Source organism: Puma concolor, chromosome A2 (genome assembly GCF_028749965.1).
Source record: "Puma concolor isolate L17-30 chromosome A2, mPumCon1.1.hap2, whole genome shotgun sequence".
NCBI classification, from domain to species: domain Eukaryota; kingdom Metazoa; phylum Chordata; class Mammalia; order Carnivora; family Felidae; genus Puma; species Puma concolor.
The window spans coordinates 64,430,297-64,674,089 of NC_141668.1; the positions used below are offsets into that span (position 1 = coordinate 64,430,297).

Consider the following 243,793-nt stretch of genomic DNA (forward strand, 5'->3'; position numbering starts at 1 on the left):
GGGTCCCTCTGGGACAAAGCCCTACTTCCCCGTAGCAGTAAACAACATACTCACAAAGTATTGCCTCGCTTTACTCCTCCTTGGTGTTTCCAGGATCATCTTCAGATAACTACCTGCCCCCAAGTCCTTGTATAGAGTTGTTTTTTTGGAGGAACACAAACCAAGACAGTGGATAACAAATATATCCACTTTCTAGGGCCATTGTAAGAATTAAATGAGTTCATCCTTGTAACACCCATAGAAGGATTGTAGGCTCTGGATGTTTGCCATGATGGTGGCTGTTGTTACCTCCTCTGCAGCAAAAATAAATCCATCACAAATTTGTTTCTTAGATTATGGAATTTCTGTGTTAATATTAAGTAGTACTTGTATGATATAAAGAAAAGCGCAACTTGAAAGATTAAGGAACACATAACAAAATTGAGTTTGTCCATGAGCCACTTGCCTTTACCCCCACAGGACAACAAGATGAGAGAAATTATGCCATCACATAGCAATAAAGCTCCATGATGGTCAATATCACAAAAACGGATATTTAATTGTAGTACATTTGCTGCTTAGTTTGAAATAGTGTTTAATTAATGTATTTGTCTTGTCCACATGCACTTTGTCAGACTTCATTAAAATCTATTTTCAGTTTTGGTTTGTTTTTTAGTTGCTGGAATTCACTGAAATCGGGCATTGATATTTCATTTCTCCATTATGCATGGCATAGGACTTCATTTCCCAGTATATTTTGCATAGCTCTTGTTTGTTTGCATTAAGGTACTCATATATTTCAATATTTCAATATTTTTTAACAGTGTGTTGGTAACTCTTGCCTGATTAGTAAAATGTTATGAAATACCCAGAACTGAGGATTGCCTCTTGGTTTCCACTAAAAATATACCATATTTACGTGAACAAACCATGCTTTCCTGAAAAAGACACTTTAAAATCCTTTTTAATATATAAATATATATATAATATAAATAATATATAAAAATTAAAAATAAACAATCAGTATATTTTTAAAATATATATTATATATAATAAATAATGAATAAAATATATAATATAAATAAATAAATATGTAATATATAAATAAATATAAATTATATATATGTGTATATATAATGATTGGATATATATGTATATGTATATATCCACAATAATATAACTGTAGAATTGTACCGGATACCCTTGCAAACACAATAGCATTTCTAATAGCAATTACTGGTTTTTCATTTGCCCAAGGACTGCCAATATAACACAGTTCCACCACAGTGTGATCCTTGGCTTTCAATAACAGGATTTAGAAACACAATTTAAGTGGGTCTCCATTTTAGGGAGTTCTTTCCAATATGTGAATACATTTCCTCACGATATTAAACAAATATTCACTACAAAATAAATACTGGGGAATTAAGAATTGCTGAATCTTGGAGAGTCAACTTTTAATGTCTGGACTTAGCCCATTCTTAGCACAAGATATAAGAGGAAACTGATATAAAATTAATAATACTGTGGCACCTGGTTGGCTCAGTTGGTTAAGCAGCTGACTTGATTTCAGCTCAGGTCATGATCTCACAGTTCATGAGTTTGAGCCCCATATCGAGCTCTGTGCTGGCAGTACATAGCCTGCTTAAGACTCTCTCTCTCTCTCTCTCTCTCTCTCTCTCTCTCTCTCTCTCTGCCCCTCCCTGCTTGCTCTCTCTCTCTTTCTCTCTCTTTCTCAAAATAAATAAAATAAACATTGGGGCGCCTGGGTGCTCACTCAGTTAAGCACAGGACTGTTGATTTCAACTCAAGTCATGATCTCATGGTTCGTGAGTTCGAGCCCCACGTGAGGCTTTGTGCTGGCACTGCAGAGGTTGCTTGAGATTCTCTCTCCCTCTCTTTTATGCCCCTCCCTACTTTTGCTCTCAAAATAAATAAATAAACTTCAAAAAAAATTTAAAAAGTAAAATAAACATTTAAAAAATTAGTATTACTGTTAATAAATATTAATAAATAATTGAAAAACAAATTTATAAAATGAATGCCAAGGAATTATGAATCGCTGAATCTTAGAGATCTGGTTCTTTGATATCTGAGTTTGGTTCATTCTTAGCACAAGGAATAAGATGAAATTGACCTAAAACTGCTGAAAGAAAATAGTCTTACTGTTAGTTTTATAAAATTATATACTATCACTAATATTATAACAAACACGAGGAATGATATAAATAAAGAAAATGAAACCTGCCATTATAGTTCAATATTTATATTGGCTTATTGATGCAGATATAGACTTTGTAGGGGAAAGGATCTATCCTTCTATATAGCCCATCTGTCCTAGAATCACACTATCTTATTTACAGGTCCTATCACACACTAGATCCCACTTCAGCTGCAAACTAAATGAAACGTTACCTCCTTCAAAAATGATTGCCAAATAGTATTAATTTGGCTTCATTATACAAAAGTGACACCTGATCAATAAGGTCATAAGCCTTCATTTGACCTTTAGTGTGACAAAGTGGAAGATTATTTGAACTATTATATTGCAGCATATGGTTAACTACATTATTGCTGTATTTCTTAATGACTCAGCTGCCCAGGTGTCCAGTGCACTGTATTTCTTATCTTTGATCAGAATATTTCAACTTCCCACACTGGATAATTGAGTACCTAAATTAAATGAGTACCTGAATTCAATATTAGAAATCCAAATAAAAGACTCATTAAAATAAATAGCAACAATGAATGGTGCCTTGAACAGTGCCTGGCACATAGTGAACTATCAATAAATGGTAGATAAAAATAGCTATAGCAAAAAAAAAAAAAATCTATAGCAACCGCAGTGTTCCTGAAAGCATTACAACTCTGCAGCATGTGCTACTTGTCACTATAATTCATATACATATGATTATATATGAATATATATGAATACATGATTATATATGAATATATATAAATATATATTCATATTCATGTGAATCCCCAGAAAATAGTTTCTCCCACTCTCTATAGCAAAATTTATTGTCAAGTTGTCTAACATACAATGTATACACTGTGTTCTTGGTTTTGGGGGTAGATTCCCATGATTCATTGCTTACATATAACACCCAATGGTCATCCCGACAAGTACCCTCCTCAACGCCCATCACCCATTTTGGGATTTGAGTATGTACTGAGTATCATGGCTATAATAAAAATGGAAAAAAATATTTAATTATAATGCAACAGAGAGAAGAAAAGGAAAGATTCTCATTTCAGGGTACCTCTGATACTTTCTCTCTACTCAGGACTAAACTAGAGAGGTTGGCAAATACTTTGGATCCTGGCAAGTTAAAAATCTTTGAATGGTTAAGGCCATAAACGAGCCTCCTCTTTCCACACGGCTCTCTTAAAAATATTATTTCAGGCAATGAATACTGATGAACACCTATGTGCCAGACAACGTGCTACAAGAATGGGAAATTACAAAACATTTAAGACAATGTTCAATTTCCCAAGAATTTACAAGAAGACCCTGGAAAATAATGGAGGGATAAATAAGGAAGCTAAAGCTACTTGCACAGTACTCCTGAAGTGTTGATCTGACGAAACTTTTGTCTCCTACTGTCTAAGTGTTTACTGTGTCCATTGACCAAATTATTATCTCAGGCAGCTCAAATTTCCACCCTTACAAAGTACACAGTTGTGACTAACAATGAAATCAGTAAGAAGGCAACAGAAAGTAGTTTACTGAGTGATGGGTGGGGGGTGCTATTACAAACCCAAAAAACAACCTTAAGTCTTACATTTAAGGAGCTCAAAATACCCATGTTTGTTCCCAGATGCTGAAAAGCAATGTGATTTTTATTTTTATATTACTTTTCTATAAATCTTTAGAACCTTTAAAAAATACTATATACTCATTGTTCCAAAATGGTCATGAGGGGATTTTCAAAACAGCTCCCTATTTCTTTCTTTTTTTTAATGTTTATTTATTTATTTTGAGAAAGAGAGAGAAAGGGGTGGGGGGGGGGGAGAGGGAGACAAAGAATTCCAAGCAGGCTCCACACTGTCAGCACAAAGCCTGACGTGGGGCTCGATCTCATGAACCAGGAGATCCTGACCCGAGCCAAAATCAAGAGTCAGATGCTCAACCGACTGAGCCACCCAGGCACCCCTAGCTCCCTATTTCTATTTTTGGTATCATTTGATACTATTCTACAAAGATAAATGGGGACTGATCTATCTAACCAAAGGTCATCCCCAGAAACTAGTCTGTCCCACTCTCTATATAGCAACATTTTCAAAATGATCATACTTAATTTAAACATACAATATTTTAGTTAAAATATTGAATTGTGATCCCATGGAAATTCAATAAGCCCAACATTATGTTATGAAACAAACATTTCCACAGAGAAACTTTGACAGAATTATACATTTCCAAATTTCCAAATACTTCCAACTTTTTCTTTCTTAATCTTCTACTTTGCATGCTAAATAAAATATATGACTATTCCAATATCCAGGTTACTAGCTGTTCAAAATCACTCCAAGTTTTACTTCTCTGTAAATTTAGATTATATAAGAACTTAGGAAGCATTAATAATATGCAATGCCTTTTGATGTTAACTTTGGGGGAAGAATAACACAAATATATCGGGTGATTTTAAAAATAAAGCTCTACACTTGTATAGTTCCTTGGAGTTCATGGGGTATATTCATTTTTAATCTAGCGATAACAAGAGGCAGCACCAGCACTGTGAGCCACAGCCAAGCAAAGTAGTCAAGGTCAGTGGACAGCAGTGTTGTGTGCTAGAGAGAGAGAGAAGTGGGTTTTTGTGGTAGCTGGACACTAAGTGGGGAGGTAAGCTGACCTGGAAGGAAGCACTCTACAGATAAGAGTATCCAACTACAGCTCCTGGAAACATGGATTTTTATCATAGGATGAAAAGTTTTAGATACCAGCTACTTGTTTCTTTTTTTTTTTTTAATTTTTTTAATGTTTATTTATTTTTGAGAGAGAGAGGACAGAATGAGAGCGAGAGTGGGGAAGGGGCAGGCAGAGATGGAGAATCTGAAGCAGACTCCAGGCTCTGAGCTGAGAGCACAGGGCCCAAGGTGGGGATTGAACCCATGAGCCATGAGACCACGACCTGAGCTGAAGTCAGAGTTTAACCAACTGAGCCATCCAGGTGTCCCGATATACCAGTTACATTAAAAAAAAATTTTTTAATGTTTTATTTATTTTTGAGACAGAGAAAGACAGAGAATGAGCAGGGGAGGGGCAGAGAGAGAGGGAGACACAGAATCTGAAGCAGGCTCTAGGCTCTGAGCTGTCAGCACAGAAGCCAATGCGGGGCTCAAACTCACAAACCGCAAGATCATGACCTGAGCAGAAGTCAGATGCCAAACCGACTGAGCCACCCAGGCGCCCCTTCCAGTTACTTATTTTTAATGTGCTACATGCTTTCACCTGAAGTACATGCTGCCTAACACATGGGAAGGTATTGTAGTCAATATAATCAAGCCCAAGACTCAGTTATTACTTTCCAAAAGGTTAGTTGTTAACTATCCACCTGCAGATAGAAGACTAGTAGAATATATGAATTGTACTTATCTAAATTTCAAAATGCTCTTTTGTAAATACAGTTGATTTTAAAACAATCAACAGTACGTCTTTTTCATGTCTTCACCAACACTATTATCTAAAACATAGAAGAGTTTTTTTAAGAGATACTACTATCCTTTAGAAAATAGAAAAACAAATGTAATGGGTGTCTGGTACCATGTAGTTCACAGTTAATTGTATTAATTATCCAAATACGAATGATCAAGGAGTTAGAGCTATGAAGGCAACACAGATCTAAAGGCAGTTTAGTGTCTTCCCTCAAGGAACTTAGCCTGGCAAATGATAACACATAAATTTTATTTGGCAAAATACTTGGGAAAAATAGAACTAAATTTTTATTCTTAGCTTAAACAGACATCTCTAAAGAGTAATTTAAGAAATACTTACACTATTTAACTCTAGATTTTACTCACAAGATACCCAGATGAGCACATCATACATATCCAACCAACTTGCCAAGAGAATGACTGAAAACGCTATTTTATTTTCAAGTTGTCAACTATGACTTAGGATAAGATGAACACAAGTCCTATATTGGGAGATCCTTCGGAGGTTAATTTAGCCTATATGCTATTATCATATAGCCTAAAATACACGAATTTCATCATGAGAAGGTTTCCAATCATGGTGGTATGCTTTCTGGTATTTGTGGACCTTAACAATCTGCTCCCATTTTCTGACTCTGTCTTAGATCTAGTGTGTGCTTTTCTTCTCAGACAATAAAATAAGTAATTTCTGACCTTCATTGGGAATGAACACAGGGCTCAATAAATACTTATTAACTGACACATAACATGATTTGCCAATTTTCTTTCTTGTCCAGAACCTGAAAAACGATTGCACTGACTTCCCAGGGAGCCTTAGTATTTTTATAAAAGCAAGAAATCTAACGGTTCAGCAATATAGCACTTGCTTACAATTTCCTTATAGCATGGTTACTGCCAGTATTCTTCAGCTAGCATTTACAATGATGATAGACTTAATAAGCTCATTAAATTATATTGAAAAGAAGTCTTTTGAGGTTAAGGCAAATTAGTTGATTTCTGTTCTTATTTCAAAAAAATTTTGCTCCTTCTACATTCTATTTTTGATATCTACCAGATGGTGCTTTTTAAAAAATGAGTCTATAAAACTGATAAATTATCAACCTTGCAATTTTTCCTCAGGGCACTCTTTTAGCTTCCCTCCTAATGTTTAGAGGATGAATAGGACCAATGAAGAAAGTTTTGAACCTTAGGGTTAGTGGCATATTTAATTTTCCTTCACATTCATTGATTGTTTCTTATAAATAGGAAAAGAAGAAAGAGCAAGAAAAAAGCTTTCCATAATTTATGGGCAGTTTTTCCTGGTAAATACATTTACAGTGATGAAAAAATATGGGTGAGATGTGACTTTACCTACAGGCTTTACTTTAGTTCCATGGACAGAATAATTTTCATATTTAGGCAGATGAGTTTTTAAAAGTGCTAAAGATACAAGAAAGAAGCTGAACATATACCCTATTTCCCCAGACAGCCTTGTTAATACATGTTGTCTCTTAGTGCTGTCTAATGTGGGCCCCCCTTAATTACTCCCCCAAGTATTTTGGTTTGAAGGGTAAATTTATGATCATCATAGAATTAAATCATATCAAAATTATATGAATGGTATGGTATGAACAGATAGCAGAAATCTCTAAAAATAAAGATGAATTCTTTAAAAAACTCTCAAAGTTTTTTTCACTATTTATTGTGTTTAGCACTTTGATATGTTAGACATATTCCAAATACTCAGCATCCAATATAGAGTAATGATAACAGAATCATTTAAATAGCTTAGAAGTCTTTGATTTTAAGTCATTACTAATCATATACTTTCAAAGTTTCTGAAGACAAATAACTTTAAAAGAATATCATTAAAAACGAATCATTTAAAAGGACCATTTTAAAAGACATTTTGAAAGATTTTTAGATTTTTAGAATCCTTTTCTAGCAATATCAGTAGTTGCATTAGAGTCTCAGAAAAAGAAATGACATTCCATTGTCTTCAACAAGGAAACCTTTTGTGTGTGTGTGTGTGTGTGTGTGTGTGTGTGTGTGTGTGTGTGTGTTTGTGCGCGCGTGCGCACACGTGCGCTATAAACCACTTTAGATAACTTCTGAATCCTATAACCCTCTTCTAAGAAAAAAACTTTTTAATCACATAAAATAGAATACAAAGTACTACAATGAAACCTATTATATTGGGATACAACTATCAAAATGTATTTTCTAAATGTGATAAAGTAATATATAAGAGTTTTCATTTACTCATTAAATAACAATATTGAACAGCAGGTCTAATAACTATCATAATTACCAAGAAGTGACCAACAGCAATGATATTTTAAAGTTATCTGCAATAACATGACCTGAAAAGTCACAGATGCTGCTTATGCTACTGTTTCGTCAACTATATTCACACTTGGAGAAGGTTTTCATGAAAAGGTTAGTAGAAATAAGGTAATTTTCTCCTAACCTAGTTAATGAGCTCTTTGAATTTTATCATTGTGGGTACAATATTAAGAAAGCCTAGAAAGTCAAACTAGTTTATTATAGGTGCATGATTTATTCATCAAACAACTATTTACCCTTGTAATCAGGCTACAAAACAACATTTGTGAAAACAAAAAGCCCAACAAATTCTTTTAAAATGAAAATTCATTGTGTAACTGAGACCTACGAAATATAATGCAGTATATACTGAATGAACTGAATAGAAAGCAAAGTAGATGTTTTCTAGAATATTTTAAAAACCAAAAAATGAAAATCTCCTTTAAAAAAGACATCACAGGGGCGCATGGGTGGCGCAGTCGGTTAAGCGTCCGACTTCAGCCAGGTCACGATCTCGCGGTCCGTGAGTTCGAGCCCCGCGTCAGGCTCTGGGCTGATGGCTCAGAGCCTGGAGCCTGTTTCCGATTCTGTGTCTCCCTCTCTCTCTGCCCCTCCCCCGTTCATGCTCTGTCTCTCTCTATCCCAAAAATAAATAAACGTTGAAAAAAAAAAAAAATTAAAAAAAAAAAAAAACTGTAAGTGATAAAAAAAAAAAAGACATCACATTTTATATTAAGCATTATGTCCTTTATCTCTATCATTAATATTTTAAAATCAAAGTTATATTTTTACAATTTTTTTCTTCAGGTTTGCACTTCCTTTACAAATTTAACAGTGTAATGTTTATGCTTTTTTTCTCTCAAAACTCTGAAAGAAATCCAATAAGCAAGTGTATCGAATGTATATATGCATAATTCAGGCCCTCAACCTCAGTGGTTTCACTTCCTGGAAGAGAATAGAAATGATTTGGTAATTAAACACAGAAACTGCCTAAGAGACAAGGTGGAATGACAGACACTGGACCTTAAAGGGACCAGAAGCGACCCTGTCCAACCCTTTACTTCACAAATGAGGAACCAGAGACAACAGAAGCTAAGGGACTTGGCTTGGGACCCAAGATGACAGTAGAAAAGCTCATCAGATAGTTAACACAGCCCCTCCTCCACTACTCCACTGGGGCAAATCTTGGACCTGGGTCCACACCTACCAAAGCACAGTTACTGAAACAAAAGGTTACAATCAAGTAGAAGTACATCCTACTTATAAATTTTTGCTTCCAAATACGAAACTTGGAAGCCTTAAGTGGTGATTACATTTTACAACAGAGGCCTTTAAAGAATATTAAAATTTCAAGAAGTTGTTTTGAATAGCTTCCAAAGTCTAATTTATTAGCCATGTTATTATGACTATTGAAAAGCCAGTTAACCTCTAATTTTACTTTGTTTTGTTGGATATCCTTTTTTCCCTGATTATAAAATGAAAACACACATCTATTACACTATTACAATAAACTTTGAAAATACAAAGACAAAAACAGAAAAAAAGTAACAAGCAGCCAAGAGCCAAAGGCAAAATTAGTAATATTGCCAATATTTCAGCATATTTCTTTCCAGATATATATGTATATATGAATATATAGCTATATACCTACATATAAACTTACATATAATTATTATATGTAAAATTTTATATCCTGCCTTTTCTCTTAGCATTTAACCATGAACATTTTCCCAGTGAATAAAAGTCACTTCTCAAAAATCACTAACATGAATATCTGTGTTTGGTGGTTATTAAAATAGTAAAGTTTAAAGATATTACAATAAAAGGGGTGCTTGGGTGGCTCAGTCGGTTGAGCATCCAACTTCGGCTCAGGTCACGATCTAGTGGTTGGTGAGTTCGAACCCCACATCAGCCTTTGTGCTGACAGCTCGGAGCCTGGAGCCTGCTTCAGATTCTTTCACTCCCTCTCTCTCTGCCCCTTCCCTGCTCACATTCTGTCTGTCTGTCTGTCTCTCTCTCTCTCAAAGATAAATAAACATTAAAAAAAAAAAAAAAAGACATTACAATAATAAAATTATCTCACAGTTAATTTTTGATCAGCGGATTATGGAGGCTATTGCTACATCAAGTGACTCTCATGTATAAAAACGCTGTAAATCAAAATTGTTAAAAATGTGTACAAGATAGTCATTAGAAAAATTTAAGTGAAAATAGCTAAAATCATTGAGGAAAATGTGTAATATCCCAGGAAATGAGAAAAATGAGAACTCAAAGAGATATCACCTTTATATGCAGGAGGATTCAAGACAATATTATTATAACAGTAAATTTTGATGGGGTTCTGTAAAGTCAAGAGGGAACATTGGTACAAACATTTTAGTGCTTGACATACCACAGGGGTTCAATAAATATTGTTCATTGAACAAATGGGAATCAATGTAGCAATATATATCAAGAAACATGAATATGATTATACCCTTGACCCATAATTGTAAGGGAAAATATAAAATATATACACTTTGGCACTCACTGCAGTTTTCTTTAAGGAGTAACATGGTTCACAACTAAACGTGTAAGACTGCTAAAATCGTTAAGTAAATAACGTAGGTATAAAGAGCCATGGAGATAATTTTCAAATTAATTTAACCACTATACTATAATCATAAGTGTCTTGCCTATAATTTGTGGTTTAAAATGATTGAAGTATTGGGGCACCTGGGTGGCTCAATCAGCTAAGCGTCCGACTTCAGCTCAGGTCATGATCTCGCGGTCTGTGAGTTCGAGCCCCACGTCGGGCTCTGTGCTGACCGCTCAGAGCCTGGAGCCTGTTTCAGATTCTGTGTCTCCCTCTCTCTCTGACCCTCCCCCGTTCATGCTCTGTCTCTCTCTGTCTCAAAAATAAATAAACGTTAAAAAAATTTAAAAAATAATAAAATTAAAAAAATAAAATGATTGAAGTATTTAAAATATTGGTATATTTAATCTTTTGGAATAAGATTTTATTTCATTCTTTTAGTATAATAATTAACTTTAAAATTGAAAAATATCCCTGCATTAAAAATATATATTTTTTACTTCCAAAATATATTACTATAGCCAATCTCAGAACTGTTCCCTGTTTATCCTGTGTGACAGACGATGAAGTCAGAGCCTCCTCTGGTGGTCATACCAAGGGTGAAAGAAAACAGTTCATGACTTTCTATTTTCTCTATACCATCACTTAGACAACCTTGATGTTTCCTCTTACCTAATCTTGGCCTAGACTTAGTTTTAGAGAATTAGCTTAAATTAACACACACACACACACACACACACAACTTAGAGGGGTAAACCTTTAAAAAACAAGTCACAACACCTTTGTGAGTACTGATGGTTCACTTCCATCTTCCACCACAATTAGTTGTGATCTTCCTTTCCTTTCATTGTCCCGAATGCCAATGGCAACTTGGCTTGCCTTCAGACGCTCGTATTTGTTACATGAGGAACCACACCACTGGTAAATTTCCTAAAAGAAAGAGACAGATCCTTTGACCACAGAAATACGTGGAAGACATTCAGCCCTGTTGTAATACTCACTGTGATTAATTAGGAAAAAAATAAAAAGATATAAAAAATGAAATTGGGGCGCCTGGGTGGCGCAGTCGGTTAAGCGTCCGACTTCAGCCAGGTCACGATCTCATGGTCCGTGAGTTCGAGCCCCGCGTCAGGCTCTGGGCTGATGGCTCAGAGCCTGGAGCCTGTTTCCGATTCTGTGTCTCCCTCTCTCTCTGCCCCTCCCCCATTCATGCTCTGTCTCTCTCTGTCCCAAAAAATAAATAAACGTTGAAAAAAAAAAATTTTAAAAAATTAAAAAAAAAAAAAATGAAATTAAAGTTATCTACTGTTGAGGTATATACATGATTTTATACTTCATTCTGTATCCTGTTCCTTTGAGTTAGCATCATAACATAACCACTTTTTAAACATGGGAAACATAAATATTTACTCACCATTCTTTTTATATATCCACTAATTACAATTTATGAAAGAAGAGTTGTATATACTACTCAAATTTAAAATAAAAATTTACCATATTTCAGAAAGGTAGTCAAGAGTCTGTTGTAGTAATGTGTTCTTGATTTATAAAAATTGATCTAACACTTTTCTAAAGCAACCTAATGAATCTTACCAAGAGCCATAAAAATAATTAAAACCTTTGACCCAGTCATAACACTACCTGGAATTCATTTTAATAAATTATTCATAAAGATTAGGAAAAACCATGTGTACAAGGGTTTTCATTGCCATATAACTAGTAAGGCATTGGGAAGACATTAAATGCTCAGTAATAAGATAACAGTTATATATAATTATGATCCATAGAAAAAACAGATACTTAATATCAAAGTTATATTTTAACACAGAAATTTATAAAAATAAAAATAGAATGACAGTTTTGATGTATTATACAGTAAGTAGATTATATTAGCTGCCATTTAGATTAAAACATTGTATGATTTTGACTCAGGTACAGTGTTTAGAAGGTATAGATACAAATGTAAAATAGCCAAATAAAATTTTCTCCATTAAATGTGGTTTAATGAAAGAAAGAAAAATATAATGGTACCTAGGTTTGGTGGGGGTGTTGGAATGGGCATTATCACTCTCTATTTGGGTTGTATAAACTGACACAATCATTTTATGAGGGAAGTTTGACATTGTATCAAAAAATTATACGTGTTTTTAGAATCAGGAAATTCCATTTCTAGTTATATTACAGAAATATTCGGACATGGTTTACAGCAAAACAAAACAAAAAAGCCACAAATGCCCATCAATAGGGAGATGGCTGTATAAATGTTGTTCTATGGATATTGCAGACTATTCCTCAATGGCTTAAAACTGAGGAAAATGTTTAAATACTGACATAGACAATTATTCAAGTTATACCATCCAAAATAAAATAAAGACACAGAATAATATAATTATATTTAAGTGGAAACAAAATCATAAGCTCTGTTTCTGGGTTTGCAGAAAAATACTTCTATTTATTTTTTTTTTAATTTTTTTAATGTTTATTTATTTTTGAGACAGAGAGAGACAGGGTGCGAGTAGGGAAGGGGCAGAGAGAGAGGGAGACACAGAATTGGAAGCAGGCTCCAGGATCTGAGCTGTCAGCACAGAGCCTGACACGGGGCTCGAACTCACGAACCGCGAGATCATGACCTGAGCCAAAGTCGACACCCCAAACGACTGAGCCACCCAGGCGCCCCAGAAAAATACTTTTAAAGATACACAGTTTTACCAGATGGATAGAGGCGTGTATACACAGAAAGAAAGCCTTCAACTTTCACTGTATCTAAGTTAAAAGGTTTTTGTTTTGTTTTGTTTTCTTTTTTAAAGTCACTCACATTTATTAGGTGCCTATTATGAGCTAGAGGCTGGGGATAGAGAGAAGAATGAGAAAGCTAGCAAGGAGGAATTGATATGTAAACAACGAATGCTAATATATTTGCACTACGCTCGGTTTTCAAAAGGGTTCCACACAGGGTTCTTCTAGTTAGTCTTAGAGAGCTGGTTACCACAGTGGTTAGTGTGAAGGAGACAGATCCCGGTGGCAACTTACCATCTATATGACCTTGGGTTTACAATTTTCAAAAGAGCACATCAATTAACAACAACATCAAAGAATGCCCAAGCATTCAGAGAGATTGGCTCTTTTCTCTGATGATAAGACATTTCCAGCTCAGAGTCTTTTCTTTATTTAAAATTAGTTTACTGATTGGCTAAAATAGGCAAGCTGTCTTCTGGGCCCCAGGGGCCCAACTTTGAATCGCAAAGGCCTGGGACAGTCTCTCTGATCCCTCATCCAACCATGTTCCTGATGCACCTATTCCATATTCCTCTTCAAGAATAAAATACACGTTTTAGGAATTCAAGCCTTTATAAGAAGTAAAATAAAAAAGACTATGTCTTGCAACTCCTTTCACTCTAGAATCTGAACTAGTCTACGTGGTCAAGGGGCATTTCTTTTCCGTTTTTAAAAGAATGGTACACTGCTATTGTTTCCTGTCTATTTTCTTTTCTACATCTAGGTATCTGAATATAGAGAATCACATTTGGAGTCAATTTGAATACTATGCCCAGGTCAGCAGTTAACAGAGTATAAACAAATGGTCGTCAACAGTTAGTCAGTGCCTATCACTGAGCATTAAAATCAGGTGATGGGGTAGGAAAGGTGATTTTGAAAAATACAGATACTTGAGTGATACCTTAGGGACTCTCAGGTGTGTTCTGGGCAGCCCTGTTTTTTGAACGCACCTTAGATGGTTCTAGCATTCAACAAGTGCTGAGAACCCCTCAGCCCTGCTGGTGCCCTAGCACATTGCACCTGGCAGGCTTTTACAAAGAATCTGTAACATCTAATTACTCAATGCAGCCAAGCAGGCTTCTCTGCGAAGTACATCTAGCCTCTTGGCTCAGATTTCTTTCCTATGCTATTCCATGAGACTTTGTAAATGATTCTTTTCTCAGTATGTTTGAGAAAACAAACTTCTAATATTTACATTACAGGGAAATATAGGGCATAGATCAGAAGATCAGATCTCTAGATTTCTCAGACTTATTAGCAACTTTCACTACTGACTTGTATTTATATAATTGTCCAACAGGTGTTTATTTTCTCCCTACCTTACTTCAAAGAGATGATATAAATCATGCTAAATTTCATTAGCTTCTGTAAAGCATTATGGAAGCTTGGCAAAATGTGTTTAGAAAAGAATTGTAGATAATAATTTAATATAATTATTATTTAATGTAGAATTTTACCACGTTCCATGAAACCCAATATATTTTCTATGATATTACCTTGGGCTGAGAGTTTCTATGTGTAGTATCAGTTCACAGATAAATTTAGTTATAGAAAATATTCCTCACCATTACTGATAGGCCTCAGTTTCCACTTTGAAAATAGCAAGAAGAAAAAAGCTGGAGATATCACAATCCATGATTTCAAGATATACTACAGAGCTACAGTGATCAAAACAATATGGTACAAGTGCAAAAGCAGACACTTAGAATAGAGAACCCAGAAATACACCTATTCCTATCTAATCACTTAATCTATGACAAAGGATGCAAGCATTTGTAATGAGGAAAAAAGTCTTTTCAATATATGGTGTTGGGAAAACTGGACGGCTACATGAAAATGAGTGACACTAGAACACTTTCTTTCACCACACACAAAAATAAACCCAAAATAGATTAAATACCTAAATGTAAGACCTGAAACCATAAATTCCTAAAGGAAATTATAGGCAGTAATCTCCTGGACATTAGCCCTAGCAACATTTTTCTGGATGTGTCTCCTCAGGCAAGAGAAATAAAAATGAAAATGAACAATTGAGACTACGTCAAAGTAAAAAGCTTCTGTGCGGTGAAGGAAACTATCAACATAATGAAAAGGCAAACTACTGAATAGGAGAAAATATTTGCAAATGATATATCCAATAAGGAGTTAATATCCAAAATATATAAAGAACTCATACAACTCAACACCAAAAAAAAAAAAAAATCTGATTTAAAAAAATGGGCAGAGCACCCAAATAGACATGTTTTCAAAGAAGACATACAGACAGATGGCCAACAGACACAGGAAAACATGTTCAACATCACTCATCATCAGAGAAGTCCAGACCAAAACCACAATGAGATATCATCTTACCCCTGTCAGAATGGCTAGAATCAAAAGGACAAGAGCTCACAAGTGTTGGTGAGGATGTGGCAAAAAGGGAACCCTTATGCACTGTGGATGGGGACGTAAATTGGTGCAAACACCGTGGAAAACAGTATGGATGTTCTCAAAAATTAAAAATAGAACTACCCTATGATCCACTAATTCCGCTCTTGGAATAAAGAAAATGAAAACACTAACTTGAAAAAGTATACGCATTCCATGTTCACTGCAGCATTATTTATAATAGCCAAGCTGTGTAAGCAACCTATACAACTACCTGATAAATGAATGGATAAAGAAGACACAGACATACACACACCTGATATTACTCAGGCATAAGAAAGAATAGGATTATATCATTTGTGACAACATGGATAGACCTAAAGGGTAATATGGTAAGTAAAATAAGTCATACAGAGAAAGACAAATATCAAGATTTCACTTAAATGTGGAATCTAAAAAATAAAACAGACAAAAACCAGAAACAGAATCATAAATGCAGAGAACAAACTAGTGGTTGCCAGCGGGGAGAAGGGTGGATGAAATAGGTTACTGGGATTAAGAGATACAAACTTCTAGTTATAAGATAAATGAGTCACAGGGATGAAAAGTACAACATAAGAAATATAATCAACAACATTGTAATAACATTATATGGTGACAGATGGTGACCACACTTATCGTGGTGAATGCTGTGTAATGTATGGAACTGTCAAATCCCTATGTTTGTACACCTGAAACTAATACAACATTGTATGGCAACTATACTTCAATAAAAAAATTTTTAAATAGTGAAATCTTATGTAGGAAATGCTCATAAAAATAACAAAACTTTTTTTTTTCAACGTTTATTTATTTTTGGGACAGAAAGAGACAGAGCATGAACGGGGAGGGGCAGAGAGAGAGGGAGACACAGAATCGGAAACAGGCTCCAGGCTCTGAGCCATCAGCCCAGAGCCTGACGCGGGGCTCGAACTCCCGGACCGCGAGATCGTGACCTGGCTGAAGTCGGACGCTTAACCGACTGCGCCACCCAGGCGCCCCACAAAACTTTTAAAAGTAGAATTTTCCTTTTAACTCAAGATGACCAAATCACTAAAGAAAGCGTGACAGAAAATTTCTAATTGGACATGAAAATGAATGCTTTGTGTTATGCTTACTCTTTTGTCATTCATTTTGTGCTGCTATTTCTATAAAAGCAACAGATTATCTTATTTACTAGACTTAATTTTCCATGGTTAATTCAGACATGAAATACAATGAAATATACACTGCACTTATAAACTGCCAAAAGCCAGAATTGTTTAAAGAGTTATATTAATTAAAAAACCCTTTTCTTTCAAAGTTGCTTAAGTTTTTCTGCAAAATATATTTCATTTGATCATGGCAGCAATGTATTAAAACATGCTTTACATTTTAAACAGAAAAATCTATTTAAATTTTAAACGGAATCTTAGCAATCCATTAAATTTGAGCAATTTAAATTCTATCACGGGTGGATGATGTGTTTAGGACATCACATTTTAACAAAGCTCCACTGTACTGAAATAAATGTGTGCAGTACTATTAATAAGTTGTACTGACAACACTTACTTTATTCAGAGGTAGCTGGTTAAGACCACTTCACCACTCTGTGCACAAGGAAACTCTGTACTCAATTGGCCTTGTGCTTGTAATTTAACTCACCCTATTTTTTGGAAAGAGTGAGCTAAAAAAAAAAAAAACCCAAAAATGCAACACAGAGCTAAAAAATCCCTGAACTGATGTAATAGGTCGATATGTATTACTACAACAAAAAGTTTTCATTGTAATTTAAATTGTTTTATTTATAATACTTTAATGGGATTTATTTAAAAAGCCTGTTGTAAATCTGATTTAAGTAGACTCAACGTTGAAAATTACAAAGCAAACATGGTTTCAGGGGTAACTATTTACCCTCTAGGATCCTAAGGAATTTGACAACTCAACACTAAATGTTCTACTTCTTTGGGGGAAGGGACATAAAACCCTTTGTCAATATGGAAGCATCCATTTGCTTCAGAATGAAATGCACTTAAATTCTGGCAAATATTTGCTGATGTACATATTGCTTCTGGACACCCTACAGTTGAAGTTTGTGAAATTACAATTAACTCTTGATATACAATTAAAGGAAAACAAAATTACTCTGGATAACTGGAAAAGTACATAAGACAGTAAATATAAATCTGCTACAGGCAATTCATTTGGACCACCAATAATAAGAAATAAAAGCAACTGAGTGAAATTTATGGAAACAACCACACCAAGGACAAAGTAGACGTTTCCAAAATTTCCTTTAAACTACGTGGTCAGAGTTAACAAAACATAAAAGTGCAGTCAAACCTCATTTGAGGACAGGAAGTAAGAGCAGAAATAAAACAATGCTCAGTGATGTCCTTGAAGGGAAACAAGATTTCAGAAGCTGAGTTTAAGGAGCACCCACAACTGCCCATGTGATGTTGACTCATAACATGCAAGGAATTCATCACAGACTCATTATTCTTTTGTCTTTTACTGAGTTTTTTATTCTAGATACATCTATAATTTTATAAAAGGAAAAGAGGGGCCAGACCTCTTCCTTTCCCTTGCCTCTACTGGCTTTATTTTTACTGTGTGTAGTTTTCCCTTAGATCTAGTTAACTAAATATAAAAGTTTACTCAGATATCCCTTTCTGCTGGAGGCTCTCTAAGCATAATTTAAACATGGTAATGACTTGTGAGATACCTCCTGTTTCTATTTCAAAACTTTAAACCATGACTTTATTTTTTTTTTTTTTAGCTTTTAGACGAACAAGTATTTATTTACATCCTGTTTTGTTGTTGAAACCCAAACAAGGCCAATATCATTCACTGACCCATATGTGTATTTTTAAAAACACCTCTGATTGAAGAATGGAAGATGAATGGATTGTGTGTGTATGGCCACTAAAGGCTTGATGACAAGAAAGGAAGGGATTGCAATATGAACTAGGGCACAGCAATGGTGATGGAGAAGAGAAGAATCGAGCAATAGCTAAAAGGTTAAAGCCTACAGGATTGGTCTACAATGCCCTTTGGATGTATCCTGTAAGACCGGGAGACCGGGGACATGACTTGCGCCCTTCTAGACTAGCTGCTGGTAGTGATGTCACGAGGTGACAGCTTTGGGATCATTCCTTTCACAACGATAGTGGGAGGTGGTGAAATTATGTTCTTTATACTCTTCAGACTACTTGGAAAATCAAACAAGTTTTATCATTACTTTTCATCAAAATAATTTCTGCCAGCCATGTAAGTTGGTGACTTAACTATTTTTAATTCTGTTTACTGGTTTTTCAGACACATAACCCTGAATTTTCCAGCACCTTTAGATATTTGCCATATTGAAATGGTTTTCAATGTTAACTGTACAATAAAATGACCCAGGTTGAGGCCCAAAAACTACTTACACCGAAGCCCCATCCCAAACCATTAAAATCAGAATCTTTAGGGGTCAAATCATATAGGCATCAGTATTTTAAAAAACTTTTCCTAGTGATGGGGCAACTGGGTGGCTCAGTCAGTTAAGGGTCCGACTTTGGCTCAGGTCATGACGTCATGGCTAGTGAGTTCAAGTCTGGCCATCCAGCTCTGTGCTCAGAGCTCAGAGCCTGGAGCCTGCTAAGGATTCTGTGTCTCCCCCTCTCTCTGCCCCTCACCTGCTCACAGTATCTCTCTCTTTCAAAAATAAATAAACATTAAAAAAATTATTCAGATCTCTTCCTAGTGATTCTAATGTGAAACTGAGAATTAAAACATGAATCATATTACCTTGGGAGTTGTCTTTCCTAGGGCCCTTGTAATGTGTCTGTGTCTGCATTCTAGCACTTCTCACCTTCTACCTTGTCATACCCCAAGGCTTGTATGTGTCTGTGCCTCTCACCATTTGAGAGCACCTGGAGGCCAAAGGTTAGCTGGTTTCCATTGTTATACTCAGGTACCCAGTGCACACTAAGTGCACAATAACTATCATTCATCCCTACTTTTGTTGCAGGGTAAATTTTAGAAATTTAACAATAGGTTTATCTTTCCCATTATCTTCTCTTGCTGCCTCAAGGCTTTCCCCTCATCATTCTAATGGAATGCATTATTTTTGGGTAATGACAAATTTATTCAGAACAAAGATTTTGTCCATTTTTTTGTTCTAAGGTAAACATTTTTAAGTGATAGCAGACACAAAGTCTGAAAGCCAACATAGGTTTCATTTAAAAGAGCTTTGATTTTGTTAAAGTTCTCTGAGGGAAGGAGTGAGGAAGCAACCAATAGAAATTTGGTTTTGCACAGCAAGAACCAGAGTCTTGGCCTTAGGGGCCAGAATGTACTGCAGGAACCAGGGAGCAGGCAGCGCTGTGAAATGGTGTAAGGCTGACTTGTCAGGTCCAGGGAGAGAAAAGTAGATTACAGGAGAACTATAATCAGATGCAATGAATCTTTGAGAAGAGCTCAGTACATTCCCTTCCAACATATTTGTCATATATTCATCCATGACCTTGAGCATTAGAGGAGAAACACCTGTGGGCAGTGTCCAGGCAATCAGACCAATGTCTACTGGTACAATGTGGGTACAGTGTCCCCACAACTGCATGTGGCAAAAATAAGGGAAAAATATGTATGGGAAAAATAAGGCAGAATTCCTGAGGGGCTACTGGAATGACTGACAAAACCAGAAAGGGTCTTGCGGTGGATATGCGGACATATCAGATCAAATAAGGCCATAGATATTTTTCCAGCAAAAATCTTGGGACAGAGACCAAAGCCCAAAGCTTAAAACCCAAAGCTCAAGAATGAATGAAAGGGCCAAGACTCAATGAATGATAGAGAGGAGTGAGGGCTAAAGCCTGCAAACCAGATTCACTTCCGATGTCAATCTCGTCCCCCATCCCAATCCATAATATTACACAAACATCCCCTGTACCTGATGGATGGAAAAGAGAATTGGTGAGATAAGTATGATTTGCTTTAATGATAAACAAAGCTCACCTTAATAGGGCAAGATTATTTTATTTTTAACCCTTCTGCAGCAATAGAAGCTTAACTATAAAGTAACGCTGAACTATAGATGAAAAAAGAGAATTACATCTCTATATACATGACTGCATGAGACCATATGCTTTATGTTGGACAGATGTACATTTGTTGAAACATTTCTTGAGTGACTGTACTTTCTGGGCCTTATATCATAGACAAAGTGAGTGAGTGAGGCTAATAAGTGAGTGGAGAGGCAATATGGAAAACGCTCAAAGTAAGTGTGCATGGTAACAGGAAATATGAGATAAAGGATTGCCTAATTTTACAGGAGCGTGATGTGGGACAGGGGAAGAAGGGAGGAAGAGGTCAAGGAGTACATTATAAAGAAGCAATATCACAGTTGAATATTAAGGATGAAATGATAATGGGATGCTTACCAAAGAAAAGTGTTGCAGAGGAAAAGTGGATTCTAGGCAAAGGAAATAATGTGTGTAAAAGCAAAAACATGGTGACTTGAGGGGAAGTCTCATGCCCAGCACAATGAGATAGTACCATGGTGATGAAGAACACGGGAAGGATTCAGGAGACACTCAGGAAGTAGAAGACAGTAGACCTAGTGACTGAATGTGCAGCCCCTGGGAGAAGTCATCTGGATGACTTCTGGATTTGGGGTTGGAGGTCTAAATTACTGGTAGCTTCATTCAACTCATAAGAACAAGAAGATACAAAATCATTTTGGAATCAGAGGGTGAGGTTGTAGGTTCCATTTTTAGACTTGTCCAGTGAGGTTCTTGTGATATACACAAGAAATATCTGGGAGGTAGTGTGAAATACTGACACAGAGCTCAGGCAGATTTACCAGGGGGTGAGTAGTTGAAGCTTTGGGTGAGGATATGTTTGCTCAGTAAGAATGAGTAAAGAGACAATGATAAAAGTGGAATCCTTTAAGGTCAGGAACAAGACAGGGATGTCCACTCACGCCACTGTTATTCAACATAGTATTGGAAGTCTTAGCCTCTACAATCAGACAACACAAAGAAATAAAAGGCATCCAAATCGGCCAGGAGGAGGTCAAACTTTCACTCTTCGCAGATGACATGATACTCTATATGGAAAACCCAAAAGATTCCACCAAAAAACTGCTACAATTGATTCGTGAATTCAGTAAAGTTGCAGGATATAAAATCAATGCACAGAAATTGGTTGCATTCCTATACACCAACAATGAAGTGACAGAGAAATCAAGGAATTGATCCCATATACAGTTGCACAAAAAACCATAAAATACCTAGGAATAAATCTAACCAAAGAAGTGAAAAATCTATACACAGAAAATTATAGAAAGCTTATGAAAGAAATTGAAGAAGACGAACAAAAAAAAAAAAAAAATAGAAAAAGATTCCATGCTCCTGGATAGGAAGAACAAATATTGTTAAAATGCCAATACTACCCAAAGCAATCTACATATTCAATGCAATCCCCATCAAAGTAACACCAGCATTCTTCACAAAGCTAGAATAAATAATCCTAAAATTTGTATGGAACCAGAAAAGACCCCAAATAGCCAAAGCAATCTTGAAAAAGAAATCCAAAGCAGGAGGCACCACAATCCCAGACTTTAAGCTATACTACAAAGCTGTAATCATCAAGACAGTATGGTACTGGCATAAGAACAGACACTCAGATCAATGGTACAGAATAGAGAACCCAGAAATGGACCCACAAATGTATGGCCAACTAATCTCTGACAAAGCAGGAAAGAATATCCAATAGAATAAACACAGTCTCTTCAGCAAGTGGTGCTGGGAAAACTGGACAGCGACATGCAGAAGAATGAACCTGGACCACTTTCTTACACCATACACAAAAATAAACTCAAAATGGATGAAAGACCTCAATGTAAGACAGGAAGCCATCAAAATCCTCGAAGAGAAAGCAGGCAAAAACCTCTCTGATCTTGCCCGCAGCAACTTCTTACTCAACACATCTCTGGAGGCAAGGGAAACAAAAGCAAAAATGAACTACTGGGACCTATCAAAACAAAAAGCTTCTGCACAGTGAAGGAAACAATCAGCAAAACTAAAAGGCAACTGACAGAATGGGAGAAGATATTTGCAAACGACCTATCAGATAAAGGGTTAGTATCCAAAAATCTATACAGAACTTATCCAACCCAACACCCAAAAACAAATAATCCAGTGAAGAAATGGGCAAAAGACATGAATAGACACTTCTCCACAGAAGACTTCCAGATGGCCAACTGACACATGAAAAAATGCTCCTCATCACTCATCATCAGGGAAATACAAATCAAAACCACAATGAGATACCACCTTACACCTGTCAGAATGGCTAACATGAACAACTCAGGCAACAACAGATGTTGGCGAGCATGAGGAGAAAGAGGATCTCTTTTGCGTTGTTGGTGGCAATGCAAGCTGGTGCAGCCACTCTGGAAAAGAGTATGGAGATTCCTCAAAAAGCTAAAAATAGAACTACCCAACGACCCAGCAATTGCACTACTAGGCATTTATCCACAGGATACAGGTGTGCTGTTTCAAAGGGATACGTGCACCACCATGTTTACAGCAGCACTATCAACAATAGCCAAAGTATGGAAAGAGCCCAAATGTCCATTGATGGATGAATGGATAATGAAGATGGGGTGTGTATATATATATAATGGAGTATTACTCGGCAATCAAAAAGAATAAAATCTTGCCATTTGCAACTGCATGGATGGAGTTGGGAGGTATTATGCTAAGTGCAATTACTCAGAGAAAGACAAAAATCATATGATTTCACTCATATGAGGACTTTAAGAGACAAAACAGATGAACATAAGGGAAGATAAACAAAAATAATATAAAAACAGGGTGGGGACAAAACAGAAGAGACTCATAAATATGGAGAACAAACTGAGGGTTGCTGGAGGGATTGCCGGAGGGGGGGATGGGCTAAATGGGTAAGGGGAATTAAGGAATCTACTCCTGAAATCATTATTTCACTATATGCTAACTAATTTGGATATAAATTTTAAAAAATTAAAAATTAAATTAAAAAAAAAACAAAGACTCATGGGGGTGGGCAGACCAGGCAAAGAAGAATGAGAAAGAATGGCTTGAAAGGGAACAGCAGCAGGGAGCCAGGTGAGGGGTGATGCTGAAGAAAATGAGGTGATCAACAGTGTCAACTGCAGCCCAGGAACGGAGTGGGTACTGTGCAAAATGTCCACTGGATTTAGCAGAAGGCACTGCTGATCATAAGATGAACAGATTCAAAGAAATGGTGGGAATGAAAGTCAGGAAGCGTGGGTTGCAGACTGACTGGTAAATGAGGAAGTGAAGACTGACATTTCAAAGTAGCAGGAGGGAACAATGAGAGAGGGGGTGATAGGTTATAAATAGCAAGGCGAGTGGGACAAAACTGACCAAACAAGTTAACAAGGAAACAGAACATGCCCAACAGCACAATTAGTAACTCACCACAGAAATTCCTCCTCCTATGAAATCCAACTCTCCCCTAGTGGCTGATGCTGACACATATTTCTGAAAGAATTAGATCCAGATCCCAAACTTTGGGAATATGGACTTTTTTCATTATCACTCACCTTCTGTAGTTGCTGATGGCTTTGTTGCAATATATTTAGGTGCGATTTCTTAGTCATCTACAAGTACCTCAACTACCTCATAGCTTTAAAAACAGTGGGGAAATGATGATTAATAAATTCACCAACATTAAAATACAGTTCAAAAGCCCTTCTCCAAAGATTCAGTACATTCCAGGTTCCTAAGATCTAGCCATGTTCCATATTATTTTCTGAAAAAACATTAAATATAAGATAGCTATTCTAAATCATCTTCTAAAATGCTGATGATTGGGGCGCCTGGGTGGCGCAGTCGGTTAAGCATCCGACTTCAGCCAGGTCACGATCTCGCGGTCCGTGAGTTCGAGCCCCGCGTCGGGCTCTGGGCTGATGGCTCAGAGCCTGGAGCCTGTTTCCGATTCTGTGTCTCCCTCTCTCTCTGCCCCTCGCCCGTTCATGCTCTGTCTCTCTCTGTCCCAAAAATAAATAAACGTTGAAAAAAAAAATTTTAAAAAAATAAAATAAAATGCTGATGATTTTCTTAACTTTCAAAGTGATTAAATTGATTGCTGATGATTTTCTTAACTTTCAAAGTGATTAAATTGATTGAGGTGGTTACACTGTCATATCTAGGAAATATTTACTGTAGTCTCATATCCTATAACAGCAAATATATGGCATATCATATTAATGATAGTGATTGTTTATCAAAAAGGTTGGTTTCCCTCAAACACAATCAAAATATAGGATTTAGATAATATCCATAACCTTAGTCTTGGCCAGCTGGCTCTAGTTAGATGAGAGCTTTAGATGTCTAACCTACTTTTTTCATACCTGTATAATAAAACAAACTTGAAGAAATTGCACTGGCTTCTTTTTGTACTCTCTAATGCAGAAAGTGGCTATGAAATTGTGAACTCAGTTACTCCTATTAAAATATTATAATAGAGAAAATTTTGTTCTGATGTCCTTCTTTGTTGACTGTGACACACCTCAAAACTAAAGTCCCCAAGGTAATTGCAAGATCTTATCACCGTTTAGAAATTATTGGCAACATACCAACTGGTTAAAGGTTAGTAACATAAAAAGAGATCATGTGAGTAAAAGAGAATGTATGTAGTACTCCAATGCTTGATTCTTACGAGGGTATCCCTTTGGGATGTAGAATATTTCTACAAATAAGAGATAATCCAACCCAATGACCTCCACAACAAAATTTCTCCAAACGTCTCTAACCAGGCATGAAAGCAGGAGACAACTTGGAAGTCATTACAGGTAATTAACTATACAAATGAAATGTAATTTACTAATAAACGAATAACACGAATGTCCTTGAATCTCATAATACAGGCTCTGCCCCTATTTTATGAGCCTATATTTATGGGTCATACTCTTCCATGGCAGATATTACCCATGGGAAGAGAAAATATGTCATTGGAACTACAATCTGCTCAATACTTGCTCAAGAAAATAATAGATGATTTCATTAACAAGACTACTTTCAGTAGATTTTAAGGTAGATTAGACATAATTCTGAATTCAGTAGATTCTGTTATAAAGCCACACCATCTTATATCCTACCAAGTTAGCTTAGTATAGTGAAAAGAATATAAATTAAGACTAGAAAACCCCAGGTCACACCCAGGTCACCACCCAACCTGTATCAATGCAAGTGACTTGCTCACACCCTGTAGGACTTTTTTTCTCTAGTGAAACCACAAGGACACTGTCATTTCCAGATGTGACTCTGTGTCAGAGGAGACTGAATCATAGTCAGCAAAGGTTAGACGTACCATCAGAAACCAGAGTCGAGACGGAAACAATAAATGAAGAAGTTAGGGCTTGAAGAGGTTAACGACTTGCTCTAGATGAAAGAGTAGGTAGTTGGAAAGCTGAACTGGAAGCCATTCATGGTAATTAAACAGATTACTGCATGTATGGAGCAATTACATTACACATACAAAGTTATGTTAAGAAAAATATTTTCAAGTAATGGCAGTAATGAATTACATTATCAACGGGAAATGCTCTTCCGTTTAGGGGCCCCAAAGATTATCTAATCAAATACCCAGCTTTTATCGATGAATCTGAGGTTAAAGTCAATTTGGACAAAGACTGAAGTCTTTTTTTTCTATGAAAAATAGTATCTTTTTTTTAAACATTTATTTATTTTGAGAAAGAGAGAACACACGCAAGCAGGGGAGGGGCAGAGAGAAAGGGAGAGCGCGAATACCATGCAGGCTCCTCGCTGTCACTGTGGAGTCCGATGCGGGGCTCGATCCAATGAACGGTGAAATCATGACATGAGCCGAAATCAAGAGTCGGACGCTTAACTGACTGAATTACCCAGATGCCCCGAAAAATACTATCTTATATGTTAAAACACTTCATGAATTATTAGAAGATAAAGGGCTAGAAAATGTTAAGTGGTGAGATGAATGTTGAGGTAGACAATTTATTATGTATAGGCTTGAGAGACTCTGAATGTTTTAACTGGCTTTGGAACTGTGTGGCTTGATGATACATGTGGGCATACATTTGTGTAAGTTATGGTGTTGGCCTCAGAGAAAGAGGGATGCAACAGTGTCTGTTTTCTGCCTCGACCCAAGGGTCAGGACTTGAGGTGGTTAGAATGGGTTAGCATTTAAAGTTGAAAAGGACTTTTCCAAGAAATTCATGGTGCGATTCAGGGAAGCAGTACTGCCATTTTGGGTGCATATGTCTAAGTGTGACACTGAGAATTGTACTTTGGGCATTAATATTATGATCTCAACTGTGTACACAAGCTGGTGTGATCGAAGGCAGTTGAATTACACACTAGCAGTAAAACAAAACAAAACAAAACAAAAAAACAACTATAGGTGTCTCCTTAGAGAAACCCATGAAGTTTATAGCTTGGGGCCATTTTCCAAACAATTTATAACCTTAGCACACTTAATCTCTGTGCTGTCACCAAATTAATACTGCTTAAACAGAACCTTGACTTTGTAGCTCTATTTTCAAAATCCTTAGTGTCCCTTCTCTGTGCATGTGGAATAAACACTTTGGGCTTTTGTCTGATGCTTTCAACAACCCCCCCCCCCAAAATACTGCCCAAGGAGAGGTAGTAAAATAAAACATGCAGGTGGGAATCTGACATCCTGAGGGTTCAATCTTGGCTTCACCATTCCCTGGCTGTACAATCTTGAGCAAATTCCACAGCCAGTGCAAGCCTCAGGCTAACCGAAGCAGTACAGGTCAGAGCCAGTCTCTGTACAATGCTTGGCCCAGAAATGTTAGGAACAGTGAGTAGGATGCTGATGTCCATGGTGTAGTGAGAATTATGATCATGAGGAGGACGTGAAGGGCATCATAAATGTGCTCGTGTCTTCCCGCCTTCTCAACTTTGCCCACGGGTTTTCAATGGTAGGGAATGCCTTTTATTTCTACTTTATTGTATTTCCACCTTACAAAGTTTAAAAGCCCCAACTTCAATCCCGCCTTCTAGAGGCCACACAAGACCCTGCAATAATACTTCTTTTCAAGGTAACAATGATTAGTAAGTATACCTGAACTTAGAGGGGCCTCTCTTCCTGGAAGAAAAAATAAGTCAGATGTTGCCCATCCCATTAAGATGATACTTGATATTTTACTTGTGCCTTTTAATTTAAAATAATAAAAAAGTATGAAATAATATAGTGTAGGGTACGAGTGATATATATACTAAAATACCTCCTAAAACCCCTCAGGCAGGCTGTTTAGACTCATCCTGTATCCATTTGAAATTCTAGAAACTGCTTTCTGGGGAGATCAATTTTCCCCTCACATAATGTTTTCCCACACCCAGTTAAGGACAAAAATAATTAGCGGAAGCTCTGTTCAGACAGAAGGGTAAATATATTAAAAATTATTCAATGTGTGTTCTATGGTAGGAAGAACTAAATCACTGCTCCATTCTAAACCTATCAGAGAAAATAAAAACTTTGAAGTCCCACTTTGTGTTATTTAAATACTTGCCAATTTGTCATATGATATGATTGCCTCTCACATAAACATGACCTCTTTCTAGTGTGTAGAAAAGGGGATTATCCTCCATGGCAGGTACATTGGATTTGATCTGATGACAATTCACTTTCCTTTAGATGTCTGCATGTATATATAAGACTTACCGTGCCAAGGTCAATGATGAAGCAGTCACCCTTGTTGAAACTGTCCCAGCTAAGAGGAACTTCTGTGGCCCTGACCACTCTTCGACCCTTCACATGCAGGAGCCTCTTAGCAGTCAAGTCATTCGTGAGAACATGATTTAGCCCAGATGCCACACCTCCAGCCTGATCAGTGGGAGGAAGAGAGAAAACAAAACAAAAACAGATGAGGCTTCTAACTAAATACAAAAACATATAAAACCAAGGTGTACAAGCCAAAACTGCCTGTCAGACCAAAATAAAACTGCACCTAAGAACATGTGAAAAATTAAGTATGCAGAGGAGAATGACTTGGCAAATCAACATTTTTTATTATTTTTTTTTTTTTTTACTTTTTTTTGTTTAAGGCCTTTTGTCTTTCCTGTTTCCATTCAATTTAACATTGCAAGTTTTTACTTCAGTGCATAAAACCTGGTACATAAATGAGAGGAAGCAGTAGCTCTTATCCTTTGGGAACTAATGATTCTCAAGTCACTGAGTGAGAAGGCAAATAAATTTCAGGGAAGAAGGAGACAGGCAGATGGGGAAGACTCACAGGTAACAAGAACAAGAGAGGAGAGACTAGACACCCCCAAATTCCCATGACACACACAGTGATAGGACAGAGAAGGGGGGGATGAATACTGGCTAGGTATATAAGTGGATCCTATTTATGGTCTCTGTTATAACATTATTAAAAAATCTTTCTTCCTTTTGTTTCTTAATATGCAGGCCTGAATATTTATACCCTAAATTTGGTTGCACATCCCAAAACAAAACAAAATGAAACTATGTTCAATCAAAAAAATGTTAAAAGACAGGGTCACCTGGGTGGCTCAGTCAGTTAAGCGTCCAACCTCAGCTCAGGTCATGATCTCACAGTTTGTGAGTTCGAGCCCCGCATCAGGCTGTGTGCTGACAGCTCAGAGCCTGGAGCCTGCTTCACATTCTGTCTCCCTCTCTCTCTGCCCCTCCCCTCCTTGCATTCGGTCTCGCTGTCTCAAAAATAAATAAACATTAAAAAAATTTGTTTAAATAAAAATTGTTAAAGAAAATAATCAGATCAAGTACATCTTCTTACCCTATTTGTAATCAGGCTTTACCTTTTCATTGTTTTCTACAATTAAATGTTAGAAACAATAATATTTATTTATTTCCATAATTAATTATGAGGCAATATGCATAATAAATATGTAGTGTAAGCAAATCACTTTTATTGCTCAAGCCTCCTACAATAATATGGTAAGAAAATCAGCAGTATAGGAAACCTGTAAAATAATCTAATTTTCAACTTTATTACATAAACATACACAGTAAATCCAAAGAAAGAAGTTAAGTTGCCTATGTAACCGTCAGCACATTCTTGAAATTACCACTGACTTTAAATTTCCACCATTCTCCAAGAAAAGACCCTCATAAATAGAAAGGTTTTATTAGTATAGGCTAAATGTTGACTTTGAGACAACTGTAACCACAAATTTTAAGAAATACCTAATAATTCCTCAGCCCATAATTTTACAAAGAATGCCATAAATGAACAAACTAGGTATTATACAATAAAAATAAATATAAGTTTTCATCTATATACTACTGTTCTTGGCCATTTCACTTTTTAAAAAATAAGTACATTATCACCTGATAAACAGTGTAAGAACACTGTTATTTGAAAAAAGTTATAAAATACAAAACAGACTTAGACCGAGGATACTTACATAACATTTAACCTAATGTCGTATAGTGAACCATCAGAGTGATAACCAGTCTGAACATTTAACAGTATTTTAAAAATTAATTTTGTCTTTAATATTTGATGTGAGAAAGGCACAAAAGAAAAACTGTAAGCTTCTATATGTTTGTATTTGATAGTAAGTAGTTCTGTAATAATGTTTGAATTAACCCTAGAAACTCCTAGTCTTTCTGCTTTCACAAGGCAGAATGAAAGCAAGGTACGTGATCCTGTAAATCAGTGGCACCATAAAGTTTTGCTGACTGATGGATGTTTCAAGGTCGCTATTACAATCACGGCTGAGAGCTGGGTCTTGAGCTTGGGAAAGGTGTGATTAACCAGAGATTTAACATAAGGGAGTAGTGGCAAATAACAGTCATCTATAACCCCCTAACCCCCTTAAAAACCTCATTAAAAAAAGGAAACCCTCACATCATTTAAATGACATGAGGAGATGGTCTTAATGTTGCCTAGCTGAATCTTTACATTATACATGGTAACTAAACATGACTGTTGTTGGCTTGGTAATGGTAGGCTTTGCCAAATTGTGTCCGTTCCAAACAGACACAATCCCCTGTTTCATAGGGTAACCTTAAGTAAGAAATTCATGCCGATATTTGAACCATTTATTTATGTTTAGAGCATCATAGTATAATGATTACCAGCTTAGGCACTGAAGTCAGATGGGGCCCTAGTCACTTAACAGCTATTAGATCTTGGCAAGTTACATAGTTCCTTAATCAGTTTGCTTAGTTACCTTAATAGGGTGGCAATTCTGGAAACTGCAGCATGGGGTACTACTTGGATTACATGAGATAACACCCACGAAGGGCTTAGCACATTCTTCGAAGCATAAAATTAAGTATAACATAATAGTCTTTGCTATTCTGGGTAGCAAGTTATCTTTGCTTCCACGTTTCCTATCAAGTACTTTGCAACTGTACGCGTTGTCATCTGCTCAATGTCACTGATGATAAGACAGTGAATTGATTTTTTTCCTGATAAATTTGACCTCCATTGGCAAATATCTTATTTCTAAAATATGCTGATTTGTGGCGGTTTTGACATTGATAATTAGAAGATAATTATCTTATAACTGTAAAACTGCTTTTTCATGTCCACTTTTAAATATGTATCCAGAAGTTTGATTTCAGTAGTCCCGCTAATAGCCAGAAGGATTAATAATACCACAAGTTCTTACTGATTGCATATGCACTATATATGTATTTTATTATTTAATTTAATCTTTAATCCTTACAACACCTATTTGAGGAAGCTTGTTTTATACCCATTATATATTTGGGGAAACTGAGCACAGTTGCCCTGAGGCAAACAAGTTATATGTAGCAGAAATGGGTTTATCACCAAGATGATGTCACAGTAAATGCTTTTAGTAACTACAAGACCCAGCTTATTCAAAATGTTGAGCTCACTGACAAAGGAAGTTTCAGGATCATTTGACAAAAACTGTCGGAACTCATGTGAATTAAATAAAATTGGAGGCAATGGTTTCATATTTAGGGTTGTTCACATCCTAGAGTGAAAAGAATGATTTTAAGAGAGAAGAGAACTTATTAAGTATTTATTCTCATCTCCATGGCATAACAAAATATTCATTAAGGCTCTGACCAGGTAAAAGTAGAAACAAACCCCGTCACTGTAATAGACAAATTTAATATATATTCAGAATTCTGGTTTAGCTCTGAGGTTTTAGGTCTTCAATAGGCTAATATGCTCAAAGGGTGAGGGTCAGCAGAACACCTGTTAGAGCAGGTTTGATTTTGAATAAGATTGCTTCCAAACTGTTTGTTTAGGGAGGTATTTCTCACACTTTCACTGAACACTCTTGGGGGAAGGGGGGACTGTGAAGGGTGGCCGGTCTGCAAGAGTCATGGAGAGAATTCCAGAAAAAAGGCGGTCCTTCGTTAAAGGTTGCCTTAAAAGGAGAAAACCATTTAACTTGTTTTTGTTTTTGTTTTCCCCCAAAACAAAGCCAGTTGATGCTTAGTGTTTCAGGCCAAAACACATAAATGGGGCACATATGTGTGTGTGGTGGTATATGTATACTTGACTTTGTGAGGCTGAACCACACATATACTCAACTCAGTGTTGTTTCATTTGTATCATTTCCGAGATCAAACCACACTATTTGGGAAATGTGTGTATAGCTCTTGCTATTAACTAAAATAATAACTGTTATAAATATTATATTAACCTGTTCCAGAAAAACTGAGATTCCCAAGTCCTGGGTTATTTGCAGTAGAATAGCATTTAAAAAAAAAAAAAAAAAGTTAATACCTAAGTTGCCAACACTTAATTTTTGAAGTAACTCCACAAAATTTTTAAGGGCTTTCCTGTGACAACATGCCTGAGGGCTCTTAACTTCATTAAAAATTGACCTGTTAAATGAAATTAAGTCAGAATTTTTCCCATATTATACCCACATTCCACAAGCGTTTAATGAGCACCTACTGTGTGTCCAGCAGGCACTGGTATAAATCAGTAAACAAAACAGACTGAAGCAAAAGCAAAGCAAAAACCCTGTCCTTCATGAACATTCATCCTGTGAAGACATGAGGTGTGAATGCATGGGAAGAGAAAGGGGGTCATAATGGAAACAATTCGAGAGAACTGCTTACCTTGTATTTCAGACCTCCTTTGAAGTAGCCAACAAAGTCAGTAGATTCATGGCCTTGAAGTTCTCTACTCTGTACCGGCTTGCCACCCAAATAGTCATCCATCTGAACAGTGAAGATGGCAGCAGCTGTGCCTTCATCCTGAGTACACTCCTTTCCTGAAATTGCACAGGACAGCACGTCACTACTCGAGCAAGGAAAAGGACTAAGGCAGAACTTCTGATAAGAAAAAGCTCAGATATTTTCTTTGAGTTACACAGCAATATAATAAATGGTCGTGGGCGGAACAGTCTTTTAGCAGAAATGGTGTAATATAAAAATACTACTTTGCTAATATCTAAAAGAATTGTTTTGCTCTTGCTTTCCAATTCTCTTTAAAAATTTTTCTAAAAGAAATACTGACGTCTGTATACGCTTAAGAAGATATAACACTATATTCTAGTAGGATTCAGATTCATTTGGTAACCAGATCAGACTATGAGAATGTTTTCCAATTGTTTCGGCCTTTATTACCGTCGATCTTCAGGCTTCCAATAAGTCACTATGTTAATATTTGTAAGGAATATGAACATCATAGGCCATAGATAAATAGCTTTAAAAAAGCAAGTGGTTTGTAGAATGGGAAAATGAGTGTAACTTGACCTTACCCCTCTTTTCAAGGACCACAGTCCGCACTTCATTATCTTATTGGTGTAAGATCCTATTCTCTGAGGGGAAAGGGAGAGTAAAGGAAATAGACGCTAACAGCTGTTGAATGTGAATGTATGTACTATTATCCCAGGAATTTAACACACAACACACACTTAGTTTTCACAATTCTAGTACAGATCCCATCTAGCCAACCTCACTGAGGTCAAAACACTAATCCACATCCTTCAGTGTACACAAGGACCAGAGCTGGGACAGTCCTGAGAGGAACTCAAATTTTATAAAAGACATTCCAGAACCCTTGCTATATTTGAGCTGTGTGCAAGTCATAAATGATTTTAGAAATAACAATAGCTAACATGTATACATTTATAGTATCCTTGCACTGGGCCAGATACTGTGCTAGTGCTTTACATGGATGATCTCATTTAATCTTCAAGCAACTGCATGCAGCAGAAATATTTCCCACCATGTCATAACAAAAGAAATGGAGGCTTAGAAAGGCCAAGTAGCTTCCCTGAGGTCATAAAGTTGACCTTTGGTAGAACACAACCCAGAAGCGGGTTGCCGTGATTCTGAAGCACAGGCTTTTAGAAACCACAACACCAATAGAGAGTTTTTATACTCAGATTCTCACAGCAGAAACATTCTGTGATAGCTGGGGTAGTTATTTTCCTCCAGGTGTAACTGATGTAGAAAAGTGTAGAAGTTATAACAATACTATAGTTCACCTGAAACCCCCATATGGTGAGTATTCACTAAAACTGAAGAAAGGAAAACAGTCAGCTATATTAATTTAAGAAGTGTATTTATTTACATTCCTCCCTTACTCTCAAAGGGGACCTGTATAGCTAGTTATCTTCTCAGGAAAAAAAAAAAATCCACTAGCTAGAAGAATATTTGCCATGATATCAATTTTGTGAACTTCTTGTGGTCAAAGGAAAAAAACACATCAAAGTTTACAGTCCAAAAGAATACTAGTATCATTCTTCTGCCCACTTTCCCATCCATAAATGAGAATACTAATAAAGGCAAAGATGTAGATTTGCACTGAGATGTTTTAAGAGGGAAGCTTAAATCAAGGTTAATATCAGAAGTGTTAAGGATAATGTGTTTGACATAAAACATTAATGAGTACAAGTTGAAACACAAATTTCTTTGGACAGATGTAAATAGACAGGCATGCAATTAATGAATGAACTGGAAGTAAGTTAATTAAATTATGCTATCATTTGTCGATGCTTGTGTACTGTGTGTGCTAGGTCAAGGGATATCAGTATTAATAAACTAGAGGGTTTGCTATAAAGAAGTTGAAAGGTCCTAAAGAAACCAATACCAGCCTTTGAATGTGAAAACTAGAATCCAATTCAATGATACCATGATGCAATTCTAGCAAGTGTTCAGAAACGTATGTACTTGCTCTATGAATTTTGCTTATAAATTCATTTATTTTCCCTTTTCTGATTTAACCAGTGTCTTTCAAGTTATGTTACGTTCTTTTGTGTTATGTCCTTTTATATTATGTTACATTGTACTTGTACATAGGCTGCAAACTTGCTAAAACTCTTTTGGGGATGTGATGATTTTATATATAAAACAGATTAAAAGGGAGGTTTAATAACTAGGTTAATCAAATAGCCATCCGTGATAAAAACTCTTGCAAAGTTAGGAATACAAGGGAATATCCTCAGCTTAATAAACAGAATCTACAAAAAACACACAGCTAATACAATTCTTAATAGTGAAAGACTGAATGTTTTCTCCCTAAGTTGGAACATGGGAGGTCCACTCTTACTACTCTTACTTAACATAACATGGGAAGTTCTAACCACTGCAATCAGGTAAGAAAAGGAAATAAAAACATACATTGGAAAAGAGGAAATAAAATGTCCCTATTTAGAGATGACAGGATTGTCCATATAGAAAATATGAAGGAATCCACAAAAACAACCCCCAAAACTCCCAGAATAAATGCATTCAGCAAGATAGGAGGATAAAGATTAATCAATAACAAAAACCAGTCACATTTTTTTTGTACAGAAACAATGAACATGCAGAAATTGAAATTAAAAACACTACCATTTACAATCACTCCAAAGAAACAGGTATATATTTAATAAAACAGGTACATGATCTATATGCTAAAAATGATAAAATGTTGATAAAAATATCAAAGACTGGGGTGCCTGGGTGGCTCAGTTGGTTAAGCATCTGACTTCGGGTCAGGCCGTGATCTCAAAGCTCATGAGTTCGAGCCCCTCATTGGGCTCTGTGCTGACAGCTCAGAGCCTGGAGCCTGTTTCAGATCCTATATTTCCCTCTCTCTCTGGCCCTCCCGTGCTCACTCTCTGTCTCTCAAAAGTGAATAAACATTAAATTAAAAAAAAATCAAAGACCTTAACAAATATAGAGGCATAATAAGATTATATGACCCAATATAATTAAGATTTTAATTTTCCCCAAGTTGATCTACAAGTTTAATGCTATTCCTATCAAAAGTACAGAAAGGTTTATCATAGATTACACAATTTTATTGTGAAATTTATATGAAAAGGCCCAGGCCATGGAAGAGCTAAAACACTTTTGACAACGAAAAAGAAGATTGGAAGAATAACTCCATCTGATATTAGGATTTACTATACAGCTACAGTAATTAAAACAGTGTGGTACTGGTGGAAGGAGAGACCCATAGATCAACAGACAAAATTTGCCCCAGTGGTAACATTTTTCAAACTATAGTATAGGTTGGTATAGTACAGTATATTAAAGCACAAATACAGGGGTGCCTGGGTGGCTCCGCTGGTTAAGCGTCCAACTTCGGCTCACGTCATGATCTCACAGCCTGTGAGTTCGAGCCCCGCGTCAGGCTCTGTGCTGGCAGCTCAGAGCCTGGGGCCTGCTTCGGATTCTGTGTGTGTCTCTCTCTCTCTCTGCCCCTCCCCCACTCATGCTGGCTCTTTCTGTCTTTCAATAATAAATGTTAAAAATTTAAAAAAAAAAAAAAGCACAAATACATAAGTACAGCACAGCACAGAATGCAGACACCAGGATACAGACATTGATACAACCCACTTATCTTTGTCATATTTCCCCAAATTCACTTGTGCTGACGTGTGCCTTTGTACATTCAGTTCTCTAAAATTTGATCACATGTGCAAATTCATGTATTCGTCATCCCAGTAAAACAAACCGTGCAGTTAGATCACCAAAAACTCCCTTAAATGTTGCCCTTTCATAACTACCACCACCTCCCACCTGCACCACCCCCTTCCCACCCCATTCCTAACCCCTGATAACAACGAATGTAAAATTCTATAATTTCAAGAATGTTTTATGTACACGGAATCATACACCAGGGAACATTTTGGCATTGCTTTTTCTTTCACTCAGCAAAATTTCCCAAGGATTCATCTGAGTTGTTGTGCGTATTGATAGTTCTGTTCCTTTTTATTGCTCCGTAGTGTTCTCTGGTATAGATATACCACAGTTTGTTTAACCAGTCACCTGTGGAAGGATATCTGGGCTAATTCATGTTTTTGTCTATCCAAATAAAGCTGCTATGGACATCTGTGCATAGGTTTTTACATGAATCTAAATTTTCATTCCTCTGGAAGAAATACCCATGAATGCAATTGCTGGGTCATATGGCAGCTGCAAGTTTAGTTTTATAAGAAAGTGTCAAACTCTTCTTCATAATGGTTGTACCATTTTATACCCCCCCTAAGCAATGTATAAAAATCCAGTTTCTCAGCATCCTCACCAGCCCTTGTATAGTCTAAGTTCCTTGTATTGTACACTGCATACTGCAATCCAATTCTTTGGATTTTCAGTGCCTCGCAGACAGCCAAGCACAGACTAGATATACCACACATGTTTGCTATTCTCAAATACATTTATGTAAAGTTTAAAACTGGAAAGAGAAAGGATCGAGGTGAGCGGATGTTTGTAGTGTAGGCCCAGGATGTGACAGAGTAGCTTTATTACCCAGTCATGCCCATAGTCATGATGCTCTAAGGAACTAGAAGCAGAAGGTGGATGCATTTAAACTGCTAGGTGCAAAGCTAAAAATATTTTTTAGGAAGGACCAATGCAACAACTTTTAAGTTATAGGCAACAAATTATTATTTTGTAAAGTAAATAAAGAAACAATAATAAAAGGGAATAATCTAAGATATGCAAGGGCATCGCAGAAAGCCAATGAGGGAGAGAGCAGGGAAGAGGGCTCTTCCTCTATTCTTCCATTCTGGGTCCTGCTTCTCCTTGTTTCCCCTTTCCTCCTCTCACTTGGCCTGTTTCTTTTTTCCCTCCAATGCACCTTTTCCATCCCAACCTGGTTCTAATTTCAATGTCTTTCATCCTCCTTCCAAATGATTTATAGTCAAACCTCCTTTCCCCCCGAACTTTCAGCTCTCCCTCTTGGAACTTTTTCTCAGTCTGTCTCTCTGATTAACCCTCATGAACTCATACAAATTCAGGTCCTGGGTAGAATATTTTGGATGAAATACAGCTAGCTTCAGGGAACTAAAGTAGGAAGAACTGCTAAACAATTCCATCTAAAGGCCCTGGTTACTATTTTACTCTAAACTTTTCCATGCTCCTCATGATTTTCTCTTGGAGTCGATCCCTCCCAATTATCCTCATTTTCCTTTTTTCCGTCAAAGCTGCTCTACTTCCCTGTGTCCCAGAAATACAGACACTCTCTTTTTCATGGTGTTTAGCACATTTTATCTGTGTTGTATCACTGTTCATCTTATTGTATCTTTGAGATTATAAACTTTAAGGGAAGGCTCATAAATTATTCACATGCAAAAATGCCTTACACAATGTTGGGCATACTGAGTAATTACTGAATTCACTTATTACTTAACATACTAATAACTTCAGCTTTAGCAAGTCTTTAAAATCATGAAGTGTTTCTGCCCAAGGCATTTTCTATTACAATTTTTGAAATTGGTGACACCTAAATGAATAATGTGAATAATGAGTTAATGTGAACCTGTAAACCCTAAAAAACAATTTGCTTAATAAGCTTCTTTGGATAAGAAAGAATCTATAAAATAAGAAAAACAAAAACCAAAAAAGATTTAAAAAAAAACAAACACCTGTATTCACAGCCCTCTTACAGTCTCACAACAAAGTCAAACTTAACTGTTGTCTACAGCAGGATACAAAGTCCTTTCACACCTTAATTGACCAAAATTTCAAATGTGGCATTTCAGACACTCTTATTCATTCCAGATCCAAGTTCTGAATACATAAACCAAGATGAGAACATTACTATTCTCTCTGGCATCATTCATTCGTGAACATGGTTTTATATTAAGGTTTCAGTGATTTCTGGTGTAAAATTTAAATCAATCAATGTCTAATATGATAGGAATAGTGACACTACACTAGGAAACCACAATGTGCTTGGAACTCAGCTTGCACTCCACCAAGTAAGCACAAAATTGTAATATTGAATGCTATAATAAAAACAACCCTTTTCCCTCATTATAGTTCTCATTTGGAGCGTCTGCTGAGGTGTTCACTACCACTGAGAGCATCCTTTCTCAATGTTTTCTGCCATTCTATTTCTTAAAAGCTTCAAACGTTAGAAATAAAAATGATGGTTTTTCAAGGACCTCAAAGTGTGTGTGTGTGGTTTCGTGTTCTCCCACAGGCTCAGGAATAAAGCTAAAAATATAGAAACAGAAGTCTAGGGGAGGCAATCTAGTCTAAAAAGAAGGCAGTAAGTCTCAGATAATCGGCACGTTGTTAGAAGGGGTGTGCCCACTGGCACAGGATCTTACGGGGAGAGGTTGGACATTCAGGATGTTTACGAGTAAAAGTAGAAGGTGCAAAAAGTAGAACACACAAGGCCCAGTATTCTGACATCCTGGCACGAGTGCAGCCCAAAATAATTACTACTGCTGAAGGAGCTGTTTTGTTTCGCACGGTGCCCTTGTTCAAGTAGATAAATAATAATATTTTTTAAAATAATTATCATAATTGAGCAACTCATCTATATGCCATATAAAGCTATTTATTTATATTGACGATATCTGTATTTTTTTTTCCTCTCTTCCATCCAGGGTCGCCAATACCTGATCAACAAGAATTTCTGTTAGCAGAACGCGTGAGCAAGTTGGTCTTGATTTAAAGCCACCCAGAGCATTAACCGCCGAAATTTGCGGACAAACAGAAGCTGGGGCCTAAAGGCAAAAACTAAAAATAAATTAATTAGAGAAAAGGGAGGGGGGAGCGGTTAGTTCTCGCCAGCTGCGGCGGATGCCTGCAAACTTGTTTGACTGCATCTCCTCCCGGACAGGGAAACCAGGACTGAACTTGTCGCAAGGAGAGCGGGACTTGGCCACAGCCGGGGTGCGCTAAGCAGCGGCCCTGGGCGGGCGCGGGTTTGCAGAATGTAAGGTGAAAGGGGGAGAATCTGGGGGAACCAGTCTCCAAGCCCGGGTGATGCGCCTGACAAAGCTCAAAGTCCATAGGATAAGATTGCTCCCGACCTCGCCGCGCCCCGCGTTTCCTGCCGCGTTCGCACGAGCGGGCTCTGGCGGGGAGAAGGCGGCCAGTCCAAAGGGGGCGGTCGGGAGGGGGCGCGACAGGCGCGACGGGTCTCCGGGCCCGCCCGGTTTGCGACTCCCCTCTCCCCCAACTTCACCTGCACCCCCCCCCAACCTCCAGCCTGCAAATCTCAGCTTAGCCGCCTCGCCCCACCCCGACCTGGGCGCGTCGTGGTCTCGCAGCCTGCACCCCCTTACCTAGCCAGAAGTGCAGGCGGTAGGAGAAGCCCCGGCTCGCCCTGGCCGTGTGCAGCACCAGGTACGCATCCCCGACGTAGAAGTCGCCGTAAACGCTCTCGGGCACCGGCACGAGCTCCAGCTTCTCGACCCTCCAGACCTGCAGCCCCGCCTGCTGGCCCGCTCGGGCGAACTCCTCGTGGTACAGCCCGTGGGCCATTGCTCCTGCAGGCAGCGCTCTGGGCAAGGGGCGGGGCACCTCGTCGGTCTTGCAGTCGGACTAATCCGAGATGGGCAGAAGAGACTGTGCTCCGCGACTTTATAGAGCGCCCTGCGGGGAGGCGGGGCTCGGAAGCGGGAGGGGCTAAATACCCTAGGCGGGGTTGCTAGGGTAGCAGGGGATCCCGTCTCAATCGGAGCGATGCGCCTAGCACCCACCGCCTCCGCCCTACTCTGAGTTAGCAGCAGATTCACAATCTCAGAAATCGTGAGATCCGAGAGGAATTTACAGACACTCCTGGAAATGCCTCCTAGTCTAAGGAAGGACATTTTTTTCGATATCAGATGGAGGAGATTAACAATTGAAACTCTGACGGGCGCAACGTTCTTTTAAAAAGAAAAATGACTATCCAGGTAACAATCATAATCACCAACTCCATCATTTCACTTGCCAGTCGCTCCATCTCTGATAGCCGAAATTTCCGTCTTGATCTTTCCAGTTCGAAAGTGCCGTGAAAAACAAAAATGTCAGGTTTCTTGGAAAGGACGAAAACCTAGTAGGCTGGTGGTCCTACGCAGAAGACAGAGCTCTCTGTAAATCCCCTGGGGTTCAGAAGCAGTGGTTAAGCTCTTTGCTTTTTTTGTCCAGGAAAGTTGTTGAAAAGAGAGCAGCCCTCCTCCTGGGGTGTTCTCAAGACTGGGTTGTTTGTGGTGTTATGCGCAGCTTGCCTTGTGAGTTACCTGTTATCTGGCTTCAAGAGATTGATTTCTCATTGTTTACCCTATAGTTTTTGCTTTTGCAGCACTGTAACACGAAGTTTACGTTTTATTGTGCATTCTTTTAACAGAAGCGGGTATGGCAAAGGCTTTTGTTCTGAAAAAGCCAGTCACTAGGGATCTAAAGATTTAGAAAACAGATGTTTATGCAGGTGCATTTTCTTTCACTGTTTCCCAAATTACAAGAGTCCCCAGAAGATCACTAATAATATGCAATTCGATTTTTCCTTAATTAATTTATGTTTTTAAACAGGTATTACATGACTATGGGAAAAATTCAAAAGTACAAATGAGATGACACAAGTAAATCATTTGTGTCTGTTACATAGAAAATATTCACTAATTAGCTATTATTTTGTGACAGACTTGATTTTGCTCCTCTAATTACCTTCTCCATCCTTCTGCATCCTGTGGCCTTCCCTTAGGGCTGACTTGCATGGACTAAAGCAACTGGTCTTTGATGATCTCTAGCTTAGGGTTGGTTGGAAATCAGAGAGAGAGAGGAGAGAGAGGTCAGAATATTTATTTACTTGGTCCCTTCTACCAAAAGTCACTGTACCTTTAAAAACAAATAACTCTATGTTGCTTTTTCTGTTTTGGGGGGGGGGTGCATATGTGTGTTTGGTTTTTTTCTTTTTTCTCTTTTCAGTTTCTAGCAACTACCCCCTTGGATGCATTTTCCTTCTTGGCTTTTCTGTCCTTCAACTTCTGTATATAGCCTATTAAAAAAAAAAAAAACTCTAGGAATTTTCCTATTTTGTGAATGTCATGTATTCATAGGTTGAGATACTGATTGATAAATATTATTATCTATATTCTCTTTCTTTCCTCCTCCTAACCAAAACAATAAAAAGTGGATATAATGAGGCTCATTTTACAGATGAGAAAACTGAGGCTTTGCAACTGTGCATGGCCAAGGAGAAATTCAAGCCCACTGAGTCTCATTCAGAAACACATGATGTTTACCAAAACTCGTTCTTTCAGTCCAATTATTTGGCTAATACTTGCTCACATAAATATACTTTATATTTTTATTTCTTCTAACTTATCCCCAGAGAAGCTTCCGCTCTAGCATGTCCCATGCAACACCGGGAAGTTTAGTTTTAACATTGTCACCGAGGCATTATATGTCTTAGTTTCCTTAATCTGTAAAGTAGAAATCATTTGTTCTCTTCCATCTTCTAGTGAAAAATTATAAGAACCAGTGATCTGGACACAAGATCAATTAAAAATCAGAGTGATTACTTAAGCTTAGTTTCAGTTTTAGCAATAATTTCTTTCCTGTTAGTGAAGAAATATTAGTGAAGAAATAAAAATAAAAGGAAATAATTTCCTTCTAGTTGAAGAAGTAAGAAAGAACTTTGATATGGACAAGTGGAATTTCCTCTTGCTTAGGCCAGGACATTTACCTGCTTTCTTTTGTCTATAATAATGAAATAATGCATTTAAAAATACATTTGTTTAGGGGCACTGGAGTGGTTTAGTCAGTTGAACATCCGACTTCAGCTCAGGTCATGATCTCAGGGTTCATGGGTTTGAGCCCTACATTGGGCTCTGTGCTGACAGCTCAGAGCCTAGAGCCTGCTTCAGATTCTGTGTCTCCCTCTCTCTCTGACCTTCTTCTGTTCACACTCTGACTCTCTCTCTCAAAAATAAATAAACATTAAAAACAATTTTTTAAATACATTTGTTTTACTGGTAGTCCTGCTAAAGAGTAATAACTCTTGTTTGATTTCGCCAATGATTTGAGGGTGTACACATAGAGCCTGGATTCAGGAGACCTGAGTGTCATGAGGATCAAAAGAGATAATTGTTCCAAAGCTGTGAGAACCAATCAATAAACACAGTTAATAATTAGCAAGGGCCCTTAGCCCTAGTACCTAAAAAAGCTGTGTGATTAGTGAAAGTGAAAATGCACTTTCTAGGGAAGTGTATTTAAATTCTTCTTGACCATACTAGACAAACTAGAACTTAAAAAAAAAAATTCACCCCTTTTTTTTTTTTTAATTTCAGTCAGGATCTATGACTTTCCCTTTCATTAATTTAAAATTACACATAATACTATAAAGACATGGTCATGGCCCAATACTATGGTGAAGGTTTTATTGGTCTTGAATGTGTGCTATTTTGATAAATAATTCATTTCTTGTAAACCTACTTGATACAGTGGGTTGATTCAGCAACTTTCTTCGTAATATTTTCATTATATATAAAACTCACTTATTATTCTTATTACATAGTAAAAAGCAAACCCCTGCAAGATTATTGAGAGAAAACACCATCATTATTTTAGGCCTTTACATATTAAAGAATGCTTATGACAGAAGGAAAGGTTGAGGATCCAAAGTCTCATGGAGATTTCTGATTTGAAATGATAAATTTTGCTTTAAGCTTGTGCTGATGCAAATAGAGATCTGAAGATGATTCTGGTTTTAAAATATGATAAAATTGATGCTAAAGCCCTGAGACTGTAGGAACTTTTTCTCTTTGCCTGGTTTTTCTAAATGTATCTATTTACTAATTATCCCAGTTAACATTCCATTCAGTTTTGTGTGTTTGTAGCCCTGACTTTACCAGCCTGTGAGAAATAACTTCAGATTTTTCAAGGACTATGTCAACAACTACTTACAATATTTGAATGTCAGAACTGTATGACCATAGAGAATGATGGAAATCAGACATGATCATATCATCATTTTGTGTGCAGGTACTTAACAAAAATAAGGTTAATTAATTCACCTAAACCCAATGGGAACTTGTTTAAAACAGCCTAAGGACTTGAAGATACGCTTCTCACTGATCAAAAATCACTTCCTTTAGCAAATTCTCTTCTTGACTCAACATCTTTTTTTATGAGTCTAAATTAAGCAATTTGGTATTCCTTTTACTCTTAGCTTCCTCTTGTCTTGATATTTTGAGGTTTCCCTAAAATCACAGGCTTCTATAGACTATTTAAATTGACTGGAAGGATTTTTGAAATTTTAGAAATTCTTCCTACAGAAATAGTGACATATACATAAAAAGTACAATATGCATGGAAGTTTGTTTATTGATACATTATTTGAATTGGTGCAATTTAAAACTACCAAAATTAATTACTTAGAAAAATTGTATATTAATACAATGAGGTTATTATTTTTAATGAGGTAAATCTACATATACTTACATGAAAAGTATTCATAATCTATTAATTTTTTAAAAGCAAGCCACCTATGAATGTGCACTCCATTTAGGTTGAAATGTGTGTGCTTATGTATGTATTTGTGTGTGAATAATAATGTTCATTTATTGAGAATCTTAATCTTTGGCAAGATTCTTTCAAGCACTTTATCTGTGTTAACTCATTTAATCAACAACAATCATATCAAATGTCTCCACTTTCTTGTTTTTTTTTTTAGAGAGAGAGAGGGCACAAGTGAACAAGGGGCAGAGAGAGAGACAGAGAGAATCCCAGGGGGGGAGAGAGAGAGAGAGAGAGAGAGAAGAGGGGCTTGTGTTCACCCAATCCAGGCTTGAACTCACGAACCGTGAGATCATGACCTGAGTGGAAGTCGGATGTTTAACGACTTAGCCATCCAGGCACCGCAAATGTCTCCACTTCAGAGACAAGAAAACTGAGCTTCTGAGTAACCCACCGCAGGCTGCACAGCTAGAACTGGCAGAGCAGGAAAGTGATCCCAGGACAGTTGGCTCCAATGCCTGTGTTCTTTACCACCACTGTGGAGGTTTCCAGGCTCCAGCTGTCAACACAGAGCCCCATGTGGGGCTCAAACTCATGAGCCATGAGATCATGACCTGAGCGGAAGTAGGACGCTCAACCGAATGAGCCACCCAGGAGCCCCAAAACATTAGTTGAGCATTAAATTTTAACATAAGGTTAGTCTACTATTCTGGGACTTGATATAATCTTGGCATTTGGTCATGTCTTGGTTTATGTAAGTCAATAATATTTCAGAATTTAAAAAAATTATTATTCATTGACTTTTTATAATTGACTATATGATACATTTGTGTCTCCCCATGTGTGCTTGTGTGTATATAACTATAACTGTATATATATAAATGTATTCTTGTATATTGCTATTCCAATAATAAGCTCTTCTTCAAAATTAAAAGAGTAAAAACTACACAATTACATCAATGGATGGTACAAAAAGGTTTGATAATGTTTGGAAGTTACTAAACGTTATATTTTAGAAAAATATGGAGTTATTGGAAAATTTTTCATAATAACATTGAATGAAAGAAAAAATGGAAGATAGAAACTCGTATATTCATGTTTGGTTAAATTATAAATAAACATAGATTACTTTTGAATATTTTGTGTGTGCTATATACTGTGTTTTCATACGTATTACCAGTTTAATCACACAAAAATCATACAATGTGGACAGTGCTATTATCATCTCCATTTTCTTTTTTTTTTTATTTTTAAAAAAAAATTTTTTTTTTTCAACGTTTATTTATTTTTGGGACAGAGAGAGACAGAGCATGAACGGGGGAGGGGCAGAGAGAGAGGGAGACACAGAATCGGAAACAGGCTCCAGGCTCTGAGCCATCAGCCCAGAGCCCGACGCGGGGCTCGAACTCACGGACCGCGAGATCGTGACCTGGCTGAAGTCGGACGCTTAACCGACTGCGCCACCCAGGCGCCCCTATCATCTCCATTTTCAAGAAAGGAAAACTGAAGTACAGATCAGATAAGAAACTTCACAAAGTTATGCTTGTACTCAGTGCTGAGCTGGTATCTGAATCCAGGTAATCTGAGTCGTGAGCTCACCATCTAAACCGTAGGGAACATCCAAACATCTACATGCCTCAGTAGGAACGTAGCTAGGCCCTAAGCAGGTGAGGTAGCCTAATTTATGAGGAATAGTAAATTGATTTGATTTGAATTTAGATTTATCTCAGCGAGACTGTTGTTCTTTAAATTTGAAATCAAAGACAGAAGTTGAGAGATAATGGGACCCTAGGGAATATATAGTTCTTGATTCCAGCAATTAGATAAACATTTTAAAAATCAAAAATAATATTCTAAATAAATAAATGCCAGTAAATTTGATCTTGAAAGCAAAATGGATATATTTCTGGAAAATGCAAAATGCCAAAATTAACATAAGAAGTAATAGAAAATATTAATTGAACAATGTATTTTAAATAAACAACATTGCTCTAAAACATTTTCCTTCTAGGAAGTTTTACATGTGAGTTTTGCCATGTATGTTTCTTATTTTATAGTAGTTTGTCTAGATAACAGAAAAAACAGCTGCTAAAATTATTTTAATGATGCTATGATAGCATTCTAATTCCAATATAGGTAGTTCAAGAAAATACAAATATGGTTCAGTTTCATTTATGAACATCAATACTAATATTATAAAATATTATAAATAAAATTTTATCCAACCAAAAACTGTTTTGTTTAAAATAATAATAATAATAATAATAATAATCTCAATATATTAGTAAGAAATAAAATCTCCTCCTGTTTACCATTCTTAGAAAACTAGGCAAAAGGGGACTTTCTTACTTTAATGACAAAATAATAAACTATAGCAATAACATATCAAATGAAAAAAATTTAGAAGGATTTCATTTAACATTGGAAAAAAATAGAAAACCAGCTATTTCACTACTATTCAACAGGACACGGAGTCTTAGTACAAGAAGACTGGGAAAGGAAATAAAATGTATTAGGAGCTGCTAGGAAGAATCAAAACTAATTACTTGCAGTTAATAATATGAAAATCCCTAAAAATCTAAAAGAATCTACTGGGGCGCCTGGGTGGCTCAGTTGGTTGAGCATCCGACACTTGATTTCGGCTCAGGTCATGATCTTAGGGTCGAGGGATTGAGCCTCCGTCAGGCTCCATGCTGGAGCCTGGTATCCAGCATGGAGCCTGCTTGGAATTCTCTCTCTCTGCCCCCACCCCAGTTCGTGTGCACAGGCATGTACATTCTATCTCTCTCTCAAAATAAATAAATATTTTTTTATAAAAAGAATCTAATGACAGACTAGAAGTAGTAAGAAAATTCAACAAGATTATAAAATGATTAGAAGAATGTGAATGATATAAATGATATAAAATGACATAATGACATAAAACTAAATACAAATTCAAAAGAATTAAAATAATATAATTATTATAAATAATTTTAATAAATATTTCTATAAATTTTATAAGTGTAAAATTGGATGTGTCTATGATTTCAGAATAGAAAGAGACTTTTTAAACAATACTAAAAATAACATGAAATATAAAGGGAAAAATTGATAGCTTTACTACATTGAACTAAAGATGTGCCCTCAAAATAGGACAGCAAATAGAAGATTAAATCATCAACAGTAGATTGTGTGAAAATCCTTTCAATTTCTATAAAAAATTAAGGATGTTGAGAGTATATGCAAAGAAAAGGGACACAGAAAGAATGTCAAACAACCTTATAGAAAAGTAATATAAAGCTGTGGAGTAATTTGAATGGCTACTAAATATATGAAGAATGCTCATTGGCTTGAGCCTTATGTTCATTGGAGGAACCACATAAACTGACAATATTTGAGTGCTTACTATGGTCAGGCACTATTCTAAGGGCTTTTAAAATATAAGTGTCCTGATTCACACACCTAATCTCTACAACCACTATGATTCTACTACTGCTGTCATACAATGTTAGAGTCGTCAGGTTGCTAAAAATTTGAGAGAGAATGGCAAAGTCTGGTGAAGATGTGGGGAAATGTGAAATCTCACATAATAGTGAGAGACACAGCTCTAACACAATGTAGCCATTTAGAAAACTCTCTGGCAATATTTAGTGAAAATTGTAGGCGCATACTTTGTGCCCTCAAATCTCACTCTTGGTCCTACACTCCAGAGATGCTCTTTGCAGATGCACCAGAAGACACGTACAATGATGTACCCTTTAGCATATGGTGGTAGAAAGCAGTTGAAGGCAACCTAGGAATTCAAAAATAGGCATCTGCAGACACACATAAAATGTGGCATATGGATAAGCATGTGAGGAATACTGTACAGTGTCAGAGCTAATGAGTCACATGGAAAAAACAGCTGTGTGACTACATTGTAAAACTAAACAACTGAATAAAACAGTAAGAAATAGGATGTGACACCTTTTATGCCATGAAAGGCATACCTATGTTAGACATAAATTTCATGGACGTGCGTATTTGCAAATGACCATGAACTATGAGGAATGTCGATTGAAAGAGTGCAAGCCTGTGAGTGGGTGCTAGGTGGGTGTGGGAAGGGGCTAGATGATGGCAGAATGAATGGGAAGGATCATGAAATAAAACATTGGTTGGCAATAAAAATTTGCCATGACCCAAGGAGCACAATCAATTCAATTCTGAAATCCCAACGCAAATAAAATAAATAGATAAATTGAAACACCAATAAAAATTTAAAAATCTATCTGATTTATATATTTTTAATGTTGGCATGTCAATATATAAAAGTTATATAGAACTTAGACCTATTATAATAAAAATTATGTAGTGATCTAAAGAAATTAGGGGGACCTGTAGAATTATTGGAGATGAATATAGTGGTTCTAATTCTCATTTTCCCTATATATTCTTTTAACTGTGTGACAAAAAGAAAAACCTTTAAGTCAGGAAGTGTTTCACATGAATTGTAAAACCTGGGTTACTAATTTACTATTTTATTACTGTCTGGCTTAACAGTGTGTAGAAAAATACTTGTTTCTATGAGCTGAAATCTTGCAGCCTTATGAACTATCACTACAAAAACATTCAATGATTGTTAAGGAAAATATGCTTTATGTTACATATATTAGCTTTTCTTTTGGTCTAGTTTCAAAACTTATCATTATAAGTTTTGAAAAACCCCCAAGATGTATCTACTAATTGAATCAAGAGAACAGCAAAGAGGAAAAAGCTCAGTGAGTACTTAAGGTAAGAGAAGGCAAAAAAAAAAAGAGGAAAGTATTTCTTCCCTTTCAGCTATATTCTGATGGTCCTAATCACTATCCTCTTGCATAAATAGCCTTTATTATGTGACTGCAGTATTTAATTATTTAGGCAATGGCAAAAATGCAATATATACATTATATATTATACATATATATACCTTATATATTATATATAATAAATAATATAAATACTCATATACTCTCATATATTCATATAATAAGTAATATAAATACTTTACATATGTAAATATATAATAAATAATAACATAATATAATATAATAATATATTACACATATTATATTATATAATAATATCATAAATAAGTAATGATAATAAATAATATATAATATGTAATAATATAATATACATTAATATATGTTATAATAATATATTATATTGTTATATGGTAAATATAATGTATGATTGCAATTATATAGGAATATATATTATATATTATATATTCCTTATATATTATATATCATGTATATTATATTATATGTATATATTCCTTAAAGATAAAGGTATAAACATCTTATTTTCCTTTGGATATATAGTAAAATATTTATGAATAAAATGACACAATGTCTGGAATTTACTTTGAAATACTCCAGGAAGGAAGCTGGGGAGTGAGAGATAAAATGAAATTGTTAAAGTGATACTAGTTGTTGATGTCGAGTGACTGCATATAGGGGTTCACTATTAGGTGAACTTTTGTGTAAGATTACAATTCTCCATTTTAAAATGTTTTTCTTAAAAAATAATAATCTTGGGCTTTGTGTGGTTTTAGAAATGATTTTGATGGGCGCCTGGGTGGCGCAGTCGGTTAAGCGTCCGACTTCAGCCAGGTCACGATCTCACGGTCCGTGAGTTCGAGCCCCGCGTCAGGCTCTGGGCTGATGGCTCGGAGCCTGGAGCCTGTTTCCGATTCTGTGTCTCCCTCTCTCTCTGCCCCTCCCCCGTTCATGCTCTGTCTCTCTCTGTCCCAAAAATAAATAAAAAACGTTGAAAAAAAAAATTAAAAAAAAAAAAAAGAAATGATTTTGCTATAAATGCCTTCTGAAATACTTATGAGATGAATGAAGCTCCTAGAGCTGTGTGGCTGGATGCATTTGGAAGAGTTTATGATGCCATCCAAAAGGCCAGCCACATTCAGGAAGAGGTATGGCCTGACACTTGTCTCTCATTTCCGAAACAACTGGCAGGTGTGGGCTGCTTTTCCTTATGTGTGGTAATAACCATTGGCGAGTTTTCTTCCTCTCTGAGTTTGTGTCTACAGATCTTGCTTTCCATCTCACTGAGCAACTCCCAAATTAAACTGGGAAGTAATGAATATTTATTATAATCAAGTAACCTTGTAAAGTAAGAGAAAGGTTTCTTGGGCTTGGTTTGGAATTTTTTTTTTTTTTTTTGCAATTTCCAAAACACACTACAGAAAACAATTACCCAAAAGGAGATTAGTGAATGAAATTGTTAATGTTATTCACACAGTTTAAACCAAGTCATTGTATTTATTTATTTTTTAAGTTTATTCTTTTTTTATTTTTGAGAGAGTGACAGAAAGAGCGAGTGGGGAAGGGGCAGGGAGAGAGGGAGACACTGACACTGTCCGTGCAGAGCCTGGTGCGGGGCTCAAACCCACGAACCACAGATCATGACCTGAGCCGAAACCAAGAATCAGACACCTAACCGACTGAGCCGCCCAGGCCCCCCCCCACGTCATTTGCTTTAAGGAGGATTTTCTATATTAAAATACAAGTTGAAAATCAGTAACACATATTTTGAGGTTGATGACAATTCAAACATTTTAAATTATGAGTACTAAAATCTGAAGGAAAATGTCGAAAGGCTGACAACAGCTCTGGAGGTCTGTGCCACACAGGCTTCCCAATATGACCAGGTACCTTGCTGGCTTCTTTCACTTGTCATATCAGGTAAACCAAGATCATTCTTTAGAAAAGGATCACATCTTTCAGTAGGTCATCAGGAAGTTAAGTTTTTTGTGTCATTTGGATGACCAAGTTGCATGGCCTTCACTTTTCCCTCTTGGGATTATGAGACTATAAAAGTGAATGTTTTCTGCAGAAAGTGCTCTGTCCATCTGTTAAGAAAAATTTTAAAGTTTTTTGATGAAATGGTAATTTTAAAGTTTAAAGTTCTAGCTCCATAAAAGGAAACTACTCTGACATTTGAGTATTTTTACTTTGTATTGCAACCAGTGAAAAGATTGAATGTTCCTCTACAGTCATTAAAAAAATGACAGTTATCTTTGCTTTAAGTTTTATGTCCTATCCTAGAAAACACAGAAAAGAGATTCTTCAACTTAAAGAGAAGAATAAAAAGCCATTTTTGTGCATGTGTGTCAAATTTTATAGACAATCAAATATGTGAAATACTTTATAGTAGTCTAGGAGGTAGTTTAGTAAAGTTGATATTCCAGATAAAATTAGAGATGAAAAGACACTTGAAGGCCATTTCCTCCCCTGGTTATAACTCTTAGAGGCACTGAGTATAGTGGTTTGGAATATGGACTTTGCATTAAAAAAGGAAAAAAAAAACCACTTGGGTTTGATTTCCAGAGGCTCCATTTACAAACAGCGTGGCCAAACTCAGTGACCTCCTCAACATCTCCATCTGTAAAATGGTGATAATGAATATATGCTGAACACATGTATATGAAGTCCATATGCACACTGTTATGAAGGTTAAATGAGATTGTGCTTGCAAGGTAAGTGACAAGTAACTAGAACATATATAGAGTGTGCCTGGTAAACATTAATTCTTATTGGCTCTGGGATAGCATTCACATTTCATGTAAAATACACAGCAATGGATATGTACGACTGGCAAAATAATTGCTTTGAAAAGAAGTTTAAAAAAACACATTTATTGTACAGAATGAGGCAAAACTGCAGCATATATCTGCACAGTTGAATGATTCTGCATTGCCCTGAAATTCCCTGAAAGAGACAGTTTGCTCACTGGAAAATACTTAGACTTTCAAATTGCATCTGGTTTGAATTAGCCTTGGAAATCACTGCTCCTTTTTTCTAAAATAAGTGCTTGATAATCTCCACATAACCCTGACAATGACGTCATTTAATGCTTTGTTTTGTTTGGATAGTCACTCGATTGCTCAAAACCTTCACGAAGAGAAATATAAGCAGCAGGTTATACTTGAGCCTTTATCGATTGTTAATGCAATTGTCTGACTTTAAGAATGTGAACAGGCTCATCCCTTGCTCACCGCTGTCGTGCAAATGTACTCAAATATAGAACATTTTTCCTCAGTGCTTTCAATTCTTAATTATTAATATTCCCACCTACCTCAGAATTAAATCAATATTACTCTGTCTCCAATAAAATGCTTCTCATCAGACAAGTGCCAGTATTTTCCCCCAAAGCTATTCTTTATCTAATAGGAACTTAATGTATTATACTCATTGACTTTCCATTTTATTCCCTAGAAGTATAAATTGAGACTTCCAAGGTAGAACCCAACTACCTATTGTTGGAGAAGAAAAGGAGCCCAGGTCTTTACAAAAATCACAAGAGTTCTCCACATGCTCCTGGATGGCTCAGAGGAAAATCTAGGATCCCTGGAATTCTGAGAGCTTGACAACACTAACCAGGCTGGATGGTTTGCTGTTCTTTTTCAGGCTGGACCTGTTTAGAGAATTTCAATGAAAAGTTTAAGAGATGCAGATTCTGGAGACAAACTGTTGAAATCACTTTTAGTTCTGTCACCTACTATGTGTCTTAGGTAAGTTGTTTGTGGTTTTTCAAAATGGGGAGATACTAATCCCTAGCTGGTAGGGTAGTTCTGAGGATTAGTTGAGTCAATCCATGTAACGTGTTTAGGATAGGACTTAGCGCAAAGTAAGTGCCTACTACATGTTAGCTATATCATCATCAATATCATCATCATCATTGTTATAAGCATACATATAAATACATATATACACACATGCACACACATACATATAAATATGCATATGTGAACCAAACGCCTTTTGGTTTTACCCTGCAATTTTTGCTTAACATACACTAAATTTTTTAAGGAAGTAAAAAAGATTTATCTCATTTAAAAATTGCTGTCTTGGGGCGCCTGGGTGGCTCAGTCCGTAGGCATCCAACTTCGGTTCAGGTCATGATCTCACAGTTCATGGGTTCGAGCCCCACTCCAGTCTCTGCACTCTCTCTCCTCTCTCTCCCTCTCTCTTTGCTCCTGAAGGGATTGTCTCTCCCTCTCTTTGCCCCTTGTTCACTCACGTGCTCGCTCTCTCTCTATCTCTCAAAAATACTTAATTGATTAATTAGTTAAATTAAAAAATAAAAATTGCTGTCTTATAACACATTATATTGATGTACTAAACTTACATTGGTGTACTTTTAGTTTTTCTTTCTAGGCTTTTTGCTTTACAAATAATACTTAAAGCTACAGGTTTTTATATGCAACTTCACATATGAATACCACTATTTCTGAAGAATACATTCATAGAAGTGACATTGATGGATCAAATTATATTTCTATTTTAAAAATCTGATAGATACTTTACAGTATTCTCCAAGTATATCATGCCCATTTTATTTTTCTAAAAGCCATTCATGAAAATGAAATGAAAATGAAAATTCATGAAAATGAAAGACTATTCATTTTCACAGGCCCTACTCAGCACTTAATGCTATTAATTTAAGTATTGCAAATCCAATGGGTATGAAATTGTATTGCATTTGGTTTTAATTTGCATTTCCTGGTTAGCAGTGAAGTTGAGCACATTTTTAAAAATAATTTTTGACTGCCTATAGGTATTCCATAACTTTTATTTTTATCTTATTTATATATTTTATTTTGTGTGGGTTCTTTTTCTCATCTTTCTTTAATCATTGTGTATGTTCATAGTATTAACTCATTTTCTCATGTAGGTGTTACAAATATTTTATCCCAGCATGTTGGTGGTTGTGTCTAGATTTTTTTTTAAGTGGGTCTTTCCAAATTGAAAATATTCTTTCATATTGTCTTCTATCCAATTTATAGCTTCATTTTTGCTCTTTAGGTATTTAGTCTGCATATAAAATACTTTGATATAGGGTGGTGTGAGTATAGAGCTTTATATATATTGGGAGCCAATTTCCTCATAGTGAAATACATGTGAAATCCAAGCTAGAAATTGAGAGATGGATAAGAGTTTAAATATTACTCCATCCATAGTCGCATCTTGCCATTCAGATGGCTAAGTCCCCCAAAAAGAAAACCAAAAAGCTTGCCTCAGCCTACAGTAATTTGATGTGAATGTTAGACTTGATGGTTGGTCTGATATTGCTTTAGTTGGCCAGACTGCCTCTTGCCATGACATTTCCTGCCACATGGGTCTGTCTTAAGCAATTTGGCTGGTACTATTTTCATGTTTATCTTCCTCTTCTAGATATTTTTTCCCTTCCCTGAAATCACAGGGTTTACAGAATTATTTCAGATAGATAGGAATGATTTTTGCACCCTTTTTAACAAATATAGATTTTCAAAGCACTGAGAGAGTTTCTTCAACTTTTGGTCTGGTTCCACCCTTCTTCTGAAAATAAAAAGTTTAATATTCCGTGTGTAAGTATCTACCAGACACAAAGATGCTCAGTTTTGCAGGCCAGGCTCAAGCAAGAAAATATGCAATTTGATTCCTAAAAATACATATATTGGCACACTTGACAATAATCTCAAAAGGATAATCTGTGGTACAAGTTTGTTTTCAGAGGAAAGATTTTAACATGGTTTTAATTAGCATTTAATTACTTTATTAGCATTTATTGTTTCTTTTCTACTTGCTAAAGTAACACATAAAAATTGAAGGAAACTTAGATAATACATAAAAACATAAAGAAAAGTTCCATTCTGATATAATCACTTTATATATATATTTTTAATTTTTTTAAACGTTTATTTTTGAGACAGAGAGAGACAGAGCATGAACGGGGGAGGGTCAGAGAGAGGGAGACACAGAATCTGAAACAGGCTCCAGGCTCTGAGCTGTCAGCACAGAGCCCGACGCAGGGCTCGAACTCACGGACCGTGAGATCATGACCTGAGCCGAAGTCGGCCGCTTAACCAACTGACCCACCCAGGCACCCCTTTATTTTTAATCTTTATATGTACACATAAGTGATTTTTAAACAGAATTAGTATATTGAACATGATTTTTCATTTTAAAATTCCCTTTTATTATTTAAAATAGTAGTTGAAAATTATGAGATTTAACATTAAATCTGGGAAGACTAGTGGTAGTTCAATCTATAATCTGCATGGCCCTTAGAAAGAATGTATCCCTTTCATGTGATTTTAATTTTTAAAATTTTTTCTCAATTTTAAACCTTTATATTTTGTTCCTCACTCTTTGAGAAAGCTAAGTAACGTAACAGCCAAATTACCAAGGAAAGTCACAACTCTAGAAAAGAAGCATAGTATTTTGCCTCCGTAGGAATCTTGAATGAAATGAATAACTATATATCAAATTTAAGTTATTGAGCAAATTTTCCCTGTGAAGAGACAAGTATTTGGAAAAAAACAAAACAAAACAAAACAAAAACAGACCAATACAGCAAATGGATCTAAGAAAACATAAGGAACTGTTACATAATGTGTACCTCTCATCCTAGGAGATAATTCAGAGCTAACACAGCGATGAACAAAGGTAAATGAATGGTTTTGAAAACACTTTAGAAAGTAAAAAAAAAAAAAAATTAAAACTTCAAAGAGTATACATATATGATATAAGCCTTCAAATAAAGAAGATAGAAAAAGATTAACAGAATAAACAAACACCAACAAAATATGAAACAAGAAGATCGTGAAGATAATAAAGATAATGTCATTAAATGACATGGGAGACAAAGATATGATTTGCAAAACTGAAAGCTGTTTTTGTCCCCCCTAAATACCAGTAAGCTAGACATACATTTAAAAAAGTGATCTGGGAAATGGAAGCAAACAAAACACAGAATGAAGTAAGTGAAATAACTAAAGGTATAAAAAAAAAACATGTTGAAACTTATCAAATTGTGCTGTAAGTAACGATTTAACAGCCCATTAGAAAAAACAAGTTAAAGGGACAAACAACATAAAAATGTAATGTGACAAAATTAATAAAAGGTGGAAAAGCAACTTGAATACATTAATAGCCACTAAATATATTGTATTAATAGTTGGGAGCTTTCTGTCTAAGAAAGCACCAGACAAGTAGAAATTTATAGGTAATTCCTACCACATATTCAAGGAACAGTACTAATTTCTAGTTTATACAAGTTGAACCAAAGAATAGAAAAAGAGAAAAAAATGCCGAACTTTTGTTACGATGCCACATTTTATTTCTGTTGGCCACATTTTCTCAAGAACTTTGCCTTTAAAAATCGTTAAGAGGAGCGCCTGGGTGGCGCAGTCGGTTAAGCGTCCGACTTCAGCCAGGTCACGATCTCGCGGTCCCGGAGTTCGAGCCCCGCGTCAGGCTCTGGGCGGATGGCTCGGAGCCTGGAGCCTGTTTCCGATTCTGTGTCTCCCTCTCTCTCTGCCCCTCCCCCGTTCATGCTCTGTCTCTGTCTGTCCCATAAATAAATAAAAACGTTGAAAAAAAAAATTAAAAAAAAAATCGTTAAGCAAGGCCCTTTTCCCTAGTTCCAGTTCTATCTCAATTTTCTATTTCCATTTCAATTTAAAAGGTCTTCCAAATTGTATTCTGTGATAATGAGAACAGAATCACCCTCTTATGCTTTCTTCCTATGAAATAAGAGCAAATTACAAACCAAACCTATAAAGTAGGAATGAGAGAGAACAAAGGCACTGGATTTTATTCCACTACAGAAAATTTAAAATGAACAACTTCTTTCCCTTATTAATTTTTATTTTTATTGACATAGAGTTAATGCAGTGTTACATTAATTTCAGGTAAACAACATAATTGATTTTTTAAAGAGTAAAGAAATAGTATGTTCCTATAATTGCAGAAACTTTGTGGGTTTTTTTGTATAGGTTCTTCCTACTCATTTTGGAAAAACAGGAAAAAACTTTTTGCGTGTGTAAAGACAAAATGATGTATCCTTAATTTTAATTTGCTTAGCAAGTGTTTAGTATCTAATTAATATGGGTTGAAATAATTAATTTTGAAGTCATCCCTGTGTATAGCATAGTGGTTAATAGTTCAGGCTTTGCAGTTAGGAAGACTGGGTTTTATTTCCAGTTCCTCCTTAAAAACTGCGTGGCCTTTAACAAGTTACATAAACTCTCTTCTAGCTTCCACATCTCTAAAATGGTAATAATAGGTTAAAGAATTTTTGTGAGACTTACATTAGGTAACTAATATAAGATATTTAACATAGTTGGCTCAGAGAAATCCTCTATGCAGCTTAATTTTCTGTGCTGTGATAGATTTTGTTAGAATAGGTCAATTAAAACTTAAAGACTCATTAGCTAAAAGCTTAAGCAACGTGATATATATCATAAACAAAAATGCCTTTAAAATAACTTTTAAAGACACATTTAGTATACTAAATAAGGTCGTGCTATAGAAAAATTCTATTTGCTATCATTCAATGTCCTGGGAGCCAGTGAAAAAGACTAGAATTCCTGGTTGGAAACGTTAAGTAAAACTTGGAAATAAAGCTAAAGAAGTATAGCACAACCTTTCAACATGATCCTAGGGCACTGTTTAACAAGTCTGTCCAATGATTATTTAAATAATCTAAAACTACACTGTCTAATAGGGTAACCACCTGCCATGTGTGGTTACTGAGCGCTCACAATATGGCTAGTCAGAGGTGATGTGCTTTAAGTATAAAATGAACACCAAATTTTGAAGACTTAGTGAGAAAAAAAGAATGTAAAATATCTTATTAATAATTTGTTATTTATGTGTTAAATTGATAAATATTTTTTTCATTTATTAGGTTACCTAAAGTTTATTAGTAAAAATATTTTTGGGGTGCCTGGGTGGCTCAGTCAATTAAGCATCTGACTTTGGCTCAGGTCATGATATCATGGCTCCTGAGTTCAAGCCCGTCTTTGGGTTCTGTGCTGACAGCTCAGAGCCAGGATCCTGCTTCCAATTCTGTGCTTCCCTCTCTCTCTGCCCCTCCCCTGCTCTTTCTCTCTCTTCCTCTCTCTCAAAAATAAATAAACGCTAAAAGTAATTTTTTAGTATTTTTCACTTTTCTTTTTTTTCAATGTGCCTACCAGAAATTTTTAAATTACTTATGTGGCTGGTATTTTATCTCTAGTGGATTGTGCTGATCTACAGAATACAGCCTTGTGTGAGTCACTCTTTACTATTAACTAAGTCCTGGCCTCTGTGAAGATACACGTTAACTGGTAGATTTAGTTCCACTAGGAGTGCAAATGATTTCTCTGGTAGAAAACATAACCCCACACATTATGAATTTATTGCCCTGAAGGATGCAGTTTTGTAAATTACTTAGGAATCTTATTACAACATTTTTTAAACATGTGTGTAAGTACCCAGAATCTTATAATGATCTTTTAACCAGCTTTGTCATCTTCTTTACACCTTGATTAGTGAATTAGTAAACCTCTAATGATTTAATAGATATGGTTCAGAAGAGATTGAAAGTCATTTTTAACTTTCTGAAAATAATACTTTGATAGAAAAAAGTTCTTATTATGCTTAAAATCCTTGAATTAGTTTGGCTTTTACAATCTTTCTCTTGTGAATTAATTGCAGAATTTTTTTCTTAAAATTCAGCTATGACACAATTTAGCATTGTTTTGAAAGTCACTTTACAACTCAGAATTCACAAACAACTCGCAAAGAGAAATGTAACTAGGAATTTATGGTGTGACCTTTATCCATTGCCTGCAAGGATGTAAACCCAGTATCATAGAGATTTATGTTAATTAGGCCACTTCTCTCATGCATCTTTGAGCATTTAATCATTAACGTGCTCAGCAAGACTTAATGCTGAGCCTATGTTTGTCTGGCTATGATGAAAAGACTTCGCAATCATTTATGTGCATGCATTTTCCCTAAAAGCTTCATTTCTTACCTCAAGGGATGGTATTTCCATTTCAAGTACAATGAACAGGAATCTTACAATTTCAACATTCTTGACAGTTAACAAAGCAATGTAAGCACATACTACTCCACAAAGATATTAATTTAGAAATCAAAGTTATTTTTCACTTACTGTAAGCTAGAAGAGAAGAGGTAAATAGAATGTATGCATACTTCAGCACGCTTCACCTCCTGGTGAATACCTTTAGCTTCATTGGCTTCTATGAGTGGGAATCAACAACTAGGTCATCCATGCCTTATTCAGCTCTCAGATTATTCCAGTGAAGTCATTCATTCAACACAGTTTTAATGGGCATCTGCTATACAGCAGCTACTATACTTGGCACAGGGCCACAGCAGTGATCACTGACAAAATCCTCACCTTTCCTGTTAGTAGGGAGACCCTAATGGCTGGAGAAGGGTAAATGAAGACAGTAGTGGATGAGCTCAGTCAAGCAACCAGGACGAGATAGCAAAAGACCATGTAGGATATTGAAAGAACTTTGGTTTAAGATGTAAAAGACACTGGAGGGTTTTAAGCAGAAAAAAGACATATCAGGAATTGCATTTTATAAGAGTCCTACAACTCCACTATTCTGTTGAGAATATACTAAGGTAAGGGTGGGCCTCCAGGATACTCTCAGACAGGAGAATATTACAATAATTTAGCCAAAGATAATGGGGATCTTGACCATGTATTTACTAGAGATGGCACAGAAGAGTTGAGGTCATAGTATAATGGAAAGTATAAAGGATGGGATTTGTTGATACATGGTGTGAAATACAGGCTAGAGACAGGGGGAGAGAGACTGTTTTATTTTTATTTTTTCCCTTGCAAGTGGGAGAATGGAGTTGCTCTTTAATGAGTTAGGCAAGACTGTAAGGGAATTGAGCAAGAAAAGCAGGGCTCAGTTTTAAAAATGGTAAGATTGGGAGGACTATTAGATATCTTGGGGAGATGTCGAGTATTCTGTCTGGAGTTGCGGAGAGAGATGCCAGGGCTAGGGATATACATTAGGAAGTATTAGGCATGTGGGTGACATTTAAAGTCACAAGCATGGATGGGATCACCAAGGGTGCATATAAATAAGAAAGAGATTGGGGCCAAGAAATGAATCCAAGAGCATTTTCACCTTTCTACTCACATGTCCTGAGTAAATTCACCTGCTCAATGTATTTAATCCAGTATCTGCTACATCTATTTTTCTAAAAAATACATTTTCTTTTCATAGATTACCTACTACAATTCCAGGGAACTTAAATTATTCAGAACATCCTTGGGGAAATGATGTAACTCATTGCCTCATCTTTCCACTTAATGTTGCTTATGTAAACAGAGCTATTAAATCCATATTTGACTTCATTCCAATCAGTTTCCACAGTGAAATTGGAAAGGAGACAGGGCAATTCATTTGATAAAAATGTGAGTGGCATGAGGTTCTACCCTTTTCATTTTTTATTTAAAATGAAAACTATCAAATCTTGATCAGAAACAAAGAAATTTCAGATCATTTTTTTCTTTCCCACAGAACTTTTAAACAAAATTTTAGAAAATGATTTTAATATGTTAAAAGAAAGTCTCCCCCCCGCTCCCAGAACTATAAATTCCCCAAGCCTGATGATCTTCAAGAAGGACATGTTTTTTTCTCATTTGGAAATAAACTTCAAATATATATTGAAAAAACTGAAAAATAAAGATTCAGATTGTCATTCAATATGCCATAAATATGCAAAGTAAATTTTTATTGTGTTAGCCCATGCTACTTTGTAAAAATGGACACAAAGTTTCTACGTATAATTCTTGAGTTTTTGTGGTTTTTTTTTAAGAAATAATTGCCATTACAGGCCATCTGGCATCTCAAGATTTCTGAAAATAAAATGTACTTCTGGAAACAATTTAAACTTTAGAAAAAAAATGCCATGGCACAAATTTATCTTCAATTTTTTTCTTTGGGTAATATCCCACTACAAAAGTACCCAATTTATGTGAACTATTTCAATTCTTATTGCTACATTTTTTTAGATTAAAAATTTTTACCTTTAACCAACTGTATCCCTCCAAAAGATATAATATTCATCTTTTAAGAAAATATATGCTATGTATAGGGAATTCTTATTACTGTGAAGGATGCAAATAAAATTTACAGTGTCTGCCTTAGAGAAGCTTGGTGGTCAAATTTAGTAGGGATTATTCTTATTTACCTGTCTCTTCCTAGCTTAACCCAAGACTAGAGCATCTCTTTAACTCTGGGCACTAACAGAAGATCTAAGTTTTATCAACTTTTCACTCATAGGTGCAAGATCTTACCTTCACAAATCACAAGTCTGATAACAGTATTCTTATCTATGTTGAAACAAAGCAATTTCAAGCAACTTCAGTTTGAAAAACTTGTAGATTTAGAACTTTCTTATGACTCTGGGAGAGTGGCTATTTCTGTAGAATCTAGCATGATATCAAAATCCATTGATGGTCTCAAAAGGAAACACACAGAAGGTGAATCTCCCTCATTCAGGAGAGATTTCAGGAAGCTCTAGTGTGAGACCAGAATTTCCTGAATCAGCTTCTGTAAATGGGTGAAGTTTACCACGTATGACACTCCCAGGACCAGAAACTTGACTGCAAATGCCGTGCATGATGTGTTCAGTCCTCTTGTCTTATTATAAAGCCCTTCATCTGAAACCAAGCTCAGAACAGCATGATAACAATAGGAATCTTTGAGCATGATCACAACTCTGATCAGGAATGAGAACTACACCATGTTGGTCATATAAGTTTATTTTTGGTTATTTATCAGAAAGTATGCATATGCCACTGTGATCTGAAACTCATTGTGTTTTAGAGCATCATGGTGAATAAGTGCTGCGAATATTCCATTCCTAATGAGGACTTTGGTTTCCTAGTTCACAAAATTAGAATGATAATGAGGACGATAAAGATACCTAAGTAATCACCATGTGCTCTGGAGGGAACTGAGTGCTGTGCCTATGAAAGTGATTGCACATTGCTGAGTTTGATTTGTAAAAGACGACTAAACAATGCAAAAGTCAGGGACTCCTAAATACACCATGTATCACAGTTAAATATCTCCCTTCCATCAGCAGCTTTAGGGTGAAACTGAGGGGCATTAGAATGAACAATTTTATCTCCAATTTCCGGTAATCTGTATCAATGCTTCACAATGAACCTCAACCACTGTCTTCTATTCTCTCGTTAAGCAAAGCTTTTTAAGTACCACACTCCAGGTACTCACCTACAAAATAAAATCAGGCAAAAGCCTGTCTCTGAAGTTGTTTATTACCTCGTTGGGGAAAAGAGCACTACATCACCCACAAGCATGTAATAAAAGCTATGCTAGATATATGCTCTGGGTGGTGTTTGCCTCTGAATGGATGGGGGTATTGAAATAAAACAGGTGGGAAGGAAGGGCTAGAGGAAAAATATTGACAGGAAGATTCCTAGAAAATGGCCGAAGACATGTGAGGAGTTTGAGAAGAGTGTGCCCAAGGCTTCTCAGACAAGAAGGGTAGGAGCTCAGTGAGGCAAGGAACACAAGTGTTAATCAGGTAGAAATGGTATCTTTCCTGTTGTCTTGAAATGAGACAAAATCCCCAAAGCTGAAAACACAAGGAAACAAGCCGCTAGAAGACATATTCCCACAGGACTTTTTAAAAGGTATATTTTCCTTGTCTCATACTGTCACTTTCTACTTCATCCTCATTAAGTAAATAAATGATTAAAACTCTAAATGTATGTTTTTTTTTCTTTAAGTAGGCATCATTATCCTTGGGGGGAAGCACTGTAGAGTACACATTCTTATTCCTGTGAGAAAGGAAAGATGGTGAACCCTGCAAAGCCAATTCAGAAATTCTCAGCATTACCATTTATGGCGAATAGAGATGGTGGTTGCCTAAAAGAGGAGGAAGCCTGCAGGTATGTATGGGTGGCTTCTTGCTGAGCTTCAGAAAATGCAGACACCACTGCGGTGTCCTTCAGCGCAAAGCAGTATGGGAGTTCCTGGAGGAGGGGTAGTTTCGTCTATAGCCCCAGGAGGTTTCAGAAGGTATGCATTTGATCATAGAGAAGGGTGCCTACTTCTTACCTAGAGATTAAAAGAAGAAGGGTGGCTCACAGTGTCAGGGAAAGGAGAAAGGAAAATAGGGGGCCATCCACATGCTCCCATTTGGTGGGCTGTATGGAGTGTTCCCTGAACACACAAGACTCATGAGAAAGCTAGGCTCCAGCCATCTTGTGGGTAGCCCTACCGAGAAGGCTGTCTGGACAGGACTTGGGTCTACCTGTAGGAAGTAGTGGGGTGGACTGCTGATAGTGAGATGCTGAAGTTTAGTCCCTATCAAAGGACTGTACAGAATGAGGTCCCTGTGTAGGACAAAGACGCATGCCCAAAATGGGCTCCACAAGCAAGTAACTGTGTGGACATCTGCCATACAGGCAGTGTCACTGTCTGCTTACAACTGTCTCTCCTACCTGAGGTTTTTGTCCCTGTTGCTACCTTTGCCCTTCCCATTTCTCCTTTGGGCACCAACACCTTGCAGATAAAAGGCAGACCAAGAGGCAATGGTGTGTGATGGGAGAAGTGTAGAAAGAGAAAAAAGGAAATGATGTTCCTTTCATCACTGTAAAGCCCTGAGCCACAGGGTAGGCTTTGGTTGAGGTGAGGAGAACAAACTAGTTGTGAGATTAAAGTTTTAATCTAGAACAGATGAGGCCTTATTATTTATTTATTTGTGAAATTTAAGGCAATTAAAAGAAAACTTCCCCTTGTTAACTTTTTATTAAAGTTTAACATTATGCAGCATAGTGTATGCATATTAAATGTGTATTTCTGTGAAATATCACAAATGGAATACGTCTACATTACCACCACCTGGGTCAGGAATTGTTACATTTCCAGGGCCCAGAAACTCCTCATTGCACTCCGTCCCTTTGAGTCAAAGGAAATCAACTTCTTGATTTCTTACACATAGGCAAGTGTTTTTTTTTTTTTCCACAAAATGGAATAACTATATAAGGTATATAATGCATCTATCTTTTTTTTTTTTACTCATCAGTATGTTTGTGAAACTCATCCATGTAGATGCAAATAGTAACACTTTGTTCATTTTCTTTGCTGTTTGGTAATCCTTTGTGTAAATATACCACACTTCATCCATTCTACTATTTATTGGCATTAGGCTTGTTTCTAGTTTGAAGATTATAACAAATAATTTTGCTATGAATATTCCTGTACATATCTAAAAGTACATGCATATATACTGTGTATAGGCCTTAGATAAATACACTAAGAATGAAATGTCATGTCATATGTTATACACACATTCAACTTTAGAATATATTGCCAAATAGTTTTCCAAAGTACCAGTCCCAATTTACACTCCCTCAAGCACTATAGAGGAATTTTAGTCGCTTCATACGTTTACCAATGCTTCATCTTCTCTCTCTTTTTCATTTTAGTTATTCTGGCAGGTGTACAATAGTATTCCATTGTGTTTTCTGACTGCATTTCCCTGAGACTTATGAAGATGAGCACATCTTCATAAGTCTAGTCATTTAGATATCCTCTTCTGTGAAACCCCTACTATTTTCTCTTGAACTGCTTGTCTATTTCATATTTATTTGCATGAGTTCTATAGCTGCCTTTCATTCCTATTCGTGTCATTTGATGAATGAAAGTTTAGAGTTTTAAAGTTTAAGTTGAGCATTTCATAAGTTTTTTCTTTATGGATAACTCTCCACCCCCTTTTTTTTTGGTCCTGTTTAAGATATCACTTATTTTCCCAAAATTTATTTTAGAAGAATTATTTTTTTTCCTTTCACATTTGGATCTATAATCCATATGAATTGATTTGTTTATGCATTGTATGAGGTTAAGAAATCATATATACCTTTTTTTAATGTTTATTTATTTATTTTGAGAGAGAGACAGAGCAGGGAAGGGGCAAAGAGAGAGAATCCCAAGCAGACTCTGTGCTATCAGCACAGAACCTGATGTGGGGCTCAGTTACACAAACTGTGAATTCGTGACCTGAGCTGAAATCAAGAGCCAGAGACTTAACCAACGGGGCCACCCAGGTACTGCAGGAATCGCATATACCTTTTATTATAGCCTGAGCTTTTTCATGGCTTAATGTGAGCTGGAATTACAGAAAACACATTCCTGGTACAAATAAAATGATTGAAAATCTATAGGATTTGCCAAAGATGTTCTCAAGCTGAAGAGATAAAGACCCAACACAGCACATTTGAAAGTCATGTTTGAGAAAAATAAAGTCATTTGTTTGAACCATCACAGGGTTCAATATGCTAAGTATATAAAAAAAAAAAAAGAGGGGACTATTATTTCAGATTATTATTTTCTTTAATTTTGAGAAACCTGTGGGATATCGAGGTAGATTTGCTCTTCAAGTTAAGAGAAGATGCTTCCCAGTGGCAGCTAGGAAGGGTGAAATTCTTGTGAAGAATGAAGCCGCTTAGTTTATAATGATGCAGTTAGTAGGAGTCTATGATTTTCTGAAACTGATTTAAGTAACTTGGTGATGGACTGCCCTGTCATTTCCTTTGTAAGTGGAGCCTGTATTTGACTAAGACAGCAGTTAGCATGGGGCCCCTAATTACTAAGCTCAAGTAAAAAATCATCAATAGAGGAGAAGACCCTGCTATTGCTATGGTGGTCTACACTCATGCACAGCAGGATCTTTGCAATTTGAAACAACCACTTTGTAAACTTTGTAAGAATAAGTCCACATCCTACGTCGTTTGTGGAGTGATCTCATATCTACCACTTGCAAACATAAAATAAAGTCTTGTCCATTTGAACACACTTTTCTGGACACTGATCTCTTTATATATTCATCTGTAATCTGTTCCTCTTAGAGATAGCTGTCTGCTGACTGTTCATTCTCTGGGTTCCTTGCATATACATAAGTCCATAGGTTTATCTTACTAAAGAGCCTTTCTCTCTCTCTCTCTCTCCTTCCCACCCACAACTCTCTTTTCCTCTCTTAATTTTCAGTCAACTCTTGACTAGTTCCTGGAAACTTGTTTTACACAGGCAAGATGCATAGTTTTTTTAATTTTTATTAATCAAATGCTTAACATAGTAATCACTCAGTGTCATTGCCATGTTCCATGTGTTTTACAAAGTTTTGACTTTTCAACAACTTTATGAAATTTGTGCTTTTAGTATTGTCATTTTACAGATGAGAAAACTGAGACATAGACAATTAAGTAATTTCTCTATGGTTGTGCAAAGCCCTATCTCTATATTATCATTAACAATAATAATCAATAATAAGTGAATCCAAAAGATATGAGGGTCTTTACCAGTAGTTTACATATACTATTTCACTTAATTCTCCTAAAACCTAAGAAAGATTGATTCAGAAAACTTAAGCAAATCATCCAAGATTATATTTATAGGTGATTTGGTTAGAATTTGAATCCATTTTGACCAAATCTCAAACCCAAACTCTATTCATTCTATTAATCTGCCCTCCCACCTCTTTCCCATAGATGATATTTACAAGCTAATAAAGAGAGGTAAGGGAAGCTATAAGGTGAGTCAGCTATAAGGTGACCATCCCCTTGTCTGCATCTGGGACAGCATATATTATTCAAATTTTACAGGTGAAGAACTGAGGTTGAGTGTGGTTGCATAATCGGTCCAAGATCATGTAGCCAGGCTGGGATTCAAAGCCAGGCTTTCTGCCTTCTAAGATCATTACACTACTGCCTTAGGGTGTAATGATTTAGGTTTCCCCAGAAGCAGATGCTTAGCCAAAACTCTGGTCCTACCAGAGGTGGTCTTCAGATGAAGGTAAAATGGTGGCAAGGTAAGCACGTGGGCCAGTGAGATAGGAAGGAAGCCAACAGAGTGAAGTAGCTACAGAACAACTGGAGGTTAGCCACCTGGAGGACGCTGGGGAGCAGCATAAAACAATCGCCTCCACTATTACCTGAGGGCTGCAGCTGGGAGATATTAACCCCCAGCACTTCTGACGGCAGCCAGGGAGAGCCTTGGGCAAGGAGGTGCAGATGCTAACTATTGCCATGTGGGCAGAAATGATCTAGAATAATAAAGCCTGAAGGGATATGGACAGACACAGTCACTGACAGTTTTCCAGGATTCCACTGAACCTAGGAGAAATAATAATTCATCTTGGATCAAGGAACTGGATTCTTTCAGACTCCACTTAAAATGGTTTAATCATCATGTAAATATTTCATTTATAGTTCTTGTGATAGAGCTTCTATGGGATAAAGAACGTATTATTGAAAGGATCATTTGAGCAGCAACTCTAACAAGTTAATGTAAGTGTTCAGCAACAAAGCTTGAAGTGTTTGCCCACCTGTTCTTGCATGTTTGGGTAAACTTCTCTTCCACACGATCCATAAATGCACTGTACACATCTCGTTGCCTTCTGTGTCTCTTAAGGAAGATTACACAAAGGAAGTTAGTGAAAACAAACATGTACTGACTTTAATTGTTTATCTTTTTAAAATTGCTATGTAATGATCTTTGCTTTAAAAGCTTGCTCTGTGTGCCACATGCACATCTTGCTGTTTTTGGTTGTACAGGGATACAAAGCAGCCTTACTTGTCCAGGGTGGAATTTGAGCCCCGGTAAACGTTTGTTTTCTCAACATCTTGCAATGACTGTATGACAAAGTCTTCTTGTCAGGCCTTCTTACTTGAGTGCAATTCACTCAGTGGGCTGCTCCAAATGAGGTGGGAGTAAACTTGGGGAAAATTCTTCACAATGTGCAGGCCTCAATCCACCCTACCAACTATCTTTGTACTAAGAAAAGAAATCCAAAATTCTAGATATTTCCCTGTTTGCTTTTTAAGAAAAAGCAGAGATAGTTCTGCTTTACTTTACAAAACAAGAATATCTTTCACTATATATGCTAACAATAAATTTAAAATTCCTACATCAAGGCAATCATTAATAACAGTGTTGGAGACATTTCCCAACAGCTGTAGAAAAAGAGTCATGCTCATGGGGCGCCTGGGTGGCTCAGTCAGTTGAGTGTCTGACTTCGGCTCACATCATGATCTCACGGCTCCTGAGTTCAAGCCCCACGTCGGGATCTGTGCTGACAGCTCAGAGCCTGGAGCCTGCTTCGGATTCTGTGTCTCCCTCTCTCTCTGACCCTCCCCCGTTCATGCTCTGTCTCTCTCTGTCTCAAAAATAAATAAACATTAAAAAAAAAAGAGTCACGCTCACCGTGTATGAAGCTGATTGAATGGGCCATGGGGCTTTTGGTAAAATTAGCTGTGGGTCCCAGGTGCATTCATGAGGCTTGTAAGTGATAAATCTTTCTATATTGTTCTTCTGTTTATCATCTTTCAGCGACTGACACCCATGTACTAGAGATATGGAGACAAATGAGAAACATAACAATTACATAGGTCTTTGTTCATATCTCTCAGAATATAGTAGGAAATCAGGGCCTAGGAGCGACAAATTGATGGACAATTTATAATGCAGATCTAAATAAAATGTTGCTTATCCTGCCCACCATTTCTACAGGAATTAATGTTCTTCAAACTCTAATTCTAATCCCACCTTTTATTTCCCTGGAAATCTCTTTTTAAACTTCTCAGTAGTGCTTTGTGATTTGAATGGCATATTTTGCATTCTACTTTAAATTTTACTTACAAATTTCTTGATATCAGAGTCTGGGTCTTATAAAGTTTCCTTGGCATTTTTTTCCATAGTGACTACTATATATAGTAAGAAAAGTTGACATGTCCCATTTTAATTACACACACAGACAAGATTTTTATCAATATAATCTATGCTAAAACATGTACGTCTTTTAGAAATAAATTATCTTAACTTCATAATTGTAAAACTACTTGATTCTAGGGGTGTCTGGGTGGCTCAGTCATGAAGTGTCTGACTTCGGCTCAGGTCATGATCTCATGGTTCATGAGTTCTAGCCCCATGTCGGGCTCTGTGCTGACAGCTTGGAGCCTGGAGCCTGCTTCAGATTATGACTCTCTCTCTCTCTCTCTGCTCCTCCCCTGCTCATGCTCTGTCTCTCTCTCTCTCAAAAATAAATAAATATTAAAAATTTTTGTTTAAATACTTGATTCCAATTTTTAAAAGAAGAAAATAAAATTCAACCATTTTCCCATTACTCACAGACAACCACCATTAAGATCATATTGTTTTTTTTAACTGATATATAACTACAGTATGTAAATATAGCATGCATGTATTATCACTCTTGTCCAAATACATAACACTGTATAATACAAGTTAACTCTAGACAAGCACTATTCACATGGCACCACAGTAATAAAGTGTGTATTTGTGTGTATTTACCATGTACACGACAACATGTGCTATGTAAACATTATATATGATCGAAATATGTATGATAGATTTAATGCTCACAATAATTCCATGATAGAGATTCAGTTATTGCCATTCCCATTTATAGATGGGTAAACCAACAAATAGACAGTTTAGGTAGCTTGGGGATAGTGAAGACAAGATTCAAAGCTATGCAGCTTGCTTCTTGGTCTATACTCCGAAGCACTTACTCTATTGGTTCTCTATACAAAACACTTTGACTTAAAAACTCAATCTTCAGGGGCGCCTGGGTGGCACAGTCGGTTAAGCGTCCGACTTCAGCCAGGTCACGATCTTGCGGTCCGTGAGTTCGAGCCCCGCGTCAGGCTCTGGGCTGATGGCTCGGAGACTGGAGCCTGTTTCTGATTCTGTGTCTCCCTCTCTCTCTGCCCCTCCCCCATTCATGGTCTGTCTCTCTCTGTTCCAAAAATAAATAAACGTTGAAAAAAAAAATGAAAAAAAAAAAAACACTCAACCTTCAACAGCATATTAAAAGTTGTAGATAACAAAGTAAGTGCATTGTTTCCATTAATTAAGTGGGCATTTAAAAAAATTACCATATTATTAAAGGTGATAGGTTAAAAAACACCATTTTAGTGATATGTTTTTACAAGATTTAGTATTAAGATATAACGCAGAAAGTTTGTTTTTTGCTGTGTTCATAACTTCATGATAATGACTTACCTGTACTTAAGTGTCTGGACTTAAATTTTAATCCAAAAGGGTCCCTTTCAAAAGTTGTCACAAAGTTTGGTAAATTATGTTGATACTAGATATGTAAAGAGAAGATTAAACATAAATACTGTTTATTACTAACATTACATTTGGAATGTGATTTTTACAAGCATTAATTATTTCACTGGTAAAATGCAATTTTGATGATTTTGTTATAGCATTTAAAACTTGTGTATGAACATCTGAAATAATCCAATTCAAGATACTGTATAACCAATTCATTTTATAGTAGAACAGAGTACTTCAAATATCCTCATGTGAATAAATCAGAAATAACATTTTAAACAGCATGAAATTAAAGGAATCGAATCAAAATTTGCATTTAATCTTAAATGCCAGTAAGGTTACATGTTTTATTTCTGGAGCTAAGTTTATTTCAAGGACGTAATATTTAACAAAGCTAAAAGAATTTGCTGAGACTGGAATAGAGTAATTACTGGTTGTTTTCAGTAAACTATACCACAAAGTACTTTTTAAAGACAGTTTAAATGAACTAATATGATCTGAAATAGCATCTGTATACTTCCAGAAGCTAAAATTAAATAAAATACCACAAACGTCTCTGTTTGAAAGCTGAGTCATTGTGGCATAAAAAGATGAGATCAAGCAGAAGTTAGAGTCATCCTAGTGAATGACTCTAGGTTCTGCCCCAGGCAAATAGGAAAATATTCAAAGTCTCAACAGAAATCCAGATACAAGATTTTCACTCTTCAGTCAAATACAATTGAAGCACTGTTAGTTTAAAAAACATTATACTGACATCTGGTGGTTGCACAGTTTATATTGCACTGTCTCCAATTCACTTTTTCATAAAAACAAATTAATTCAGCGAAAATTAGAATGTTTCCCATTCCTTGAACTTTACTTATTCATGTCTTATAATTGCAACCGTAACTAGTAAAATTTTTGAATAAAGCAATGACATTTGTGATTTAACTGACTTCCTCTCATTTCCAAAAGTAATATACTCCATTTTCTGCAAATAGAAAGATTTACATGCTTTAAATGAGTAAAGAAGGTTATACATCAAGGCTTCTTGATCTTCTAGCTTTTATCCTAAGAGCTCCTAACAGTTAACATTCATTGAATGCCTCAACAGACCTCGAAGACCCTGTTGTAAGCACTTTATGTATAATTGTCTCCTTCATTACTTAAAAGAGCCATATAATATGAAGTATTGTTATCCCATGTTATAAATAAGAGGCTTAATAACTTGTCCAAAATTATTAGAAAGTAAGAGAGCAAGGATAGATAAACTGATCCCAGAGGGCAAGTTATATTTTCTTATATTTTCCACTGGAATAAATTTATTCTTTTTTGTAGCTATTTTTCTTGTTTGTTTTATCAGTCCTATTGCTTCTCTCATTACTAAGCAAGAGTCACATTTATGTGTTAAATTATAGACCTAAGGATAAAATATATTCATATTCTAGAGGAACAACATTTTGAATCATTTGAATCTCCTTAAATATATGTTCCCTGCCATCATTTTAATTATGAATCTAATTCTTGCCCACATATTATTTAGATTATTAAGCACTGGAAAGATTAATGAAAGTAATATAATACTGCCTTTGTCAATTTTTATTTATTCATCCATTCATTCCATGAATTGATTCTATTACTTCTAGATTGTAAACTGGCAATTGAGATCTGTTCTCCAATCACATCTAAGCCCGAACTATTCTCAAAACTAAGAAAGGCCATCTACATGATAGATAAAACCACATCAGAAACATTAACCAGGGTCCTACCTCTATCTTCTGTCACTTATTGCTGAATTTGAATTGTATTGTATGCTTTTTGTACCTGTCGAAAGTCGTGTGGTTTTGGATTGAAGTATACACCATTTGGATACTTTCCACTCTTCACAAACATTAACTTCACTTCATTTGAATCCATATGTGGGAATGTAGTTATAAACTCTGGAGATATGGCCTTCTTGGGATGATTCCTTATGCTGGGCAGGTGAAGCATTGTTTCTGGGAAATTAACTTTTTTTTCCCTCCCTTGTTTTTCCTTAATAATCCTTGATGGTTTTTCTGGAAATCTCAAAGATGTATACAGTTTGTAACTGAAATCAGGAGGCTTTATTTCCCATATGTTGACTTTCATTTCAGATTGTGGTGGTTGCAGGACTTTTTCTTCCATTTGGAGTTGAGGTCTTGTGTGCGATACTCCAAACTCTTTGTGTGTGACATCTCTGCTTCTGTTGCCTTTCTGGGAGTCAAGGTACATTAGGTGAAGAGTGTTTTCACATGTAGGAATCTGCAACAGACATACCAATGCTGAGGTTTACCACTATAACAATGGGATATTGAATATATTTTCTCCAGGCCAATATAATTTCTGAAAGATTTATGAAACAAGAAACAAACTCAGAAATGACTGGTGCATCAAAAAACAAATAATCTAGTGAAGAAATGGGTAAAAGACATGAATAGACACATCTCCAAAGAAGACATCCAGATGGCTAACAGACACATGAAAACATGCTCAATATCACTCATCATCAGGGAAATACAAATCAAAACTACAATGAGATACCACCTCACACCTGTCAGAATGGCTAACATGAACAACTCAGGCAACAACAGATGTTGGCAAGGATGCGGAGAAAGAGGATCTCTTTTGCATTGCTGGTGGGAATGCAAGCTGGTGCAGCCACTCTGGAAAACAGTATGCAGGTTCCTCAAAAAATTAAAAATAGAACTATGTTACAACCCAGCAATTGAACTACTAGGTATTTATCCAAGGGATACAAGTGTGCTATTTCGAATGGGCACATGCACCCCAATGTTTATAGCAGTGCTATTGAGAATAGCCAAAGTAGGGAAAGAGCCCAAATGTCGTCCATCGATGGATGAATGGATAAAGAAGATGTGGTATACATATACAATGGAGTATTACTCGGCAATCACAAAGAATGAAATCTTGCCATTTGCAACTACATGGATGGAACTGGAGAGTATTATGCTAAACGAAATTAGTCAGATAAAGACAAATATCGTATGACTTCACTCATCTGAGGAATTTAAGACACAAAACACATGAACATAAGGGAAGGGAAGAAAAAATAATATAAAAACAGGGAGGAGGACAAAACATAAGAAACTCTTAAAAGAGTGTTGCTTGAGGGGTTGTGGGAGGGGGAATGGGCTAAATGGGTAAGGGGCATTAAGGAATTTATTCCTGCAATCATTGTTATACTGTATGCTAACTAACTTGGATGTAAATTTAAAAATTAATTAATTAATTAATAAAAAAATAAATAAATGATGGGTGCATGTGTTAGAGAGGGGAGGGAAGCATCATGGCTACTGCAAACATCTATTCAGCACCCTTGTCCCAGCACTCACTGGGCTAGGGCTAGGAAACCAAAGATAATTAACTTAAAATCAATGTCCTTAAATAAATGAGAGGCTATTTGAAAGAAAGACATGAAAACAAAAAAATAGAACCTATTCATGTGATAGATATTGGAATAGTGCTGTGAGAAGCAAGGAGAATGAAGGGCTAACTCTATCAGGAAAACAGAAGTGACCTCACAGGAAGTCATTTGGACTAATCTTGAAGAATAAGTAAAAATATTCCGGGTTGTGAAGGAAGTAAACAACATTTCATCAAGGCACAGAAGGTAAAATTTGTTGTAAGCTATCTCTGGGACACCTATGGCCACCTAAACCTCCGCAAGTGCATTGTAGCTATTGTTACTAGACTCTGGATGGGAATGGTGGATTTGCTTTTGGCTGACCAGGGCAAGGAAAGTGTTGGCACATTTCTAGGATTTAATGTGTTTGTCAATATGTTACTGGAAAATGCCAATGAATTTGAAATCTCCTTGGAAACAGGGATACATACCAATTAAATTATATTTGGTTAGGTGGAAATGATATAACAACACTGGTTCTTGGGAATGAGAAAATGAGGTGGTATGAATTTCCTTCTCTTGTGCTACAGTTTATATTGTTTGACAACAACATTAAACAGAGGATCTTTAGAATTCTAAATGCTAATGTGCAGTAAGATAAAGTTGTAAATGAAGAGAAATTAACTTCGAAGATACATTGAAAATGTCAACTTTTACAAATTAATAATAAATATTCTGTAAAATAAAATGATGAATTGCTTTTCAAATTCTAACATAAATATTTTTATTTTTTAAAATGACTGGCACATTGAGAGAAAAGAAAGAAGCACAATGTGGCAGGAATTTAGCCTACGTATGTGAGGAGACAGTGGAAAATAGTATGATATAGAAAGCTGGAAAAATCATGTGGGGGATACCTGGGTGGCTCAGATGGCTAAGCTTTCAACTTTTGGTTTCAGCTCAAGTGATGATCTCATAGTTCGTGGGTTCCAGCCCCACGTCAGGCTCTGCACTGGCAGCACGGGGTCTGCTTGGGATTCTTTCTCTCCCTCTCTCTGTCTTTTCCCTGCTCTCTCTCTTTCCCTCTCTCTCCTTCAAAATAAATACATAAAAACATGAAAAAGTTTTAAAAAGAAAAATCATTTGGGATTATTTTAGCAAAGGTCTCTCATGTCACAGTAAGAAATTCGAACATATCAATGATAATGGAAAATTACTTAATCAGGGTGAGAAATGTAAAAGGAGGAACAGTACATAGAAAAAGATCATCATAATAAATAGATTTAAATAAAATATACATGCATTAAATAACAGTAATTATAGACCTGTGGCTAAGTCAACTTATCTGCAATGTTGCTATATAACAAATTATCAAAAACTCAGGGACTTAAAGTAAAAAAATCTTTTGTTTTTTGCCAGAGGATATGGGAAGAGAGAATTGAGATTGACTTCCAACAGGTACAAGATTTTTTGTGGGGGGAGACGGACATGTTCTGGAATTAGAGAGTTATGATGGTTTCACAAGGTTGTGAATATACTAAAAACCACTAAATTGTACACTTTAGATTGGTAAGTAGTGAATATTATCTCAATTAGAAAAAGACAAATTTACTATTAAACCAGGTTGAATAAATTTTAATATACACAAAAGAAACTTTTACCAAAAAAAAAAAAAAAAAGAAAAAAAGACCACAGGTGTTACCTAAGTGAGTCTAGTTAAATTTTGAAAGCAAACTATTTATCTGATAAGGGATTAAAATCCAAAATATGTAAGGAACTCCTACACTTCAATACCAATAAAAACAAATAATCTGATTAAAAATTGAGCTAAATACTTGAAGAGACATTTCTCCAAAGAAGTTATACAAATGGCAAACAGGCACAGGAAAAGATTCTCAATGTCATTAATCATCAGGGAAATGTAAGTCAAACCACAGGATAACATCTCACACATGTTAGTATGTCTATAATAACAATTATAAAAAGGCATTAAGTGTGTTGATATGGAGACATTGGAACACGTTTACACTATTGGTGACAATGCAAAATGGTGTGGCCACTATGGAGAACAGTATGAAGGCTCCTCAAAAAATTCAAAACAGAAATTCCAATGATCCAGTAATGACACTTTTGGGTGTCTACCCAAAAGAATTAAAATCAAGATCTCAAAGAGATATCTGCACTCTCATGTTTATTACGGTATTATTCACAATAGTTAAGATATGGAAGCAATCCAGAAGTCCACTGATGGATGAATGAATATCGCTAGCCATGTGGTTCATACACAAAATGGAATATTATGCAGCTTTAAAAAGATGGCAATACTGCCATACGCAACAACGTGGGTGAACTTGGAGGACGTTATGCTATGTGACATGTGCCAGTCACAGAAGGACAAATATCGGATGATTCCATTTACATGAGAAATCTAAAAGAGTCAAACTCAGAAACAGAAAGTAGAGTGGTGATTGCCAGGATCTGGGCGGGTTGGGGGGGGGTGGGGAGGTGAAATGGAGAAATGCTGTTCAACAGGTATAAAGTTTCAGTTATGCAAGATGAGTAAGTTCTGGAGATATAGTGCACAGCATTTTGCCTACAGTAACAACTCTGTATTATGCACTTAAAAAATTGTTGGGGCACCTGGGTGGCTCAGTCAGTTAAGCATCAGACTCTTGATTTCGGCTCAGGTCTTGATCTCATAGTTCATGAGTTCGAGCCCTGCGTTGGGCTCTGTGCTGACAGCGCAAAGCCTGCTTGGGATTTTCTCTCTCCTTCTCTCTTCCCCTCTCCTATCACTCTCACTCTTCCTCTCTCTCAAAATAACTAAATACACTTAAAAAAATAAAAAATAAAAAAATTGTTAAGATGGTATATCTCATTTTAATTGTTCTTACTACAATCAAAAAATAACTGAACAGAAACAAAAAAAAAAAAAAAAGAGGGAGAGAGAATAATGTTCATTACCTGAGTAAGAAAGTTACAAGTTCCCCAAATACTCAAAACATGTTTTGTTCTGTTGATATATAATATAGTGAAAATAAAACAAATTTTATAAATAGGGAGCCTCTTAACATTCTCTATAAAATTTTTGTAAAATAAATTAAACTTAAATTATCAAAATACCACATTAATTAACCAAGTATGTGGAAATAAGGATGTAGGAATATTATTCTCTGAGCAATGCTTAAAATATAAAGCATAGTAAAATTTAAAAAAAACTGTAATATCATGCTTTTGTGTTATACTGTAAACAGTAGGAATGTCTGCATAGAATTTTAAGAGATTTGTAAATAAAATACATTTAAAAAGAGGTGGAGGTGAGTTTGAAGGTTGACTGTCCCCGTCCAAGAATCTTTTGGAGAGAAGAGTACTCTGGCCCAGACTTGAAATTTTTATTTCTGTTATCACAGCTCTCTATACTTAGGAGATTGATATGCATGATTTTTCATAAGCTGGGCTCTTTAACATAAAAACCACTTAATTAATTCTCCTTATTCAGATTTTATTTTCACCAAATCACCGTTAGATTGTAGTTTGACTTCACATGTACAGTAATCTACTGGAAGATAATGAGCTACAAAGAAAATATGAGTTATTTGGTTTATTTTTCAGGGAGTTTAATCAGCTTACATGTTTGGTGTTTACTTTGGACTCTTCTGAAGTCACTAAAGTTGATGAAAATCAAGTCCTTACCAGTCAAATGGTTAATTTGTTCCAGGTACATGGCTTTTTTTTTTTTTTTTAATTACACTCTTGCCTCACTCATGAACCTACAAATTTCTGTAAAAATATATATTTGAACTTCTGAGGAGCACTGAAGCCTTAGCCTTGGAGAAAATGGTGCATGTAGCTATCTCTTACAGGGCTCGGAATTCTGGCTGCACAAGGGAACTGATTCATAATCAGGGTCTTGTAACCTGTTGGAATGAAAAGACATTGAGGTTGAGGATGTCAATGAGTGAGATAGGGAATTTATCTCACCAGGACACACAGTTGGAAAGAAATTGATTCCAGGACAATCATAAACTGGAAGAATAAGAATAGGTCAAGACCCTGGAAGTCTAATTGATTAAAAAAAAAAAAAAGTATCTTGGCAGTAAGAAAGCTCGACAGCCATCAAAATAAGAGGCTGTGGTTGGGGAATGTAGTGCTGATCTAGATCTCTTTTTGACTAGGTAGCTGGGAGTAGACGCGCTCATCAGTCAGCTTGTTGCCGCTGATAACGTGCCTCTGTCTCTATATGTCTCCGGGCTTCCTGACTACCAGAAAATTGTTATTCATCATATTTTAAATGGTAATAAATTCTGTCCAGTTTTGACCATACTTCATTTTGTCTTGTATTTATTTATTTAGTATTAAATACTATTCATTTGAATAATATGTATACAACATTAGGCTTTTATAGTACACAATTCATGTATTAGCATGTATCGTTTTAGACCCTAGGTATGCCAGAAGAAGGAAATCATCTGGAGATCTAGTCAAATGATTGAAGCCTGAGATGGTGAGATCACATCATCACACTTACTTTAAATGGAAAAAAAAAAAACTATAACCTAGAGAAATATAAAGTTATGAGATGTGTGGTTGAGGAATTCAGAAAAAATAAACTAGCAATATTCTTATTCAGTCAAATGTTTGATGGTAAATGTTGATATTACAGAATCTATATTTTGGACAAGATGTCTCACTGAAAATAAACGAATAGCTTAATTGAATTTAGTAAGCACAGTTACTGTTGGTCTATGAAATTATTCTTATCTATGAAGGACCAGTTTAAATGCCATTTCCAATAAAAGCATTCCCAGATCCCCCTATAGGATTCATCCCTCCTTCTGAAGAGCAATGGAGCTTGAAACTGCATTTTTCCTTGTATCTTGTATTAAAATTAATTACTTACAATATCTGCCTCCAGAGGCACCTGGGTGGCTCAGTCAATTAAGTGTCTGATTCTTATTCTCAGCTCAGGTCATGATCTGACTGTTCTGTTCATGGGGTCGAGTCCTGCTGTCAGTACAGAGCCTGCTTGGGATTCTCTCTCCTCCTCTTTCTCTGTCCCTCTCCCATTCATGCTCGCTCTTGCTCTCTCTCGGTCTCTCTCAAAATAAATAAATAAGTAAATAAATAAGTAAATAAACCTAAAAAAAGACCCAAAAAACAAAATCTGCCTCAAAATTAGATTATAAAAGTGTTGAGGGGTGCCTGGGTGGCTCAGTCGGTTAAGCGTCCGACTTCGGCTCAGGTCACGATCTCGCGGTCTGTGAGTTCGAGCCCCGAGTCGGGCTCTGGGCTGATGGCTCAGAGCCTGGAGCCTGCTTCCGATTCTGTGTCTCCCTCTCTCTCTGCCCCTCCTCCATTCATGCTCTGTCTCTCTCTGTCCCCAAAATAAATAAACATTAAAAAAAATAATAAAAAAAAAAAGTGTTGAGACAAGAATTTCTAGGTTTACAAATCCTACATAGGGTTCAGCACATGTTGAGTTGAGCCATGTGAAATTGCTGTTATTCAACCATTTTTCAATCTTACAAAAAAGCAAATTTTATGTGGTCCAATGATAAGAAGAATAATAGGTACTCTGTGTTAGCCAAAATCTGAAAATTGTGGATTCTGTTTTGAAAACTGTATCTAAAACCCCGAATATCTAATCATAACTTTTTCCTAATAATGGAAAACTTGTTAATAGTAATGGCAGTATAAAAATATAAACTTTCGTTTAAATTTATCCCTCAAATATTTTCAACTGGAGAGTCACAAAATATTTTTATCTGTTTTTAATGAGCTGCTAATTAAAAAGAAATACATTTCTTTGGTTAGCAAATGTATGGAAATGCAATCTTCTTTTGCTTCCATATCTGAGTTTAATTTTGTAATATTAAGTATTTGAGGTAATAGATAAATAAATAGATTGATCTAGATATATATCTGACACATAAATGCTGCCAACATACAAAAAAGCATTGTAAAATAGTGTGCTATTAAGAGCACAGGGAACCACAAATTTGTGCATATTTATAAATTCATTAAAAAAATTCAGCACTTTCTTCCTGCTTGGCTTTCTCCTTCTTACTGTAGTTTTCATAATTTCTCTTCTACAATGTTATATATAAAGAAATTGTTTCTTTCATGAATAAATTCATCTATTTCATATAAAATACATATATTTCAAAGAGCTAGTCAAACTGGCAAACTAGAGTAAAAAGAAAAAGAAAACAGGAGCATTCATTAGAAAATCAACAACTTCACTCACCATTTGAAACTGAGAGTTTTTTGTAAAAATTTCTAGGGCAGTATGTCTCAGCAAATCTTTTCTGCAAAGCCAAGCAGGACTAAACAAACACATAGTTTATAAGGGAAACTAGCCTTTGCTTTACAAAAGAACCCGAAGTGTGTTTAAGTTTTAACCATCTGGGTTGCTAAGAAACTGAATTAATTTCCTAAAGGACTCAAGTCAGAGTAGGAAAAAAAAGTGAAAGTGGGACCTCTAATTGTTGTCTAAAACCTAGCAACAAGGCAACAACTCCCTTGCTCTTTTTTGAAAGGCTGGAAAATCAGCATATTTGGAAGCCCAATACTTAGTAAATATTGAGAGAAGAGAGAGACAAATTAATTGCACTCCAGTGCAGTTTACTAAATAATAAGTCTTTACAATTCACCTTTTGTTATTTGTTTAGTAATCTGTTTTATAAGTCAACGTGGGTTTGACACTTGATACAAACATGATTTGAGCAGTTGTTTCAACTCTCTTATTAGCTTGGGCTTAAGAAGGTTCCAGTTAATCTCCTCAATGTTCATTTCTAAGGCAAACAAAGATTAGAAGTTCTTCCTAACTCATGACCTAACCTACTGATTTCTGTGAAATAATTTATGGAGAAAGCTCTCTGTTTTTATTAATCAAATCCTATACTTAATGGTAATAAATGTCCGGGGAAATTTGAAAAAAAAAATGTTATAGAAAAATTTCAAACATGTATAGAAGTAGACAGAATTGTGTAATGAATCACCATGGAACCATAAGTCAGCTTTAAAAAGTTTCCATTTATAACCCAAACTGATTCACATATAGCTCCAATGTATCTCCTTCCATTCTGCATATTAATTTGATGTATTGCATCATTTTATCAGTGATTACATTGGAATGTTCACTCTAAAAGATAAAAATGATTTTATTTTTAAAGCGTAAGCCCAGCACCACTACGATATCCAAAAATATGAATAACAATTCACTGATATTGAGTATCTAGGCAAAATTCAAGTTTCCAATTAGCTTATAATTTTATTTTTACTTTTTTTTAAATTTGCTTGATTTGGACTAGATATATACTCTCATTTAGTTTGAAATGCCCTATGATCTGAGTGCTAACTTCTCTTTCCTTCATATTTTTCTAAGGGGATGTTAAATTTCCTGACCAATGACTCCTAATGGCTGGAGTCTTTTGACTGTATAAACCATTATTTCATTTATAGTGAAAGTTTGCCACTGGGTGGCAGTGTGTTACTTACAATTTTATCTCCATTTATAACCTAAGCCACAAAGATCAATTTGCCTGTATTGTTTTTCCCAGTGTTCAATTTTACTGTTTTTTTTTATTTTTATGAAAATGACAGTAGAATTGAACATACTAAATTTTCTACAACTTTGGAAATAAAATTAACCTGTCTTTATGCTACCTAATTTTCTTTCTCTTTCTTGCATAGAGATGCATGATTCTTTCTCAAAAATATATGTTCAGGTGTGTCTATTTGTGTTTAGTTTACTAATATTAGTTGCCAAAATACATACAGTGTGTCCCCAGGTTTCAAGAAAATAATAATCGGCTAGAAAACATACAACCTACGAGAATACATCACAAAACAAAGTACTAAATGTCAAGAGATCAGTCCTGACAGTTACTCTCATGAAAAACTAATGAGGATAGATCGTGGAAGTTTGAGAACATCTCCAAAGATTTCTTAGAGCAACTAAGATCAATTCTGATCCTTGTTAATAAAAAGGAGAGAAAAGGAAGGTGGTTTGGATGGGCAAACAGCATACAAACTCCTGGAATTCTATTTAATGCTTTCACGAGCACCTTTCCGGAATATTCTGAGTGGGAAATATTATCTCATAGTTAAGTGTCTTGAGTTATGTGTGGGACCGTCCAAAAATCTATTCTTTGGTAGATAATTTTGAGTTTATAATAAAATTTTACTGCACATGAGTATCTGTGGGCTGTCCGAGAATCTGTTGCCGGGCCTCCATAAATTTAGGGAGGTAACATGTTATGGCAAAGTAAAACCTCCACACTCTCACTTTCATGTTTCCAGGTACCAAGGAATATGCACACTTGTAAAGAAGTTACCAGAATAACATATGTTTATACAAATGAATAAAATTAAAATCCACTGGAATAATAATCTTGTCATATAACTAGTAACTTCAGTTCAAAATACACTATAAATTAAGAAGGAAGTAAAATAGGTTTTAAATTATGCTCAGAATAAGAAAATAAGAATGAGGGAATTTCTTTACTTGGGCAGGAAAAAAATTATCTTAACCGATACCATAAGGTAGCTAAACAGATTAGCTTTTATTTCATCTCCTTTCTTTATCAAAGGGAATAATTTCCACACTGAAAATAACAAACATGAATAGGAAAGGATTACAGCTTGAGAGAGATGAGGAGATAATAAAATAACATAGTTATTTACATGAATTCAGGTCCATAAGACTTAAATGCATTACATTTAAGAACAATGGGAGAACCGGCAGTAGGAAATGAGGTGGCATCTTTTGAAACCTTAAGCCACAAGGTTGTATAAGAGTAGAAACTGGAAGGGTGGTGCCTGGGTGGCTCAGTTGTTTGGCGACCAGCTTTGACCCAGGTCCTGATCTCATGGTATGTGAGTTTGAGCTCCCCTCTGGGCTTTGTACAGACAGCTCAGAGCCTGGAGACTTCTTCCGATTGTGTGTCTCCCTCTCTCTCTCTCTGCCCCTCCCCCTCCCCCGCTCTCTCTCTCAAAAATACACAAACATTTAAAAAATTTAAAAAAAAAAAAAAAAAGAGTAGATCCTGGAGACGAGACATGCCTGAGTTTACCCCCGACTCAGTAGTGCAAGGCAGGCTTCTGTGTGTTCACCACCTGACATGTCACACAGTGTGGATTGGGGAATGGATTTTATTAGGGTAAAAACTAGACAAGCAAAGATCGGAGGAAAAGAGGACTTGAGTTTTCTGATCCCCTAGTATCCTCTAGAGAGATGATGAGGGCCAGGGCCTGATCTTGGACACACTGTGAGTGAACATTCTGGGTGATAGGAGTTCCTCCTACTGCTCTTATCTTTTGCAGAGCAAGTCTGAGAGCAACTTCATCAAAGGGGGTGGGGCCAGAGAAAACTGACTAACAAATTATCTGGGCACCAGCCTTACTGAATTTGGATGCCAGCCGTTCACAGGATTGTCCAGGAAAGACAGATGCTCAGCATCTGATGACTCTGGAGGTGTGTGCAAAATTGCATTCCTATTTTTTGAGAAAAATACTAAGGATCTAGTGGGAAGCTGAGATTGGAAGCAACCCCTCCTGTTAGGAGGAGGGAAGAGCCTCCCTATGCTAATTGTCTCATTTTCCAGGTAGATCAAGGTGAGCTCTCAAGGGCATTTTAAAACAGCCATGCTTGTTGTACCACAGAACCTAAGTAAATTTTAGAATAGATTTTCTTTTTTTTTTTTTTTTAATTTTTTTTTTTTAATGTTTATTTATTTTTGAGACAGAGAGACACAGAGCATGAATGGGGGTGGGGCAGAGAGAGAGGGAGACACAGAGTCAGAAGCAGGCTCCAGGCTCTGAGCCATCAGCCCAGAGCCCGACGCGGGGCTCGAACTCACGAACCGTGAGATCGTGACCTGAGCCGAAGTCGGACGCTCAACCGACTGAGCCACCCAGGCGCCCCTAGAATCAATTTTCTAACATGATTAATTATTGCTGTAGGGAAGTGGTGCTTTCTGATCACTACCAGAAATGAAGATACATCCATGATAAGTTTATTTCTAACACGGGGCCATGTATGAACAAAGTAACTCTAACTATATGGGAGGCCTTCACGCTGTGCCTACGTTGGCTGTACTACCTTAAGCCCGAGAATGCCTGGGTTGGTATTATTTATGTTCAAAGCTTGTCTGTTGATTTGTGTTTTGGTTTGTTTGTTTGTTTTCCTTTCTTCTAAAGGGCCTCTCAAATTTACTATAGTTAAAGACTTTCTCCATCAGTCATCTATGTTCAAATCACACCGATAGAAACATGATCCCTTGATGAAGTGGGAGTGATGTTTCAAAGAAGGACTTACCTGATTCCATATTTAATTACCAGGTCAAGTATCTGCAATACACAACAGTACCCCACAGCTGAAACGAGAACCCAGCAAGATGGCACACACTGCCTTCTCATCCCCCTTTCTATCATACCCCTCAGCCTCTTGATATCTTCCTTCACTCCCATCTTCAGGAGCTATTGACTTTTGTGGTTCCTCCCTCTGGTGGTTACTACTTCCTGTTTTACCACATCAGTCAGCCTATTGCTTTTTATAGAGGCCAAAATTACTTTCCCACCTTTATGCCAAATCAAAATACTAACCTTGTTTGTCACTCTAAACTAAAGCATACTTTACCTCTTTTCTCAGAGAATCATTACAGAATTTTAGTTCTATTTGTCCAATTTCAAAACAATAGAAAATTCTATTTAAGAAATAATCTTCATGCCTTCCACATAGTGGAAATTAAATTATTTTCTTGGCTTATTAAATATCTGGACATACAAGGTCTTTGCTGTTATGCTAGACACTGTCCTCGGTGTTCTACACTTGTTAACACACTCAATCTCACAGAAAGCTTTAGAAATAGGTACTTGTATTAGCTCATTTGACAGATGAGGACACACTGAAGGAACGGGTCTAATGACTTGCTCAAGATTACACAACTAATAATCAGATGGCTCACAATGAAAACCCATCCAATTTGGCTTCAGAGGCCAGGTTCATAGCCTTTACAATATACTGACTCTCAATCCATAGTTCCCAAAGTGTGGTCCCCAACCACCAGCATGAGTACCTTTTGGAAACTTGTTAGAAATGCTGATTCTTGGGGCACCCGGGTGGCTCAGTCGGTTAAGCGTCTGATTCTTGATTTTGGCTCAGGTCATGATCTCACGGCCACAACATGGAGCCCTGCATTGGGTTCTGCGCTGGACATTGAGCCTGCTTAAGATTCTCTCTCTCTCCCTCTCCCTGTGCCCCTCCCCAGCTTGCACATGTGTGTGCCTGCTCTCTCTCTCTCTCTCTCTCTCTCTCTCTCAAAAGAAGAAAAAAATGCTAATCCTCAGGCTCTAACTCTAGTAAGTCAGAAACTCTGGAGGTGGGATGCAGCAAACTGTGTTTTAACAAACCCCCCAGGTGATTCAGTTGTCTGTTTAAATTTGAAAAGCTCTGCTTTAGAGAATAGTGAGGGAATTATTGGTGTAGATTCTAAAATTCCTTTTGTACGGTGGCAAATCCTTGCTTTTTAAAAACATGTTTCATAACTAAAATTATTATAGAAGATTTAACACATTATAGCACATGTAGTACAACACTCGAGAATACTGGCAGAGCTACAGAAATTTCTTAGAAAACTTAGTATGTATTTGAAAAGCAAAACCAAAACTTATTAATAATTTAAAGATGGTTTAAGGAAAAAGAATTGTCATTTTATTTTACTTCCATGAGGCTAGGTATTGAAAAAACTCTAGTAGACCATGATGGGGAAGTAAGATTTTTAAAAAGGGACATAAGCACAGACTTTGCAACTTCTTAAACTAATTAGTAAAACAAATCGCAACCACCAGGGTCTCTGAAAATGCAAACAAATTGGAAAGTTCAGAATCATCACATAGAAAACTGGGTCAATAAAGCCCCATCCTTCCTAATTCCCATTAATTCCATGGAGTGTCATTTCCATTGTCTTTATCACCTCTGTAAAAATATATACCCTTAGGGAAATTAGAGAACAATATTTGGCATACACTGAAAGAGCATTTATTAATGTAACTTATGTATTTTGAGCATAAAATGCTGTGTGCTCAGTGAGACTGTAAGGCATCTGTTGTTATAATTTCCCTGAGTTAGAAATTAAATATTTTCTTACATTCATCTTTCCCATATAACATGGCCTCATAACACAACGTTATAAGAATTCCATTAATGACTAACTCCCCTTAACTTGAAGCATGAAATTGGCTGTTATTTTCCATGTGTCAGGGAGCCTCTGTACTGAGGAATCTGTGACACACAGCAGAACCCCAGACAAAATCTGCAAAGTTAGTATAAGATACTTCTATTTCCCATTGTCCCTGGACATCATACTGAGATCATCCCATTCAAGTCAAACACATGGAGAAATAATTTGCCAGAGCGCACATCCTTATTGAAATTGATCTACTCTTTTCTCCATGAAATCAGGGGCCAACCAACTGATATAGAGCTAATCCATGCTATTATCAGATTATCTCCTTCTGAAAACAATATATCATATCATATTAGGTGCCACTAGTAGGTGTCAATAGCCTGTTCATAACCCCAGAGAAATTTGTATTACCTCTTTTAATCCTGAAATTACTTATGTGAAAGTTATTGGTAATTTTCCTATTTATCCCTTCAGTAGAATCCAGGAATCTTGTCTTATAAAATGGAAGGAATTCTCATACAAGATTTTGCAATTCTTATTATTTCAAAAGTTTGGGTAAATATGTGTGGGTATATGGGAGGAAGACTTTTTTTAATGTTTATTTATTTTTGACAGAGAGAGAGCACACAAGTGGGAGAGGGGCAGAGAGAGAGAGAGAGAGGGAGAGGGAGAGGGAGAGGGAGAGAGACGGAGACACAGAATCCGAAGCAGGCTCTAGGCTCCAAGCTGTCGGTGCTGAGCCCGACATGGAGTTCAAACCCTTGAACCATGAAAACATGACCTGAGCCGAAGTCGGACACTTAATTGACTGAGCTACCCAGGCATCCCTAGGAGGAAGACTTTAATTTTCAAAAATTTTACTATTTAAGTAGTGCCAGAGAATAAGAACAGGATTAGCAGGATTAACTTGGAAAAGCCTTCTTTCTGGTAACTTATTTCCAATGGTTAAAACTAAAACTTTTTATTGATTAATTAAATATACATTGTTTAGTGTTGAGATGAGTAACAAGGACCTGTGTCTATTGAGGAAGAAGCCAGAAGAAATAGAACAAACACAGATGTTCTCAAACTCATTTTCTGATTTGAAACAGCTGTGATGTGCCTAAGAACTATAAACATGCAAACATGTGGACCTCTCAGTGTGCCTACATAATTGACTCTTAATATTTACTTATTTACTGAGCAGTGTACATTTAGTCTCGTATTGTAAAAGACCTCATCCACATATATCAAAAGTCTTCTTTGACATAAAATTTCTATGGGAAAGAAAGATCAAATATCTACAGGGAAGATAGATCAAATTCTTATTTGTGGATTTTAAGTTCCCAATGACTTGAAAAGTCTTCATGGGATCTGTGGGTATCCCTTGCCTTATATGAGTCCTGAAAAATGAGGTATTATGGAAGCATATGGATTCATAATAATCATGGTGCCCGATACACCAAGATGCTTTCAGAGAAACTTCCCTGCTCGCAGCCCAGCTGAAGCTACAGGGAGCCCTAGGTAGACCAGTGGCTTTACCTTCCAGATTGAGTCTGATTGGTTCAGATTTGGACCCCTGACCCAAGTATAGCCAGTACCTAGATATGCCAGGGAACCTAATGATGGCCTGACAACAATGACAGATGTGTAATCAGATACACCCTAGAAAAATTTGAATTGAGGGAAATAAATCAAATCACACACGCCAGTATGTGTTCAAGTATAAAATAGAAAGAAGTCATGAGGTACAGTCAAGGTCCAGAATGGTAGAGTTAGTTGTATTTATGATGCAGTAGGAGTTACATATAAGCAGAAAAAAAGTATTTTTTTTTCAACCATATATAGTGAGAGAAGGAAAAGTAGGTGTGCAGGGAGAGGTTGACTCATAATACTGGATGAGCATTAGAAGAGATTCCACAAATTATGGCTGTTGAGCTCTGTCTATAGAGTTTCCTTTTACTCAGCTGGCTTCAGCTTTTATTTTTGGATTTCATGACAGTGTTTCTTCTTTATCATTTCATGTGCATTCCACAGGTCCCTTCGTACATTAGGTGACTAAAATGTGAATCAGTCCCTTTCAACCAAAAAAGTCTAAACGAAAGTTGAGCTATAACTTGAATATTTTGTGAAGGAAAAGAATGTCTTTTAAATGCCTTAAAATTTTTCTCCCAAGAAAGACTTTACATTGACATGAATATATTTTTAAGGCTTCCATTAGTAGCGTTAATATTCTGTAATGTGGTGGACCACAAACCCTAGTCAGTAAACAAGTTACATCACAATCGCCTACATGGTTACTATATAGATTTTTGGGCTCTATCCCCAGAGACTATAGTCAGCAAGTCTAGGATAAGCCTGGAAATCCACAATTTAAAAATAGTCACTAGGTAACTTTGTTGCACAGTTATGTTTAGAAAAAAATTAGGAATTTAGATTTAGAACGCCTGATTTGGGTCTAGATAAGTAACCTATTCTTTTGTCTTTCCAAGTTTAGATTTCCTCATATTTACTACAGATAATAATACTCTCTACCGGGTTGAGACGATCAGTGAGATAATATACACCAAAAGTAAAGCAATTCTGGAATAAAAGTTTAATTACCTGATTACTGGAATTCCTTATAAATGCATTGGTGCCTTTTCATATAGACTTGACGAAATCCTGAAATGCCTGCCATGCCACAGCCCCAACCCAAGGAATTCCCAGCCCATGGCATCATTACAAGTTTCCCATGCCAGTAGGCTCATTCCAAGGGCTCCCATGCCCATAGACCTATGTCAAGGAATTCTCGTGCCAAAATTTTTCAAGGCATTAGTACCAATTAGGTTACTATAAATAGTGATAATAATGATAATAACAAGAGTATAAAATAGTAATAATAACAAAAGATTCTCCTTGTTCTTTAATTGTAGATTTTTTATTTCATTTTTTGTTTGAGCGCTCTCCTTTTCATTTTCTTCAGTAATATAAACTTTATTTTCAACTCTACTGTTCTCTTTGTTAATGGAAATACAAATGAATGATACATGAATGGTTAAAAACAAAATTACAGGAGCACCTGGGTGTCTCAATTAGTAAAGCATCTGACTTTGGCTCAGGTTGTGATCTCACGGTTCATGATTGTGAGCCCCGCATCAAGCTCTGTGCTGACAGCTGAGAGCCTGGAGCCTGCTTCAGATCCTGTGTCTCCCTTTCTCTCTGCCCCTCCCCCGTTTGCACTCTGTCTGTCTCTCAAAAATAAGTAAATAAACATTAAAAAAATTAAAAACAAGAAAGAAAATTACATCCATAAAATGAAACATTATGAAGTTGTTACAAATGCAAAATTTCACACATGTAATTTACATCAAAATATAGCATAAAGTATATATACAGCACAATCTCCATAATGTCATAAATTACATCACATACATGTATAGTGGTATTTGCATATGTATGTACATGGATGTCAAATGCTGGAAGAATGTATATGAAAATTTGACATGGGATTCTATCAGGTTCACTTCTTACATTTCTTATTTTTCCAATTTTCTACATTAACTATGTATTATTTTACAAGTTAAAAAACAATTATTAAAATTATTTTTAAATTAAAAAAATAAATGAACATAGTAGAGGATATAAGTGGCCCAATGGTATCAGACCTCAATATGGAAATATCTGTCATGACTACCTATGTAATTCAGGCACTGGCACTAGTGAGACTTTCAGCTTGGCCTTAGAACAAGGGGCCATGGGGCTTCTCCAGGATGATACACAGGTCATTGAATAACCTAAGGAGTAGGTTCCAGTTACGCAATTGTCCTGAACTCAGGCTGTAAACATAGTGAATCCAGTTTTTCCCAGGGGAGAGTCTGGTTTTACCTGACTCATAACAAGTGAGCCTGGCATGGTAATTTCCTGGAGTCAAGTGATATTAAATTGTAAATTGGGGGACCTATGTTCAGATCACTTCAGACTATTAGCAAACCAAATATGAGATAAATATAAAAAATAAAGGATTTGACCAAATAATAGAATAATTCAGAGATTTTGAAATATTTTTAAGTTGACTGTTTAAGAACATAATACAGAAAGGTCATAGGATATCATTGATTATAGGTTGAACATTGATTGTTTTTTATCATAAATTTCAAGATCTAAAGTTCTATACATAAGAATGGGAAGAAAACCAAGTAAGAGAACACTGGCTTTAGAGACATAAGAGCCACATTTGAGTTCCAATTTCTCCACTGAGTATAGCTGATGGACTTTAGGTATGTGTAACGACCTCTTCAAACCTTACTTCTGCATGCAGAAATTGAGATAATTGCACTGCCTATTTTACACAATGTTCTGAGAATGAAGCAAACGATTGTGTGTAAAAATATTTTATAACATTAAAAAAAATCCATGTACACACACATCTAGGTTTGTTTTTTTTTTTTTTGTTTTCATCCTTGCAACTTCTAAGTCACCTAATCACAGTTTATTTACAATTAAAAGTAACTACAATTCTTTTTATTTGTTTGTTTAGGTGTCAGTGAGGGTTTCACAAATTCAAAATAGATATTGTGAGATGTAAAATATGACAAAAATTATTTTTCTTTCCTAAAGCAAGACTATTTAAGATCTTTATAGAGCAGAATCCACTCAACTCTACCAACATGTTTCAAAACTTTTACCTTAGATCTTCAAGTCTTTTGCTGATGCCATACCCTGGGCAATATTTCCAACTGGAAGAAATTGGCGCACCAGTTAAGGGGTTAAGACATCAGCTAAACATTTTCCTACCGAGACTTCAATGTCAACAACCTCACTCCTATTCTCTCTGGGCAGGAGTTTAACACTTCAAGGGATGAGAAAATATTTCTTCATCTTGTAAGAGATGGAGACCATGGATTGTATGTGTATATGCACATAAATGCTAGCTCTATTTGCATCTTCTCATTTACCAACTTGAACTAGTAACTGATATCAAAAGCAAAGTTAGACTTTAATCTGCATATCTGGGTTCATTGCCATGACATACAGAAACTTTCAATATATAATTTGAATTTTAACAATAGTTACACTAATGATGCTCTTTGAAAAATAGCTATGTTTAACCAAATAGACAAATTGGTTATACTGTTACACGTCTTAGCCTAAATCAATGTGATTTTGCTCATCTAAAACAGAAGATTCTCAGTGACCTGAGTAAACAGATAACAGAACTACTTTGGTTAACCAAATGAAGTCTTTTTACTTCTCTGATTTTTTTTTTATACAACTGCCACTCTACTGCAAATGTTAATTATTTGAATGTATTACTATCATAATACTTATATATTTTATGTACATATGTATTCATATATGTTTTAAGTATACAGTCCCTGGGGAAAAAATATCCTATCCATCCAACATCAAAATTAGTGCTTCACATGTCCTGGGGGTAGAAGAGGAGAAGGAAATTGCCAGAAAGAGAGCACACAAAATACATAAGTAAACAAAAACAAAATATAAGTCTATCGAATCCACGTCAAACAAATACACAATATTTAACATTGCTTCTGTTCTTCATTGAACCTTTCTTCTTTTTCAGGATTGTTTGTATTTCATTGATTCTTTTTGAGGCAGAGAAGTCTCCTGAATGGTTGTTGGAATTTAGAATTACTCAATATGATTATAACTGAATGTCCAGAGGGAAATGCTGCCATTATGTCCTTTACCACAAAGAAGCACTGACTTCCGTAAGGAATACTGAATGTCATATTGGCCATGAAGGCAGCAAAATAAGAAATAAAGAAGCAAAAGAATGTTATCACTGTTTTTAATGCATTTATATGGGCTTCTGTGCTGGCACTTCTAACACCATGAGATCTGTTTTGCATCCGATGAGTGTGCCTATAGAGAGAAATGAATAACATAAAAGTACACATCACAAATATGGCTAGTGGAAATAGTAATACCAAGTTGACAAGAAGCACTCCATTAATTGGCCTTATCTTGAGTTCAGTCTTCTTCAGCGTGGCATTCTTGAGGAAATCATTATTGTTCATGTTTTTAGGGTAACCTACATCCATACACACAGCAGCAATGCTCATGGAGGCCAGCAGGCTTCCCAGAAGCAGCCAAGGCATTAGCTTTGAGATCCTGAATTTCAGCCAAAGAAAATAGGATTGAGTGAAGCCTGATATCTTGAGGCAGTAAAACACAGAAAGGCAGGTGGCAAACCAAAGACTGACAGAGCTAAAAAACATCCAAAAGAACAACATTGCTGCACCATAAATTTTTACCCTATAAAAGAGTGGAAAGAACACAGAGAAAAAACTTTGTACCATTAACACCATCAACAAACCAAATCTCGATATCCCTATACATATGCAAAGGAGTTGCATTGGTGTTAGCTTTCTGCTTTTGATCAATTCTTTACCGTTGATGATTACAAGAAATCCATTTACTGTAATCCCTGTGATAAATTCTGCTGACATGATGATAAGGTGAGGAATCGCTGACAAAGAGGAGGCCATGTTCCCTACCATAAATCTTAGCTTTTTCTTGTGGAGGTGTTAAATACCTCCACCGGATGATCTTGCAGATAGGAACATAGAGCACTGAGAAATCTGACCTTCTGCCAATTCCTGGATCATAAGTAGACTCTTGCACTAGATTTTTACCGGAAGGAAGAAAATCAGAGGGACTACTTTTTGAATCTGGTGCTCTTCACAAGAAACTGCGAATGCAAATCCAAAGATTTGAATGAAGGTTGGGTCTTCCAATTACATCCTAGGGAAAAATGCCATATTGGCATTCATCAGTTCTCATTCGTTTTCAATTTTGCTGAAAAATATGATTATAAATATATTTTATTTAGCTTACTATTATTTCCTTTTTGCCTTTTATTTTTTCCTAATGACAAATGATACATCCTCAAGACAGACAACTATTTTTATTATTGCCACAAGTATCCAACCTCAGACATGCCTCTTTCCCCAATACACTTTTTTTTCCTAGTAATAATTCTAAGACACTTTATGAAATGACCTCCTCCCCACTCCCTACTCCCCCCTCCCCACAAAGGCAATTTCTTCTCTAGACTTGAAAATTATTTCCTGAAATGAAGAATCCTTCATTCCCTTAAATGAGCTCTCATATTTTTAAAGTTTTATTTGTAGAATTCTGACCCGAGCTTCAGCAAACTGCAGTAATAAAAGTAGTGCATAACCAGGATAAAATTCTCATGCTGACGTCATCTAATGCTCCTGTTAAAGAGTATCATTTGAAAAGGTTATTGAATCTATTATTACAAAGAGATGTTCACATAATCTTACTGAATTATAAATACATTACATGTGCTAAATCCCAAAAACCAAAGCAAAAAAAAAAAAAAACCCAATTTGGTTAAAAAATGGGCAGAAGGTCTGGATAGACATTTTTCTAAAGAAGACATATAGATGAGCAAATCATTAATTATCAGGGAAATGTAAATAAAAACCGCAATGAGATATCTCATCTGTTAGGAAGGCTGCTATCTAAATGACAAGAAATGACAAGGGCTGGCAAAGTTGTGAAACAAAGGGAACACTTATTCACTGATGGTGGAAATTTATATTGGTACAACCACTATGGAAAACAGTGTAGAGATTATTCAAAAAATTAAAAGTAAAACTACCATATGATTCAGCAGTTTCACTTTTGGGTATTTATCTGAAGAAAACAAAAACACTAACTCAGAAAGGCATATGCACCCCCATATTCATTGAAGCATTATTTATAAAAGATATGGCAACAGCCTAAGTGTCCATCAATGGATGAATGGATAAAGAAATTGTGATACATCACACACACACACGCACACACACATATTATTCACCAATAGAAAATAATGAAATCTTTTCATTTGCAACAGCATGAATGGACATTTAGGGCATTATGCTAAGTGAAATAAGTCAGACAGGAAAAGACAAATACTGTATAATCTCTCTTATACGTAGAATATAAAAACAAACAAATAACCCCTCCCAAAACAAACAAACAAAAAAACAAAATCAAGCTCATAAATACAGAGAACAAATTGGTTGTTGCAAAAGGCAAGGAGTAGCAAGTGGGACAAATGGGTGATTTTTTCTTTTTTTTAGTTAAATGAGTTGATTTTTTTTATTTTAGAGAGAGAGAGAGAGCAGAAGTGAGAGAGAGGGGAAGAATGAGAGAGAGAGAGAGAGAGAGAGAGAGAGAATTGTAAGCAGGTTCCATGGTCATCGTGGAGCCCAACACAGGGCTTGATCTCATGACCCTGGGTTTAGGACCTGAACCAAAATCAAGAGTAGGACACTCAGCTGACTGAGCCACCCAGACATCTCTGAACAAAAAATTTTTTAATGTGTGTGTCTGTGTGTGTATATATATATATATCTTAAGTATATATATATATATATATATATATATATATATATATATATATACTTAAGAGTATTAAAAACTCAAAAAGGAAAGACCTGGATTTGCCACCCATTGTCCACACCCATTCATGTTTTTTTAAAGCCTCTTAGGGTCAGTGCTAGAATGTACATTCACTAGCCATGAAGGTAAATGTCAGTGCTACCTCTGAAACATTCCCCTGAGAGCTTCATCACCTTCTCCACCTATCTTCTACACATCATAGCTTTTCAAAATGCAGCAAGACTTATCCCATCTCTAACTTTTCTAAAATGCTTGTTTTGTGACCTGTACATCAATTTTGCCTCTAGTCTCTGGACTTGCCATCCTCCTTGTCTACAAACTTTGACTTTGCCCAGTGAATGGTATTAGCCAGCCCCATGGCCTCCAGGAGTCTATTCCCAGTTCTAGGTACAGGTGAAAAAGTGTCATCTCAAGTCTAAAACTCTAGACTAGTGTCATGATTGACATGAGGAAAAGAAAATGAAATTTGTACAGTTTACAGTTTTGTGTCCTAAGTTACATCTCTGGGACTTGATTGTATGTATTGAATGAAGCATTTAAAAGGATCTGATAACTGAGTTTTCTGTTTACTTCTACAGAATCTAGTTCTTAGTTAAACTAGAAATCAAATCAATTATAGTCTTCCATTTCCAGGAATTCTTTAAAAAAATTTTTAATAATTGTGTTTCATTCAGTGAGCTTGTTGAATTAAAGGTGACTGAGAAAATGGTGTAGAACAATTTAGCATATACATAACCAGCCAATTGATATTTACATGACAAATTATTAACTGTGCAATGTTAGACTGAAAATCTTAAGATATACTGACTATTGGGGAATTTTTTTTATTATCATAAATGTTTATTCCCTTTTGCCTATATTGGTACAAGGCATTACAGAAAAGATATATGAATATACCTGAAATATATCCTATTCTAGTGCAGCAATGGGGATCTTTTTGTATTTCAAATATCTTCACCATGATAATCAGCATCTGGGGAGACAGCAATAACATTATTTTCTTCATTTTCGAGTGATAAACTAGGGTAATAAAATATGGAGCAATATATGGAAACTCTTATTAGTCAAAAAAAACACAAATTAATTGTAATCAGATTAATTTCTTACAATAAAGATTAATTATAATTGTAACAATACTTTTTAAGAAGCACTTTATTTTTTAAATGTTTATTTATTTATTTTGAGGGAGAGAGAGAGTGTGTGTGTAAACAGGGGAGGGGCAGAGAGAGAGAGGGAGAGAGAGCATCCCAAGCAGGCTCTGTGCTGTCAGCCCAGATCTCATGAACCGTGAGATCATGACCTGAGTTGAAGCCAAGAGTCAGATGTTTAACTGACTGAGACACCCAGGAGCCCCAAAGCATTTCATTTTTAAAACTGTATTTATAACAGCTACTTCAGAAGACACAAATGCTATAGGTAAGTAAAACCTTAAGAAAATATGAAATCACACAAAACAGTTAAAACAATTATTTTGAATCTGTTGTCTTAGACAAATACACAATTCATAAGCTAGAAACTGTTCCTCTTGAGTGTCCAAGTGATTTCACGTTTTTTGCTGAGTTAGTTTCAAACAACCTTCCATTTGTCACATTCATACAGGTGCAGCTGGTGGCAGAGGCTGTGAGTTATACGATTCTGCTGTGTGATTTGAATTTACCCAGAACTTATTGCATTCTGAAATCCTGGAATCTAGCTCTCATTTGCTTCCCTAAATACATTACTTAGTTGAAGAGAAAGCTTGAATTTTTCAAGAACTATTCTAAAGGTATAATTGACATTCAGCCACAATTTACCTGGTTAGTATTTGCATTTGTGATTTTCCTGTCATATGTGGACTGTTTTGCATTTGCCTTTATTGAATCCATTTTGGAAGAAAATTTTGGTGAAGAGCTCCTCCTCAGATCTCGGAAAAGTTAATGGTGAGTGAGACAGTCTTGACATTAATAATTCATAGGCTTGTTCAGAGGTCTGGGAAAAGCAGTGGCCAAATGGAAAGAGATGATTTTCAAATTAAATAATTTTTGAAAGATTTACTTAAAAATAAATTTGTTTTCAAAGAGAAATAACAATATCTGCCAAAAGACATTGAATTTTTGTAATTTATTACACAAATTTCAGTTTAGACGTCTTTCACTCAATATATATTCTAAAGGCTCACATGAACCTTGAGAATTGGTACACCTCCCATGGAGTTTTTGTCTCTCTCTTTGCTTTGCTTTGAACAATGTGGTGAGAGTCACTGGATTCTAAGAAGGTGTTCACAAATGGCTTGAAAAATTAGAATGAACTTTAAATGTTGACACTGTGACTGGGTATTTCCCATAAACAGAGATCAGCTTATTTGGTTCTCCTTGTTTATAACTGTATAAATGTCAGTTTTTTCAAGAAGCACTTTGAATTGTTAGTACTTTCTAGTGTTTAGGGTAGGTGCTTTACCTAAGAAGATTAAAGTTCTTTTCATTACTTTAGTTGAAAATATTTTTGTTTATAATTTTTCCATTACCCTTGCTTTGATATTGAAATTTTGCAGAGCATTGGCTCTAAATATTGAATCTTTATTAGTCAAAATTCATGCATTGAATTGTCTTATTTCTGTAAAAAAAAAAAAATCAAAATGTTTTTTGGCCTTCTGTAAAGAACTGACACAAAATTTTACTTATCATCTATCTTGTTGTCATGATGCGGTCACAGGAAATGAAAGGAGTCTAGGTGTTTAGAACCCATGTTCATGTGTGGACCTTGTTCGTGCATTGGCAGCATTTGGGCCACTGCATCCTTGCTGAGACCAGATTCCAATCACTGGAAAAACAATGGCTTAGAATCCATTCAATATACCTTCACGTATGTTCAATGTAGTTTTTCTTTTATGTTGAGTTGATTTCAGTATTCCCATAGGTTATATGAATTTTGAATTTGGAGACAAATTGATTTATTATTAAACTTATTATTAAGTTTATTCTCTGAATTCCCTCCTCAAGTTTCTAGGATATTAAGTATCAGGAGAGTGAAGGAGGACCCCAGGAGGGTGAGCATCAGGCTCATGATCCAAGCTGCCAAAATTATTTCCTTATGTGTTATACTACACTCACAGGGTAATTCCCTGAAAAAAAAAATAGACATCAAATTTACACAATGGAAATTGAGTAAATTTTCTAATTGTACTCAGATTTGACAATAATGTATCAGTTGCTTTGCGATATTAGCAACCACTGATTTTATTCTTAAAATGTATTTTAGATGTTCTTCTATAAACTTACTGTTATTTAATTCTTACTGAAAAATTATGGAACTGCCTCATTTGAGGAACACAGTGAAGTTCCAAGACTGAAGCTTCAGGACAGTGTGATAAAGATTTGAATACAGGTGTTCTGTCTCTGTCTGGAGAGCATGTGGTCAGGCAACACACTACATACATTGTGACTGGAATACTTTGCTTCACCAAAATTATTAAGGAATACATATAGAGGCACCTGGGTGGCCCAGTCGGTTGAGCATCCAACCTCGTGTCAGGTCATGATCTCACACTAGTGCGCTCGAGCCCTGCATGGGGCTCTGCGCTGATAGCTCAGAGCCTGGAGCCTGCTTCGGATTCTGTCTCCTTCTCTCTCTGCCCCTCCCCCACATTCTCTCTCTCTCTCTCTTCTCAAAATAAATAAACATAATAATAAAAATATTTTAAAAAATAATACATATTAAATTAGCTGGAGAATCACAGTTTAATAGCCACCATTCTCTCTTTACACATATACACTAATGTGAAAAAAATCAAATATAATCCATTTGTTTAAGAGCACATCAGTAAAGTCATGAAGTTATGGAGTTGGAATTATTAGCATATCCCATGGTATACCATAGAACTGAGATGGAAAACAGCAAATAGAATCTAATAATAAGTATTCAATAAATAGTTATTGATATTTTTGTGGAAAATGAGACACAGCTCCATTCACTGGAAAGTTATAGAACTCCCAGGATTCATAAAAACCTTATTGGTAGAAGAAAGAAATCAGAGGCACCTGGGTGGCTTAGTTGGTTAAGCATCCGGCTTCGTCTCAGGTCATGATCTCACAGTTTGTGGGTTGGAGCCCCACATCAGGCTCTGTGCTGACAGCTTGGAGCCTGGATCTTGCTTCAGATTCTGTGTCTCTCTTTCTCTCTGTCCTCCCCTTCTCATGTTCTGTTTCTCTGTCTCTGTCTCTCTCTCTCTCTCCCTCTCTTTCTCTTTCTCTCTCAAAAATAAATAAGTATTAAAAAAAAAAAAAGAAAAGAAATCAGATCCCACCACAACCATGCCCATTTTACAGAGAAAAATATTTTGAAGTCCTCTAGATTAGTAGGCTTATTGCGGGTTTAAATGAATAAAAATAGGCAGAGCTTATCAGGTCAGTTCAATTTTCTGGGCTTATATTTCCTCTTAGTCAAAACAAGTGTATGGAAAAAAAATGAATGGCCACAAGTTTGATTTTGTCAACATTTTCAGAATCATCTTCTGCCAAAACCTTGAAACAGTGTAATTACCTTTGCATATGTCCCTCTAGGACAGACAAATAATAGGATTTCATGATCCACTGATGACTGTATTGAATTAAAGTCCTGCTTGTGAGCCAACTCTTGTCAGCACACTCCACCCCAACTAATATTCTAATGCTTATTGTCATTCTGCTTTGAAGGCCTTCCTGTGTGAAATTATAATTTTTATCTCAGATTATCACTGAATGATGAGGTAGAGAAGAGCTTAGTTTCTCAAAGAGACACTATAATTAAGGAATAATTAAGGACTTCATTATTTTCTTACCATATCACTAAAATTTAACTTTCATTATTCCACTGGACAGTTTAAACCAATAGGAAATTAAGGATGCAATGCTTTTGAAAATTGCAAAAAAAAACATGAAGTATAAACTAGTTGTTATGAATTGGCTGAATATGACAGATATGTGTCTAAGATAATAGAGCAAAGAGCCACCCAGGTGGCTCAGTTGGTTAAGCATCTGACTTCAGCTCAGGTCATGATCTCACTGTTTGTGGGTTTGAGCCCTGCATCATGCTCTGTGCTAACAGCTCAGAGTCTGGAGCCAGCTTCGGATTCTGTGTCTCCCTCTCTCTCTCTCTCTCTTCCCCATTTGTGCTCTCTCTCTCTCTCTCTCTCTCTCTCACTCTCTCAAAAATAAATATTTAAATTTTTTTAATGAAAAAAGATAATGGAACAATGATAAATCTGGGGGAGGGACATTTTAATTGTTTTCATTGCAATTGAGTAAATGTTAAATAATAACAGAAGTAGACAGAACAAGAAAAGTTGTCTAAGAGTCAGAGAGAAGTATTTACAATGGAGTCCTAGTAACAGTAAAACATGCCTTCTATTATATCTCCATCCTTTCCATCCTGAAATGGACTGTAGCCCACTTTCAGATGCCTAACATTACGTAGTGACATGCATGAGGAAAAGTAGCTGACAGCACAAATTATGGCAATAGCATAAGTGTTCTCCCCCTGATTGAGACCTTCATAAAATAATTTATGAGAGAATAAGCAAATGGAGGATAATTGAGTGATACATTTTTTAGCAAAATACTGAGTGCTGAAAGCTCATTTAACTTATTAAAACTGTTCGATATTTGTAGAAGAAAGAAATATCTCTACTGTAGAGATGGGAAACTGTTATTTTCCAATGTTAGATAACTTACCTAAATTTAATCAGACAATCCATGAAAGAGTAGAAATAAATTGTGATCTCCATTAACACCAACTGATACTTTTTATGTACACCAAACCACATTTTCTTCACAGTTGAGCCATTTCATAATGTGAACTGTAAAAAGAATATAACTCCAAATCATGGCTTAGAACACATAATAACAACCCCCAAATCATGAAAGGCTGCTATTTTTTAGTGCATTTTGAAGACCAAATTGTTTCAATAAATTTGAATAAACAAACAGTGTTTAGATATTTTGGTTGTGGTCTGTCCTTTCTTCGCTGCTCTTAATTTTCAATACCCATTCCATATTCAAAGTGACCATATTCCAATGTAAGACCCTGGATATCTTTATATTTCCAGAAGCACTCTGGACTCAAAATGAAAAGAGACAGCAATTTGTTGAAGAATGACCCATTTGTTATTATTTTCCTGATCTGTTCAAAGATAAATGATTGAAAGGAATGATTTATAGCAGCTATAAACCAATTAGCAATGAGTTAAAACTGCAACAGCACCATTTATCTCTTTTAGCTTTCTTTTTTTTTTAGTACTTATTTATTTGTTTTGAGAAAGAGACAGACCATGAGTGGAAGAGGGGCAGAGAGAGAGAGAGAGAGAGAGAGAGAGAGAGAATCCCAAGCAGGCTCTGTGCTCTCAGCACAGATGGCAACACAGGGCTTGTTTCCATGAACCATGAGAGCCAGAGTCAGACCTTTAACCAACTGAGCTATCCAGATGCCCCTAGCTTTCATCTGATTGTTTGGGCTGTTCATAATCAAGATCGATTTCTCTCCTTTTTTTTCCATGTCCTTTGTTTTTGATAGATTTTGAAAAGTTAATCAAATGATATTTTTTTCTTGTTGGAGATCTAGCTGATGTTACCTTGAGACAACATTAGTAGAAACTAAAGAGTTTCATGCTCAATTTTAGTGACACTGACATTTCAAAAGAACTCCTGATGTAGACAAGTGGCAACATATGGGCCTTTCAGAAGGTCATATGAAGCAATTCATTCACAAATGGAGAAAAACTAGTGCAACACTTCCTTGGTTTATATATGATGTGATCAGGTGGGCCTCAGGGGGGAAAAAATAGATTGTGTTCCCAGCAGGGTGTGCAAATTGAGTTTTTTTCTCAAAAGGTATCCACATGTAAAAATGTCAGCACTCCTAAGAGACATATTTCTTCTGAACCTGAAATATCAACCTCTTATATTTAGGACTGTGACATCTAAAAAATAGTGATGAAAGTAGAAATTTTTTCTTGCTCTAGATTACATGCATTGTACATTTTTGCATGTGTGTGTGTGGCAATATGTGTACTTACTTAGTACCGTCTTGCTGTTTCTACCCCTTGGAAATATAATACAGCTTCTAGGAAATAGGGTAACTCTAGTTGCTTTTAAATTTTGATAACTGGATTTTTGGCATTGAATTTTTTCATTTGGGTTAGAGGTGGGATGCTTCCTTTAAATGTCTGTATTCAGATTCTCTTAACACGCTGCAATCACTGGTAATAAGTAAAGGAAATGGGGAATATTCTTGAGACTTTTATTTATGTATTTGTGGTAAAGCAGTTCTGTCTCCAAGTGAAGGAGAGCACATATCTATTCACTGTAAATCTTGAAAATTAACGTATCCCTGAGTGCTCGATCAAATCACTCAGTAGTTATCAATGATCAATCTAATAAATATGATTCAAATTTTGAAGTGACCCTATTCTTTCTAGGAGGTTTAAGAGTATATGTTAAAAAGGTAACTCAATATAACTATGGATTTTATTACACAGATTCCTGTACGAAAGTGAAAGCCAAGTTTCTTTCTCTATCATTTTTTATTAATACTATGGTTATTAGTTTTTAAAATTTCATTCCTGTGGTCAGAACATAGTTTTGCAAAGGTCTAAATACAATGTAATATTTTAGATTATGGTTGGTACCACTTTAGCTTATGAAATAAGCATCTAGGGGCGCCTGGGTGGCGCAGTCGGTTAAGCGTCCGACTTCAGCCAGGTCACGATCTCGCGGTCTGTGAGTTCGAGCCCCGCGTCGGGCTCTGGGCTGATGGCTCAGAGCCTGGAGCCTGTTTCCGATTCTGTGTCTCCCTCTCTCTCTGCACCTCCCCCATTCATGCTCTGTCTTTCTCTGTCCCAAAAATAAATAAACGTTGAAAAAAAAAATTAAAAAAAAAAAGAAATAAGCATCTAAACCTGGTTATGCCCTTTATGTAAGTCAGCGGGTAACTTCATGTGAACTGTTATCAACATGTCTTCCTGCTTTGTAGAGTCTATTTTATTTAAAAAAAAATTTTTTAATGTTTAATTTTGAGAGCGAGATTGACAGAACATAAGTGGGGGAGGTGCAGAGAGCAAGGGAGACACAGAATCCAAATCAGGCTCCAGGCTCTGAGCTGTCAGCACAGAGCCTGACACAGGGCTCAAACTCACAAAATGGGAGATCATGACCTGAGCTGAAGTCAGACTCTCAACCAGCTGAGCCACCCAGGAACCCATGTTGAGTTTAAAACAGTTCCCTTCTACTCTGCTCTGTCTCCTGAGTGATCACTGATAGTGACAAATTACTTATGAATGAATCTTCTCTGTATTTAGGCATTGGTTAAAAGAACTTTTTTTTTTTTTTTTTTTGCTTGGTTGGTTTTGTTTTGTTTTGTTTTGTTTCTAGCTGACAGTATTCTAAATGAAAACCAAGATTTTCAGTCAAGGCTAGTCATAGTTCTAAAAATGTAAGCTCTTTGATAGTTAAACTTTTTTTTTTGGTCAAATATAGATTCTGATTAATCTGAGTCTAGAATCATAATTGCATAAACTTTCAATTATTTAACATTGTTTCTTTTTTGAAAAGAATGACGTTTCTATAATCATTCTATATACACTTAGTATAAAAGCAGTTCTGTGTGGGTGGGAGGTGGGTAGGGGATGGGTAAAATAAATAAAAGGGATTAAGAGTATAATGGTAATGAGCACTGAGTAATGTATAGAATTGTTGAGTCACTCTATCATACAGTTGTTAATATAACACTGTGTGTTAATTATACTTAACAACTAAAAAATAATAACATAAAATAAAAACAAAAATAACTGATAAATTAACTCACTGATACAGCAGCTTCTGTTCCCATTATATTGTGAGCATTTACCTTTTTGCAGAATAGTTTTTCAAAACATAATCTCCAATAGGTAAATAAAATTTCATAGTACAGTCATACAATAATTAATTATTCTTAATTTATTAGATATTTGTATTATTCCCAATTTTTGGTTATGTAAGTAATATTAAATAGAATATTTTTGCATGCAAGTGTTTGATTTTATTTCTGATTACCTCTTTGGATTGGGATATAGAAGTGTATCAAAGTTTGTGACTATTTCTACGTTCATGATCTACATTGTTTTCAGAGAAACTGTACCGGTTTATATCCCATCAGGAGGATATGAATTGTTTCTGTTTACTGTACATCTATCAGCATTTTGTGTTTTTTCTAAAGATGGTTTCTAATTTGATAGTGAAATGACTTTTAATTTTTATTTTCATTTTTAGTGTAAGTGTGGTTGAATTTTCATAGATATATGTGTTACCCACTTAACTGTTCTCTTCTGTGACCCATTTTATATCCATTGCCTGTTCATATTTTTTTTTTAATTTTTTTTCAACGTTTTTTATTTATTTTTGGGACAGAGAGAGACAGAGCATGAACGGGGGAGGGGCAGAGAGAGAGGGAGACACAGAATCGGAAACAGGCTCCAGGCTCCGAGCCATCAGCCCAGAGCCCGACGCGGGGCTCGAACTCACGGACCGCGAGATCGTGACCTGGCTGAAGTCGGACGCTTAACCGACTGCTCCACCCAGGCGCCCCAAGCCTGTTCATATTTTTATTTTAATTGAAGGATATGGGAACTTCCTTTCATCTTTATGCTTTAAACAGTTTCTTAATTAGAAAGTCAAACAATTCTATACATGTAGCTATGTCATTACATATTTATTTGACAGAAGATGAACGTGTTGCATTATTTGTAAAAGCAATTCTAACAAGAACTTTTTAATTTACCTATTAAGCTTTGCTTTTTAATCTTTTACGATACCTTTAAAAACACCACTAAAGATAGAGCTCAGAGTACATTGGAAATCTGGTGAGTATGAAAGAGACCCTTGAGACTTATAAGTTTTTTAAAAGCTGCAATTTTTTATCTCAAATTAATTAATTCAGAAAATGAGTGACTGATGAATGAAACCATCTAAGGATACTATTACTAGCACGGAAGAACCTGGTATACCCAATAGATTATTCTCTTGTTCGTAAACAAAAAGACTGTGTGTACTTTGTTCAAATTCTGGCTATTCTAATTTAAACTTTTAATGGAAATATGAATAAAATACATATTTTTACTTTCTTCAGAGAAAAACATATATAAAAATTTATTTAAAATATTTATATATATTAATCATATAAAATAAGTTATATGTATAAATATTTATACTCACATAAATATATATCACAGATATATAATATATTATACCTATATTACAACTCTCTCGTATCCATTATATATGTTGCAACTTCTATACAAAGCTGCTTAGAAGGCAAATATGGCTCTAAGGGGAAAAAAGGACAAAGGTGTTTTACACATTTAGGAGTAGCAAATAAAGCAAAACAAACCAAAAAAGCAAAATAATAATGAATGAATAATAATGAATTCCCTTCAATTAGGGAAATTAACATGCAACACAGAAAGTTTTTGTTTCTAAAATAAATTTCTAAAAATAATATCTTAAAATATGAAATCTTGCCTCTATATATCGGAAGGTTTTCAATTGCCCATTTTAACAACTTAAATATAAATGGACACCAGCAATTAATGTGCTTGAAATAGGATAAAAAGCAAATTATAATGGCTTTTTAGTAACTGTGTAACAGAGTGATGGAACATTAAGTTGAAAGAACAAAGGCGGACTATGTATTTATGTAGGCTCTTGATTTTGCTTTATTTTACTTTATTTTATTTTATTTTATTTTATTTTATTTTATTTTATTTTATTTTATTTTATTTTATTTTATTTTTATTTTATTCTTTTATTTTTCAAGAGAAAGGGAAGCTTGCACACACAAGGGGCCCAGGGAGAGGGAGAAAGAGAATCTTAAGCAGGCTCCACACCCAGTGCGGAGCCCAACGTTGAGCGCACTGGTGGGCCCAACACAGGCCTGATCTCTCTCAAGATTATGAGATCATGACCTGAGCCGAAATCAAGAGTCAGAGCTTAACTGAGTGAGTCACCCAGGTGCCCCAGGCTCTTTAGCAAATGACACAAACACAACACAGAAAGAAAAAGTAATGTTTATTTCCCATTTTTTAAGTAACCTATTATATTAAGTATGACAAAATGAGTGAACCTCTTTGGGACTCCTTTTTCTTTACTTTTAACATAAATTACAGTTCTTGTTACACAATTATTTGGAACTGAAAAATAATATATAGCCTTAGATTTTAGTAATTTTCAAAAATACCAAGTGAGTGATTCTGTATACTTCATTTAAGATACATGCTTGGTTTTCTGGGAAGGAAGAGGGGGATCTATCTTGAATGAAATAAACAATAGCTATACATAAAATTAACTTATAAATATGAAAACCCAGTTGGATACAGACACTCAAAACACTCCAGTGACTTTCTTAGATTCTAGTTTTTCACTTTCTTATATTCCAGCCGACAGTGATATCACCTAAGAATTGAAACTTTGTGGGTCACAGACCATTTTAAGAGTCTGATGAACTCTATGAACTACCTTCCTTTAAAAATATTACTACTCCCCCCAAAAATTATGGATATAATTTCAGAGGTTTCACAGAAGTTCAGCATGATTCACTAATTATAGACACAGAAAAACCCAATAAAAATATTAGGAGGTCATAATAGTTAACTTTTAAAATAACTGGATTTTAACATGTTGGGCATAGTGATAAAGAGATCTTTGGTCATTTATTTGTGGGACTTATCTTTACAAAAATTTCAATAAATAAAATTCAATGAAAATGTGAGCCAAAATTAGTGGTAGGTCAGTGAAAAATTCCTTGGGTCAGAAGTGTATTTGCTTATATTCAATTTTAATTTTAAATAAACTGATAAGACCCTGGTTAATTTAGTGTTAGTTGAATGACATGTTATACTCTTTTCTTTGGTGTATTAAAAAGAAAGTCTTTAAAAAGCATCAGTTGTGAATACTAAGACTGGTTTTTATGGCACACTTTCTTAAATCAAGTTTTCCGCACGAAATCATCCAGACACAATCATATTCACTTTTTGATTATATATATATTGTCATATAAGGTCGGTTCAGAACATTTACCATATTCAACAAGCAGTATAGCACAGCTGATTTATTGCTCCCCCAGTTCAAGTGATATTCTGGGTTTCTTTCCTGGTTAACTGACACACTATTGATTATTGACATGAATTGTCACTTAAGCAAGTTATAATACTATTATTAATAGTAACTGGGTTATAAGATCACTAAATACACAATGTAATAAAAAGAGATGGCTAATTTTTAAGTCTCCAAATAATACTTGAAATGCTTAACTGACATAGTTTATACATAAAATCATGAACTATGGTTTTTAATCCCACTTATCTAATCTTCATTTTGTTGTAGAGGTGGTTTGTATATACAGAACGGCACATATTTACATGGGGGAGGGATTGTAGTTCCTGTTGTGTCTGCTTACACATTAAATTATTGTACTGTAGGTAAATGCAGGTTTTGTTCTATGTAAATAAGTGAGATGACAGATCTTTTTACTAATCCCTATTTACATGTATTATCTAGATTTTTACCGGTGACAGTGAATTTAGTTAATAGCCATAATGCTTCATGGAAATGTACATTGAAAAGTTTAAAATATCATATAAATATAAGGAAACATTATTATAGGTGAATTAACTATCATTATTGTTGTTTGCCACCATACTATAAACACATAACCATAATTTAAATTCAGTATTAAACGTATTAGTCCAATACTCTGAAATACTGATGTAACTTTTGGTATGAAAAGAGATCTACTTAGCTGAACAAATGTTTATGAAACTTTGTGAATGCCTTATGTGACACAGTTTTATGTCTATGAGAAGTTCTCCACTTTGGTTAAGAAAGAAATTTTAGGAAACTAGCTTTTGGTAAAATAAAACACAACTCTCCAGACAGAGGTGGATCTACCAGGAAGCCACTGAAGCAGAAGCTTCTGGGCTTGTTAATATATGACTGGTCATCTACTTCCAGGGCCTTACATGGATCTGTAGCATTGGGAACAATTATATGCTTTTATAACTTTTGAAAAAGTAACGTATTTTATCTGAAAGCAGTTAAGACTGTTCTCTATTCACTTTGCCTTTTTTATGCGTTCCTCAGGGTAAATGGGGTTGGAACAATTGAAGAAAGTTTTGAGATCTGTCTGAAAGGAAGCTGAGTTGGGGATACATTGCAATTGAGTTAAATAGCACATAGCTAACGAGATTCACAGTCTCTAGCATGAATAGTTATGCCATTGCTAGTTGTCTCAGTGTAGGAATGGCTTTCTGTCATCCATCATGCCAATTAGGCTGGTGTCATACCACAAGGATGTAAACTCCTAAGACAGAGGCATCTTACTCCATAAACATGTCCAACAGCATCTGATCCTAGAAGAGAAATGGAGGAACAAAATTGGTCTTGAAATATACATACTCAAGTGCTAGTCTGTGGAAATTTGTTCAAACCTTACAGCTTATAAACGAAGGAAACAACAACTCTAAAACTTTACATGAAGGCACTAATGATGAGCTGTGGATCTAAAAGAAAATTTTCTAAATTATTAGCATTAATAAAAGATTTTTTCAACTATGCTAGATGATTGAATTACCTTCCCGTTCTCTTTACAGAAAATATTATAACATCGTTTCATGTGAGAAAGCAGTTAAAGAGTATGCAGCTAAAAAACGTAGAAAGTAGAATCGTAGAGATGTGTGAGGCCGTTATTACTAAAAATATGCATTTTATTTGCACTTTGTGATGTTTATAGTATTTGCCAGCTTTTTAAAATATGTAATGTATTCTGATTTTTCTTTTCTAAAAAATACTCACTTGTGTCTGATTTTATATGCATAAATTTGTATTATTTTTAAAGAGGGCCCAGATTATATAAGCTTTAGGTCTCATTAAACCTAGTTCCACCCTTACCTGAGAAAGTTATAAAGAACTCTGGGCCAAAGAATCTTCAAGAAGGAAGAAGCAGTCCAGTGACCTTTATCTTTTTCTTTTTTTCTCAGTGACCTTTTTCTTATGGTTTTCTTATTTTTCCTCAAGGTTTATTTATTTTTGAGAGAGAGTGAGAGAGTAAGCGGGGCAGGGGCAGAGAGACAGGGGGACAGAGGATCTGAAGTGGGCTCTGTGCTGGCAGCAGAGATCCCGATGCGGGGCTCGAACTCATGAACCGTGAGATTACGACCTGAGCCGATGTTGGATGCTCAACCAACTGAGCCATCCAGGCACCCCTTTCTTATGGCTTTCTAGCTTGTTTCCTGATGCTGGCACTACAAGTAGCCTTCAGGAAAATAGATTTCTTTTTTGTTTTGAAATTCTGTGCCTTGTCCCCATTCCTTCCAAAGAAGAAAGTTTGTGTCAACATTGTTACAGTGAGTCATCTTTGTATGGTATTATGATGGGTGGTTTTAAAAATACATATTTTTTTTTCCTCTTAGGTTTTTAATTCCAGTAGGGTTAACACACAGTCTTATATTAGGCTCAGGTGTGCAATTGATTTGGCAATTCGAATTCAGCAATTCGAATCAGTTCAGTGATTCAGCAATTACTCAGTTCTTATGATGATAAGTGTACTCTTAATCTTAATCACCTATTTCACCATCTCACCAGCCACTTCCTCTCTGGTAACCATCAATATGTTCTCTATAGCTAAGAGTCTGTTTCTTGGTTTCTCTCTCTCTTTAATGTTTATTTATTTATTTTGAGAGAGAGAGAGAGACACAGAGAGACAGAGAGCGTGAGTGCGGGAGGGGCAGAGAGAGAGGGATAGAGAGAATCCCAAGCAGTCTCTAAACTGTCAGCCCAGAGTCTGACGCAGGGCTCAATCTCACAAACTGCGAGATCATGACTTGAGCTGAAATCAAGAGTCGGATTCTTAACCGACTGAGCAATCCAGGCGGCCCTCTCCTTTTTATTTTTAAAATACATATTCTTTTGACATTGCTTATGTTTATTTTATACATTGTAAGTGTGGTTTTATTTTTTTTTAATTAAGGTTTTATTTTAAAGGACTTGGCTTAAACACAAAGTGAAAATTGTCTTTGTTGCCATAAATTCAGTTCAAATTGATCTTAAATTTAGATTATGGAATATTACATGCCAGGCCCTAGAATTATCCAAATAATTCATTCATATTACAGTGTTAATTTTTAAAATGTATGAAAAAAAGCCCTGAAAAAAATCATACAATGTGAGCTAAATATTCAGTGTTACGAAGCATGGTTTTCTGAAGGAAACACAGCTTATTTCTTGTAAATTATCTTGAATCTCTTACCCTATCTGAGCAGTCAGTGGAGAAACATTGGACTGACTACCTGAGGAATCTTCCTCTCCCCATGTCCTTCTTTGGCCCTTCCTCATCCACAGGGACTTTCTGTGGAGGACAGTGAGGGATGATTGAGGTTAAAAGTTGTTATGGACTAATGTGTTCCCTTTTGGTATGTTGAAATCCTAGGCCCCAATGTGGTGGTTTTCAGAGGTGCAGCCTTTGGAGGTAATTAGGTCTAGATGAGATCATGAAGCAGGGCCCTTATGATGAGATTAACGCACTTAACAAGCAGACACAGAGAATTTGCTCTCTCTTTGCCATGTGAGGGTACAGCAAAAAGACGGCAGCCATCCGCAAACCAGGAAGAGGGCCTTCACCAGACACAGGATCTGTCGGAAACTTGATCTTGGACTTCTCAGCTTCCAGAATTGTTAGAAACAAATGTTTATTGTTTAAACCACCCAGCATATGGTATTTTGTTATAGCAGCTTGAGCAGACTGAGACAAAGGCCCATCTCTGGGGAGGTGCTGCTAAACTCACATTCCTCCACATCTCCACAAAAGACAGACCACCTTCCAGATACAATAGAACTATCTCTTCACGTCCCTGCTTTCCCTTGTTTTCTGCCTTCATCAAACATTATGGTTATTTTCACAGAGGGGTTTAAATCCTACTCACATGTCGGGAGAACATTCTTAACTGTTGGTGGCAAGATCCCTTGAAGGGACAGCTTCTCTTTGTTCTTGGTGGAGGAGATGATTTAGTAAGCCTGCTTTGGGATCCAAATTGAGCCCTCAGAAGCCTGCTCTGCCTGGATTTCAAGCATTTAGCAGGAAGGATTTTATTATAGGTTCAGGAACTTACTTTCTCAAGGAAAACTCTAGAAGAGGTTACAGGATGGATGGAGGACCCAGAAGGACAAATAAAATCTCAGTTATTTTATTATAAAATGCCCATGATAACCTCCTTCTTTTTGCTCCGGTGTGACAATGTTAAGAAAAGTCTCTGGCTTGATGTACAGGCTTGATGCCTCTGCATTCCTCTGGGGAGGTATTGAACAGAAGCCAAGATTTGGGTTCCGGGGAGTGCACGGATGCAGGAGCCAGAGGACGGCAGGACAGCTGGCATCCAGGCCATGTGCAGTTAATTCTGGCGAATGAATGAATGACAAAATCTAAGAAATACATAGCCTATTTTAGTAAAACTTCAAAGAAGTCTACAGAGACCTGGGTAGAATGTGAAGATAAAATGTAACATTAATGCAGCACAGACAATCTCGTCCCCATGGTATGATGCTCCATTCCAAATTCAATCCTATTCCTCCAAGAGCACTCTTTGCTCCAGTCTGGACTGAAGATGATCCCTGATACGCTGTGGGAAAATACATGGCTAAGATTCTCTCCCAGAAGAAAACTGATCATTTCAGGATACGAGCTGTCCTTGCACTGATTTAATACGTGGTACCACACTATGACTCCCCCAGAACAATGAGGAAGTAATAGCAGCTACTAAAAGGCCCTAAAAAAGGGATCCTTCTTAGAATAAAGTACTTATGTAAAAGACAAAACACTGCCTCTATCCCAGGTGACAGGATCTGTTTGTAATTTCCCCAAAACACAGTTTTCAAGCTACCAAAAAAAAAAAAAAAAAGTTTAGGTGCCATTGTCTCTGCTCACCTTTATATTTCATATAACCATTAGCTGTTAAAATTTGAAAAGAAAAAGAGTTGAAATGACATAAAATGCATTTGATGCATATAACAGATATATGATTCAACTTAACATGTATCTTAGAATTTGAATAATTGTGTCTGTTTATAACCTCTAGAATTAAATGAACTGTTACATTCTCAACAAACATTAAAAAAGTCAAATCTGTTGACAGTTTGTGACTATGCAGTAAGCAATGTATACTAAAATTTGTTTTTATTAGCTTAGTGTACATTAAAAAAAATTTAATGTTTATTTATTTTTGAGAGAGAGAGAGAGAGAGAGAGAGAGAGAGAGAGAGAGAGCATGAGTGGGGGAAGAGCAGAGAGAGAGGAAGACTGAATCCCAAGCAGGCTCCAGGCTCTGAGCCGTCAACACAGAGCCCAATGTGGGGCTCAAACTCACAAACCACAAGATCACAACCTGAGCCAAAGCTGGACGAGTCAAACATTTTCAGCTCCCCAAAATTCTAATGTTTAATTTCCTTCTTTAAAAGTAGAAATTTTATTTCCAAATATCCTGGCCATTGACTTAGTAGGGTTTCTGCTTGTAACAATCTTTTATGTCATTTCAAACACAATACAACCAGGTTCTAAAATTCTTCATGCTGAGAGAGGGAAGATGGCGGCGTAGGAGGACGCTGGGCTCACCGCGCGTCCTGCTGATCACTTAGATTCCACCTACACCTGCCTAAATAACCCAGAAAATCACCAGAGGATTAGCAGAACGGAGTCGCCGGAGCCAAGCGCAGACGAGAGGCCCACGGAAGAGGGTAGGAAGGGCGGCGAGGCGGTGCGCGCTCCACGGACTGGCGGGAGGGAGCCGGGGCGGAGGGGCGGCTCGCCGGCCAAGCAGAGCCCCCGAGTCTGGCTTGCAAAAAGCGGAGGGGCCTGACGGACTGTGTTCCGACAGCAAGCGCAACTTAGCGTCTGGGAAGTCATAAGTGAACAGCTCTGCTCAGAAAGCGGGAAGGCTGGAGGACAAAGGGAAGGAGAGCTGCTGAGCCCCCGGACGACAGAGCTCAGTTTGGTGGGGAACAAAGGCGCTCGCCAGCGCCATCTCCCCCGCCCATCCCCCAGCCAAAATCCCAAAGAGAACCAGTTCCTGCCAGGGAACTTGCTCGCTCCGCGCGCAAACACCCAACTCTGCGCTTCTGCGGAGCCAAACCTCCGGCAGCGGATCTGACTCCCTCCTGCTGCCACAGGGCCCCTCCTGAAGAGGATCACCTAAGGAGAAGCAAGCTAAGCCTGCCCCTCCTGCCCCTGTGCACCTTGCCTACCCACCCCAGCTAAGACGCCAGATCCCCAGCATCACAAGCCTGGCAGTCTGCAAGTAGCCCAGACAGGCCACCCCACCCCACAGTGAATCCCGCCCATAGGAGAGGGGAAGAGAAGGCACGCACCAGTCTGACTGTGGACACAGCGGTGGGCTGGGGGCAGACATCAGGTCTGACTGCGGCTCCGCCCACGAACTCCAGTTATACACCACAGCACAGGGGAAGTGCCCTGCAGGTCCTCACCACGCCAGGGACTATCCAAAATGACCAAGCGGAAGAATTCCCCTCAGAAGAATCTCCAGGAAATAACAACAGCTAATGAGCTGATCAAAAAGGATTTAAATAATATAACAGAAAGTGAATTTAGAATAATAGTCATAAAATTAATCGCTGGGCTTGAAAACAGTATAGCGGACAGCAGAGAATCTCTTGCTACAGAGATCAAGGGACTAAGGAACAGTCACGAGGAGCTGAAAAACGCTTTAAACGAAATGCATAACAAAATGGAAACCACCACGGCTCGGATTGAAGAGGCAGAGGAGAGAATAGGTGAACTAGAAGATAAAGTTATGGAAAAAGAGGAAGCTGAGAAAAAGAGGGATAAAAAAATCCAGGAGTACGAGGGGAAAATTAGAGAACTAAGTGATACACTAAAAAGAAATAATATACGCATCATTGGTATCCCAGAGGAGGAAGAGGGAGGGAAAGGTGCTGAAGGGGTACTTGAAGAAATAATAGCTGAGAACTTCCCTGAACTGGGGAAGGAAAAAGGCATTGAAATCCAAGAGGCACAGAGAACTCCCTTCAGACGTAACTTGAATCGATCTTCTGCACGACATATCATAGTGAAACTGGCAAAATACAAGGATAAAGAGAAAATTCTGAAAGCAGCAAGGGGTAAACGTGCCCTCACATATAAAGGGAGACCTATAAGACTCGTGACTGATCTCTCTTTTGAAACTTGGCAGGCCAGAAAGAATTGGCACGAGATTTTCAGGGTGCTAGACAGAAAAAATATGCAGCCGAGAATCCTTTATCCAGCAAGTCTGTCATTTAGAATAGAAGGAGAGATAAAGGTCTTCCCAAACAAACAAAAACTGAAGGAATTTGTCACCACTAAACCAGCCCTCCAAGAGATCCTAAGGGGGACCCTGTGAGACAAAGTACCAGAGACATCACTACAAGCATAAAACATACAGACATCACAATGACTCTAAACCCATACCTTTCTATAATAACACTGAATGTAAATGGATTAAATGCGCCAACCAAAAGACTTAGGGTATCAGAATGGATAAAAAAACAAGACCCATCTATTTGCTGTCTACAAGAGACTCATTTTAGACCTGAGGACACCTTTAGATTGAGAGTGAGGGGATGGAGATCTATTTATCATGCTACTGGAAGCCAAAAGAAAGCTGGAGTAGCCATCCTTATATCAGACAAACTAGACTTTAAATTAAAGGCTGTAACAAGAGATGAAGAAGGACATTATATAATAGTGACAGGGTCTATCCATCAGGAAGAGCTAACAATTATAAATGTCTATGCACCGAATACCGGAGCACCCAAATATATAAAACAATTACTCATAAACATAAGCAACCTTATTGATAAGAATGTGGTAATTGCAGGGGACTTTAACACCCCACTTACAGAAATGGATAGATCATCTAGACACACGGTCAATAAAGAAACAAGGGCCCTGAATGAGACATTGGATCAGATGGACTTGACAGATATATTTAGAACTCTGCATCCCAAAGCAAGAGAATATACTTTCTTCTCGAGTGCACATGGAACATTCTCCAAGATAGATCATATACTGGGTCACAAAACAGCCCTTCATAAGTTTACAAGAATTGAAATCATACCATGCATACTTTCAGACCACAATGCTATGAAGCTTGAAATCAACCACAGAAAAAAGTCTGGAAAACCTCCAAAAGCATGGAGGTTAAAGAACACCCTACTAACGAATGAGTGGGTCAACCAGGCAATTAGAGAAGAAATTAAAAAATATATGGAAACAAACGAAAATGAAAATACAACAATCCAAACGCTTTGGGACGCAGCAAAGGCAGTCCTGAGAGGAAAATACATTGCCATCCAGGCCTATCTCAAGAAACAAGAAAAATCCCAAATACAAAATCTAACAGCACACCTAAAGGAAATAGAAGCAGAACAGCAAAGGCAGCCTAAACCCAGCAGAAGAAGAGAAATAATAAAGATCAGAGCAGAAATAAACAATATAGAATCTAAAAAAACTGTAGAGCAGATCAAGGAAACCAAGAGTTGGTTTTTTGAAAAAATAAACAAAATTGACAAACCTCTAGCCAGGCTTCTCAAAAAGAAAAGGGAGATGACCCAAATAAATAAAATCATGAATGAAAATGGAATTATTACAACCAATCCCTCAGAGATACAAACAATTATCAGGGAATACTATGAAAAATTATATGCCAACAAATTGGACAACCTGGAAGAAATGGACAAATTCCTGAACACCCACACTCTTCCAAAACTCAATCAGGAGGAAATAGAAAGCTTGAACAGACCCATCACCAGCGAAGAAATTGAATCGGTTATCAAAAATCTCCCAACAAATAAGAGTCCAGGACCAGATGGCTTCCCAGGGGAGTTCTACCAGACGTTTAAAGCAGAGATAATACCTATCCTTCTCAAGCTATTCCAAGAAATAGAAAGGGAAGGAAAACTTCCAGAGTCATTCTATGAAGCCTGTATTACTTTGATTCCTAAACCAGACAGAGACCCAGTAAAAAAAGAGAACTACAGGCCAATATCCCTGATGAATATGGATGCAAAAATTCTCAATAAGATACTAGCAAATCGAATTCAACGGCATATAAAAAGAATTATTCACCATGATCAAGTGGGATTCATTCCTGGGATGCAGGGCTGGTTCAACATTCGCAAATCAATCAACGTGATACATCACATTAACAAAAAAAAGGAGAAAAACCATATGATCCTGTCAATCGATGCAGAAAAGGCCTTCGACAAAATCCAGCACCCTTTCTTAATAAAAACTCTTGAGAAAGTCGGGATAGAAGGAACATACTTAAAGATCATAAAAGCCATTTATGAAAAGCCCACAGCTAACATCATCCTCAACGGGGAAAAACTGAGAGCTTTTTCCCTGAGATCAGGAACACGACAGGGATGCCCACTCTCACCGTTGTTATTTAACATAGTGCTGGAAGTTCTAGCAACAGCAATCAGACAACAAAAGGAAATCAAAGGCGTCAAAATTGGCAAAGATGAAGTCAAGCTTTCGCTCTTTGCAGATGACATGATATTATACATGGAAAATCCGATAGACTCCACCAAAAGTCTGCTAGAACTGATACATGAATTCAGCAAAGTTGCAGGATATAAAATCAATGTACAGAAATCAGTTGCATTCTTATACACTAACAATGAAGCAACAGAAAGACAAATAAAGAAACTGATCCCATTCACAATTGCACCAAGAAGCATAAAATACCTAGGAATAAATCTAACCAAAGATGTAAAGGATCTGTATGCTGAAAACTATAGAAAGCTTATGAAGGTAATTGAAGAAGATTTAAAGAAATGGAAAGACATTCCCTGCTCATGGATTGGAAGAATAAATATTATCAAAATGTCAATACTACCCAAAGCTATCTACACATTCAATGCAATCCCAATCAAAATTGCACCAGCATTCTTCTCGAAACTAGAACAAGCAATCCTAAAATTCATATGGAACCACAAAAGGCCCCGAATAGCCAAAGTAATTTTGAAGAAGAAGACCAAAGCAGGAGGCATCACAATCCCAGACTTTAGCCTCTACTACAAAGCTGTCATCATCAAGACAGCATGGTACTGGCACAAAAACAGACACATAGACCAATGGAATAGAATAGAAACCCCAGAACTAGACCCACAAACGTATGGCCAACTCATCTTTGACAAAGCAGGAAAGAACATCCAATGGAAAAAAGACAGTCTCTTTAACAAATGGTGCTGGGAGAACTGGACAGCAACATGCAGAAGGTTGAAACTAGACCACTTTCTCACACCATTCACAAAAATAAACTCAAAATGGATAAAGGACCTGAATGTGAGACAGGAAACCATCAAAACCTTAGAGGAGAAAGCAGGAAAAGACCTCTCTGACCTCAGCCGTAGCAATCTCTTACTCGACACATCCCCAAAGGCAAGGGAATTAAAAGCAAAAGTGAATTCCTGGGACCTTATGAAGATAAAAAGCTTCTGCACAGCAAAGGAAACAACCAACAAAACTAAAAGGCAACCAACGGAATGGGAAAAGATATTTGCAAATGACATATCGGACAAAGGGCTAGTATCCAAAATCTATAAAGAGCTCACCAAACTCCACACCCGAAAAGCAAATAACCCAGTGAAGAAATGGGCAGAAAACATGAATAGACACTTCTCTAAAGAAGACATCCGGATGGCCAACAGGCACATGAAAAGATGTTCAGCGTCGCTCCTTATCAGGGAAATACAAATCAAAACCACACTCAGATATCACCTCACGCCAGTCAGAGTGGCCAAAATGAACAAATCAGGAGACTATAGATGCTGGAGAGGATGTGGAGAAACGGGAACCCTCTTGCACTGTTGGTGGGAATGCAAATTGGTGCAGCCGCTCTGGAAAGCAATGTGGAGGTTCCTCAGAAAATTAAAAATAGACCTACCCTATGACCCAGCAATAGCACTGCTAGGAATTTATCCAAGGGACACAGGAGTACTGATGCATAGGGGCACTTGTACCCCAATGTTCATAGCAGCACTCTCAACAATAGCCAAATTATGGAAAGAGCCTAAATGTCCATCAACTGATGAATGGATAAAGAAATTGTGGTTTATATACACAATGGAGTACTACGTGGCAATGAGAAAAAATGAAATATGGCCTTTTGTAGCAACGTGGATGGAACTGGAGAGTGTGATGCTAAGTGAAATAAGCCATACAGAGAAAGACAGATACCATATGGTTTCACTCTTATGTGGATCCTGAGAAACTTAAGAGAAACCCATGGGGGAGGGGAAGGAAAAAAAAAAAAAAAGCGGTTAGAGTGGGAGAGAGCCAAAGCATAAGAGACTGTTGAGAACTGAGAACAAACTAAGGGTTGATGGGGGGTGGGAGGGAGGAGAGGGTGGGTGATGGGTACTGAGGAGGGCACCTTTTGGGATGAGCACTGGGTGTTGTATGGAAACCAATTTGACAATAAATTTCATATATAAAAAAAAAAAAAAAAAAAAAAAAAAAGAAAAAAAAAAAGAAAATTCTTCATGCTAAATGCTAAAGGACAGCTATTAAATGACAAAAATTTGAAATAGCTCTTATCCTAAAAGATGATTAAAAAAAAATCAACGAATACATCCATACAATCCACACAATGATACAGGAGTATGCAATCAAATAAGGGCATGATACATAGTTCTCTCTATTAAAATAAAAATAAATCACAAAATAAAAAAGTGGCCTACAAAGCACATGAATAGTAACCTAGTGGTGTTAAAGGCATGTAGTCACACACACACAAAAACTGAAAAGATGTACATTAAACTTTTTTACATTAAATATTTTTATTGGTAATTACTTGGTAATTTCTTTCCTCATACTTTCAGTTTTCTAGTTTAAATTTTTTTTTAACGTTTATTTATTTTTTTGAGACAGAGAGAGACAGAGCATGAACAGGGGAGGAGCAGAGAGAGAGGGAGACACAGAATCGGAAACAGGCTCCAGGCTCTGAGCTGTCAGCACAGAGCCCGACGCGGGGCTCGAACTCACGGACCGTGAGATCATGACCTGAGCCGAAGTCGGATGCCCAACCGACCAAGCCACCCAGGCGCCCCTCAGTTTTCTAGTTTAAACAGATATACTTAGATCTTAATAAAAATATAGCTCTTCTGGGTTAACATTAAATGTAAAAGTTAATAAATATATAAAATCAAAGTGGAGAATCATAATCACTTGCAGGTTCATTGTAAATGTGTATGTCTAAAATACTATTTTAAGTTACAGATTGCTCAATGCTTAATTGAGTCTTTCATTTCCAGAGAGTATTAGTTTGTTTAAAGGATATTCAACCACCTTATCCTCCCCATATTTTATATTTTATTCTTGAATCTGACAAATTGTGCCTCCTGCCACCTCAACCTAAAACTAGCACCAGTTTCATTACCTTTCTTGTTAAATAAAATAGAATGACTTTGTTTCTGCTCATAGAACCTAAGTTTCATGAGGTCTAGAACTTGGCTTTTTTCACCTTGGTGACAGGCATGGTTTAAAGTATGCGTCCAGCAAAAATTTGATAAAATCTAACTGTCAAACTTTTTCACTTCCATTAGCTTACTTCAGTCCCCCACGTGTTTCCTGTTGATGTCCTACACTGAGCTATTGCTTTCTTATCTTACCCATACTATGAATCCTGTTGCTGATTTTGACACAAAAACGTGTTCGTGATTTAGATGCACGAACCACACAGAACTGTGTGTTATTCACTTGTGTGTTGACTTGTTTCTTGGCTTCATTGTACTTCATATCTTCGGGTGTTCACACTCAACATATTCACCTTTTTATATTATTGTATCTTTATTAACAAAGATGCTTCGAACGCTTTTGAAAATGAGAAAATTGGAGAAGGAAGAGTGGCAGCACACAAAGTAGAGAGTGGCTTTGATATGTGTTGGTTATAATTAGAGTGACTGTATAAGTTATTGCTCCAACCATGGCATTTTTGAGAATGAAATGGAGAGTGCATATTAATTACATGAGAACAAGACTGCTGCTTCAGGCAAAAGAAGATGTCATTCTAATTGTAATAACTTTGTGATTTGACAAGATAAAAGAAATGTTAATATAAAAATAATAATCAGTCATAAGGTATTTGCTTCTCTAGTCCTGCTTCACCATTGGAATGATGACAGAGAACATGACCAGCTCTCTAACCCACGATCTCTGTGCATGTGTCATTACCCACCTTTTTTTCTTTTCCGGCCACATGGAATATTTTTTGCAGGAAGTACATAGGTACAAGGGTATCATTCTATCCATGAAGTACACATTTTTCATTCTGAATTGTAATTTGCTAAATTCTCCTGTGAATTTGTAAAATTAAAGCAAAAGCTGAGATTCTCAGTATATTCTAGCTTTGTGTCTCAGAATTCTCCTTAAAGCAATGAACTATGTACTTAATGTCTAAAGAGATAAAAGGCAAAAATATAGGAGGGAGGAGAGAGAAGTTAGCATAATATTTCAAAAAAATTATTCTGCCCAAATGCAAAGCCTTCACAACTGAGTTCATCCCAGCTTATCCAGTGTCTTTACTTGCCATTCTCTTGCTCAGTGACATTTTGCCTCTACAAAACTGAACCTGGCCAGCTTTCTTAGTTCTCAGGGTTTTTTCTCCATGTCTTTGCGCAAGTGGGCTCCTTCACCATGCTTTTGTCCAGAACTTCTTCTTGAGAACACAGCAGAATCAAAGTGCCTGGGTGGCTCAGTCGGTTAAGTGTCTGACTTCGGCTCAGGTCATGATTTCACGGTTCGTGGGTTCGACTCCTGCATCAGGCTCTGTGAGACTGGAACCTGCTTCAGATTGTCTCCATCTCTCTGCCCCTCCCCTGTTCGTGCTCTATCTTTCTGTCTCTCTCAAATATAAAATAAAACATTTAGAAAGAAAGAAAGAAAGAAAGAAAGAAAGAAAGAAAGAAAGAAAGAAAGAAAGAAAGAAAGACAGCAGGATCTAACATTCCTTCCGTCAAGTTCTTAAAGCACCTTGTACTCTGGCTTAAAAGTCTTGCATGTCTCCCTGGTTAGACTCCTGGCTTCCTTTTACATTTCTTACTTTCAATTTTCCTTTGTCTCAATTCTTTCCCTCAAAAAAAAATACATTAATTTGTTTTATTATTACAGAAGCAATGTATGTGTGTTCTAACAATTTGATCTAACAATTCTATAAAAAAATTAAGTGCTTTTCTTTACTCCAATCTCAACTCCTGAAGATACCAAGTATAACAATTTGATAAGTATCCTTAGACATGTTTCTATTATATATATTATATATGCATACACATAGTGTATATATAACTGTTGAGTTTCCTTTTTCTCTTGATATATAATGGACATCTCTAGAAAATAAATGTGTCAGATCCAATTCATTCTATTACGGAATATTCCACAGTCTCACAATGTTTTCAAGTATCTTAGGAAACCTATATGAGGTAACACATATCATTATATTTGAAATTACCTGGCACAAAGCAAATTCTCAGTAATTTTAGCTGTCATTCAGAACAATATAAGGAGCAACATTTCAAATTTTTACCCTTAAAGTATCTCTAAAATCTGTTCCCTTTTCAGCATTGCTACCATGACCTCCAATTTTATTAGGAAAGTTTATAAAAATCCTCACATACTAAATATATGAGCTCTTAGTGAAATGAGCTCTTAGTGAAATGAGATGACAAACAGCTTAGGCTTTTCCACTGTAGAAGTGTTTATATTTTCTTGTATTAAAATAAAGCCAGTTATGGTTTTGCTTTACAGTTGTGTCTTATTGTATTGTGGTAGTTTTAAATCAAACCAAAATTTTTTGATTCTCTTACAACTGATAGGTGGGAGTCTCAGCTTTTGCCTTGAATGTGCAGAAGTTTATGGTGGCTTCTATCGTTAACAGTAAAAATAACACTATGTGACTTCTGAGCTAGGTCAGAAAAAGCCATTCAGTTTTCACCTGCTTCTCTTGGGATGCTTGCTCTGAGATAATCCAGCCACCACATAAGAAGGCTGCCTACTCTGACTCTACCAATTTGGAACAAAAGAACATTACAGACAATTGTTACATGCTGAGGGACAAAGCATGATGTAAAAAGGAAGTGAATATAAAAAAGGATATAAAAAAGGAAGTGAATAAAGACAATATGGCAACAGTGGTTGCCTCTGGCTGTCGACATTATAAATCATATTTTCTAGCCCTTAAAATTATATTGGACTTTCCAAAATATTTATTTAAAATTTGTATTTCTTTTATTGTTAAAAGCAAAGTAAGCCAATAAGAAAAGGGAAAATAAATTATGTTATTCTACATATTCTACATATTCTACATGTAGACCTTAATATAATGTTGTTACTTATGGTCGGGCAGAGCACCTGAGTAACTCAATTGGTTAAACATCCAACTCTTGATTTAGGCTCAGGTCATAATCTCATCGCTGATAAGTTCAAGCCCCCAGTAGAGCTCTGTGCTGACAGTGAGGAGCCTGCTTGGGATTCTCTCTCTCTCCTTCTCTCTCTGCCCCTCTTCTGTTCTCTCTCTCTCCCTCTGTCTCTCTCTCTCCCTCAAAATAAATTAAAAAATACATACATACATACATACATACATACATACGCAAGTTTCCCTTTGCTGTTCTCAAAATATATAGGTATTAACTAAAAATAAAGCAAAATTTAAAAAACTGAGGATAGGTTAACTAATTACATTTATTATTTCTATCTAAAGAATAGACAGATTAAACTTACTCATTGAAACCTCTTTGTGGAAACTATTGACTGAATGAAATGTTTTTAAATGAATGAGTGATTGGGGTGCCTGGGTGGCTCAGTCGGTTAAGCGGCCCACTTCAGCTCAGGTCATGATCTCGCGGTCCGTGAGTTCAAGCCCCACGTCGGGCTCTGTGCTGACAGCTCAGAGCCTGGAGCCTGTTTCCGATTCTGTGTCTCCCTCTCTCTCTCTGACCCTCCCCCATTCATGTTCTGTCTCTCTCTGTCTCAAAAATAAATAAATGTTAAAAAATTAATAAAAAAATTAATAAAAAATGAATGAGTGATTGCTGATCCACAAGTAATATCACTGATCCACAAGTAATATAATAACCAGAGGTGATTTATCGCATGCCGGATTTTAACAAATGATAAAATAAGCTGTATGGTATAAAATAAATTAGAGTACGTCAAACAAAAGTCAGATACCAGGTCTGTAAGTTAACATGCTGCATTTAAAAACAAATGTATTTACAGGAGTCAATTGACACCTGCACACACACAAATGCACACAAAGATGCGAAGCTGTTTTCTTCTTACCCTGTTCCAGTTGAAACATTCTCAGACTTCACTTCATTTTTTTCTTCAGAAAAACTTCATTTTTATTTTATGATTTAAGCAATACGAATACAATCATGTTATTAAATAATGACCATAAACATATAACTATTCAAATTGTATATACAAACCAGTGAGAGGTGATATCACTGCATTAGGTATTTCTTAGTAAAATGATTGGCAATGTTAACTCATATGTCAGAAGGAAAAGTTTAATGCTGATTTATTCAAATAAATAATGTTAATACATTGTTCTTTCAAACCGTGTTAAGAAAGGAAAAAAAAAGTGCTGAGTGAGAATTATGTTGTTGTTATTGCTACAGTGCTGCTGTTGTTTACAATGTTGGTTATTACAGAGCCTCACTACCTCGTCAAGTATCAAAGGAGGCAGAAGAAATTTATCAATTTTGTGGATATAAAATTTCCCAAATCATACACTATGCTGATATTGGAGAAAGAGTAGAATCCTAGGATTCCATAATCTCAGCAAATGTTTATTGACTAAATAAAAGATGAAAATTGATTATTTGACAAGTATGATTATCTAGTATGTACTCACTATTAGCAAAGACACTATCACAAATATGAAGTTTCTATTGGAATCAAACAAATACTATCTATGGAACTTTAACAGCATAAAATATTCTGTGCCACTCTCCTCTTTTAGGGAAGAGAAGGCTCATCACCATCAGATTGCTGTTGTTCCCAAGCTTCTTCATCATCCTTGATCTTCATCTTTAGCAAGCTATCTGTTTTTGTTGGTGGCATCTTCACTCTCTAGCCAGTATAGATTATTTATTATGGGAAAGTTTTTTTGTTTGTGATTTCTTTGGAGACTTATAAAAAAGGGTAAAAACATCAAGTTTCTTTATAGATGGCATCTATAATGGAAACAAATCAAAAGTAACAATCAGGTTACTTATGACCTGACTTGTTACACAAAAATTTAATTCTACAAATTACTAACAAGTACCTTTGCCAACAACAATACTATTCAATTAGTTAGAAACAGTACCTCGATTTTGGTACAAAAATTCTGTAGAATATCCTTCCATGAAGAGGAGCTTCCTGCTTTGGGTGGTGGGAACAGATTTTGGGAGCAGAGGGAGAAGACTGATCCTCAGGGACTGACTGGGACACTTGCATTGAACATGACAATTATTGTGGTTCCACATAAGGACCGAAAATTTTGGCTCTCCATTTGAACTATAAACGAAAGCAGGGTGCCCTGAAGTACTAGAAGACGTAGCCACGGAGAGATCAATTATGCCGTTTTTGTAATCAGTCAAATCCAAAAGACAGCCTTCAACGACTTCCATGAAAAGAGTGTAAGATTAAGGAAATAGGCTGCTGACACCACGCTCCTTTCTTCATTGCGCCCAAAATATACCTTTTTCTATACCTATACCCATACCTATACCTACATATACCTGTACCTATACTTATATATATATAAACTATATCTATATACTCTATCTATCTATCATCTATCTAATGTTATCTTTTTGGGAAACTAGTATTAAGAACGCTCTCAACTTCTATCCATAGCTGTATGGAGTATGTTCATTGACTTTTAAAGGTTTGTGTTTCAAAGGAAAAATAAATGAAGAGAAAAAAATATTGTGATACATAGGGGAGATTATCTTGACACTCATAATATTACAAGAGTTCTTACAAACTGATAAGAAAACAAATATAAAAAGAGGGCAAAACAGGGGCACCTAGGTGGCTCAGTCAGTTGAGCATCCGACACTTGATTTCCTGATTTTGGCTCATGATTTCACAGTCCGTGGTTTTCAGCCCCATGTTGGGCTCTGCTATGACAGGGCAAAGCTTGGGGATTCTCTGACTCTTCCTCTCTCTCTCTGTCCTTCCCCCCACAAAAATAAATAAATAAATAAATAAGATGGGCAAAAAATATAAAGAAAACATATGAAGGAAAAATCATAGATGAGGAAACACATGTGGTCAGTAAATATGAAAAAATATTTTCTCTCACCACTGGTTGGAGAAGTGCAAATGAAGCAATATCATTATTCACCCATCAGATTGTTGATAGTTAATAAGTTTTTCTATTCAGTGTTGTCATTAATGTGAAGAAAGGGAAAGGCTCATGCATTTTTTTGCCATTTTTAAGTGCACAATTCATGACATTAATTACATTCATAGTGTTGTGCAACCATCACCACTCTTGATTTCTAAAACTTTTATCACCATAAACGGAAACTCTACAATCATTAAGCACTGTTATAACCCCTTCCATCTAGCCCCTACTTTCTAAATCTATGAACATGCCTATATTAGATATTACATATAAGTGGAACTATGTAATTGTTTTTTGGGGTCTGGCTTATTACACTTACCATAACGCCATCAAAATTCATTCATGTTGTAGCGTTGATCAAAACTTCATTTTTTATGGCTGAAAAACATTCCATTTTATGCACATACCACATTCATTTGTCAATGGACACTTGGATCATTTCCACCTTTTCACTCTTGTAAATATGCTGCAACGAACATTGACATACACGTATGTGCTCAGTCCCTGTTTTCAATTCTTTGGAGTGTATGCTTAGGAGGAGAATTGCTAGGTCATGTGGCAATTCTCTTTTTAGCTTTTTGATGAATCACCAAACTGCTTTTCACAATGGCTCCACCATTTACACACCCATTAGCAATGAACAAGGATTTCAAATTTCTCAATGTTCTCAGAAACAGTTGTTTTCTGTTGCTTTTCAGGTTTTTACAAATGATTACTATAGGTATCTTAGTACGTATGAAGTGATATCTCATTGTGCTCTTTATTGTATTTTCCTCACAACTGATATTGTTGAACATCTTTTCAATTATTGACTTACTGCATATTTGCATGTCTTCTTTGGAGCAATGTTTATTCAAATTCTTTGCCTTTTAACTGGGCCATCTTTTTGTTGTTAAGTTGTAAGGGTCATTTTTATAATTTGAATATCAAACCTTTATCAGATATATGATATCCAAATATTTCCTCCCATTCTGTAGGTTGTATTTTCACTTCCTTGATAATGTTTTTTGAGACATGAAGGTTTTTAATTTTCACGAAGTCCGATTAATCTCTTCTTCACTTTTGTTGCTCATGCTTTTGGTGTCGTACCTAAGAATTTATTGTTCAATTCAAGATCTTGAAGATCTACCTCTCTGTGTTCCTCTAAGAGTTTTGTAGTTTTAGCTCTTATGGTTAGGTTGTTGATCCACTTTGAATTAATTTTGGTAGACGGTGTGAAGTAGAGGCCCAATCTAATTCCTTTGCATGTCCAGTTGTCTCAGCATCATTGGTTGACAAGACTGTTCTTTCCCTATTGAATGGACTTTGCAACTTTGTCAAAAATTAATTGACTGTGTGTTGGTATATTGCTGAACTCTCAATTCAATTCCATTGTTCTCTGTCTATTCTCATGCCACTACATACTATTTTGATTACTGTAGTTTTGCAGTAAGTTTTGAAATTGAGTTGTGAGTCCTCCAAGTTTGCTCTTAATTTTAAAATATTTTGATTACTCATATCAATCTAAGAATCAACTTCTCCATTTATGCAAAAAGCTTGCTGAAATTTTGATAGGGATTGCATTGAATCTATAGATTACTTTGGCTAATACTGACATCTTAATGATATTAAGTCTTCCTTTTCATGAGATGTATTCCATTTATTTAAAGTCTCTTTAATTTCTGTCAGTAATATTTTTTAGTTTTCAGTGTACTAGTCTTACACTCTCTTGATAAATTTATTCCTAGGTATTTAATTCTTTTAGATGCTGTTGTACATAGATTCGCTTCATTAGTTTCCTTTTTGGATTGTTCACTACAAGTATTTAGAAACAATTCTTGTTTGTGTGTGTGTGTGTGTGTGTGTGTGTGTGTGTGTGTGTGTACGTGCGTATGTGTGTGTGTGTGTTAGTCTTGCACCCTGCAATGATGCTGAATTCATTTATTAGCTTTAGTAGCTTTCTCGTGAATTCTTTGAGAATTTTTTTTAATTTTTTTTAATGCTTTTTGAGAGAGAGAGACAGACAGACAGAGCATGAGCGGGGGAGGGGCAGAGAGAGAGGGAGACAGAATCCAAAGCAGGCCCCAGGCTCTGAGCTGTCAGCACAGAGCCCGACGCAGGGCTCCAACTCATAAACTGTGAGATCATAACCTAAGCCGAAGCCGGAGCTTAACGACTGAGCCACCCAGGTGCCCCTTTGAGAATTTCTATATACAGGATCATATCACCTGCAAATTGAGATAGTTTTACTTTTTCCTTTCCAATTTGGATGTCTTTTATTTCCTTTCATTGTCTAATTGCTCCTGATAAAGCTACCAGTACATCACAGCAGTGAAAGCAGGCGTCTTGTCTTGCTCCTGCTCTTAGGGAGAAACCTTTCAGTCTTTCACCAATGAGTATGATATTAGCTATGAGTTTTTCATAAATGGCTTTTATAATGCTGTTGGGAATATTAATTACTTTTGCTTTTCAGGCATTTTTTGGTAATATCAATAACATTAAATATATGAGTACTTTTGCGTTCCTGTTCATATATGGTTTTCACAGAGACAAAAGGACCATTTCTAAGAGTAAATTATAAAACATCTATAGAGGAGTATTTTGAGGGGAGGCATTATTAAAAGCTGGTATCAACTTAGTTATCCATAAATATTTTCTATATTTTGATATGTATGCATTGTGGAATACTTTGAATTTATTAAAAATAATTCAATATATACATATGGACCTGATCAAATGTACATGATCTGTTTCCAGGTAAAAAAAATATTATATATATACATATATTAACAACATAAGCTCACTTTTATAAAAACAAAACCAGAACTACCCTAAATATTATGTGTGCATGCATGTGTGTATGTGTATTTCTGTAAGTATTAAGTATGGAGAAGGATACATACCATGTAGTTATAATTGGTTACCTAGAAAATAGAAGGATGGAAAAACTTTGCTAATTTTTGTTATTAATCTTTTAAAGATTGTCTTGTACAATGGTATAAATTTTTCAGAATATGTAAGTAATATTTAATTACAAATTAATTGATAAGTACTTCAGGAAGATTCATTAGGGAATGAATAATAAATACTTGAGGAATAGTCAGAAAAAGAGGTTCTTAAGTCAAGGGAAAATATTGTTACAAAAAGAAATTAATCCACTTCATAGTTTTGCTCAATGCCTAACGAACAAAAATGTAGAGGCCAGCATGACAGACTCTACATAGAATAAGCTGGAAGGAGTGAGACAATGAGGTTTTGTAAATGACTCTGGAGGTAATGAGTAATTAAGACAGGAAAACACTCACTTCAAGGAGCTTAATAGATTGTGTTCTCTTCTTAGTGTTTCTGTAAAATTAAAGTTTACATAGTTGTTTTTCATGTAAAGGCCAAAATATAGAGTATGCCATTTTATTTTGTGATCAACTGAATCTATGCACAGACCATTTCCCCCTAATTTTAGAGGCTTGCTGCCACCTATGGATAAGAGTAGAGTATGACAGTCTGCATGAAGACTTCCCAAGGTCCAATAGTGAATATCAAATGCACATTTGAGTTTCGTACATTTTAGCTAAGTTCAATTCAGTTCAAATAATATTTAATACCAATATTAAACATCAAATTATGCACTGGACATTCATATATAAATAAGGCTTTGATTGTCAAGGAGCTTATAGTAGCTACTTGACAGATAAACCTAGAAAAAGACATAATTTCAATACCATGAGATAGAAGAAAATGTACTATGGGAAAATAGCAGAGTTCAATTTTGATAATGTGTAAGATGAAGCAGAAATTGTGAGGAGTAGAGGGTGAGACTTACGTCTTTGCCTAATGACAAAGTCCAGATCATGGAAAACTGTGTTTTAAGGTAGAAAAATATTTCATGTAAATTAATACAACGTGTGTGTGTGTGTGTGTGTGTGTGTGTGTGTTCTGAGTGATATAAAATAGTTACATCCTAGAGATGTTGGATGGAGATGCTGATCATATGAATCTGAAGCTCAGACAAAAGTTCAGGAATGGATATTCACATTTATGAGCCAGTGGACATGAATAATAGATAAACCATGACAGAGAATGAATCATGAAATAATACTATGGACAAAGTGAGACAAACAATGAGGCAAAGAGAAGAGTCAGGAGCACATTTACTAAGAGTCAGAAGAGTTGGGCACCTGGGTGGCTCAGTCAGTTGAGTGTCCAATTCTTGATTTCGGCTCAGGTCATGATCCTGGAGTCATGGCATCAAACCCTACATCCAAATCCTTGCTGAGCAGGGAGCCTGCCTAAGATTCTCTTTCTCTGTCTCTCCACCCCTGTCTCTCTCTCTCCCTCTGCCTGTCTCCCCTACGCATGAGTGCGCTCACTCTCTTTAAAATAATAAATAAATAAATAATAAATTAATGTTAAAAAAAAAAAAAAAAGAGAGAGAAGGGCAAAAAAAACCTACCAGGAGATAATTTGTAAGGGTATAACCAGAAGACTCCTAGGGCACTGAAAAGGGATTTTTATTTTTTTTTCTGTGTCACAGGATTCTTTAAAAATGTTTGATAAAAATGTATGGATGCTTTCCCAGAAGAATACAAAAAACTTGCATAAAGAATAAAGAATAAAATAGGTATTGTGCTTATTTTACTTCTTTTAAATAAATTTAAAATGTAAAATCAATATAAAATAATTTTAAATAGAATATATAATGTTAACAAATAGTACAGTATAACTAATATAATTGCTATCAACTTGTGGAATTTAATATCATTCATACAATCAGTTATGGAACATAAAGCAATATCAACAAATAGTTCCATCCTTGTTACTGTAGTTTTATATTTTCAAGTACAGAAATGAAACTTGGAAACAAAGAAAAAGCATAGTTTAGTAAAGGATGTTATATTTTGAGTCTCAGTTTGCAAAGTAGACTTCTGCGTGCAAAATAAATATTATATTTTATATTAAATTAATATTTTACATTAATATTTACTTTTAAGAACTAAAAATGCTGTCTCATAAAACGACATAGCCACATATAGGAAACAGACTATGTAGCCTAATTTGCCAGAAAAGTGTAAACAAGTGTAATACGACACCAGATTTTTCTAAGACCTGACGGAGGATTCATTTCAAAGTCTACTCTACTAAGGACATGTCCTTGCCAGTTGGCAGCTGTCCCAGAACTAGGGAAGGTAACTCAGGACTCCCACTTCATCTTCAACAAAAGCTGTAGACACACTGACCTAGATGATTTCTCCAATAGATTTGATATGAATTTCAATATAATAAAAAATAAGACCATATAGGTAAAATTAAGGAGACAGCCAGGCAGTCTACAGAAGACATGTGGACAATTATCAGAGTAATCTGCAAGGAATGTGTTAGCAAACTGTGGCTAGTATGCCCAATAAAGCTGTGTTCTCTACTTGTAAGTAAAATTTTACTGTAACACAGCTATACCCATTTGTTTACAGATTGTGTATGACTGCTTTTGCCTCGCAACAGCAGAGATAAGTAGTTTCTGCAAAAGACTGGTAAGGAAAACCAAAAATGTTTACTACCTTATCCTTTACAGAAAAAGTTTGCCAAACCTAGAGCAAAAGCTGGACATTACCTACCAAGTGGAAAGATTCTATCTCAGTTAGGGAGTACTTAGAAATCCTCGGCTAAGTGTTGACTAACACAGATTCTGCGTCCTCTTAGAATTTATATTCTAATTAGCATGTTTACTCTGTCACCAACAATAGAAAAAGATATTCCATTCACCATGTATGTAATAATGACCCAACAACAACAGTATGGTAGGAATCACTGTTAATTAGTATTAACTAGGTATTATGCTCAACATTGTATATGCATCTTTTTATTTAAATTTTATACTAACTTAATGATAAGTGATTATATATTATTTCCATTTTTAAGAGGATAAAATGAGGCTTAGATTTTTTTTTTGTAACATACTTAAGATCACATTTAAACAAACGCAATCAATGTCAAGAGCCTCAGCTCTTAATAATATGATTAGGTGGGGGCACCTGGGTGACTCAGTTGGTCCGGCTCTTTTTTTTTTTTTAAGTTTATTTATTTTTGAGAGAGACAGAGAGACACAGTATGAGTAGGGAATAGGCAGAGAGAGAGGGAGACACAGAATCTGAAGCAGGCTCTGGGCTCTGAGCTGTTAGCACAGAGTCCAATGCAGGGCTTGAACTCACGAACTCTGAGATTATGATCTGAGTTGAAGTCGGATGCTTAACCAATTAAGCCATCCAGGTGCCCCAGGGTTGAGTTCCTTTGAGTGTAGCTGATGATGCATGTTATCTTTCAAAATTTTATATAATTCCTAAGAGAGTGATTTCCAAATATAAATGGTTGAAATATAATTCTTATTAATATATTATTTGCATTCCATTGGACCTTCTAGAATTCTATTGTATAAGTACTGTATTTTTAAAGGAATAAATTGGTTGACAATTACTTTAACGATAATTGAGGTTTGACATGACCAGCTGGAGATACTTGAAACATTAAAGTCTGTTTCTATATAAGATCAAGATCTGTAAAAGTTACTTAATATTTACTTTAATGATTGGTTTAAAGGTAACAGAACCTCCTCTCCCTTCCCCCTCAAAAAAAAAAAAAAAACACCCACGAAACAACAACAAAATCCTAGAAAAACTTGTTAGGGTTTTGTTTTTTCATTCTCTTTAAGAATTTTCTTCATTTTTAAGATATGCTTATCTTTTGCAGATGCATCCATTGTCATTTGATTGAGTTTTCCGCCCTGAGTCCCAGCAAAATATATTAAGTTGTTTATTGGTTTAGTAATAATTTTATAGACCAGTTTAGAGAAGTTGGCTCACATCCACAGGAGAGCAAACATATATATTAAAGTAAGACCTCCCTTACAGGGGCACCTGGGTGGCTCAGTAGGTTAAGCATCCAACCTTGGCTCAGGTCTTGACCTCCCAGTCTGTGAGTTTGAGCCCCGCATCAAGCTCTGTGCTGGTAGCTCAGAGCCTGGAGCCTGCTTCAGATTCTCTGCCTCCCTCCTTCCCTGCCTCTCGCCCACTCACACCCTGTCTCTCTCTCTCTCTCCCTCAAAGATAAATAAACATTAAAAGAAAAAAGACTCCTTTTATATATTCTTTAGAATTTTTTTATCCATGTGCTGCCTGTTTATTTTTAGACTTGTTTTTAGATATTTTAACTTGTCAATAATTATGAAAATATAATATTTTAAGATGTTAAGCTTTGTTTCCTTCATTTGGGGGAAATTTTCTTTCCTTGAACTAGGCTCTTTGTATAATCTCTGAGCGACTAGATACAACAGGAAGATAACAGAAATTTGTCCAGCATGTTCTAGCTTTTTATTTTGAAAAGCTTAAATCTTGGATGAGGGAATTTGGAGAGTGAATAAAGTATCTTGGGGAAAAAGAAGGTGAGAACAGTATATTCTCCTTCAGTTATCACTCTGTACAAACACAAAGACGTGTGCATACCCTAACCAGGCTCCTCTTGATTTAATTTTTTTTTTTTTTCAACGTTTATTTATTTTTGGGACAGAGAGAGACAGAGCATGAACGGGGAAGGGGCAGAGAGAGAGGGAGACACAGAATCGGAAACAGGCTCCAGGCTCTGAGCCATCAGCCCAGAGCCTGACGCGGGGCTCGAACTCCCGGACCGCGAGATCGTGACCTGGCTGAAGTCGGACGCTCAACCGACTGCGCCACCCAGGCGCCCCTCCTCTTGATTTAGAAAAGGGAGAAGAACGATAGGTAAGGGCAGAGACTTTTAGGGAATGATTGTAGGGCAGGTCTAGGCATAAAGACTAAAATCACCTTGAAGAAAGTTTCCAGTGCCCCCAAAATGGCTGTGAAGCAGTAGCAAGCTGGGAGGACCTATGGATCCATCATGGCTAAGCGAATGTCTGTTGTAGGATGTGCGCAGCAGAGCTGAAAATCCCTCCCTGGTGAAACTTTCCAACACTGTAGGGCTCCCTGATGACACCATGGCATTGTACCCACAAAAACAAACAAACAAACAAACAAACAAACAAGACCTCCCCTGTTTTCCAAAAAACTCCTATGTCACACACACACACACAAATGACTTTGTTGTATTGATGGTACATTTTCTTATTTAGCCCTCCCACACCAGCCTCCCATCATTTTCTGGACTTGTTAGGAATTAGGGCATGCTATCCCGTCTCTCACTTAGCCATTTCAGGCGAGAAACAATACATTGATACATCAGTTGCTGCTATGTTTACTGAATTCTGTGAGCTACTCAAAATGTACAGTTACGCATGTTATCTCAGAATTTGCTCTTGATTTGTTCCACATTACACTGAACTTGGGATGTAGTTTTTCATGGGTTGATATTTAAGAAAGAAATTATTTGGGGCTTAGATTTTTAAAATTGTATGAAGTTTGTAAATGCCACATACGACACACATAATTGTAAGTAAATCCAAAGTACACAGTGACTGTGTGAGCACAAAGTCCTCTCGCTGTTACAGCACTTTAACCAAGAGAAAGCCAATTGGGATCAAATCTTCCTTAACCTCCTCACCCCTTGCAGTGCTGGGAAGCTGGACTACAAATAAGATTTTGGTTTATGGGCATGAATCACCAATGTGACTGTTGCCCAACGCTTTTATATTTTTCCTTCTAAAATAACAACCTCCATATACTTAATGTACCCTCTTTGTGTAGAGCTCTGAGTATTTTCATAACATGTTCTGTGTGTACCTACCTCTCTCGCAAAATATAAAGCAGGTATCTCACCCCAAAATGTACCTCTTGTTCATTGAAATTCAACAGATCTCCCCGCCCCTGCCCCTGGCAACTGCTAATCTGCTCTCTGACCAGATAGTACTGTCATTGCAGTACTGACACGTAAATGAAATCTAACAGTGTGTAGCCATTTGAATCTGTCTACTTTCACACAGCACAGTGGAACTGAGATTAATCCTTATAAAAATGCCATATTTGCTTTATGGCTCTAGTGCTACCTGTTCGGCAACATTCTTTCCAAACACAGCCTGTCAGTGTCGCTTATTTGCAAGAAATAAATCATTTTTTAATGTTGGAGAGAGACATATAAAGTTTATTAAAATACAGCCTGACAATTACTATGCAAGTATGGATGAAGATTAATGGGTGCAACAATGAAGGGGCATAGAGAACAATGAATGTGACACTCTGGAGATGACTTACTTTTCCTGGCATGGAATTTACAATGCCTTTATCGCTGGATTTATTTCAGCTGAATCATGAAGAGGATCTTGTCAGTAATAAATAGTGGGCAAGTCAGTTTAGGCAAAGAAAACAGTGTGAACAAGAGTATGGCCGTGTGAGGACATGTAGCACATTTTGGTGTCACAATCTAATACAGTGTAATTATAGAAAATGGTGTACATCAATCTCAGTTTCCTAATCCAAACACAAGACCTCGCCATCATCTGATATTCTGTAGTCTAAATATAATACCATTGAGTTATATCATGCTAAGCAAGTATATAACTGGAATTATACAGCGACTTGAAAAACAATGGTGGATTTTGTATATGATTAGTTACTGAGCGTTGGATCATAAATTGGCCCTTGTGCAATGAGGGCAAAGAGGGAATAAAGACAGAGGCAAACCACTCCAGATTGGGAGGTTTAATAAGCAAGGGAACAAGACTTGTCTTGGGCGGCTGCAAGACAAGTAGATCTCTGCATGTACCTGCTAGAATCTTAAAAGTTTATGCAGAGGCCTTCATTGGATTCAGTCACATATAATATCCATATGGTATCAATAACACACTACGCTCTCCAGGCTGTGTCCTTGAAACAGCCCCAGCTATGGGAATGGTGGGTAGATCACACATTCCACGGACAGAGGAAGAGATGAGGAGACAAGTGCAGCTCTCAAGTCAAGCAGAGGTCCAGTCCTCTTGATGCTCTCCTCCAACAACTTGGTGGGGCAGGTAGAGCCAATTGGCAGTGATTATGTATCAGCTTGGGTTTTAAATATATGTAGGTGAAAAAAGTGAGAGGACAAAGCAGCTGAGTTTTTAAACAGGTTATTTAACAACTTCATATATCAAAGCTGAGTCTCACAGCTGATGTTGCAGAAGAAACCATCTTCTGACACCAACAATGGGCCTATTCCTAACTCTCTCATGAATCTACTTAATAACTGTGTTCTCTCAGACCCTTGACCTACCTTCCCTCATCAGCACAATTCACAGTGTTACCAGGTTCAATTTAGTCAGGCAAGTACTTTTCGAGCGTCATCAATGTCTCATTTACTCAGCAATCCTCTGGAGATAACATGTTGACCCAGACAATCCTTAACTTCAAGGATCTTCCAATTTGGTAGGATAGGCAGATGAGGAAATGGGAAATTTTCAAGCAGAGAAGAACATAGAATATTTAGTACATGGAACTATGGGAGTCTTTCTTGGTGGTTTAAGGAAACACTGGAAAAAGTGATGCCTCGGGTGAAAGTTAAAGCTGAGTAGGTGATAGCCAGGTAGAAGAAGAAGAAGAAGAAGAAGAAGAAGAAGAAGAAGAAGAAGAAGAAGAAGAAGAAGAAGGAGGAGGAGGAGGAGGAGGAGGAGGAGGAGGAGGAGGAGGAGGAGGAGGAGGAGGAGGAAGAGGAGGAGGAGGAGGGGAAGAAGAAGCAGAAGCAGAAGCAGAAGCAGAAGCAGAAGCAGAAGCAGAAGAAGAAGAAGAAGAAGAAGAAGAAGAAACAGAAAAACCTTCAGGTCAGGGACCTATTATATGAAAGAAATGAGGCTGGTCATATCACGAAATTGTAAGCTGTTGAATGAGGTGTGTGTGTCGGTGGTGGGTACATGCTGATAAGAGAAAAAGAACAAATAAGGATGGAGGGGAGTCCATGGTGAAGGCTCTTGCAGCTTATCTTTTGAACGGGAACTTATGCAAAGGACATTGGGTTAACTGACAGATTTAAGTAGAAATACAGGCAAACAAGAAAGCAAGAAGACATATTGTCGATAACACAGAAGAGAGGTGATGGCTGTCTGCACAAGAAGTGTCAGGAATAAAGGAAGAAGATGGATGGAACTGAGTTTTGTTAAAGGAGCAGATAGATAGGTTTCGGGGATTGGTGGCTATAGAACAAAATGAATAGGACCAGGCTTCCAGTTGAGAGGAAGCTAGGGAATCATTCCTAAGACAGGAAATCATGGAAAAGAGAATTTTGAAGCAGGTCTGTGAATCAAGGGAGGGATGGGCCTACTGGATCTGGGGACCATGGGGCAGCTGTTCAATCGGCATTTGGCTTTCCTGGTACGGAGCCAGCAGAGAAGTTATGCTGAAAGAACTCTGGACTCAGTGTCATACAGTGGTTACTAGTGCCGCGTGTTTGAAGCATGAGTTAGGCTGTTCCTTTCATTAATCCTGTGAAAGCTGCAGGAAAAGGAGGGAATGCTGCTGTTGCAACCTGAGGCTTCACTGCCTCACTGAGAAGGAAGGTGGCAGAAGCTTCTTCTGAGAAGCTTGGTTTTCGTAAGCAATCCGGCACAGAGGATTGATTGGAGGATCTGTCTGCTGGGACAGTCAGGGGCACTGCCCCTTCCAATGGAACCATCCGGGGCCACATCAATTGGAAGTTCCTCTCTGCAGTTTCTAGAACTACTACGTCCTCCTTAAACAACTGCGCTTGGCGAGGTGCGCGTGCCAAGCCCCAGGGGCGAGCCTTCCCTCGGGTTGCGCGCGCCCAGGGGGATGCGAGGGCGGGGAACAGCAGGAGGGATTGGCGCGCGCGCTGCGGGCTGCGCCGCTCCCCCACCTGCGTGACCTCCTGGGCAGGAACCACGCAGGACCCCGCGCAGGCGGACGTAGCTCTCCGCGCCCAGGGGTGGCAGAGGCGCGAGCCGGGACCCGCGTCCCACCCAAAACGTAGCAGGAACAGCTGGGAAGTCCGCCCGCCGCCGCAGCAGCGAGTGGCTGAACCTGGGCCAGGTCACGAGCAAGGTCGGAGAGGTAGGGGGCTGAGTGGGGCGCACGCCGTCGGGTGGTGTGGACGTGGGGGCCTGTCAGCTGACAGGACGAGTGTCACGGGGCATCTTAATGTACGGCGGGATGTTGTGGTTGGTCGTGACCGGCCGTCACCCGGCCCCTCCCCTGCCTTTGCCGTGGTCACTTTGCTCCCGGTGGTTTTAGTTTCCCTGTGCGTACTGGCCGCAGTTGTGTCCTGCTCGCGGGCCTGCATTCTACCCGCTGATATCCTCGCTCCTTAAAATCTCTTTAAGCAACTTTGAGAAACTTCAACTCGGTTCTGAAGGCATCCTAGCGGCAGGAAATTGTGCTTAGCAAACAGGAGAATCAGACGCTGAGTCTGTTAGGATCCCTTTTGCTACTGCTGTAAATTAGATCTCCATTGAGGGAGGAGTCTAGGCCCCCAACTGCTTTAATTTAGGCAAAGAAAGCGTAGCTTAATACACAGTGCTGTTAAAACAGCAACAGTATTCATTAGCCATCCCGGGTACTGTTCAATACTTATACAGACGGGAATATTAAAGGAAACGTACTTTTTTTCTTATCTTCCAAATACCCTATGTTTCACAAAAACTACATCTGTCATATATGGGACGTACAACTCTCTACAACTTTAAAAAGGTCACGTGGAAGACTTAATAGCCGTTTAGGATTTTGTCTTTTTATGTCGTACTGAATTTCGTCCGTTTTATTTTGGCTGGTTCGATTTGTAAAAATGGGGAGCTATTATCTCACCCACCACATGATTTAAACATGAGCATTAGACTCAATTTATTAGGTATGTCCAAAAATAACACACCTGAGTGTAAGTGCTTTCCATTATTCTCCAGCAGAAATACCATGTCTTCAAAAAGAATGTTTACAAGTGGATTTATGTAATACGTAAAATATGTATTTACTGTAAATACACAAAATATTTTGTAAGAAAATGCTTGACCAACCTTTAAAAAGGCAAGAGACTTCAAAATTTATAATATTTTTACTGTAGACCACATATCCTTTTTTGAGCCTTCAGTAGCCTTGTCGTCTTTCTACTTCAGGCAAGCATTGTCACAGGGTTCAGTGTTCCAGGTATCATTGGTTGGCGCCTCCTTTTTGCAAATGTACCAGGGATTTACCATGTCTTCATGCACATCTTTTAAAAATACACGCATATAATATAGTAAATTGTGCATTAATTTTGTTTAGATGAAATATTTTTTTAAAAACTTGACCGAAATTTAATAAGGAAAGTATTTCGATTTTTACTCTAACTACATCTCGTTTTCAGCCTTCACATAAATAGTAACGACATCTCTCTAGGACAAATGTTATCACTTACCAGGTTCTAAGCTCCTATAAAAGTGAAGTGGATAATACCCTTTTGTTTAATCGAGTAGAGACATAAGGGGAACTGAGAGGAAAAGAATGTTTATGGAATATCTTTCCTATTTAGTAAGCACTATAAGGGCATTAAAATAATTAATCTTTATTAAACTGGAATATAGTTTCAGTTGAAGCATGGTTGAGTCATTTACAAGTCGCTAGCACCAGGGGCGCCTGGGTGGTTCAGTCAATTAAGCTTCCATCTCTTGATTTCAGCTCAAGTCATGATCTCACAGATCGTGAGTTCAAACTCTGCTTTGGGCTGCACACTGATAATGTGGAGCCTGCTTGGGATCCTCTCTCTCGCCCTCTGTCTCTGCCCTCCCCGACATACATGAGAGCGCTCTCTCTCTCTTTCAAAAGTAAATAAATAAACTTAAAAAAGCCCAAGTCACTAGCATCAGAAATATAGATTTATCTTTGAGACATGACATTAGAGAACATCTTAGTTGCATGGTATATGCAAGCAATAATGGAGCCAATGCCTTTTCATATTGTCATAGTTTCTTTACTAGAATATTATCATATAATTACAGCTGATATTGCATTTTAATATCAAAATAAAATAAGAAAATAGAGTCAGTTTTCATTGAAATCCAAACTCAGGCCATACGGAAACATTTGTATGGGGACTAAGCTATGTTACATCTGTTCTGCAGGAGAAGCTGTAGAGAGGAATTAACTATAAGTCAAAAGATGAGGATTTCGTTAAAATAGTTAACATATTTCTAATTTTGAGACATATTCTGTAGACATACAGGAAGCACTGGGGAACATTCTTTTATGTATGTTCACTTAAGATTTTGTTTGTCCACATGTAAGGGGGTAATAGTTTCCTTTCCTTATTGTGTGTTTCTCATGGGTTTTTTGAGCAGATAGCCCAACAAGAATATATGACATTATTAAGTATTTGCAATCATCACAGTCTCTTAGTTTACGAACCAATACTACTTTGGAATTCATTCAAACATAGGCAGAACTAACAGAGATTTGAAAGTAATCTTCATCTGTTTTTCTCCTCTCTTGTACACACCCACCACAGCAAAGGTGAAGTGAAAATATCCAAGATCTGATGCTTTACATCAGAAAATGAGTGGAATTAGCACAAAATATTATGTGGCAAATGAGTCTTTCTGTTCATCTTAAAAAAAAATATTCTAGATGATTTTGTACTATCAACAACAAAAGTGTTTTCTTTCATTTCCAATCTCTTATGTTTACACTTGGGTGCCATGGGTAATAGAATATACATTTAAAGAGCTATTTTTGTTGTATTCCATATTGGGATTTTTTTTTGATAACTACAGTTATCAAAAAGAGTTGTACTTTGTACTGTATTATATGATTAAAAGTGGAGTATATTTAATGCTGCAAAGGAATTTTACTTTGGCATTCATTTATTTATATCATTTTAAATAGAGTTTCCTAAAACTTAAAGCAGACTTTGAACTTTTTAAATTTACATTATATATCATGAAGTTTTTGATATGTAAGTTTTTCTCAAACTTACCTGAAGAATCTTAACTGGTCTTATCACAACAAAGTGACAGTGGTTTTGGTTTTGAACTTACTTGTTTTTGTAGGTAGCAGTATGTTTGATACACTTTTTTCTTTATGATTCTTCATGGTATTCTGTTTTGTACATTCAGAGTTTGCATTCATGTCTTCATGAATAACTAAATCAACAAAATGCATTTATTAATTCAACTTGTGTATAAGCACCTGTTGTATGTTAGTTCCGGAGGAAATTATACATGAATTGGGAAAAAGCAAAGCAATGCAAATTCTCCAAGTACTCTGTTTTCAGGCCAGTGTATATCTAAGTGAAGAAAGCAAAATGATACATGTGACTGTTGAAAATTTTGATATTGATGGTTTCGGAGTTTTAATTTGTGTTGCTGTTGTTGCTGCTGTTAGCATTATATCATGATAGAGCCTATTTACAGATTTAAATGGAATAGGAACTGGAAAGAAACTGGGACAATTTTAGATATAAGAAACATCTCAAATTCATATAGTGTGTTGATGATGGGGAGGGGCTAGAATCATAGAAACCCAGTAGTTTCAGTAAATGGTTGTTGACTGATTAAATGATTAAAATGGTTAATTTACCAAATCTTGTAACTATCCAGCATGTGCCCAATCCAATTGAGCAAAACAAATGATATATATGGATTTTTTGCAGGCTAAATTAGGTTAGCCAGTCTACCTTTAGACAAAAAGAATGCTTATCACCATCTTATTACTGTTATTCTAAAACTCCACCGTTATCCTTGATCTTCACCTTTAGTAAGTGTTGTTTTTCTACTTAGCTGCCTTACTCTCTAGGTTGTGTGGATTTCTTATAGTGAGATTTCTTTAAACATTGTTGGTTTGTGGGCTTAACGAAAAGAATAAGCATGAAGATTCTTTATGGACTACAATTGTAATGAAAATAAATCAAAAGTAAGAATATGGTTATTTGTGACTTGGTTAATACAAGAATCTACTTCCATACATTACTTTGAATATAAAGTAGATTTGACAATAACAATTAGGCTCATATTACATATAACTGAGGTGTTAATAAATCAATGAGAAGTGAGAACTTACTTTAGAATAGTAACTCAGGGGAAAGTGTCTTGAAGGATAGCTTCCTGGTTCTGATGGTGGAAAGAAAAATTAGGAAAAAATACAAGATGAAAAATTAGCAAACAAATACCAATTTGATAGATTTAAATAAAAAAGTGTCAGTAGTTTCATTATATGTAAGTGGTATAAATATTCCAATCATGAGGAAAAGATTGTCAGACAGCAGCCTACTTACCCGTCAATAAAATAATAGACACTTAAATTATGGTCAGTTCACATGATGAAATTCTATGCTGTAATGCATTATAATAGATAAAGTTTACCAATATAATGTTGAGAGAAACAATGCAGAAGTACGTACATAATGAACTATTTCATGTGTATAGTGTTCAAAATCACAAAATAAATAACAAACAGGGAAAGAAATCAGAAGAGCGATTTAGCTTTGGCAGGATCATAAGGGAGGCTTCTGGGAGGTGATCATGTTATAAATTTGAACCAGGTGGTGGTAATACAGGTATGTTTACCTTGAAAAAAATCATCCAGCGGTACATTTAAAATGTATATTCTTTATGTATACTTAATAGAAATGTTTATAAAAATATAAATTATTAGTGTAGGCCAACAAGAAAGTTGGTTTGGTTTTATTTTAAATGGTAGCACAATGTGGTATTGTGGAAAGTGCTGAGTTAGGAGCCAGAAGTTCTGTGTTCTGTTGTTAGGTCTGGCACTTACAAAATGTTATTCCTTGGGTATGTCATACCCTCCCAGAGTTTCAGTATCTGCATCTGTAAAATGAGTAATATATACCTAATGATACCACTGTATCTTCTGCCCTGGGACATGGGTCCTCCTGGTTCTCCCACCCTTGACTATGGACTGAAACTATACCACCAGCTTTTCTAGGCCTTCATCTTGTAACCTACAGATTGTGCAACTTCCCAGACTCATAATTGAGTGAGCCAATCCTTTGTATGAATCTCTTTCTAATCTTTCTGCATGTGTGTGTATATATATAGTAGCACAGACTAAAATGCCCATAAAATGGTATTTGTAAGAGATCTATATGGCAGCATTTTGCATGAGGGAGCATCTAAAAACTGAAATCAATTTCATTATCCATTGAGAAAGGAATATTGAATAGGCTGTGATAGGTCCACAATGTGGAATATTGTGTAAACACATGGAGGAATGGATATTATATGTTTTAGTGGAGAAAACAGTTTGCGTAGATAACTATAGTGTGATGTCAATTTTGTAGAAACAAAAATAGAAACTCCCAAAAGTTTTTCTCATGTGCCTGTGTGTGTGTGTGTGTGTGTGTGTGGTTTCTATGAGAGTGTATGAATATGTAGAAGACATGGTACTAATGGATTACTAAGAAATAAAAGAAAGATAAAATCTTGTGGTATTTTTGTTTTTATAGAGACATCTTATGATACAAATATTTCAGAGTACATAATCTGTATTTGTATATTTTGTTAGAAATTAATTGATGAATACTCAAGAAAAAGCTATTTGCAATGAAGATAAAGCCTTCAGGGCTGGCCAAAGAGAAGGTTTTCCATTTTGTTTCGTCTGTCAGGGGATAGAGATCAGTTACCAAAATAAATTTAACCAGATTCACAATTTTGCTCAGGTACCATCAAAGAAGAAAGCCTACACATAGATTTTTTTTATAAGGAAATATCCACTGCCCATGACACACTAATCCCCCGAGCTTAACTGTTTGCAGGGTAACAGAAATTTCTTATTTGGTAAGCAATCATTTTAAAGACCAGATCATTTTATTTATTTATTTTTTTTTTTAAATTTTTTTTTTTTTCAACGTTTATTTATTTTTGGGACAGAGAGAGACAGAGCATGAACGGGCGAGGGGCAGAGAGAGAGGGAGACACAGAATCGGAAACAGGCTCCAGGCTCTGAGCCATCAGCCCAGAGCCCGACGCGGGGCTCGAACTCACGGACCGCGAGATCGTGACCTGGCTGAAGTCGGACGCTTAACCGACTGCGCCACCCAGGCGCCCCAAGACCAGATCATTTTAGATGATGTAAGAATTGGTTTTGTTTTGTTTCACAAAACAAATGGTGTTTTCAGGAAGTCGGTAAGTTAGGAAACCCAGATGTAATGTGGATGCAATATTGTCTTTGATAACTTTAGTGAAGAACAACTGTGGTCTTTAAGAAGTTGGTGATATGATATTTCATTTCGTGAATCACTTTACTACTTTATGATCATATCTATGTAGACACTGATTCATTGTGTTAAAATGGATTCTTAGGCCAAAAATATTACATTTATATTAATTATATTTAATATAAATTATTAAATTAATTAACTATTAATAATAAAATATTCAAATAAATTTAATGTAAATGCAGTATTTATATTAAATATAATGAGTATTATGTTTGATTATATATTTATATTATATATTTAATTATAGTAGAATTATAATTAATATTTATATTAAATATAATATAATTATAAATATAATTAATAGTTATATTAATTATATTTGCTCAACGTCAGGGAAAAAAGTCAGCTTTTTACCTATCCAAATGCTGTGTATTCTTATTATAGATTATCTAGATAGTGTGGTAAAAGCAGGGATTTTAACTCTCCAATGAATTAAAAGTTTGGGAAACCTCTTCTGATCACGTATGGGCACTGATACTGGCTCTGAGTTTATACTAAAAGGCAGCCTTCGAAAGAGCGAGATAATGAGGTTTTGTAGGTGATTTTGGGATCCTGAGTAATAAGAGAAACACACTTTAGAGAGCTCCGAGTTTGAGCTCTTCTTTTTGCTTAATACTTGTGGTAAATAAAAGCTTATTCAGCTTCTGTTCACATAAAGACTAAGTTTTATATAAAAAATTATTTTAACCTGTGTGGTAAACTATATCTAAGGCACATTTAAACCATTCCTCCCTCATTTTAGCAGCTTGCTTCCTTAGATTGATAAGAATAAAGAATTACAGTTTTTACCAGGATATTGTAATTCAGGTCAACAATGATTCTGTTATTGATATTAAATACTGAGTTAGGTACTGGACTTTCAAAGATTAATTAAAAAAGGCTCTGATCACCAGGAGCTTGTAGCCTAGTGTGTAAGATAAATCTCGAGAGAGAAAATTTCAACTCCATGAGACAAAAGCAAATGTGCTTGTGACAAGAGCAGAGATCAGTTTTCATAATGTGTGTGAAGCAGGAAGTGTGAGTGGTGGATGCTGAGAAATGTGTGTTATAGCTGAGTTTTGTCTTGGTCATTTTGGGAGGAGATGTCGATTATATCAATCTGAAGCTCAGGCAAAATGTCAGGATTAGAGAAACACATTTGTGAGTCAGTGGATGAGAACAGTAGATAAGCTAGGACTGTATATGGGTCATGTAAGAACAGTAAACAGTCAGGGCACCTTGGGGGGATCAGTTGGTTGAGCATCCGACTCTTGATTTTAGCTCAGGTCATGATCTCATGGTTGATGGGATAGAGACCAACATGCCGACAGTGTGGAGCCTGCTTGGGATCCTCTCCCTGTCTCTCTGCCCCTCCCCTGCCCCACTCTCTCTCAAAAATAAATAAACATTTAAAAAAAGAAGAATGGCAAACAGGCGAAGTGTGAAGAAAAATGGGCCAAGGGAGGAAGTTAACCACACCACTGATTAAGAGTCAGGAGAGAAGCAAGAAATCTTTTGGGAAATAGTTTTGGTAACGAAAAAATAGAATACACCAAGGGCATTTCCAGAGGATCTTGTGTTACAGAATCCTTTTAAGAAGATAGAAAAAAAATGTAAGGTTTCTTTCCAGAAAATCTTTATGCAAAAAGCTGCATAAAAAACAAATCGTGGATTATACTTTTATTTATTTGAAGATAACTTCAGAATGCAAAATTAATATATAATAATGTATTTTAATAGGATGTGCATTCAATATTGACTAATAGTAGTTAATATAGCAAATATAATTAATATTAGTTAATATGGTTTATATAATTAAGTAATATTGCCTTTTAAGTGCTGGTAAAAAAAAAAAAAAAAATACATGTCCACAGTCATACTTACCCAGTGAGGTAGTGTGGCCTGTACTTTCTCTGTATTCACTAACTTACATCCAATTTTCATTGGATCTAAAATTTATTAATACCTTTATTTATTGTGATTAATGTATGTAAGAAATGGAGCTCAGTGCATCCCATTAGTCACCTCACCTAATTCTCATCACAAGACTATGAAACACAGTTTACTTCCTTCTCTTATGAATAAGGAAGCTGAGACCCAAACAGAACCCAAAACTGTGACTCCAGGACAAGAAGTCACAGAACTTATGCTACCCATCTGTGCCTTACTCAAGTCATGAAGCTTCCTGTTCTCCCATCCTCTTCTCTGTAGCACCAGAATTCCTGGTGCTTTGTTACTTCTTTTACATCTGCTTTCTTATTTCAGTGCAGATATTCTTTTAAAGTAAGTGTGAGGGGTATGTTAATACTGTACGCCATGTTAAAATTGCTAGAACTAGGCTCCACTTAGACTGTGACCTTTTCCTTGTCTTATCTGCTACATGAAAGCATAAGAATAGATGCAATTCTGGTATCTACTTTCATCTAGTTTCATATTATTCTTTAAGAGAACCCCATGTCCACCAGCACCATTGTTGTATTAGAATTTCACGTGTACCCCTCTTGTGCTGGGCTTCAGAAGCCTTGAGAGCCTGAGAGGCTTCCCACTTGTTTAACAATGTTTCTTTTCCTCAGGGTCCTCTGTTGAGGTCAGTGGCATTCTCTGCATTTCACACTAGCTTGATAGCCTCTTTTCACAGGCTGGAAGTTCAGGTTTAATCCAACTGTATGTTTTTTAAAGGTATAATAGTTTTGCTTTTGAATAAAGGTTATCCACTTAGTGATTTTAACCAGGTTTCTGCAAGTGGTTTTTGGCAGAAACAGTTTGTGACCTGGTTTTTATTGCTATGTCAGACGTCTCCTATAATGGTAATTGATTTTCACAATCACCCTTGTCTTTCCTGGAGACCAGAAATCACAAACTTGATAATATTTTTTAAAATTTTTTTTTTTCAACATTTATTTATTTTTGGGACAGAGAGAGACAGAGCATGAACGGGGGAGGGGCAGAGAGAGAGGGAGACACAGAATTGGAAACAGGCTCCAGGCTCTGAGCCATCAGCCCAGAGCCCGACGCGGGGCTCGAACTCACAGAGCGCGAGATCGTGACCTGGCTGAAGTCGGACGCTTAACCGACTGCGCCACCCAGGCGCCCCGATAATATTTTTGAACAGAGTAGACATGGCTGCTGGGGAGAGCATTGTGTCAGCATAGGTTAAAGTGAGGACCCCTCTCCTTTAAGTTGACCAGGTAAAGGACACTTAACTTTTCCAGTTCTGATTAAGGGATAGTACATCCCATATAAAGTTAGGGAGCTTTCTGCCATGTTGTATTAGAAGACACATATTTCTATAATTTCATCAGTTGCAGATTTTTTTTTTTTAGGTAGGTACATTTTCTGCTAAATTATAAAGTCAGAATAATACAGTGCATTCCAGAGAAGTTATGTCTTAGAGGATTTTTTTTTACTTCTTCTTCCTTCCATTGGCATATAGCCAAAAATATTGACTGTATTATTGCTGATAAGTTATAAATACAAGCTATTATTTAAAAAGATGCCCTATTGTAATAATAGAATGGAACAAATAGTGTCCTATTCTGCCATCATTGAAAATGGTGGATTCCAAGTAAAGTGTATTTCATCTGTATCAGTGGACTTGAAAACATTTTATCTTTTTCAAAGTTGTTTGTTATTTAAACTATCTTTTATCATTTTAGACATTTTAAGGAAAGCAGACGTCTGTCTTTCATTTCTAATTTTTGTAGCTGGTTTTATTTGTCATAGTCACATATGTGGTAGTTCTGTTATTTTAACACACAGCTAATCTTTTACCCAGGAGAGAGGAAAATCTGTATTTAAGCCACATTAAAAAATAACAATGTATTCTTTGTCCTAAAGAGAGAGAGAGAGAGAGAGAGAGAGAGAGAGACAGGAAGCAAGGAAGGAAGGGAAGGAAAGAAAAAAAAAAAGAAAAGAGAACGTTTTATCTCTAGGATAACCTATAAAGTAATAGTAAAAGAATATATAACTATAAACAAAGGAGATGTCATATTGAAAAATAACTTCATTATTCCAAAAGAAAGAAAAGGAGGGAAAAAAGGGACAACAAAGAGATGAGGAAAACCATAAAACAAATAGTAATTTGGGAGATTTAAACAAAAAGATAAGAAATTTCATTCAGTGTAAATGACATAATACTTTAATTAAGCAAAGATTGTGAGAAACAACCCAAATTGCAGTCATCGGAAGAATTCTAGTTAAGTTGTGGTTTATTCACACATGGATTTCTAATCTAATGAACTTCTGTCAATACATTGGTAAATCTCACCAATATGATGTTAAATGAGAGTAGCAAGACTGAAGAGAGTACATACTGAATGATTCCATTTGAATAAAATTCAAAACAGGCCAAAACTAATCTATATTTAGAGAAATCAGAATAGTACTTTATTTTGGCAGGGTAGTGATTGAGAGGAGGCATGAGGGAGGCTCCTGGGATGTGATAATGTTCTACATTTGAAACTTAGTGGCAGTTACACAGGCATGTTTTATTTGTAAAACTTTATCAAACTGTACATTTAAGATTTATATGCTTTAATATATGTATAAATCAACAAAAATATGGAAATATAAATTAGTAGTCTAGGGTATTCTTTGTGAGTTGTTTTACCCACTTTGTCTATTTTCTCTCCTAAACCTCCTTTTTCCCTCATAGAGTATAAATGGAGTTGACTGCATATCCTGGACTAAATGAACTACCTACAAGGTGTAAATGAAGTACACTCAGAAAGGTAGGAATATTTTCCACCATAATAGCCTGAATTGTGTCAGTCTTTGTGTCCCCTGATATTTAAAGTTTTAGTATTCAAAGAACAAATGAGAGAAGGAAGGAAAAAAATTGCCTCATATGTGGAAAATTGAAGGACAATACAAAAAAATTGAATATCAGTAATATTCCTATAGGTATTAAAATTGATAAGAAAAGACAACGCATTATAAAAAAGAGTTAACATTAAAGAAATAATAGATTAATAAATCTAAATGATGCATAAATATGAGAAGATGCTCATCCTTTCCAGTGATTGAGAATGTACAAATTTAAGCAACAATGGGATATTATCATTAATTGATAATGTAAAAGTTAAAAAGTTGACAAAGTTAAAAAGTATACTATCTGATGCTGCCATGAATGTGAAGAAGGGCAACTCGCGTGCATTGTTTGAAGTACAAATTATTATTGCTTTCTGAGGAATTCACTAACAAAATGAGACAAAAATTATAAATATACCCTTGAGTGAGCACTTCCTCATTTAAATATAAATTCCAGAGATATAAAAAGTCCACATTAAGTGTATCTGGAAGAGATTTTTATGGCAGCATTTTGGGTAGGGAGCATCAAAATGCTGAAATCAACTTGATTATTCATGGAAAGAGGAATGTTGAATATACTGTGATGTGTTCACCATGTTTCTATTAAAATTAGAGTTAGATCTATACCTATGGACATGGAGGAATGCACAGCATATGTTTTCAGGAAGAACACAAGTTGCATTGCTGAAACAGCATAACCTCAGTTTGTAAAAACAAAACTAGTAACCCCCAAGCCTCCCTTGTGCCTATAAATGTGTGTGTGTGTGTGTCTGTGTATGTGTGCTTTTAAGTGAATGTGAGTATATAGAATGACATATAAAACATGGTAAAATTGGTTTACCTAAGAAAGAAAGCAAAGGTAAAATCTTGTGGAACTTTTGGTTGTGATTTTTTTTTAATTTTTAATATTTATTTATTTTTGAGACAGAGGGAAAGACAGTGCAAGGGGAAAGGACCAGAGAGAAAGGGGGAGACAGAGAATCCGAAGCAGGCTCCAGGCTGTGACAAAAAATTTTATTATTTGGGAAATAATAATTCTGAGGACTAGAAAAAATTTCTTTTAACCATGTAGGAAGATTTTTACAAAAACAGGTATTTTCAGTAAGCCTTGATAAACTGGAAAACCCAGATAAAATGTGAATGCCATATTATTTGATAACTTGAGTAATAAACAATTTTGGTTTTTAATGATTTCGTACTATAACATTTCATTTAATAAGCCACTTGCTACTTTAAGGTCATAGCTAAATAAATAATGTTTATTCCTATAAATTAGATCTAGGGAGAAATTGTGTTTGCATTAAAATAATTATATCAGCATGAAAAAAAGTCAACTTTTCACATCTAATGCTGTGTATCCTTGTTATACATTACCCACAGAATGTGATTTTTTTTAAAAAGAGGGATTTGAGCTGTCTGTACTGAACTTTTATTTTTCCTTAACTGTTGTGGGGAAAGACCATCACATGGTCTGGATAAAACTAGCACAAAGTTTATATGAAAATGAAAAGTCTGGAAAATGTAAGACAATGAAATGTTGTAGGTAACCCTAGGTATCTTGACTATTTAAGACAGAAAAACTTCACTTCAAAGAGCTCCCACTTTAATAGACTGTCTTCTTTTCTCCTTGCTTACAATTTGCGGCAAATGAAAGTTTATACAGTTACTATTTTATATATAAAATAGACTTAAATTATATGTATAAAGTCTTAAATATAATTATAGTTATATGTATGTAATAGATGTAAATATAATTTAAAAGTCTTTATATAATTAAGTCTTAGGGTAGACTTAATTTTTAGTTTAAAAATTATAAATTTAATCTTTGTGCTCAATTGTACCTAAAGCCCATTTACACCTTTTGTTTCCTTAGTTTTATGAGTAGAGTAGAGTATTATACCACCTATGGATAGAATAGAGTATTACACTTTTCCTTTAGGATACCCCAGTAAACTTCCAGTAGGCAGTGGAGCTGTGAATGTCAGATGTAGGTTTGAAATAGAGAAATTTTAGTTGGTCCTATTCAATTCGACAATGTTTTTATCATAAGTATTAAATACTAAGTTAGGCATTGGGATTTCAAAGGTGAATAATAAGGCTTTGCTCCTCAAGGAGCGTAGAGCTTAGTGGGTGGTGAGTTAAAACTCGAAACAGGTAAAGTCTCAATGCCACTAGATAAAAACAAATGTACTTCAGATTAGAACAGAGTTCAGTTTTACTGAACCAGGTGTCGAAGTGAGAAGCAAGAAGTATGAGGAGCTGAGGCTGAGGAGTTAGTTACACACAGCCCAGACCATGATGAATGCATACATTATAAATGAGCTAAGTCTTGGTCATGTTGGGGGCAGATTCTGATTATATGAAACCGAAGCTCAGGCAAAAAGTCAGGACTAGAGAAACACATTTGTAATTCAGTGCACAAGAAAAATAGATAAACCATGAGAATTGACTGATAATGCAAAAATACTACCAACACACAGAAAGTAAGAACAATGGGCCAAGGAAGGAAGTTAACAACATTATCAAATAAGAATCAGCATAGCAAGATACCTTTCAGGAAAGAGTTAGATAAAGAACAGGAGGGCACTTTGAGACTTTCTTGCTGTACTCTATTTTAGACTCTTGTAAAAAAATTTTGATAAAATATAAGGTTCCTGGGGCGCCTGGCTGGCTCACTTGGAAGAGTTTGTGACTCTTGATCTCAGGGTTGTGAGTTCAAGCCCACATTGGGTGTAGAGATTACTTAAAAATAAAATCTAAAATAAAACCCCCCAAAACACAAGGTTCCTTTCCAGAAAGTCTTCATGTAAAATTCAGCATACAGAATAGATCATACATTGTATTTTTTATGTATTTGATGATAATTTTCAAAAATTAATATGAAATAATATACTATAATGGAACATGGAACATTCAATTAATATGAACTAATAGTACCTAATATAATATAATAAATAAAAACTAACACTAGTTAATATAAGACATATAGTCAGCATATGTATTAGTGCCTTTATGGAGTTCTGGGAGTTTTCTTTCATAGTTAAAGGGGAAGAAAGAGGTCTATTCAAATGCTTCATTTCATTGAAAATCTATAATTAAAGCCCTGTTCAATGATATTATTTATAATAAGTACCATGTTTCCTCAATATTTTTTTAATACTCTTGTAGAGTATTACATTCATTTGCTTGCTCATTTTGAACTGCAGTTTCCTCTTGCTCTGCATTAAACAGGTGTTGAATAGGAAGAGTGAAGCTGAGACATTCAATATGTCATTTGTTACCTGCTAGATGGGTTCTCACGTATGACTTTGGTGTACTTGAATGTTCAGTGTTATCTGTGTGGTGAACTGTAGTCTCATCCCATCTCTTTTTAGAAAGATCCACATAAACCTATGGGTAAGTGTTTGTTTTATTGCAAAAGAATACATGATCATATATTTCTGATCTATGCAGTAAGTTCTGGAGAAATTTATCCTTTAGATCCAAGGGAAAAACAGGTATATTTCTGTTCATGCTTACCCAGTGAAGCTGATTAGATCTGTAGTTTCTCTTTTCTCACTGACTCACACTCAATTTTTTATTTCTATCTAGAATTTAGTAATAGCTCAGTTTATCAAGTGACTACTGTATACAGGGGTGCGGATAATGCTCTCCACTTACTATCCCATTTCATCGTCACCACAGCCCTGTGAAGTACGCATTTATAAATATTATGTTAGAAATAGGCAAACTGAGGCACCATAGAATCCAGAGCTGGAATTGTGGAAAGTTCTGTCCAGTTACAAAATCCATGCTCTTAACTGCTGCAGGATTAGTTCAAACCTCTTCTCATAAAAAATAATGTGTTCTTGAACTGTCATTTGGATCCTGAGGTCTTAGGACTATATGCCAGACTTACTCAAGTCAAGAAGATTTATCTTTTTTTAATGTTTGTTTATTTATTTAGAGACTGAGAGTGAGTGAATTGGGAAGAGGCAGAGAGGAGGGAGGAGAGAGAGAGAGAGGGAGACAGAAAAAAAATCCCAAGCAGGCTCCATGCTGTCAGCACAGAGCCTGATGCAGAGCTCAGTGTCATGAACCGCGAGATCATGACCTGAGCTGAGATCAAGAGTCAGACACTCAACCAACTGAGCCGCTCAGGGGCCCCAAGTCATGAAGATTTCTGACTCTCCATTCTGTTATCTATACCCTCTTGAGTACAAATTGCTAACTGGCAGCTGACTCAAAAGCTGTTCTTTGTTGTGTCTAATTTTTAAAATTAATTGCAGGTCAAAATTAAAATACTATAAATAACAAAAAGAAAAGAGTAAAAAGAAAATATTTTTAGTTTTTCTTAAAAAAACAAGCCATCTTGCAAAATAGGACCACATTCCCTCAGTGCAACAGCCGGTTGGGATGCGCTGCTCCCTTTAAATTGGTAATGCACTTTTGACTTCCTAATTCCTACCACTTTTCATTACCTTGCACTGAACAGAAGTCACCCATTTACATTTCGTTCACTGCCTGTGTCGACATCCGAGTATCTATCCTGCCCTTATGTTATGTTTTCCAAACTGCTCTCTGCATAGGTAGTGGGTAGGACTCCAGAACTCCCACACCTCCTTCAACCATAGTCATTGTCACAAGCAATTAACCTTGAATAAATTACTCTTCATCTTAAATAAGCTTAAAAACTATTTCCCTAAATATTTGAAATGTCCTACTTCTTGCTTCTCAAATTCTCTTATGTATTTAATATTATTTCTCCTTTGTTTTTAAGATTATTACTTCATAATATATTTATAAGTAATTCTGTATAATTACATAACACAAGTTCATGAGTAGAGTCACTCTCCATTCTTTTGAAGAATTTCCCTTATAATTTTAGTATATTTAAGTATCCAGAACACATTTTTAGGTTATTTTAGAGGGCTGACTTTAAAAAATGTTGCTTCATATCCACAAAGAAGATCATAGTTTTATATACACTTAAATCATTTTTCATATATTCATGTGCAGTCTAGCTCTAATTAAACTCTCTAGAATTAGACATTCCAAGTATTATATTTTAATTTAATTTATTGATTTGCCACTTACTTAAACTATAATTGAAATTTTACATGACTAGGTAGTCAGTAAAAAAAAAAAAATCTGTATTCTGAATGGTCTCATGCTCAGAAAGTGTGGTTTGGAAGTGACTATACTGTAACTTAAAAAAAATAACAGATTCTTGAAAATATATTCAATTATTGAATATTTTCTAGGCCTAACAGGGCCTAGAGACAATGCCAGTTTGCAAAGATCACATACATAAATGAAGATTTTCTATTAAGTATTTGAAGGGGACAACTTAACTGAGAAGACAAAGCAAGTTTAGTGTGTATGTAGGTAGGTAGTCACGCATTTGAAGCCAGACCTCTCAACCTCTCAACAGGCTGCTCTGAGCACTGGAGCCCAGGTTTGAGCCTTATTCTGAATTTTCCTCATGAGCCTGCTGTATAATTTTGTCCACTAAGAATCTTGACCTTCCATTCCACATCAATACAATTAATAGTTTTGCTAGAACTAATTTAATTAGGCGTGTTTGTATTGCCTGTGATGTCTCAGGCACTGAGCCAACCCTGGGGAAAACATCATGTCTCAAAAACAGTTTTACCTTCAAAGGACCTCCCAAACAGCTTTTCTGTAGCAGTGCTTAATTCTGGTGCGCCATCTTCAGTTTCTTGAGTGTTTAGGGGCATTATAGTGAGCCTAGTGGTCAGAGTTCCATTTTCCATTTGTCAACATTTTGGCTATTTGGAGGAGTGTTTGTGCTCCTTTGTTTAGAAGGCAATGGGTCCTTAAAGTTGGTATTTCCAAGGTATCCTTTTGATTACTCACATTTCTGACAATGGCAGAGGTACAAGCCACCTTATCAGGGCAGATCTTTGTGCTGCCAGATTCCTGGGACCCAGACTGGAGTCTTTTTCTCAGCCTTTGAAATGATTTCAGGAGCATCCAGTTCCTCCATTAAATCCTTCCTTACTTAACAACATCACAGTGTCATTTGTTTCCAGACCTGCTACTTGATGGGCACAGCTTTATCACTCTTTTTAAGTGGCCCAGGTATTATTCATATCCGTTTCTGCTACAGTACCCAAGAAATCACAGCCAATGTAAGAATTTATTTAAATGAAAAATGTAATAAATATTACTATTTTGATTTCTTAGGAATTTTTCATACAACTAGATTATAAAACACAACTGTGCTGTTGGTTTGATACTTACTCTGTTCTATTGTTTCGAGTGATTATCATTATGAATAGGTCATGATAATTTATTTAAGCGAGCTGATCACTGTTTAAATAATTAGGTTTAAAGAGTACCATAAAAAGAGAATGTTCTGCCAAGGACTCCTGGGGGGGTCTTCTTGTTTTATATCCTGCTTCTAATGGTGAGCTATATACTTGATTTTAGGAAATGAAACATGAACATGGTGATTTGTTTTTTGAAACCTTTATTTAATTCAGATAATGTCCTCTATCATCTACAAAATCCTTTTATTACAGTGCTTTGGTGGTATATGCCTTTTTCATTACTGCCTGAAGTTGGAATTGCCATTCAATAAAAACAGCTTGTAGCTCTAAGAAATAACAAACAGGAAATTCAGTTCCCTGAAGCAAGACTGGGGATTTTCTTTGGTAGTTAAAGAGGAAGAAAGAGGTCTTTTCAAAGGCTTTTATTTTATTGGAAGTCTCTCATTAAAACCATTGTTCAACATGACATAATTTACAAGAAGCCATATGTTCCCTCAACATGACAGTTCTTTTCAGTCTCCTTTTGTGGTGAAATATAGTCATGTGTCTGCTTATTTTGAGGTGTAGTCCCTTTCTCATCTAGATTAAGCATTACAACATTACACATGAAACTGAGATACTTCATTTTTCACTGACACTTGACAGATAAGTTCCCCTGAACCACTTTGGTTGCACGTGAATTGTCAGCGTTACATATGTGGAGGCCTGGAGTCTCTTTCCATCCACCTTTGGGAACTTCCAAAAGCACTCACCTTGTTGTAGTTGCTTTCTTTATTAAAAACTAATGTAGCTAGGGGAGCCTGGGTGGCTCAGTCAGTTAAGTGTCCAAATTCGGTTCAGGTCATGATCTCGTGGTTCATAGGGTCAAGCCCTGCATCCAGCTCTGTGCTGACAGCTCAGAGACTGGAACCTGCTTCAGAATCTGTGTCTCCCTCTCTCTCTTCCCCTCACCCACTCATGCTCTGTCTCTTTCTTTCTCAAAAATAAAAAAAAAAACATTAAAAACTTTTAATGCGAGAAGCTTTAAAAAAAAAGAAAATTAACATAACTAAGCAATTCTGATTGTGTAATAATTTTTAGAGACATTTAGTCTATTGACTCAGAAAGATAAAAATGCGTATATAGGAATAGTTACACTTAGCCAATGAATTAGACCTATATTTTCACACTAACTCATGAAAAATTTCACTACCTTCTAAATTTTAATACTAGCACCGTTAATCAAGTGCTTCCTGTATGCCAGAAATGGGACTCAGTGCTTTGTACTCACTATCCCATTTAACCCTCACTATGACCCTGGGAAATATGCACTTATCCCTTTATGTTACAAATGAAGAATGAGATATCATAGGATCCAGAGCTGGGCTTTCTAGAACAAATCTGCCCAGCTGCAAAGTCTGCTCTTACCCACTACATGATCAGCCCAGTTCTCTTCCCAAATCACAAAGTGTTAGTGAAAAATGCATTTGGACACTGAAGTCAAAGAATATATGCCAGCTTTACCCAAGTCATGATTTCAGATCTTCCATATTCTTACCCATAAAATGAGAACCTTGATCCTGAGCAAAAAAAATTTGACTTTTTAGAAAAAAGAGTTTATCCAGCAAAACAGATCCAAATTCTGTTAGTACAACAATCAGCTGGTGTTAGCAGCTGTTGCTTCTATAATCAATGCATACTTCATGCCCTACTCCTGCCTCCCCAACTTGTCTTGCACTGAACCACTGTCACGTATTTATCTCTCCTGCTCTGCCTCTGTGGAATTCTGGGTGTGTACCCTGACTTCAAGCCATGTTTCCCAAACTATCCTTGGAGAGCTTCTGGGTAGGGCTTCAAGACTTCCATTCCATCTTTAATCAAAACCTTTGATACATTTTTTTTTTGACAAATGGTCTTAAAATAAGCTTAAAAATCATTGATCTTGATGACTTTTCCAGTTCCAAAATAGGTAACTTTTATTCAGATATAACTAGAATATTTTTTTTTTTTTTACTGTTTTTATTAGTATAAAGTAAGAAAATATAGAAATTCTAAGGTAGGCTTAAAATGCTCCAAGAAAACAAAAAGCAAGATCATATATTTAAAAATTAAGGAAGAAAGAAATTCACTATGTGCAAGGCGAGTAGATAACAATACATATAATCTTCTAATTGTGAGCGATCTGCGAACTATCTGCAATCAGCTCAAATCTGATTGCAGTGCGTTTTGGGGGATAAAGTTTTACTGTAACACAGCCATACCCGACAATTTACATATCATCTATGACTGTTTTCACTCTACAGTGATGGGGAAGTAGTGTCAACAGAGAACATATTGTCTGAAAATATTTACTATCTGTCCCTTTACAGAAAAAGTGTGCCAAATCTAGGCAAAATCTGGGCAGCACCCGTAGAGTAGAGTGGTTCCAGGTCAGTTGGGACTAAGTCATTACAAAAGTTTGCTAACATTAAGTGATGGCCAAGACAGTGTCCCTCTCCACTTAGATTTCATATTCCGATTGGTACATTTACTCCATCACAAAATACTGAATAGGATATTTCAGTAATCATGCTTATAAATAACATAGAAATATACAGAGTAGCTCTGTCAATTATTTAGTATTTGACAGGAATTATGCTAAATATTATATGTAAATATATACTTACAATTTATTTAATGTTTATACCATCACAGTGATAAACACAACAATATTATTTCCATTTTCCAGATAGTTTAAGTAACACACTTAACATCACATTTAAATCCAGGCATCACTGTAACAAAGTAGTCACAGGAGCATATGGTAGGAAAGGGACTCTTGCCCAGCCTTCAAGCTCAGAAAAATTTACTAGAAGTTTTGTATCGACTAAATTATAAAAATGTAGCATAGGAGCAAAATAGGATGGAGAGAGTGAGGATTTATGAAGGCCATAGGCAGTCTCTAAGTTCCCTGACAATTTCCTGTAATTTTATCTTCTTCAGGCTGCAGTGACTAGATGCGCTAAGGTAATGGGGTTGCATTGATAGACTACATGAGAAATGACAATATTAACAATAACAAGAGCTTAGCCATTTGTAGAGCATGTTCAATACCCCTTATGTGCTAACATTCCTCATATATTGTTTGGTTTAATCCACAGAATAACTTTATTAGGCAAATACTCTTATTATTAAGTCCATTTTATAGATAAAGAAACAGAGGAAAAGATAAGTATCTTATCCAGACTTGCCTAGATGGGAATTGGCAAGACAGTTTTCCAAATGAGGCATTCTCATCCCAGAATCTGAGGTCTTCACCATGCCTCACCTTGTTCTGCCTTTTCAGTACAATGCACTAGCTCTCTGAGCAATGGAGTCCTGGTAGCTGACTTCCCATGTCGAGAATTTCAGTTCTCTAAAGGTGTGGACATGATGGGTTCAAAGAATTGGCTGTGACATGGAGATTTTCACTGGACAGACTTGTGATGCCAGGTCCCTTAAGCAGGGATCGCTGGTTCAATCAGCTGCAACCAAGTCACCAAATGCAAAACATTAGGAAGTTGTGGGGTGAATGTAGCTGTCAATTAGAAATTATTGGAGCCCTCTCTGTCTAGGAAGTCTTGGGGTTATGAGCCTCACTTCACAAATCAAGAAATACATTTTATGATCTATCAAAAAACTTGCCCAAAGCCCTACAGCTTTTAAAGTATCAGATCTTGGGGCACCTGGGTGGCTCAGTCGGTTAAGTATCTGACTTTTGGTTTCAGCTCAGGTCATGATCTCACTGTTCGTGGGTTTGAGCCCCATGTCAGGCTCCATGCTCACAGTGCAGAGCCTGCTTCAGATTTTTCTCTCTCTCCCTCTCTTTCTGCCCCTCTCTCATGCTTTCTCTCTCTCTCTCTCTCTCTCTCTCTCTCTCAATAAATAAATTTTAGAAAAATTAAAAAAAGAAAGTATCAGATCCCAATTTTGAATCAAATTTGGTCTAATATAATAACATTTGTTCTTTTTTCCCGTGTCATGAGAATTCACATGTATGCATAAAATTTAATTTCCCATTACCTAAAATGTCAGGAAATCCAGAAACTTAATTTTTTTCTTCTAACATTTTCAGCATTCTAATTGAAATTGAAATCTAAATTTCAGTCTAATCGAAATCTCAAAGGATTGCTGATAAACAAACCACTCATGAAAAAAACTAAAAATTTTAGAAATATTGGCAATATAAGAACCTGAGAACCTTTCGGAGATTGACTTCAAAACTTGTCATCCCAATTTTATATGAATAAATCTTTACGAGGTTTTACTTTACCCCATCTAATATCAAATAAAATTCTTTGACATTTTTTAAGTAATTGGTTTTGTTTTTTAAATCATGACTTAAGGTATTATAACAATTTTACCAGTAAAGTTTCAAAATTAAGTTATGTAAAAAGCCAAGAGACTTAATTTTTTGATCAATCTCTGAAGGATTTTTATTTTGGAGAAAAATATATATAAGCTGAGAACACACATGTGATTACAAATTTGCTTTCGCTCTTAAAACAAGCTTGTCTGGAGAACAATATGGAAATTTCTTTAAAATGAAACATAGATTCATCATATGACCCAGCAATTCCATTCCTACAACTCCACCTAAAATAGTGAGCATATAGGTACCCACACAGACTTACACTCAAATGTTCATGGCAGCATTATTTGCAATGACCAAAAAGTGGAAACAACCCAAAATGTCAATTGATGGCTACCCAAAATAGGCTATATCCATACAATGGAATATCATTTGTCAATAAAAAGGAATAAAGTGCTGATAAAACTACAACATAGATAATCTCAAAAAGTGAAAGAACCCAGTTACAAAAGTACACATATGCTCCATTTTTATAGAATGTCCCAAAAAAAGGCAAATGTATAGAAACAGAAAGGAGATTTGTTGTTGCTTAAAATTTGAGGTTTGAATGGAGAACAACCACAAGTTGAGATGAGGCTTATCTTTAGAGTTATGGAAATGTTCAGAAATTAGACTGTGGTGATGTTGTGCCGTTATGTTTTATACAGTAAAAACAGGTGAATATTATATAAAGTACATCTCAATAGAGCTATGGTAAAAAAAATCATTTTGTATTTTATAAAATCCTGGCTTATTTCAGATTGGATTAGGGTCAGTGGGACAGTTGGGCAAAAACTAAATTTACTGACATTTATTAGATTTTGTTCATAAATCAAACTATCCATTTCCTAAATAATGAAATTCCTTCTCCAATATTATCAAATGTTTCCTCTGTAGTTACAGAATTTAATTACATGTTACAAGTTATAATTGTGAGGCTCAAAATGCTTCATGATCTAGAAAGGGATGGTAATCATAAATCATATAAACAAAAATAGAAATGTTACATAGCTTGCCCACCTGCTACAACGTTTTATTTAAGTCTTATAGAAGAATCTAAATAACATTCAAGTATAATCATGACGTTTACTAGGCAGACATTTCGGTTATAAAGGCATTTTATAATATATACTTCTGATCCAAACTATTACTTATGTATATGAATGGCTATTGAAAGGGATAATATATACCTTTTCCAACTCCCTTCAAAGGAACTTTAGTATTCCAATTTCATTTTGTAAATCACATTATGGAACATACTATGTTGAAACAAATTAATTTCTTTATTAAAATAGCTATTCATAAAAGTTGCTTTCATTTCATAAAAATGAAAGAAATCTTTGAAAAGTAATTTCTCTGAATTCTGTATTCTGGTCAACAAGATAGGAAAACTTCTTAGCTGGTAAATCTTATGCTACCATGTCTCAATTTATGTGGTTTTGCATGACTGATTGACGTGTAATCAATTTGTTAACCTCTGTGAGTTTATGTTCTGTAAACTTAATCACAGGTTAAGCCATTTCTACTCTACGGAACATTTCAAGAAATGTCCTTGAAGCTGGTAATGTTGAGATCTGTTTAAATAAAGGGCTTGCTTTCTGGCTGATGGGTGAAAGATTCATTCATTTTATTTAATTTTCCCTATTGTGGCAAAATATATATGACATAAAGTTGTCATTTTAACTATTTTTAAATATACGGTTCAGTAGCATAAGTACATTCACAGTATTGTGCAACAGGTATAACCGTCCATCTCTAGAAGTTTATCTTTCCAAATTGAAACTCTGTAATCATTAAATAATAGCTCCCCATTGCCCCCGCCCCTGCCCCCAGCCCTTGGGAACCACCATTCTGTTTTCTGTCTCTATGAACTTCACTGCTCTGGGTACTTCACATATGTGGAATCATACAGTATTTATCCTTTTAACTGGTTTATTTCTCTTAGCATAATGTCTTCAGAGTTCATCCATGTTTATATTGTATCAGAATTTCTTTCCTTTTTAAAAGTGAATAATATTCCATTGTATTCATATTCCATACATTGCTTACCATTCATCCATCAGTGGATACTTGGATTTCATCCATGTTTTAGCTATTATGAGTAATGCTGCTTCAAACATAGACGTGAAAAGATTGATTCTTATAACCAGCATTCATGCCAGGCAGTCAGCTCCCCTCTCCCAGCCTTTCCACCTTATTCCCTAGAGGCGTGCCATAATAAACATTATAAAATTCACAGTTAATGGATGTTCTCAATAAATTTTCTTTACTGTTTCAAGTCTCTAGTTCATTCCTCATTAAGAAAGGATTTGCTGTTGGGGCGCCTGGGTGGCGCAGTCGGTTAAACGTCCGACTTCAGCCAGGTCACGATCTCGCGTTCCGTGAGTTCGAGCCCCGCGTCAGGCTCTGAGCTGATGGCTCCGAGCCTGGAGCCTGTTTCCGATTCTGTGTCTCCCTCTCTCTCTGCCCCTCCCCCGTTCATGCTCTGTCTCTCTCTGTCCCAAAAATAAAAAATAAAAAAAGTTGAAAAAAAAAAAAATTAAAAAAATAAAAAAAAAAAAAAAAGAAAGGATTTGCTGTTGCTGGGAGCAAAATGTCTGTTCCATTTGGTGTGTCTGTTTGGGAGCAATAACTTCCTGAATATAAACTGAGAGCCAAAGCCAAGATACTAATTTATGAAGCTCAAGTATTGATTTGGGGATGCCATTATCTCCCCCTGATGCTATTTCCTGTTAACCCTCTCCCTGGCTAAATAGATAGATAGATAGATAGATAGATAGATAGATAGATAGATAGATAGATAGATAGATAGATAGATAGATGTATCTGGGAAAGAGCCAGACTCTTTTATTTAGTAAAATACATACTGGCCAAGGAATTCATATGAGCTATAAATGTGTATTTTCAGTAAGTTTACTCCAAATTATCCTGTACACTGGTATAAGGTAACACTGAGAAACTATGCACCTTTATATAATAACAAGATATAAGAAAAAGTATGTGGTATTGCACCTTTGTTTTATTAACCATAAATTATAATGTACATTCATTTTAGTTACTCTGTGCCAGAACCTAAGTGCTTTCTCTTCAGACTCATCCTCCAGACCATTCCTCACACATATATACACTTTAGTTTCTTAAACTCTGTGGAGTAGGTATTATTATCATCATTCCCATTGTACAGAAAAATGAGGTTAAAAGAGGTTAAGTGTGATGTCCAAGTTACACAGCCAGTAAATAGGTAGCAGATCTAGGATTACAATCCAGGTGTCCTGACCCTAAGGTTTGTGCACTTAATAGCTGTGTCTTTCTGCCCCCTCAGTTTGGGGGGTTTTACCCAGACAAGCCCATCATCATTTTGCAAAAGAACCTGACAAGAGCAGAGTTATTTTCTTTAAAAAAAAAAAAATCATCATTTGAAAGTTTCTGTTGGTGGGCTTTTTTCTTCATTCAGGTTATATTGTACTTATTAACCCTTGGCTTCATTTCATCTTTCCTCAGACATTCTGTATTATTTCTGTCTCTTGGTGATATCTATTGCATTTTACTAACGCCATCGATATTTACAGTAAGGGTACCATATATCCATTGTTTTTTTTCTCCTTTTCAAAAATAAAAGTTAAAAATATTTGAATCTTATACCAATTTTGATGTACTTTGCCAGATACATATGAAAACATTATTTTTATTACTTTTTAGTTTTTTCCACAATCTTATAACTAATTTTTATTTGGTATATTTTTCCAGAACCACACCAGTTCAAGTAAATGTCCCATTGAGATTTGAAAAACAATTTAAGAGCACTTTTCTTCCCATTTTAACTCACAGACATCAAGGAAAATTGGTTCATTGTTAACAAGTCTGTTGTAAACTCATCAAATAGTATTCATAAGTCAAAACCTGAAGGGAAAAATAGGACCCACTGTACTTTAAATTGTATAATCAGGGTTTGTTGGAAATTAGGTAAGTAATGTCCTCCAATAAAGTATAAAAGTTGATTGTATTTCTACACATATTGCTTGACAAAAATAAATTTTAAAAAGCCTATTGTAATTAAATCTTGATTATAGCCTTTATTTTATTCCTGGTTATTTCACAAATAGTCTGAGACAGTTGATGTTTACTTTTCTGTTTCAGTTTTATTAGGGCTTTATAAGCTGAAGCAAAAAGACATACGTTAAAAATATCTCAGGGTTTTCATTCTGCTCACCTTATTCTTCCATAATTAGGCCCAAAGATGAAAATCATCTGTCCAACCCCACCAAAAAGTTGTATTTCATTTTTGTTTTACATTGGATGCCTTCATTGCATGTAAAAGGGGGCTACACGTTGCACAACAAAGATGTTTTTTCTCCCAAAATGAGTTAATACTTACACTTTTGGAAACAAAGTTAAAAATTTTTAATTGTAATTTCTCTTTCAAATAAAAAAAATATAAACTATTTTTAAAATAACTTCTTTATGCATTTGGACATCTTCTGCCTTTACCACCATGCCTCATCCAAGCCTCAGTCCTCCAGATCTATAGGTGGAACTGTGGCCTGAATCCTGGAGCCCATCAGGACCTTGGAACTACCTTCTGTTGTCCAGTGTCTTCTTTCCTCTCAAATACCAGCTCTGAAGACAAATCTACCAGGTGATAGATAAGGTTCTTGAGAGAATGGAGACTTCCAAAGAAAACCTAGGAAAGTGAGGTTTCATTTAATGACATAGAAGGATGCAGAATCAGGGTGCCTGAGTGTCTCAGTCATTTAAGTGTCCAGTTGATCTCAGCTGGGGTCTTGAGCTCAGCATTGTGAGTACTGCGTGTGGAGCCTTCCTAAAAATATCAGTTGTTCCTTTTTTTAAAGGTGGGGGCCTGCTCCCTCTGCAGAACCAACCAGGCATGTGAAGATAACTTCACATCGGACACCATCCACAAGGCAACCTTGGGAATCATGGGACCATATGTTGACCATATCCTGAGTCACTGGGTCACCACTGAGCACCTGAAAAAAATTTGGGGATCACCAGCAATTACAATGGCTAACTCCACGTGTTTGAAAGTCTCCATGTCCTCCCTCCCACTTCTCAAAACTGTCTTAAAAGCAGAGGAAGAGAGCTACCAGTGTTGTGCCATTAATCTCCACTCCCTCCTCCCATCCTTCATCAATGAGGCCTGAGGTGACAGGAGCAATTTCTGAGAAGCATATGCTCCTCTGGGGGCAAACCAGCACCGGCAATTGCGAGGTTAAGAATCCATCTACAGGGATAACCACGGGCACTGCCCCTTCCAACAGAACCTCACAAAGCTGCTTTTATTGGAGATCCATCTGAACAATTTCTAGGATTATCAGTTTTTCTTAAAGCGTTGTTAAGACAGTGAGACTCGAGGTGCCAAGCTATATCCCGTGAGCTTGCCCTGGATGTACGACTGCCTTTGAGATCCAAGGTGGTGGGTGTGCTACAGCCTGGACCCTGCAGGACCTGGTCTCCCCGGGAAAAGGTGGGCGTGGCTTTCCGATGGACGGGCGGGGCTTCTGTGGGAGGAGAGTCGCCGCCGAGGGGCTGCGCGGAAGACTCTCGCTTGTGTCCCAGGAAAGGACAGCTGATTCCCCCGAGCGGGGACATGCAGCGTCCCTGAAGACTGAGCAGGAACGGATTGAGAAAGTCCTGTGATAGGAGGGCTGAAGTGTCCGCAGCCTGCTTACACCCACGGCCCGGGCCCTGCGACGCCTGGGACCCCAAGTGCGGCGGCAGCGATGCTTGGCCGAGTCTGGGCTCTGGCGCTGGTGCTTATGCTCCTGGCCCCGGGACAAGGTTGGCGAGGTAGGGTTCAGGCGGAAGGGAGCGCTGGGGCGCCACTCGGACCTTAGGGAGAAGGGGGCTGACTTCCTGGATGACACTGGAGCGTCCTTGTGCATCCTATGGCCGCATCTGATACTTGACCCTCACCGACCTCTGCCCTGCCCTTCTGCCCTCTTTGGTCAGTTTGCAGCCCTTCGGCTCTGCGTGATTTCTTCGTGCTCAGGAGTTTGTGGCCTCCTCTTCTCCCGCTCTAGGACCCTCAGTCCTGTTAGTGTTCCTCGGTTCTGTTTCCTGCTGATATCCTGTTCTTTAAGGTATCTACTGTAAGAAACTTTTGCTGGATTTGCCAGCATCCTAGTGGCAAGTGGAGCCGAATTACCCGCAAAGAGTTAAGCTCCAAACTGCTGGACATCTACTGCACTCCCACCCCACCGCTGGAAATAAGTAATTGATGAACATTTTATCTCTACAATAAATCAATACGTTAAGTTCTGTGTATGATATTTTAGTATATCTGTTACAATCCCTCTTGCTGCTGCAGAAGAGATCTCTACGAAGAAAATAGCACCACTCCTGCATCTTTAATCCATTAAAAAGAGGACAGTTTAGAATACAGGGAAGTTAAAACATTAGTTAGCTCTTCCTGATTGCTTTTTGTGGGCGGATAGTTGGGAATATTAAATGAAAGTGACTTATTATATTGTAAATTTCCTTATATGTTTTCAGAAATAAATCTGATCTGTGTATATCTGCCCCTTGAAAAAAAATACATTTATAATTGCTTAGGGTATAATTTAGTCTTATCATCTTGTTGATCTCAATGTATGTTACTAAGGTGAATTTGCTTTGTAAAAAGAGGAGGGGGGAGAGAAAGCACTTTCCCATGTAAAATTTTAAAAAGAATATTAAAACCCAATATATTATTTCCTGAAATGATACTTTAACAAGGTATCATTAGTCTGTACCTTCTTTCGTTTGCTTTCAGATTCACTAGATTTTCATGAAGAACTGTTAAACATAAAAAGCATTAAATATGCATTTATTATAGTTAGATAAAATATTTCCAGAAAAATGACTAATATTTATAGAGAGTATCTGCTTCAATGTTTGCCATACAACACAAAACCCCTTGTTGCCTTTATATAATAGCTTTATAATTTCCCTACTGAGGGCAAATATTAACCCTTACCAAGTTCTAAGTTCATATGTTGGTAAAGTCGATAAGTTTTTTATATCTAATAAAGATGGAAGGAGAGAGGAATAGAAAATATTATTTTTTTCAAACAGCTTTATTGAAATACAGTTTATTGTACCATATAAGTCACTCATTTACAGTGTGCAGTAGTTACTGCAGTATGCAGTGGTCTGTTTTTTAGTATATTCACAGATATGTGCAACCACTGCTGTCAGTTACAGGACATTTTTATCATCTGAAAAAGAAATACTGTACTCCAGCTTTCTGTCCCCTCTTCCCTCCATTACCGTCTCACCTTTGCAACCATAGGCAATCTCTGATCTACTTTCTGTTCTATGGATTTGCCTATTCTGGACATTTTAATAAGTGGAATCATACAGCAGCCTGCCTTTTGTGACTGTTTTCACCTAGCTTTATGTTTTCAAGGTTCATTCATATTGTACTGTATTTAGTACTTCATCTCTTTTTATGGTGGAGTAATTTTCCACTCTAAGTATTTACATTGTACATTCATCAGTTGATGAACATTTGGGGTGTTTACACCTTTGGGCCACGTTTTTAAGTTTTTATTTATTTATTTTGTGGGGGGGAGCAGAGAGAGAGAGAGGGAGAGAGAGAATCCCAAGCAGGCTCTGCATCATCAGCATAGAGCCTGACTAGGGGGACTCAAACTCTCGAACCGTGAGATCGTGACCTGAGCCAAAATCGAGAGTCGGTGGCTTAACTGACTGAGCCACCTGGGCACCCCCACCTTTGGGCCATTATATGTAATGCTACTGTGAACATCCTGGTACAAGCTTTTGGGTGAACACCTGTTTTCATTTCTCTTAGGCATGGATATACCTAGAAGCATATTTATTACTGGAATTACTGGATCATGGAGTAATTCTGTTTAACCTTTTGAGGAACAGCTAGTTCCAAAGTGGCTGCATGTTTTATAGTCTCATAGAAGTGTGTGAGGGTTCTAATGCATCCACATCCCGGTTGACATTGAGATTTTGATTTTAGCCATCTTATTTCGTATGAAGTGACATTTCTTTGTGGTTTGATTTGTGTTTTCCTGGTGGCTAATGATGGCAAGCATTTTTTCATGTGTTTATTGGTACTAGTATATCTTCTTTGAAGAAATACTACTCAGATGCTTTGCCGGTCAGTTGTATGAGTTATTTGTGTATTATAAATACAATTATCTTACTAGATATGTGATTTGCAATTTTTCCCCATTCTCTGACTTGTCTTTTCACTTTCTTGATAATGTCTTTGAAGCATGGGAGTTTTTAATTTTAATGAAATCCAATTTATCTATCGTTTCTTCTGTTGCTTGTTTTTTGTTGTTATTTCTTGGAATCTATTGCCAAATCTAAAGTCATGGAGATTTACTCCAATGTTTTTTCTAAGAGTTTTATAGGTTTATATCTTGTATTTTGGTCTTTGATTATACATTTTGAGTTAATTTTTATATATGGCACAACATAAGGGTCCAAGTTTATTATTTTACATGTGAATATCCAATTTTCCCAGCACCATTTGTTGAAAAAGACTGTTCTTTCCCATGAAATGACCTTAGCACCTAGGCTGAAAATCAGTTGAAAACCATAGATACATACATGGGTTTATTTCTGGACTCTCCATATTATTCACTGATCTGTGCTTATCCTTTTTTTTTTTTTATTTATTTTTGAGAGAGAGAGAGTCAGAGCATGAGCAGGGGAGGAGCAGAGAGAGAGGGAGACACAGAATCCAGTGCAGGCTCCAGGTTCTGAGCTGTCACAACAGAGCCTGACACGGGGCTTGAACCCACAGAACGTGAGGTCATGACCGGAGCTGAGGTCAGATGCTCAATGGACTGGGCCACCCAGGCGCCTGATCTATACTTATCCTTATTCACCATGATGCTATTTTGATTGCTGATGTTTTGTAGTAAATTATAAAATAGGAAAATATAATTCCTCCTATTTTGTCTTTTTTTTTTAAGAAATGGTTTAGCTATTCTGGGTCCCTTGGAATTCCAAATGAATTTCTAATTAGTTTGCCAATTTCTACAAAGGAGTCACATGGTATTCTGATAGGGATTCTGATAGGATGAACCTTCTTGTTAATTTGGGGCAGATTGCAATCTTAACAACATTAAATCTTATGATCTAGGAATGTGGATGTATTTCCATTTACATAGATTTCTAATTTATTTCAACAATGTTTTGTGATATTTAAATTTACACTTTTTTATTAAATTTATCCCTAAGTAATTTGTTCTTTTGAAGCTATGTAAGTGAAATCATTATTTTAAAGTTTATTTATTTTGAGAGAATGAGAACATGGATGCACGTGAGAGGGGAAGGGACAGATAGAGAGGGAGAGAGAGAATCCCAAGCAGACTCCACACTGTCAGCACAGAGCCCAAAGTGGGGCTCAATGTAGGGCTCAATCTCGCAAACTGTGAGATCATGACCTGAGCCAAAATCAGGAGTCAGATGCTTAACTGACTGAGCCACCCAGGCACCCTCAAATCATTTTTTAAATTGCATTTTCAGTCTATTCTTTGCACATGTGTAGGAGTATAATTAAATTTTGTATCTTGATTTTGTATCCTGAAATCTTTCTAAATGTGTTCATTATAATTTTTGTATGTGTGGGTTTGTTAGGAATTTTTACATAAAAAATCATGTCATATGTGAATAGAGATAGTTTTACTTCTTCTTTTTCAATCTGGATACCTTTTGTTTATTTATCTTTCCTAGTTGTCAGAGTTAGAACCTGAAATACCATGTTGAATAGAAGCAGTGAGAGCAGGCATTCCTGATCTTATGAGAAAGCATCCAGTATTTCTTCAAGTATGATGTAACCTGTAGGGTTTTTTGTAGATTCTCTTTATCAGGTGAAGAAGTTACATTCTACTCCTAGTCTTTTTATGTATGTGTGTATACACACACACACACACACACACACACACACACACACATAAAGAGTGTTAGATTTATCTCAAATGAGTTTTTCTGGATATTGAAAATCACTTATGGATTTTTATTTTTTTATTATATCAATATGGAATATTATGTTGATTAGTTTTTGGATGTTAAATCAACCTTGCACACCTGGTTGAAATTCCACTTGGTCATGGTTTATAATTCTTTGTCTAATTTCTAGATTCATGTTGCCAATATTTTGCTGGGGACATTTGCATCCATATTCAAAAGATACATAGGTCTGTAGTCTTCTTTTCTTGTGATACCTTTTTTCTGGTTTTGGTGTCAGTAATACTGGGCTCTAGAATGAGTCTGGAAGTGTTCCATCCCTTTAATTTTTTTTTAATTTTTTAAACTTTATTTATTATATATAAGAGATAGAGAGAGTGCAAGCAGGGGAGAGAGGCAGAGGGTGAGAGGGAGAGAGAGAGAGAGAGAGATAGAGAGAGAGAGAGAGAGAGAGAGAGAGAGAGAGAATCCTAAGCAGGCTCCACACTCAGCATGGAACAGGATTTGGGGCTTGGTCCCACGACCCTGTGATCATGACTTGAGCCGAAATCAAGACTTGGATGCTCAACTGACTGACCCACCCAGGTGCCCCTAGTATTCCATCCTTATATATTATTTAGAAGTGTTTCTGAAGAAATGGTTTATTCCTTAAATGTTTGGTAGAATGCAGCATCGATGCCATCTGAATCTGGTCTTTATTGTGTGTGTTGTGTTGTATTTTTTTTTTTTTACTCAGTATTTTACATGATACAAATCTATTTGGATTGCTTATTTCTCTTGAGTAAGTTTTGGTGTTTGTGTCTTTTTAGGAACTTTCCAATCTCATCTAAGTTACCTAATTTATTGACATATACCTGTCTGTAATAATATTCCTTAATAAGATCTGTAGTGCTGTCTCTTATTTCATTTCAGATTCTGGTAACTGAGTCTTTTTGTTCTCAGTCTAGTTAGAGATATGCCAGTTGTATTGATTTTTTTCAGAGAACCAGCTTTTAATATCATTGACTTTCTCCATTGTTTTTCTATTCTCAATTTCATTAATTTCCTCTCTAATCTTTAAAATTTCCTTCATTCTGCTTCCTTTAGATGTAGTATGCTCTTCTTTTTCCAGTGTCTTAAGGTACATGGTTAGTTTATTACACTGAGATGTTATTCTTATCTAATGTAAGGATATATGTCTATAAATTTCCCTCTAAGTACTACTTTGACAGCATCTCATAAATATACTGTATCTGTTTTAATCTTTTTATTGTATTTTGTCATTTCCTTCTTAATTTCTTTTTTGAGTCATCAATTATCTGGGTTGTTTAATTTACACGTATTTGTAAGCTAATTAAATTTATTTTTGCTGTTTCACAATTTCATTCCATTATGGTCAGAGAACATATTTTGCATGACTTGTATTTTTTTTTTTTTTTAATTTATTGAGGTTTATCTTGTGTAGTTTATTGTCCATCCAGGACAATGTTCCATATGCACTTCAGAAGAACTTGTATTTGCTGGTTTTGACAGGTATGTCCTATAGATGTCTTTTAGGTCAAGTTGGTTTATAGTACTACTCTAGCTCTATTTCTTGGTTATCTTCTGCCCAGTTTTATATTCATATTGAAAGTGGAATATTGAAGTCCCCAACTACTACTGTTGAAGTATGTATTTTTTCCCATTTCTATCAGGTTTAACTTGATATATTTTCATGCTCTCTTATTAGGGGTGTGTGTGTGTGTGTGTGTGTGTGTGTGTGTGTGTGTGTTAGTGTATTCGTAATTGAATATCTTCCACATGGATTGAACCTTTCATCATTACAAAATGCCCCTCCTTATTTCTGGTAATATTTTTAAAGATTTTTTTTGTCTGATATTAATACAGACAATCTAGTTTTCTTGTGGTTGCTGTTTGCATGATATTGCCCATACTTTTACTTTCAATCTATTTGTATTCTTTACAAGAAGCATTCAGTTTGCCTGTTGACATACAAAGCAGGGCAAGGTAAAGAGATTTAGCAAACTAGATGCTCTCTGACCTTGTTTTTCAGCCTTTTGTGTTGTTGCAGAACTCACAGTTCTATTTTGAATATCAGAAGCTTTAGGGAAGCTAGCAGATTTTCAAAAATTTACAAATATTTGAAATTCCCATAGGGCAATATACCAAAGGTTTTTTCATTATAAACTCAAATATTATGAAGTCCCTGTTTTCAGGCATTAAGCCTATTCATCTCTTAAAAATACAGTGATTTATCTCGTTTCTTAACAAATTTTTTGTCTACCAATTACGAATCTTAAAGAATCCTGGCCATTGTGTTAAACTAGAAAACAATCTAGTACAGGTTACCTTTTATGTACAAATAAAACTAGAAAAGTTTTTTTATACTGTATCATTATGTATCCTTTATAACTTGACACATTCTCCTACAGTATTTGAAATCCAGGTGTTATATCCTATTAAATCCTATTATATGCTGTCTCACTTATTTGAATCCTATTGGGATTCAAATAAATGGATACGTAAATTTAAGTGAATATTTTATATGTACTTTTTTATGAGGGAAAAGTTATGTTGGAAGTTTGCTAGAAAGCTTAGCACATCATTCACGTCATGAATAAGTGAGATGGGCTTGTAGAACTATTAGTATTTGAGGAGCTGAGTCCCCACATTTCCAAATGGAAACCAAAACTATCCTTATAATTCTCACTTTGTTAATTGTGTACTGCATTCTAAAGTTAAGGCTGTCATGAGATTTTTAAGAGTGTGGCTTGTTCATTACTAATAAGATTTAAAAATTTTCTACAGAGACCTTGAACATTTTTAAAAAGACAAGTAGATTTTTTAGAAAAAACTGAAATGATCAATATAAAAAATATGGGCTGTTATTATTTATATGATTTAAGAATTTTCCTCTAAAATAAATATTAAATAAAAATAAATACAAGTCTAACAATTTCTGTGTATATATTATATAGTTCTTTGGTATTGCTGATGTTACACTGTGATTGCTACTATATTTATTACATCTTCAGCTTTGGACTAGAAAACAGTTATTGAGAGTGTAAAATTAGAGAAAATGTGAGAGCTACAGAAGCACTTAGGAAGAAGAAATACCACACAGAATAGAGATGGACTTAGTGACTTTTTTCCGAACACAAAATTCTACTGCAGGAAAGAGAACAGAGAAAACATCTCAATAATTCATGCAAACCTCACTAGGAATCTCTTTTTAAATATTTCCTTAGTTTCTAACCAGGTACAGTGTTCTGGTACTGATAGGACCTTAGAGTTATTTCAAAATTAGATGAAATGATAGCACATCCCCTGAGTTCCATCCATACACATTTTATGAAATATTTATCCAGTGTTGACAGATTGAGATCATTAAAGTCAATAGAGCTTTTTGGATTACATTTTTCTTGGGAAATTTACAACTGGTATAGCAAGAGATAAAAGGAAGAGGAAACTTTTGTGCTTATTCCTAAATTTTTTTACTCTAAAAATTCTTTAAGAACACTACATTTTGTGCAATTTAATTGTAATATCTACAAACAACAAAATGAACAGCAAACAATCATAAAAATTGTATAAGCTACATTTATGATATCTACTTGCAAATTAGTATTTCTAGTTTATGCCCTTAAGTTCAGAAATTGATTTTGATTGAAAAACACCTCTGTAACCTAAAATTATGTATATATGTTTGAGAGTTTTGTTCAGTTAGATAAATTTGTCCCACAGTGAGGTACCTTAGTAATGATTGGATTTTTCTTTCCCGTTTCAATTTCATGGATATGATCTTTATTATAGTGCTTTCCTTCAGTGTATGTAATAGCTAATATTTGGAGATTTTCTACCTACTGTGTCAACAAGAAACTCTGGTACCCAAATAAGGGCAGTTCTCTGCTCCCTATCATGCGAGAGTACAGGAAGCTCAAACAAGAGTCTTATTTCTAGGACGTCTCTTCTTCTGACATCTGCTTCTCTCTTTTTTTTATTTTAAAAAAAATTAACTTTTATTTATTTTTGAGACAGAGAGAGACAGAGCATGAACGGGGGAGGGTCAGAGAGAGAGGGAGACACAGAATCTCAAACAGGCTCCAGGCTCTGAGCAGTCTGCACAGAGCCCAACACGGGGCTCAAACTCACGGACTGCGAGATCATGACCTGAGCCAAAGTTGGCCGCTTAACCAACTGAGCCACCCAGGCACCCCTGCTTCTCTCTTCTTGATGGGAAGAGGAGTCTGATGTTCTGCCTCTGTGGGTTTCACAGAAGTATCTCCCAGGCCAAGTGCTGCTAAGACAACTTCCCCAAAAAACTACGGAACTCTTCTTTTTCTCCTTCAAAACTGTACCCCTGAACCCCATTCCTTTTCCTGTGTTTGGTAGTAAAAAGGTATTCCAATACTTTATCTTAAAAAAAAAAAAAAAAAGAAAGAAAGAAAAGAAAGAAAAAAGCTTGACAACTTTATATTCTTTCCTGTACTGAAGAATGCAGGAAGCTTCAGTAGGAGGGCATTTTGCAAAAATTAGATTAGCATTAAAAGCTTAATTTACTTTGTTGCCTTTCAGGACTTGGTAGAGATGGATATTGGGGGACCTATAGTTACTGGGAAGGAAAGCAGGTCATGGAGAGTCAGTAATGGCATTCAAACCTGGAAGGCCATCCTCAAGAGGAGGCTTATAGGGGCTGTAACTTCAGACGGAAAGAATGAAACAAAAACAAAAACAAAAACCTATGTCAACAGTGATAACAATATTGACTGTCCAAATTAAATGGAAATAAAATTCTTGAAGCTCAAGTACCTCAAAAGCACATCCTACAGTTTGCTGACTGGATTATTGCCTTTATGAAAAGTGGAAGTCATCTTTGACTTACTAAGAGACCCTAACATTTCTGATGGTCTTTATGTGCAGTTGTGGATTATTTGTTTAATTTGGGAAAAGAATCAATTTTAATTGAGGACTAACCCATGTTAATGAAGGAAACGCGTACTTAAGATACTGTCTTTCCCTCCTAGCTCAGGAGTGCTCTCCTGGGGGGCACCAGATTCTTCAGAGCCCTTACCGAAGTGTGCATTTTGATTCGTTGCAACTCCAGCATTCTCCCTTTCAAAACCTGGTGTGTGACCATTCCCTGTCTCCCGGATGGTATCGGTTTCTCATCTTTGACAGACCTGCTGAGATGCCAACCAAATGTGTTGAGGTATTTCAACTCACTAAGAACTACATGTGCTTTTCCTTATGTATGTTTTCATGAGGGTCGAATCTTGTTACAACCAGTTTATTTCTCACTCTAAAGTATTATTTTGCTTGTGTATCAAGATTGAGTTAATCCAAAGAGGTATTTCCATGTTCCCTGTTCTCATGGTAATAGTAATAGCAATGGTTAATGTTATGCTCATGCAGTCCACCAAGGGTTTTTACCTACAATATCTTATGTAGTTTTTACAATGGCTCTACAATGTAACCTGTCATCATTATTTCCATCATATAGCACAGGAAACATAGATTCTTAGGCGAAACACTCCTACTAGAGTTACCCAGCTACCCAAACACCCAAGTTTTGATCACAGACCACCAGTCCCCGGAGCTCATGTCCTGAACCACACACAAGTAACCTGCTAACAGTAAAATAATGTGTATTCCAAGTACTTCATTTCTTGTCAGTCTTAAATAGAAGGTTCATTCCCCTTATTGTTACTCACCTTTTGTGAATTATGCAGAAGCAGGAATTATTTTCCCTTTTAAACACACAATGTAAAAAAACTCAGTAAAAATATCCAAATTTTAACAATATTTAATTTTAAGTGGTGACATTGTGGCTATCTTATTTTTTCCTTTTTGTTTATTTGCTTGTCACTTTTGTGGCATTTTGTGATAAACAAAAAAAATCAGAATTTAAAAGTAAAATTTGAAGAAATTACAGGAAATTCACTACATCCTTAAATATTTGTGTTCTTTTTCTTTGGCTGAACTAACTATAGTTGAATCTAGAACCTGACACAAATGTAAAGGTGAGATGATTCCGCTGGGTCTGTGCCCCCATGAGGAAGTGTTCTCTGCCCCCACTCTTTCATCTCCTACTTGAACCAAGGCTTTGCAGCATCGAACTGGAGAAGTGATCTTTTTTTTTTTTTTAACTCTACAGGTTAATACATGTCTGTGTAAATAAATGTCTATTATAATGTTTAAAGTAATTTATGTGAACTACAGAAAACTTAGAAAATAAGAGACATTTAATAGAATAACATTCATTCATTCATCATCCACCCACACAGTCATACCTCCATTCACATTTTTCTGTCATTCCCTCTTTTCATACTGTTCTTTAAGGTTCCTGCTACATGTTAAATTGCATAACATGCTTTTTTCAGGTACCATTAAAGCATTAACTTTTTCCTATGCTGTTGAATATTCTTTAAAATTAATTTTGAACATAATATTCTATCACTAGTGTATTGAGTAAGATTATTTTTATAAGTAAAATTAGTGAAGGTTAGTATCTTTTTGATACATATAATTGTTTTTAGAAAATATAATGCTAATATTTCATTTCAGTAGCAGTAGATAAAAGTACCTTTTCTAATAATATTTATTATTTGTTTTGAGAGAGAGGAGAGAGAAGGAGACCGCAGAGGAGGGGGAGAGAGAGAGGGAGAGAATCCCAAGCAGGCTCAGTGCTGTCAGTGCAAAGCCTGACACGGGGCTCAGTTTCATGAACTGCAAGATCATGAACTGAGCCAAAACCAAGAATCAAATGCTTGACCTACTGAGCCACCCAGGTGCCCTTGTGATCTTAGTTTTTAAGTGGGTAATAATATATCATTAAAATAAAATAAGTATAATAATGTGACAATATAATCCTATTAAATAATATTTCCTATTAAATTCTTATATGTCTTATATTTTTAAAATTTTATTATTTAAACACAACTATTAGTCTTTTCCTTTATGATTTCCTTTGCTATTAAGCATGGGGATAATAATAATACTGAGTGCTATAATCTGGCTAATAATTACTGAGTCATTGCTATGTAGAAATTATGTTGTGTACATAATTATGTTTATAGCTCACCATAGTACAGTGTGGTACATTCTGCAATCCACCTAGAACAAAAGGAAAAGATGGATGTTGAGTTCCTGTCCCAAGGTCATGCATTTAGCAAGTGCCTGGGTCCTTCCCAAGTCATATATAGTTTCTTCTTATTTTTCCTGGATTAGTTTTCTGTTTAATTCCATTTTCCATCTGGAAGTGATTTTGCTAATTGGCTTCAAGTGAGGCTTTAACTTCCTTTCTTTCCCCAAATCACCAACCAGTTGTTTCATCACCAAATTGTGAACAGTCCTTTCCTTCTCCCCTGATTTTTGATACCTCTTGAACCATGCATTAACTTCTTACATATACTATATTTAGTAATTTCAGAAGAAATCTCCAAGGTGAGTTTATCTTTTTGCTCTGTATTAAGATAACTTCAGATTCACCTATCTTACCTTAAAATACATTGCTATGATAGTAAGTTATCTGATACTGAATTTCTCTTGTCATAATACAAAAGTAACACAGAATAAATTTAAATTGAGTAAGGTTATATTTATTATGAGCAATCTACCTTAAATTTAATATTCCATAAAGTTACTTTTATAGTACAGGTACAAGTTATTAGATTTTTTTAAATGATAACTTAATATTTTAAAGGTGGTTCAGAAAAAAATGCAAAGTTGATTTATCTATCACATGTGAAAATAACTTGGATTTTCAACTTTTGTTTTCTCTATTGCAAAAGATGAATCACTGTGGAACACAAGCACCCATCTGGCTATCTCTGAGAGATTCAGAGACACTGCCTTCACCTGGAGAGATCAAGCAACTGACAGCTTGTGCCACATGGCATTTTTTGTTTAACGCTACAAAAGACTGCTGTCTTTTTCAAATCCCAGTGTCTGTAAGAAACTGTGGAAAATTTTTTGTGTACTTACTACAGCCCACTCAAGGATGTATGGGATATTGTGCAGAAGGTAAGAAAACATGAGTAATATCCATGAACTACTAGTCACAACTGTGTGTGTTGCTCTGTTTGGGCCATTCTCTGGATAGGTTGTGTTGAGATAATACAAATCTCACTGAGTCTTGGTCTGCCACTATTGCTAGAGTGAAGCTAAATTTCTGGTTTAAATTGGCCAAATCTGTTTAGGATTTTTTTACCAAGATCTTAAGTGAGCCAATATCAGAAATATTTGCTGATGTGAAAGTATCAAAGTAGATTTCTTGCCATTCCTCCCATTGAACATAACGATTGAATTTGTTAAAACTTCTTTGGTTTCCTCATGCCCTTTCACCCTTTTTAATTAAAGGATGAGGATGGTGAGTGAAAGATGTCGTAGACTCTGGGTCTGGAGTTCTCTCTTGTCCAGCAAGAGAGCAGATGCAGGATTGAAATGCGAGAGAGGCTAATGTCGAGGAAGAGACGAGACATGAGTAAGGGTCCTTGCTCGTTTTTATTAGGATCAGAAGGCTTACAAGCTTGATGGACATGCACAAACAGACCATGAAACCATGAACATTAACTCATGGGTGTGAGGGAAAGGGGCTTTTGAATATATGTGGCGTTAGGGGTTTGGGTCAATACAAAACAAAGTCCTGGTGCCAGGCAGATGGTTGTTTACGGCAGGCATGAGTCTGTTTATCTTAGCTAGCCTAGGGAATAAGACAGAAAGAGCGTGCTACCATCAGGGTCAACAAGGCACCTTTCTTTTGCTAATTAGCTCCACTCTGGGCAACTTTGCCCTGCTGCCATCCATAGCCCTCTTTACCTGTTTACCTATTTTGGTCCTTCCTTCCTGTGAAAGCAGCTTTCTGCTATTGTACTATGTTGGGGGCTGCTTCCACCCTGAATACCTAATCTTGTTTACCTCATCTTGGATGTTTTCATCCTGAAATTTCCTATTCCTATACCTTTGTCATATACTGGGGGCCTTTTCCCTGTTTACCTAATCTTTGATGCTTTCATTCTGTGGCTTCCTATTACTTTATGCCTTGTTAACCCATGCGTGCAAGCTCAGGGAATTCCTAAGCTTATTCCACACAAAAAGATATCATGCAAATGTGTTTTAAGTTATTTCGTCTTTCATTCATTAATATTGATTGAATGTTTATCCTTTGCCAGAAATTATTTTAGGCCTTAGGGTTATGGTAATGAACAAGACAAATGAGATATCTTCCCTCATGGAACTCACATTCTAGTGGAGTGCCTCAGACATAGAAAAATAAACTGGATATGACTCAAAGAATAAAATAAATATCCACGAGTCCCTACTACATCAAGACATGATTAGAGAAATAAATTAATGGAAGAAAGGAGACAAACCTTCCTTAAAGAAGAATTGCAAATATTTGTAGTTAGTATCCCACATAGAATATGGGGCCTAATTCCTTTCATTTTGATTGTGAGCAGTATTTAGTGACTTGTTCCCAAATAATAGTGTATAGAAAGGAAAATACAGTGATTTTTATAAGGCAGAAACGTAGTAGGCACTGTATTAACCAAGTGATCAAGGTTAATATCATGAGTGATAATGTATGTTGATATCCGTTACCTGCTGATAACATGCAATAAGATGTACTTCTCCTTTGTGGTATTCTTCCCTAAAAGCCATAACCCCAGTATAATCATGAGAAAATTCATACAAATCCAAAGTGAGAAATATTATACAAAACACCTGTGAAAAATACTCTTCAAAAGTGTCAGAATCATGGAGAGTCATGAGAGAGTGAAAAAACTGTCACAGATTGGAAAAGATTAGGGAAACATGATGAACAATGCAATATGATGATATCCTGGATTGAATACTGGAACAGAAAAGAATGTTAGCAGAAACTGGTAAAATCCAAATAGACTTTTCAGTTTATTTAAGAATAGAGTCCTAACTGGGACACCTAGGTGGCTCAGTCGGTTAAGCATCCGACTCTTGATCTCAGCTCAGGTCATGATCACACGGTTGTGAGTTTGAGCCCCACATTGGGCTCTGTGCTGACAGCACAGTGCCTACTTAGGGTTCTCTCTCTCTCTCTCTCTCTCTCTCTCTACCTCTCTCTCTCTCTCTCTCTCTCTCTCTCTCCCCTTGCCCCGCCAAAATAAATAAGTTAAATAAACTTAAAAAAAAAAAAAGAATAGAGTCCTAAGATAAATTTCTTAGTTTTAACAAATGTATTATGGTTTTGTAATATGTTAACATTAGTGAAAGGGTATTATTACCAGGAAAGCTCCATATTATTTTTGCAACTTTTATGTGCATTTAAAATTACTTTTAGGGGCTCCTGGGTGGCGCAGTCGGTTGAGCGTCCGACTTCAGCCAGGTCACGATCTCGCGGTCCGTGAGTTCGAGCCCCGCGTCGGGCTCTGGGCTGATGGCTCGGAGCCTGGAGCCTGTTTCCGATTCTGTGTCTCCCTCTCTCTCTGCCCCTCCCCCGTTCATGCTCTGTCTCTCTCTGTCCCAAAAATAAATAAAAAACGTTGAAAAAAAAAATTAAAAAAAAATAAATAAAAATAAAATAAAATTACTTTTATTTTATTTTATTTTTTAAAAATTTTTTTTCAATAAATAAAAAACGTTGAAAAAAAATTTAAAAAAAAATAAATAAAAATAAAATAAAATTACTTTTATTTTATTTTATTTTTTTAAAATTTTTTTTTCAGTGTTTATTTATTTTTGGGACAGAGAGAGACAGAGCATGAACGGGCGAGGGGCAGAGAGAGAGGGAGACACAGAATCGGAAACAGGCTCCAGGCTCCGAGCCATCAGCCCAGAGCCCGATGCGGGGCTCGAACTCACGGACCGCGAGATCATAACCTGGCTGAAGTCGGACGCTCAACCGACTGCGCCACCCAGGCGCCCCTAAAATTACTTTTAAATAAAATGTTTATCACAAACTGAAAATAAAACAAAAAATAAAATTGTTTTTGGAAGCAAAATGTGTTATAAATTAGAGAAAACTGGTCAGTGCAGTAGTGATTGACTGGCACAAGGATGCTGTCTCACCCAGAGTACCTGAAGAAGGTCTCTCTGACAGTTGATGAACTTGAGCTGAGCTCTGAATGAGGAGAATGAACCATCCATGAAGACATATGGGGAAAGAGCATTCTAGGTAGAAAGAACAACAAATGCCAGTGTCCTTAGACAGGTATGAAGATGGCTGTTCAGTGAACTGAAGGAGGAACAACATGGCAGGAAGACTGAATGGATGAGACTTCAGAGATGAGATCAGAGAAGTAGGAAGGGGACAGAATCTGTAGGGTATGTTGACCGTGGTAAGAACTTAGATAGTCATAACTGCAGTATAAAGCCTTAATGGGATTTAAAATAGGTGAATATGATCTATGGATTGTATTTAGAAGACTCCATTGAAGAGGCTGTGGAAAGACAGTGGTGGCTCAAAGGTTGGAGAAGGAGGAAATGGTTTAGACTAGTGGCAAAGAAAAGAGGTTATTGAGTTGGGATGTCTTTTGGAGGCAGAGCTCATGCATTAGATATGAGAGAAGGTGGAAAGAAAGGAACCAAGGACAAGGCCTAGGTTTTTTGCTTGAGCAGCTGAGATAGGAAAGCAACACATTAGTTGGGGAGAGAAAGGAATGGACAGTTCTGTTTTGGCTTGTTATCTAAGAGAGGACATGAGATATACAGACATAAATTGCACAGCGGATTCGTGAGCCTGCCACTGACCATGTTGTTGACTAAGGATGTTGGAGAAGAGGGTAGTTCCCATAATACACCATCATGGAGCTCACAATAGATAATTGAACTTAATGAGTTTTTTGGGGTTTTTTTCTCTGTGCTCAATTATGACTGTGAACTCTTTGAAGACAATGTACCCTTTATATCAAGGTCTCATGACCTCATGCCCAGTACCAAGTAAGGACACAACAAATGCACATTAATAGAAGTGTTTAATAGAACTAGTGACCCAACTCCTCAGATACAAGGAGCTCAAAATGGAAAGAAGCTACATAAGGGTGATTTTTTACTTGGACTGCTTAGACAGGAATGAAGCTGATAATTGAGGGATTTATTCTTGCTTGGGGATGGAGAAAGTTTGCTGATATGTGACCAAATTATGGGAGGAAACCAATATCCCTCTACTATGTTATCTGGATTCCTCCATATGTAGGAGACTGAAAATGCTAGGAGATACTGTTCTGGATTAGTGCTCTTAAACTAGGCCAAACACTTGATTTAGCAAACAGTGACAATCGTGTTAGTAATAGCTATGAATATTTTCATCTTGAGGTTGTTAGATTATCCAAAAACAAAAAAACAAAAAAAACTACAAATAATAGCTATGGCAAAACAATGGCTAGGAATATACATGGAACCACAAATTGCAATGAGTGGTGTGAATGAGAAGATTAAAAGTTGCTATAGGTGTGCCTGGGAGGCTCAGTGGGTTGAGTGTCCAATTCTTGGTCTTGACCCTGATCATGGTCCCACGATCATGGGATCAAGCCCCACATTGGGCTCTGTGCTGAGTGTGGATCCTGCTTGGGATTCATTCTCTCTCTCTCTCTCTCTCTCTCTCTCTCTCTCTCTCTCTCTCCCTCTCCCTCCCTCCCTCCCTCCCTCCCTCTCTCCCCCCCTCCCTCCCTCTCTCCCCTTCTGCTCCTCTCCCCCACTCATGCTTTCTCTCTCTAAAATGAAAATTAGAAAAAAAAGTTGCTGTAGATGAGAATACCAAAGGTGAAGGAGGGTGAAATTTATAATGAGGAACCACAGAAGAAAGCCTCTTCTGAGAAAAGGGCATTGACATTGAGAGTTTGAGGGTAAACAGTCCTGGGTCAGATAAAAAGTGTGGGGAACAACATCCCAGACAACAACAACAACAGCACGTAAAAGGCCTTAAGGCAATAAGTGTGGTGTTGCTCCCAAGAGTGAAAGTAGCACAGAGATGTTGGATCGCAAAGAGTGAGCAGAGTATTACAAGACATGGGCTGGAAAGGCAGCAGGGTCTGCTAGTTAGGGAACTCTTCATTTTATTCTGTGCTTTGAGAAGTCTTAAGAGAATTATCCTGAGAGCTTTAGCCAGTAAGTCTTCACATTTCTTACACAGCTGCTAGCCAGCTAAACCTGGTTGATAGCAGTATGTTCAGGAAGGACATCAACTGCTCAGTTAATAGAGCTAATGTTATCCATTAGGAAGGAGAGAATCCAGAGAAATGCATCTTGAGTGGCCAAGGTGAGAGATTTGAAAAATGTCTTTTTAGTATTTTTCAATATTCTTGTCATCAAAATAGTTAATTTTTACAAAATCTCTAATAATATTACCAAGTATTTGTGGAAAATTGCATAGGTATTTCAATGGGAAAAAAACCAACAACATATCTACATTATTTTTTAAGAAATATTGATTACTGGGGCGCCTGGGTGGCGCAGTCGGTTAAGCGTCCGACTTCAGCCAGGTCACGATCTCGCGGTCCGGGAGTTCGAGCCCCGCATCAGGCTCTGGGCTGATGGCTCAGAGCCTGGAGCCTGTTTCCGATTCTGTGTCTCCCTCTCTCTCTGCTCCTCCCCCGTTCATGCTCTGTCTCTCTCTGTCCCAAAAATAAATAAACGTTGAAAAAAAAAAAATTTAAAAAAAAAAAAAAAAAAGAAATATTGATTACTATTAAAAATGAAAACAGAACTTTTATACCACGGAATATCATAAAAGCAATCACTTAGACAAAAATATTGTTTAGAGGGGCGCCTGGGTGGCGCAGTCAGTTGAGCGTCCGACTTCAGCCAGGTCACGATCTCGCGGTCCTTGAGTTCGAGCCCCGTGTCGGGCTCTGGGCTGATGGCTCAGAGCCTGGAGCCTGTTTCCGATTCTGTGTCTCCCTCTCTCTCTGCCCCTCACCCGATCATGCTCTGTCTCTCTCTGTCCCAAAAATAAATAAAAAACGTTGAAAAAAAATTTAAAAAAAAATATTGTTTACATTGAATTTAAAAACTCAATACATATAATTTGCATTTTTTGACATGCTGTTAATACTTAAAAAAATATGTCCTGTTAATGTCATTCCCGCCCATTCATTTTCTCAAGTTTGAATATTCAAAAGTATTTCTTTTATTCTTCATATTCATGTCCTCCTACTGGTTTTAAGTAAAGAGAATTTCTGGGAGAAGATTGTTATTTTTTACTTTTTGTATATAAGTTATTAATCGATATACACATGAATTATCTTCTCTGATGTGCCAATAAAAGCTTACCTTGAAATACTATTTAAACTTGAATTAGAATTCCTGGATAGCAAACAGAAATGAATCACATAATCCTCTTAAGTGTCTTTTTCTCTTGCTTACCAAGAATCTGAAGCAGATGTTCCGGGCTGATGATGACTTGGCCATTTACAATGTCAGGCTGAGGTCTCTGTGAGTCTCTAGGCTTTTTCTTCACAGTGACGAGATGAAGGTCCAGTTTTTGCTCTTTATGTGCATTTTAGACAGGATAAAAGGGGAAGCCCAAAGGATAAAAAGAGAGCTTGTGCTAACTGGAACTTACCTCCCCTTAAGGAGCTTATTTGGAAGAAGTTTTATCACAACTACTTCAGAAGAATTCTTTGGCTTATCTCTGTCTTCAGAGGCAATCTGTGAAATCTCCTTTTTTACTTGGACATATTTCTGTCACCAGCTAATAGGCTATTGGATAGGCAACAATCCATCAGGTATATTTAGCTTAAAAATCATCAAAACAGGGGTGCCTAGGTGGCTCAGTTGGTTAAGCGTCCACCTTTGGCTCAGGTCATGATCTCACAGTTCATGAGTTTTTACAGCCCTGTGTTGGGCTCTGTGCTGACAGCTCGGAGCCTGGATCCTACATCAGATTCTGTGTGTGTGTGTGTCTTTCTCACTGCCCCTCCCCCTGCTAATGCTCTGTGTGTGTCTCTCTCTCTGTCAAAAACAAACAAATATTTTTAAAAAATTTTGAACATTATCAAAACAGCACAAATTAAAGAAAATTGTCACCATTTTAATAATATATTCTTATGATTTTTGTTTTTTATAACTTACATATAATTTTCATACAATTTATCTACAATTTCTATAAGGCAAAGAAAACAAGAAACGTTAATTCAAGATTATACTTATAATCAATGCCATTCAAGCAAAAAGATTTATATATGTTATTTACTGAGAAAAGTTCATTGGAAAATGTTTTTTCATATTTTCCATGTTTGTACTTAACAAGGTGGTTATTAGGTCCTTATGCCATACAAAGAGGCATTATATCAATTGGAAGTAGGCCATGAGAAGTTGAGGACATATACTATATACCCTACAGCACCCACTAAAATATGTGTGTGTATCTAATAGCCAATAAAATAGATAAGATACACAAAATACACCTTTTAGAGATACAGAAACAGGTGAAAAGTGCCAAAAGGACAAATAGAAAATAGCAACATGATAGATTTAAACCCTAGAATATCAATAATTATATTAAATATATGTGATCTAAACACCCCAACTGAAAGTCAGAAATTTTCAGATTGGATAATAAAAGCAACACCCAACTATAACTATAGGCTGCCCAGAGAAGCCCATGTTAAACATAAAGAAAAATGAGGTTATAAATATGAGGAAAGGATTGACTTAGGTACCACAAATGACAAGAAATCTAGAGTGGCATTGTACATATCAGACAAAGTAAATTATTGAACAAAGAATATCACCTAGAAGACAAAGGGTCATTTCCTAAAGATAAAAGGATCAATTGAACAACAGGATAAAATGGTTCTAAATACTTATGTACCTAATAACAGAATTCAAAATACAGGAAGCAAAACTTACAGATCTTTAAGAAGAAATAGACAAATTTATGGTTCATGTTGGAGATTAACACTCATCAGTCAATAATTGAGCACATAGAAACAAAAACAAAAAAAATGGAGGAGAGTGGAAAGATTCTATCAATCAACTTGATCTAAATGACATTTAGAGAAGATTCCACAGATGACAGAACAACCCACATTCTTTACAAGTGCACCAGAAACATTTACCAAGATAGATTACATGCTAGGCCCTAGAGTAAGGAAATTGGAATATAAAAAAAAGTTTGATGTTAGTAAAAAAAAAAAAAACCCACTAAATATACTGTGAAAACAAGAGAGTTTACAGATCTGTGGGATCTGTAAAAAAAAAAAAACAAACAAACTCAGTTTATATGTTAAGAAACTAGAAGCAGCACAAATGAGACCCAAAGTAAGCAGAAAGGAAATAACGATCAGAGTGAAAATCAATGGAATAATACACAAAATGAAAAAAGTAAAGGCAGAAATTTCCAATATCAGGAATAAGAGAGGTGATAAAATACAGACTCTCCAGATATTAAAAGAATTATAAGAATAAAGAATTATTATGAATAACTGCCAATACATTTGACAACTTAAATGAAGTAGACAAATTTCTTGAAATACACGAATACTAGAGCTCATTCAAAAGAAAAAAATAATTTCAATGGCCCTATAATTGTTAAACAAATTGTATTTTTAGTTAAAATCCATTCCACAGATAAAATAAAACAAACAAACAAGAACCCTGGCCCAGATGGTTTGGGAATTCTTCCAAATAATAAAGGAGGAAATAATACCAATTTTACATAACTTTTCCAGAAAAATGAATAGTAGGAACCAAAAAACTTCTGTAGAGCCAACAATACTCTCAAAGTAAAAGCAAGACACAGACATTCAAGAAAACTATATCCCTCATACATATATATGCAGATGGTATGATCATCTATTTAGAAAATCCAGTGGAATCTACAAAATAGCTATTGGAGCTAGTAAGAAGTAATACTGAAAGAAAAAAGATCAACATATAAAAATCATTTGTATTTCTTTACATACGTACTAGCAGGAATTCTATCTAAAAATACTAATTATAGTACCAACTATATGAAATACTTAGGAATAAATATGGAAAAAGATGCACAAGACCTATAAAGTGAAAACAGTAAAGCTTTGCTGAGAAAAATTGGAAAACTTAAGATAATGGAGAGATAAACCATGTTTATGGAACAAAGATCAATGTTAAGAAACCAATTCTCAAGGTAATTTATAGCTCTAAAACAGTCCTAATCAATATCTCAGCAAGCTTTTTTTTTTTTTTTTTTTGGAGATTGACAAAATTTCCTAAAATTTATATGGAAATTCAAAATATCTGCAATACCCCAAACTACCTTGATCAGGAAAAGAGTTGGGCAATTTATAGTGACTTTCAGATTTATCCTAAAGTTAATCTGTAAAGTGTTATGTTTGCATCAAGATAGATCAGTGGATAAGAACAGAGCCCAGAAATAAATCAACACACGTATAATCAACTGATTTTCAACACTAAATATAGTCAATTCTTTAGAAAAAGGACAGTAGTTTCAACAAATCGTTTATACACAAATTTTAAAAAATGAACTGTGATCAAAATGCGTATAAAAATATAACTCACAAAAGAGGTACCTGTGTGGCTCAGTCGGTTAAGTGTCGGACTTCAGCTCAGGTTAGGATCTCACGGTTTGTGAGTTCAAGCCCTGTGTTGGGCTCTTTGCTAACAGCTCAGAGCCTGGAGCCTGCTTCTGATTCTGTGTCTCCTCCTCTCTCCCTGTCCCTCCCATGCTCATGCTCTGTCTCTGTCTCTCAATAATAAATAAACGTTAAAAAAATTTTTTTTAAAAGGTATAACAATGAATCATTAGTTTGAGTTACAAATAACAGAAAACAAGTTGAAATAATGTTTAAAAATCATGAACTCTAGGGGCGCCTGGGTGGCGCAGTCGGTTAAGCGTCCGACTTCAGCCAGGTCACGATCTCGCGGTCCGTGAGTTCGAGCCCCGCGTCAGGCTCTGGGCTGATGGCTCGGAGCCTGGAGCCTGTTTCCGATTCTGTGTCTCCCTCTCTCTCTGCCCCTCCCCCGTTCATGCTCTGTCTCTCTCTGTCCCAAAAATAAATAAACGTTGAAAAAAAAAAAATCATGAACTCTAAGGAGTTTAGGATGTGTCATTGAATCTGAGAAAGAGTTAAATAAGAAGGCCTCAGAAGATATGAGCATTAGAGCACCTCCCATGAGGTTAGCAACAAGAGTCTATACACATTCCTGTAGAACTTCATCATTGACTTGACTCTGCTCTCAAGTCCTTGTCTCTCAGTTTAAATTCTAAATTCTTCCAAGAAGCAATCTGATGAGCCTGTCTTTGTTCGAGTAGTTACCTTTGTTCCAATGAACCTAGTTTGGCATTGGGTTATAGTTATTACCATGACAGCTGTCAACTCATTTCTGTAACCCTGCACATGATTATAGGAGAAACAAGTTCCACAGAAGTGGTTCAAACCAATTGTTGTATAAATTTATGTAAATTTTAGTTTCATTACTTAATAGTGTAGACTAAAATTTAGGAAACAAGACATGAAAGCTTTAGTTGTTTTAAAATATGATTCCAAATTATCTCTATTTGATCCCATCCTGAAAAGGGAAAATTTTATTATAAATAAAAATGAGAATAAGTAAGTCTTAGTCTATTGAAACATACTTCTCCGAGGAATTGTCATTATTTATGTATTTATATCTTTATGCTCAATTGAATAAATATATAAACCTTAACCTTTTGCAGCTATTTCTGATGCAAAATTACACCCATGTGACCCTGATGAAATTGAAATTAGTGGTGACTGTGTTCGTAAGTATCAAATTTTATTTTTTTAACAATTTATAAACTTACAATTTCAAAGTTGTTTTGTTTATTCATTTCTCTTGAGAGAGAGAGAGAGAGAGAGAGAGAGAGAGCATGAGCAGGGGAGGGGCAGAGTGAAAGAGGGAGAGAGAGAATCCCAAGCAAGCTCCGTGCTGTCAGCCGAGAACCTGATTCAGGGCTCAGTCTCACAAACTGTGAGATCATGACCTGAGCTGAAATCAAGAGTTGGACACTTAACTGACTGAGCCACCCAGGTGCCCCCATTTCAATGGGTTTTTATGTTCTGTAACTTACTTAGATGTTAGTTATGCTATTTGACTTCACCTCAGTCTCGTGACTATCAAAAATAAAAATCACTTTATCCTGCCTGTAAGCAGTAGTCCTGTAATTAGCAAATATATGAAGTTGGGCATGTCATACCCTACAGATATTGGTAGAATTCTTATATGGGGAAATAGTTGGCAGTATATCGCAACAATATTAAAAATGTACATATATTTGTCCTCAACAATTCCATTTTCAAAAGTCTAGCTTATAGAAATATTTAAAGAAACATGTAAGTACTCTCTTTAAAACAGCATTTTTCTAATAATATGAAAAACTAAATTTCAAATATACAATAACTGCTGATGATTCAATATTTTTGGTGTACCCATGATAAAATATTCTATAAACAATATTAAAATTCAGGAATACATTCTTTGATATTAGTAAATATTAATAGCATACTGTAGTTAAGAAATCAAAATATGTAGCACAATCTCATTTTTATTTTCTGAAAGCGATTGCGTTTATACCAAATAACTCTTGAAAGATAAACACCAAAAATGTTAATGGTACTCGTAATTTTTCTCCTCCTTCAAATCTGTATTTTTTTTATTTTCTAAATTAAATTTTTAGAAGTTGTTTACAAACTAAAAAAATCCTATGTCAATATTTCTTAAAATAACTCTAAATAGATTGTCTAATAAATTTATGATATCTACTTAAAGGATGAGAAGAGATTAAAATTATTATTGAAACCTTAACGTTTTTGCGGGATATATTGGTCAAGTATATTGATGATGATATGAGAATATAATAAATGAATATGGGATTGTTGACACATAATTAACTAAGGTGTTTGATAAAATAAACCATAATGACAAAAAACAAATCAGGATAGATTATATAATATTTAGATACCAGTTCTAAAAATTAATATGTTAATTAATATGTTAATTAATATGTTAATGGATTTTCCAGCTCCTTTTTCTACTGTTCTTTAAACAAGTTATTATTTTATCTGAAAGTCTCAGTTTAATTAAACACTGTGATTTAAGTTCTTAAGAGAACAAAACAATATCCCTAATAATAGTAATATTAAACATAAAGTATATTTGTTATACTTTATATATAACCTGCATAATAGGTTTGGATTATCTTTCTCATATACATATATTATAGTGAAATCGCTTTTCTTTTCTGAATAAGCAATAAATTTAAGCTATGTATGTATGTTGTACAGAAGGCTTATGCAATTATTGGGAAAAAATGCTATACAAAATCATACACAATCTGGGGAGATAACCCTTGAATGGAAATATTGAATCAAAAGTCAACAGCTTCAGGATAAAGTAGAGAATGTGTTAACATATCCAGCAACTGTTAATATCAGAATTGACAAAAAGGTACTAGCAGAAATAATTTATCTCTTGTTTTTGCAAACTTTTATTTTAAATATATGTTGACAGGGGCGCCTGGGTGGCGCAGTCGGTTAAGCGTCCGACTTCAGCCAGGTCACGATCTCGCGGTCCGTGAGTTCGAGCCCCGCGTCGGGCTCTGGGCTGATGGCTCAGAGCCTGGAGCCTGTTTCCGATTCTGTGTCTCCCTCTCTCTCTGCCCCTCCCCCGTTCATGCTCTGTCTCTCTCTGTCCCAAAAATAAATAAACGTTTGGAAAAAAAAAAAATTTAAAAAAAAAAAAAAAATATGTTGACAAAGTTTCTTTCATCTACATTGTTGTGAGCAATGATCTGTTTTTTCACCCAGATAGTTGATGCCATTTAAAATAGTGATTCAAAGTTTTAATTTTCATGAATTATTTTCTTTTCAGTTATCTGTCATCTCTTACTCTAAATAATCATTTCCATAGATAGTTCTTCCCTGTTTGGAAATAAGTTGAACTTCTTTTTCCTAATTTATGTAAGAGGAAATTTTCCCTCATATATAATTTTTTTTAAAAACCAATGTACTAAAGAGTAGTCTATTATTTCTTTCAAATGTGAACATAATGATTTGACCTCATGTTTAAGATGTTTGGCAAGGTATTTGTTACTTAGATTAGGAGTGCCTGGGTGGCTCAGTTAATCATCCAACTCTTGATTTTGGCTCAGGTCATGGCCTCATAGTTTGTGAAATTGAGCCCCGAGTTAGGCTCTGTGCTGACAACACGGATCCTGCTTGGTACTCTCTCTGCCCCTTCCCTGCTTGCGTGTTCTCTCTCTCTCTCTTTCTCTTTCTCTCTCTCACAAAAAAAAAAAAAAAACAAAAAAAAAACAAAAAACAATATTTATTACTCAGATTAATTCGAAAAAAATTCATTTGCTACTTGGATTTTGTAATTGAATATCTAACAAAATAGCAAGTTAAAATATCTTAAAATACACAAGGTTATTTTTTCCCTTATATTTAGGTTAGAATCCCTCAGAGTTTTCAAAAATCTATGAGAGGACTAAAAAAATTACTTTTGCAACTATTGTAAAATGACCATGTATATCCTAAAAAAAAATTGTACATTTTAGCACGTTTTAAATCTTGTAAAATTTATCACTTAGATATTTTTCTCTTTTCTAAAACAAAGGAAATTTAAAAAACTCATTTAGAAACATTTTAGATCCCTAAATTTAATCTTACGAATGACCAGAGATGAAAATTGCAAAATCTTCCCAAGTTCCTAGAGAAAATTTCAAACATTTTTAACATCAGAAAAATGAAAAGAGTAAGACTGTTGTTTAACACCTGATTTATTTCACTCAACAGTTTAATCAGTCCCGTAATGAGCTGCTCTTTCAACCCAGAGTAATGATGGGTTGAGTTATAAGAGGAAAATAGTAAGCCTTTTGAGTTTACATTATAATGACTTTTTTTTTAATTTTTAAATGTTTATTTTTGAGAGAGAGAGAGAGGAAGCAGGGAAGGGGCAGAGAGAGACGAAGACAGAATCCGAAGCAGGCTCCAGGCTCTGAGCTGTCAGCACAGAGCCCGATGCGGGGCTGGAACTCACAAACCGCAAGATCATGACCTGAGCAGAACAAAGCTGGACATTCAACCGACTCAGCCACCCAGGCACCCCTATAAATGACTACTTTTTAAGCAAGAAATTATAACGTAAAAAAACCTTAATTTTATTTCTTTGTTCAATCTTTTAGAAAGGGAAATCTTTCATAAATCACTTCGAAGGAGGTGAATTACTTTTATGCTCAAGAGCTAGACTTTTTTCAAGGGTAGACACATCCAAAGTACATTAATATAAGCTTGATGAGCTGATAAGTTTCTCTGCTATCAATATTTCTGTGATTATTGGGTCAAAAATAAAAATGTGCTGCTTTGCTGATTGCTAGATAATAGTTATCTTTCTGAATTATTTTACTTTTCTTAATATAAATCCCTGAGCCGCAGTCTCCATGAGCTTTCTGCTTGTCATTATCCATTCTTTAAGATGCCTGATTGATGACAGATTATGCATTTTTTCCCCTCAGGTCAGCGGTTTGTCTCAGTGCCACCACCGCCCCCAGGAAGGCCAGAAGTTGTGGTGGAGCTGATTGAATCCAGGCTTTTCTGTAGGTGTGCTTTTGATGTTTCCCCTACAAGCACTTCGGTGGGATTTCTCATAACTTGGTCTAGGCTTTCTTCTCAAGAAATCAAAGAGGAGCTGAAGCAAGAGACCACAGTTCAGGCATTCTCTCTTTTAGAGCTGGATGGAATAAATCTCAGACTCGGAGATAGGGTATGTTCACATTTTTTTTTTTTCTTTTTGTGAATGTATTGATTTTAAAAAATGAGTTTTTTAACATATCCTAAAAATACCTTCATCCCCAGAATACCAAGCACTAATGTTTTTCTTTTTCTTTTTTCCTTGGCAATTGTGCCAACTCAAATGATATTGGATGACTCAGTATCTTATTGACTACATATGAATATCTGCTGTTACCATTTGCTGAATTATCAATGAACCCTTATAACTTGATGCCTCTTTCTGGTTTTAAAATGATATGTTTTTATTCTTGAAAAATATTTTTATTTTTTTAATGATGATGTCACTTATCCACTTTTAAATATATCTTAAATACAAAGTCTACAACTCTGATTTATGTTGAGGTTTGAATAGGTAATATTTTTAAATTGTGGAATTCTTCTCGATTTTCAAGCAAGTTTTCAAATTGTTTAGCTTCTTATTATCTTTTATGCACAATCTACTATAAGTTAAGTACTTAATTACAATGGTTTACACGTATTTTCTCCATAATTGCATTGCTAAATGATTATTCATAACTGTGTTCATAGATATTCTGTAGTGCTTCCATCTTTTTGTTGGAGAATCCACATGTACAAAGCTTAGCCATCGAAAGCCAAGAATTTTTTGCAGGCATTAAGGTATGTAGCCACGGGGATGGATTAGAAAGATTACTTCTCTATCACTGTGTTTTCTATACTGTGATCTGTGGATGCTGGTTCCAAGACCTCATCACAGACTGAACACTGAGATCCGAGAGTCTCTATTTTTGAAAAATTACCCAAATAATTCTAATGCACAACACTGTTCGAGGGCCCCCGTTAATGAACTAAAATTGGAATATACTTGCACATTTTTTGAGAAATAGCTCAAATTAGAATAAAAGTGGGGCACTTGGGTAGCTCGTCAGTTAAATGTCTGACTTTGGCTCAGGTCATGATCTTACACTTCATGAACTGGAGTCCCGCATCGGGCTCTCCACTAACATTGTGGAGCCTGCTTAGAATTCTCTCTCCCTCTCTTTCTCTCTGTCCCTCCCGAATTTGTGCTCTCTCTCTCTTTCTCTCTCTCTGTCAAAATAATTAACTTAAAAAAAATTAAAAATGAAAGCTTTATTCCCATAATTCATTCTATCACATGTCTAAAAGTTAGATTATTGGTATTTAGTTAGCATGCAGGTCGGAACACAAGTACCAGGTCAGGTAGTGGAGCCTCTGACTAGAGTAAAATTGACCCAGAAATCTGGGCTCTATGAACTGTGAAGATGGAGGTAACTACACAAGGCAATGTCTGTGGTCACTGCTGGTATCATGGGAGGTCCAAGCACAGGATCTGCTGCTATTACAGCAGATGAGCAGTCATCCAGGGAATCCAGAAGTGGTGGAATGAATGGGGCAATATCATGAGGTCTAGGCAGACAGGCACTGTACACCCCCTGTGGTCTCAGCCACAGGACTGGAGTTTGACCTGGACTCATCTCTAGTTCAAGGACAAGATGAGACAATCAATAGATTGTGTGAATAGGACTCATAATAGATTGTGAGAGCCAAGACAAAAACTGGTCTGGAGAAAGTCCATTTATACACAGTAGGGACCAAGGAAGGAGTGAGAAGAGCAACCATGTTGTCAGAAGAGTATAATCACAGTAGGAGGAGAGAAGAGCTCATACCTCGGGGAGGCAGAACCTTTGGATCTCCATTGGTGAACACTCAGCAAAAAACATCCGGGTCATTGGTCAGCCCCCAGGAGATGTTTCTAATTAGGCTAGTAGGGAGCTAGCCAAGAATTCAGATGGAGTAAAAACTTCCTGCCTCAAAAAAGGATTGGCCCATGAACTGGGATGGGACCAGTCCTAGACTTCAGTAGTTAGTAATCCAACTAAGGAAGACAGAGGCTGCAACATAAGCTTGAGATATTTGAGGTGACAATGATATTTTGATTTATATATGCAAAAATACTTAGATTTCTAACTTATGTTAAGGGTGATATTAATCTCTCAGAATAAACACACTCATTTGTGAGTCAGTAAATGTTAACAAACAAATGAAATCTCTGTGTCTGTGCCCATTCCCCAGTGCCCATCCCAGAACCAGAATCATCAAGGCAGACTCCTACCAGACTGCCTACCATGTTGGGGAACCAAATTATCCCTCAGCTCAGGGCAGTACAGTGACTCCGTGTACTCTGCTATGTGCTAATGTTTTTAAAGATTTGGTTTTAATTGATCTTATTAAATTGAAAATTTCAGGGCTTAAGTTATTACTCCCAGCTTATTTAGCAAAATAGGAGCTGTTAAGAAAAATGCTCTTGTAAAATTTTATCTTAGGAATAAATTCTATTTTGATATGACTACATATTTTCTTATACCAGTTACACCCTGAATTAAGCACTATATCAGAAGATGGGAAAGAATATCGCCTGAAGATAGAGAGCACAGTACCTGTCATTTGTTCTGAATTCAGTGAGCTTGACCAGGAATGCAAAATCTCATTAAAACTGAAAACTGTTGATCAAGGTAATACACTAAATTCACTTAATTTTATTACTGGATTTCAAATAATAATTAATGGTTTTTTTTCTTCTAGAAAAAGTCACTGGAGAGTATGCATATAATGAATTATGTTGTGTGTTTACATCAAATTATAGCTCAGCCATATTAATGATATGGGTCCATATTATTGACTGTCAAAACAGTCTATGTTGCAATTCACATTTATCCCTACTGGGCTCATAGCATGTATTAAAAAAAAAAAACAGTGATGAACAACTCCTCATCATCATCTTTTTCTTCCTCCTTTTCATTCTCGTCCTCCCACCTACTTTTTTCTTTGCTTTGTTTTCAGAGATGGAGAGACAAACTGCTCTTTAAGATTTTCCGAATATCCCTAACTAGGGAGGTATGATATGTTATATTAACTTAAATTCAAGCTTATGCAACATGGGTCTCCTAATACAGTCTTTATACTTCTCTCCTTAATGTAAGCTTGTGTTTGAGACCTTTTGTTATAAAATTCTATTTAAATTACAAATTACATAGATTGTGTGATGCATGGCTGCACATATGTCACTGTCACAGCCATATAGGGAGAGATGAAATTCTCCCAAAGGACACGATAGATTATGAGAGGACAAAGCATGGATGGCGGTGATTGGGTTTAGTTGAATTCTGTTTCTCCCCTTAAGACTCTGAGGTAGAAACCAAAGCACATAAGAGATATATAAATTAGAATATGACTTTTAAGAGGGATTCTGTTTACATACCTTTTCACCATAGGACATAAAATTTTATGTAATAAATACACCAAATACGATGCATCTAGGTCTTCGGGTCTCTACTATACCTAATTAAATCAGAGAAGCAAAGGATAAAAATGTTTGAAGAGAGAGTCCCATGGGAATGATACACCCAGAAAAGAGATGGACGTACAAATAGAGAGAAGCATTGGGAGATGCTGTCTCGAGACAGGTGACAGTAAACAGGCTTAGGTAATAAATGCCCAGCCACTCATTCAGATTTCAGGAGCATTGTGAGCAACACTGTGTTTTGAAATTCAGCACAGAAATATGCAATTAAACCCTCTCTCTCAGACTGTTTGACATAATTTTACTTCAAACTACGTGTGAAAAGTATATTTGGTAAATTTTACTACAGCTTATGGGGGAGAATAGGAAGAGGATGATGTTAATATGACCCTTTTCAAACTTGTGTCAGGCAGAGATTTTCTTCAGCTGCAAGTATACTTTAAACTATATTTGTGTGCTCTCAATTCTTGTAGCAAGAAAGGCATTATTATAATAATACAAAAGCAATATATATCTACATTTTAGGAGTTTGCATGTCCCTGCTATTTGTCAGTTAAAAATAATTTCCCTTTTTTTCTAGAGAAGAATTTCTGGATTTCATTCTGGATTTGCTTCATCTTATCTTTTTTAAGTGTATTTTCATTACATATCTACTTCCACAGAGCTCAAGTGGGTATCTCTTAGTGTATTTCCACAACTACTATGCTGCTTTTTCACAGGCTTACAGAGAGCAATGCTTGGCCCTCATACCATGGACCAGGGGAAATGATGTCAGTGGTTATATCCAAGCCAGATATATTCCACAGTGACTTTAGGGAGCCAGCTAAAAATTTGGATGTTTCTGTTATTTTTTATGTGCATAGTAACAGTATGCATTTCCATGGAAAAAATGCATAAAGAGGAACTTTTTTTTCAGTAATTTTGAATCTAGTGCAGTGTCCTACATCAGACCAATATAATTTTACACCTGAAAATCATGTGTGGAAGAAAAGACGATAGAAAGTTTTCAACAACAGCTACTTTTTTCTAGATCTCAGAAGGATTTTTTAATTACTAATAAGATATGATAGCAGACTTCCCTTGTTACCGGTTTTTGAAATAATCTATCCTTTTTGTTTACTTACACAAATTCCTGAAGTTCCTTTCTCTCTTCTGTTACTATTTTTTTTCTAAATTATTGTTTTCTGTCCTTTTTTCCATAGGAAAGGAAGCTTCTCAAGGTTCTGAATATATTGAGACATTTGGGAGATAAAAAGCAATAGAGAGTTTATTACTTGTGTGGAATTAATTTATTTTAATTTTTCTATTTTTAAGTTGATGATCCAATAATCATCTGTACTAATAACCATTGCTATCACTCAACGATGGATAGAACATGAGTACAAACCCTATGAAATATTACAGATATATCTGGACCCAAGGCACAATTGTTAGGCAGAAAGACATCAAACTTTGCTTTTTGGTGGTGAAATTATGATTTTTTTGCACAAACAATAAATTTTATATATTGCTTTGAATTTTATGAAGGTGCATATGGATTTATAACCTTATTGAAAATAGTACTATGTATACATATATATTGAAGTTGATTAATTACTTATAAAAATCAAATAGAGTTCAATACCTTTAGACAAAATTTACACATTCAGACAAAATTACAACCATATTTTTTAAATAAGAGAAAATGAGAATAATATCTCGATTCAATTTTCCATGTTAATCAAGTTATTACATGCTTTTGTTGGTATATTTCCTTACAAAAATTCTCAATGTATTTTTTCACAAAATAGGTACAGAACAGCTAGGCTTAAACTTGGCACTGTCTTCCTGTCACGTGGACCTTCACCAGACATCATCCTGTGCTAATGGATCCTGTAACCATGCTTTTGTGTCCTACACTGCTGTAACAGATTTTTCTCGAGACGGAGATAGAATCACAAACATTGTAGTGGAACCTATAGTTAATGAGGATTTCCTGTGGAACAGCTACATTCCAGACAGCATCCAGGTTGACAAATTTTTGTAATTTGAAGCTTTAAAAAAGCTTTATTGAAGCTTTAAATGATTGAAGCTTCACAATTGAAGCTTTAAAAAAGATATATTTATTTGAGCAATACATCTCATAAACGTTTCATTTCAAAAGTACTTAATAAGTTTTTTCCATTTTAAATGATTCAGTTTTCTATAACTATGATAAAAGCAATTATTTGAAAATTCATTGAGATTGCTAAGCTATTTATTGTATGTCACTAAATACAATTAATGATAATATTTACCAAAAATATCTTTGCTTTTAAGATCAAAGTAAAGGATGTCCCAACTGCTTACTGCTATTCATTTACTGACCCACATATAATTACATTTGATGGCAGGTAATTTCCTGAAAGTTTTTTTCTTTTAATAGTTTTTGCTTCTTTTGGAATTTGCTGTTGTTTTGTTTCTAGTCCTATTCACTGAAAGATTAGAAAGGAAGGCATGTATAGATAACACTGTCTTGTTTCAAAATACTGATTTATTTGTGTGAAATGTTTTTGCCTTAAACTTTAGCCTTTGGTAAATATACAGATTTGTAGTGAGTCTATATTTGTAAAAATGAAGATTCTTACAAATATGAATAGTCATTTTAATTTGATCATTAAGTTATTTTTAATAATGATTAAAATATTTGCTCTAGAGATATTTACTATATTGCATTTCTGCAAGATACTGAAATAATCTTTTTGGTTTAGGCAAGATGATTAACCTAACACATAATTATTTAAAAAGCTAAACACTTCTAAAAAACTAAACACTTGTAATTCATGACAATGATACTCAGGGGGGAAACTATTGTGGCTATCATAAATACCTAAATATCTGCTTCTAGAATGCAAATAAAATGGGCTAAATGGCCAAAAAGTAATCTAAGCTATCTTGCTATTAATATCTGCCTATAAGGATTTAAACTCAGTTTATGCTCTTCTGGGGAATATGTGATTTTAAGAGGTCCCTAAGAAAATTTTAAGAACACCTCTTTGGTGAGTCAAAATTTTCTTCCTGATATAAGGTAATTTATTCTTTTTAAGATCTTTTTTTTTAATTTTTTGGGGGGAGGGTATTTATTTTTGAGAGAGAGAGACACACAGAGTGCGAATGTGGAGGGGCAGAGAGAGTGGAAGACACAGAATCTGAAGCGGGCTCCAGGCTCTGACCTGTCAGCACAGAGCCCAATGTGGGCCTCGAACTCATAAACGGTGCATTCAGACCTGAGCTGCAGTCAGACGCTTAACTGACTGAGCCACCGAGGCACCCTTCTTTTTAAGATATTTTTAATGTCATCGTTGTCCGTAAAATTATTCAATATGAACAAATAGAGATAGAAATCCTCCATCGCAAGTGATACTCCGAAAGTTTGAGCAAGTATTAAAAAGTTGTAGAAATTGATACCACCTTCAAGAATCCTTTATGGTTATGATGAAAACTTAAAACTTTTAGTGGAAAAACCTCCAAGAATAGTGGGATTGATTTAATCAGCTGTAATTCAACAAGATTAATTGTGCAAGGAGTGACAATCCCTGTTCTAAATGCTGGGGGTGTGGCAGGGCATAAAACAAACGTGCCCTCTCTCATGCAGCTTACTTCTATAAAGCAAAAGAGAGATATGCATGATTAATAAGTAAAATGCATAGTGTATCTGAGTAAACTTATAATAAGTAAGTAAACTTATAAATAAGTTTAACACACATTGTTTGTGCTTAACGTATTATTGTGGTATTTTATACCAATTCTTAACGCAGTTGATTTTTATTAATACCAGGGTATATGATAATTTCAAGACTGGAACATTTGTGCTTTATAAGAGTATGTCACGTGATTTTGAAGTCCATGTACGCCAGTGGGACTGTGGAAGCCTTCACTATCCTGTGTCCTGTAACTGCGGGTTTGTTGCCAAAGAAGAAGGTGATATAGTTACTTTTGATATGTGCAGTGGCCAGCTACATGAATCACAGCCATATTTATCTGTAAAGAGCCAAGATGCAACCAGCAATATCAAGATAAGTGAATCTTACTTAGGAAGAAAAGTCACAGTATGTATGATTCTTCACGGTTGAAAGTATTTTTCCTTTTTTTTCCTACAGATTTTGGATTGATTTCTGAACTTGTTTTCATCTCTATTAAATTAAGAGTTATCTTTTTTTTTTTTGCATTAGGGTTTTTTTCCCCCTAAATAAAGCTTTAGGGGAAGGATCTAAGAAGGAATAATACCTTTTTTCAATTTTCCGTACACATTTAGACACAACATAGTTAAGTCTTTGTCAAATCTAAGCAGCCTTATTTTAAGATTTCAATATGCTAACTTGGTAAGTTATTCCTAAAAAATATTTTTCACAGTGCCTAATAAATCATATATTAGGGATTAAATATATAGTTAAGAATAAATATTCAGGAATAGTTAGAAATACAGAGTTTTCATTCTTGCATCAAGATATATTGAACATATATAAATAAATTCAACACACTGTTTTCTATTTAATGTATTTAATGTGTTATTTTATACAAACTCTTAATGCAGTTGATTTATTTCTGTATTGCAGATCTGGTTTTCTTCTGGAGCATTTATCCGTGCTGATCTTAGTGAGTGGGGCATGAGTTTAACAATCCGAGCCCCTAGCTTAGACTATAGAAACACTTTGGGACTTTGTGGCACCTTTGATGAAAACCCAGAAAATGATTTCCATAATAAAAATGGAACCAAAATTAGTTCAACTTTTAATGATTGTGTTGCTTTTATTAATGAATGGAGGTAAGAAAGTAAATTATTTTCATTTGTTATTGTATTCATGTTAGAGTTTAAGTGAGGGTGACATGGGGGCGCCTGGGTGGCTCAGTCACTAAAGCATCTGATTTCATCTCAGGTCATGATCTCGCGTTTTGTGAGTTCTAGCCCCTCATGGGGCTCTGTGCTGACAGCTCGGAGCCTGGAGCCTGCTTTGGATTCTGTGTCTCCCCCTCTCTGTGCCCCTCCCATGCTCATGCTCTGTTTCTCTCTGTCTCTCAATAAGAAATAAACATTAAAAAAAAATAAAAATAAATAAATGAATGGTGACACAGTATTCTGCGGGTTTTTGTTTTTGTTTTTTTGTTTGTTTGTTTTTCAGCACATTACTGAGAAAAAAATGTTCTTGTCCAAATTACTATTCTTTTCTCTTTTGCACTTGGAAGGATTTTGCCAGGGAAAAGCATGTTTGACACAATGCCAATTTCTCCGCCATCACCTGGAAAACAATCCTATTGTAGCTGCTCACTGACTAATTCATTATATCCTTCTGATCACCTGGACAGTGTTTCTCAACCAGAGATTGTTTCAGGTTGCAAAGATCTCAAACATGTCAAATTCTCTTTCCTGATACCAGAACTAGATGTCACCTCTGAATATATTAATTCAGAAGCTCTTACCAGAGGGATAAATGAGTATGCATTTGAAGAAAGTAATTTGAATTTCTTTCCTCAAGAAAAAAAGCACGTGAACCTAACCAAACTGGACTTAGATTTACAAACACATCCTGGAAATGAAAAACAAGAGACACCAAACACTTCGGACAATGGGAAACAGACCCAGGACCAGGGTAGCCGCAGCCAAGAGATGAGGTGGGATCCACAAAACAGATGGAAACGGCAAAACATAAATTATGAGTTTCTTCCTATGTTTGCTTTACGAAGTCTCAGCCAAAGTGACCTAGAAGAATTCACTTATTTCTTCCCTGAGGACCATTCTGAGGATGTCCACCAAGAGTTTGTCCCTACGTGGCCCACACCCTCTGGACTCACTGAATACAGCACCTTGGCACTGTGCCAGCAGACTCTTGGTAACTCCAGCATAGGAAGACACTGTCTTGCCTTTCTGGGCAAGAGCCTAGACAGTGCTATAGATATGTGCATTAAGGATGTTCTCCTAAAAGATGATCTTAGCTGGACAGAAGCAGCTGTGGCTCTTTTAGAAAATGAATGTGAAAGGAGAATTTTGGAAGAGGGGAAATACAACACAGAAGAATATGGCAAGTCAATTGAAGACGTTCTCTCAGTGCTAAAATGCCCCAATTTTTGCAGTGGCAATGGGCAGTGTGTGGAATGGGGATGTGTATGTTCCCCAGGCTTTAGTTCCTATGATTGCAGTGATTCCCATGGTGAGTAAGTACCCTCCAACTTTGATACTGTGTATGTTATTTGATTATGAAAACTTATTTGTTCTCTTTTACCTTCTGTATTTTGACAGGGTTCCTTCAGATCATGTTGGGAAAAGAATGTAAATTATATTAAGCAATACTATTAGTAATAATTCTTCCAAAGTGTCTCATCTTACTTATAGTGAAAGCTGGGGTACTGCTAATAGCCTATAAAGCACAATATGTTCAGGCACACCATATATCTTCAAACTCATCCCCTACAACTAAAACCCTCACTTATTTTACTCCACCCACTTTGGTTTCTGTAACACTAGGTTCTCTTGACCTCAGGGCCTTTGCATACAGTTCATCCCTCTACTGGTAGAGAATCATTATTTCTCTAGAACTCATATTCAGTGTATTTTGAGTACTGTGTTTATAATATTTTACTAATTATACCAATTTGCTTAATATTTTCTCTAACCCATCTACGTGGCACAAACTATTTTGTATCTCAGTATATAAGAGAAAGAAATTTCTAAAAGTCAATTGGATTTCATTAGCTATTAAACCAGTAACTCCCGATTTTCCTTCTACCCCCACCATCCTGCCCTTTTCCATCTCAGTAAATGTAAACTTCACTCCTCTGATTGTTCATGTTAAAAACTTGTAGTCATTTTGGCTTCTCATTTTTTTTTTTCATGCCTCGTGTTTTAGTAGCAAATCCAGCTCTAGATGTGAAGAATTTCATCTCTTTCCCTGCAATAACTTAGTCCAAGCTACTATTATATCTCACCTGGATTATTATAGATTCTCTCAAAGTTTATTTTGCATATAACAGCTAAAGAGATCCCTTTGAAATGATAGTGAGATCACAGAACTCTTGCTTAAATGCCTCTAATGGCTCTCTCTCTCTCCTTCCGAGTAAAATCCACATTCCCTACCATGGTCTAGAAGACCCTATGCAGTCTGAGCCTCCTCTCTCACTGAACTCATCTACCATTCTCTCTGTAGTTCACTGCTCCCCAGTGTTCTTGAGTGGTTGCTTTGCTGTTTGTCAAAGAGGCCAAGCCTGCTCCCACTCAGGACCTTTGAATTTACTTTCCCTTTCACGGGAGCATTCTTCCAATTCATAGATTCCTGATCAACTTCCTTCCCTTCTCTGTTCAAATATCGTATTATTTCAGACTTCTCTCAAAGTCTTTCAAAATAAAGTAGTTTTCTTCACACAATCACATAGTCTTTATCTCACTTAATATAGTTAGTACATATGTTTTCTCCATAGTCTTGAAAACATTTGTGTGATACACTTTATATTTATTTTTCATTTTTTTTTGTCCTCCCATATTTGAATGTAAATTATATGAAGGCAGGAACTTGTTCTCTTTACATAGAGAAACCTAGTATTCAGTACCTAGAATAACATCTGGAAAAGTAGAAATTCTTCAGTAAACATTTGTTGAATATGAAAGAATAAACAAATTTTTTTTAATTTCCATAAGCATTTTTAGTGTTCTGAGTATACAATTTATGATTTTATATTCTCCTGCTAGTAAAGTTATATTCACTTACATTTTGCCAGTACTTAGAGGACTCAGTTACTTTCATATGCTGCATTTATCTATTTTGACAACCAGATCTTGCTGGTACAGATGATGTGTGATCTTACCAAGACCAGAACCAAAGATATAACTGTGAAAATCAGTTAACTCTGACTACTAGGAGAATTTTTTTCTCCTGTGATTGAAAGTACACTTAAGATAATTGGGACATGTAAGATAGCAATAATACATAAAAACATTAATAACATTTTCATTTTCATAAAATTTTTATAATTCTTTTGTTTAAATTAAGGTTTTAAAAAATATTAATACGTTACATTGCTAATTACACTATTTTATTGCAGAAGTATTTTTCTATAACCCACCTCTATGGCACAAACCAAAATGGCAAAAACAAAACACAGGCCATTGTAGTAGTAATTTTCTAATACTTGTAAATAATTGGTATGAATCATTATTAAAACATCAATTAAATCTGTGTATTTGGGCACTGGTAGTATCTTTAATGCTGTTGTTATTGGCTTGATGGTAAGTGACACTTTTTTAAATACCAGGTTACTCTTAATATTTAATAGTTTAAGGTACTTATACTTGGTTAGACTTCAAAATATTATTTTCCATATGCTTTTAATTTGGACCTTGCAAATAATTAGTTTATTTTTATGGATTTTTGTCCATTTTGTTTTATCATTTTTGTCCAAAGACAAGGCTCCTGAAATTATAGGACTTGGGAATGCTGGATTCTGTAATATTCGAAAATATAATTGTATGACAGTGAGAGTGTTTGGTCAAGGCTTCAAAGAATTACCTTCAACTAAATGTGAAGTTACTAAACTGCAGGTATGTTAATTATAGTGTTGAAGAACAATTAAGTTTTTGAGTCATTCAGATTAATTTTTTCTTGGATTAATTTGGTCTATCAGTTAACAACATAATCCCAAAGGATGTCAAATCCACAGAGAGCTCAATAAGAATATGGTTACATTGCTTAACCTTAAAGTTTCTTTCCTATTCATTAACCATATTAAAATATTTTCTATAATTTTTATTGCAGTATTGGCTCATATTCCAGTCATAATAAGAAATTAAAGTAATATTAAGCTTGATATGTAAGCTTCTGCATTTATTAAAATGTAAAACCACAACAAATAGAGATCATTTTTGCCCAAGACAAATCTGTATGACTTAGGGGATGTAGAAATATGAACAATTCCCTTTTACCAAACAAAAAGTGAAGATTAATTGCGCTCATCCTTTATATTTCCCTTACTATGGATTTCAGAATAAAAATAGTGTTTTTCTTTCTTGGGGCTACAAATGACAGATGTAATCACTCAGTTTGAACATTGGTATATCAAGCTATATCTTATTTTGATGATTATTTATCATCAATCATTGGTCTTCCTTTTCTTTATTCAAGTGGGTTTTTATTTTAAGGAAAGCCCTTTGAAAATACTGGGGTAAGCTGAAAACTTAAAACAGAAAATCACATTTTAGCATTCTTTATACTTTTTCTCTAAATTGCTAAAGCTAAATGTGATCCTGGGATTGAGAATTTAAGGAGGAAATAACTTTTGTGTCTGTCTTTTTCAAAGAATTATACAAGAAAAATATTCTTATTTCAGGATTTTTTTTTTATTTTTTTTTTTCAACGTTTATTTATTTTGGGGACAGAGAGAGACAGAGCATGAACGGGGGAGGGGCAGAGAGAGAGGGAGACACAGAATCGGAAACAGGCTCCAGGCTCTGAGCCATCAGCCCAGAGCCTGACGCGGGGCTCGAACTCACGGACCGCGAGATCGTGACCTGGCTGAAGTCGGACGCTTAACCGACTGCGCCACCCAGGCGCCCCAGGATTTTTTGAGTAGAGCTTTTCTAAATGAGCCATGAAATATTTTAATCCCAATGAAAAAATAAGACACACAATGGAAAATGGAATGTATGCATAATTTTATCCACTTCAGTATTCCTCAAGAGACTAGACATTATACTGTTTGTGGCAGAATAAATCAAATGACATCACAGTACAATTAAGTTATTTGCCAAAAAGTTTTATAGGTTTGTATTCTCTTGGAAAGTACATTTTGTACTTACTTTCAGATGTATTATTTGCTGTGATATTTATTCTCATACGACTTTTTCTAAATATCTGACAAATAAAGAGCACACTATGAAATTCTCTAACACACTATACAGAACTAGAGAAAGAAAATATATATGTTCACTAGCCAGCGCAAAACTTACTTATATTTTTGCACCCTGTTCAGGATGTTTATTTCATTTGTAATACCATTCAGTTTATTTTTGAATATTTGTATTCCGCTTTAAATTTCCTCCACAGTTTAGTTGATTTTAGTTATTTATTTATTTGGAAAGTAAGCAAAAAAATCATGGTTCTGAGAGTTGGTGCCGTACGGAAGATACACACAGAAAAATATCACTGTCTTTTCATCTATACTGCTCTGTCCATTACCCTTTCTTTCCATTCTTCCCATCTATCCCTGGAGGTATCCACTCTCATTATTTTCTGGTTTGTCCTTACTGCATTTCTTTTGCACAAAGGAACAGATGAATCCCTTCTTTTATTACATGAAAGGTAGCATATTATGGCTGCTCTTTTCTACTTTTGCAATAGTAATTTTACACGTTTTTATCTGGAGATCCAAGCACCCAATCCTTTCTTTCACTCTCTGCCTCTCCGAAAAGCAGCCAGAACTTTACAGAATCCAGTTTTTAAATACTTGTAAGATTAAATTCAAGTAGCTTTCCTAGAAATGAATGGTCCTTTGTGATCCAGCTCCTGTCTATTTTTGTAACCTTGAACCGCCTGCATACACTATACTAAAATCTCATGCTGTCTCATGCATCCCTCACTTTTCACTTGCTACTCCCTCCAGCCTCACTGAAGTGTAGTCTCTCCAGTTCTGCTCCAGGTGTCCAAACGGCAGTCTCCTCTTCTACTTTCAGGGAGAAAAGCCTCCCTTGATGGTGATAGACACAATGGATTCTTTCTCTTTCACTGAACTTAACTTGAATCTTGGTTATAGCAGTATTAAAATTGTTTTGTCTGTCCTTTCCTCTGTGATCTTTCTTCATCAGGAAATTCTCAGCACATGTAGGTACTCTCAAAATATTGATGAATGGAAACTGAATATAACTCCGTTTATTCCTTGTTTGGGGTTGGCTTCTCCAAACAGGAGGGGAAATGATTTCTGGACTTGGCTGGAATCTTGTTTCAATACACCAAACCCTGTCCATCTAAGTGTCCTTATCATGACTGCTCTGAGACACTGTTGTCAGTCACCCTCCGCTAGAGGAAAACCACTGATCTGTTTGGCCAGACTATACATACCCCCCTCAAACATGGAGATTTGTACTGTGGCCTACTCCTTCAATCCTCAGATCTTAAGATACTTCCCGCTAGCCACAGATGAGCATGTTCTTACCTTCCTTTCCTTCTCCTGCAGACTCACAATATTGAAGCATCAACATGGTCCTTGACCATTTCTGAACAATTGAAAACATTATACAGTTATAAACTTAAAAGAAAAATCTAAGTCAAAATATTGGCAATAAAATATATCCTTTTAGCTTTCTATGTAGTTACCAGTACCTAGAAAATTCTTCTGGCTTTTCCTCTTTAGATCATTTTAATACTAAATACATTTTAATACTAAATGTATTTAGTACATTTAATAATTTAATACATTTAATACCAATACATTTTAATACTAAAAAATTATACTTTAAGTGTTGATTAAATATAATATGCCACTGAGTTATTAAATAGAGTAAACCAGTTAGAATTTAGTTTCAAGTTATATAGATTCATTTGAATTACCTTAATCAAAAATAGGATTTAGTGTGTTTTTCACAAAATCAGGGTAAGAATGTAATTGCTGAATTCTCAGGAACAACTTGAATTTGGGACTTGAACACCACGAAGACTCAGTATATCTGAATTTGTGTGTGTGTGCGTGTGTGTGTGTGTGTGTGTGTGTGTGTGTGTGTGTATCTGTCTGTCTCAGTTCTGCTTTTCTCTGTGCGCTTCATTTTTCCCTTTTACTATATACTAGCCTCCTACACATAGTGAAAAATACAGCCACCCACATCTCCATTACTTTTTATCTTGCACGTGAAGCTACCAGAAGTATACTGGCCCAGTATCCCCTCTGGTATAAAGTTGAAACATTCAAATAATCAAAGCATTGACTCAGCTTAGATACGCCCCCAGAGCAATCAAGCATAGCCAGGAAGATGGGTCATGTAAAAACATGAGAAGTCCTAGGAACCATATAGATGGAGGACCGAAAGAGCAATTTCAAGTAAAAGTAGAAGTTTAAGAACTTTTGCAGAAGAAATGAGAGAGTTTCTGGGCAGAAAATCAAACCACTGTGTGTCAGCTACATAGTCAAATGTGTTTCCTCTTGCTACAAAACTCATTACTTGGCGATTCATTATACATGACCAATATTGATAACTTCTTTGATTTACACCTATAAGAAATGCATGAGGCATTAGAACCAGTTTACATCTAATTAAGGTATATATGGTTTTCATTATTCTGGATAAAATTCACTATTGATGTCAGTTTAATTACTTCATTCATTATATATTCCATTATACCAGCCATGCATTTTTTAAGATTTATATTTTGATTATATGTAGTTTATTAGCAAGGAATTTCCATAATTAAACAGAAGTTAATTTCTTTCTTATTATGCCTTTAGTATAATAGCAGTAAATGGGTCCTTGGAAAAGCTGTCTACACGCATATTGTTTTTCAAAATAGCAGAACTATTGATTGTCAGCTGCCCCCTGATGTTCAGCAGTCTGATACCTTAGATCTGATGGGTGAGAAGCCAATTGCGAAGTGGCAGTTAAAGGTAAAAAAGAAAAGATAGTCTCATATTTATTAATAAAGTAAATATTTATGTATTAAAATTTCATAATGAATTTATGAAGCCACATTTAGAACAAATTATCTTATTATAAAACTACATCTTACAGGTATCTAATGATGGTTACAGGTTCAGTAATCCCAAAATAATGATCATCTATGATGGGGCTTGTCAACTTTGCGGTCTCTATGGAAAAGACTCATGTACTATAAAGGTAAGCAGTTTTTCACTTATTTTCACATTTACATGGTAAGTATTTTCATTTCCCATGCTATTGGCATATTAAAGACATATTAGTTTTTTTCACCTTCATATCAGAAATACTAATAGAGAAAAGCCTTCCTCAAGTTTATATGAGGTTAACTGAAATTGTTACTCTGCCAGTAACTCTTGGTGAAATGGCAAGGAGATTTCTACCTCTAATGTTTTCAAGTGGCTGGTTATTTATTTCTTAAAAAAAAAAATTAAAAGGGGAGGTTCAGATTGAATTTTAACTCCTACTACATTCCTTTTAAAAAGTAATAAAGATTTTCCAGTTAGATGTCTCTCTGCTCGCGCCTAATCTTCTTTGTGGCAAATGACATGCATTTTGATGGAGCTTGTAAAATGTGTAAGGCTACCACTTTTATAGGGAGTTTGTGTGTGTGTGTGTGTGTGTGTGTGTGTGTGTGTGTGTGTGTGGCAAATAAATTCATTGAACCATGCAATTATCTACTTAAGAGATTACAGAACACCCCAGCCTGAGCTGCATCCTCACAGCCACACCCTCTTAATCTATGTGCAGTCTGTTGGGTTTATCACCATATCTTTCTCATATGCCAGTTGCTGATTTAATACATACCATGGAAGTAATATTACTTGGCTATTCAAAATCGAGAAGCATATCAAATAATATTTATGTAGATAAAAATGAAAAGTATCATTATTTTGGATTTTAAATCTTTTTTTTTCCCTTGAGATTAGCAATTAGATCATGTCAGTAAAAAGTTTCTGGGGTTTTTAAATTACTTTTTTAATTTTTTTAATGTTTTATTTAGTTTTTGAGGGAGAGAGAGAGAGAGAGAGAGAGAGAGACAGAGCACAAGCAGGGGAGGGACAGAAAGAGATGGAGACACAGAATCTGAAGCAGGCTCCAGGATCTGAGCTGCTAGCACAAAGCCCAATGTGGGATTCGAAATCAAACCACAAGATGACCTGAGCTGAATTCAGATGCTCAACAGACTGAGCCACCCAAGTGCCCCAGAAGTTTCTGTTTTTACAAAGTTGTTTGATTTTCATTTTCCCCTAAATATTCTGTTTCCACATGTCTTACAGTAAGTACTTTTAAAACTTTGTAATTCAAAATTGTTTTACATTGTTGCGACTGTTCTGTTCTTATTTTTGTGCAGTGTTCCAAGTGACATCAAAGGAGATTGCATTAAATGGGCAAAGCTTATATACGCTGAATAAAATTTGGTCTTCTTCCCAGGTTGAAAATTATTGCTACATTTAAAATTATTTTTTTGCAGATCAGCCTCTCTTTCCACTATTTTGTATAAGGATATCCATTGTCAAGTGTGGATCATTATGCCAAGGTTCTGGTTCAGTTTTGCTCTGTTCAGAGGACATAGTGGGATCCTAGAGGAAGGGAAAATAGCTATAAACGAATGTGTTTCTGTAAGATGAGCAAGGGGAAAAATTGTTTCATTTCTTTATAAATAGAGCACTTCCAGCCTGACTTAGCAGTAAGAAAGACCAGAAGAAAAGACAGATTGTCTCCCATGTTATTTATAAGCTAAAATTCTACACAGAGATACAGCTATATGTATTTTCTTATTCCTTCCCTCTTGATCAGTTCCATGGACAATTACACAAAAAGGAAATGATTTGTTTTCTAACACACATTTATGATTAGGACACATGAAAAAATGTTTCCTAATCAAAACAGACTTATAACATGCTTACCCTGAAATGATCAACATATATGATGCTATCTTTCTATGTACATTTTTTCCTAAACACTAACTATAACAATATCCTAATTGCTTTCCTCTTTTTAAAACTTCCATTAGGAAAATGTTTGCATTATCGATGGGCTCTGCTACATTGAAGGAGATAAAAATCCTACCAGCCCTTGTTTGATTTGTAGACCAAAAATTTCAAAATTTACTTGGTCATTTTTAGAAAGTAAGTTATTCTTTATTAATACAGATATTTCCTCTACAAGATAATTTTTAAGTGATTTTTAAGACACGAGTTACATAAATGTGTTTAAGATGAACACTGTGCTTTATTTAGCATCTTTCCTAACTGCATGATTTACTTTGCTTGAACGTAATATAAGATGACATGTTGTTTTATGTAATTTCCGTGATTATACTATAATACGGTATGGGATTTTCCTTTCAGTATTTGATCCTGAAAGCAAATGTGAATTATTAATGGAAGAAATCAGAATGATGAATTCAGCTACACACAGTTTGTACAAGTCATACAGCTACCAACAGAATGGCCACTATGTAAACACATAAAACGTCCATCAGTGAAGGTTGGCGGGTTTAGTGGAAAGAAGACATTACTTTGAGACCAAAAGCAAAGCTCTGTATCCTGCTCTTAGCCTTCTTTTCTGTTTTGTGACAAGGCATTTAGCTATTTAAATTCCAAAGGCTATGCATTCATCACCTGTTAAATGAGATTATCTGGATTCAATAATCTATTAAGTGCCTTCCAGCCCTACCATTCTGGGACCTCATTAGTATAATAGTGGGTACAGATAATGTCTGGATACTTTGTTCCACCCCCAAAAAACACCCCAACTCATAGTTATGTGTCGTATAACGTCTTCACTTTCTTTTTTTTTTCAATATATGAAGTTTATTGTCAAATTGATTTCCATACAACACCCAGTGCTCATCCCAAAAGGTGCCCTCCTCAATACCCATCACCCATCCACCCTCCCTCCCACCCCCCATCAACCCTCGGTTTGTTCTCAGTTTTTAACAGTCTCTTATGCTTTGGCTCTCTCCCACTCTAACCTCCTTTTTTTTTTCCCTTCCCCTCCCCATGGGTTTCTGTTAAGTTTCTCAGGATCCACATAAGAGTGAAAACATATGGTATCTGTCTTTCTCTGTATGGCTTATTTCACTTAGCATCACACTCTCCAGTTCCATCCACGTTGCTACAAAGGGTCATATTTCATTCTTTCTCATTGCCACGTGGTACTCCATTGTGTATATAAACCACAATTTCTTTATCCATTCATCAGTTGATGGACATTTAGGCTCTTTCCATAATTTGGCTATTGTTGAGAGTGCTGCTATAAATATTGGGGTACAAGTGCCCCTGTGCCTCAGTACTCCTGTATCCCTTGGGTAAATTCCTAGCAGTGCTATTGCTGGGTCATAGGGTAGGTCTATTTTTAATTTTTTGAGGAACCTCCACACTGTTTTCCAGACTGGCTGCACCAGTTTGCATTCCCACCAACAGTGCAAGAGGGTTCCCGTTTCTCCACATCCTCTCCAGCATCTATAGTCTCCTGATTTGTTCATTTTGGCCACTCTGACTGGCGTGACGTGATATCTGAGTGTGGTTTTGATTTGTATTTCCCTGATGAGGAGCGACGTTGAGCATTTTTTCATGTGCTTGTTGGTCATCCAGATGTCTTCTTTAGAGAAGTGTCTATTCATGTTTTCTGCCCATTTCTTCACTGGGTTATTTGTTTTTCGGGTGTGGAGTTTGGTGAGCTCTCTATAGATTTTGGATACTAGCCCTTTGTCCAATATGTCATTTGCATATATCTTTTCCCATTCCGTTGACTGCCTTTTAGTTTTCTTGGTTGTTTCCTTTGCTGTGCAGAATCTTTTTATCTTCATAAGGTCCCAGTAGTTCATTTTTGCTTTTAATTCCCTTGCCTTTGGGGATGTGTCTAGTAAAAAATTGCTACGGCTGAGGTCAGAGAGGTCTTTTCCTGCTTTCTCCTCTAGGGTTTTGATGGTTTCCTGTCTCACATTCAGGTCCTTTATCCATTTTGAGTTTATTTTTATGAATGGTGTGAGAAAGTGGTCTAGTTTCAATCTTGTGCATGTTGCTGTCCAGTTCTCCCAGCACCATTTGTTAAAGAGACTGTCTTTTTTCCATTGGATATTCTTTCCTGCTTTGTCAAAGATGAGTTGGCCATACTTCTCTGGGTCTAGTTGTTGGGTTTCTATTCTATTCCATTGGTCTATGTGTCTGTTTTTGTTCCAATACCATGCTGTCTTGAGGATTACAGCTTTGTAGTAGAGGCTAAAGTCTGGGATTGTGGTGCCTCCTGCTTTGGTCTTCTTCTTCAAAATTACTTTGGCTATTTGGGGCCTTTTGTGGTTCCATATGAATTTTGGGATTGCTTGTTGTAGCTTTGAGAAGAATGCTGGTGCAATTTTGATTGGGATTGCATTGAATGTGTAGATAGCTTTGGGTAGTATTGACATTTTGACAATATTTATTCTTCCAATCCATGAGCACGGAATGTTTTTCCATTTCTTTATATCTTCTTCAATTTCCTTCATAAGCTTTCTATAGTTTTCAGCATACACATCTTTTACATCTTTGGTTAGGTTTATTCCTAGGTATTTTATGCTTCTTGGTGCAATTGTGAATGGGATCGGTTTCTTTATTTGTCTTTCTGTTGCTTCATTGTTAGTGTATAAGAATGCAACTGATTTCTGTACATTGATTTTGTATCCTGCAACTTTGCTGAATTCATGTATCTGTTCTAGCAGACTTCTGGTGGATTCTATTGGATTTTCCATGTATAATATCATGTCATCTGCAAAAAGTGAAAGCTTAACTTCATCTTTGCCAATTTTGATGCCTTTGATTTCCTTTTGATGTCTGATTGCTGACGCTAGAACTTCCAACACTATGTTAAACAACAGCAGTGAGAGTGGACAACCCTGTCATGTTCCTGATCTCAGGGAAAAAGCTCTCAGTTTCTCCCCATTGAGGATGATGTTAGCTGTGGGCTTTTCATAAATGGCTTTTATGATCTTTAAGTATGTTCCTTCTATCCCGACTTTCTCTAGGGTTTTTATTAAGAAAGGTTGCTGAATTTTGTCAAAGGCCTTTTCTGCATCGATTGACAGGATCATATGGTTCTTATCTTTTCTTTTATTAATGTGCTGTATCACATTGATTGATTTGCGAATGTTGAACCAGCCCTGCATCCCAGGAATGAATCCCACTTGATCATGGTGAATAATTCTTTTTATATGCTGTTGAATTCGATTTGCTAGTATCTTATTGAGAACTTTTGTGTCCATATTCATCAGGGATATTGGCCTGCAGTTCTCTTTTTTTACTGGGTCTCTGGTTTAGGAATCAAAGTAATACTGGCTTCATAGAATGAGTCTGGAAGTTTTCCTTCCCTTTCTATTTTTTGGAGCAGCTTGAGAAGTAGGTATTATCTCTGCTTTAAACATCTGGTAGAACTCCTCTGGGAAGCCATCTGGTCCTGGACTCTTATTTGTTGGGAGATTTTTGATGACTGATTCAATTTCTTCGCTGTCTATGGCTCTGTTCAAGCTTTCTATTTCCTCCTGATTGAGTTTTGGAAGCATGTGGGTGTTTAGGAATTTGTCCATTTCTTCCAGATTGTCCAGTTTGTTGGCATATAATTTTTCATAGTATTCCCTGATAATTGCTTGTATCTCTGAGGGATTGGTTGTAATAATTCCATTTTCATTCATGATTTTATCTATTTGGGTCATCTCCCTTTTCTTTTTGAGAAGCCTGTCTAGAGGTTTATCAATTTTGTTTATTTTTTCAAAAAACCAACTCTTGGTTTCGTTGATCTGCTCTACAGTTTTTTTAGATTCTATATTGTTTATTTCTGCTCTGGTCTTTATTATTTCTCTTCTTCTGCTGGATTTAGGCTGTCTTTGCTGTTCTGCTTCTGTTTCCTTTAGGTGTGCTGTTAGATTTTGTATTTAGGATTTTTCTTGTTTCTTGAGATAGGCCTGGATTGCAATGTATTTTCCTCTCAGGACTGACTTCGCTGCGTCCCAAAGCGTTTGGATTGTTGTATTTTCATTTTTGTTTGTTTCCATATATTTTTTAATTTCTTCTCTAATTGCCTGGTTGACCCATTCCTTCTTTAGTAGGGTGTTCTTTAACCTCCATGCATTTGGAGGTTTTCCAGACGTTTTCCTGTGGTTGATTTCAAGCTTCATAGCATTGTGGTCTGAAAGTATGCATGGTGTGATTTCAATTCTTGTATACTTATGAAGGGCTGTTTTGTGACCCAGTATGTGATCTGTCTTGGAGAATGTTCCATGTGCACTCGAGAAGAAAGTGTATTCTGTGGCTTTGGGATGCAGAGTTCTAAATAGGTCTGTCAAGTCCATCTGATCCAATATATCATTCAGGGCCCTTGTTTCTTTATTGACCGTGTGTTTAGATGATCTATCCATTTCTGTAAGTGGAGTGTTAAAGTCCCCTGCAATTACCACATTCTTATCAATAAGGTTGCTTATGTTTGTGAGTAATTGTTTTATATATTTGGGGGCTCCCGTATTCGGCTCATAGACATTTATAATTGTTAGCTCTTCCTGATGGATAGATCCTGTGATTATTATAGAATGCCCTTCTTCATCTCTTGTTACAGCCTTTAATTTAAAGTCTAGTTTGTCTGATATAAGTATGGCTACTCCAGCTTTCTTTTGACTTCCAGTGGCATGATAAATAGTTCTCCATCCCCTCACTCTCAATCTGAAGGTGTCCTCAGGTCTAAAATGAGTCTCTTGTAGACAGCAAATAGATGGGTCTTGTTTTTTTATCCATTCTGATACCCTATGTCTTTTGGTTGGCGCATTTAGTCCATTTACATTCAGTGTTATTATAGAAAGATATGGGTTTAGAGTCATTGTGATGTCCGTAGGTTTCATGCTTGTAGCGATGTCTCTGATACTTTGTCTCACAGGATCCCCCTCAGGATCTCTTGTAGGGCTGGCTTAGTGGTGACGGATTCCTTCAGTTTTTGTTTGTTTGGGAAAACCTTTATCTCTCCTTCTATTCTAAATGACAGATTTGCTGGATAAAGGATTCTCGGCTGCATATTTTTTCTGTCCATCACTTTGAAGATCTCCTGCCGTTCCTTTCTGGCCTGTAATGTCTTCACTTTCTTAACTACAGCTATACATAATTCCATATAATTGTTTCTTCATTCCCTTTCCTCATCCCAAAGACCAAGCAGGCATTATAAAATACAATATATAATTACTCCCTCCTCTTATCCCCATGTAATTTTAGCTAAGGAATCATAAAACCTTGTATTTATACAGTGCTTTGTAACATCACTATTTATATTATTGTGTATACAAATTTCATTACTGTATTAGACCATTTTTCAGATAATTTATTGTTCAGGTGCAAGACTCATGGGGTGTTATGGGAAGACAGTACAAATTTGGAGAAGAATTAAGTGCAAAAGATAAGGGAAACACAATATAACTTCTGAATTGGTGTCTATGTTTTTAATGGCTTGAGTATGACTGACTCATAATAGATTTGCAATGTTCAAGGATTTAAGGAGGCTGGAAAAATCATCTATCCCAATTTCTCATATTGAGGGGTGAGGAAATTAAAACCAGTAAATTGTATAAAGATATATGATGGCAGAATGGGAGCCAGAACCACATTCTCTTGGTATCAGTGCTTTGTCGATGCAAGCAGAAAGTGTTTGTGCCCAGTGTGATGAAAAAGCCTCTACCTTCCATGTGTTAAGCCAAGGAAGGGGGACATTTTTTAATATGACAATATAAAAAAAGTGTTTTAAAGCATTACTTGAGCGCAAAGGGAGCTTTCTCTGTCCTCTGAAATAACCACCGTTCCATTATGTGAGCTTGGCAGTGGGAAATGCCTCTGAGGAGCAGAGGATGGCTGTGACTTATATGGCTTCCAGTTCCTACTGGAGAGGCAGGTACAGTGAGGCAAATAAGGTCGGGTGGGGAGGGGGTGTTAAATGAACAATCCAGTCATGGAGAGTGAAGGGGAAATAAAAGGAGGTGTTGAGGGGAAAGTAAAGCTGAAAAGGGTAGAGGATGAAGAAAAGAGAGTGAGAGAGCAAGCAATGAGTTGGTCAACACCAAGAAATAATTTCAGACAGAAAAGGAGATGCATCCAGTCTGGGAAATGCAGATATGTTTATGTATTTTATGCTGTGTTCAAAGTGCTGTTACACCCTTGTAGCAAAGTTTGAAGTTTTGCACCTGTCAGTTACTTTTACATTTTCTAAGAATGCAATTGAATTTATTCAGAATATAAAAAGAAAAGAAAAGAAAAGAAAAGAAAAGAAAAGAAAAGAAAAGAAAAAAGGGCAGGGAAGGGCAGGGAAGGGCAGGGAAGGGAAGGGAAGGGAAGGGAAAGAAAAAAGAAAAAGAGCCAGCATAGGTAATGGAAGTTTTAGGGGAGTTTGAAATTCATCAAAATGTTTCAGTCTGAGGTCTTTGCATCATACTTTACTTTCCCTTTTCCTTTTTCTTTATACACAAGTACAAAGTAATTGTTTTCTCTTTGACAGACAACCAACCCCCACTGATTGAAATGCCACAAGACAAATTAGAGACATTTTTCGGGGAGAACTTTGTGTTCCAGTTCACAGCTGTCGATCCTGAAGGCTCTGACATCCATTTTGCCCTGGATTCGGGTCCCGAGGGAGCAAATGTTTCTTCTACGGGACTTCTTATGTGGAAAGCAGAGTCCCAAACTCCACAGCAATTCACTCTACTTTTTACCGATGACTGCAATGCTGAAACTAGGCTCACGATTATGGTAATATTTATAATTACGTAAATGCCACTGAATTAATTAACAGTATCAGTAACTATTTGAAACTTAAAATAGAATTCTTCATGAAGAGGAACTAAATTATTCAACATTTTGTGGAAAATTAAACTGCCAAAATGCTATTTTTGTCAGAATTTAAAATCTTCAGTAGAGTCTCAAGTCCAGAGCATGGATCTATGTGACGAATTCCTAGACCATTTGCTCCTGTACTTAAGTTTACTTAAGTAAAGAATGCATTCATGTCTACCTGTCTGAAATATCTATGATAAACCTAAGATTGAGAATTATACCCTTTCCTTCAAGTGAAGTCATTTTTTTATTGGCTATTCTTTTGACATTATCAGTCACGAGCTATTAATACTGTTTTTGTGCCTTGTATTCACTTGAAATTTGGGACACATTCCCAGAGAAGTAATGGTATGAAGGGCAATTGTGTATTATGTCATGCTAACCAGATAATTCAAATGACTGTTTACTCTCTATAGTCTGGGATAAGTCATGTGACTAACTGCTTTGCACCTTAAGGATTTTTTTCCACTTGTTCCACTTGCATCGTAGAAATTGATTATCTTGTAACATTTTACGTTTTTTTAAATGTTTTATTTATTTTTGAGAGAGAGGGAGACAGAGTATGAGTAGGGGAAGGGCAGAGAGAGAGGGAGACAGAATCCACGAAGCAGGCTCCGGGCTCTGAGCTGTCAGCACAGAGCCCGACACAGGGCCCAAACCCATGAACCACGAGATCATGACCTGAGCTGAAGTTGGACACTTACCGGACCGAGCCACCCAGGCACCTGTATCTTGTAACATTTTTAAAAAATTATCCATAGCATTTATATTTTGACTATGCTCTTGAAAGTTGGCAAGGTTAGCTTATTAAACTATATTTTAAAATACTCTTTTACATTAAATATATATATATTTTTTTTTCTTTTCAAAACTTGTGATCTGGTCCTACTTCCACCTAAATGTACATGCCTAACACGATTTCTAAGGCATAAACTGAAGATTATTTTACTGAAGAATAAAGCATTTACTTTTTGTTTCTTTTGGAGGTGACTGTGAAGTCTTGTGATTGCTTGAATGGTGGATCATGTGTGTCAGATATTAAATTTCCTCCAGGAAGTGGAGTGCACCTGTGTGTCTGCTTGCCTGGCTTTCAGGGCAGTCTTTGTGAAGTGGACGTCACCGAGTGCCAATCAAACCCCTGTGGCCTTGGCAGATGTATTAGTGGTTTTCACAGTTATTCTTGCGTGTGTCCGCCTAAACTCAAAGGTAAGTTTTGGTTCTTCATGAACGAAATTAGTATGTGAACAAATTAGAAAGGAAAGTTCCTTGGCTTTCCAAGTAATATACAGGTTATTCAAGCATGTGTATCATCCTAAAGATTTTAATATATGTTTTAAAATCTAGTAAAAGTCATCACAAATACATTTGCTACTCATATCCTTCTATTATTGTACATTGCTTACATATACTCTTACAATTTTGCCAATTTTTTATAATTTTAATGGCAGTATTCTATGTATTGTACTTTGTAGGTTCTTAAACATTTCTGTCTACATTTGCTAGGTAGAAATATATTTAAATGTATTACTATTGAAATATAATATGGAAAAATCAAGAAATTTGCCATGAGAAATAGAAACATTATCATTTAAGAAAACTTGATAATTCATTAACTTAAAAAGATCATGATACAATTTTAAAGTGAAATCAAAGGAAATATTAGCATGTTTGCTAACTTGTTAATTATCCTGAAAATTTTTATTCTAGAAACCTCAAATAAGTATATGAATGACTTATAATTTCCTAAGGCTTTTTAAGAGTCATACCAATATTTCCTCTAATTTAAACAGATATATGGGGCACCTGGGTGGCGCAGTCAGTTAAGCGTCCGACTTCAGCCAGGTCACGATCTCGCGGTCCGTGAGTTCGAGCCCCGCGTCAGGCTCTGGGCTGATGGCTCAGAGCCTGGAGCCTGTTTCCGATTCTGTGTCTCCCTCTCTCTCTGCCCCTCGCCCGTTCATGCTCTGTCTCTCTCTGTCCCAAAAATAAATAAACGTTGAAAAAAAATAAAATAAATAAATAAATAAATAAATAAATAAATAAATAAACAAACAGATATAAATGTTAAGTAAATATACAGTTACTGAGCTTATATTTTACTTGAAGGCATCTACTTTAACATTATAACTGAACTAAGTAAGACATTTATTATTTTCTTCAGCATTTTAAAATAAGAATTTTATCAGTTGGGACTGTTGTGCTACAGACTTCATTTGAAACAATTCGTGTTGAGTGCTTCATGGATCTTACTGTAATGGGAGCAACCATCATAAATGACTGAATATATTCATTCAACTAAGTTTTTAAACATTTCAAAGAACACTTCGTCTCAAAAAACTTTATTGAGGACATATTGACTTTCCTCACATGCTGTAAAATTTTCATGGGTTTTCACAGCTAATGCAGTCACTGCACCGAATAAGCTGTCCTTAAGCTAATTAAGCAATCATTCTACTAACTTTTTTTAAAAAAAAATCATTGAGTTTTTTTTTAACAAAGTGAGAATTGCTGCTATGATATGGTAATTTTTTGCCTTAGAGTACCAAGGGCCTTCTGTCGTCTTTTTTATAAGGAAAATCTTATGCACTTGAAGGGTCTTATTTAATGTTAAATAGAATCTAATTAATGACTTAAAAAAATTTTTTAACGTTTTATTTTATGTTTGAGAGAGACAGACAGCGTGTGAGAGTGGGGAGGAACAGAGAGAGAGGGAGACAAAGAATCGAGAGCAGGCTCTGTGCTCTGAGCTGTCAGCACTGAACCCGATGTAGGGCTTGAACTCACAAACCGTGAGATCATGACCTGAGCCAAAGTTGGATGCTCAACTGACTGAGCCACCCAGGTGCCCCTCTAATTGGTGACTTTATACATGCATTCCTCTTAATGTATGACAGTTTTTCTGGAGTTTATGTAAAAGAAGTAAATATACTTTAAGTAAAGTAGAAGTAAAGTACTTTAAGTAAAAGAAATAAAATAAGGAACACTTGATGGGATATACAGTGTTTTTCAAAATAAGTAAATTGAACTCTCAATCTGTATTTTGTTTAGGTAAAAATTGCCAGGAAGATGTTGATGAGTGTCAATCCAGACCTTGCTTTCCAGGAGCGGAGTGCTTCAATACCTTTGGCTCCTATCATTGCGGTTCATGTCCAAAAGGATTTTATGGTGATGGAAAGATATGTCATGGTAAAAGTCCCTATTTTCTGCCATGAAATATTTGTTGCTACATTTACTTAATCAAAATCACTCAGTTCTATTACCTCTTTTACTCATGTGTTCATTCAGTATGTATTCACTAAGTGTCATGCATTAAGCTGGATGCAGAGGATGCAAAAATAGGTAAAACATGTCCTCTGACCTAATAGGTTTGAGTGTAATACCAGTATGACATGTAACCACATAGTTTCATATGGTGTTCTGCGTCTTTCATGAGAAGTGTCTGTAGAGAATAATAGGAATACTGCACAGAGAATCGTGTCTACCTAGAGGGATAATGAAAAGTTTTAAAAAGCGAGTGTCATTACAGCTAAATCTGATGTATCCAATCAAGAGAAAGAAAGGCTTTCTAGGCAGAAGAAACATCATGAACAAAGGTGGAGAGATATGTAACATCACAGCACACTTGGCCACTATAAATAATTCAATGTGCTTAAAATATAGAGGTTAAGAGGAACTGCTATAAGAAATGAAGCTAAAGAAATAGCCAGTGGCCAGATCACTGAGAAACTATGAGAAATTTAATAAGATTTATATCGGAGAAGTCTACTTGAGCATAATGGTGGATGGACCACTTATGGGTAAGAAACTGTGCAAGCCTGAAGGTGGGAAGAAAAGCTGAGAGAATATTACGAATAAATAGGAAAGATGTAGGGCACCTGGGTGGCTCAGTCAGTTGAGCATCTGACTCTTGATTTTGCCTTGGATCACAATCCCAGAGTCCTGGGATCATGCCCCACTTTGGGCTCTGCACTGAGTGTGGAGACTGCTTGGGATTCTTAATCTCTATCTCTCTCTCTCTCTCTCTCTCTCTCTCTCTCTCTCTCTCTCTCTTTCTCTGCTCCTCTTCCCCCCACCAAAAGAAAAAAGAAAAAAAAATAGGAAAGATGGGAAGATACTCTGACTTTGGGTGAGGAGGTCATGGTTGAAAGAAACACCAAAGAAGCAAGCTGATTGTCCATGGTCAATGATTGGGATTAGCATGGCGAGGTAAAGAGTTACTAAATTCCAAAAGCTCAGTTTACATGAATGAGTGTGTAGAATTGGCATTCACTTTGCTATGCGCTGAATTGTGTGGCCTCAGAATTCATAGGTTGGGTTCCAAACCCCCACTGTGGCTATATTTGGAGTAAGGAATTAATTGAGGTCATAATGAGGTCATAAGGGAGGATTAGGATCCGATAGCATTAGTATCCTCATAAGAGGAGACACCAGAGAGCTTATTCATTCTCTCTCTCTCTCTCTCTCTCTCTCTCTCTCTCTCTCTGCCCTGTGAGGACACAGGGAAAAAGTGACTGTCTGGGAGCCAGGAAGAGAGCTCTCACCAAGAACTGAATGGCCCTTCACCTTGATCTTGAACTTGCTACCTGCAGAATAGTAAGAAAATAAATTCCTGTTGTTTAGGACATCCAGTCTATGGTATTTTGTAATGGCAGCCTCAGCTGAGTTAAGACACACACATGAAGAAGAAGTGATTTGCAAGGGGAAAGATAATGAGTTCAGTTTGGATACATAGAGATTGAGAAGACTATGGAGTATCCAAGTGGAGTTTAGGAGGGAGGATTAAGTTAAAGATACAGGTCTTAGGGTCATTAGTCATGGATGAAATTGCCCAAAGATAACACTAAGAGAAAGAAGGACAAAAAATTGGTGGATATCAACATTTTAAAAGCTTAAAAGAGAAAAGCAAATTATAGAAGACAGTATGAAAGAACTATATTTTGGTATCATTAAGTGACGAAGACGCCATTTTTTTCCATATAATTTTTTCTTTATTTTCTTTTTTTTTTCAAAATTTTATTTAAATTCTAATTAGTTAACATACAGTGCAATATTCATTTCAGGAGTAGAATTCAGTGATTCATCACTTAACATACAACACCCAGTACTCATCATAACAAATGCCTTCCTTATACCCATCACCCATCTAGCGCATACTCCACCCATATCCCTCCATCCACCCTCAGTTTGTTCTCTATCTTTAAGAGTCTCTTATGGTTTGTTTCCCTCTCTCTTTATTCTTTTCTTCCCCACTCGCATATTTTCATCTGTTTTTTTCTTAAATTCCATTTATGAGTGAAATCATATGGTATTTATCTTTCTCTGAGTTATTTCGCTTAGCATAACATACTCTAGCTCCATCCATGTTGTTGCAAATGGCAATATTTTATTCGTTTTGATGGCTGCGTAATATTCCTCTGTGTGTGTGTGTGTGTGTGTGTGTGTGTGTGTGTGTGTGTGTGTGTTTATACACCACATCTTCTTTATCCATTCATCAGTTGATGGACATTTGGGCTCTTTCCATAGTTTGGCTATTGTTGACCATGCTTCTGTGAACCTTGGGGTGCATGTACTCCCTTTGAATCTGTATGTTTGTATCCTTTGGGTAAATACCTAGTAATGCAATTGCTGGATCATAGGGTAGTTCTACTTTTAACTTTTTTACTAACCTCCACTCTGTTTTCTAGAGTGGCTGCACCAGTGAATAAGACCCCATTTTGATGAAAAACATGTATTAGTGATGTAATGTTACTTTGTGCTTCAGATGGAGGTGGGACTATCTAGCCCTGGAGCTAACAGACTTGAGGAGCATAGTGCTGGATGGTAAGGGGAATTCATTAGTAGCTCAGCCACTCACATTTCCCCCTCAATATCCAGTTCCAAATACTCAACCATATCACACCCTTCACTCCATACACTAAAGTTATCTAACATCTGCTTTTTGCAAACAAAGACTCATTCCCTGAATAAAACCTGTATCAAATGGAATTTAAGAGGAAAGCAAGTTGAACCAAATCCCATTACACATGAGTGACTATTAAGTTTCTTAACTCTGTCAGAAGCATTTGTGTATTTTAGGAAGATGCTTGTTAATACAAAATATTTCTTTTATTGTTGGTATTGTTTACTTAGTTTTATAGCAGGCAACAGAGTCACTGACCATTAAAGTAAATGCAGCACAGTTCTTATTCTTGAGGTTGCTAACGAGAAGAGGAAGGAGACACATAAAAACCAATAGCGTGAAGGACAAAGCTCTGTGGGAGAACACAGATAGATGAAATTGGGTGGGTGGGTGGGTGAGTGCGGTACTATAGGAACATCTGTTAGTCAGATCGGGCTGCCATAACAGAATAGCACAGACAGGGTGACATCAACAACAGAAATTTGTTTCCTCAGTGTTCTGGAGGCTGGAAATTCAAGATCAGGTTGGTTTCTGACTTCTCTCCTTGGCTGACATATGGCCACCTTCTCACTGTGTCCTCACATTGCAATGCCCCTTGTGGCTCCTGCTCTTCTTAAAAGGACACCAGTCCTAGTGGATTAGGGCCCCATTCATGACTTCATTTGAGCTTAATTACCTCCTTTAAGGTAATATAGTCACATTTAGAGTTAGGGCTTTAACATAAATAAATTTGGGGGTACACAATTCAATCCATAATCCAAGGATTTGCTGAAGAGGTGAAATTTAAGCTAGTTCTGTAATCTAATTTGCTAAGAGTTTAATCCAGGTGACTTTTTTTTTTTTTTTTGAGAGAGAGACAGAGAAAGAGGGAGAGCTCAAAGAGGGGAGGGGGCAGACGGAGAGAGAGAGAGAGAGAGAGAGAGAGAGAGAGAGAGAGAGAGAGAGAATCTTAAGCAGGCTCCACACTCAACACAGAGCCTTATGTGGGACTTCGGATAATGACCTGAGCAGAAATCAAGAGTTGGATGTTCAACCAACTGAACTACCCAGGTGCTCCCCCCAAGTGACATTTTTATCATATGTTCTCATTCACAGTGTTTCGGTTTTACAATAGTTTGATCTGTTTTTCACGCATACATTTACAGTTGAAACACAGCTTTTACACAAATCTACGACACATATTGTGGTTCTTACAAGTTCTGATGAAAGTGAAACTAAGGAAGAGAATGATAAAAATGCCATGCAGAGAGAGAGGCGTGTTAAGTCAACAAACAGAAATGCCTCTAGTAAGTAATGGTCTTAGTTAAAAGCTAATGACAAGTAATACCTCCCATTCATTTTCCAGAACACTAACATTATTTATTTCAGGAATTTTTTTTTTATAAAGATCCCCTAAAATTATATAATGTGGTTTACAAATTATTCTTTTTCTTGCTAATCCATTGATTTCTTTGGTTTATATTCTAGAAAAATGATTCATGTTGTATAATGAACAAATGATATTTAAGGTGATCTCAGAGAAGCTTATGGTTGGAAGTGACCATTTTAAAGTTACATTTTATAACTCCCTGGTCGTCCAACATCTGCTCAAACTCTAAAAATAATAAGAAGCTCATTATTTCATACAGCCTTTCCTTTTCCATTCTGCTGTCTTTATAAGTCTTGTTCTATTTGATTAATATTCTGATTGTCTTTATAAAGGCCTTACAGATTTTACATTAGCTTTCTTTATGCCTTTGCCTTATGTAACATTAGCTATTCATCTTGTGAGATATCATTGCACTTGTTTATTTTGCAGAATATCATTGTAGATTACTGCAACATAGGAAAGCTGTCTTGATTTTAATTTATTCATACATCCAGTTGCCTTACTAAACACTCATATTACGCTATTTTTATAGTTGGGTCTCTTTATTGGTTTTATAAATAAACAATACGTCTTGCCAATTTGTCTCTTCCTCTTACTTTCTCATTATAATAGTTAGCCTGTATTTACAACATATCAGCTCTAGACAAATATTATTTATATATTATTCAGTCCTTTCAATAGCTGTAGACAGTAACTGTTCTTATTTCCATTTTGCGGAAGTTACTAATCTGTACAGAGCCATAGATGGGTTATCTGTTCAGGCTGATAGACGTAAAAGAAGAGAGATTTGAACCTGAGCAGTCTGACTATAGAGTCTCAGTTCTCAAACTTGGGTCCTCATTGTAATGGCTGGGACCTCCAGTGCAAAGTGTTTAGGCAGGGAATTATTTCTTAATGGTTTTAATGGAAATTCTTTTCATGTTTCACCATTAAGTATGATACCACAGTAGATTTCTGCTAGAAATCCTTCATCCAGTTGAAGAATTTTCCTTTTATTTGTTGATTTCTCAGAATTCTCTTTAGTTTTAAATTAGAAGTAGTTTTTAAATTTTATCAGTTTTTCAGCATTTATTACTTCCTGCAGTTTCTGTTAATGTTTCCTTAGGCTAACTTTTTTAGAATGTTTTCAACAGAAAATGGTATCAGATCATTTTTTAACATTATTTTACACTGCATTCTTTATTATGTAATGTAATTATATAATTATGTAATATAATTCAATTAGTAGAGATACAAGTTTATTTATCCTGATGTAGTAATCTGTAACCACACTGCTGCATTTGATTTGCTAGCATTTCATTAAATGCTTATGTATTTTAATAAATAATATTGACTCAACGATTATGCCACTTCATCAAATGTTTTTAAAACTTTCATCTCTTTCTCTGCATTGCAAGAGTTTTGTAAAACAGTCTTTCCTTGATTATTTGGTAATTTTTTTCCATTAGATCATCCTTCCTGGCATCATTTTTGGGGGCGACTTTGGATTATTTTTTTTCCTTTCATGGTAATTGTTCTATCAACTCCTCTATTTTTTCTTCCACCAGTTTAATCATTTATATTTTACAAAAAAAATGTGTTTATCTCATCAAGATCTCAGACTTCTTAGTTTAAAATTATACATAGTATGTTTGTGTAAGTTAATTTTTCTGGGGTACCTGAGTGACTCAGTTAGTTAAGCATCTAACTCTTGATCTCAGCTCAGGCCTTAATCTCAGGGTCGTGAGTTCAAGCCCCGCATTGGACTCCATGCTGGGCATGAAGCCTACTAACATAAAATAAATAAGTAAAATATAATAAAAATTTTCTTCAGATTATCATTATGAGTTGCTCACATGTCCATTATTGACAACACTATGCTTTCTTTGCTGTGAGCTTCAGTGTATGAAGTGGTCAGTATTGTTTGTTGGCTATTTCTTACTCTTAAATAAAATTATTATTTATTGTTTTTTAACTTTTATAATGTTTAATATTCTATGTTCCTGTGTATCCAAAAAGATTATAAATCCCTTGAAGGCAGGGACTGTATGATGACTTATTATTACCACATTGCTCCTAGTGTAATGGTATACATGCACCAGACATTATGTGAAGGAATGAATTACTTAATGTTAAATATAGTGGGAAGGGCAGAACATTAATAAATGTTACTAACATTTCCGTTTCTTTTTTGGTTGTTAGGTATAAAATTTCCGCCACCATCAACAGATCATTCACTGATTGGTGTGAACTTTACCCACGGTCCTGCTACTGTCAAAAAGTTCTTGGACACACCCAGTGACATCTCACGTTTCTCATTAAAAGCAGTTACCTCTCAGATGAATAATTCAGAGAAAGTTATTTCCCATCAGATATCAGGTTTTGAACATGCGGATCATACTATAACTACAAATCTCAGTCTGGAGGAACTGGTAGTTTCTGTGAAACACCCAAGTTCCTTAAGCATTAACCCAAACAGTTCCCATGGTAAAGCAAAGGATGTTATACTGAGTACCATCCAAACAGAGGCAGGAGGGCATAATTCTCAAATCAACAGGTCTGCCCAAGGTTACATGCAATTTAAGGATGAGTTTACATCATCAGTTACTAGAGCCATCACTGTTTTGCCGGAAAAGCCTGGATGGACCAAAATATCAACTTGTGCTGAATCGCCGTGTTTTCTTGGTGTTTCCTGTGTGCCAACTGCAGATGGTCATTTCCGATGTGGACGATGCCCCTTTGGATATTACGGAGATGGTATCAATTGCAGAGGTAGTATGAAAATTCTTTAGAAGATAGAAAGAAAACTAATTAGTTCACATTTAAGTAATTAAGAAGAGATTCTTTTTTATGTATTAATTTCTATTTACTCCATTTATTTCACCAATTTCTATTTATTTATTTATTGTTTGTGTATCCCCTCTTTACATTTCAAAAAAATTAACATGGATGTTCCTGCATTATTTTTAGAAAGAACGTTTCTATTATATAGTACTATAAACTATATAATATAGTATAAATATGTTTTTGGGTATCTACTGTGTTCCAAGGTCTATAGAAACATTCTGTATCAATTATGTCATATAATCCATAAAGACTCCCTGTATTGAGTGTTATTTTTCCCATCATTCAGATGAGAACACAGAGCCTTAGAGGGCTAACTGACTTTCCTAGCATTAAGCAGCTAAAGAGATAAAAAAAGGATGTGAATAACATTGTTGTCTGGGTTCTTTTCATCTCACAATGGGCATTTAGCACTTTAAATTACTAATTCTGGCATATTTGCTTATTTGCATAAACTATGTTTCTCTGTATTTCTTCCAGCTCTTGAGGAAAAAACAAGTTGGGCATCACTTTAATTTTGAAAGGAGCGTTTACTTCTTTTCATAATTATCAGTATTGTTTTCCTAGATGCAACTCAGATTTTTAGCTTTAACACTGTTGAAGCTATTTTGTGTTGTTATTTTGTTATTACTGTTTTGTGTTGCTTGTGTTTTGATTTGTTTGAGACCAACTTAAGCAATAGAGCTGTTGGGATATTCCCTTGTTGTCGGTATTATTGAGAGGTACGTTGTTTGTTTGTTTGTTTGTTTGTTTGTAGGAATAGTGATAATAATGACTTTCAGGACTTATATGTTCATAATATAAAACTCCATATTAACAACCACATACTTTTTGGTCACCTCAGAAAAACATTAAATGCCTAATATTTAGAATATATCAAGCACTTCAAGAAGCTTAAGGAATACAAACCTGTAAACTTAAGATGTGGTCGTAGTATCTTGCTCTTTGAAATTCTGATTATTTCTGACATTTACCAGCATTTATCTGATCAGTATCTGGAACTTTATTGACCTCTGTGAAAAGACTGGAATCCCATTTCTGGTTAGCAGCCATCTTCAAGATCAGGCCTCGCAAAGGGAGTAATTACCACCTATGACACTTATTTCTGACCATATTAATCATGTTCTTCAATCATTCTAATAGTAAAACAAATATAAGGGGGAAAATAACTTTATGGATAAATGCAATGGTTATTGCTTTAATAAGCAGCGTCAAAATTTTCAAATTTCAGAGATTTTTACTTTTCTTACAAGTAAGTCTATGGGCAACATGTATCAACAATTCATCCTTTTTCCTTTGATTTTTGCAGCCATTTGTAGACACCCATGTGGGAAAAGCAGGGAGTGTGTTGCCCCAAACATATGCAAATGTAAACCTGGTTATGCTGGCTCTAACTGCCAAACTGGTAGGTATAGAACTTGTTAGTTTGCATAATGAATTTAATTGATAATTGATATTTCTAAAACCTGAGCTTTATTTTATACAGCTCTATGTCATCCTGATTGCAAAAACCATGGAAAATGTATTAAGCCTAACATTTGTGAATGTCCCCCAGGGCGTGCTGGAGCAACCTGTGATGAAGGTGATAATTCAAATTAAAAATCAAATAATAGAGCCAAGATAAAACACTTTTTTAAAGCTTTTTTAAAAAGATAATTCCGTTTTACTGTGTCTTTACTCATATATATTCATTAATGTTGGGGAGGATGTCTAAGCTTTTTAATGTTTTCTAAAAATAATTTATTTGAAGATTTTAAAAACTTCAATTTCATTAGAAATCCAAAGAGTAATAGCTTATTTGTCCTTGGTAAAATTGTCTTCGGAAATATCTTGGATATTTGGTTTTAAGGTGCCATATCCCTACATATATTTTAGCTTCAAGTAAAGGACACCTGATTATTGAATGACTTGTCAAACATGACTCCAAGAAAGTGCTAAATACCAAATAATTAGAAGATATTAGGTAATAAAAAGAATCCTAAAAAGTGATTTTTAAAAACATGTCTATAGGCACATAATTTTATTACTTTGGTTGAAATCTTAAGAGGGGAGTTTCTTAAATGACATTTTTTAAATATTTTAAAGAAACACATTTGTTATTTTTAGTATTTTAAAGAATATACTTTGATAGACAGTACAAATAATTATTAATAATTTAAGAACCACACTAAATACTTCCATGGCAAGGCAAGGTACAAAATAACAAATTAAAGTAAATCCAGCGTGAACTAATAGAAACATGTAATATCGATGACATAGGAAAATAATTATGGAAATATAGAAGTATTCTATTTTTAGGGGAGGAGTGTGTGTCTCACTTTGCAGAAGAAATCTAACATGGTATATTTCCATTCAGTTAACCAACAGTTTTATAAACCAAAACATGATGATGATTTGTTGGTGTTTTGAGAGTATCAACTTGTATAGTCAATCCCACAGAACTAAATTTCATAGTAAAAGCAAGCCGAGTTTATTTTAAATTGCTTTTACAACACAGTTTATTGTGGCTATGATTCATAAATATAAACAGATATATTCTTAATTAGGATCTGACTTAATAACATAATTTTTGTCTGTAGAACATTGTAGTCCACCTTGTCGACATGGTGGCACCTGCTTGGCTGGAAATCTCTGCACTTGTCCTTATGGTTTTGTAGGACCAAGGTGTGAAACAAGTAAGCAAAACTCTCTTGCAGCCTAATGTAATGAAACTGCTCCTTTTAATAGTTGATGCCTTTAATACTAAGGTAAACCCAAACACTAAAAAATATACATTCCTGGGGCACCTGGGTGGCTCAGTCAATTAGGCATTCGACTTCAGCTCAGGTCATGATCTTGTAGTTCATAAGTTCGAGCCTCGTGTCAGGCTCTGTGCTGACAGCTCAGAGCCTGGAGCCTGCTTCGGATTCTGTGTCTCCCTCTTTCTCTGCCCCTCCACCACTCACGTTCTGTCTCTCTCTCAAAAATAAATAAACATTAAAAAAACGAACAAACATACATTCATGATTTATTATGACAGTTGTTATTCTGTATGCCACTGGGAACACTGGATTCCAGTACTAAGATAAAGAAGTTTGTTCTTGTAAACAACTCTCTCCTTACCCTATCCGTGACCATTTCTTAGAGATAATAAGAATTCCAGTTTGTTGATTTGCCTATAAGTTTATCTTGTTTATTTATATCTAAAATTATTTTCATTAGTAACTAATAATTTTCTTAAATAGCCAACTCTTATTTACCATTCAGATCAATGATTTTCTTCTTTCCCCAACTCTGTTACCAAAAAGTAACTGAATGTGACAATTGGAGACCATTTAAAGCCAAAGAATAGGTTATTTTTATTTTTCTCTCTGAATTTATTCATTAGAGGATATGATTGGCAGTTATGAGCTACCTAGATAATACCCAATAACATGACCAATTCCAAGCCTAATTTAGCTTGCTTTTATTTTTATTCTGTGATCTTAGTGATTTGTAACAGGCACTGTGAAAATGGAGGTGAATGTCTTACACCAGATATTTGCCAGTGCAAGCCTGGCTGGTCGGGACCTACTTGTGGTACAGGTAAAATCAGGATTTTTTTCAATGAATAAGTCAGGTAAAAAAAAAATGTTAAATGCACCAGTGTCCTAAACCAGCACCCAAAAGCATTAAACTAATCTGACAAGATTAGTATGAAGTTTTAATAAAAGTATCTTTTATTTTTATTCTTTTTCTTCCTGTATCAGGCCATAGAGTATATTTCAGCTTTAGTGTTATCTAGCCCAACCAGTACTTCTTTTTTTTGTTTTTTATGCCTTTATATTCTCATCATCCACTTGCCTTATAATGGAGAGAAATAAATATGTGTTACATCTCAATCTTCAATCTCTTTCAAGTTTTTTTTTTTTTTTATCACAGCACAGACATTCTGTTTCAAGAAACATTCAAGCAGTTGAGTTAAACGACACCATCACTCTATTCCATTTCTTTATCAGAGTATCAGGCTTAATTTTTTGCCAGCAATGTTTGCAGTTATCTGTGTTTAATTTATTCCATTGTGATCTAATGACTTTTCTCAACATAAGTTTAACTTAATGTTTATAGTTTGCGAACTATGTGTGAAGCATGATCCAAGGGGAAACAAAGATCAATTTGATTTTTGCTTTGACTTCAAGTAGCATGGCATTAGTGAAGAAGACACAGGATACAATAATTTTAAATGACTGTGGTACAAGTTGGATTATAATAAGTAATGTAATTAATGCACAGTTCCTTGGAAGCAGAGAAGACAGAAATTCATTCTGGCAAGTGCAGTTTGGAAGAAGATAGTATTGAGGTAGACTTTGGAGAATGGGTAAAGTCTGAGTTGGAAAATGGAATTAGGGGTGCCTCTCAAAGGGGAACAAAGGTAAAGAAGCTAAGCAGAATGCTTTTGAGTGTGCTAGGACTTGAGCACAGTGTTCCTATTTGAATTGAGATGGAGGCCTAAAGAAGTGTATTTGAGTGGATTACAGACTGTCCAGTTAGTGCTGCTGAAATGTCTTCTAATTTCCCATCATTGTTTTCAGCTTGCAGAGGGCATTCTGAATTCTAATCATAACCTCCATATTCTTAGCTTGGTATTGTTTGTAAACTTAATGAACAGACTTTCAAAGCTATTATCCACTTACTTTATTCCTCTTATGTTTGGCAAAGTCAAATTAATTATAGGTTATGGCTTTTCCTTGCAGTAAAAATAAAATATTTCATTAGGCACCATTTTGTACTTCAGTGCAGCTTTCATTTTTTAAATAATAAAACTTTTATGGTCTCTCTTCCCCCTGCTGTTCATTAGCTTTGTGTGACCCTGTTTGCCTCAATGGTGGTTCCTGTGATAAGCCAAACACTTGCTTCTGTCCAAATGGATTCTTTGGTGCGCAGTGTCAGAATGGTAATTATTCTTTCTTTATGAATACAAAGAGAAAGGCATAAACAGAACTCTGAGTAAACACAAGACAAGTATCAAAGGGGACAGTGCTATTTTTTTCTCTCTTTCTTGTGATGTTACAGTTGTGGCTGCTTAATGACCAGATCCTGAAAATGTATGAGTTATTATATAAAATATTTATATTTGGGGTGCCTGGGTGTCTCAGTCGGTTGAGCATCCGACTTCAGTTCAGGTCATGACCTCACAGCTTGTGAGTTCGAGCCCCGTGTCAGGCTCTGTGCTGACAGCTCAGAGCCTGGAGCCTGCTTCAGAATCTGTGCCTCCCTCTCCCTCTGCCCCAACCCACTCGCATTCTGTCTCTGTCTCATTCAAAAATAAATAAACATTAAAAAAAATTTAAATAAAATACTTACATTTATTCACTATACATTAGGCTCCCAATTTTGGCACTTGTCCATGCAGTTTTGTAGGATCAAGGTGTGAACCAAATAAGCAAAATTCTCTTGGAGTCTGTTGCATGCAATGGTGTCATTTTTTCTGCCCTCACAGCAAAAATGTTTGATTTATGGTCCACTAATGCCCACTATTACCTCATGATCTCTCAACATTAGTTTTATTAAACACTTGTGAAAAGTTAGCTATGCACAGCATTGGGCAAGGTGATATCAGGTCATACAGATGCATCGTTTCCCCCCCCTTCGTGGCCTGCTATTTCAATACTTTCGCTGATATAGAAATGTGATGGATTTTTTCAGAATAATGAGCATGTCCTGAGGATGACAGTGTAGGTATGAGTTAATGTCAATAAATGAAATTTAAAATGTATTTTCCACATCTTCGTATCTTTGAACTTTTGCAAAATGCAGAATAGATTTTTTAGTAAAATGTGTCAGAGGCTGTCCTAATTTAATTCCTAAAACATATTCTTTTTGGGGCATGTTATACTTTGAAGTGATTTAATTTCTTTTATTTGGAGGTTGACTGGGATTCTTAGGTTGCATGCAGATGAGGTAGAGAACAAACTACCACTGAAGTACAGGCGTAGCAAATGAGTTCCTCTAGTTAAGATTTCCTTCAAGGAACCACTTTGTGAAATGGGAAGATGTAAAAACCACGTTAAAGCAAACCTTGAAAACCAAGTGACTATGTCTAACCCCATATTTCTGAGTTATAGGTATAGTTTTGACTCAGAATTTAAGAGGGATATAAAAGCTGATATCTCTCATGCTCCTTGCAGTAGATGTAAGATATAGTGAGAAAATGTCTCTAACACTTATGTGCCAGCAGTATTACTGAGAAAGGAGGAAATCTCTAAATTATTAAGTATTGAACTAAAAAGCATCTGTTGAACATATGTTAAAAGGTTTTGGAATTAGCTGGCCTCTAAAACCTCCTAGCTGGCATGGATTTTGAAATCAAAGTCTCCAGCATCAGACTTCCTGACTTTTTAGATTTGAACCACACAGTTGCCATAAGGAGCGAGACGTACATACTGTAGGTGCATGGCTGGCTACCATGAATAATAGTACAATTGTTTTTAAGAAATGCTACAGGAGATGCAGAAGAAATAAAAAAACATTAGCTTTATTCTTATCAGATCACATCCTCTCATGAGCCTCTGTGAGCCCAAATGGTGGGAAGGGAAAATGGTATACACATTCAAAGTCACTGAATAAAAATAGGCAGAAAATGGATAAAATATTTATCCACACAAGATATTGTGTGTTCTATAGGATTTCAAATGAGGAAGATAAAAATTGAACTAGAGACATAACGAAAGAGTTAAACTACTCCATTCATAATCAAGGCTTATAATGTGTCACTGGAGAGTTGTCTAAATACATTTTATATCCTTCAAATCCTTGAATGTCATGAGTCCATTCCACATGGTAGGTGAGGCTGGATTACTTAGCTCCCTTTGGAGTCTCATGTAATATCTGTGTGAGGCCTAGAGAATATATAGGTATATATGTAGGTAGATTTTCTCCTAAACTTCCTTTTCCTAAAATGGGACTAGATGTGGAGAAATCAAACCTTTGTATTAATATATAATCTCTTTATATTACTTTATTTACATATGTTTTGTTGTGTAAATGTAGTATTTATCTCTACACTCAAGTTTTGTGGTATGGATGAGTATTGATTATAGCAAGGTTACCCATTATATATTGGTTTTTTATTTTTGTTTTAGTTTTAAATTTCTAACCATAAGTATTTCCTACTGTGTTTTTGCAATAGAACAAATACATTTTTTTTCTAATACTAGAAATGATCGTAAGTTGTATTAAGACTAGGAAGCAGAAAATGTACTTTTTATAAAAAGTACCAAATAAACACCAGGGAAAGTAGACTGAAACATTAATCAGAAAAGGTTCAAACTAAAAGAGTGGAAATTATCCATTTGCTAAAATCATTCAGTTATTTTGTTTTTATACATAAAGTACTAAATTATTTTCAGTTTTGAATCCATTTGAAATTAGTTGATTTCTTTTCTTAGACTGGAAATAAAGTAGCTCTTAAAGATGGATCTAATTCAAAACTGGGAATTAGTCTACGATAGCCTTGTTACCAAAATCAGTTAATTTGACATTTGTTTTTAAAATACAAATTAAAATCCATTTAATTATCATTTAGAGAAAAAAATAAATTTCTAGTTAGGCGGGCTTGCCTATGTATTATTTTTTTAAATAAAGGCATTTATTGTCATATCTGCAAGAAACATGAAGCAATATAAATCTTCTCATAAAAGATGATAAATATTAACTTCTGAATTCCATGAAGCAGAAGCATATACATAGAAGATACTAGTACAATGTAGTCAAGGTTATCTGATAAATATTCCTAACAAAGCCAGGGATTTATTGTTAAAAGGATTTTTCACTAAGTTTTTTAGGAGTAAGTCACATACTAAGCTCTGCCTTTATGACCTCAGTTAGGTATTCAAAAGTCAACTAAAAATTATTTTCTAAAAATCATATGATATATTGTTGGGATTTTTCTATTTTCCACAGGAATAGGTGCATTTCTTATTTTGAGCTAGGTTATGACTCACTTTCTTTGTTCTGCCTGGATCATTTTACTCTTTACTTCTAAGAAAGGTGAATCATAAGATAAGGTTTGTGATTTAAGCACTATAATATCAAAGATGCCATTTGTTATGAATACTTCATCAATACCTTTCAAATTGTGCTAATCCACTAGCTGCTTAAAGCTATAAGCATTGGATTTTATGATTTAGAAAGGATAGTGTTAATGATTTGCAGATGTGATCTTTTATTTTAATAGCACATTTCTCTGCCTTATGGCCCCATAGATAACAAGCACATGATGCAATATGTAATATATAATAATTGAATATGGAGTATTCTCAGATTGCTGCCATGTGTTCTTTTAGCTATCTGTCACCCTCCCTGTAAGAATGGTGGCCGCTGCATGAGAAATAATGTGTGCACCTGTCGTGAAGGATACACTGGTAGGAGATGCCAAAAAAGTAAGATACCACTAAATGTGTTTTTTAACTACAGGTAAAGCAAACACATTGAATAGCTAAACTATTGCCATTTGAGGGCTGATATTTCATGCTTTTACCTTAAGGTATCTGTGATCCCATGTGCATGAATGGAGGAAAATGTGTAGGACCAAACATTTGCTCTTGTCCTTCTGGTTGGAGAGGGAAACAATGCAACACACGTAAGAAGAATACTCTTAAAAAAATTTTTTTTATGTTTATTTGCTTTAAACGTTAAAGAGAGAGACAGAGTATAAGTGGGGAGAGGTGCAGAGAGAGAGGGAGACATAGAATCTGAAGTAGGCTCCAGGCTCTGAGCTGTCAGCACAGCGCCCAAAGCGGAACCCAAACTTCACGAACCCGTGAGATCATGACCTGAGCCGAAGTCGGACACTTAACCATCTGAGCCACCCAGGAGCCCCAAGAAGAATACTCTTAAATGCTACATCCACATGAGAACATCAAGCAGAATTTACTACACAGGGCATTTTCTTTGTTTTGTTTTGTTTTGTTTTTATTTTTGATTCTTTGTTCCTACTTTAGGGGATTTTTTTTGTGAACTGGAGTGAAATGCCAACTACTCTGAATTCATTTCTTCAGGCTAGCAGAGAAAGAGGATATGCTGTATTTTCCAGTCTGTCCACTGTGATTGCCACGATAAATGACAAGTTCTTTAAGTCCTGTCTCCCTCTCTAAGGAAGGGTCAGGGGAAGGTGTAAAAAATTCCTGATTCCAGGGCACCTGGGTGGCTGGGTTGAGCGTCCAGCTTTGACTGAGGTCATGATCTCACAGTTTGTGGGTTCGAGCCCTACCTCGGGCTCTCCACTGTCAGCACAGAGCCCACTTCAGATCTTCTGTTCCCCTCTCTCTCTCTGCCCCTCCCCCACTCACGTGCGCTCTCTCTTAAAAATAAAAATAAATCGTTAAAAAAAAAATTACAGATTCCATGACTGCATCTCAGACCAACCAATTCAGAACCTTCCAAGGTGGGTCACACTACTTTCAACTCTGGCTAGTTTTAGAGTTGATAACAGCTCTCCTCATTCAAACGTTTCATTTTTTCCCCTTTTTATAAATTACTCTATAAAATTAGCAGCTATTATAATGTGCTGGTCAAGGTGAAAAATAAGACGTAACACCAATGTCCCACAAATTGAGGAAAAGTTAAATCACGATACATTCGATCAGTGGAACATTATACAACCATTAAAATCACCTTATTCAAGAATCAGCAGTGACATTGGAAAATGTTCTTGATAAAATGTTAACGGAAAAGCTCCTTTAAGTCATTAACTTTTAACTGTTTCTCTTTTTTTTCTTCAGTGAAATTTTTTGTGGTTTATGTGAGTACTTGACTGGCAAATTAAATTGTTAACTTCTTTGTATTTCTATTTGCAGCTATCTGCTTTCAGAAATGTAAAAATGGTGGTGAATGTATAGCTCCCAGTATATGCCACTGTCCTACCGCATGGGAAGGAGTGCAGTGTCAAATACGTAAGCCTACAAAATTTGTTTTTTACTCTATGTTCTGAACCTGAATCTGTTACAGTTATTAAACAAAGTGTAATGTGAGGAGAAATCATAGAGAAAAAAAAATCCCATAATGCTTATACATTTAAAAAAAAGGGTTTTGGAAATAAAAGGAAATCTTCATTCATTGTTATATCCATTTAAAAGAAGAAAATTTGGTAAAATATGTTAATATTTTGTGTGACACAGATAACTCCAAATTATGGTCTCTGGGCTGCCTTGGAAGTTCTCTCAGGTGTGAAGAAGGTTTTTAGCATAAACTTTAAATATTTTTTCAGATTATGAGAAAGATACATACCACTCATGAAAATCATGGAAAATATGAAAAAGTTCCAAAAACTAAATTGTCCCACATTCTACCATCCAAAAGAAATTCCTGTTGTGATTTTAGTATTTTAATATATTTCCCTTTTGTTTTAGTTAAAAATTTTACATTCATGGGGCCTCAGGGTATTGAGGAAGATCAATGATCTAATATTGAAATTTATGAAACTTGAAATAACATGTTAAAATATTAACAAAGATTAGCTTCATGAGAAAAACTAGAAGTCTCACCCTCCAAATATTTTCAATTGATCAATAATTATATCATCTTAAAACTGGTGATCCAAGTGTATTGTAAACTGAAATTATACAGTTGCAAAATGACCATGTGTGTTTACAAAAAATACCTGCCCTGCTTTTTGATGTCTTATGAACCACACTTGTTTCCATATATCACAGATTTCACATATAATTTTCATGACTTTTAGAGTGTATTTTATTAGTAAGTGCTATTACAATTTATACATTTTTCATCTTAGGAAAATATTATCAAAGAATTCACTTCTAATACTTACTTAAGAAATATGTGCTCAAAAATCACTAATTCTCATTGGGAGTTATATGCGATAAAATGGTAGAAAAAAGAGCCGTCACCCTTAATTTGGGCTGCTTATTCTGGAGAGAGGTCTTTGTGGACCATGAAAGAGAATGATGAGATATTAGAAGCACGTTAATGTGGAAACGTGCTCCAGTAAGTGTGGATTGAGGTACTCTGAGTACAGCCTGAAGATGTGCACTTTATTTTTGCACCTTGAAGCACTTCTGTGTGAATTTTTCAAAGTCCCTTTCCTCAAAATACTTAATTTCCAACTTCCAGAAACTCTGTATATTGACATTATTTGACCAAGATGTCTGACTGCCGTCTGCTGGAGAGCTATTGTAACAAATATGCAAATCTATGATGTCTGTGGTGTGAAAAGTACTCCCTCAGCTGTGGGGCTTTGTGTATTGCACAGCCTGCCCAGCTACACATGGCATCACTGATAAAAACGTAATCTTTTAATGCTGCACTTCCACCAAAGAGAATATTGTTCTTGAATTTTGCAAACTTTCAATATGAACTCTGGAAGCAGATACCTCTCTCATGAAAAATAACTGTATTGTATGTAATTTTATATTATACGTATTTTCACTTAATATGACTTAAAAGCATTTTCTGTGTCCTTCAACACATAACTTTGAACAAAATATTATATAATCTATGCCACTGTATGTATATCTATTCTATATATATAATATATAGATAGATATATAATTCACTTGACTTTTTCCGTTATGTTGAACATTGTAGTCATTTACAAGTTATTACTGGGGCGCCTGGGTGGCTCAGTCGGTTAAGCGTCCGACTTCAGCCAGGTCACGATCTCGCGGTCCGTGAGTTCGAGCCCCGCGTCGGGCTCTGGGATGGTGGCTCGGAGCCTGGAGCCTGTTTCCGATTCTGTGTCTCCCTCTCTCTCTGCCCCTCCCCCGTTCATGCTCTGTCTCTCTCTGTCCCAAAAATAAATAAAAATGTTGAAAAAAAAATTTTTACAAGTTATTACTATAATAAGCATTTTCTTTCTATAAGTAAGTAGGTAGATAGATGATAACATAGGTGGATACATTAGGTAGATGATAGATAACTAGACTGATACTGAATTATATTGAGATAGATATAGGTATTTTTAAATTTCATGAGGAGAGATTCTGAGGAAGAAATTGCTGGTGAAAAAATCTTTAGGAAGTTTCTAATACAGTTGTTTCACATTAAACTTCCAATGATAGCATATTAAATTGTCAGTTTTCTATACACTGGCCAGTACTGCATTGTGTCTTTTAAATCTTTGCTAAATTATTAAGCAAATTATGAATGCTTATATTACTGATTTGAATCTCCTCTCTAAAGAAAACAAAAACATATAGCCACTGTTTAAAGGTAGCCAATGAAAATTTTGTTTGCTTTAATAATATCTTTATAGAATTGTGAAACTGTTGTGTTGAGTTTTGGGTGTTTTGTTTTTTGATGTGTGTGAGTATGTGTGTCTGTGTGTTTTGGCTGCACAAGAATGGGAGTACCATTGGTCATTCATAAAATCTTAATGACCATGCTTCAGACCACCAGAAGAGAATATGTCACAAGCATTTGTGTCAAAGAATGGTCATTGTAATTTTTTTTTATATTCCAGCAATTTGCAAACAAAAGTGTCTTTATGGAGGCAGATGTGTATTTCCTAATGTGTGTTCTTGTCGCAATGGATATTCTGGACCCAAATGTGAAAAGAAAATACAGGTATTTTAAATTTTAAATGGCAAATAAATATTAGATATTGCTATCTGCTATCTACTCAGATATTTTGCTTAGCAATTGACATCTATGTGTTATTGTTTGATTTTCATTGATTTCCAAATAAAAAACATGCACAGATTTACTATTTGCCTCTGAAACTAAAAACAGTATCGTTTTTGTGTCATTGTAGTTACCTTATTATTCAAAATTCTGATGTTCACTTAAAGGATTTCAATGTGTAGATATGACTTTCAAGTGTAATACTATTCTATTTTATGGCACTGGAACTGAAAGAGAATAATATTCCTCAAAAGGGACTTAAGACACCAAAAATATTTTTTTTATATATAATTTATTGTCAAATTGGTTCCATACAACACCCAGTGCTCATCCGAACAGGTGCCCTCCTCAATGCCCATCACCCACTTTCCCCTCCCCCCCACCCCCATCAACCCTCAGTTTGTTCTCAGTATTTAAGAGTCTCTTATGGTTTGCCTCCTTCCCTCTCTGTAACTTGTTTTTTTCCCCCCTTCCCTTCCCCTCTGATCTTCTGTTAAGTTTCTCAGGATCTACATATGAGTGAAAACATATGGTATCTGTCTTTCTCTGTGTGACTTATTTCACTTAGCATCACACTCTCCGGCTCCATCCACGTTGCTACAAAGGGCCATATTTCATTCTTTCTCATTGCCAAGTAGTATTCCATTGTATATATAAACCATATCTTCTTTATCCATTCGTCAGTTGATGGACATTTAGGCTCTTTCCATAATTTGGCTATTGTTGAAAGTGCTGCTATAAACATTGGGGTACAAGTGCCCCTATGCCTCAGTACTCCTGTATCCCTTGGGTAAATTCCTAGCAGTGCTACTGCTGGGTCATAGGGTAGGTCTATTTTTAATTTTTTGAAGAACCTCCACACTGTTTTCCAGAGTGGCTGCACCAATTTTCATTCCCACCAACAGTTCAAGAGGGTTCCCGTTTCTCCACATCCTCTCCAGCATCTATAGTCTCCTGATTTGTTCATTTTGGCCACTCTGACTGGCGTGAGGTGATATCTGAGTGTGGTTTTGATTTGTATTTCCCTGATGAGGAGTGATATTGAGCATTTTTCATGTGTCTGTTGGCCATCTGGATGTCTTCTTTAGGAAAGAAGACACCACAAATATTTGACACCACAGTATTTGACACCACAAATTTGGTCAAATACTAGATAAAAAGACTACCCTCACCCCTCCCTCCAGTTTATTTAAATCCACCACTTTTAAATCCACTGCTTCACTGATTTGAGGATGTGTGTGCCAAAAAAGCCTTATCTGTCCTCACTCTTTTCCTAGATAGTAGTTCTTGCTCTTTATTTGCTTCCTGTTAAAATCTGTTTCAGGGAAAGCAATAAAAAATTCTTCATATCATTAGGATTAGGATTTATCTTTACTTAAGACATCAAGAAAGCAAAGGAAAAATAGACACTTTCTTAGAGTTCCTGAAATTGCCCCACACTTCCTTAGAAGGCTAGTGCTACATAAACATCTTTTTTAAAAGTTTCTGTGATCAAATCTGTGCTAAGATTAAACTGTATTTTATTTTGTCTCCAATCTTAAGTTTCTAAGTATCAACAGCCAAGGAATTTTTCAGTCCTAATTCCTACATGTACAAGGGTAGTGCTAATCTCTCTCTTTCTCTCTCTCTCTCTCTCTCTCTCACACACACACACACACACACACACACACACACACACACAAATGCAGCAGAGCTCTCAAAAATCTCTTAATGTTAATCTGTATTAGGTTTTTGTTTAATGTTTATTTATTTATTTTGAGAAAAAGAGAGGCAGAGAGAGAAAGGGAAAGAGAGAATCCTAAGCAGACTCCACGCTGTCAGCACAGTCCTGATATGGGGCCAAAATCCAGAGCCAGATGCTTAACCGACTGAGCCACCCAGGCGCCCCTAATCTGTATTGGTTTTAATTTTAAAAGCAATTATATGCTATTTAGCACTTCAGAAAGCCCAAGGGTTGTGAGTATCAAAGTATCCTGGAGTCCTGTAATTTGAAAAATGATAAGGAATTTTCTTTTTGAAGCGTGATACTGGATCAGTCTAGCTTAGAGGCAAAGTGGACGTGCACATGTGTTTCTCCTTGCACTGGTATGCATCCTGGTTGGATATGGCCTCCATTTTGAAAACACAAACAAAAACAAGTTCATAACAGTACTGTGGTTTGAAAACCAGGAAACAAAAGCTATTGAGTGCCTGTTTGATCAGCTGTTGTTGAGAACAATAAAAACAATAAAAATGTGAATTCCCTGGTTCAAAGGCAGCTTTTACACATGTATTATTTCATTTTATTTGAGATTTTTATGGCACAGAAAGTTCCATGAGCTCAAAAGATTTCAACTCCACTTTGACATACTAAATTAGGTGATTTCTCTGTAATCTATTTTTATCTATTTCTTTACTACCTGAATCCTTCCTCAGATAATCTTCATCTCCTCTAATGGGGACGCTTCTCAGACTGCACCTGGAGCCATTTTAAGGAAGGAAAGAACAGAGAGTCATGGAGAAGGAATAGGAAAACAAAATGAGACTAGCTCAGGGACCACATGTCCTGAATACTATAACCTGTTCATCCAAATTCTTGACTTCAATTCTCACTTGAGCTTTATTCAGTTGTTCATTGGTGTCATTACTTTTATTTATTTATTTATTTATTTACTTACTTACTTACTTACTTACTTACTTATTTTTCCTTGGGCTCCAAAACATAGGGTAAAAAACAAATTTTTAGGCAGGAAAAAAATAATAAAACAACTACCGTTTTGGGTATTCAGAACCCTCCCTGGCTCCTCCCAGCTCCCTCCAGGCCTACCTTCCTGGCCCTTCTTCAAGCATCCTGAGGTAGTGAGGGGAAAAAAGAAATGGAAGATAGTGATTAGGTTGGGTTGCTAGAATTTCAATGAAAACAACAGCAGAGAATTACTAGCCAGAAACAAAGAATACAAAGAAAGGAGAAATGGGCAAAAGAGGTGCTAAAGAGGGGTAGGTGGCTTTGAGAGGCCTCAGAACTTGCTGCCCAGCTGCTAATTACATTTAGCATTGGAGCTGCCACTTGTTCACTCTGTGACCTTCAGCAAGATATTGAACCCCTCTAAGTCTCAGCTTCTTCATCTGTCATATGGTACTAATAACACCTAATCATAGGGTTGTTAAAGGACTAACTATGTTCACATATGTGCCTGGTGTGTAGAAAATACTATGTCAGTTTGTTACTGGTTATTACATTGAATAGAGGAATAGAGAGCCATGGAGAAGGAAAAGGACGAGGAAAAAGACTGGAGAGAAATGTTGCAATGCATTGAAAACAGTCTTTTCCTGAAGGGTATCAGGAAAAAACGTGCTTGGTTTTATTGAGCAGGGATGTTTCTTGAATGTAATTTTTCTTCAAGGTGGAGTCATGTAATATCCAAGCTCCAATTAGTCACAACTATTTTGATACTTAAATATAATCTGGGCGCACCTGGGTGGCTCAGTCGGTTAAGTGTCCAACTTCGGCTCAGGTCATAATCTCACGGTTCGTGAGTTTGAGCCCTGTGTCAGGCTCTGTGCTGACAGCTCAGAGCTTGGAGCCTGCTGTGGATTGTGTGTCTCCCTCTCTGCCCCTCCCCTGCTTGTGTTCTTTCTCTTTCTCAAAAATAAATAAACATTAAAAGAATTAAATAAATAAGATCTGGATTAGACCTCAGTTTTATGAAAGCAGTATTTGGTCTCTAGTAGCAAATGTAGAACCAAAAGCTTTATGTATCACGTCAGAGAGGAAGAGGTAGCAAACAATGAATAAGGGTCAAGTGGTTTTCCTGTATTCATTGAAACTTGGTTTCCCACTTCTTACTACAGACAAAACGCCATTAATATCAAGTATATCACAAGCCTGTCTTAAGAATGGAAATTTTATTCAGAAAAAGTTGAAGATAACTACTTGAAGTTTATTTGAACATCATTTTTAAAATTATTTTGAAGACTGAAGAAACTAATCAAATGTAGAATGCTGTTATCTGGTCATTGTTAGAGAAAAGCAAAGAAGAAATCCAGGTCATTTGAATTGACTTTGAAATGTGATTTGATATTTACGTATTGAGATGATGCATCCAATATTCAAGACATTCACATTATCTAATAAACTGAATATCTCCCAATTCTTACCGTGATGGTTGGTGTCTTTATCATTAGGGATCAGTCAGCATAACAGAAACCATGTGATGTACCCAGATATAAAGTATTTAAAGCAGAATTAGGAAATCTCAGGATTGTTGGAAGGGTTGGGGGTAAGGGTGGGGACAGGAGGAGGTAGAGGTCGGGAAAGCAACTGCTGAAGGTCAGAGAGGTTGTTCTTGAAGATGTTAGCCTAAAGCACCAAGCAGATTTCAGCTTTCTTGGAGCTGCTGCAATACTTGACAATCTTCAGAAACTCCACTGACTGTCTCAAGCTGTCATTACAGAAAATTTCTGGGAAGCCACTGTGAATCTTTTATCTATCCAAATATCTAGCTGCAAACACCTCTGAAAAAAATGACTTCCCACTTCCATCTTCTCTCTCTCTGGAAAGCTTTTCTCACTGGCAAACCCTAACCCAGAAACACACAGAGAAGGGGGTTCTGGAAAATGTAGTCCTAGCCTTAGAAGTAACTGACAGTAGTACCAGGGAGACAACAGTGAGCTAATAAAAGATATACCCTGCATCTTGTGGCTTTGGACCATATTCCAGAGATCACGCCTTCATTTTTCTGTGATAAAAACACCATATTTAGTTTTGCCTATTTTCCGCCTCCAGTCTTTCTACTTCTCTGACCTGTACCATTTCTGGACAAGTTGAAAGGAATAATGAAATTCTGGTTTTAGAAGATTTATTTGCTCATTGTGTTTAGATGTAAAAAGGACATGAAGATGTCTGTTTCACTTTCCATTCTTTTGGTACCATGATCTATTTGGGTGTAGAAGCAAGAGACAAAAGATCACAAAATCAAGTCTTTCTATAAATAATGAAAGAGGGGTCCCTGGGTGGCTCAGTCAATTAAGCCTCCAACTTCAGCTCAGATCATGATCTCACGGTTCATGGGCTCGAGCCCTACGCCAGGCTCTGTGCTGACAGCTCAGAGCCTGGAGCCTGGTTCAGATTCTGTCTCCCCCTCTCTCTGCCCCTCCCATGCTCATGCTCTGTCTCTCTCTCTCTCTCTGTCTCTCAATAATAAATAAATGTTAAAAAAAAATTTAAAAAAAAAGTGAATCCTTGATGGAAGCAAAATTTAATGGCATTAACTGTTGGGAAGTGGGTAAAGTCAACAAGGTATATACATATAATTGAAACATTTGTCTTTGAGATAAAAATAATTATAGGTTATATACAGTTATAAATCTTTCCTATCTCAGATTTGACCTCAAACTATCTTTTTCAAATATACTTTTATTTTACTTTGAACATATTTATTTTAAATCATACAAGTTTACAGAACTCATTTTATTATTTTAAGTGGAAATACTGAGCGTTCCTAAGCCATGTTTAAA

At 36.1% G+C, this 243,793-nt stretch overlaps 4 protein-coding genes across 6 annotated transcripts in view; 1 reads left to right on the top strand and 3 right to left on the bottom strand.

Moving 5' to 3' along the window:
* Positions 1–40,470, bottom strand: part of SCIN (scinderin) — an 83,098-nt gene extending 42,628 nt beyond the window's left edge. The window contains exons 1-4 of the mRNA XM_086695208.1: positions 40,183–40,470; positions 32,780–32,934; positions 28,400–28,561; positions 11,300–11,449 (exon numbers count right to left, since the gene is read on the bottom strand). Of these exons, the coding sequence (XP_086551334.1) occupies positions 11,300–11,449; positions 28,400–28,561; positions 32,780–32,934; positions 40,183–40,381 (666 nt within the window). The 5' untranslated portion in view covers positions 40,382–40,470. The remainder of the gene's footprint in view (positions 1–11,299; positions 11,450–28,399; positions 28,562–32,779; positions 32,935–40,182) is intronic.
* A 26,305-nt stretch (positions 40,471–66,775) lies between these two features.
* Positions 66,776–72,530, bottom strand: CA2H7orf78 (chromosome A2 C7orf78 homolog). Its single transcript, XM_086683768.1, has 4 exons — positions 72,078–72,530; positions 70,218–70,302; positions 68,397–68,539; positions 66,776–67,598 (listed from the first exon to the last, which is right to left on the bottom strand). The coding sequence occupies exons 1-4, from the start codon at positions 72,504–72,506 to the stop codon at positions 67,476–67,478; spliced, it is 780 nt and encodes a 259-aa protein (XP_086539894.1). The 5' UTR covers positions 72,507–72,530; the 3' UTR covers positions 66,776–67,475.
* Positions 72,531–91,387: 18,857 nt separating this feature from the next.
* On the bottom strand, positions 91,388–92,302 carry LOC112866958 (taste receptor type 2 member 2-like). The gene has a single exon (XM_025929922.1). The coding sequence runs from the start codon at positions 92,300–92,302 to the stop codon at positions 91,388–91,390; it is 915 nt and encodes a 304-aa protein (XP_025785707.1).
* Positions 92,303–136,211: 43,909 nt separating this feature from the next.
* VWDE (von Willebrand factor D and EGF domains) lies at positions 136,212–242,427 on the top strand. Of its 3 annotated transcripts, none has more exons than XM_086695223.1 (31): positions 136,212–136,627; positions 173,147–173,331; positions 175,913–176,144; positions 186,757–186,822; positions 190,576–190,823; positions 191,381–191,470; positions 193,200–193,344; positions 195,923–196,140; positions 196,431–196,504; positions 197,929–198,199; positions 198,707–198,915; positions 199,335–200,296; positions 202,541–202,677; positions 206,568–206,723; positions 206,848–206,952; positions 208,790–208,904; positions 215,275–215,525; positions 216,596–216,815; positions 218,658–218,795; positions 222,654–222,794; positions 225,059–225,628; positions 227,010–227,105; positions 227,187–227,282; positions 228,280–228,375; positions 229,169–229,264; positions 230,517–230,612; positions 234,004–234,099; positions 234,204–234,299; positions 235,516–235,611; positions 238,137–238,240; positions 242,129–242,427. In XM_086695223.1, exons 2-31 carry the CDS (start codon positions 173,311–173,313, stop codon positions 242,141–242,143), a joined length of 5,256 nt encoding a protein of 1,751 aa, XP_086551349.1. In that variant the 5' UTR covers positions 136,212–136,627; positions 173,147–173,310; the 3' UTR covers positions 242,144–242,427. The 3 variants fall into 3 exon arrangements, with proteins under 3 accessions (XP_086551349.1, XP_086551342.1, XP_086551346.1); XM_086695216.1 differs by lacking the exon at positions 136,212–136,627 and adding an exon at positions 163,726–163,997; XM_086695220.1 differs by lacking the exons at positions 136,212–136,627; positions 234,004–234,099 and adding an exon at positions 163,726–163,997.
* Positions 242,428–243,793: the final 1,366 nt, after the last annotated feature.

What these genes read in the sequence shown, in the direction of transcription:
- CA2H7orf78 (XM_086683768.1), bottom strand. Translation starts at nt 72,506, where the DNA reads ATGTACCTTGACTCCCAGAAAGGCAACAGAAGCAGAGATGTCACACAC. An exon ending in AACCACACGACTTTCGACAG is followed by an intron (nt 70,303 to 72,077) that starts GTACAAAAAGCA and finishes TTACATATCTAG; the next exon opens with TATCAACATAATTTACCAAA. An exon ending in TTCAATCAGCTTCATACACG is followed by an intron (nt 67,599 to 68,396) that starts GTGAGCGTGACT and finishes ATCTTCCTTAAG; the next exon opens with AGACACAGAAGGCAACGAGA.
- LOC112866958 (XM_025929922.1), bottom strand. Translation starts at nt 92,302, where the DNA reads ATGGCCTCCTCTTTGTCAGCGATTCCTCACCTTATCATCATGTCAGCA.
- VWDE (XM_086695216.1), top strand. Translation starts at nt 163,931, where the DNA reads ATGCTTGGCCGAGTCTGGGCTCTGGCGCTGGTGCTTATGCTCCTGGCC. An exon ending in TGCCAACCAAATGTGTTGAG is followed by an intron (nt 173,332 to 175,912) that starts GTATTTCAACTC and finishes CTATTGCAAAAG; the next exon opens with ATGAATCACTGTGGAACACA. An exon ending in TTGCGAAGTGGCAGTTAAAG is followed by an intron (nt 206,724 to 206,847) that starts GTAAAAAAGAAA and finishes TACATCTTACAG; the next exon opens with GTATCTAATGATGGTTACAG.